The sequence below is a fragment of the Jaculus jaculus genome, chromosome 13, assembly GCF_020740685.1.
Source record: "Jaculus jaculus isolate mJacJac1 chromosome 13, mJacJac1.mat.Y.cur, whole genome shotgun sequence".
In the NCBI taxonomy this organism is placed as follows: Eukaryota; Metazoa; Chordata; class Mammalia; order Rodentia; family Dipodidae; genus Jaculus; species Jaculus jaculus.
The window spans coordinates 23903230-24172933 of record NC_059114.1 but is presented as its reverse complement, the minus strand read 5'-3'; the positions used below and the strand labels follow the sequence as shown (position 1 = coordinate 24172933).

The 269704-nt window shown below is 43.5% G+C and overlaps 4 protein-coding genes, 2 non-coding genes and 3 pseudogenes across 9 annotated transcripts in view; 4 read left to right on the top strand and 5 right to left on the bottom strand.

Moving 5' to 3' along the window:
• The first annotated feature begins 3957 nt into the window (after positions 1 to 3957).
• Positions 3958 to 9943, top strand: Rpl6 (ribosomal protein L6). Its single transcript, XM_004670982.2, has 6 exons — positions 3958 to 4188; positions 4276 to 4374; positions 5753 to 5896; positions 6258 to 6306; positions 7316 to 7500; positions 9751 to 9943. Exons 1-6 carry the CDS (start codon positions 3958 to 3960, stop codon positions 9901 to 9903), a joined length of 861 nt encoding a protein of 286 aa, XP_004671039.1. The 3' UTR covers positions 9904 to 9943.
• Positions 9944 to 27095: 17152 nt separating this feature from the next.
• Hectd4 (HECT domain E3 ubiquitin protein ligase 4) lies at positions 27096 to 254549 on the top strand. 3 transcript variants are annotated; one of them, XM_045132394.1, is made up of 76 exons: positions 27096 to 27278; positions 73710 to 74227; positions 78736 to 78825; positions 83467 to 83597; positions 88064 to 88172; positions 89080 to 89218; positions 90874 to 91044; positions 101403 to 101595; positions 107749 to 107907; positions 114424 to 114537; positions 115254 to 115394; positions 118872 to 119104; positions 120131 to 120276; positions 130230 to 130300; positions 132683 to 132788; positions 133321 to 133441; positions 134223 to 134345; positions 137970 to 138094; positions 140713 to 140866; positions 141267 to 141367; positions 143024 to 143222; positions 145436 to 145555; positions 146954 to 147058; positions 147954 to 148117; positions 148761 to 148994; positions 152155 to 152347; positions 152932 to 153036; positions 153692 to 153780; positions 154164 to 154339; positions 157056 to 157191; positions 157302 to 157443; positions 157555 to 157721; positions 160934 to 161080; positions 162426 to 162610; positions 163874 to 164027; positions 165571 to 165851; positions 166075 to 166264; positions 167333 to 167414; positions 171125 to 171327; positions 172243 to 172378; positions 173681 to 173863; positions 174303 to 174467; positions 174833 to 175002; positions 176073 to 176188; positions 187001 to 187104; positions 190065 to 190226; positions 190330 to 190478; positions 192235 to 192314; positions 192738 to 192901; positions 194541 to 194778; positions 196746 to 196882; positions 197296 to 197422; positions 203511 to 203648; positions 206611 to 206747; positions 210947 to 211107; positions 214500 to 214681; positions 215311 to 215516; positions 215805 to 215935; positions 216320 to 216525; positions 218932 to 219111; positions 226313 to 227619; positions 228467 to 228674; positions 232487 to 232710; positions 232804 to 232955; positions 237645 to 237751; positions 238484 to 238607; positions 241359 to 241549; positions 242885 to 243031; positions 243155 to 243274; positions 243664 to 243819; positions 245650 to 245753; positions 245949 to 246170; positions 249492 to 249655; positions 250308 to 250503; positions 250760 to 250982; positions 252253 to 254549. In XM_045132394.1, exons 1-76 carry the CDS (start codon positions 27096 to 27098, stop codon positions 252387 to 252389), a joined length of 13254 nt encoding a protein of 4417 aa, XP_044988329.1. In that variant the 3' UTR covers positions 252390 to 254549. The 3 variants fall into 3 exon arrangements, with proteins under 3 accessions (XP_044988329.1, XP_044988328.1, XP_044988327.1); XM_045132393.1 differs by having other exon boundaries at positions 134223 to 134351; positions 237648 to 237751; XM_045132392.1 differs by having other exon boundaries at positions 134223 to 134351.
• On the bottom strand, positions 40647 to 40755 carry LOC123454318. Its single transcript, XR_006633300.1, has one exon. It is a non-coding gene; the product is annotated as a U6 spliceosomal RNA (small nuclear RNA).
• On the bottom strand, positions 47631 to 47757 carry LOC123454375. Its single transcript, XR_006633341.1, has one exon. It is a non-coding gene; the product is annotated as a small nucleolar RNA SNORA32 (small nucleolar RNA).
• LOC123454132 lies at positions 127847 to 128160 on the bottom strand (annotated as a pseudogene).
• On the top strand, positions 177548 to 178881 carry LOC105944944 (annotated as a pseudogene).
• Positions 212823 to 213128, bottom strand: LOC105944945 (peptidyl-prolyl cis-trans isomerase A-like). Its single transcript, XM_045132395.1, has one exon. It carries the CDS (start codon positions 213126 to 213128, stop codon positions 212823 to 212825), a length of 306 nt encoding a protein of 101 aa, XP_044988330.1.
• Positions 254550 to 258883: 4334 nt separating the features above from the next.
• The window catches only part of Trafd1 (TRAF-type zinc finger domain containing 1), a 41405-nt gene continuing 30584 nt past the window's right edge, over positions 258884 to 269704 (bottom strand). For both annotated transcript variants that reach the window (XM_045132910.1, XM_045132912.1), the window contains 5 exons: positions 268233 to 268463; positions 261866 to 261986; positions 260508 to 260844; positions 259965 to 260037; positions 258884 to 259762 (listed from right to left, as the gene is read on the bottom strand). In XM_045132910.1, coding sequence (XP_044988845.1) covers positions 259703 to 259762; positions 259965 to 260037; positions 260508 to 260844; positions 261866 to 261986; positions 268233 to 268463 — 822 coding nt within the window. In that variant the 3' untranslated portion in view covers positions 258884 to 259702. The remainder of the gene's footprint in view (positions 259763 to 259964; positions 260038 to 260507; positions 260845 to 261865; positions 261987 to 268232; positions 268464 to 269704) is intronic.
• Positions 262886 to 264114, top strand: LOC123454210 (annotated as a pseudogene).

Below are 269704 nucleotides of genomic sequence, written 5' to 3'. Positions count from 1 at the left end.
AAGGCTCAGGGTCTAATGTGGAAGAGGTGGCGGAAAGAATGTAAGAGCCAAAGGAAGGGTAGGACTCTGTACAACGTGCTCCCTCTAGACATAAAATGGCCTGGATATCCATGACCTCATAGTGCCTGACACTACCTACACAAGACCATCATAAGAGGAGGAAAAGACCATGACATTAAAATAAAAGAGAGACTGATTGAGATGGGGAGGTGATATGATGGAGAATGGAATTTCAAAGGGGAAAGGGGGGGAGGGAGGGAGGGTATTACCATGGGATACTTTTTATAATCATGGAAAATGTTAGTAAAAATTGAGTAAGAAAAAAAACCTCCAGATACATGCACCACTTTGTGCATCTGGCTTTATATGATCCTGGGAAATCATTAGGGACCTGAAATTCACTATGTAGTTTCAAGGTGGGCGTACATGGAGATCCTCCTACCTCTGCCTCCCCAGTGCTGGGATTAAAGGCGTGCACCACCATGCCCAGCCCAGTTACTTTTTGCTTGCTTTTTTCAAAGTAGGGTCTTGCTGTAGCCCAGGCTGACCTGGAATTCATTATGTAGTCTCAAACTGACCTTGAACTCACAGTGATCCTCCTACCTCTGCCTCCCAAGTGCTGGGACTAAGGGTGTGTATAACTGATCAGGGCACTTTTTTGAGGCATAGTCTCACCCTAGTGTAGGCTGATCTGGAACTCACTCTTCAACCCAGACTACTGTTGAAACCACAGTGATCCTCCTGCTTCTGCCTCCTAAGTGCTGGCATTAAAAGCACGTGCCTCCATGCCAAACTAAGTTTTGACTATTATCAACATATTGTTGATATTTTGCCCAACTAATGAATCATATGCACTACCACAACAAAACACAAGAGGGAGCACAAGTTATGCTTTTATTTCAACAGCGGATCATTTAACAAACATTTGTCAGGTGAAAATCCTTGATGCTAGTTTGGCATGGTGGCACATTCTTTTAATGCCAGCACTTGGGAGTCAGAGATAGGAGGATCAGCATGCGTTCAAAACCACCCTTAGACTACATAATGAATTTCAGAACAGCCTAAGCTAGAGCAAGACCCTACCTTGAACTACCCTAAATAAATAAATTCCCTGACATTAGTTTTTTTGTTTTTTTTTTTTTTCCTTTTGTGCTGGGAATGGAACAAAAATCCTGGTGCATGCTGGGCAAGCACTCCATAACTGAGGAACACTCTAAGCCCTGTTGGCATGATTCTGGAGTGGCAGTCTCATTCACTGGGAAACATTCTACAGAAACAGCTCCTAAGAGGTTCCTCAGAGGGCTGAAGAAGTAAGGCTGATGGCATCCCCATTCTTCTTTTTTTTTTCCGAGATAGGGTCTCACTCTAGCCCAGGCTGATCTGGAAATTCACTATGTAGTCTCATTGTGGCCTTGAACTCACAGCGATCCTCCTACCTCTGCCTCCCAAGTGCCTGAGTGCTAGGATTAAAAGTGTGTGCCACCACACCCGGCCCCCACTTTTTAAAATTATTTACTTATTTGTCAGATATACTGGGTTATTTTTCCAAGGATAACATTTTTTAAAATTCTGTATGCATGTGTCTCAGATATGGTCCTTAGGAATGCTATCCACCTTCTTCTAGATAGAGACTCTCCTTGGCCTGGAGCTCATCAACTAGGCCAGACTGGCTGGCAAGCAAGTCCCTAGGATTGTTCTTGTCTCTAGCTCCAAATTGCAGAATTACACATGCATGCCACCATGCCCAGCATTTTATATGAGTACTGAGGATCAAACTCACCTTCTCATATTTGCTGTACACTTTACTGACTAAGCCATCTCTCCTGCCCCATGACTTACTTTTTGCAGGCAAGAACCTTAATTGCAGAGCCATCTCTCAAGCCAGGTGTGGTGGTGCACACCTTTAATCCCATTACTTGGGAGGCAGAGGTAGGAGAATCACTGTGAGTCTGAGGCCACCCTGAGAGTACATAGTGAAATTCAGGTCAGCCTGAGCTAGAGTGAGACCTTACCTTGAAAAACAAAACTATATATATAATTTGTCCTGGAGGGCTTAGCGGTTAAGGTGTTTAAGGTGTTTGCTTGTGAAGCCTATGGACCCAGGTTCGAGTCCCCAGTACCCATATAAACCAGATGCACAAGGAGGTTCAGGCATCTGGAGTTCGTTTGCAGTGGCTGGATGCCCTGGTACGCCCATTGTCTCTCGCTATCTGCCTCTCCTTTTCTCTCAAATGGATAAATAAGGAAAAATTTTAAAAATAATGGTTGATTTAATAGCTGGCTGTGGTGGCACACGCCTTTAATCCCAGCACTCCAGAGGCAGAGACAGGAGGATCGCCATGAGTTCCACGCCACTCTGAGAATACAGAATGAATTCCATGTCAGTTTGGGTTAGAGTGACACCCCACCTTGCAAAACCAAAATAAAAGTAAAATAAATAAATAAATATTATTTCTTTGTAAGCAGAGAAAGATAGAGTCCTTAACTTTATCATTCCCTAGACCCCAGGAAGGGTCTTACTCCTGCCAGGCTGACCTGGAACTCACTGTGTAGCTCAAGGTTAGCCTCGAAGTCAGGGGCAATTCTTCTACTCCAGCATTCCAAATGCTGGGATAAAAGGCATGTGCCAACTTGCCAGACCTCCTAACTACCTTTTAATAGGAAAAACAACTCCTTATTCAGGCCTCCTCTCTCCCCGAGGTGGGGTCTTTCTCTAGCCCAGTCTGACCTGGAATACATGCAGGCTCAGACTGGCCTCAAACTCACTGGGATGCTCCTACCTCTGCTTCGGAGTGCTGAGATGGAAGGTTTGCGCCACCACACCTGCTGCCTATGATTTTGCACGAAGGAGAAAAACTACATTTCCCATGAGCCTTCAGCCTCGGAAGGAAGTGTTGCTAGACACGTTCCCGTCTTTGCTTATAGACCGGAAGCCGGGTGCTTAGTTCTCTTTCCCATCTTACAAGGTAAGAATGGCGGCACTCTGCGGAAGACTCGGTTTCAGGCTTTCAATCCTTCGCCATCCGAAGCTGGAGGACTTTGAGTCGCCCCCCACAGGCGTCACGCCTGCCCAGGGTCAACTGAGAGGCCCTTCAGGCCCCTTCTTTCTTTCGCCTGGGTGGAAATCGGGGAGCAGAGGGTGAGGTGGAGCGCGGCAGAGGCGCGGGCTGCTCGCTCCTGTCTGACGCGGGAAGCCGGGTCCCTGCGGAGAGCCTAGCTGGCTATTGCGACTAGAGGGCTGGTCCCTCGGCGCGTGTCTCTGAGAGCGCGGTCCGGCTTCCAGAGTTCTGCCCGCTCCGCCACGTTGTTCTGGGGAGCTGAAGCCTGAAACTCCTGTCCGGTCTTCGCACGTTCCCAGCCGGAAGTCGCCTCCACGTCGTCGTGGGGCTAGCTCGGCCTCGGCGCCTCATCCTGTCTCACCGAGACAGTGCTCTTAAAGCAAAGGCTGGGAAAGCGCTCCACTGCTTCCTGGTTGTGGAAACGGCTGAAGGTTCCGTCTTGACTTTGTAATTCACAAAGCGAGTAATAAAATGGTGGTGTCGGGACATGACTGTTAAATACTTAGTTAAAACTGTTAATAAATACTTAGTTAAAACAAGTCCTAGCCTTTAATCCGGGCACTCTAGGAGGCAGAAGTAGGAGGATCACCGTGAGTTCAAGGCCACCCTAAGAGGACAGAGTGAATTCCAAGTCATCCTGGGCTAAAGTGAGACGCTACGTAGAAAAAAAGGAAAAAAAAGTCCTTAGAAGTTGATAGTGTCTCATTGAGGGGACATCCACAAAACTGGCCTAGTGAATGTTAGGGTTAGAGGTGCGGACTTAGGAACCTAGGAAGGCCTACATCAAGCAGCAGAGGGTTTGTGGAAAGAGTCCCAACACCTATTTCTATGGAATTTTAGTGTTGCCTTGTGAGGGATAGTTGCTTAAGTGCCTTTTTTTTTTTTTAAACATTGGCAGATGGCGGGTGAAAAGTCCGAGAAAGCAGACACTGAGAAGAAACCTGCAGTCAAGGCTGATGCTGTAGGCAGGGCTAAAAAGGGTGACCCTAAGGTTACAAAGCCAAAGAAGGGGAAGCCCCACTGCAGCCGGAACCCGGTCCTGGTGAGAGGAATTGGCAGGTATTCCCGATCAGCTATGTATTCCAGAAAGGCTCTGTACAAGAGGAAGTACTCAACTGCCAAATCCAAGGTAAGGGACATGTGGCACCAGTGACCGCAGCTTGTTCACCTTGATGGTCTGGATGGCTGTGACTTCTTGATGGCTTTGTCCTTGCAGGTTGAAAAGAAAAAAAGGGAAAAGGTTCTTGCTACGGTCACAAAACCAGTCGGTGGTGACAAGAATGGAGGTACCCGCGTGGTTAAGCTTCGTAAAATGGTAAGATTTGGGGGAGGTTGAACCTGACCACTAGCTTTTAAATTTTTTTTTTTTAACTTTTTATTTGAGAGAGAATGGGTGCACCAGGGTCTCTGGGCCACGGGAAATGAATGAACTCCAGAAAGCATTTGTGAGATTCACATGGTCTTGGATTTGTAATTTTGACTTGAACATTTACTTCTGAACCTTAAATAAGCCACGTTGGTTTTCTGAGCTTTGCTTGTATGGGGCTGTGTGGAAGGGACACTATTACACTGGGAGTGTCACTCTGGGGGAGTGCTTGCCTAGCATGTGAGAGGCATAGGTTTTCCAGCCCCAGCTTCCCCAAAAGTGAGTTGAGTTGTCGTGTTTAGTAGTATTTTCTTGTTTTTACAGTAAATAAAATTTGGTTCTAATGTCTAATTTGGTGTAACTTTTGATTCCCTCCCCCCCCCCCCCCGTACGGTTTTACTCTGGTCCAGGCTGACATGTAATTCACTCTGTAGTCTCAGGGTGGCCTAGACCTCACTGTGATCCTCCTACCTCTACCTCCTGAGTGCTGGGATTAAAGGCATGTGCCACCATGCCTGGTAAAATTTTATTTATTCCCAAGCAGAGAGAGAGAGAAGAGGGACAGAGAAAATGGGACATACAGGGCCTGTAGCCACTGCAAATGAACTCCAGAAGCATATGCCACTTTGTACATCTGCCTTATGTGGGTACTGAGGAATTGAATCTGGGTACTTGTGCTTTGCAGGCAAGCACCTTAACTACTAAACAATCTCCAGCCCCACTTACGAGATACATATTTGGGGGAGGGAGAGGGTTATGGTCTCACTCTAGCCCAGGCTGACCTGGAATTCACTATGTAGTCTCAGGATGGCCTCCAAATCAACAGTGATCCTACAGCCTCTGCCTCCCAAGTACTAGGATTAAAGGCATGCACCACCACACCTAGCTTGTGTGACCTTTCCTGTGCTAGTAAAATAGGAGTAGGCCCTACTTATTTATGTTGAGGGTCTGAAAGTGATCTAGATACGGCATGCTTAAGATGGAAAATACAGTTTTCCTGTTTTTGCTATTTGAGGCACCATACCTGGTACAGTCATGGTATACTGTATATATTTGCAATTCAGCAATTTAGAATAGACTTGGGTGAGTGGCTGTCACATTTGGAAGGTAGCTTTCCATAATGTCTCAGACCTTTATAGCTATGCAGTTGCAAAAGAACTTGGCTGAGGTTCTTTGAACACTTGCTCCTTAGATTCTACACATGAAAGAAGCAGGAGTCTTGTTGGCTTTTCCAAACCTCTTTTTAAAAAAGCATTTTTTTTATGTCACTCAGCCTTCTGATCAGAATGGCTCACTTGACTAAATTGGCTACATGACTTCTCTCCAGCCTAGGTATTATCCTACAGAAGACGTGCCACGGAAGCTGTTGAGCCATGGCAAGAAACCCTTCAGTCAGCATGTGAGAAGGCTGCGTGCCAGCATCACTCCTGGTACTATCCTGATCATCCTCACAGGACGCCACAGAGGCAAGGTGAGCAGAGTGCCCCAGGTTTGCTGCACAGGTGCAGGGGTGCAGACATAACATACTTGCACCCTGTTGTAGGATTTCATTATGGAGGACATGATCCATGATGTAAAGTGCATTTATTTTATTTTGCTGCTTTTCACCTACTGTAATCTTGTTTCAGAACAAGAAAATGCTACTTGTTTATATTATTGCAAGTGTAGCCCAGGCTGACTTTGAATTCTTGATCTTCCTGCCTCTGCCTTCCAAGGACTGGGATCACACCCTGTCTAGCCTTAGAATTTGTCTTTGCCAAATTTAGATTCCTATGTTTTAACTTACTCTGAAGTCTGTTTTAATCACAAATTAATTTTCATTTAATTTGTAGAGAGTGGTTTTCCTGAAGCAGCTGGAAAGTGGCTTACTACTTGTGACTGGTAAGAAAAATTTGTTTTCAGTTTTTGTTTTATTTATTCTTTGAGGGATGTTGTGCTAGGGTTTCACTCTAGTCAGGCTGCTAATCTGGAATTCACAAGCCCAGGATGGGCTCAAACTCTTGGAGACTCCTACCTCAGTCTCCGCAGTGCTGGGATTATGGGCATGAGCCATCACATCAGGCATTGTTTCGTGTGTATGTATTACTTACACTGGCATGCATGAGGAGGTCAGAGGACAACCTCAGGGCTGTTGCTTCTGTCCTACCTTGTTTGGGATAGTATGTATTCTCCCTGCCCCACAGGTAGAGTCTCATTCCAGCCCAGGCTGAACTTGAACTCACAGCTGTCCTTCTACCTCTTCCTCCCAAGTGCTAGGATTAAAGGCATGCACCATCACACCCAACTCACCAAGTATTCCAGGCTGGACACCAACTCCTGCCTTGGCCTCTCAAGTTCTAGAATTACAGGCCTGGACCATTACCACTTGATTTGAAATGTATTTGCTGAATGTGTGTGCACACTTGGCTCTGCAAACTCAGTACTGCATGTACCACTCTATGAATCTTTACTTATATACTTTGGAATTGAATACAGCCCAGTAGGCTTTGCAAGCAAGTTCCTTGAACAGCTGAGCCATCTTCCCTGCCCCTGAAACTTAGATTTTCAAAACGTTAAATGTTAGTAACTTCTTTGCCTCAAGGAAATCATCCTATTTGAATGTACTTGAAATTGGGGCTGAGGCTTAGCATCATGGTGAAGTTAGTGAACGAATGAAAAGTCACCTGTTCATCCTGGGCAGTTACATCCTGCTTCTGGAATCTGGTGTGACTAGGCTGTATAAACTAGCACCTTTCTCCACCTGGGTCATTTAGGAGGCATGAGGAAAGAAAGGCCCTAGACAAACTTTGGAGCACTTGGGCAGTTTGCCAAATCTAGCTTAATGCCAGCTCAGGGTAGATATTGAATGTGTTTACCTGTTTATTTATTTGAGTTAATTTTCTCCCCTTAGGACCTCTTTCTCTCAATCGAGTTCCTCTGCGTAGAACACACCAAAAGTTTGTCATTGCCACCTCCACAAAAATTGATATCAGCAAAGTTAAAATTCCTAAACACCTCACTGATGCTTACTTCAAGAAGAAGAAACTGCGGAAGCCCAGGCATCAGGAAGGCGAGATCTTTGACACAGAGAAGGAGGTACTGTTGCCTCATCTTGTCCCTGTGGTGACATGGGTTCCCAGATAGGAGCACACAAAAAGAGCAAGTGTAATAAAAGTATCAGAAGTAGCAGTAGTCAAGATTCTTGTAGGTTCAGTAGTCTTGTAGAAGGCTTGGAGCTCTCCCTGGTCTTTGGGTAAATTACTGCTGCACTAGGTTGAAAATGTGCTCCTATGAATTCTTGATGTGTGTTATGGCTATAAAGAACATGTACTTCACAGAAATTTTTTTTTTTTTTTTTTCGAGGTAGGCTGACCTGGAATTCACTATGCAGTCTTCACGGTGATCCTCCTACCTAGTGCTGGGATTAAAACAGTATTGTTTCTATAATTCTGAAATTTTCTGAACTGACAGATTTAAGGCTGATCCCACTATAAAAAGGTTACTTAATGAAGCCAGGTGTGGTGGTGCACACCTTTAATCCCAGCACTTGGGAGGTAGGAGGATCACTTTGAGTTTAAGGCCATAACTGAGACTATAGGGTGAATTCCAGGTCAGCCAGAGCTAGAGTGAGACCCTACCTCAAAAAAAACACAGAAAAGGATTACTTAAGGAATAGTCTGTATGGAAATTGTATAAAATGTTACCTTTCAACATTAACAGCTTCAGGAGCACTAAACTACTCATTACAGTTCAGAATTTTAAAAAATGTGCTTGTGAGTCCCCAAGGTGGCCTGAGTACATAACCACACCAGCCTGCATTTAAGGGGGTGTCAATATTACAGTGGCTTTAATCATCATTTAAAGTATGCAGTAGGCAGGAAAAGTGCTTAATTAAATTTACAACCATAGCAGTGATGTTGCAGGGTGGAGTTAATCCTGCTCTCAGAGCAATAAAAACTCCCTTGTAAACAGGGCATGGTGGCACATGCCTTTAATCCCAGCACTCAGGAGGCAGAGGGAGGAGGATCGCCATGAGTTTGAGGACACCCTGAGACTACATAGTGAATTCCAGGTCAGCCTGGGCCAGAATGAGACCATATCTCTTTTAAACAAAAGAACTAGTTTGGCCGGGCGGGGTGGTGCACCCTGAACTAGAGTGAAACCCTACCTCGAAAAACAAAAAAAACTAGTTTGTACTTTAGAAGACAATGAAAGGAAAAGCAAGCCTTTGAAACAAAACTTGAAAATAAAACCAGTGTTCATAGTGGTCTGTATTAACAGTGTAGTTAAGAAAATGTACAGATCTGAGCACTGTAGGGCTCTCTGTGTCCTCAAGAAAACAGTCATAGTTTGTACTAAGTTAAAAAACAGATCCATTGTACATGCCCCCTCAGACAGTCTCTGTGTCCTGCAGTGTGTAGCTTAACAAAAGTAATACGAGATTAAACAAAAACACTCGGGAACAAGCATCTTTTGCTTGCTGATATAAGCAGCAGATGCCATTCATGAAATAACAATGAGGGAGGGCCCCACAAACACAGGTCTGTCTGGGCAAGCTGACCAGTATACATTACAGTTCTTTCTAAATTTTTTTTTTTTTTTGAGGTAGGGTTTCACTCTGGTCCAGGTTAACCTGGAATTAATTATGTAATCTCAGGGTTGCTTTGAACTCATAGCGATTCTCCTACCTCTGCCTCCTGAGTGCTGGGATTAAAGGTGTACGCCACCACGCCCAGCTTTTTCTGAAATATTCATTTGCAAGCAGAGAGAGAGGAGATAGAGGGAGTAGGCGTGCCAAGGCCTCCAGGCACTGCAAAGGAACTCCATATACATGTGCCAGTCTGTGCATCTGGCATTACGTGATTACTGAGGAATCTAACCTGGGTCACTGAACCACTCAACCATCTCTCTAGCCCTACACATTACAGTGTGTGTGTGTGTGTGTGTTTGTTTTTGGTTTTTCGAGGTAGGGTTTCACTCTTGGTCCAGGTTGACCTGGAATTACCTGTGTAGTCTCAGGGTGGCCTCGAACTCATGGTGATCCTCCTACCTCTGCTTCCCGAGTGCTGGGATTAAAGGCGTGCACCACCATGCCCGGCTTCACATTAGTTTTTAAAATGAATGGTCTAGACTCCCACTTGTAGTCCCAGCTACAAGTGTCACATGACATGTTTCTTAGCTTGCTTTGTGATCATACCCATTGGAGGTATGATGGGTCTCATGGCATTTGGCTTTTTCTTTGCAGGTAAGAAGTTCTTATGATACAGAGAGGATTAATTCTTTACTTAGCTCAGTAGCTTGGGGTTGGTGCCTGTTTTTAAATGCTTTAATTTTCTCTCTATTTAGAAATACGAGATTACAGAGCAACGTAAAGTGGATCAGAAAGCTGTGGACTCGCAAATTTTGCCAAAGATCAAAGCTGTTCCTCAGCTCCAGGGCTACCTGCGGTCGGTTTTTGCTCTAACGAATGGAGTTTATCCTCACAAATTGGTGTTCTAAGTTTCTTACTAAGAACCTAATTAAACAACTGATAAATTTGTGTCCTTTTTGTTTGGTTTGATTTTGTTCTTCCCTTTATGGTGGTAGAGGTGGGGTTCCTTCCTCCCTCTGAGGTAGGTGTTCACTCTCACCCAGGCTGACTTGGAACTGGAATTCACTATTGTGGCACCATGCTCAGGCCCCCCCCCCTTGTTTTTTTCTGGAGAGTGTGTCAGAACCTCCAGCCACTGCTGACAAACTCCAGATGCATGCACGTCTGTGCATGTGGCTTACATGGGTATTGTGGAATGGAACTGGGGTCCTTGGGCTTCACAGGCAAGTACTTTAACTACTAAGACATTTCTCCAGTCCTTTTATTTTAATATTTATTTTCCAGGTAAGATTTCACTCTATCCCACGCTGATGTGGAATTTGCTATGTAGTGTCAGTCTCAAGGTGGCTTCAAACTTAGACTGTCCTACCTGTGGCTCCTGAGTGCTGGGATTAAGGGCATGTGCCCCTGTAAAGAGAATGGGAGCATTAGGGCCACTGTGCATCTATCTGTAGCTTTACAGAATTGAACTCTGGTGTTCAGGCTTTTTAAACAGACTTGAACTGCTAAACCATCTCTCCAGCCCTCTGCCTTTCAATTTTGCAGTTTCTTTCCCCTCCCCCAAGGTAGGGACAAACTAGTAGTATCAAACTCTGAACCTACTATTACATCTGCCTCCTGAGTGCTAGGATTACAATTTTACACTGTTATGCCTGGCTTTTTTTTTTTTTAATGTTGAGATATCCCAGGCTGACCTGGAATTCACTATGTAGTCTCAGGGTGGCCTCAAACTCACAGCGATCCTCCCACTCTGCCTCCCAAATGCTGGCATTAAAGGTGTGCACCACCATGCCTGCTTCATTAGGATTTTTTTTTTTTTTAAGTATTTAAAAATGAGCCTGCTAGGCCTCCAGCAACTTCAGATGAACCCCAGACACGTACGCCCCTTTTGTGCATCTGGCTAACGGGTCCTAGGGAATTGAGCCTCAAACTGGGGCCTAAATTTAGGCTTTACAGGCAAGCACCTAACTAAGTCATCTCTCCAGCCCTGGCTGTTTTTGTTTGTTGTTGTGTTAGTATTTTAAGTTTTCTCATAATCTTTTTTAGTTTTTCGAGTTAGGATTTCACTCTAGTCCAGGCTGACCTGGAATTCACTCTGTATTCTTAGGGTGGACTCGAAATCATGGCAATCCTCCTACTTCTGCCTCCTAGTGCTAGGATTAAATGCATGTGCCACCACGCCCAGCTGAAATTTATTTATTTATTTGAGAGGCCGAAGATAAGTGTGCCAGGGCCAGCAGCCAGACACATGTGCCACTTTGTGCATCTGCCTTAAATGGGGCCTGGGGAATTAAACCTATGTCCTTGGGCTTTGGAGGCAAATGCTTTAACTGCTATCACTCCAGTCCCTATAATTGCTTTTTTTTTTTTTTCCAAGTTAGGGGCTCACTCTAGCCCAGGCTGACCTAGAATTTTTTTTTTTTAATTAATTAATTTATTTATTTGAGAGTGACAGACACAGAGAAAGACAGAGGGAGAGAGAGAGAATGGGCGCGCCAGGGCTTCCAGCCTCTGCAAACGAACTCCAGATGCGTGCGCCCCCTTGTGCATCTGGCTAACGTGGGACCTGGGGAACCGAGCCTCGAACCAGGGTCCTTAGGCTTCACAGGCAAGCGCTTAACCACTAAGCCATCTCTCCAGCCCCTGACCTAGAATTTAATCTATAATTGCAAGTAGCCTCTTTCTGTAGTGTTGAGGCTAGTTGCATGTGCCACCTCCCTCCCCTACTGTTCTCATTCCTGTTTTGAATCAGCACTTTAAACTTCAGGTTTATTCCAGCTTTGCTTTTTACACGCTTTCAACAAATACAAAGTAGCATCATTTTAAGTAATTAAATTACTGTGGAGCTATATATGTATAACAGAATTATATAGATCCCTGCCCTTCTGTTATGAAATACCCATTTCTGTCCTGCTCAGTTCAATCTTTCCCTGACCATTGCTACTTATGTTGCATATCAACATACACAGCAAATGTATCATTTCTCACACCCTGTGCTTGGACAGAAAGCATGTATACAGATGATTCCCACCTGAAATCTCAGCATTACGGAGGTGGAAGCAGAAGGATCAAGGTCCTCAGCCACGGAGTAAGCTTGAGATGTGAAAACAAATTTATTTAGTGTGGTTCTAGGCATTCCTTTCTTGTGACTCATGGGCAATAAATAAACTGGATGTCTATATAGACAAGTATCTAGTACAGAGTTCAAGGCCAGTCTTTGCTGGGTTGAAAGATTGATACTCCCCCCCCCCCCCCCGCCCACCCCGAGGTAGGTATCTGTCTAGCTGGATTTTTAACTTGGGAATTCTAGATTGGTGGTTTAAATTTCCCATTAGGGTGACCTAATTTATATAGGATTTTTGTTTGTTTTTTTGAGGTAGGGTCTCTAGCCTGGACTGACCTGGAATTCACTATGTAGTCTCAAAGTAGCCTCGAACTCACAGCAATCATCCTACCTCTGCCTCCCAAGTGCTGGGACTAAAGGAGTGTACCAACATGGCTGCAGTGACCTAATTGTAAAGTCTGAAAACACCCCTCAAGAGATTGTCACCCTAAAGTTCCCTATTGGTTTATAGTCAGCTTCCACTCCTGTAGCATCTGTGACTAGAGGGATCTTGTGGTTTTGCCACAAAACATAGCTTTTTGTGTAATAGCTTGGATTTATTCATGGTGGCACACGCCTTTAATCCCAACACTTGGGAGGCAGAGGTATGAATATCTCCATGAGTTTGAGACCACTCTGAGACTACATAGTGATTTCCAGGTTAGCCTGGGCCACAGTGAGACACTACCTTGAAAAACAAAAAATGGGCACTTCATGGCCTCCAACCTCTGCAAATGAACTCCAGATGCATGTGTCATTCAGTGTATCTGGCTTTTCATGTGAGTTCCAGGAAGTCAAACATGGGTTCTTAGGCTTTGAAGACATGCACCTTAACTAATTGCTAAACCAGTTTTTTTAGTTTTGTCAGTCTCAAATACTTTTTAAAAAAGCCACAAAGACAGGCTTGGTGGCACACGCCTTTTAATCTCAGCACCCATTCCACCACTTCTTCCGCAATGGCAAACCTTGGAAGGTATGATAGAGATATTTTAGTACTGAGCACTCCTCTGTCACTTCTCAGCACCATGATGCCTTCTGAGTCATCCCAAGGTCACCACCATTTGAAAAGAGAAGCTTCTCTGACCAAAAGTGAGAGTAGCATTAATATATGGGTATGAACATTGTGAGAGGTGCTTACCAAGCAGTTTGGTAAGTACGATATGTACATTTAGGCAAACACCAGCAGATGTTACACCCCTAGGGCTCATGACTTCCCCTGTTGTAGGTTTTCAGCATCAGGCACATGTTCCCTCCCATGGAGCAGGCCTTCAGTCCAATTGGAGAGTGGTTGGTTTCCCCCATAACAGATGTGCCACTATTGCACCCGTTGGCTCATTTGGCCTAGCTGGCCAAATTTAAGGCTTGCAGTGTCCACTGTTGTTTATTTGCTCTGGTGATTTCTCTCCCAATGGAGCTACATGCAGCATAGTTTTTTCTAGCTTTCTGTCAACTGGCCTACATGGAGATTTTCAGCTCAGCTCCAGCAGGATTTCTCAGTGACCCTGAAGCTCAAGTATGTGAAGTATTCAGCAATAGGGTCTTACCTTCTATTTCTGGTGGGAAACCAAGGGCCTTGGCAATGGCCTGTAATGTTTTGGGGGGCATCAGGGACCTCCTTGGCCAACAACTCACTGAGAGAGATTCATCCCTGGCATTGAAAATGTTCTAGTAATCTATGGCTTCTGGGTGTTCCATTGACCAAAAAAGTAGGTTTTGATATGACTTATTCATACCCTCCTAGATTTTGATTAGCACTCCCCCACCTTTACTCAATCTCTTCCACTGACTTCACTTAGACTTTCCCCCTCCATTAATCTGTTCTACTTACATATATACATTATCATCCTATTAAGTCCCCCCTCCCTCCCTTTCTATTCCATTTATATCCCCTTTCTAGCTCACTGGTCTCTGCTAGTGAGTTTTATTCCTACTCAAATAGAAGTCTAATCATTTGTAGCTAGGATCCACAGGCTTTTTGGATCCATCCAGATCCATCCATTTTCCTGCAAATTTCATAATTTCCTATTTTACCACTGAGTAGAACTCCATTGTATAAATGTGCCACATCTTCATCATCCACTCATCAGTTGAGGGACATCTAGGCTGGTTCCATTTCCTAGCTATTGTGGTTAGAGCAGGAATAAACATGGTTGAGCAAGTATCTCTAAGGTAGTGAAATGAGTCCTTAGGATATATGCCTAGGAGTGCTATAACTGGGTCATATAGTAAATCTAGTTTTAGCTGTCTCAAGAACCTCCACACTACTTTCCACAATGGCTGGACCAGATTGCATTCCCACTAACAATGTAGAAGGGTTCCTCTTTTTCTGCATCCTTGCCAGCATTTATGGTCATTTGTTTTCATGATGGTTACCATTCTGACAGGAGTGAGATGGGATCTCAAAGTAGTTTTGTGTTTCCCTGGTGGCTAGAACCTTTTTAAAAAAATGTATATTTATTTATTTGAGAGAGAAAGAGAGAATGGGTACACTAGGGCCTCTAGCCACTGGAAATTAACTCCAGATGCATCCACCCCCTTGTGCATCTGACTTACATGGGTCCTGAGCAATAGAAATATGGTCCTTAGGCTTCACAGGCAAATGCCTTAACCGCTAAGCCATTTGCCCAACCCATAGAACGTTTGTTATTTATTTATTTATTTATTTATTTATTTATTTATTTATTTATCTATTTGAGAGCTACAGATAAAGAAAGAGGCAGAGAGAATGGTCGTGCCAGGGCCTCCAGCCACTGCAAAGAACTCCAGATGCATATGTCACCTTGTGCATCTGGCTTACGTGGGTCCTGGGGAATCAAGCCTTAAATCAGGGTCCTTAGGCTTTACAGGCAAGTGCTTATATACTAAGCCATCTCACCAACCCAGAACCTTTGTTTTTTAAAGATTTGTAGCCTCTGCCTTTACATCTACCTCTGCCTCCTGAGGTCTGGGATTATAGGCTTGTCAGGAACTCCATAATTCCTTTCTTTGTTCCTCTCTCCCTTCTCCTTTCCTCTCTGTTCCTTTTCTGTTTCTATATAGGGCTGTTGTTTATGTAGCCCAAGAAGACATTGAACTCGCTTTGTATCCTAGGCTAGCCCCAAACTCTTGACTCTCATATCTCATTTTATTTGACTTCTCCTATTTTTTTTTCTTTTTTCTTTTTGATTTTTCGAGTAGAGTCTCACTCTAGCCCAGGCTGACCTGGAATTCACTATGTAATCTCAGGGTGGCCTCGAACTCACAGTGATCCTCCTGCCTTTGCCTCCAGAGTGCTGGGCTAAAGATGTGCACCACCACGCCCAGCTTTCTTCTTCTTCTTCTTCAATTACTACTGCTGCTGCTGCTTCTCATCCTTCTTTTGTTTGTTTTGTTTTATATTGTTTTGTTTTTCAAGATAGGGTCTCCTCTAGCCCAGGCTGACCTAGAACTCAGTATGTAGTCTCAAGGTGGCCTCGAAGTCACAGTGATCCTCCTACCTCTGCCTTCAAGTTTGGGATTAAAGGCGTGCACCAGACACACCCGGATAGTTTAATTTAGTGTGCTTTATTTTTTTTCAGAAGTGCTCTGTGTTTGCAGTTTCCCAAGTCACAATGCCTCAGTTGACCACAAGGGGCACTGGAATACACAGCATCCTTCATAACTTCATGGTGCTGATTTCTCACAGGGAAGAGAGCTGTGTCTGCTGCATTTAAGACTGCTTCATCTGGTGCGGTTCATCAAGGTAGACGCCTGACCTTCAGTTTTGGTGACTCATTGAGAATTTCTAATATCTATCATCTTCTTTATTTTTTTCTTGTATTTATTTTTTAAGTAGAGTTAAACTCTAGCTCAGGCTGATCTGGAATTCACTATGTAGTCTCAGGGTAGCTTTGAACTCACAGTGATCCATCCCATGCTCAGTTATTTTTATTTATTTATTTTTATTTATTTATTTTGGAGGCAGGCTCTTGCTCTAGCCCAGGCTGATCTGAAATTCACTATCTAGTCTCAGGATGGCCTAGAACTCACAGTGATCCTCCTACCTTTGCCTCTCAAGTGCTGGGGTTAAAGGTGTGAGCTACCACACCCAGCCTGTCATCTTTTTCTTCCTCATTCTGATCAGTACTGAGCCAGTCCAAGAATTTCACCTCTAGCAGCGTAAAATGAATGCTCTTGGCCATCCCTTTTAATTATGGACTCAGTTCTGAAAATCAACAAAATAGAACCTTGGTCCTTTTCCATTATTCCTAGTTGCTGGCCTGTCATCTTATTTCTCTTTCCTACTGCCCTGCTATCTCAGGGACAAAATTATCTTCTTTGAAATGCAAAAGTAAATAATAGGAGCCAGAATACTGGCATGCACCTTTAATCACAGCACTTAGAAGGCAGAGGAAAGAGGATTGTTGTGAGTTCAAAGCCAGCCTGGGACTACAGAGTGAGTTCCAGGTCAACCTGGGCTAGAATGAGACCCTACCTCAAAAAAACAAAACAAAAAACAGGGCTGGAGAGATGATTTAGTGGATAAGGCACATGCCTGCAAAGCCTAAGGACTCAGGTTCAATTCCCCAGGTCCCCCCTGTAAGCCAGATGCACATAGTGACACTTGTGTCTGGAGTTTGTTTGCAGTGACTAGAAGCCCTAGCATGCCCATTTTCACTCTGACTGAGTGTGGTGGTACACACCTTTAATTCCACCACTGGGAAGGCAGAGGTAGGAGGATCACAGTGAGTTCAAGGCCACCCTGAGACTACATAATTCCAGGTTAGTGTGGACTAGAGTGAAACCCTACCTAAAACAAAACAAAACAAAAAAAAAAAAAAAAAAAAAAAAAAAAAAAAAAAAACCAGGGGGCTGGAGAGAGAGCTTAGTGGTGAAGGCCAAAGGACCTAGGTTCAATTCCCCAGGGTCCACATAAGCCAGATGCACAAGGGGGGGTGCATGCATCCAGAGTTTGTTTTGCAGTGTGTCCTCTCTCTCCATACCTATTTTTCTATCTCTTTCTCTTAAATAAATGCATAAATAAAAAATTTTAAAAATAAAAAAAGTGAGAAAGAATGGTGCTGGAGAGCCCAGTAAGTTAAAAAGGAGATATAAAGGGAAGAGAAAGGAAGGGAGGAGGGTACTTAATAGGTTGATATTGTATATATGTAAGTGCAATGATTGAAATGGGGTGATAATATGATGGAGAATGGAATTTCAAAGAGGAAAGTGTCAGGGGAGAGGGAGGGAATTACCATGGGATATATATATTTTTTTATAATCATGGAAAATGTTAATAAAAATTTAAAAATTAAAACAACAACAAAAAAAGAGAAATGGGCAAATGCTCCAAAGATTCTACAAAAAAAAAAAAAAAAAAAAAAAGAATGGTGCTGGAGAGATAGCTTAGCGGTTAAAGCATTTTCCTGCAGAGGCTGGAGGCTCTGGCGTGCCCATTCTCTCTCTCCCTCTCTCTGTCTCTTTCTCTCTCTCTCAAATAAATAAAAATAAAAATAAACTTAAAAAAAACCCACACAAAAGAAATAAACAAACAAATAAATAAATAAATAAACTGGGCATGGTGGTGCACACCTTTAATTCCAGCACTTGGGAGGCAGAGGTAGGAGGACTGCCATGAGTTCGAGTCCACCCTGAGACTACATAGTGAATTCAGTCTGGGCTTGAGTAAGCCCCTACCTTGAAAAACCAAAAATAAAAATAAGGAAAGGGTTGGGCATGGTGGTGCATACTCTTAAGCCTAGCACTGCACTCACTCAGAAGGCAGATTTAGGAGGATCACTGTGAGTTCAAGGCCAGCCTGAGCCTATATAGTGAATTCCAGGTCAGTCTGGGGTAGAGCAGGACCCTACCTCAAAGAAAAAGAAAAAAAAAAAAAAGTGAATAGGGCCTGAAGACATACAGGTTTCTCAGAAGGAGATTTCTAGCATTCTACTGTGACTAGTAGGATGGAAATGATATCCTCCCCAGACTCTACCAGCGTGTGTGTGTGTGTGTGTGTGTGTGTGTGTTATTTTCCTTATGAGAGTCCTGAAAATTTAACATGGCTGCTTCCTCTCGAATTATTTGCAAGCTATATTTCTGTTTATCAAGGATGGCTTATCTCCATGCCACACTCACATATTTGAGGTCCCAGTAAGGATTAAAAACTCATTTCAGTCGGCTGGTACAGAGAAATCAACAGAGAGAGCGTTATCACAGAATCCCAGAGGGGCCCCAGCTTGAGTCAGAGCCAGTGAACATCACGTCAGCAGCTGGGTGTTGAAACAGTCTCTACCAACAAGCTTGCCCTCCTAAGAGGAATCTCTGAAGAGCAGCCAAAGCCCAAGATACTAAAAGCTGCTCTTCCTGCACTCCTCGGTTTTCTCTTAGCTTTCTCTGTCTTGTTTTTTTTTTTTCTTCATTTTTTTAATTTTTAATTTTTTTTATTTTTAATTATTTATTTGAGAGCGGCAGAAAGAGAGAGAGGCAGAGAGAGAGAGAGAATGGGCGTGTCAGGGCCTCCAGCTGCTGCAAACAAACTCCAGACACATGTGCCCCCTTGAGCATCTGGCTAATGTGGGTCCTGGGGAATCAAGCCTCGAACCGGGGTCCTTAGGCTTCACAGGCAAGCGCTTAACCACTAAGCTATCTCTCCAGCCCTCTTCATTTTTTTGAGGTAGGATCTTGCTCTAGCCTAGGCTGACTTGGAATTCACTGTGTAGTCTCAGGGTGACCTCAAACTCACAGCGATCCTCCTGCCTCTGCCTCCCAAAGTGCTGGGATTAAAGGTCTGCACTTTTTTTTTTTTTTTTTTTTTTAGGTAGGATCTTGCTCTATAGCAGGCTGGATTTCAAACTCACAGTATTCCTTCTACCTCTGCCTCTCAAGTGCTGGGACTAAAGGTGTGTACCACCATGCCCGGCTTTTCTCTTTTTGTGGTAGGGTCTTACTCTAGCCCAGGCTAACCTGAAACTCACTCTGTAAACTCAGTCTAATCTTGAAATCATGGTGATCCTACTACCTCAGCCTCATGAGTGCTGGGATTAAAAGTGTGTGCCACCATGCCAGGCTCCTTTTGGTTTATGATTACCAATATAATGTGTTCCCTTGCTCTTTTACCTATCCCATTCACCTTTCTGTAATGCAAGGGTACAAAGGAGAGTTGTAACTTGGTGTAGAGGAAAATACCTTTAACACCCAGCACTCCAAGGTGAAGGTGGAAGGAATAGGAGTACAAAGTTGTTCTTGGATACATAGGAAGTTTGAGCTCAGGCTAGCCTGAACATAAGACCCTATATAAAAAATAGAATTCTCTGGCTGGAGAGATGGCTTAGCAGTTAAAGTGTTTGCCTGTGAAGTCAAAGGACCAAAGTCCAATTCCCCAGGACCCACGTAAGCCAGATGAACAAGGGGCACATGCGTTTAGAGTTCATTTGCAATGGCTATAGGTCCTGGCATGCCCATTCTCTCTGTGTCTGTCTTTCTTCTCTCTCTCTGCTTGCAAATAAATAAATAAAAAATTATAAAAAAATAGAACTCTGTCCTTGCAAATAAATAAATAAAAATATTATAAAAGAATGAATGGTGTTTCTTCATGTGTATGTTTGTGTGTGGGGAGAGAATGTGTCTTTTTTAATTAAATATGGATTCTTGGGGCTGGATAGAGGGATAGCTAAGTGGTTAAAGCACTTGCCTACAAAGCCTAAGGACCCAGGTTTGATTCCCCAGTACTCATGTAAGCCAGATGAACAAGATGGCACATGAGTCTGGAGTTTGTTTGAAGTGGCAACAGGCCCTGGCATGCCCATTCTCTCTTCCTGTCTCTCTTTCTATCTGCCTCATTCTCTCTCAAATAAATAAATTAACTAAATTAAATAAATATGGATTCTTGCTGGGCGTGATGGTACATACCTTTAATCCCAGCACTTCGGAAGCAGAGAGAGGAGGATCATCATGAGTTCAAGGCTACCCTGAGAATATATAGTGAATTCAGATCAGTTTGGCCTAAAGTGAGACCCTATCATGAAAACCAATTAATAAACATAACATAAGATGGCTTAGAAGTTAAGCGCTTGCCTGTGAAGCCAGGGGACCCCGGTTCAAGGCTCGATTCCCCAGGACCCACATTAGCCAGATGCACACTGGGGCGCACGTGTCTGGAGTTCGTATGCAGTGGCTGGAAGCCGTGATGTGTCCATTCTTTCTCTCTCACTCTGTCTCTTTCTCTGTCTGTGTCTGTTGCTCTCAAATAAATAAAAATGAATAAATATACATAATACAAATTGTCCACCTGCAATTGGTAGTTTTTTAAAACATGTTTTTTGTTTGTTTGTTTTTCCAAGGTAGGGTCTACCATGGTCTCCTAGGCTGACCTGGAATTCACTATGTAGTCTCAGGGTGACCTTGAACTCATGGCAGTCCTCCTACCTCTGCTCCTGAGTGCTGGGATTAAAGGCGTGTGCCACCCTGCCCGGCTCCTTCAATGTTTTATTATTTTTTTCTTTCTTTCTTTTCTTTTTTTTTTTTTTCTTGTTTGTTTTGTTTTTTTCAAGGTAGGGTTTCACTCTCTTTCAATGTTTTAAAATCAAGTTTCTGGCAAGTTTTACTTAAGAAAAATTTTACATGTTTTACTTTTCACCAGTCTGCTCTGGCACACTTCTAATGTCAGAATCATCTGGGTCAATGATAGATAGATTGCACACTGTAATATTTACCACACGCTGCGCCCATTCAATATTCTTGCCACTGTAGTGATGGCCACCATAGCATAGTATTCCACCTTAGATTTCCTCAAAGCTGAGTAGTTGTTTGCAAGGATGTCCAGTCTCGCTTTGCCCTATTTGCTTGAACTCAGAATACATTTGTCACTTTTTATAACAAGTTTGAGCCTGGAGTTGATGAACTCCAGAGAGTCTTTCATCTTTTTTTGTGGCCATGATCTTGTTGCCTTAGGTGCAGTTTGGGCCCCAACCAAGAGCAGCTGTCAAGATACCCAGGGAGCGAAGAAGGAAGGCCTTGGTAGACTTCTGCATAAAATTTTCTCTACTAGGAACTATGTCTTGCTGGTTCAATCTAAAAATTCTCACTAAGTGATCTTATTTCCAGAAGGGGTTCTATAAATATTAATTCTTCAGCTGCCTCATCACCTCATCAAGAAAAATTGGCAACCATGTAGTCCAATGACTAATTCAATACAGTTGCTAAAATATTAAGTAACTCTTCATTATACAGTCTAAAGACGTCAGTCCCTAGATGTGTGTTGCTTTCATTAATTAGGATAAAGGACAATTGTTTCTAAGCTTATTGATTTCTGATCATGAGATATAAATGTTAAGGGTAGGAGAAATCTTCTTTGATCTAAATCTTCTATTTAAACTTTAAGCATTTGAAAATAATCATGGGGGCAGGGTGTGGTAGTACACACCTTTGATCCCAGCACTTGGGAGGCAGAGGTAGGAGGATTGCCTTGAGTTCAAAACCAGCTTGAAACTACATAGTGAATTCCAGGTCAGCCTGAGGTAGAGTGAGACCTTACCTGGAAAAAAAAAAAAAAAATCCAAAAAAAAATGATGGGTAAGCTGGGCTAGAGTGAGACTCTACCTCTAAAACAAACAAACAAAAAAAGGGGGGTGGAGAGATGGGTTAGTGGTTAAGCTGCTCAACTACAAAGCCAAAGGACACAGGGTCAATTTCCCAGGACTCACATAAGCCAGATGCAGATGCACAAGGGGGCACATGCTTCTGGAGTTTGTTTGCAGTGACTAGAGGCCCTGGCATTCCCATTTTCTCCCCCCATCCTTTTTTTCTACCTGCCTATTTCTCTCCCTGTCTCTCTCAAATAAATACAATAAAATTTTTAAAAAATGGGCTGGAGGGCTGGAGAGATGGCTTAGCGGTTAAGTGCTTGCCTGTGAAGCCTAAGGAACCTGGTTTGAGGCTCAATTCCCCAGGACCCATGTTAGCCAGATGCAGAAGGGGGCGCACGTATCTGGAGTTCGTTTGCAGTGGCTGGAGGTCCTGGCGCACCCACTCTCTCTCTGCCTCTTTCTCTGTCTGTTGCTCTCAAATAAATAAAAATAAACAACAAAAAAAAATTTTTTTAAAAGGGGCCTGGAGAGATGGTTTAGCAGTTAAGGCACTTGCCTACAAAGCCAAAGGATCCAGGTTCGACTCACCAGGACCCACATAAGCCAGATGCACAACAGGGCTCATGCATCTGGAGTTTGTTTGCAGTAGCTAGAGGCCCTGTCATGCCCATTTTCTCTCTCTCTCCCTGCCTTTTTCTGTGTCTTTCTCTCTCTCTCAAATAAACAAAAAATAAATAAAATATTAAAAAAAAAAGCATACCAGCTGTGGTGCTGCACTCCTTTAATGCCAGCACTTGGGAAGCAGAGGTAGGGGGATTGCCATGAGTTTGAGGCCACCCTGAGAGTATATAGTGAATTCCAGGTCAGCCGGGGCTAGAGTGAGACCCTACCTCAACAAAACAGAACAAAAAATAAAATCAAACAAATAGTAAATAAAAATAATGGGGAGATTGCTCAGTGGTTATAGTTACTTGCTTGCAAAGCCTGACAGAACAGATTAAATTCCCCAGTACCCACATAAAGCCAGAGCACAAGTCATTTGCAGCGGCAAGAGGCTCTGGCATGCCAATACTCTCCTCATCTTTCTCTCCCTCACAAATAATATAAAATAATAAAAAAGGAAGGCTAGGGTTGTGGAATCAAGTAGACCTGGGTCTCAATCTAAGCTTTGATGCTGTCTTTGTAGTACCGAGAAAAGAATTTCACCAAGACTTGTTTCCCAGATGTAAGTGGGAATATGTCTTAGTCAGTTTTCTGTTGCTGTGGCAAAACACCAGAGAGGGGGGAAAAATCACCTTAAGGGAGGATTTATTTTGGCTCATGGTTTGGGAGGTTTTACTGCAAGGTCAACATTAGACTGTGGTGAGGCAGAATGTTATGGTGGCAGGAATTTGTGGCACAGGTGACTGCTTATCTCATGATGGTTGGGAGGAGAAAGTTGAAGGAAAAGACTGGGGGCAAGATATATATGCCCCTACTGTACAGCCAGTCAGCTTTGTGTTGCTGGCAGAAAACAGCCAACCAAGAGCAGCTTATGGGAGGAAAACGTATATTTTGACTTACAAACTGGAGTGGAAGCTCCATGATGGGAGGGGAAAATGTGTCATGAGCAGAGAGTGGAAATCACCTCCTGGCCAACATCAGGTGGACAATAGCAACAGGAGAGTGTGCCAAACACTGGCAAGAGGAAGCTGGCTCTAACACCCATAAGCCCGCCTCCAATAATACACTGCTTCCAGGAGGATCCAATTCCCATATTGTCACCACCTGGGGACCTAGCATTCAGAACACATGAGTTTATGGGGGACTCCTGAACCAAACTACCACATTCTGCTCCTGGTCCCCATAAACTGATAAACATCTATGATGTAAAATGCAATGCATTCAGTCCAATGCTAAAAGCATCCATAGTTGTCAATCCAAAACTGTTCAAACATCCCCATGGTCCAAGGTCTTTTAACTGAGCCATAATACCAAAATAATAATAATAATAATAATAATAATAATAATAATAATAACAACAACAACACAGAATAAACATTCACATTGCAAAAAAATTGGGCATAACAAGGAAAAAATTGAACATACAAGATTTTTAAGAATTAAATATATCAATCTTCTCAGCCCCTATTTATTTTATTTTATTTTCCAAGGTAGGGTCTCACTCTAGCTAAGGCTGACCTGAATTCACTATGTAGTCTCAGGGTGGCCTCGAACTCAAGGTGATCCTCCTACCTCTGCCTCCAAGTGCTGGGATTAAAGGCGTGCGCCACCACGCCCGGTTCAGCCCCTATTTATTTAGTTCTTAAGACATGACCACCTGTAGCCAGGTTGGCCTTAAGCATTCTAGGCAAGCATTTTACCAACTGAGCTATACTTCCAGCCTACATGTATGTGTGTGTGTGTATCTGTCTGTCTGTCTGCCTATCTATCTATATCTATCATTTATCTATCTATATATAAATTTATTTTTTCTTTAAAATTTTTTAAAATTTATTTGAAAGAGAGAAAGAAGTAGAGAGAGAGGAAAAGAGAGAATGGGCGCACCAGGGCTTCCAGCCACTGTAAACGAACTTCAGACACATGCTCCACCTTGTGCATATGGCTTATGTAGGTCCTGGGGACTTGAACCTGGGTCTTTGGCTTTGCAGGCAAGTGCCTTAACCACTAAGCAATCTCCCCAGCCCAAAATATTTTATTATTATATTTTTACTTGAGACAGAAAGAGGGGCACAGAAAGAGAATGGGCATGCCAGGGCCTCTAGCCACTGCAAATGAACTCCAGATGCATGTGCCACCTTGTCCATCTGGCTTATATGGGATCTGGAGAATCTAGCCTGGGTCCTTAGGCTTTGTAGGCAAGCACTTTAACTGCTAAGCCATTTCTCCTGCCTATTATTTTTTTCTTTCTTCTTTCTTTCTCTCTCCCTCTTTCTTCCTTCCTTGCTTCCTCCTTCCTTCCTTCCGTCCTCCCCTCCCTCTCTTTCTTCATTTTTTTCTTTTCTTCTTTTGCTTTTTCAAGGGAGGGTCTCACTCTAGCCTAGGCTGACCTGGAACTTACTCTGTAGTTCCAGGCTGCCCTCAAACTCACAGCAATCCTACCTCTGCCACCCTAGTGCTGGGAGTTAAGGTGTGAGCCACCACACCCATCAATTTAAAAAAAATATTTGGTGTGTGTATGCCAGGGTGTGTATAAATTAATGCATTTGGTGTGCATGTGCCAGGGTGTGTGTGTGTGTGTGTGTGTGTATAGGTCAGAGGACAACTCTTGCCTTTCACCTGGGAGCAGAATCTCTTGTTCGTGCTCCTTCTCAATCTTCCAGGAAAATTTTCACCTTCTACTTCCTTTCTCTCATTGAAATCACAGAAGCCTGCCACTAGATTTTACATGGGATCAGGGGATCTGAACTCAGGTACTCAAAGTTGTGCAGCAAGCGCTTTATTCACTAAGATGTCTCCATAGCCCTCATATTTGTTCTTACCAAAATGGGATGGTGACCATATTTTAAAAAATATTTTATTTTAGTTTTTTGGTTTTTCCAGGGTCTCACTCTAGCTTAGGCTGACCTGGAATTCACTCTGTATTCTCAGGGTGGTCTCGAACTCATGGCTATCCTTCTATCTCTGCTTCCCAAGTTCTGGGACTAAAGGCATGCACCACTATGCCTGTTTTATTTATTTATTTTTTTTTCGAGGTAGGGTTTCCCTCAAGCTCAGGCTGACCTGGAAGGAAATTACTGTGTTGCCTCATGGTGGCCTCAAATTCACCACTATCCTCCTACCTCGCCTGGTTTCCCTTTTTAAATGTTTAAAAATTTTATTTATTTTAGCCAGGCTAACATGAGTGAGTCCTGGGGAATTGAGCCTTGAACTAGGGTCCTTAGGCTTCACAGGTGAGGCTAAGCCATCTCTCCAGCCCCCCCTTTAAAAAAATATTTTATTTGGGCTGGATAGATGGCTCAGTGGTTAAGGTGCTTGCCTGCAAAACCTAATGACCTAAGTTCAATTCCTCAGTACCCATATAAAACCAGATGCACAAAAAAGGGCACATGCATTTGGAATTTGCAGTGGCTAGAGGCCCTGGTATGCCCATTCTCTTTTTCACTCTATCTCTGCTTGAAAATAAATAAAAAATATTTATTTATTTTTTGAGAGAGAGAGAGGCATATATAGAGAATAGGTGTACCAGGGCCTCTAGCCACTGCAAATGAACTCCAGACGCATGTGCCATCTTGTGCATCTGGCTTATATGGGGCCTGGGTAATCGAATCTGGGTCCTTTGGCTTTGTAGGCAAGTACCTTAACTGCTAAGCCATCTCTTCAGTGCACCCTTAAAATTTGTTTAAATGTTTCTTTTTGTTGTTGTTGTTCATTTTTATTTATTTGAGAGTGACAGAGAGGGAGGGAAAGAATGGGCGCATCAGGGCTTCCAGCCACTGCAAACGAAGTCCAGACGCAGGCAACCCCCTTGTGCATCTGGCTAACGTGGGACCTGGGGAACCGAGCCTCGAACCGGGGTCCTTAGGCTTCACAGGCAGGCACTTAACCGCTAAGCCATCTCTCCAGCCCCCCTTTAAATTTTTATTGACAATTTCCATAATTATAGACAATAAACTATAATTACCTCCCCATCCTCACTTGCCCTCTCACGAATCCACCCTCTATCATATCCCCTCTCCCTCTCAATTAGTCTTTTATTTTGATGTCATCCTCTTTTCCTCCAACTATGAGCGTCTTATGTAGGTAGTGCCAGCCACTGCGAGGTCATAGATGTCCATTTTGCGTCTGGAAGAGTGCACTGTAAGCAGCCCTCTGGTCCAGACTTTTGCACAGATGTTATTTAAACTAGAAAGCAGGGCCGACCCTCCAAGCTAGACCTAGGCTTAGACTCTGGCTTGAGCGAGGGGTGGGTCCACACCTGAGCGAAAAAGGGGTTAAGGGTTCTTCTAGTGTGTGGCAACCTCAGGATGACCTGAATGGCTCCTGGGAACGAATGCGCTGGGAGAGTTCACCCTAAGGGTAGAATGCAGTATTAAAAAAAAAAAATGCGGCGGAGGTGGGGGTGGTGCTGCAGCGGAACTATATAGCCCAGAAGGCGGTGGGCGGGGCCAGGTTGGAGGGCGGGGCCCGTATTGTCCTCTCCGCGGGGCATGCCGGGAGCCCCGCCCCCAAGATGGCCTCTCACTGACAGTTGGCTGCTGAGCGGCGGAGGCGGATCTTGCTCTCAGGGCGGCGGCGGCGGCGGCGGCGGCGGCGGTGGTGGCAGTGGCAGGGCCGGGGTCTCTCCGGGGCCGAGGTGTAGGTGGTGGTGGGCAAAAAGAGATGGCGGCTAGGCACGCCTAGTGCGGAGCTGCGCCGCGACCCGGCTGCTGCCATGGGACGGTGAGGCGGCGTCTCCCCGGCCGGCGTCCGCGCTCCTTCCTCAGCGCCATCCCATCCTTCAGCCGGGGCCATGGGCTCGTCGGCGGCCGCGGCGGCTGCGGCTGCGGCGGCGGCGGCCGCGGACTCGGCGCAGTGGCTGTCGGTGAAGGAGGAGACCATCTTCCTGCACGACGGGCTGATCCGGGTCACCGATCTGGCCGAGCTGCCCAGCGAGATCCTCGGCGCACCGGAGGCCGCCGACACCGACCTGGAGGTGAGCGGAGGCTCCGGGGACCCCCTTCCTCCTTTCCACCCCTGCCATCGGGGAAAGGGGCTCGCTCACCGTGGGGTGCTCCGGGGGTTCGTGTGTGCATCGCCCTCGCAGATGTGTGGGCGCCGCCGGCGGGGTTGCTGGTCTGCAGACTGCGCGCTCCCGGGGCCGCGCGCCCGTCCGCCCGCCGGCCGGGGATGGCATCTGTGGGTTCGTTTTGCACGTCCCGACCCCTGGCATCTTATTAGAGCATCAGCCGGCACGGCCTGGATGCTCGGGAGGAGTCGTCGCCGCCTCCCTGCCTCGATCTCCCCTCCCCCTCCCCCACGCACCCCGGACCCACTTCCAGGGCACACCCAGGTTGCTTTGCTTTAGGGATCCCCCCCCATTTTAACGTTGCACACCCTCGCCCTCTGTGCCCTGTTATGTGTGGATGGTGTGTGCGCGCGTGTGTGTGCTCGCAGCTGCCTGGCCTCCCATAGGCAATCCAGCAACCCGTGTGCGTCGTGCCTCGGATTGACACCCAGCCTTTGTCAGTGAAGCAGGCGGTGTGGACAGCGAACCTGGGACGCTGCCGCCGCGCTAGCGAGGGAAGGGTCTCCGGCGCTTTAGGCCGCAGGCACGGGGGCGTCTAGAGCAGCCCAGGCTTGGGAGCCCTGGCAGGTGTAGCAGCCAGTCTCTGCTGTTGTGCCTCTGGCGCCGGGGAGGGCAGAAGGCGACCACATACGCCTGGTGGACGGGAACTTTCCACCGACTTCGCTGGGCTTCTCGTGTGCCTAGAAGTGGGAATATTGTCAGTGTCCCTTCATCCAGGCCGCGGGGTGCTGACACTGCTTCCCGTCGGTCAGCTCTGTGGCATGGCATTTCGGTGTGTAAGGTAGCAGGGGGTGTCATGCCAGTTCTTATTGTCGCAAGGAGGGCCCCCTGGGGTAGGGTGCTGAGAAAGGGGCCTACCTTCCGGCTGCCAACAGAACGCGAGAAATCTTTTGTGTTTTTGGTTTTCCCTGCACTTTGGCTTTCAGCAACGCGAGCATTTATAGAAATGGATTAAAATCCCATACTGTGTGTCTCTGGAAACAGCAGTGATCGTATGGCGTTAGCCGAGACTCTTGGACGTGCTTGAGATTCAGAGAGGGTCAACTGTATTTTTGTGCCTGGTTTTGAGGTTGATTCATCAGTTCCCTTTCGAGCTCTTAATTGACTTATTTTACATTCTAGTCACTAAAATACAGAAGATACACTTTGGTAGGGAATTCCTAAGGTGGAGTAATAATACAGTTGTGTGTATCAATTATGTTCTATAAAAAGCAAGGTGTGTCTATCTTATCTGCCTGCAAATTCAAGGGCTATGATGGTGGACATTTAATTGGCTTTCTTGTGTGTGAAAGGTGGGATCAGGATGCTCTTTGTTCCTTAGAGACTAATCTAAGTTCAAAGAACCAGACATGTTATTTGTATGCAATCTATGTAATTTATTTTTAGGATTGGAAATCATAGAATTATTTAAAATACCTAAGCTATTAAGTTGGCAGCCCTAAAATGTTTACTGTATATGTATTGAGTAAATCTGTCAGCTATTAGAGAATTATAAGAAACACTCTCTGACCAGATAGATTAATTTTTTTGAATTTGTGGTCAAACCTCTCCAGAACTAATATGTATATGAATGATAGACAGTTATGACTGGCCAGTAATGAGAACTCTTTCCTTTCTTCCCACCTGTTATAGAGGCTACACAGTTCAGGAGAATATTTTCTGGCTGCTAGACTTGTTTGTATGGTTGTATTTGCACTTAGTTATTTAAAAATATTCTGGGGCTGGGAGATGGCTCTGTGAGTAAAGTGCTTGCCTTGCAAGTATGAGGACTCGAGTAACATGAAATGCCAGGCATGGTGATCATGGTCCGTGCCTGTAATTCCAGGACTGGAGAGACAGGGAATCTCTGGGATTAACTGACCAGCTGGACTAGCTGTATTGTGAGCTCTAGGTTCAGTGACAGAACCTGTTCAAGAACAAGGTAGTGTTGGGTGTGGTGGCACGCACCTTTAATCTGGGCAGAGGTAGGAGGATTGTGGTGAGTTCCAGATTAACCTGAGACTACAGAGTTACTCCTAGGTCAGCCTGGGCTAAAGTGGGACTCTACCTCAAATCAAACAAACAAGGTAGAGAGTGACTGAAGAAGAATCATGATGTCGACTTTTGGCATACAAACACACATACATGCACACATACCACACACCCATTCATGCCAAAAGAAACCCACAATACTGACTAAAATGTATTTTATGAGTCAGGTGTTATCCTATTAGGTTGTCTAATGACTCTATAAAGTAACCCTTATTATTCATTGTAACAGTTGTTTGTATATATTGTATCATTGTGTGAATGAGGCAAGTAAAGAGCAGAGCCAACTAGGAAGTTTACTCAAAATCACATAGGCCTGAGCTTGGAAATCAACCCAGTTCTGTTCATTTCAAACACATAGGCTCGTGAGCATATAACTTTACTCTCTCCACATATGTGGGAGTTTGTGTGCTTTTTCTTTTTCTTTGGGATTTCTTGTTTTTTCGAGGTAGGGTCTCACTCTAGCCCAGGCTGACCTGGAATTCACTATGTAGTCTCAGGGTGTCCTTGAACTCAGGGCGATCCTCCTACCTCTGCCTCCCAAGTGCTGGGATTAAAGGCATGTGCCACCATGTCCGGCTTATTATTTTTTCTTTCTTTCTTTTAAAAAATATTTTTATTTTTATTTACTTATTTGAGAGAGCACAAGAGAGAAAGAGGCAGTCATGGAGTGAGAGCAAGAATAGGCGTGCCAGGGCCTCCCAGCCACTGAAAACAAAGTTCAGACGCATGCACCACCTTGTGCATTTGGCTTACATGGGTCCTGGGAATCGAACCGAGGTCCCTTGGCCCTACAGGCAAATGCCTTAACTGCTAAGCCATCTCTCCAGCCCATGTTTTTCTTTCTTTTTTTTTTTTCTTTCTTTTTTGGTTTTTCAGGATAGGGTTTTACTCTAGCTCAGGCTGGCCTGGAATTCACTATGGAGTCTCAGGGTGGCCTCGAACTCACAGCAATCCTTATACTTCTACCTCCTAACTGCTGGGATTAAAGGCGTGTGCCACCATGCCCTGCTCCATGTTTTTCTCTTTTAAAAAATTAATTAATTAATTTGCAAGCAAAGAAAGAAGAGAGGGAAGTGAGAAAGTGAACCATATGGCTGTTGGGCAAAGAGCATGCTATACAGAGAGGACAATAGGCGTAAAGGCCTTGAGAGGAAAGCATCCTTGCAGTGGTGGGAGCGCTGAACCCTTATCCAGGAAGCAGAGGAAGAGAAGAGAGAATGGGAGGTGGACCCTGTGGGGGGGTACTGATCAAGTACCAGCATTGTAAGGAAGGTCGTAGGTGCCACCATGTTCTGCTCAGTCTTTTCTTTTTTTATTAAAAAAATTTTTTTTTTTGCTGTCTTTTTAAAAATTTTTATTAGCATTTTCCATGATTATAAAAAAAAATCTCATGGTAATTCCCTCCCAACAGCCCCCATTATTTTAAAATATTTAAAAAATATTTTACTTATCTATGCTGGGCATGGTGGCACACGCCTTTAATCCCAACACTCAGGAGGCAGTGGTAGGAGGATCGCTGTGAGTTCGAGGCCAACCTGAGACTATATAGTGAGTTCCAGGTCAGCCTGGGCTAGAGTGAGACCCTACCTCGAAAGACCCCCCCCAAAAAAAAATTGTATTTATTTATTTGAAAGAGAGCAAAAGAGGCAGATAGATACATAGAGAGAAAGGGCATACTAGGTCTTCTAGCCACTGCAAATGAACTCCAGATACATGCATCATCTTGTGCATCTAGTTTATGTGGGTACTGGGTAATCAAACCTGGGTCCTTAGGTTTCACAAGTACCTTAATGTTAGCCATCTCTCCAGCCCAATTTTTTTTTTTTTTTTTTTTTTTTAGAAGTAGGGTCTCACTTTAGCCCAGGCTGACCTGGAATTCACAATGGAGTCTCAGGGTGGCCTCGAACCCACGGCGATCCTCCTACCTCTGCCTCCTGAGTGCTGGGATTAAAGGCGTGCGCCACCACAGCTGGCTTTCTCCAGCCCAATTTTAAAATATTTATTTATCTGCAAGCAAAGAGATAGAGAGAAGAGAGGGGGAGAGAGAGAAATAAATGGGTGTGTCAGAGCCTCTAGCTTCTGCAAACAAACTTCAATGCATGTGCCAACTTTTGCATCTGGCTTTATGTGGATACTGAGGAATCAAATCTGGGTCTTCAGACTTTGCAGGCAAGCACCTTAACTGCTGAGCCATCTCTCTGGCTTTATCCCCAGCATCACACATGTACACATATGTATGTGCGTGTGAATATACACACAATGACAAATATGTTGGTTTATTTATTTATTTTGTTTTGTCAAGATAGTGTCTTGTTCTAGCCCAGTCTGATCTGGCATTCACTATGTAGTCTTAGGGTGGCCTCGAACTCACATGGTCCTCCTACCTCTGCCTCCCAAGTGCTGGGATTAAAGGTGTATGTCCCAATGCCTGGATAAATATGTTGATTTAAAAGTATATTTATTTGAGAGAAACAGAGTATGTGTGTATGTGTAAGGTATACATCCTCATGCCTGGATAAATATGTTGATTTTAAAAATAATTATATTAGAGAAATTGAGAGTGAGTGAGTAAGTATGTGTGTGTGTGTGTAAGGTGTGCACCCCATGCCTGGTTAAATATGTTGATTTTAAAAAACATATTTATTAGAGAGAGAGAGAGACAGAGACAGAGTGTGTGTGTGTGTGTGTGTGTGTGCCCAGTAGAGATTTGTTTTTTTGGTTTTCGAGGTAGGGTTTCATTCTAGCCCAGGCTAACCTGGTATTTACTATGTAGTCTCAGGGTAGCCTTGAACTCATGGTGATTCCTCTACCTCTGCTTCCTGAGTGCTGGGATTAAAGACCTGTGCCACCATGCCTGGCATCAGTAGGGACTTGCCACTAGAAGCATGCACCACATTGTGCATCTGGCTTTATGTGGGTGGGTACTGGGAAATTGAACTTCAGACTGGCAGGCTTGGCAAGTATGCACCTTTAACCACTAAACCATCTCCCTGGCCCACAACTCAAAACATACTGATTTTTTTTTTTTTTTTTTTTGGTCTTTCAAGATAAGGTGTCACTCTAGCCCAGGCTGACCTGGAATTCACTATGTGGTCCCCAGGGAGGCCTTGAACTCACGATGATCCTCCTACCTCAGCCTCCCAAGTGCCAGGATTAAAGGCGTGTGCTACCATTCCTGGCTCAGTTTTCATTTTTAATTATCTATAAAGACTTTCTCCCCTCCCTCCCTCCCTCCCTCCCTCCCTCCCTCCCTCCCTCCCTCCCTCCCTCCCTCCCTCCCTCCCTCCCTCCCTCCCTCCCTCCCTCTCTCTCTCTCTTTCTTTCTTTCTTTCTTTCTTCTGGTTTAAAAAAGAGACTTCAATAGATTAAGAGGAGGAAAGAGAAGGAAATAGAGAGAGCTCTTGCCATGAGGAAGGCAAGAGGGGGTTAAAGTCCTCTTTCTCTCCTTTCTGAGTTACACACATTCCATACAAAGATTTAAACATGAATGATCCTGTCAGCTTTATTTGTGACTGCCTGGATCTGGAAAGAGTCCAGATGTCCATCACCAGGTGAATGGATAAACAAGTGTGGATTATCCGTGCAATGAACTGGCCAAGCATGGGCCTTCAATCTCAGCATTTGGGAGGCAGAGGTAGGAGGATTACTTTGAGTTCAATGCCAGCCTAGAATTGTAGAGTGAGTTCCAGGTCAGCCTGGGCTAGAGTGAGACCCTATCTCAAAAAAAAACAAAAACAAAAACAAAAAAAACCCAGCCAGGTGTGGTGGCGCATGCCTTTAATCCCAGCATTTGTGAGGCAGAGGTAGGAGGATTGCCATGAGTTCGAGGCCACCTTGAGACTCCATAGGGAATTCTTGGTCAGCCTGGGCTAGAGCAAGACCCTACCTCAGAAAGATAAAAATAAAAAAAATAAAGGGCTGGGCATGGTGGCGCACACCTTTAATCCCAGCACTTGGGAGGCAGAGGTAGGAGGATCACTGTGAGTTGTGAGTTCAAGGCTAGTCTGAGACTACATAGTGAATTCCAGGTCAGCCTGGACTAGAGTGAGACCCTACCTCAGAAAAAAAAACCCAAAAATAAATAAAAAGAAGAAAAGAAGAAGCAATGAACTGTTGATATTCAAAACATGTATTTATAGCAGATACAATACATGTTATAATGTTCCATTTCTGTGAAATTCTAGAAAATACAAACTACCTGTATATAAGGCTGCCTGGCTGTAAAGAGGTGGGCAGGGAAGAATGGGAGGGAAACTGTTAAAAATCTGATGAGACTTTTGGGGTGTAATTTCCTATTTTTGTTTAATTTTTATTTATTGATTTGAGAGAGACAGAGAGAGAGAGAATGGGCATGCCATGGCCTCCAGCCACTGCAAACAAACTCCAGACGCATGTGCCTCCTTTGTGCATCCGGATAACGTGGGTCCTGGGAAATCGAGCCTTGAACCAGGGTCTTTAGGCGTCACAGGCAAGGGCTTAACCACTAAGCCATCTCTCCAGCCCTATTTTTTTTAATGGGAGAGAGAGAGGGAGAATTGGCATGCCAGGACCTTCAGCCACTGCATTCGAACTCCAGATGCCTGTGCCACCTTGTACATATGTGCGAGCTTGTGTACTTGCATCATCTCTTGTGTGTCTGGCATATGTGGGACCTGGAGAGTTGAACATGTGTCCTTAGGCTTCCCAGGCAAGCATCATAACCACTAAGCCATCTCTCCAGCCTTTTATTTTATTTTTACTTATTTATTAGAGTCAGAGTAAGGGGGAGAGAGAAAGAGAAAGAAAGTGAGAATGGGCATGTCAGGGCTTCTAGCCACTGCAAAAGAACTCCAGATGTATGCACTACTATGTGCATCTAGTTTATGGGGGACCTGGAGAATCGAACCTGGGTCCTTAGGCTTTGCAGGCAAGTGCCTTAACTGCTAAGCCATCTCTCCAGCCCCGTTTTTTTTTTTTGTTTTTTGAGGTAGGGTCTTGCTGTAGCCCAGCTGACCAGGAATTCACTATGTAGTCTCAGGCTGGCCTTGAACTCAAGATGATTCTCTTACCTCTGCTTTCCAAGTCCTGGGATTAAAGACATGCACTACCATGCCCAGCCTGTTTATTTTTTTAAAGTATTTTATTTTTTTTTATTTATGAGAGAGAAAGAGAGAGAATGGGTGTGCCAGGGCCTCTAGCCATGGCAAACAAACTCCAGAGGCATATGCTAACATGTGTAGCTGGCTTACATGAGTATTGGGGAATTGAACCTGGGTCCTTAGGCATCACAGGCAAGTGCCTTAACCACCAAACCATCTCACCAGCACAAAATTCTGTACTTTTGAACATGTCGGCTTGTTGTATGGCAATTATACCTTAATAAGCAAACAAAATCTACACATGCCCAGAATGTTTGCGGGGACTGTTTAGGAAACAAGCCGTCTCAGCAGGGGTTTTATATGCTGTTTGTTTTGCTTGTAAGATAAAAGCATTTGGGTTTGAAGCTGCTCATCCCAAACAGCCAAGTCTTTGAGTCCTCACCACACACTCACATGGAACCTGTAAGATGACATTTAAATTTATGTTGAGTGGCTTTAGGAGGGTACCACTAGCCTGCTTAGCCTTTGTTGAAGTCCTTTGGAAAGTTCAGAATTGAACTTATAGAATTCTGGATTCTAGATTTGTTAATAAATAAGTGAATACACTATCATTATTTGCCAGTAGTTTTTCTTTCCTTCTTTTCCCTCCTCTCTTCTTTTCCCCTTTCTTCCCTTCCCCCCTTTCTCTTTCTTTGGAGGCAGGGCTTCATTCCAGGCTGATCTGGAACTAAGTCTGTAGGCCAGGCTCACCTCAAACTCAGGATGTTTCTCCTACCTCATTCTCCTGAGTGCTGGGATTAAAAGCATGCCTAACTCATCCAGTAGTTTTTTTTTTTTGTTGTTGTTGTTGTTTTGAGGTAGTGTCTCACTCTAGCTCAGGCTGACCCGCAATTCACTCGGTAGTCTCAGGATGGCCTTGAACTCATGGCAATCCTCCTACCTCTGCCTCCTGAGTGCTGGGATTAAAGGTGTGTGGCACCACGCCCGGCGTTTTTTTAAATTTATTAGACAGAGGGGGAGGGAGAGAGAATGGGTGCACCAGGGCCTTTAGCCATTGCAAATGAACTCCAGATGCATGTGCCATCTTGTGTATCTGGCTTACGGGGATCTGGGAAATCAATCCTGTGTCCTTAAGCTTCACAGGCAAGCACCTTAACCACTAAACCATCTCTCTAGCCCAGTTTTTGTGTGTTTAAAAAATTTATTTATTTATTTATTTGAGAGAGAGACAGTATGGGCCTGCTAGGGCCTCCTGCCATTGCAAACACACTCTAGCTACATGTTCTACTTTGTGTATCTGTCTAATGTGGGTACTGGGGAATTGAACCCAGGCCGTCAGGCCTTGCAAGTGAGCATGTTTAACTGCTGAGTCATCTCTCTTGCCCTCCTCCATTAGTTTTTCCCAGTATATGGTGGTTGAGCACTGGAATAATCACTGAATTGTGGCTCAGTGTTCCATGATCTTGGATTAAAGTCTTCATAAACTATAGCACTATAAAGTGAGGCAAAGTGGGCGAGGACTATGGGAAGCAGCACTGCCTAGAGTTTAAAGTCACTTTTTCTTTTTCTGGTTCTTGAGACAGGATATCATGTAGTTCACATGGCCTTGAACTGCCTATGTAGGCAAGGATCACTTTGAACTTCTGATCATGCCTCTACCTCCTGAGTACAAGTTACAGATGTGTACCATGGCACCTGGATTGGTACATTTCAGCCACTATCTAACATATTTTTTTTTAACTTTATTTTATTTGACAGAGAGAGATAGTGAGTGAGAGAGATGTGGAGAGAATGGGCATGCCAGGGTCTTCAGCTGCTGCAAACAAATTCCAGACGTGTGCACCACCATGTGCACCTGACTTACATGGGTCCTGGGGAATTGATCCTGGGTCCCATGGTTTACAGGCAAGCAAGCACTGTAACTGCTAAGCCATCTCGCCACCCCCACATAGCATATTTCATGGTGGCTTTGTGCTAAACATCTCATATTCATTATCTCCTTCTCTCTCTCTCTTTTAATCTTTTTTATTTTTTTGGTTTTTTGAGGTAGAGTCTCACTCTGTTCCAAGCTGACTTGGAATTAAATAGGTAGTCTCAGGGTGTCTCAAACTCATGGTGATCCTCATACCTCTGCCTCCTGAGTGCTGGAATTAAAGGCATGTGCCACCATCCCTGGCTCTCTTTCTTTCTCTCTCTCTCTCTCTTTTTTTTTTTTATTGAGGTATGGTCTTACTCTAGCCCAGGCCGACCTGGAATTCACTATGGAGTCTCAGGGTGGCCTCCAACTCACAGTGATCCTCCTACTTCTGCCTCTAAATGCTGGGACTCAAAGGCATGTGCCAAACGCCAGGCTTCCACTGTCTCTTTTAATCCTCACAAAAGCCTTATGAGATTGGCTATTATTATGCTTTCAAAAATTGAGTAATTCACGGGGGGGGCAGGTATTACCATGGAATATTTTTTATAATTATGGAAAATGTTAATAAAAATTGTGAAAATAAAAAATAAATAAATTAATTTTAAAAAATTGAGTAATTCCTTTAATCCCAGCACTCGGGAGGCAGAAGTAGGAGGATCACCGTGAGTTCGAGACACCCTGAGGCTACATAGTTAATTCCAGGTCAGCCTGGACCACAGCGAGACCCTACCTCAAAAAACCAAAAAACAAAAAAATTTTTTTTGATTAATATATGTGTGTGCACAGGGTTTGGGTAGGGTATGCTAGGGTCTTTTTCTGCTGCAAACAAACTCTAGGTGTGTGCACCACTTTGTGCATCTGGCTTTATGTTTATTCTAAGGAATAAACCAAGCCAGCAGGCTTTGATAGCAAGCACCCTTAAATATTGAGGCATTTCTCCAACCTGATCACCCTCCCCCTTCCCCCTCCCCCATGTAGGATTTCACTCTAGTTCAGGCTGACCTGGAATTCAGTATGTAGTCTCAGGGTAGCCTCCAACTCTCAGTAATCCTCCTACCTGAGTGCTGGGATTAAAGGTGTGCACCATCATGCCTGGCTTGATTTTTTTTTTTCAAAGATTTATTTGACACAGAGAGAAAGAGTGAAAATTGGTGCACCAGGACTTCTAGCCACTGCAAATGAACTCCAGACCCATGTGCCACCATGTGCATCTGGCTTACATGGCACCTAGAGAATTGAACCTGGGTCCATAGGCTTTGTAGGCATGCACCTTAACTGCCAAATCATTTCTCCAGCCGAAATATATATGTTTGTATATTTTTTAATTTAAAATTATTATTATTATTATTTTAGTTTTTTGAGGTAGGGTATCACTGTAGCCCAGGCTGACCTGGAATCCTGGAATTCACTATGTAGTCTCAGGGTGGCTACCTCTTCCTCCCAAGTGCTGAGATTAAAGGCATGGACCACCATGCCTAGTGGAAATTATTTTTATTTTTATTTATTTGAGAGAAGAAGAGGCAGAGAGAGGAGGGAGAGAGACAGAGAATGGGTACACTAGGGCATCTAGCCACTGCAAACTCCAGATGCATGCACTACCTTGTGCATCTGGCTTACATGGGTCCTGAGGAATTGAACGTAGGTCCTTTGGCTTTGTAGGCAAGCACCTTAACTGCTAAACCATCTCTCCAGCCCCTATATTTTACTTTTATTATTTGAAAGTGAGAAAGCCAGGTGTGGTGGCGCATGCCTTTAATCCTAGCACTTGGGAGGCAGAGGTAGGTGGATCATTGAGTTTGAGGCCAGTCTGAGACTACATAGTGAATCCCAGGTCTGCCTGTGCTAGAGAGTGAGACCCTACCTCGAAAAATGGAAAAAAAAAAAAAAGGAGGGTTGATGTGGCTTAGTTGGTTAGGCCATTGCATAGCATACATGAGGCCCTGGGTTTGATCCCTAGCACTGCATAAATTGTTCATGTAATCCCAACACTCTGGGAAGTTTAAGGCCATCTCTGGCTACATAATGAATTCAAGGCCAGCTAGGAATCTTGGAAAAACTAACAAATAATAAAAAGGGATAATAGCTGGGCTTCGTGTATGTTATAACTCCATCTTTTATTTTTATTTTTAGTTATTTATTTGAGAGTGAGAGAGAGAGAGAGAGAGAGAGAGAGAAGGAGGGAGGGAGAGAGAGAGAGGGAATGGGCGTGCCAGGGCCTCCAGCCACTGCAAACGCACTCCAGATGCGTGCGCTCCCTTGTGCATCTGGCTAATGTGGGTCCTGGGGAATAGAGCTTTGAACTGGGGTCCTTAGGCTTCACAGGCAAGCGCTTAACCGCTAAACCATCTCTCCAGCCCATAACTCCATCTTTTGGAAGGCTAAGGCAGGAGGATTTCATGAGCCAGCCTAGGCTATAGATTGAGATCCTGTGTCACCATCCTTTCCTCTAACCAAATGTATTGAATCTTTTTTTCCCTTTTTTTATTTTTTCAATTTACATATAAAAATATTTTACATAAGCTATAGTCTTGTATCCCTTCACCTCCAGTCCCCATTTCCCTGAGGACCCTCCTCAGTAGAGTCCTTGGGGTTCACTGTGGTGTAGTTAGGGCCTCTGTTATTTTCGGGGGGGAGCTGTACCTTCGGATATTTCTACCCACTCAGTGACTCTTACAATCTTCTCACCCCCCTGTATTGAATCTTTTAAAATTATTTTTATTTTGTAAAAATAGTTTATTTTTACTTATTAATTTTTAAAAAAATCTATTAGCATTTTCCATGATTATAAAAAAATATCCCATGGTAATTCCCTCCCTCCCCCCCCCCACTTTCCCCTTTGAAATTCCATTCTCCATCATACTACCTCCCCATCTCAATCATTGTACTTACATATATACAATATCAACCTATTAAGTATCCTCCTCCCTTCCTTTCTCTTTCGCTTATGTCTCCTTTTTAACTTACTGGCCTCTGCTACTAAGTATTTTCATTCTCACGCAGAAGACCAATCATCTGTAGCTAGGATCCACATATGAGAGAGAGAGAACATGTGGCGCTTTACTTATTAATTTTTAAAATTATATATATTTATTTATTTGAGAGAGAGAGAATGGGCATGCCATGGCTTCCAGCCACTGCAGATGAACTCCAGATGCATGCGCCCCCTTGTGCATCTGGCTTATGTGGGCCCTAGAGAGTTGAACCAGGATCCTTTGGCTTTGCAGGCAAATGCTTTAACTGCTAAGTCATCTTTCCAGCTCTATTTTTATTTATTTTATTTTATTTTTTATTTTTTTTACTTGAGAAAGAGGAAGGTAGAGAGAGAATGGCATGTCTGAGCCTCCAGCCACTGCAAATAAACTCCAGGTGCATGTTTCACCTTGTGCATCTGGCTTACGTGGGTCCTGAGGAATTGAACCTAGGTCCTTTGGCTTTTTAGGCAAGTGCCTTAACTGCTAAGCCATCTCTCTAGCCATGTATGTATGTATGTGTGTTTGTGTATTTTTGTTGTTGTTGTTTGTTTTTTTTATTTTTCAAGGTAGGGTCTCACTCTAGCCCAGGCTGAACTGGACTTTACTATGTAGTCTCAGGGTGGCTTTGAACTTTAGTGATCCTTTTACCTCTGCTTCCTGAGTGCTGGGATTAAAGGCGTGTGCCACCATGCCTGGCTTTTTAAATGTTTTCTTCTTATTTTATTTATTTATTTGACAGAGAAAGAGGGAGAGAGAGAGAATGGGCTTGCCAGGGCCTCCAGCCACTCCAAACAAACTTCAGATGCATGTGTCCCCTTGTGCATATGGGTAATGTGGGTCCTGGGGAATCAAAACTGTGTCCTTCGGCTTTGCAGGCAAATACCTTAACAACTAAGCCATCCCTCCAGCCCTTGTTTATTATTATAATTATAATAATTATTATTATTATTTTGGTTTTTCAAGGTAGGGTCTCATTCTAGTACAGAATGACCTGGAACTCACTATGTAGTCTCAAGGTGGCCTCGAACTCATGGTGATTCACCCACCTCTGCCTCCCAAGTGCTGGGATTAAAGGCATGTGCCACCACACCCGGCCCTTGTTTTGTTTTTTTGAGGTGGGATCTCACTCTAACACAGGCTGGACTGGAACTTACTATGTAGTGTCAGGGTGGCCTTGAACTCATGGTGATCCTCAACCTCTGTCCACTAAACATTGGGTGGGATAAAAGGCATGAGCCACCACACCTGGCTTCCAGCCCTATGTTTTATTACGGTTTTTCTTATGGAATGCTTCACAAATTTGCATGTCATCCTTGTGCAGAGGCCATACTAATCTTCTGTGTATTGTTACAATTGTTTAGTGTATGTGCTGTCAAAGCGAGCACTGTATTAAGTCTTTTTTTCCCCCGAGGTAGGGTCTCATGTAAGCCTGGGCTGACCTGGAAATCACTGTGTAGTCTCAGGGTGGTCTTGAACTCTCGGCAGTTCTCCTACCTGTGCCTCCTGAGTGCCGGGATTAAAGGTATGTACCACCATGCCCAGCTAAATCTAAAAAAACTATATATATAATATATGTATATATATTGATTTTTCTAGGTAGTGTTTCCTGGAATTCACCATGTAGTCTCAGGGTGACCTCGAACTCACAGTGATCCTTAGGAGGCCACCCTGAGACTACATGGTGAATTCCAGGTCAGCCTGGGCTAGAGTGAGACCCTACCTCAAAAAAACAACAAAAATTAAAAAAAAAAAATTTATCTGCAAGTAGATAGAAACAAAAGAGAGACAGAGAGAATGGACGCACCAGGGCTTCCAGCTGTTGCAAATGAACTCCAGATGAATGCACCACATTGTGCATCTGGCTTTATGTGGGTACTAGGGAATCAAACTCAAGTTGTTAGTTTTCGTAGACAAATGCCTTAATGCTGAGCCATCTCTCTGGTGCTTGTATTGTTTTATAAGGTACTGTTTTGCAATGTTTCTGGAAAGTTATTTTATGCATAGTCACTGTAAATGAAAGCCAACTAGCCCATCTGCAATTTTTTTTTTTTCCTAGCAGCAGAGATAGACTTAATTTGTTTTATTTATTTGAGTGATCTCCCTTGTAATTTTCTTCCTTTCTAACTCATTTGCAATATGGTTAAGTAGAGAAGATAATGGCTAGTGTTCATTTTGATTTTCCTCCAATTGTATGTCTAAAGCCTTACTAAATAAGTCAGATTTGATTATTATCTGTCTTTTGGCTTCCATGTTGACGGTCATAAAACATTACCTGTTGGCTAGGGCTCCTGGGTGGGTTGTCTGTCATGCACCTGTTCCCTCCTGCATCATAAGGTATCTTTGGAGATAACTAGGAAAGAATGGTCGATTCCCCAAAGTGACTTATGCTTTCTCCTCCCTCTCCTGTTTTCTGTCTTCTGCAGTGGTGGTTGTGGGGTGAACACAGGAATATGCAGTCTGCTTCACACGTTTAGTCAGTGGTGCTGATAAGTGTAAACAACAACAGGTGATCAACTGCCCTATAAGTGAATAGCTATTTCAGGAGTGGAGACTGCAGAAATTTTGTAGTGGATACTTTGATCCCACATTTCTTGGGGTGTGAAGGGGTTCTTGAGACAGGGTTTCACTCTGACCCAGGCTCACTAGGAATTTTTTATAGGCCAGGCTGACTTAGAACACACTTTTATCTCTCTACCTTAAGCTCCCCAGTAGTGGGCTTATAATAGGCATGAGCCACCACACCTGGATTTAAAAAAATTTTTTTTTATTGACAATTTCTACACTTACAAACAGTAAACCATAATTTCCTCCCCTCCCCCACTTTCCCCTTCACAACTACACTCTCTGTCATATCCCCTCCCCCTCTCTGTTAGACTCTCTTTTATTTTTATGTCATCATCTTTTTCTCCTATTATGAGGGTCTTGTGAAGGTATTGCTAGGCATTGCAAGGTCATGGATATCGAGGACAATTTCTTTTTTATTTATTTAAATTTTTTTGTTGTTGTTTATTTTTATTCTTTTATTTGAGAGCAACAGAGATAGAAAGAGGCAGAGAGAGAGAGAATGGGCACACCAGGGCTTCCAGCCACTACAAACGAACTCCAGACGCATGTGCCCCCTTGTGCATCTGGCTAACGTGGGTCCTGGGGAATCGAGCCTCGAACCAGGGTCCTTAGGCTTCACAGGCAAGCGCTTAACCACTAGGCCATCTCTCCAGCCCATCCAGCCCTCTTTTTTATTAACAACTTTCATGATCATAAACAATATCCCATGGTCATGCCCTCCCTCCCCCCCACTTTCCCCTTTGAAACTCCATTTTCCATCATATCCCCTCCTCCTCTTAGTTAGTCTCTCTTTTATTTTGATGTCATCATCTTTTCCTCCTATTATGATGGTCTTGTGTAGGTAGTGTCAGGCACTGTGAGGTCATGGATATCCAGGCTATTTTGTATCTGGAGGGGCACGTTATAAGGAGTCCTACCCTTCCTTTGGCTCTTATATTCTTTTTGCCACCTCTTCCACAATGGACCCTGAGCCTTGGAAGGTGTGATAGAGATATTGCAGTGCTGAGCATTCCTGTCACTTCTTCCCAGCACCATCGTGCCTTCTGAGTCATCCCAAGGTCACTGCTCTCTGAAAAGAGAAGCTTTTCTAACCAAAAGTGAGAGTAGCATTAATATATAGGTATGAACATTAAGAGAAGTGCTTACTGGGCAGTTTGATGAGCATAGCATATACATATAGCGAGACAGCAGCAGATGTTACACCCCTAGGGCTCATGACTACCCTTGTTTTAGGTTATCAGTATCAGGGATGTATTCCCTCCCATGGAGCAGGCCTCCAGTCCAATTGGAGGGCAGTTGGTTTCCACCATGACAGACGTGCCACTATTGCACTGTTTGGCTCATTTGGAAGCCAATTTCTTTCTGGACAGTTGCATTGTGAGGAGTGGTACCCTTCCTTTGGCTCTTACATTCTTTCTGTCACCTCTTCTGCAATGGACCCCTGAGTCTTCGAGGGTGTGATAGAGATATTTCAGTGCTGGATACTCTTTCTGTCACTTCTTAGCACTATGTTACCTTTTGGGTCATCCCAGTTGTCATGGCAATCTGAAAAGAGAAGCTTCTCTAACCAAAAGTGAGAGTGGCATTAATATATGAATGTGAACATTAAATGTATCATTTTCAGGGCAGTTTGGTGAGAATAACATATGCATTCTAGATTTTTAAAAAATTATTTATTTATTTGCAATCAGAGAAATACAAGAGACAGAGACATTGGGTACACCAGGGCCTCCAGCCTCTCTGCAAACAGACTCCAGATGCATGCACCACCCTGTTCATCTGGCTTTATATGGGTACTGGGAAATTGAACTTGGGTTGTTAGGCTCTGTGGGCAAGCACCTTAACCACCAGGCCATCTCTCCACTCCCCCCCCCTTTTTTTTTGATAGGATCTTGCTATGTATGTATCTGTGGCTGGCCTGAAACTCACTGAACTCACTATATAAATCAGGCTGGTCTTGACTTGAAGTTATCCTTCTGCATCTGCCTAATTGCTGGGATTATAGACATGTACCACCATACCCTTTTTATTTTTAAATTTTTGCTTATTTAGTTTTTTGAGACAGGATATCACTTACATAGCCCAGGCCATCTTCAGACTTGGGAAATTCCCAGTCTGATCTCCCTGATGCTGGGATTAGTGTGTGCCACTACACTGGCTTTTTAATTTTTCTTTGTTACATAAAAGATGACATAGCTTTCTGTAATGTGCTTTATACAATAATAATATAATGTTTTCATCATTTCTCCCTTTCCATATATAGTAGTCTGGCACATTATTTTTAAGTGCTATACAAATCACAATGACATATTTTACTTAATCATTCTCCTTTTGAGAGCATCATAGTTTCTTATTGCTGTACTAACAAATTAGCACAAATTTCGTGGCTCAAAGCAGCATAGATCTATTCTTATATTTTTGGAGTTCAGAAGTGTGCCATGAGTTTTACTGGCCAAAAGTCAGGAGTTGGCAGAGCTGGGCCCTGCTACTGGCCCAGGAGGTGAATCTGTACCCTTGGCCTTTTCAGTTTCCAGGGGCCTCCTGCCTTGTGCAACTTTTGGCTCCTTCTTCAACCATGAGAAGAGATGTAGTCTCTGCCCTGGCACCACATGCACTTCTCACACTAATTCCTTCCCCTTATGCTACCGAAGGTCACATTCACAGTTTCTGGAGATTAGCACGTGGACATTTGGCAAGGTACCATTTTCCAGCTGAGTGTTTTTGTTATTTTCAGTTTCTCACTATCAAACACAATCCTTAGGGCTAGAGAGATTGCTCAGTGGTTAAGACACTTGCCTGCAAATCCTAATGACTTGAGATTGATTCCACAGGACTCATGTAAAGCCAGATGCACAAAGTGGCACATGCATCTTGAGTCTGTTTGCAGTGGCTGGAGGCCCTGGCATGTCCATTCTCTTTGTCTATCATCTATCTCTCTCTGCTTACAAATAAATACATAAAAATATATAAGAAACCCCCACAGTCCTTGGGACTGGGGAGTCAGCTAAGTGGTTAAAGGAGCTAGCTTGTAAAGGTGCCCTTCTTTCTGGGCTTGATTCTCCAGTGTCAACATAAAGCCAGATGCAAAGTGATGCAAGTGTCTGACATTTGTTTGCAGTGGCAAGAGACCCTAGTGAATCCTTACACTCATACTTTACAAACACATGCAATTAAATAAATAAAACTTTTTTTTTTTTTTTCAAGGTAGGGTTTCACTGTAGTCCAGGCTGACCTGGAATTCACTACATAGTCTCAGGGTGGCCTTGAACTCACGGCAATCCTCCTACCTCTCCCAAGTGCTGGGATTAAAGGCATGCACCACCACACAAATCAATAAAACTATTTTCAAACCAGAAGTATTCAGGACCTATCATTGCATATTTACTTGCTGAAGTATGTCTCTAGGGGTTGATCTGAGATGCCATAGGGTCATTGTCAATTTTAGTAGATACTGCCAAATTGTTTTCCCAACTGCCTGCACTGTATTTATACTCCCAACACCAGTTTGATAGGACCTCTTTTCCTGGTACCCTATAGAGACCATTTAGAAGTCAAGGGTTTGCTTAAATTTTTTATTTGGTTAAGCCAATGACTTTCACTCCACAGACGGGAGGGACTAATACATGGACCTGCAAATGAGTGCCCAGCATGATTGGCTCCAAGAAGTCCGAGCTGTCTGTTGGTACCTTCTGCTCTTATCACTTCATTGCAGAGCACCTCGCTTGTGCCTGATTCCCTTTCCCTCTGGGTCTAAACTCATTTTGATCAGCAATCTAGTTAATACAGACCATGTCCATATATAGGCAGGAGAGAGCACTGAGTCTGTATTCTGTAATGCGCTGCCAGAGACCAGCAGAGGCAAGGATCTCTTCCCTTTTTTTTTTTTTTTCAACATTTTATTTCTTTGAGAGAGAGAGAATGGGCATGCCAGGACTTCTAGCCATTGTAAATGAACTATAGTCACATGTGCTAATCCCTCTCACAAGCCCTTGTTAATTTTGAGGCAGGATCTTACTCTAGCCCTGGCCGACCTAGAACTCACTCTGTAGTCCTGGCTAGCCTCAAATTCATGACCTTCCTATTTCAGTCTCCCATGTGCTAGCATTCTAGCATGAGCCATCATGCCCTGCTTAAAGGTCTTTTTTTTTTTTTTTCCGAGGTAGGGTCTCACTCTAGCCCAGGCTGACCTGGAATTCACCGTGGAATCTCAGGGTGGCCTTGAACTCATGGCAATCCTCCTACTTCTGCCTCCTGAGTGCTGGGATTAAAGGCATGTGCCACCATTCTGGCTTAAGGGTCTTTTTAAAATTTAAGTTTAATTTCTATTTATATATTTGGGAGATAGAAAGAGGCAGAGAGAGAGAGAAAGAAAGAAAGAGAGTAGGCATGACAGCCAGGGCCTAATTTAGCCACTGCAAAAGAACTCCAGATGCACACACTACCTTGTGCATCTGGCTTACATGGACCCTGGGGAATTGAACCTGGGTCCTTTGGCTTTGCAGGCTTTCCAGCCATGGGTGTTTTGAAGTATTTGGTCCTCGGTTCCCTTAAAAGGTTTCCTCTTCCTCTTATGTCCAGGGCATGGTGACACAAAGCTGAGGTAGAAGGATCGCCGTGAGTTTCAAGCCAGCCTGAGGCTATAGAATGAGTTCCAGGTCTTCCTGGGCTAGATTGAAACCCTACTTTGAACCCCCCCCCAAAAAAAAAAAGTCAGGAATGGTAGTCCTTGCCTGTAATCCTAACTGTTGGGATATGGAGGTAGGAGGATCTGGATGAGGTCATCCTTGGCTACCCTACAAACAAAAATTTTCCTATTACATGTATAAGTAATAATTTATATATTTTTTCAAGGTAGGGTCTCTCTCTAGACTTGGAATTAGTCCTAGGCTGGCCTAGAACTCACAGTGATCCTCCTACTTCTGCCTCCCAAATGTTGGGATTAAAGGCATAAACCACCACACTCAGCTTATAGTTTACATTTTTGAATGTTAAATGAGTTGATGTTAAGTGGGCTGTATTTTATGCTATGTAGAACTTTTTTTTTTTTTTAAGTCAGGAATGGGCAAGATGTGGTGGTGCACACCTTTAATCCCAGCCCTTGGGAGGCAGAAGTAGGAGGATTGCTGAGTTCGAGGCCACCCTGAGACTGACTACATAGTGAATTGCAGGTCAGCCTGGGCTAGAGTGAAACCCTACCTTGAAACCCCCCCCCCCCAAAAAAAAGTCAGGAATGGTAGTCCTTGCCTGTAATACTGGCTGTTGGGATATGGAGGTAGGAGGATCTTGGTGAGGTCATTCTTGGCTATGTAGCAAGTTTGAAGCCACCTTGGGCTACATAAAAAATTGTTTCACAGAAAAAACTCTCACCCAAACCAAATGAGTTTTTTTTTGAGGTAGGGTCTTAACCCTAGCCAGGCTGGTTTCACAGCAATATGGGAATGCACCACCATATGAAGTCTCAGCTGGGCGTGGTGGCTCACGCCTTTAATCCTAGCACTTGGGAGGCAGAGGTAGGAGGATCGACATGAGTTCCAGGCTGCCCTGAGACTACATAGTTAATTCAGCCTAGAGCTAGAGTGAGACCCTACCTTGAAAAACCAAAACATAAAAACCATCTCTGACATCAACTAATGGAGATTAGAGTGGATTGGCTAGGGAAAGCACATTTGGAAGCTTGCTCTGTGGTGGTAATTTGAAATGTTCTCAATAGGTTGACTGCTAGCCAAGTAGCATATAGAAAACCTAGTGGGGATTTTTTTTTTTTAAATGTTCATGTCCACAGCAAACGAGAAACTGTATCTTAAAAGCTTTGGTAATGATCATGAAATGAGTCTGATTGACCTTAAAGAGTTAATATGTGAGGGGCTGGAGAGATGGCTCAGTAGTTAAAGGCATTTGCTTGCAAAGCCTGATGGCTGGGGATTCAATTTCTGAGCAACCATGTAAAGCTAGATGCACAAAGTAGCTCATGGGTCTGGAGTTTGTTTGTAGTGGCAGAAGGGCCTGGCATGTCCTCTTTCTCTTTCCCCCTCTTTCTTTCTCTCTCAAATAAATAAAAATTCAAAAAAAGTACATGATCATTATAGAAGAGAAAATATTGAAAAATATAAGAGGAAAAAAAGTAACCCAGGATTGCACCAACCAGAAAATTATTTTTTTTTGTTATTTTCTTCTTCAACTAATATGCTTTTAAAAATATTTTATTTACTTATTTATTTATGAAAGAGACAGACAGAGAGAATGGGCATGCCAGGGCCTCTAGCCACTGCATATGAACTCCAGACACATGTGCTCCCTTAAGCATCTGGCTTAAGTGGCTCCTGGGGAATTGAGCCCGGGTCCTTAGGCTTCACAGGCAAATGCTGTAACTACTAAGCCATTTTTCTAGTCCCCCAACTCATATTTTTATATATAGGAAACTGGGATTATATGCTACATGCAGTTCTGTATTTTATTTATTTTTAGTTTTAGTTTTTCGAGGTAGAGTTTTTGACTCTAGCTTAGGCTGACCTGGAATTTACTATGTAATCTCAAGCTGGCCTTGAACTCACGGTGATCCTCCTGCCCCTGCATCCCGAGTGCTGGGATTAAAGGCATGGACCACCATGCCCAGCTAGTTCTGTATTTTTAAAAAATATTTTATTTGTTTATTTGAAAGAGAGAGAGAGAGAGAGAGAGAAAGGCAGATAAAGAAAGAATGGGTGTACCAGGGCCTCTAGCTACTGCAAGTGAATTCCAGACACATGTGCCACCTTGTGCATCTGGCTCACGTGGGTACTAGGGTATTGAACCTGAGTCCTTAGTCTTTGCAGTCAAGTGCCTTAACCACTGAGCCATTTTTTCGTTCTTTTTTTGTTTGTTTTAAAATATATGTTTTTAATATTTATTTATTTATTTGAGAGAGCGAAAGAGGGAGGGAAAGAGGGAGAGAGCAAGGACACACCAGGACCTTTAACACAGCAAACAAACTCCAGATGCATGTGCCCCCTTGTGCATTTGGCTTATGTGGGTGCTGGAGAATTGAACTGGGATCCTTTGGCTTTGCAGGCAAATACCTTATCTGCTAAGGCCATTCTCTCCAGCTCTTTTTTTGTTTCTCCAGGCCTTCATCTCTTTTCAAAAAAATTTTTTATTAACAACTTCCATGATTATAAAAAAATCCCATGGTAATACCCTCCCTCCTCCCACTTTCCCCTTTGAAACTTCACTGTCCATCATATCCCCTCCCCCTCTCAATCAGTCTCTCTTTTATTTTGACGTCATCATCTTTTCCTCCTATTATGATAGTCTTGTGTAGGTAGTGTCAGGCACTGTGAGGTCATGGATATCCAGACCATTTTGTGTCTGGGAGGAGCACATTGTAAGGAGTCCTACCCTTCCTTTAGCTCTTACATTCTTTCTGCCACCTCTTCCACAATAGACCCTGAGCCTTGGAAGGTGTGATAGAAATATTGCAGTGCTGAGCACTCCTGTCACTTCTTCCTAGCACCATGATGCCTTCTGAGTCATCCCAAGGTCACTGCCATCTGAAAAGAGAAGATTCTCTACCCAAAGTGAGAGTATCATTAATATAAGGTGCTTACTGGGCAATTTGGTGAGTATAGTATATACATTTAGCTAGATAGCAGATGTTATGCCCCTGGGGCTCATGACTACCCCTGTTTTAAGTTTTCAACATCAGTTTTCAATATCAATGTATTCCTTCCCATGGAGTGGGCCTCCAGTCCAATAAGAGGGCAGTTGGTTTCCACCCTGACAGATGTGCCACTATTGCACCCATTGGCTCATTTTGCCTGGCTGGCCTTGCAGTGTCCACTGTTGAATATCTTTGCTGGTGATTTCTGTCTCTCCCATTGAACTGCATGCAGAATGGCTTCTCTCTCTCTCTCTTAAATTTATTTATTTGCGAGAGAGATAGAAGAAACACAGAATTGGATACACCAGGGCCTCCAGCTGCTGCAAACAAACTCTAGATACATGCACCACTTTGTGCATCTGGCTTTACGTGGGTACCGGGGAATTGAACTCTGGCTGTTAGGCTTTATGGGCATGTGTCCTAACTGCTGAGCCATCTCTCCAATGCCCCCAGTTTTTTTTTTTCCCCAGGGCAGGGTCTCACTCTAGTCCAGGCTGACCTGAAATTAACTATGCAGTTTCAGGGTGGCCTTGAACTCATGGCAGTCCTCCTACTTCTGTCTCCTGTGTGCTGGCATTAAAGGCGTGTGCTACCATGCCTGGCTTTTGTTTTGTTTTGTTTTTTGATTTTTTGAGGTAGGGTCTCACTGTAGCTTAGGCTGACCTGGAATTCACTATGTAGCCCCCTCCTTTTTGTGAGACAGGGTCTTGCTGTTGTAGCCCTGCCTGGCCTCAAACTTCTGGATTATCCTCCTGCCTCTGCTTTCTAATTTCAGGGATTCCGGGTATGAACCATCATATGACATTTTGTGTGGAACCTTTAGATTAGAAAATATTATTAGGTGGCTAGGGAGATGGCTTAGCAGTTAAGGCACTTGCCTACAAAGCCCAGTGACCTGGGTTTGATTCCCCAGTACCCACGTAAAGCCAGATGCACAAAGTGGTGCATGTGTTTAGAGTTCGTTTTCAGTGGCTGGGGGCCCTGTTGGACTCATTGTCTACTTGTCTGTTTGTATGTCTCTCTCTCTCTCTGTTTGCAAATAAATAAATAAAATAATTAAAAAAAAAAAAGAAAATGTTGCCAGTTGTGATGGCACATGCCTTTCCAGTACTCGGGAGGCAGAGGTAGGAGGACTGCCATGAGTTTGAGGCTGTCCTAAGACTACCTAGTGAATTCCAGGTCAGCCTGGATTAGAGTAAGACCCTAACTTGAAAAAGAAAAAAAAAAAAAAAAAAAAAAGGAAAATGTCACTGGGGACTAGCTATATAGTAAAATATTTGCCTTTAGAACATGAGGACCTGTGTTCAATCCCCAGACAGGTGGATTCCTGGAGATTGTTGGGTAGCCAGTCTAGTCTAGTGAGAGTGGTCAATGAGAGACCTTGTCTAAAAAAAGAGATGGACAGCATACCTGAGGTGACACCCAGAGTTGTCCTTTGACCTCCACATGCAAATGCACACACTTACACCCACACACAAATGTGTATTTGCCAATATATGAACATACATACATGTATACATAACACACACACACACACAGACACCTAGAAAATGGGGCTGGGGACAGCTGTTAAAGGCAGTTGCTTACAAAACCTGTATATGAGTTTAGTCCTATCCAGGACTCATGTAAAGCCAGATGCAAACTAACACATGCATTGGTTTCTCAACATGTGCTTGTTACAGTGGGAGGTGAGGCCAAGAGAGTCTGAAGCTCATGGGCCAGCTAGTGTGGCATTCATGTACAACGTTGAGACCCTATCCTGTGTCTAGGAAGGTGGAAGAAGAGTACAGCCACCTCATTGTTGACTTCTGACCTCCAAATGTACCTCATGAAACATGCATGTACACACATATACACACACACCCAAAACATATTATAAAGCACATTTGTAGGATAATTACTGCTCCATGAAGGGACACTGATGCTAATGTATACATTTGGGTCCCAATGTTTCACTCAAAATCTGCAGATGGCTAAATTGCTAGATCAGAGTACAGTGCATGGCAATTTTATATTAAAAGTAAGGAGATGGGGCTGGAGAGATGGCTTAGCAGTTAAGCGTTTGCCTGTGAAGCCTAAGGACCCCGGTTCGAGGCTCAACTACCCAGGACCCACGTTAGCCAGATGCACAAGGGGGCACAACGCATCTGGAGTTAGTTTGCAGTGGCTGGAAGCCCTGGCGCGCCCATTCTCTCTCTCTGTCTATTTGCCTCTTTCTCTCTCTGTCTGTTGCTCTCAAATAAATAAATAAACAATAAAAAATTTAAAAAAAAGTAAGGAGATTCATAAGTTGCAAACTATTTTATGCAAATTGTAGGTTTAGAAGTGCTAATGATACATCCTTCACATAGTGCTTTTAAAATATTTTATTTATTTATTTGGAAGAAAGAGAGAGAAAGAGGTGTGTGTGTGGGGGGGGGGCAGGAATGGGCATGTCAGGGCCTCTAGTCCTTGCAAATGAAGTCCAGATGCATGTACATCTGGCTTACTTGGTACTGGGAAATCAAACCTGCATCCCTAGGCCTCACAGACAAGCACCTAACCGCTAAGCCGTCTCTCTAGCCCCATATAGTGGTTTTATACTAACAAAATATTAACATTCAGCTTGTGTTTATAGTATATCTTTTCTGTTTTATTGAATTTAATTTGTGCCTTATGTGTATTTGTAGTTTGTAATATTGATTTCAAATGCATAGGCTTAATGCAATGTATATAGTTACCAGACAGAGTGGAAAATCAGGACTATGTCTCTTTTAAAATTTTTTTTTGTTTTGTTTTGTTTTTGAGGTAGGGCCTCACTCTAGCTCATATTGACCTGGAATTCCCTATGTAGTTTCAGGGTGGCCTCGGACTCAGTGATCCTTCTACCTCTGCCTCCCGAGTGCTGGGATTAAAGGCGTGTGCCACCATGCCTGACTTGACTATGTCTCTTGATATATTTGCTTTTCTTTGTCTTTCTCAGATAGGGTCTCACTGTGTAGACTAGTCTGGCTTATTTGTTTATTTGAGAGAGGCAGGTAGGTAGGTAGGTAGGTAGGTAGGTAGGTAGGTAGATAGATAGATAGATAGACAGACAATAGAATGGCTTTCTTTTTTGCCCATACCATTTTCTCATAACATCAATTATGAATGTCATGAAATAACTTCAGTGTTATTGGCAGAAACTGTGGCTTTGTACCCAGTAGCTGCCATATATTTGTTTTGTTTTGTTTTTTCGAGGTAGGGTCTTGATTGAGCCCAGGCTGACCTTGAATTCACTATTTAAGTCTCAGGCTGGCCTGGCAGTGATCCTCCTATGGCTGTCTCCCTGAGTGCTGGGATTGAAGGCTTGTGCACTGTGCCCAGCTTTTTTACTTTTTATTGTGAGGGAAGGTCTCACTGAGATATCCAGGGTGGCCTTGAACTCATTCTAGTCCAGCAGGCTTTGAACTTTGTGTGCATGTTAGTTTTAGTGAATGTCCCCCAATAGATTAACAAGTTTATTAAAGCTTGTAATTTAGGGGTCTAGCTGCCTGGCTGGAGGAGGTGTCACTGGGTGGATCCTGGGGTCCAGGCCCAAGGTGTGGGAGTGGATCTGGAATTTCTAGCCTAAAACATGCAAAGTGCTTGAGGTCAACCTGGCTGCCTGGAGTGTGCTTGCTTTTGGTGGTGGTGATTGCTTTTCTCTCTCTCTGTGGACCTGTGAAAGGGAGCCAATTTCGTCTACCATTATGGAACTTCTCCTGGATCTGTAAGTTTTAAATAAATTCCCTTCCTCCCATAACTATGTCTGATCTAGTGGTTCACCCCAGCAACATTGGAACTGAATGCGACAGTGTGTGTGTGTGTGTGTGTGTGTGTGTGTCTATATTGTGGGTACTAGGGATTGAACTCAGAGCTTTGCATATGCTAGACAAGTGCTCTACCCCTCACCCTGCTACTAACTTTATCTGCATAATTAAGACAATACTCTGGTCATTGGTAATATATAAATATGCCTGGCATAGTGGTGCATGCCCTTTGTCCCAGCACTCTGCAGGCAGAGGTAGGAGTATCACTGAGAGCTCAAGGCCATCCTTGAGACTGCATAGTGAATTCCAGGTCAGCCTGGGCTAGAGCAAGACCCTACCCCAAAAAACAAAACAAAACAAAAAAAGAAAGAAAAGAAAAAGAAGGAGCTATATAGATAGAATGGACACACCAGGGCCCCTAGCCCTGCAAATGAACTCCATATGCATGTGCCACCTTGTGCATCTGGCATACGTGTGTCCTGGGGAATCTAACCTGGGTCCTTTGGCTTTGCAGGCAAGCATCTCAACAGCTAAGTCATCTCTTCATCTCCCCCCTCACCACCCGTCCAATTTTTTTTTTTTTTTTAATGCTATTAATGGGCAGTTAAGGTGCTTGCCTGCAAAGCTTAAGGATCCATGTTCATTGAGTTTTCCAGATCTCAACATAAGCCAGATGCACACAGGTGAGGCAAATGCAAGGTTGTACGTGCCCACTAGGTGGTGCAAGAGTGTGGCGTTTTATTGTAGTAGCTGAGGCCCCAGCGTGCCAATTCTGTCTCTCTAAAATAAAACAAATATAAAAACATTTTTAAAAAATTTTTTATTAATTAGTTTTGTATTCAGCAAATACAGTCAGTTTGGTACCATTATTAGATAAAAACATATTTTAAAAAATGTTATTTATGCCAGGCATGGTGGTGCATGCCTTTAATCCAGCACTTGGGAGGCTGAGGTAGGAGGATTGCTGTGAGTTTGAGGCCAGCCTGGGAATACAGAGTGAGTTCCAAGTCAGCCTGGGCTAGAATGAGACCCTACCTTGAAAAGAATTTTTTTTTTTTAAAGTGCTATTTTAAAAAATCTGTAGAAATAACATTACCTTTACTTAAAACATTTCAGGTTTGGCAAATTTAAGACAATTATTTGAATGTTAAGACACCTGAAAGAATGGTATTTTTGCTTGACAATACTAAGACCATCCACATCTTTTTATTTTTTATTTTTTTTTCATGTCTTCCTAAGCTTCTTTTTTTTTTTTTTTTTAAATTTGATTTATTAGTTTTCTTTTCATCAAATACAGGCAGTTTGGTACCATTGTTTAGGCTCATCTATGATCTACCCCCTCCCATTATACCCTCCTTGTTGATGTAAATGGGTCGTGCATTGTGGAGTTAGTCCCCAGTTATTGGTATGCTAAATGTCTCTGCAAATCATGACCCAACATGTGACTCTGACATTCTTTCCGCCCCCTCATCCACATCTTTTTAATATCTACATAATGTGACTGGATAATTGTAGTCATATAATGCAATGGAATAACACATGAAAAAAGTCTTTTTAGGCAAATCTTATTTATTTATTTATTGAGGAAAGGTCTTGCTGTAGCTCAGGCTGACCTGGAATTCACTGTATTTTCAGGGTGGCCTCAAACTTATCATGATCCTTCTACCTCTGCCTCCCAAGTGCTAGGATTAAAGGCGTGTGCCACCATGCCCAGCTCATCTTTGATTTGAAAACAGTTTTTGTGGATGTGAGTATGTGTTTGAGGCAGGGTTTTAGTCTAGCCCAAGCTGACCTCTGGAACCCAGGTTGTATTTGAATTTACAATGAATCCTACCTCAACCTCCCTAGTGCTAAGATTAATGATTTGAGCCACCATGTCTGGCTTTTTTTTTCTTTGAGATAGTGTCTCAGTTTGATTACAGGTGTGAACTACCACACCGTACTTTAATTTAGTGTACATAGCATTTGAAATTGAACTAGAATTTGAAATAAGAATAGTTTTGTAGTGATGACCAAAAATAATTTGAGGTGTGCAGTGTTGTCTCTTGTTTTGTTAGGTACATTCAATAATACATCCATGTTTCCCTCTCACTCTTTCTCTTAGGAGCCAATATGAAGATTTTTCAGACAAGTATGTAAAAAAATTACTATTGGAGCTGTGGAAATGGCTCAGCAGTTAAAGGTGCTTGCTAATAAAACCTGCTCACCTTGGTTTAATTCCCCAGTACCCATGTAAAGCCAGAAGCAAAAGTGATGCATGCATCTGGAGTTTATTTTCAATGGCAAGAGGTCCTCGTATGCCCATGTACGTGCATACACACACACACACACAAACCCTAAAATAAATAATCCGTTATTCTTGGAGCTGAGGGGATGCCTCAGCAGTTAAATGTACTTGCATATAAAGTCTACCAGCCCAGGTTCAATTCCCCATCACTTACATAAAGCCAGATTCAAAGTGACACACACATCTGAATTTCATTTGTGGTGGCAAGAGATCCTGCTGTGTCCATACATGCATGTGCATGTGTGCACACATACATGCATATCAAATAAAAGTAAAATATAAGCAAATAGTATTGTCAGTGCCTTGAGCATATATTCCATTTGTCAGCTGCTGGCTGATACTAGAATTATCCTTCACATTTAAAAAAGTTACATTTTTGGGGCTGGAGAGATGGCTCAGCAGTTAATGGTACTTGTTTCAACCCCTGATGGCCTGGGTTCATTTCCCCAGTACCTACATAAAGCCAGATGCACAAAGTGGTGCATGCATCTGGAGTTTGCAGTGGCAAGAGGTCTTAGTACACCCATACTCTCTTTCATTCACTCTGTCTCTCAAATAAATAAAAATATTTTTAAAAATTAGATTTCTGAAATATCATTAGCAAGCAGATGAATCATAGGAAAGGAGATGATTCTTGAAGTCTAACATTTCAAGTTAAAGTTTAGAATTTGAATTGGATTTTTGCTTTGAAAAGATCTGGTTGTAGTTTCTTAAAATAACTCACTTCATCTCTATTCTGCAGTCATTGTTGAAACCCAGGGAAGAACTGCATTATGGAAACTGTGAAAGACAAACTAGAAACTGTCATTCTCTAGTGGTATCATGTGTTCTTCTATGAGAGAAGTGATAAGAATGAAATCTATAAATGGATTAATGATTTTATAGCTTTTTCTCCCAGGAGCATGTTTATAATGTAAGAAAATTGAACAGGTTTGGTGAACTATGCATTTGCATGGAAAGGTACCCAGAAACAGCTCCTCACCCGGATTTAAGTATAATGAAGCCATCCTTGGACCTCAAAGCTATCAGACAACACTGCTAGGTTGTCAGGTCCTGCTTAGCCTGGGAGTGCTGACTGCGGGTTAGGTGGTGTCCAGTCAGATTCTTAGCTTTAGGAAATTCCTTGGTTGGTTTCCATGGGGTTGTCATTCTATGTTGGTCTGTGCTAAGTCAAGGACTTAATAACCTCTCTGGGTTTGCTAACACAAAAACAATGATACTTCAAGACATCTGGCACTGAGTATCTGTAGAACTTGTCTTTTTTTTTTTAAATTATATATTTAATTAGAGAGAGAGAGAATTTGAATGAAAATGGGTACACCAGGACCTACAGCCTCTGCAAATGAACTCCAGACACATGTGCCACCATGTGTATCTGGTTTATGTGGGTACTGGGGAATTGAACCTGGTTCCTTAGGCTTTGTAGGCAAGTGCCTTAACTGCTACACCATCTTTCCAGCATCCCCCCTTTTTTTTGTTTTTTCAAGGTAGGGTCTCACTGTAGCCCAGGCTGACCTTGAATTTACTCTGTATTCTCAGGGTGGTCTCCAATTCATGGTGATCTTTCTACCTCTGCCTACCCAATGCTGGATTAAAGGTGTGTGTCACCATGCCGGGCTTCCAGCCCTTCTTTTGTTTGTTTTGTTAAAAACAAGTCTATCTACGAGCTATGTAACAAATTTCTGCTGTTTTTCAAAAAGATAGAAAAAAAACAAGGCTGGGGTTGGAGAGATGGCTTAGCAGTTAAAGAACTTGCCAGAAAAGCCAAAGGACCCACGTCCTTAGTATCCGTGTATTCATGGCTTTAGCCAGATGCACAAGGTGGCACATGTGTTTGGAGTTCATTTGCAGTACCTAGAGGATGTGACACACCCATTCTCTCTCTCTCTCTCTCTCTTTCTCAAATAAATAAATGAATTTATTTATTTTTAAAAATGGGGCCTGGAAGGATGGCTCAGCTATTAAGGCATTTGCCTGCAAAGCCAAAGGATTCAGGTTTGATTCCTCAGGACCCATGTTAGTCAGATGCATAAGGTGATGCATGTGTCTGGAGTTCGTTTATAGTGGCTGGAGGCCCTGGTGCACCCATTCTCTCTCTCTCTCCTGCCTTTCTCTGTCAAACAAATAAATAAATAAAATATATTTTTTAATCTTTTTAAATTTTTAAAAAAATTTTTATTAACATTTTCCATGCTTATAAAAAAATATCCCATGGTAATTCCCACCCTTCCCCCCCCCCACTTTCCCCTTTGAAATTCCATTCTCCATCATATTACCTCCCCATCTCAATCATTGTAAATTTTTTTTTTAAAGGCAGTCTGTTGGGGACTTGAACCAGAGTCCTTTGGCTTTGCAGGCAAATGCCTTAACTGCTAAGCCATCTCTCTAGTCCCCAGGCTTTGAGTTCTAAGTAGACAGTAGTACAAAAATGCAAATAGTACTGGGCCTAGGGAAATGGTTCATCAGTTAAAGGAGTATTTTTACAAAGACTGCTGACCTGGGGTTTGATTCCCCAGCACCCACGTACAGTCAAATGCACAAAGTGGTATATGCATTTGGACTTTGTTTGCAGTGGGAGAGATCATGATGCTACCATTCTTTCTCCTTCTCTCTCATAAATAATAGTATTGAGAAAAACAACAAAGAAATTTAAAGTACTAAAGTTATACAACCTCCCCAAAAAGCATTTTTTTTTTTTTTTGAAGTGGAGTCTCACTCTAGCCCAGGCTGACCTGGAATTCACTATAATCTCAGGGTAGTCTCAAACTCTAGGTGATCCACCTACCTCTGCCTCCAAGTGCTGGTGTGTGCCACCATGCCCAGCTGTTTTGGCTTCTTATCTTGCTTTTAAAATATGTCGTGGTGGGCTGGAGAGATGGCTTGGCGGTTAAGCGCTTGCCTGTGAAGCTAAGGACCCCGGTTCAAAGCTCGGTTCCCCAGGTCCCACGTTAGCCAGATGCACAAGGGGGTGCACGCATCTGGAGTTCGTTTGCAGAGGCTGGAAGCCCTGGCACACCCATTCTCTCTCTCTCCCTCTGTCTTTCTCTCTGTGTCTGTCGCTCTCAAATAAATAAATAAAAATTAAAAAAAAATATGTCGTGGTACTCCTCCAGACACAAAATGACCTGGCTGTCCATGACCTCACAGTGCCTGACACTATCTACACAAGACCATCATAATAGGAGGAAAAAGATCATGACATCAAAATAAGAGAGATTAAGCCGGGCGTAGTGGCGCACACCTTTAATCCCAGCACTCGGGAGGTAGAGGTAGGAGGATTGCAGTGAGTTCGAGGCCACCTTGAGACTCCATAGTGAATTCCAGGTCAGCCTGGGCTAGAGTGAGACCCTACCTTGAAAAAAAAAAACCCATAAAAGGGGGAAGTGGGAGGCCAGCCATGGTGGCGCGTGCCTTTAATCCCAGCACTTAGGAGGCAGAGGTAGGAAGATTGCTGTGAGTTCGAGGCCAACCTGAGACTATATAGTGAATTCCAGGTCAGCCTGAGTGGCGTGAGACCCTATTTCTGGGTAGGGGGAAGTGTAGGGAGGGCATTACCATGGGATATTGTTTGCAATCATGGAAGTTGTTAATAAAAAATAAATTAATAAAAAAAGAAAAAATTATGTCTTGACAGGCTGGGGAAATGGCTTAGTGGTCAAGGCATTTGCCTGCAAAGCCTAAGGACCTTGGTTTGATACCCCAGGACCCGTGTAAGCCAGATGTACCCTGGGGCATATGCGTCTGGAGTTTGTTTGCAGTGGCTAGAGGCCCTGGCTTGCCCATTCTCTCTTTCTTTCTATCTGCCTCTTTCTCTCTCTGTAATAAATAAAGAAATAAAGAAATAAAACCTAAAAAAATATGTCATGGCCGGGCGTGGTGGCGTACACTTTTAATCCCAGCACTTGGGAGGCAGAGGTGGAGGATCTCTGTGAGTTTGAGGCCACCCTAAGACTACATAGTGAGTTCCAGGTCAGCCTGGGCTAGAGTGAGACTCTACCTCGGGGTAGGGCAGGGAAGGAAGTCATAGTTTCAATATGATCTGGAAGTAGAAAAATAATCAAAAAGCATGAAATACATTTTATTTTTTAAATATATGTTATTTATTTATTAATGAGAGAAAGAGAGAGAATGGGCACACCAGGGCCTCCAGCCACTGCAAACAAACTCCAGATGCATGCATCACCTTGTGCACCTGGCTTACGTAGGTCCTGGAGAGTGAAACCAGGGTCCTTTGGCTTTTCAGGCAAGCGCCTTAACCACTAAGCCATCTCTCCAGCCCTGTTTTTCAAAATAAAATGGATTCTGGGTTGGAGAGATGGCTTAGTGGTTAAGGCGCTTGCCTGAAAAGCCAAAGGATCCTGGTTAGATTCCTCAGGACCCTTGTAAGTCAGATATACAAAGTGGCACATGCATCTGGAGTTTGCAGAGGCTGGAAGACCTGGCATGCCCATCCTATGTCTACCTGCCACTCTCTCAAATAAATAAATAAAAATAATTTAAGTTTTTTGAAAAATAAAGTTATTTAAGGCATTCCAACCTTCTTTGTTGCTTTTCTAGAATTAAGTAGACTTCTTTAGTCATACTCAGCATTCTGTTTTGCCATCAGCCCTTGCCAAAAATAAAAACCTCCTACACCTGTTCACTCATTTCCACTCCATAACATTCCAGGCACTGCTTCTAGGAAAAGGTTAAAATTAAGAATAATGTATTTCCTGCTGACCCCCATATTTGTACTGCCATAACTGCACCCGGGGCCAATTTCTTTTGCCATCTGTTGCCAGCATGAATAAGTTATGATTCATAAATCAACAAGCAAAGCAAAACTGTTTTCATTTGACTCCTTCCTGGGTAGCATGGCTTCTGTTTGTCAATTAGATAAACTCTTCCATGGAGAATAACTTGATGTGCAAGTGTCATACAACAAAAATTTAAATGTCATATACAGTATTTCTAGGCTTCTTTGTGTGCATTTTTTTTTTCTCTTTGGATTTTTAAAAATTTTTTATTTATTTATTTATTTGAGAGCGACAGACACAGAGAGAAAGACAGATAGAGGGGGAGAGAGAGAATGGGCGCGCCAGGGCTTCCAGCCTCTGCAAATGAACTCCAGACGCGTGCACCCCCTTGTGCATCTGGCTAACGTGGGACCTGGGGAACCGAGCCTCGAACCGGGGTCCTTAGGCTTCACAGGCAAGCACTTAACCACTAAGCCATCTCTCCAGCCCTGGATTTTTTTTTTTTTAAGTTTTTGAGGTAGGTTTTCATTCAGGTCCAGACTGACCTGGAATTCACTATGTAGTCTCAAGGTGGCCTTGCATTCATGGTGTTCCTCCTACCTCTGCCTCCCAAGTGCTGGGATTAAGGGTGTGCGCCACCACGCCTGGCTTTTAAGAGTCATCAGGGTCTGATTCTTTTATTTACTTATTTATTAGAGACAGGGAGAGAAAGAGATGGGCGTGCCAGGGCCTCTGGCCACTGCAAACGAACTCCGGACACATTCACCACCATGTACATCTGGCTTATGTGGGACCTAGAGAATTGAACCTGGGTCCTTAGGCTTCACAGGCAAGTGCCTTAACTGCTAAGCCAGGTGCTAATCCAGTCCTGGATTTATTTTTTTATTTATTATTTGTTTCTGTTTCTTTTTTTTTTTTTTTTTTTTTCAGGGTAGGGTCTCACTCTAGGCCAGGCTGACCTGGAATTCACTGTGTAGTCTCAGGGTGGCTTGGAGCTCATGGTGATCCTCCTACCTCTGCCTCCCAAGTTCTGGGACTAAAGGCATGCACCACCATGCTTGACCAGTCCTGGATTGTTTTTTCAGTCCTGGACTTAAAAAAAAATTATTTATTTATTTATTTGCAAGCAGAGACAGATAGAAGAGAGACAGAGAGAATGGGTTCTAGGGCCTCCAGGTGCTGCAGACTCCAGATGCATGGGCCACTTTGCTCATCTTGCTTCATCTGCATCTTGGGGACTTGAACTGAGGTCCTTTGGCTTTGCAGGCAAATGCTTTAACCGCTAAACCATCTCTCAAGCCTTTTATTTGGATTGTTGAAGCAGGGTCTTACTCTAGCCCAGGTTGGCTTTGAACTCACAGCCATTCTACCTCAGCCCTCCCTAGTACTAGGATTAAAAGGCTTGGGTCACCATGCCTGGCTTTTATTTTAGTTTTTTTTCAGGTAGGATCTTATTCTAGCCCAGACTGGGTCTGAACCTCGCTAGGTAAATAAGTAGTAAAATGTTCTTTGTTTCATTGCCAAATTCACTTGATGTATATTTTCAGCACTTTCCTATGATAATGTATTCCTCCCTTCCCCATTCAGAGGAACTTTGTTTTTATTGTATGTGCTGGAAAATGGAGATTAAAAACCCAGAATTCCCTGTTTTGAGACTTTTGAATATACTGCTCTCTCTGCTCCTCTCTTACACATATAAATACCCAATATACATACACATCTTTAGTAAAAGTAGGATTATGCTCTACATGCTTTAGTATTCTGTCTTTGACCTTTAGTTCTGTTGGACATAATTTCCAGGAACATTATAGAACCTATTTCAAGGGTGCACCAGAATTGGCTTGGTGAGGCTTGTTCTTCTCTGTCATGTTGTTGATCTGGCTATAGAGATGATAATACAGATAGAATGATGCTAGGGTCACCCAGTACATACAAGGCCTCCTAATGTAGTCCCTAGTAAATAACTCTTGTGTTAATGTAGTTTATTTGTTAATATCAAGGCAATCACTTTTCTCTGTTCTAAAATGGTTTGTTTAAATATAAGATTTGCCGGGTATGGTGGTGCACGCCTTTAACCCCGGCACTCAGGAGGCAGAGGTAGGAGGATCGCTGTGAGTTCGAGGCCACCCTGAGACTCCGTAGTGAATTCCAGGTCAGCCTGGGCTAGAGTGAGACCCTACCTGGGGGAAAAAAAATTAAGTTAATTAAAAAAAAAAAATTTAAAGGATTTTTTTTTCCCATCCACAGTTAGAATGCAACCCTTTAAAATATTCACCTTATATAAGTTCACTGTGTCCCACCATTTATCTCCTGACCTATAATCTCTCTGGTCTGTCAAACTAAGAAGAGAGCTATTTCTGGAGGGCTCAAGCATAGAATTCTGTGTATTGTCCTATTACATGTCATCCATACAAATGACATGTGTTTATGGTTCATCTGGTAAGCAGTTGGCATGAGAGCAAACACAGCTTGGGCCAATATGCTGTCCTTATGTTCTAAGTCAGCAGTTCTCACCACCTGCCGTGGGCTTCTCTTTCTGTCCTGAGCAAGTGAGCGAGTGAGCAAGCAACCACAGAGTGTGATGCATCCATCCCACTCTTGGACTATAAAGAAGCTTGTAAACCATAGCTCCTTCTTCTTTCCCTGGGTCTAAGGTATATACATATACATATTGATGGTTAGTGTTAGGTCATTGAAATGCAATTACATTCCGTAAGTTTATCTGGCTTGTGTATTAGCTATTACCTTATTTCCAATTTTAGAATCTCATTTTTCTCCCTCCATCTCTCCCCTCCCCTCCTCTCCTCTCCTCTCCTCTCCCCTCCCCTCCTCTCCTCTCCTCTCCCCTCCCCTCCTCTCCTCTCTTTTCCTCTCTCCCCTTTCTTTCTTTCTTTCTTTCTTTCTTTCTTTCTTTCTTTCTTTCTTTCTTTCTTTCTTTCTTTCTTTCTGTCTCTCTCCTTCCTTCCTTCTCTCTCTCTCTCTCTCCCTCTCTCTTTCTTTCTTCATTGCGTCTTACAGAATCTTGCTGTCTACCTCAGGCTGGCCTCAACCTCTTAATCCTGCCTCAGCCTCCTTTGTGCTGGGATTACAGGCATGTGCTACCACATTCAACTTTGGAGTCTCATTTTTCTTTTTTTTTTTTTTAATATTTTTTTGTTCATTTTTAATTTATTTATTTGAGAGCAACAGACACAGAGAGAAAGACAGATAGAGGGAGAGAGAGAGAATGGGCGCTCCAGGGCTTCCAGCCTCTGCAAACGAACTCCAGACACGTGCGCCCCCTTGTGCATCTGGCTAACGTGGGACCTGGGGAACCGAGCCTCGAACCGGGGTCCTTAGGCTTCACAGGCGAGCGCTTAACCACTAAGCCATCTCTCCAGCCCCTCATTTTTCTTTTTTAATTTTAAATTTATTTTTATTTATTTATTCATTAGAGACAGAGAGCCTAGAGAGGTACTCTAGCCACTGCAAATAAATTCCAGATGTGTGTACCATCATGTGCATCTGGTTTATGTAGGACCTGGAGAATCAAACCTGCATCCTTAGGCTTGGCAGGCAAGCACCTTAACTGCTAAGCCATCTCTCCAGCCCTGGAGTTTCATTTTTCTTAATTTTTAAAAGCATTTATATATTTGAAATAGATAAACATATAACCTGTCAGGGCCTCTTGTTGCTGCAAACAAACATCAGACACATGTGCCATATTGTGCATCTGGCTTTATGTGGACACTGGGGAATTAACCCTGGGCCACCTCCCCAGCCTGCCTGCCTGCCTGCCTTCCTTCCTTCCTTTCTTAAAAATTTACTTTATACATTTTGAAGTGTTTGTGTGGTGAATATAGATGCATATACCCTGTGAGTTCCAGAGCTGGATGACCAGGAGTCCTAGCAATCCTCCAGTCTTATCCTCACTCAGGACTGAGGTTATAGGCATGTCTGGCTTTTTATGTGGGTGCTAGGGGTTGAACTCAGGTCCTCATGATTATGTAGCAAGTGCTCTTGACTGCTGAGCAATCTTCCCAGAACCAAGAGTCTCATTTTTCAAAAAGTCTACTTAACAGATACTAATTTATTTATCATTAGGAATTTTAAATTCAGAGTTAGGTGTGGTGGCTCATGCCTTTAATCCCAGCACTTGAGGCCGAGGTAGGAGGATCACTGTGAGTTTGAGGCTACCCTGAGACTACATAAATGAATTCCAGGTCAGCCTAACCCTACCTTGAAAAAAAAAACGAAAGAAAGAAAATTTAAATTCAGCATTGCCCCCTTTCTGTGAAATATATAATTTTTTATTTGTTTATGTTTGTTTTAGTTATTTGATTTTTCCCCCCCTTAAGGTAGAGTCTCACTCTAGCTCAGGCTGATCTGGAACTCACTCTATAGCCCCATATTGGAAAGGTACAGTTAGTTGTAGCTAGTTGGTTAGTTTTTCTGAACATATTGTGCATCTGGTTTACATAGATCCTAGGGTATTAAGCCTGGGTCCTTAGGCTTTGCAGGCAAGCACCCTTAACCACTAAGCCATCTCTCCAGCCACCCCCCTCAAATTAATTTTTAAAAATCTGACAGAAACAACTTTAACTCCATAGATATTTTCCAATATGGAATATTTTTGTATAATTATTCTTGTATCATTTGTAGGCAAATATTTTCTAACTCAGAAGTGATACTGAAAGCAACATTAAGATGGGGCATTTTTCAAATCCCAGCACTCAGGAGGCCGAGGTGGGAGGATCGCCGTGAGTTTGAGGCCACCCTGAGACTACATAGTGAGTTCTTGGTCAGCCTGGGCTTAGAGCAAGACCTTTCCTTGAAAAACTTAAAAACAAACAAACAAACAAACAAACAAGGGCTAGAGAGATGGCTTAGGGTGCTTCCCTGCAAAGCCAAAGGATCCAGGTTCGACTCCCCAGAACCCATATAAGCCAGACACACAGGTAGTGCGTGTGTCTGGAATTTGTTTGCAGAGGCTAGAGCCCCTGGTGTGCCTATTCTCTCAGTCTATCTGCCTTTTTCTCTCAAATAAATAAACACAAATTTTAAAAAAAGATGGGGCATTTTATATATTTTACTTTCTTTTTTTGTTTTTGATTTTGCGTCTTTTGGTTTTCAGAGGTAAAGTCTCGCCTTGATCTCATGGCAATCCTCCTACCTCTGCTTCCCAAGTGCTGGGATTAAAGGCATGTACCACTGTGCCCAGTGTATTTTACTTTTGTTTTTGTTTTTCCAGGTAGGGTCTCAACTGTAGCTCAGGCTGACCTGGAACTCACTATGTAGTCTCAGGGTGGCCTCAAACTCCCGGCGATCCTCCCACCTCGGCCTCCTGAGTGCTGGGATTAAAGGCGTGTGCCACCACACCCCACTGTATTTTACTTTTAACAATTTACTTTTAATTAATAATATGCTAAGTGCCAATATTCAATACTTTTAGAGCTAAAAAGTTATGGCTTCCAGGTAAAACCATAAAATCTGAATATTCTTAGTATCATAGGGTAGAGTCAATAGTTCAGCAGTGAGTTCAGCTAGTGACAAGTGATCCTATAGGTTATGATTCAAAGTAGACTTTCCATTGTGCAAAGGAAAGGAAAATGGATATGTTTATGCCTTTCAGCTGTAGTCCTGTTATTTTGGGTGAGCAGTACCTGATATGTCAATTTCTCCACCAGAAATGTCTGGCTTTGCCCCAGCTCTTCCATGAAGGGAGTTGAACAACACTTTAGGTACATGTATTATGTTCTCCATAGTTGCTTTATACTTCTTGCTCCCAGCAACACATAACTCTCTAGCTAGGCAAGGTACAGTTAGTTGTAGATAGTTGGTTAGTTTTTCTGAACATATTGTCTTTGCAGACTTAGGAGAGGGATGGATTTGAATTCTAAGTGTTGTCTTTTAATTTTGAAGAAATAACTAGTGAAGCGAGAGATGATTGATGAGTTTCCAAGTGCCTTTCACTAGACAGCTGTGAGCCCGAATTTGAGAAAAGGTCAAGAGTCTGTGGCATACAGTAGGCAACATTTCTCATGTCTCTCGGGCGTCCTTAGTGAAGAGTCATGATCATCAGAGATTTTTATTGAGTCATTGTCACCACTGAGTGCCTTCTTTGTATTCTTGCTTAACACAGACCAACCATTATATCCCACAGGTGTGGATATAATATCTCTGATCTGACAACCAAATTGGATGGCATTGATTTTGGGTTCCTTGTTCAGGTCAGCAGCTGACAGCCTGTCTGAGGAAGATGGGATGGAGGCCAGAGGTCTTACAGAGAAGTGCTGGTTAGGGTGTGCATTTGGAAGGGCACCTCATTGTCTGTTGCTCCTTCTGTTGTTTTGCTTTGCTTTGAGAGGAAAGGTGTGCACAGCTGAGTTCTGTTTTATTCCTTCACTTATTCAGTCAATACTTATTGAATATTTTCACTTAGCATATGCCAGGTTCTCTGGTGCTTGGGGATGGAAAAGCTATACTGAATGAATTTGAAATAACTTTGAGTGAATAAAATTCTTCTGAAATAATATTAGCAAATTCTTTTGAGTGATTGCCATGTGCCAGGTCCTGAGCTTTATTTCAGGAGATTCAATTCAAAACATACTGAGTTTCCATGCAGAAGATGCAGAGAAACACATCGGGGCTTATAGACTGTTAGAATCCTTCAGGTACCTAGTAAATTCTCTACACCTTGCATGCAAAGTCAGCATGCTATCAGAATCCCTCCTGTGTATGATTCTGAGGAGTGACAAATTCTACAAACCAGGATGTGTTTATCTCTTGTGAGAGATTGTGTAGTGTTAGTCAATATCAGATGGAAGTAGGTGACCATGCACTTGTTAGTTGGTCACTACAGAACATGGTTTCCAACCTTTGCACTGTTGACATTTGGGTCACACAGTTCTTTGTTGTAGTGGCTGGACTTTGTATTGTAGGAATAAAAATAAAATATATTTAAATATCCGGGTATGATGGTGCATGACTTTAATCCCAGCATTTGGGAGGCAGAGGTAGGAGGATCGCCACGAGTTTGAGGCTACCCTGAGACTACATAGTAAATTCCAGGTCAGCCTGAGCTAAAGTGAAATCCTACCATTGCAGAATAGAAATAGGATTGTTGGCACTGGAATTATGATGTATTTTAAGCTTATATTTGCATTTTTGGTTGTTCTGAAACAGGGTCTCACTTGTAGCTGAGGCTATTGTTGGAGTCACTTTGTAGCTCAGGCAGCAGGCCTTGAACTTGGGGTCCTCTTGTGTCAGCCTCCCAAGTGTTAGTTATGATAGACATGCATCAGTCCACCATGTCTAACTGAATAGGGCTTTCTTTTTCTGTGCTTTTTTGGTTTGGTTTTGCTTTTTTAAAATAATTTTTTGTTTATTTTTATTTATTTATTTGAAAGTGACAGAGAAAGAGGCAGGGAGAAAGAGAGAAAGAGAGAGAGAGAGAGAGAGAGAGAGAGAGGGAGGGAGGGAGGAAGGGAGGGCGGGAGGGAGGGAGAGAGAGAGAGAGAGACTATGAGTGTGCCATGTCCTCCAGCCACAGCTAAAGAACTCCAGATGCATATGCCACCTTGCCCATCTGGCTTATGTGGGTCCTGGGGAATTGAGCCTCTCTAGCCCCTGGTTTGGTTTTTCAAGGTAGGGTCTTGCATGGAATTCACTCTGTAGTCTCAGACTGACCTTGAACTCACAGTGATCCTCCTACCTCTGCCTCCTGAGTGCTGGGATTAAAAGTGTGCACCACCACGCCTGGTTTCTGTTGCTTTTTGAAGACAAGATCTCTCATGTAGCCCAGGAAGGTCTTGAGGATGATCTTTAACTCTTGATCCTTCTGTCTCTACCTCTCATGAGTTGGGGTTGTAGATATGACCAACTGCGCCTTGCTGGGATTCCTTCTTCTGTTTTTTGAGGTAGGGTCTCACTCTGATACAGGCTGACATGGAATTTACTATGTCATCTCAGGATGGCCTCAAACTCACAGCTATCCTCCTGTCTCTGCCTCCTGAGTGTTAGGATTAAAGGTATGTGCCACCATGCCCAGAATGGCTGGAATTTCTTTTTTTCTTCTTTCTTTCTTTATTTATTTGAGAGAGAAAGAAAGAGGCAGAAAGAAGGGGAGAGAATGGGCACGTCAGGGCCTCCAGCCACTGTAAACAAACTCCAGATGCATACACCCCCTCATGCATCTGGCTTATGTGGGTCCTGGAGAATTGAACTGCGATCCTTTGGCTTTGCAGGCAAATGCCTTAACTGCTAAACCATCTCTTCAGTCCCATGGCTGGGATTTCTTAATGTATCTAAATCTTCACAGTTCTAATAGTCCTACTATCAGCAGCAGTTATTCAAAAGAGGCTCTGGGAAAATCCAGTTTCACTTACTAGCTAAACAAACTGAACCAGCTGGGCGTAGTGATGCATGCCTTTAATCCCAGCACTCTGGAGGCTGAGGTAGGAAGATTGTGGTAAATTCAAGGCCAGCCTGAGAGGACATAGTGAATTCCAGGTTCTAGGTTCTGAGTTAGAGCAAGACCTTATTTCAAAAAAAAAAAAAGGTGAAGGAGACAGAAGACAGACCCTGAGGATACTCAATGTTTATCTCAGACACAAGGTCACACTTGTGTACAAAGTGGCACACACATCTGGAGCTTGATTACAGTGGCTGGAGGCCCTGGTGCACCAATTCTTTCTCTCCCTCCCTCCCTTTTGCCCATGTGCACTCTTGCTGTCTCTCATAAGGAAAAGAAAAGGCCTAGCCAGCCGTGGTGGCACATGTCTTTAATCCTAGCACTCAAGAGCAGAGGTAGGAGGAACTCTGAGAGTTCGAGGCCAACCTGAGACTACATAATGAATTCCATTTAGCCAGAGCTAGAGTGAGACCCTACCTTGAAAAGCCAAAAAAAAAAAAAAAAAAAAAAAAAAAGAACCAAGCCAAGCCAGTCTGTTGGGCTTGCCTTAAAAAAAAAAAAATATATATATATATATATAAGCTGGGCGTGGTGGCACACGCCTTTAATCCCAGCACTCGGGAGGCAGAGGTAGGAGGATCGCCGTGAGTTCGAGGCCACCCTGAGACTACATAGTGAATTCCAGGTCAGCCTGAGCCAGAGTGAGACCCTACCTAAAAAAAAAAAAAAAAAAAAAAAAAATATATATATATATATATATAATTTGTTTGAATATGGCATAGTGGTACAAGATTTTGCAAGCAAGTGCCTTCAACTGCTGAGCCATCTCCCCAGCCCACCCTTTCTTTTAACAGAGAAAAAAAGATACCCACACTTTCCTTACTGTGAATACTAATGAAATCAAGTATTAGTCTTTTATTAAAATTATTTTTGTTGTTTTTTTGAGGTAGGGTCTCGCTGTAGTTCAAACTGACCTGGAATTCACTCCTTAGTCTCAGGGTGGCCTCAAACTCATGACAAAAAAGTATTTTTATTGATTATTTATTTGCAAGCAGAGAAAGGGAAGGAGGGAGGGAAGGAAGGAGAGAGAAAGAAAAAGAAGCTATAAATTACTTTGTTAGCTGCTTCTTTAATTGGGGTTACTTCAACATTTATCAGTAAAATACAGTTCGTGACCTTTCTGATTAAGGATGACAGGGATCTTCCCTTTTCTTGAAATAGCTTTCTCACCTTAAGAAAAAAAAGAGAAAACTATTTATTTTCTAATGATATTTTGGTCAGGAGCAGTTACTGAGAGCAGTGGTTTTACGTTGGGAGCTGAGACAAGTCATTCAATATTCATAAGTACCAGAATAGATCTTTCATAGCTGAGTTACTAAAATTCAAAGGTAGGATGTCTTCAGGAAATGTTTTTAAGCAATGACCTTCAACTTCAGTATTCTAAAAGCAGCAGCACAGTGGACAATTGTTAGTTTCATTTGGGGCCATTGAAATGAATAGTGCTGAATAATATAATGGCTTAAAATTTTATTGTAATCAAATTTTTTATTTTATTTATTTATTTGTAAGGAGAGAGAGAAGGCGCGCGGGGCAGTGGGGGGAGGTGGAGAGAAATGGGAATGCCAGGGCATCTAGCCACTGCAACTGAACTCCAGATGCATGCACCCTCTTGTGCATCTGGCTTACATGGGGACTGCTAAGCCATTTCACCAGCCCTTCTAATGGCTTTTGAAGACATCATGTACTTTAGATACTACCAAATCAATAAACACGACTGTCATTCAAGTGTGTATATTGTGTATTGGTTAATTATAACTGAAACCCTTTCATAATACTCATCTTTCAAATCAAGTACTAAAACTACAACTGAAGTACTCATAAAATAGAATTGTCAGAAAAATAGAGATATTATATAGTTTTTACTAGGTAATTGTGATACTTGGAGTTAGCTAGAGATTCTATCATGCATATTATTTTATGTACCTTGAAGCACTTTCAGTTTAAGATGTATATATTTATTTTATTTTTTTAAGAGAGAGAATTGGTGCACTAGGGCCTCAGGCATTGCAATTGAACTACAGATGCTTGTACCAGCTAGTGGACATGTGAGACCTTGCGCTTGCCTCACCTTTGTGTGTCTGGCTTACATGAGATCTGGAAAGAGATTGAACATGGGTCCTTAGGCTTCATAGGCAAGTACCTTAACCACTAAGCCATCTCTCCAGCCTACTGGATATAATACTATTGAGTTGTTTATTTAATTTTTTTTCATCTTATTTCAAGTAGAGACAGACAGAGAGAGAGAGAGAGAGAGACAGAGAGGAGAGAGACAGAGAGAGGGGATGGGCATGCCGGGGCCTCTAGCCACTGCAAACAAACTCCAGAAGTATGTATCACTTTTTGTGTCTGGCTTTATGAGGGTAATGGGGAATGAACTCAGGTCACTAGGATTTGCAGGCAAATTCCTTAACTACTAAGCCATCTCTCCAGTCCCTGGGTTGCTTTTTGATTTTATTTTTTTTTTGAAGCAAAGTTTTACTCTAGCTCAGGCTAACCTAGAGCTCACTATGTAGCCCAGGCTGGCCTTGAACTCATGACAGTCTTTCTACCTCAGCCTCTTGAGTACTAGGATTAAAGACATGAACCACCTCACCTGGTACTTTTTTGATTCTTTTAAAAAATATTTAATTAATTAATTTATTTGAGAGAGAGAGGGGTGGGGGGAGGGAAAGAAAGAAGTAGATAGAGAATGAGTGCACCAGGGCCTCCAACCACTGCAAACAAACTCCAGACACATGTGCCACCTTATGTATCTTGCTCATGTGGGACCTAGAGAATCAAACCTGGGTTCTTAGGCCTTGTAGGCAAGCATCTTAACTGCTAAGCCTCCCAGCCCCTTTTTAAATTATTGAGTATAGTAAAAACCTATATTGCATTTTTTTTTTTCAGTTTTTCAAGGTAGGTTTTCACTCTAGCCCAGGCTGACATGGAATTCACTATGTAGTCTCAGGCTGGCCTCAAGTTCACAGTGATCCTCTTACCTCTGCCTTCTGAGTGCTGGGATTAAACGCGTGCACCACCATGCTTTGACATGCATTTTATTAGTAGTTACTTCAGTGACCCTAAGTAGATGATCAGTATACCATAAGTAAAAGTATATGTGGACTACATACGTATTTTATATGAGAGTTGTATTTGGTGGTAAAAGTCACAAAGTCAATACTGGAAAGCTTTTGATTTTTGAGGCAAGCTCTCACTTTAGCCCAGGCTAGTCAGGGATTTTACTCTGAGATGTGGAACTCATGGTGATCTTTCTACCTTAGCCTCCCAAGTACTGGACTTAAGGGTACGAGACACCAAATCCACCACCATATCCAGCTTGGAAAGCTTTTAAAAAATATGATTTATTTGTTTGTTGGTTTGCATGTGTGTATTTTGTGTGTGTTGCAAGCAAAAAACTCCTGAGCCAACTCCTGAGCCATCTCCTCAGCCTAGGCCCTCCTTCTTTCCCTCCTTTGTTCTTTTCATCTGGTCTTGAAATCTCCCTCTTCCTGCCTCAGCCTTATAAGTGCTGGGATTATTGGCTTCCACAGCCATAACTGGCCTTGGGTTCTTTCAATTAGATCTAATCTCAATTTATATGTGCACGTTATGGTATGGTATGGTATGGTATGTATGTATGTATGCATGTATGTATGTATGCATGCATGCATGTATTTTTGGTGCCAAGAATTGTGCCAGCTGCTTGAAGCATGCAAAGCACATGGCCTTTTTAATCTGGATTTTAGAAATGACATTTATTTGAGAGAGAGTGCAAATGAGTGCATGGGCATGTGAGGGCCTTTTGGCGTTGCAGATGAATGCCAGACACATGCACACTTTGTCTTCTCTGGCTTTATGTGGAGAGGGTATTGGGGAATTGAACCCGAGCTGTCATGCTTTGTAAAGTACCTTTAACTCTCCAGCCCTAATCTGGATTTTTTTTTTTTTTTTTGAGGTAGAGTCTCACTGTAACCTAGGCTGATCTGGAACTCAACTGTAGTCCTAGCTTGGCCTTGAACTCACAGCTGTCCTTTTATCTCTGCCTCCTGAGTGCTGGGATTAAGTGCAGGTGCTACCACACCTGGCTTCTCATCTAGATGTTTTTCTCCCTTGAGGTAGGATCTCACTGTAGCTCAGACTGACCTTGAATTTTCTATGTAGTCTCAGGGTGGCCTTGAACTCACAGTGACTCTCCTACTTCTGCTTCCTGAGTGCTGGGATTAACGGTTTATGCCACCAAACCCGGTCCTAATCCAGATTTTAAATAAGAGTATTAGAGACCGGGGAGATGGTTTCTACTGTGCAAACATGAGGGCCTGAGGCTAGGTGAATTTAATTCTCTCAGCACCCATGGAAAAAGTTGGATGTGGCCACACACATCTGTAACTCTGGTTCTGTGGGAGTAGAGATTGGAAAATCTTTGAGGCTCACAAAAACTGCAGTGCTAGGTTTAGGGAGAGACCCTGTCTCAAGGAAATACATGGATGAGTGATAGAGGTGGATATCTAATGTTCTCCTTTATCCTCTATACACATGTACACAGGGTGCATGCATCTGTGCACACACACACACAAAGTACATAACACATACTACACATGTGTGCACATGTGCATGCACACACACACACACACACACAAAAGAAGCATTAGCATAAAAGCTTGACAGATGGGGATTTCCATCAGCATAGAACTGTTCTCTGGTTACATTGAAAATAATTTTTGGCGTGGACTGTTTATTATTTAAATATTTATTTATTTTTGTTTTGTTTTGTTTGAGACAGGGTCTCAGTCTGTGGCCCAAGTTGGCCTGGAACTTCTGGTATTCCTTCTGCCTCAACCTCCTGACATATTTACTTCCATGGATGACTTTGATAAAAGCAGTAACCCACTTCTGTATTGTATTTTTATTTAGATTTTAACATTTGAGACCAAGAATCCAACAGAGTTAGCAGAACGTTTGCGCTCTGTTTGTGGGAATCAGAGCAATGCCTATGCCCGCCTGCTGGAATACCGCCTGAATGCCTTGCGAGGACTGTGGAATGCCCAGCGCCAGCTGGCCCTAGAAGAGCAGCATGAAAGGGAGAGCTCTGGGGATGAAGAGACTTTGGCCCTGCTCAAGCGCCAGGGCTTGCTGCAGCAACCCGAGCAAGCGCCCTTCACATCGCGCATGGGGCTCCTGCTGGTCTTTCCCCTTATTCAGTCCCAGAGTAGAACAGACCCCTCTCTCTGTAACATAACTGCTGAGGTGCTATTGAACTGCCTGCGTGACTGCCAGCCTTTGAGCTTGACCAAGGAGCCTGCTGACTGTCTCAACGGAATTGAAACTTTGTTGTGCTCTTGGCTAGAGGAGACTTCTAACACGGGCAGACATATCCCACACAAGCAAAAAGAAAATGCTGCTGCTGCCCTGGTGGCTTTGGCATGTGCCAGGTAAGGAAAATGCCATTTAGTAACTTTGTGACTAATGTGCTCACACCTAGAGCATTTCATGGAAGGCACAGCATGCAGAAGTTCTGTATTTTCAATATTGAGTTTCGCAGCCTTAGTAATGAAGATGGTGCTCTCACCAAACTTTGGCACCAATCTCCTGAGCTGGAGCCCCAAGTTCAGGTTGTTGTTTTTTTTGGTCTGTTGTGCCATGATGATAATGATTTAGAATTGAGTATCTAACCTGACTGTGTCTGTATTTCTCCATGAATTTGTAAAGCTTTTACATTTGTTCGTGCCTGTCTATAAGAATCACAGCATGAAAAAAAAAAAAAAAAAGAATCACAGCATGTAAGGGATTATTTCTCACCTGGTCTGTATCACAAGACTAAGTCACAAATTGTATTTCTAAACCCTAGTTTATTTATTTAGTTTATTTTCAAGCAAAAGAGAGAGATGAGGGGGAATCTTTTTTAATATTTTATTTTTACTGAGAAAGAGAGGGAGGGAGAGAGAGAAAAAAAGGCAGCCACTGTAAACGAACTCCAGACACATGCACTGCGGGTGTGCATCTGGCTAACATGTGTCCTGGGGAGTTGAACCTTAGCTGGTAAGCCATCTTTCCAGCCCCAGTGCACTGCTCTTGCTACTGCATACTAACTTCAGATGCATACACTGCTTTGTTTACTTGGATACTGGGGAATTGGAATTGAATCTGGGCTTCGGGCTTTGCAAATAAGTGCCTTTAACCACGACCCAGTCCCTGGACCCCAATTTAATTGAAAGATAAAAATCTCTCTGAATATATCTTTTTGTTTGTTTGTTTGTTTGTTTTTGTTTTGCAAAGTAGGGACTCAATCTAGCCCAGGCTGACCTGGAACTCACTCTTTAGTCATTGACTGGCCTCAAACACTTAGCGATTCTCCTTCAACCTCCCAAGTGCTGGGATTAAAGGCATGTGCCACCATGCCTGACTCTCTGTATATATCAAGATTCAATATTGTGGTGATGTAATTAATCTGTCATCAGTAGGAAATGTACTTGGATTTGCTTTTTTGGGGTAGGGTCTTACTCTATAGCCCATGCTGGTCTCAAACTCAGGATTTTTCTGCCTAGCAACCCATGTGATCATGAGTGCAGATTTGTGACAAGTAAGTCCACTAACTACTCTTGTTTTTCTCTAAGTTAAATGTCTAGAGACCAATTATAACCATGGTCTGACAGATTTGTATTATTTGTCTATCCCTCCTCCTCAGAATTTGTTTTTGTTTTCTAAATTTTATGTATTTACTTATATGAGAGACAGAAAGATTGAGTGCACCAGGGCCTCTAGCCATGGCAAACAAACTCCAGACACATTTGCCACCTTGTACACTGGCTTATGTGGATACTGGGGAATCGAACCTGGGTCCTTTGGCTTTGCAGGCAAGTGTTTTTAACCACTGAGCCATTTCTTCATCCTAGAATATATATATATATATTTTGTTGACAACTTCCACTATGGTAAACAATATCCCATGGTAACTCCCTTCTTCCCCCCACTTTCCCCTTTGAAACTCCACTCTCCCTCATATCCCCTTCCCCTCTCAATCAGTCTCTTTTTTATTTTGATGTCATGATCTTTTCCTCCTATTATGAGGGTCTTGTGTAGGTAGTGTCAGGTACTGCAAGGTCATGGATACCCAGGTCATTTTGTCTCTGGAGGGAACATGTTGTAAGGTGTCCTACCCTTCCTTTGGCTCTTACATTCTTTCTGCCACCTCTTCCACAATAGACCCTGAGCCTTGGCAGGTGTGATAGAGATATTGCAGTACTGAGCACTCCTGTCACTTCTTTCCAGCCCTATGATGCCTTCTGAGTCACCCAAGGTCACTGACATCTTAAAAGAGAAGATTCTCTACCAAAAGTGAGAGTAGCATTAATATGAGTATGAACATTAACAGAGTACTTACTGGGCAGTTTGATAAGCATAGTATATACAGTTAGCCAGACAACAGCAGACGTTACACCCCTAGGGCTCATGACTACCCGTTTTAAGTTTTCAGTATCAGGGATGTATTCCCTCCCATGGAGTGGGCATCCAGTCCAATTAGAGGGCAGTTTGTTTCCACCATGACAGATGTGCCACTATTGTACCCATTGGCTCATTTGGCCTGGCTGGTCAAATATGAGGTGTCCACTGTTGAATGTCTTCACTGGTGATTTCTCTCCCATTGAGCTGCATGTAGCATGGCTTTTTCCAACTTTTTGTCAGCTGATCTACATGGAGGAGGTTATCAGCTCCATTCCAGCAGGATTTCTCAGTGGCCTTGCAGTCCAAGTATGTGGGGTCTTCAGCAAGAGGGTCTTACCATCTATTCCTGGTAGGAAACCAAGGGCCTTGGCAATGGCCTGTAAATAATCTATGGCTTCTGAGCGTTCCATTGTCTAAAAATGTAGGTTTCCATGTGACTTATTTATATCCTCTTAGATTTTGATTAGCCCTTCTTCCATCTTTCCTTTACTCAATCTCTTCCCCTGACCTCACTTAGGCCTTTTCACCCCCATCAATCTGTTCTTCTACTTACATATATACAATACCATCCTATAAAGTCCCCCCACCCCCCTTTTCCATTCCCTTTCTAGCTTACTTGCCTCTGCTACTGAGTTTTCTTCCTATTCACATAGAAGTCCAATCATTTGTAGCTAGGATCCACATATGAGAGAGAACATGTGATGTTTCAGCCCAGAAATTTTATATTTTGGTTTTTCAAGGTACTGACTCATTCTAGCTCAGGCTAGAATGTTTGTTTTAAAAAATATTTTATTTATTTATTTATTTGACAGAAAAAGAGGGGGAGAAAGAGAAAGAATGGCCATGCCAGGGCCTCCAGCCACTACATATGAACTTCAGACGCGTGCACCCCCTTGTGCATTTGGCTAACATGGGTCCTGAGGAATTGAACCTAGATCCTTTAGCTCTGCAGGCAAACGTCCTAACTGCTAAGCCATTTCCCAGCCTGAATCTCAAGTTATTTTTAAGGCCAAATAGCACCATCAAGTATTGTTGGCAAGGTTAGTTGTAGGTTCCTGAAGACTGGTTGGTTGTGGAAATCCTGACACAGTGTTTAATTCTGGAGATACTGGGTGGTACAGAAATAAGTTTCTGTACAAAGGCTTTATGTTAGATTATTTTCTACAGATACAAAAAGCAGTTTTGAGCCTGAAGTAGATTTGCTAACAATATAAAAGTTCCATTGTGAGAGAATTCCCTTTTAAAAGGTACTATTTTTAGGTAGGATATTGGGAAGAAACAACTCTTTATTATTTGTTTGTTTGTTTATTTATTTGTGTGTTTGTGTTTGTTTTGTTTTGAGACAGCTTCTCACTCTATCCTAGGCTGACCTGGAACTCACTCTGTAGCTTCAGGCTAGCCTGCAGCTTGGTGATGTTCCTACCTCAGCTTCCTGAGTGCTGGTGGTTATAGGTGTGAGGCATCATGGCCTCTAATGCTTCACGTTTTTTTTTTCTTCTTCTTTTTGTTGTTTTGCTTTTTTGAGGTAGGGTTTCATTCTAGCCCAGGCTAACCTAGAATTCACTGTTTAGTTTCAGAGTGGCCTCAAAGTCATGGTCATCCTCTTACCTCTGCCTCCCAAGTGCTGGGAATAAAGAGGTGCACCACCACCACACTCAGCAGGGTTTTTTTTTTTTTTTTTTTTCTTTTCTCTATTTTTTTATTTTCCAAGGTAGGGTCTTGCTCTAGCCCAGGTTGACCTGGAATTCACTATGTAGTCTCAAGGTGGCCTCAAATTCATGGGACTCCAACCTCTGCCTCCTAAGTGCTGGGATTAAAGGTGTGCACCTCCACATCTGACTCAACACTTTAGTTTTTTGTTTTGTTGTTTTCTGAGATAGGGTCTCCCTATGCCCCAGGCTAACCTGGAATTCACTAAGTAGTTTCAGGGTGGCCTGGAACTCTGGGCAATTCTAACTCTGCCTCTGAGTGCTGGGATTAAAGGCGTGTGAAACCACGCCCAGCTTTACCTCTTAGTTTTGTATCATTTGTTATTAAACATTGAATCACAGAACTGACTTTTTAGCTAATTACCAAAATTGAATCTGGATAAACTTAAAGATTTGACAGATAAGCCTGGAAATGGTGTTAGACTTTAACCTTACCTATGAAGTCTTTCCTCTAGACTAGGTGGTATGGTGTTGAGAACCACCCAAGCAAGGCGCTGCATGCTTTTGTTTTTAACCACTTAAGGGGAAAATGTTTATCTTTCTCAATGCAAGGAGAAAAATCTTCATAATGAGCATTGTGTCACTCCCATAGTCGCCTGAGCCAATGGTGGTAGGTAAGAATCAAATGTGTTTTGTATACCACATTTTCTGATTGGTAGAAAAAATGCACATATTTTAGAACTTTTGCATGTAGTTAATAAAACTTAGTTAATTATAACTGCCTAATTTATTTGATCTTCACTTTTGGTGATTTTCCTTTTTTTATTTTTTATTTTTTTTATTTTTAGGGGATCATTGAAAACTTTTGTCCACACAGTCCATCTGTTACAGAAGCAGACTGAGCTAGGGTCCCTGCCTGTCGCTGATGTACTGTATAGGTGAGTTGTCACTTTGGATCATTTCCTTCAAGAAATGTTTATGCATAAAGGCTCTTATGACAAGCAGATTGCTAACTCATTAATAATTCACAGCTATGAATAAAATAGAATTATAGCCAACTGCTCAAGAATTTTTATTTTATTTTATTTTATTATTATTATTTTTTGCCTTTGGAGGTAGTGTTTCGCTTTAGCCCAGGCTGACCTGAAATTCACTATGTAGTCTCAGGCTGGCCTCAAATTCATAGCAATGCTTCTATCTCTGCCTCCCAAGTGCTGGGATTAAAGACGTGTGTCACCACGACTGGCAAGAATTTTGTATCTTACATTTTCTTCCTTGTAAGTGCTCTTAGAGCACATTCTTCTTACATTTATGTGTTTTTTTGTTTTTTTTTCTAGGTAGGGTTTCACTCTAGCCCAAGCTGACCTGGAATTCACTATGTAGTCTCAGGGTGGCTTCAAATTTATGACAGTCCTCCTACCTGTGCTTCCCAAGTGCTGGAATCAAAGGCATGCACCAACCATACCTGGCTTCTTCTGTGTTGTTTTTTTTTTTTGTTTTTTTTTTTGTTGTTTTTAAAGATTGGGTCTCACTGTGGCCCAAGCTGATGTAGAATTCACTATGGAGTCTCAGGGTGGCCCTGAACTCATGAAGATCTTCCTACCTCTGCCCTCCTGAGTGCTGGGATTAAAGTCATACACCACCACGCCTGACTTTTTTTTTTTTTAAATTACTTTTTTTATTTGAGAAAGAGGGAGAAAGAGAGAGAGAGAAGAGGCAGATAGAGAATGGACATGTCAGGGCCTCCAACCACTGCAAACAAACTCCAGATATATGTGCCACCTTGTGCATCTGGTTTATCTGGATACCTGGGAATCAAACCTGGGTTCTTACATTTCAAAGGAAAGCACCTTAACTGCCAAGCTATCTCTCTAGCTCCCTGGCTTCTTTTTAATTTTTGTGCCAGGTGTGGTGGTGCACACCTTTAATCTCAGCACTGCAGAGGCAGAGCTAGCAGGATTGATGTGAGCTCCGGGCCAGCCTGAGATGACATAATGAATTCCAGATCAGCCTGGGCTAGAGTGAAATCCTACCTGGAAAAGCAAAAAATAAAAATAAAATAAAATAAAAGTAGGGAAGCCAGGTGTGGTGGCATATGCCTTTAATCCCAGCAATTGGGAGGCAGAGGTAAAGAGGATCACTGTGAGTTCAAGGCCAGCCTGGGACTACAGAGTGAGTTCCAGGTTAGCTTGGGCTAGAGTGAGACCCTACTTCGAGGAAGAAAAAGAAAAAAACAGGGATTGAGGATGTGGTTCAGCAGGTAAGAGCACTTGCTGTATACAAGCATGAGGACCTGGGTTTGATTCCCAACGATCACATAAAAATTCAGACATAGGTCTGTCTGGAAGACTTGTTCTTTTTAGAAGTTTGGGGCATTGTGTCCTGGACTCCGATTCCTGTGCTACCACACTGCAGGGAGAGTTGAGGGAAGGTGCTAAATGTTCAGGAAGCTGGAAATGTCAGAGTCTCACTCTATAGCCAATATTAACCTGCAACACATAGCCCAGGCTTCCCTCAAGTTTGCAGCAGTCCTCTGACCTCTGCCTTCTAAGTACCGAGATTTATACACATGAGCCATGAACCTCTGGCTACCTGACCTTGTTTCTTCTTCATATCCGTCTTGCTGTCCTTTGTGGCTTACCTGTAAGCAATGAAAATCAGTGTGGAGTCCTGGTTTGGGAAGGTACTTTTGCTGGTTGAGATTTCAACCTGATGGATGGTTAACACTGGATGCAGGATACTAAGAGCAGCTATGCTCAGTGACCTTCCTGCCTGCCTTGATGCCTCCTTCCTTCTCTGTATGGATGTCTTCCCTCAATGACTTGTTAAGGTGAAGCAGGCGTGTAGGTGCAGACCTACAATCCCAGTCACTTTGGAGTCTGAGGCAGGAGGTGGGCCACAAGTTACAGACCCGCGTGGTCAATAGATTTCAAGACCACCTTGAGGGAACATAGTGAAACTCTATTGCAAATATACAAAAACACCCGAAAAACAAGTTGTATAAATTTTCAGTGATTTTTTTTTTTTAAAGGCTGGGTGTGGTGGCACACGCCTTTGATCTCAGTACTTGGGAGGCAAAGGTAGGAGGATCACATGAGTTCGAGGCCACCCTGAAACTACATAGTGAATTTCAGGTCAGCCTGGACTAGAGTGAAACCCTACCTGGGGGAAATAAAAAAAGCCAGGCATAAAAAAGCTGTGCATACCTATAACCTCAGTGCTGAAGGGGTAGAGAGGGGGGTATGTGGTCACTTGAGGTTCCTCATCAGTCAATGTAACTAACAAATGGGGAGCTCCAGGTCAGTGACAGCTTCTGTCTCAGGGAAATAAAGCAGAAGTCTGACAGAAGAGATGTTTAATGTCTTCCATGGACCTCTACATATGTGCCTGTGAGGCATGTGCATCTGTATACATGTACATATACCACAGATGCACATGTCAATAAATAAATGTGTAGAATTTTTTAAAATTCACTACTTTGTTGTACATTTTAAGTGCAAACTTGAGATGATGGTGTATTAAGGTATAAAGAAAGGAAAATCATTCAAAATCTTGTTAGTCAAAGACCATTTGTAATGTATGCATGTATATATATGTTTATTTTTCTTCCTTTGGGGGACTTATATTTTTTGTTTGTTTGTTTTTTGTTTTTCAAGGTAGGGTCTCTCTCTGGCTCAGGCTGACCTGGAATTCACTATATAGTTTCAAGGTGGCCTCGAACTCTCGGTGATCCTCCTACCCCTGCCTCTCAAGTGCTGGGATTAAAGGCTTGTACCACCACGCCTGGCTTGGGGGACCTTTTTTTGAGATAGGGTCTCACTCTAGCCCTAGCTGACCTGGAACTCACTCTGTACTCCCAGGCTGGCCTCAAATTGACAACATTCCTATCTCTGCCTTCTGAGTGCTGAGATTAAAGTCATGTGCCACCATGCCCAGCTGTACTTCTTTATCAAAAATCTTTTTTATTTATTGGTAAGCAGAGAGAAATAGAAGTGAAAGAATGGGTACATCAGGGCCTCTAGCCACTGCAAACTCCAGATGTATGTACCTCTTTGTGCATCTAGCTTTATATGGGTACTGGAGAATCTAACCTGGGTTGTTAGGCTTTGTAGGCAAGTGTCTTAACTGCTAATCCACCTCTCTAGCCCTGTGTATGTACTACTACTACTTCTCCTCCTCCTTCTTTCTTCTGTTTTTTTTGAGGTAGGGTCTTGCTCCAGCCCAGGCTGACCTAGAATTCACTGTGTAGTCTCAGAGTGACCTTGAACTCAAGGCAATGCTCCTACCTCTGCCTCCAAAGTGCTGGGATTAAAAGCGTGCACCACCATGGCCAGCATATATACTTCTTTAAAATAATAATAATATATGTTTTTAATTATTATTTTTTTAGAGATAGGCTTCCACTCTCGCTTAGGCTGACATGGAATTCACTATGTAGTCTCAGGGTGTCCTCAAGCTCATTGCAATCCTCCTACCTCTGCCTCCTGAGTGCTGGGATTAAAGGTGTGCACCACCACGCCTGGCTTAAAAAATGTTTTTTATGAGAGAGAAAGAGAGAAAGAATTGGTGTGCCAGGGCCTCCACCCCTGAACTTAGCCACCTTGTGTACATGCACAACTTTATGCATGCATCACATGCGTCTGGCTTTTGTGGGATCTGGAGAGTCAAACATGGAGGCAAATACCTTAACCTCTAAACCATCTCTCTAGCCCTATATGTATTTCTTTTTTTTTTTTTGTAATGTAAAAATTTTTATGAACATTTTCCATGATTATAAAAAAATATCCCATGGTAATTCCCTCCTATATGTATTTCTTAACTTCTCTTTTTTTTTTTTTGGTTTTTCGAGGTAGGGTCTCACTCTGGTCCAGGCTGACCTGGAATTAACTCTGTAGTCTCAGGGTGGCCTTGAATTCACGGCGATCCTCCTACCTCTGCCTCCCGAGTGCTGGGATTAAAGGCGTGCGCTACCACGCCTGGCTTGTATTTCTTAACTTCTTAATCATGCTCCTCTTTGCTTCTTTTTCTGCCTATTTCTCACATATACCTGTCAGTTTAAAATGCATGCCTTTAGCTGGGCATGGGAGCACATGCCTGTAATCATAGCATTTGGGAGGTAGAGGCAGGAGAATCAGGAGTTCAAGACCAGCTTTGGCTATCAGCAAATTCCATACTGGCCTACCGTACATGAGACACTATTTCTAAAATCCAAAACAAAATGAAAGTAAAAATAAAATGAGTACTTTTTTTTTTTTTCTTTTTCAAGGTAGGGTCTAACTCTAGACCAGCTGACCTGGAATTCCCTATGTAGTATCAGGCTGGCCTCCAACTCACAGCGATCTTCCTACCTCTGCCTCTGGAGTGCTGGGATTAAAGGTGTGAGCCATTATGCCCAGCTACAAAAATGAGCACATTTTACACACAGGTACACAAAGCAGTGCTTTGTAAGTTTTTCACTTAAAGTAAACTGACTATCTTTTCAGATGTACAACATAATACTGTCTTAGTATACTTTTTCAGTTTACCAGTGCTGGAATGAATAGTTTCAGGTCCTTATAATTCTCCTTTACCCCTTATAGGCTGCTGCTTTTGGAAGGGGGACCTGGATCCCCCTCCTGTTTGCTTGGGGGCAAACACATAGTATCGTGGGGGTATGAAGACATGTTGCCTGCACCAGATAGCAATACTGGCTCCAGTTCTGAAAATAAAGGTAACATAAAGGGTTTTGCCCTATGCAAAAAATTGGGGTTAGATCATTGTGGCAAGTGCTTTCACTGTAACCTTGTATGTTCCTTTTAATTAAGAACTCAAGATTTCTGTACAGTGTGTTCATTGTTTGCTTTAACAGTGAAAGTGGAAAGGTTGATACTAGGTGAGGTAAGAAAATGGATAGGTTTACTGTCACAGGCAAAGGGATTGTCCCTATACTCCTGCCAAAGAATATAGATCACCCTGCATGTTTGAGTTTAGCCATCAAAGCTGTAGTTTTGGTTAACAAGGGAGAGTATCAGATATTGTTGCATGCTACTATTACTTTTTTGTTGTTGTTGATTTTTGAGGTAGAGTCTCTCTCTAGCCCAGGCTGACCTGGAATTTACTATGTAGTCTCAGGGTGGTCTTGAAATCATGGCAATCCTTCTACCTCTGCTTCTTTAAAAAAAAAATTTTTTTTTGTTCATTTTATTTTTTTGAGAGTGACAGAGAGAGGGAGAGAATGGGCACACCAGGGCCTCCAGCCACTGCAAACGAACTCCAGACGCATGCACCCCCTTGTACGTCTGGCTAACGTGGGTCCTGGGGAATTGAGCCTCAAACCGGGGTCCTTAGGCTTCACAGGCAAGCGCTTAACTGCTAAGCCATTTCTCCAGCCCCTACCTCTTAAGTCTTAAGTGCTGGCATTAAAGACGTGCACCACTATGCTCAGCACATGCTACTATTTCTTATAGTAATTTGTTGTGTCTTAATGAGTCCTTCTGTCCTAAGAACAAAAACATGAGAAGATTTAAGGGAGTATGAGTTGTTAAGTAGGGCCTTTAAACAAAATAGGCTGTGTTGAGATGGTTTTACATGATTACATGCCAGTTTATTATTTGATCTCAGCAAAAGTAGCAGAAACTCTCCAATGCGACCTACTTAAGATTTCCAGGTGAATTCATTCACTCCATTGGTGCCTTACCTTTGTAGACCAGTACCCAGGCTGCACACCCAGGCTTGTCGGTTCTGCTCAACACACTGCACCGCCCTCCCACGCTGGTGGAGCTGTAGCTTGCCAAGAGTCAGCCTTGCTCCTAAACCGCTTTGTTAGGGTAATTGGTTCTTGTTATGATACCATCAGTTACTGTAGTGGCATTACCATAACACTATACCATATTATGTCATTAGCTATCACATAACTGAATGAAAGAGAAACCTCCCCTTGCCACACACAGGCTGTTTCCATAAAACTGTGACCATGTTACAACCAGCTGAGTCTCTGGGGTTGGGTGGGGTTGAGAGCTGGTCAGTTCATCCCTTTTATTTCTTACCCACGACCCTCTTTGGGCAAATATAGGGCAGGAAGTGGAGTCTGAGCAATAGGCTGCTTAGCACCCTGAAGCCTACCATGTTGCCCTTCACAGTCCATTGTTTCTTCCATAGAGTATAAGAGGCAGGATTCTGCATATGATTTGTGATCTTCCTGACTCAACCGGGGTTAGCAGCAGAAGCACAACACCTGCAATACCCAAGGAGTGCTCAGACAAGATGGGCACAACCCCTTCACACAGAGCTGAAGCCTTTTCTTGTCCCTCCCTCCCTCCCTCTCTCTTTTCTTTTCTTTTATTTTGCGGTAGGGTCTCACTCTGGCTTAGGCTGTCCTGGAATTCACGATGTAGTCTCAGCATGGCCTCAAACTCTCAGAGATCCTCTTACCACTGCCTCCCAAGTGCTGGGATTAAAGTCGTGCGCCACCATGCCTGGCTCCTGAAGCCTTTTCTGTATTATCTCTCTTCACCATCTGCCCTTCCTTGGGGTAGCTTCCCAGGGGATGATGGTGTTAGGTCCAGGAGGTTTGCCTTACTACTATCCTCTTGTGCCTTTGGCTTTGTGTCTAGGCTGTTTTAATTTTACTTTTTTTTTTTTTTTTTTTTTTTTTTTTTTTTACAGGCAGGGTCTCGCTCTAGCCTAGTCTGACCTGGAATTCACTATGTAGTCTCAGGGTGTCCTTGAACTCATGGGCGATCCTCCTACCTCTGCCTCCCGAGTGCTGGGGTTAAAGGCGTGCACCACCACACCTAGCTAGGCTATTTTTCTTATAATACTTTTTTTAAAAAAAACTTTGTTTATATTTATTTAATTGAGAGGGAGAGAAAGAGGCAGAATAGCCAGCGTGGTGGCGCACGCCTTTAATCCCAGCACTCGGGAGGCAGAGGTAGGAGGATTGCCGTGAGTGAGGCTACCCTGAGAATGCAGAGTGAATTCCAGGTCAGCCTGAGCTAGAGTGAGACCCTACCTTGAAAAAACAACAACAACAAAACACACACACAAAAAAAAAAAAAAAAAAGAAAGAAAGAAAGAGGCAGAGAGAAGAGAGAGAACGGACAAGCCAGGGCTTCCAGCCACTGCAAACAAATTCCAGATGCATGTACCTCTTTGTGCATCTGGCTTACATGGGTCCTGGAGAATCAAACTGAGGCCCTTTGGCTTTGCAGGCAAATGCCTTCACTGCTAAGCCATCTCTCCAGCTGTCTTATAATACTTTTAGAATATTCTTTTTCTTTTCCCCCTTTTCTCTTTCCTTACCTTTCCTCTTTATTTTTGGAGACAGGTTCACACTGCATTGCCCAGGATGTCCTAGAACTGTAGGGCTCAAGGGATCCTTTTACTCATCCTCCTTCATTAGAATAATTCTATTTAACTTATAGTATTGAAAGATTCAGCATTAACAGAAGTTGAGAGAACACTATACTAACCCTGAGTATTCTCGTCACTCAGCTTCAAGAAATATTAACTTCTGGGCCAGTTTTGTCAGTCACCCTCACTCCTGCCCCTGGACAGACTCACATTCAAATGGTCTTGAGATTATAATGATATTAGAATAAATGTTATTTGTAAGTTAAATATTTAAGGTATGAAATTAATATTTTTAAAATGATTATCCACTTTCACTGATCTTTTTAAAAAAATATTTATTTATTTAAGAGAGAGAAAGAGGCAGATAGAAAGAAAGAGAAGGATGCGCCAGGGTCTCCAGCCACTGCAAATGAACTCCAGATGCATGCGCCACCTTGTGCATATGGTTTACGTGAGTCCTAGGGAATTAAACCTGGGTCCCTTGGCTTTGTAAGCAAGCACCTTAACCACTGAGCCAACTGTCCAGCCCCATCACTGTTCTTTTTTTTTTTCAAGGAACAAATGGGCATAGATCCCAATTGTCTCAGATTAGTAGACTGAATCTTTGAGCTAACAACAAAGTAGCAAGTCAATACAAATTTGAGTGGTGTGACATTGAATTCCTCCCAACTAATATGACATGCTCCCCTGAAATATAGATTATGAAAATAAACACTGAAACTTTGACCCATAAGGCTTATTTTTTTTAAGTTTTAAAAAATTTTATTTTATTTACTTGAGAGAGAAAGGAGAGAATGGGCTCACCAAGGCTTTCAGCCATTGCAAACAAACTCCAGATGCATGTGCCACCTTGTGCATCTGGCCCACCTGGGTCCTGGGGAATTGAACCTGGTTCCTTTAGCTTTGGAGGCAAGTGCCTTAACTGCTAAGCTATCCCTCCAACCTCCATAAGCCTTATTTTAAGGCTGATTCTTGGGATTATAAATTAGTAAAATGCCTTTAATCCCAGCACTTGGGAGGCAGAGGTAGGAGGATCACTGTGAGTTTGAGGCTACCCTGAGACTACGTAGTGAACTCCAGGTCAGCCTGGACTAGAGTGGAACCCCCCCCCCCCAAAGAAGCTAAATTAGTAAAATGTTTAATGTCATATATAGAGAAACTTTTTTAGGTTGGGGAAGATATAGCCAGGGGAAATATTACTGTTATTTCCTTTATTCTTTCTGGAACTAAAATTAGATACCTGAATGGAAAGTCCTACATTAGTATGGCAGCATCATTTTCCATGCCATTTAGGGGTCATTGGCTTGGCACTAGAGAACAGTATAGTTGCATTGCTTGTCTTATCTCACTCAGCTAGCAATCACAGTAACCCCCAAGGTACACATTATCATGCTTGTCTTATGGATATCTTAAGCCGTAGTTCAAAGAGGTCCCAGGTCACCTAATGAAGGCCATGGTATACCTTTCTTACTAGACACTCATGAGTGAAATGTATCTTCTCAGTCATTTCAGGTCAGAGTTAAACTTGACTTAGTCCCTTTGTCTTACACAAAAAAGAAAAGAAAACGAAAGGAGAGAAAAGAAAAGAAAAGGAAAAACAAAACATTTTGTTGGTGGAACCTGCTAATAACCATCTGTCCTGTTTTTCTGCTCTTGGTCCTTGCTTCCACATGCTTCTTGATTTTGAGAGATTTAAGCCATTTACCCTGAAAGTCACATTGAAAAACCTTTTTTAAATTGGGAGGTTGTCCTTTACTCAATTTCCTCATGACTTTTTGTTGGAAAAGCATTCTATAACCTCATAGACAAAGCCTACCTATGAAAACCTGTGAATACTGATTTCAGATGCTGACTTGGGACGCTGTCTCACCACAGACGGGCTTTACCTCTACACTACCAACTCCGTTGGGAGAGGAGTAAGCAAACTGGGCTCTGGATTACATGGTACTCTCAGGTCAGTCATGTAGAACTGGCTGATTGTGGCTGGAGTTTTCCTCTTACAAACATCTGCAGAGAAGACAAGGGTTGTATCCTGACTCCCCATATACTAGTAAGGAAGTAGCAGGTCTGGATTTATGCAAATGAGCCCTGTCCTTTCTTATTGCCACCTTCCTATCTTGCTCTGTGAGACCATTTTAGCTTTGTTTGACTGAGGCATTTGGTAGCCAAGTCATAAATTCCTCTTGGGACCAGGCTGGCCTGGAATACACTGTGTGGCTAAGAATGACCTTGAACTGTTGATCCTGTTGCCTCCACCTCTGGAGTGCTAAGATTACAGGCCTGGGCTACTTCTACTAGTTTAGAGACCAGGATTTTGAAAAATAATGTGACTTCATGTTGATACATGGACATTTTTCTAGATAAATCTGTTTTTGGTGGTTGTTCTTGGATTTGACATTAAATTAGGAGTGACTTTCAGTTGAGATATAAGAACTATGAATTCTTTTTTATCTTTTCAAATTTTTTTTATTAACAACTTCCATGATTATAAACAATATCCCATGGTAATGCCCTCCCTCCCCACACCGTCCCCTTTGAAACTCCATTCTCCATCAAATACCCGCCTCTTTTCAATCAGTCTGTCTTTTATTTTGATGTCATGAAGATCTATGAATTCTGATGGTTTGAGAACCTAATATATATTTATTGAGACCTTCCCCCAACTTTTTTCTCCTCTCTACTTCATTGTGGAAAATTAATATTTGTTATAGTTTGTTAGTTCCAAAGTTACTATAATATAATTCTTCTCCTTAGCTATGTCACTGGTCATCATTTATAAGAGCTGAGCCAGAAATATTGTTGTTCCTCGTAGGGCCACAAACCAGCCCAGGGACACTACTTGTGCCTCTTTCTTCTTTCAGGGGGTTCGTGTACTGCCGCAATGAGGAGTTGGAACCAGGATGGGTAGCTTTTGGCAGTGGCAGTCTCCTCCATCGGCCTGTGTCTTTTGACAGTAAGCCTCACTTCCTTTTCCAAGTCTTAGACCAGAATACCCTTCAGGTAAGTGGAAAGCCTCTGGCATTATCTTTTGTATTTTGTGGACATATCTAACATTATTAGAAGTAATAATAACACAATTGATATGTTTTCTTTCTAGCATGGCCTCCTTCTGGTTGTTACAGGTGGAACATTGTGTGTGTATGTGTGTGTGTATGTTATGTGATATGATGTATGTGCAGATTCACGTGCCTGTGCACATGCATATGGAGGCCAGAGGAAAACATCAGGTGTCCTCTTCTGTATAGAATGTCAACCCTGTATTTTCTTGAGTCAGTCTCTCTTTCTAATGTGGAACTGCTGTCAGCAAGTTTCAGAGGTGCTCCAGTCTCTGATTCCCCAACAGGTCTGAGGTCAGAGATGTGCATGGCCTTGACTAGCTGTAAAAAATATATTCGGGAAGTTGGGCATGGTGGCGCATGCCTTTAATCCCAGCACTTGGGAGGCAGAGGTAGGAGGATTGCCATGAGTTTGAGGCCACCCTGAGACTACAGAATATTTGGGGGCTTTAGAGATGGCTCAGTGGTTAAGTTACTTGCCTGCAAAACCTATGGACCTGAGTTCAATTCCTCAGTATCCACATAATGCCAGATAACAAGGTTGTACATGCGTCTGGAGTTCATTTATAGCAGCTAGAGGCCCTGATGTGCCCATCTTCCTTTTGTCTGCCTCTGACTCTCTCTTAAATAAATAAATATATTTACTTGGGATGGAGAGATGGCTCAGTGGATAAGGCACTTGCTGTTGCAAATAAGTGTGTCCCCCCAGCTTCAGATTCTCCTGACTCTACCTCCCATTGTCATAGGCATGCTGGGATCAGAGATGCTCTTGTCATTTTGTGTCTAGTTGTTTTTTTTTAATTTTATGTTACATTTATTTATTTATTTGACAGAGAGAAATAGGGAGAGTGAGAGAGAGAGAAGGGGCACACCAGGGTCTCCAACCATTGCAAACAAACTCCAGATGCATGTGCCACCTTGTGCATCTGGCTAACGTGGGTCCTGGGGAATCAGACCTGAGTCCTTTGGCTTTTGCAGGCAACCCCCTTAACTGCTAAGCCATCCCTCCATCCCCTGTGTCTAGTTTTATGTGGGTTGCTTGGGAATTAAACCCTGACTGGCAGGCTTTGCGAGCAAGCACCTTTAACCACTGAGCCATCTTCATAGCCTTATGTCCAGCTTTTTTTTTTTTTTTTTTTGAGATGGGGGTCTCACTCTAGCCCAGGCTGACCTGGAAATCACTTTGTAGTCCCAGGCTGGCCTTGAACTCATAGCAGTCCTTCTACCTCTGCTGGGATACCAACTGCTGGATTAAAGACATGCAACACCACACCCAGCCTCCTATGCCCAGGTTTTGTTTTTTTCTTTTCTTTTTTTTTTTAGGTAGGGTCTCACTCTAGCTCAGGCTGACCTGGAATTAATTATGTAGTCTCAGGGTGGCCTCAAACTCACAGCAATCCTCCTACCTCTGCTCCCTCAGTGCCAGGATTAAAGGTATTTGCCATGATGCCTGGCCTATGCCCAGCTTTTTACATGGGAATAGTTTTATTTTGACCAGGAAGGGTTGCAAATTTTTCTTTAGACTTAATAGCTTCAATGGGCTGACACACTGATTCACACTGTGTCCCTCTGATGAAATAACCCCCCCTTCCTGTCCAGGTGTGCCAGACAGTGCCCATGCCAGCCAGTCCCCTCCCAGCTGGTAGCACCATGAGCACTGTGCACCTCTCTTCAGATGGCACATACTTCTACTGGATCTGGTCTCCTGCTAGTCTGAATGAGAAAACTCCAAAGGGACATTCTGTCTTCATGGACACTTTTGAACTTCTGGTAAGTTTAACTCTCATTTTGTGTCTTTGCAGAAAACCATTATGGTATCTACAAAGTGACACTGGTTTTCTTCTTGGGTAAAAGCTTGTTGTTTATTTTTGCACGTATTCACAGTGGGGTGTGAATGTAGAAATGCTCACGGGGTGCTGGAAATGTGGAACTTAATTGCAGAAGCAAGAATGGCTCTCTGTATATTCCCAAGAGACAAAGCAGTAGGATTTATGAGAAGGCCCAAGAGCCACACAGCATTCTACCCAGGTAGTGGGAATACAGTGCAGTCAGAGTGGGAGGTTTTTGTTCAAGTGAAGCTTAGATTCTGGGTCCAGGGTTGAGTAGACTGGGGTAATGGTGGTAGAGAAACAAAAGATGAACTGTAGACAAGTGAGCAAATAAAGGAATAATTTGAGGCAGTGAAGGAACCAATGTAGTAAACTGGAGAAGGAATTTGGGGGAGCCAAGTATGGTTTATGTCTGTAAGCCTAGCACTAGAAGACTGGGAAGGCTGAGACAGGAGGATTGTAAGCTTGAGGCCAGCTTGTTCTACATAGTGAGATCAAGGATAACTTGGGCTGCATAGCAAGAACCTGTTCAATAAAAGGAGCTGGGAGATGGCTTAGTGGTTAAAGGCACTTGCTTGCAAAGTCTGCCAGCCCAGTTTCAGTTCCCCAGTATCTACAGAAAGCAAGATGCACAAAGTGTTACATGTGTCTGGAGTTCATTTGCAGTGGCAAGAGGCTCTAGCACACCCATGCTCACTTATTTATTCATTCACTCTCAAATGAATAGTTTTTTTTTTTTTTTTTAAAGAGAAAGGTGGAAGGAGCAGAGGAGGAGAAAGAAGAAAGAAGAACTATGGGGGAATAGATGAAGGAAGATGATTCTAGGAAGAGAGGACCACAAGTACCAAGGCTGTATGGCAGGGACAAGCATGTGTTAGAAAAAAGAATAAAGGGGTACAGTGTGGTGGTGCACACCTTTAATCCCCATACTCAGGAGGCAGAGGTAGGAGCATCACCATGAGTTTGAGGCCAGCCTTAGACTGCAGAGTGAGTTTCAGATCAGCCTGGGCTAAAATGAGACCCCACCTCAAAACAAACAAACAAATAAAATGAATAAAGGGGGATGCTGGAGAGATGGCTTAGCAGTTAAGGTGCTTGCTTATGATGCCTAAGGACCCTGGTTCAATTCCCTAGTACTCACGTAAGCCAGAGGAACAAAGGCAAAGGAGATATGATAGAGTGTGGATTTGTGAAGGGGAAAGTGGGAGAGAGGAGAGGAGGGGAATTATCATGGCTTATTGTCTGTAAGTATGAAAGCTGTCAATAAAAAAAAAGCCGGGTGTGGTGGCACATGCCTTTAATCCTAGCACTTGGGAGACAGAGGTAGGAGAATTGCCATGAGTTCAAGGCTACCTTAAGATTACATAGTGAATTCCAGGTCAGCCTAAGCTAGATAGAATGAGACCCTATTTTGAAAAACTAATAATAAATAAAATAAAATAAACAAAAAATAAAATCTTTCTGGAGACCGTTTGAATATAAAAATGTTAGGTAATAGCTAGAGATTACCTTTAACTTGTGTTTTTTTTTTTTTTAAATATTTTAAGCCGGGTGTGGTGGTGCACATCTTTAATTGCAGTACTTGAGAGGCAGAGGTAGGAGGATCACTGTGAGTTTGAGGCTACCCTGAGACTACATAGTGAATTCCAGGTCAGCCTGAGCTAGAGTGAGACCCTACCTCAGAAAACCAAAATAAACAGATAAATAAAATAAAATAAATATATATATGTACACACAATTTATTTATTTACTTGAGAGAGAGAAGGAGGGCCTGCCAGGGCCTCCAACCACTGCAAACAAACTCCAGATGCATGTGCCACCTTGTGCGTCTGTCTTACATGGATCTTGGAGAGTCAAACTGGGATCCTTAGGCTTTGCAGGCAAATGCCTTAACTGCTAGGCCATCTCTCCAGCCCCCTTAATTTACTGTAAAAAATATTTATTTATTTATTTGAGAGATAGAAAGAGGCAGAGAGAGAGAGAAAGAGAGAGAGAATGGGTGCCCCAGGACCTCCAGCCACCACAAATGAACTCCAGATGCATAGTCCCCCTTGTGCATCTGGCTTATGTGGGTCCTGGAGAATTGAACCGGATCCTTTGGCTTTGTGGGCAAATGCCTTAACCACTAAGTCATTTCTCCAGCCTCAGTTTACTTTCTACATATGGTAATGACCTTGTGGTCGCATAAGAAAATGTTTATATTTTTACAAGTTTTAGGGAAGTTTTCAGAAATAGAGTAGGGCTGAATACATGGCTCAGCGGATAAGGCACTTGCTTGCAAAGCCTAGCAACCCAAGTTCGATTCCCCAGTACCCATGTATAGTCAGATGCACAAAGTGGCTTATACACCTAGGGTTCATTTAAAAAAATTTTTGTTGTTCATTTTCATTTGTTTGTTTGAGAGTGACAGACACAGAGAGAAAGAGGCAGATAGAAAAAGAGAAAGAATGGGCACGCCAGGGCCTCCAGCCACTGCAAACAAACTCCAGATGCATGCGCCCCCTTGTGCATCTGGCTAATATGGGTCCTGGGGAATGGAGCCTCGAAATGGGGTCATTAGGCTTCACAGGCAAGCGCTTAACCACTAAGCCATCTCTCCAGCCCCTAGGATTCATTTTTAGTGTACGTTCTCTCTGTAGCTGGGCATGGTGGCACATGCTTTTAATCTCAGCACTTGAGAGGCAGAGTTGGGAAGATCACTGTGAATTTGAGGCCACCTTGAGACTACATAGTGAATTCAAGGTCAGTTGGGGGTAGAGGGAAACCCTACCTCGATAAAAAAAAAAATAGAAAAGAAATGGATCTAGGATGTGCTTTAAAATACTTGAGGAGAATAAAAGTGTAGGGCATGTTAAATAGGTCTGGCCACATCTGGAAAGCAGTTGATTTTGGGTGATGGGTATATAAAAGCTCATTATACTGTGCTTTATGTTTTTATAATGCTTGAGATTTTTTTCATCATTTAAGAAATGTTACAATTATCACTAGCCACAAAGTAAGTAGCTTTTCTAAATTCTTGGTTGCTAAACACAGACCCCTGGTTTACAGCTCACAGTACTTAAACAGAATGGAACACTGTGGCCATTATAAGTATGAGGTGGATATGCATGAAGTGAAGTAGGTTCATTTCCAAGTTGTACTTTTAATGCAGAATGCTGGTTTCTGAGTACTATGTATTGCCTGCATGTTGGAGGATTTTTTTCCCTCTCAGTTGTCCTCCAGACTATAGTAAGTTTCTTTTCTCAAAGGACCATTCTGCATAGCATACAAATCCTTAAAGTATATTCCATCTTGGAAAGATAGATATAACTATCTTAGCTCTTTCTCACTTAAGACACACATCTATTTTTATAAAGGGTTCCCTTTATAGCAAACTCACGTCTTTATATCTGTTCTTATCTCCCACTCCTTTTCTTCCACATCTCCTTCTACTCTTTCCTTCCTTTCTTTTCTCTCTCCTTCCTTTTTGGAGATATGTAGCTCAGGCTAGCCCCAAGCTCTTAATCCTCCTGTAGCCTTCTGAGTGCTGGGATTATAGGCTTGTGTCATCATACCTAACTCCCTTGATGGTTGCTTGAATATCCAGTCAGTTCTTTACTTAACCTTGTAGTAGTATATGATGTGGCTGATGACTCTGCCATTCTTGAATATGTATTCTGGTTTGCAGACCTCAAGTGTACTTCTGCTCATTGTTGTCCCTTCTTAGCCATCTTCCCCTCCTCCTAGCAATCACATGAACCAGAACTTATTTTCAGGACTTCCATCCATTCTTGCTCGTCTTCCTCATCTTATATATGGCTTTATACCAAGAGTGCTCAGGTTGGTTTCCCAGCCAAATCCTGCCCTTGGAACTCAAGGTGTAGGACTTAAATGAGCAAGCCATTGGAGAGTAAGATTTAAGTAGCTGGTTTCTCTCTCCAAACAGGATTTTTTGGGAACTCATGATCATTTAGTCAGGAGGATGAGGTATAGGAATAAAATGTAACAAATGTTCTTCCTACCTTATCACCCCACCCCAACAAGTGACTTCCAGCAGCAGTGATGGATATGTTGGCAGGGCTCTGCTGGATGGCTCTCTTGCTGCCCATGGTAAAGGAGCCATCACACCTGCAGCTTCATTCTCTGGAGCCTGGCTGGGCTGTAACACTGGACACTGAAGGCAGATGGCCTCTCACCCTCCATGGCTTCCCTCTCTCCACTTGGACCCCTTTGTGCACTAATCTAGGCTGAAGCTGGGGCCTCATGGAGATTTTTTTTTGGTTTTTTGAGGTAGGGCCTTCCTGAAGCCTAGGCTGACCTGGAATTCACTATGGAGTCTCCAAGTGGCCTCAAATTTATTGCGATCCTCCTACCTCTGCCTCCTGAGTGCTGGGATTAAAGGTGTGTGCCACCATGTCTGGCTAAATAAACAAAACTTTAAAAAAGACTATAAAAATGTATGGTGATACATGCCTATAATTCCAGCACTTAGGATGTGGTGACAAGACTCTCAAGAGTTAAAGGTCACCTACTTTTAAGTTAAAGGCCAGCCTGGATTACATGAGATCCTGCCTCAAAAAACGAAAACAGCTCGGCATGGTGGTGCATGTCTTTAATCCCAGCACTTCGGAGGCAGAGGTAGGAGGATTGCCATGAGCTCAAGGCCACCCTGAGACTCCATAATGAATTCCAGGTCAGCCTGGACTAGAGTGAGACCCTACCTTGAAAAACCAAAACAAACAAACAAACAAAAAATTCAGGTCAACCTGGGATAGAGTGAGACCTTACCTCAAAAAAAAATACCCCCCCCCCCCGAATAACTGAGCCTAGAACCTTCCTGCTTGGAATTCTCTGCCTAGGAATCTCCTGTAACTCTCCTTTACATTTTCAGAGTGCTTTTCTTGTATCCTGCCTCTGCTTTGCACTGAGAGTTTTTCTGCCTTGTAAATGCCTTCTTCTGTAGAATTGTTTTTTTAGGTGGCTAAACTCAGTGATGATTTCACCCTCTTTGTACTCTTGCCTACTGACATGTTCATTGCCGTAGTGGACATACTAGCTGTCTTTCCCCTTTTCCTGCCAATTATAATATGGATAACTCAGTTATCCTTCATCCACTCCATTTTTTTTTTATTATTTATTTTTGAGAGAGAAAGTGGCAGAGAGAAAGATAGAGAATGGGCATGCCAGGGCCTTAGCTGCTGCGAATGAACTCCAGACGTGTGTGCCCCCCCCCCCCCGTGTGCATGCATGACATTATATGCTTGCATTGCTGTGCATCTGGCTATGTGGGACTGGAGGTTCGAACATAATTTCTTTTTTTCATTCTTTTAAACTTTATTTTTATTTATTCTAGGGAGAGAAAGAGGCAGAGAGAGGGAAAGAGAGAATAGGCATGCCAGGGCCTCCAGCCACTGCAAACTCCAGACGCTTGTGCCCCCTTGTGCATCTGGCTTACGAGGATCCTGGGAAATTGAATAGAGGTCCTTTGTCTTTACAGACAAATGCCTTAACTGCTAAGCCATCTAGCCATCTCTCCAGCCCTTTTTTTTTAATTTTAAAAATATTTTTATATTTATTTATTTGACAGAGAAAGAGGGAGAGGGAGTGAGGGAGAGAGAAAGAGAATGGGCACACCAGGGTCTCCAGACACTGCAGACGAACTCCAGATGCATGTGCCCCCTTGTGCATTTAGCATAGGTGGGTCCTGGGGAATCAAACCTGGATCCTCTCTCTGGCTTTGAAGGCAAGTGTCTTAACCACTAAGCCATCTCTCCAGCCTCATCCATTGTCTTTTTTTTTTTTCTTTTAGCATATATGTATACTTTTTTTTAATTGAGCGGAGTGATGCAGAATTCTTTTGGTTTTTCAAGGTGGGGTCTTACTCTAGCCCAGGATGACCTGTAATTCACTATATAGTCTTAGGGTGGACTGGAACTCATTGTGGTCCTTCTACCTCTGCTTTCCAAATTCTGGGATTAAAGGTGTGCACCACCATGTCTGACATCCATTTAGTTTTAACCAGTAAGTCTATTGCTTTGACTAGCATGCAGGGTTAGTAAGCCTCTGTATCCATGGTGCTTATTTGGGAGTTCAGGAGTTTGATGAGAAGAAAGAAAATTAAAAAAAAATTAAGGGCCGGAGAGATTGCTTAGTGGTTAAGGTGCTAGCCTGTGACACCTAAAGACCCAGGTTTGATTTGACAGGACCCACGTAAGCCAGCTGTGTGAGGTGGTACATGCGTCTGGAGTTCATTTGAAGTAGGTAGAGGCCCTGGTGCACCTATTCTCTCTCTCTCTCTTTTTTCTCTTTCTCAAATAAATAAATATTTTTAAAAAATTTAAAGGGGTCAGGAGTGGTGACGTATACCTTTAATCCCAGCACTTGGGAGGCAGAGGTAGGAGGATCACCATGAGTTCAAGACCAGCCTGGAACTACTGAATGTGTCCCACTTCAGTCTGGGCTAGAGTGAGACCCTACCTCAGTAAAGCCTGACATTCCAGGTTCGATTCCTCAGTGCTGTCATAAAGCTACTTATACAAAGTGGCCCAAGTATCTAGAGTTCATCAGCAGGGGCAAGAGGTCCTGGTGTGTCCATACTTAGACACTCTCTTTCACAGACTAAAAAAAAAAAATTCACACACACACACACACACACACACACACACACACACACACACACAAAAGAAACTAGGGGCTGGAGAGATGGCTTAGTGGTTAAGTGCTTGCCTGTGAAGCCTACAGACCCCAGTTTGAGGCTTGATTCCCCAGGACCCACGTAAGCCAGATACACAAGGGGGAACATGCATCTGGAGTTCGTTTGCAGTGGCTGGAGGCCCTGGCGTGCCCATTCTGTCTCTACCTGCCTCTTTCTCTGTATGTCTCTGTCAAATAAATAAATAAAAAGAAGAAACTAGCCATGTGTGGAGGCACATGCCTTTAATCCCAGCACTTGGGAGGCAGAGGTAGGTGGATCACTGTGAATTCAAGGCCACCCTGAGACTACATAGTGAATTCCAGGTCAGCCTGGGCTAGAGCAAGACCCTACCTTGAAAAACAAAAACAAAAACAAAAACAAAAAGAAAGAAAGAAATTAAGCAATAAGGACAAAATAATTCCAGCTAGTGATAAATGCTGGGAATAAAGAAAATATATCAGATTGATAGGAAGCTGGGTTGGTAGGCTCCTGTGATTTCAGCCATAGGTAAGGTCTTTTCAAGGAGAGACATTTAAGCTGAGCATCAGTGATGAGCAGCCATCGATCCTGACAGATGGGGGGACTAACACCCCAGTTTAGGTCTGAAGGATATCTTGGGACATGGCCCTTCCAGTCCTGAAACAAGAATGCTGCTTTTAGTGTAGGCTTTAACTAGGAATGGACCTGGATTTGTTTACATTTTAAAATTATCTTTGGTTGTTGTGTGAAGACTTAGCCAGGTGGGAGTGGGAGGCCACATGGGGCCGGCTCAGCGGCATGGTGTGAGATTATGATGGTTTAGGTCAGGGTAGTTGCCAGGAAGGAAGCCCCTTGTCTTTGCTAACTGTGCTTTTCCCCGTTCTGCCCTCCTTCCTAAATCAATAGCTGATTACTTCTCGAGCTACAGTGCCAAGGCAAGGTTCCTGCAAAGCCCAGTCCCCCTTGCTGCTCTCCTGTGCTTTTTCATCTTTGCAGTTTTGAAGAGCACTCCAACAAAGCAAGATTGTTTTTACATTGTCCATCGATTGTGTCACAGGATAGATAATGCTTTTTGAATGCACAGCCTGAAAAGATTGATTTTTATCTTGGATGCCTGTGCAGGACTATATTTAGACTTGTGTGACAAACAGTGGTGACTGCTAAAGGTTAATGTTGTTGGGGTGGAAGGGTAAGATACCACAGTTGGAAGTGGATGTGTTAAGTTTTAGGGGATCCAGGTCTGTTAAAGTAGAAATGCCAGCAAGAAGGATGAGGACAGTGAAACAAGCGGGACTGGATCTTAGCAAGGAAGGGTCAGTAGATAAAATGTGGGTCTTGTCAGAGATTTGGATGTGAGGGAGCAACTAGGCTTGTGTAGCAATAAGGTAACAAGTGTCTATGGAATGCCTCCCAAGTGCTTGGATGTTGTGGTGAATAAAGCCATGGGCAGGCTCCCTGCCCTTAAGCAGATGATGTTTGGATTGGCCAGTGGACAGTGGAAGGACAAGCCATGAACGAGTTCATTGGCAGTCAGCTCTGAGAGGTAACTGCTGAGCAGAAACACAGCAATTTAGGTACTCTGGGGTAGGGGTGGAAACTGATTTTGTTTTGGTTGGGAATCAAGGGAGGCCCTTTTGAGTAGGTTCTACCTGAGACATGGATGATGGGAAATGATGAGCCAGCCCTGGGAGGGTTTAGGGACAGTGTTCCAGGAGGAGGTCTTGGGCACCAAAGACCTGGACTAGCTGGGCAAGCTCCCACTTTACCTTGTGGAGACGTGGAGCTAGTAAGCAGAAGATGGGCAGAGTCTGTGCTGGCTCCATTCACTAGCACTGTGGTGACCTTGCCACAGGTAAGTGCTCACATGTGAAAGAAATCAACAGGGAAGCATTCTGCTACTGAGAACAAGTAAGCAGGTGCTCATAAAAGCTGGCAACCATGGCCCAGCCTGTAAGGAAGTGAGGAACAGGACATGGTTTTGATTTTAGGTTACTGCGGGCCATCAACAGTGGTGCTCATGAGAGGGTGTAGAGTTCAGAGACCAGACCTCAAAGGGATAAGAAGCAAGAGATTTGGGAAAGGAGCAGCAAGAAGTCTTTCCCCTATCCTTTGTGAACACATATGCAGCTGCCTTGAGGTTCTTTCCTGACTGTTCTCCTGGATTATCTTGCTTTCTGTTAACACTTGTCTGCTACCAGCAGTTCCCTTTATATTCTGGCTTTGCTTTCTGTTGGCTTCTGAAGACTTGCTCCTGGGAACCCTAGTTCCCTCTTGTCTTCATGGCCCCAAACAGCAGGCCAGGCTTGCTGCCTTTCCTGGTAAAACTAGTTTCTAAGACCATCATGTCCAGGAAGAGCCTGGGTTGGGTCTATAGAGGTAGTGGCTGCAGAGGCAACCTGAGATAGTTCTGAGCCATTTAACAGTGAATGGAAGTAAGGAAAGTACTCATGTAAAGCCAGATGCACAAAGTGGTGCATGCATCTGGAGTTCATTTGCAGTGGCTAGAGGTTCTGACACACCCATTCTCTCTTTCTCCTCCTCCTTCCATCTCTCTTTCTCAAATAAGTAAATAAATAAAAATATATTAACAAAAAAACAAACCAGAGAGTCAGTGTAGAGTATGGAAGAAAGGGGCAGAGGGAAGCCCAAGACATTGCACAGAAGTAGAAGGTTACCTTGAAGGACCTGTGGTGAAATGCTTCTTTCTGGGAAGAGATGGGAAAATAGGAGATTCTAGCTAAAGATTCTTTGTTCTAATCTTAGTATATGTGCTGCTGAAGTAAGCACATAGCTAAAGATTCTTAAGTTGGAAGAGAAAGGAGCAGGAGAAGCTTGTAGGAAGTGGTCTGAATCTTTAGAAATAAGGAAAGCTATGGGAAAAGAAAAGGAAAGGAAAGAAAAGAAAGGTGGGTAGAAACTAGGTTCACCTTGTTAAAGGTTTGGTGTCAGCCAGGCGTGGTGCTTGCCTTTGATCCCAGAACTTGGGAGACAGAGGTAGCTGGATTGCTGTGAGTTCGAGGCCACCCTGAGACTTCATAGTGAATTCCAGGTCAGCTTGGGATAGAGTGAGACCCTACCTTGAAAACACCAAAAAAAAAAAAAAAAAAGGTCTGGTGTCCTCCTCTAGCAGCGGTGCTGCGGAAGAGAGGAAGGACTGCCAGACCCAGTGAAGGTGTAGGTGAAGTTGGCATGTGTTTTTAGCCAAGTCTCCCTTGCTCCACAATTGGCCTGCCAGGGCCCAAACAGTTGGAGCCAATGTTAACTACTGTTAGTAGAGAATTTGGGTCCTAGCCACTAATAATATTTCCAGAAGACATTAACCTCATGGTTGTCCTTGGCAGTAAATCAAAGGCTGATTGATTTGCTTTCTTTTCTCGTACTTGTACCTGTCAAAAGGCTCATAATTAGTGAGCAACTGCCTATGCAATTCAGTATACAGAGTTTCAATCAACAACATTTCATGGAGCCTATTAAGCTAGGATGATTTCATTGTGAATATGGGCTATTAAAAAATGTTAGCCTCAAACTTAGCCTAACCTTCCTCTGTCTGAAGTAGTATTTTGGGAAATGTTTTTTTTTTAATTAATAAAAATTGCTAATTAAATGGAAGCATAACATTTTATAACTTCTTTTTCTTTAAATATTAGGTTGAAAATGGGGTATTTATAGCCAATCCTCTTCAGGAACGTACAATTCTAATGAGAAAAGAGGGCGAGTCTGCCAAAAGCATTAATGAGATGCTTCTGAGTAGACTTTCTCGGTACAGAGCTTCCCCCTCAGCGACACTGGCAGCCCTGACTGGCTCCACCATCTCCAATACATTGAAAGAGGACCAAGCAGGTGGGTTGCCCTGTGCCTCCCATAACTGTTCCCTTGTGTGGCTGGGTTTAGCTGCCTTTGAGCACTTACTCTGTATAGCTCTCATTATTTGATCTTCCATTTACTGTCAATTTTTTCCCTAAATTAATACTTGCTGTGGGTCATGAACATGAATTTGTAATATTCAGAGCAATTCCTCCTTTACCTGTTAATTATCTTGTCACCATAACTATTAGTGTACATTGATGTGTTGACACATGTTTAGCATTATCTTTATTAAGTACTTTTTTTTTTCTTTTTAGTTTCTTGAGACAGAGTCTCACTGTGTAGCCCAGGTTGACCTTAACTTGCAGTCTTCCTGCCTCAGCTTCTGGAGTGCTGGAATGACAGGTATGCACCACCATGCCCAGCGTTAAATATAATCTTGACCAAGCAAAAGACAAAGCTTCCACAATAGAGATTTTGTAATTTAGAATTTATCATTTGGTTTTTATACTTTAGTGCTTTCAAAAAAGAAAGGTCTGGGGAGATGGTGTAGTAGGTAAGAGTGACTTGCCGCATAGGCATGAGGACCTGAGTTCAATTCTCAGCACCCACGTAAAAAGCTGAGCATGGCTATGCATTCCTGTAACCCCAGCCTCAGGGAGGCAGTGAAACGAAAATCACTGGGGCTTCTGGTCAGCCAGTCTAACCAAAATATGGGAGCTACAGGCTCAGTGAGAGACTCTCTCAGGAAGAGTCATAGAGGAGGTCTTCTTCCACATATGTAAGCACTGGGTGTGCACATCAACACACATACATGCACAGACTGCACACGCTACACTCAGTACCCACACATTCATCAAAAGAGGATATAAGTTTATTAGATTTTACTTACCTTTGACTTTACTTTATGTAAATACAATTAAAGACAATTTGATATGTTCTTATTTTATACCTGTTTTCTCCTCCTCTTCCTCCTCTTCTTTTTTTATTTTAGGTAGGGTCTCACTCTAGCTCAGGCTGACCTGAAAGTCGCTATGAAGTCTCAGGGTGGCCTTGAACTCATGGTGATCCTCCTACCTCTGCCTCCTGAGTGCTTGTATTAAAGGCATGTGCCACCACACCCAGCCTTTATTTTGTTGTTACTTTTTAAATATTTATTATTTATTTATTTGAAAGGGAAAGGGGGAGAGGGAGGAAATGGGCATGCCAGGGCCTCCAACCACTGCAAATGAACTCCAGACACACATGCTACCTTGTGCATCTGGCTTACATGAGTCCTGGGGAATCAAACCTGGGTCCTTTGCTTTTTTTAAAAAAAATTATTTATTATTAATTAGTTTTGTACTCAGTGAATACAGTCAAGTTGGTACCATTGTTAGGCTCATCCATGTCCAACCCCCTCCCCCTGGCCCCTCCTTGTTGAGGTATATGGGTCACGCATTGTGGAGTTAGCCCACAGTTATGGGTAGGAGAAATGTCTCTGCTATCATGACCCAGTGTGTCTCTGGGTCCTTTGCTTTTTAAGGCAAGAGCCTAAGCCACTTAGCCATTCCCCCAGCCTCTTTATTTTATTTTTGAAACAAGGTCACAATATATTATCTAAGCTGTTTTTGAACTCCTGGGCTCAAGCCACCTCCCACTTCAACCTAATTAGCACACCTAGCTTCACCTTTCAAAAAGAAAAGGTAGCATACTATACATACTGTCTTGTACTTTTAAGTCAGGAATTCTTTTTTTTTTTTACACAAATTAAGTCAGGAATTCTTAAGTGGACTAATCTTTTTATTGTAATTTTTTATATGAGAGAGAGAGAACTGGCACACCAGGGCCTCCAACCATTGCAGACTAACTCCAGACATATGCACTACCTTGTGCACATGTATCCCCTTGTGTGCATGCATCACCTTGTACATCTGGCTTATGTGGGACCTGGAGAGTCAAACGTGGGTCCTTAGGTTTCACAGGCAAGTGCCTTAGCCACTAAGCCATCCCTTCAGCCCTGGAATAATCTTTTAAAGGGTTCAAATAACTCTCTCTAGGGTTTTAAGAAACACTTATAAAATTTTTTACTATAGGGGTTGGGGATTTAGCTCAGTAGATGAGGACTTGTGGCCCTGGGTTTGGTCCTCAGCACCAAAAAAAAATTTTTTTTTCAACTATAACTTTCATTAGCTCTTTAGTCATCTATGACCCCCTCCAAAGGTCATTATAAGCCAGGTTCTTGCTTGTAATCCCATCACTTGGCAGCCAGAGGCAGGAAGATCAGGAGTTCAAGGTCACCCGCTCTTATCTATATAGTGAGTTCTAAGTCACCTTGGTCTACAGAAGACCCTATGTCAAAAAAAACAAACAAAGGGCTGGAGAGATGGCTTAGCAGTTAAGCGCTTGCCTGTGAAGCCTAAGGACCCCGGTTGGAGGCTCGGTTCCCCAGGTCCCACGTTAGCCAGATGCACAAGGGGGCGCACGCATCTGGAGTTAGTTTGCAGAGGCTGGAAGCCCTGGCGCGCCCATTCTCTCTCTCTCCCTCTACCTGTCTTTCTCTCTGTGTCTGTCGCTCTCAAATAAATAAATAAAATTAAAAAACAAACAAACAAACAAAGAAGAGCATGGTGGCACATGCCTTTAGTCTCAGCACAGGGGAGGCAGAGATAGGAGGATTGCAGTGGGTACAAGACCACCATGAAACTATGTAGTGAATTCAAGGTCTGCCTGGACTAGAGCTAGGCCCTACTTCAAAAAACCAAAGTGCACGGGCTGGGGTATGGCTCCATGGTGGAATACTTGAGTAGTGTACACAGTGTCTGGGGCAGAGGTGGGTGGGGCAGGGGCAGAGGAATGGGGGAAAATGACACTGAAAAGAAGAAGGTGCCTTTATAGAACAATGTACCCAGGCATGGTAGTACATGCCTGTAATGCCAGCACTTGGGAAGCTAAGGCAGGAGGATTGTGAGTTGCAAGCTACCCCTCCCTGGCCAGACCTTTTCAAGAAGGAAGGAAAGGAGTGCCTGGACTAATATGAATTTAATGATGCTTTGTGCTTTAATCCTTTTATTGTTTGAAATGCAAGGAAGAACAAATATTTGTGGTTAACTTTGTGGTTATCAAATATGTTATTGGTTTGCATTAAGATACTATCTTGTTTCAACGTGCCTCTATTGTATCGGATATTAGTGAGGAAATTGTTAATAGTTGTTTAAACCTGGGCTAGGTAATTTGAACTACAAGAAATATTTTGAAGAGAACAGGTTGTGTGTTTGTGTGTGTGTGTGTATGCTTGTGCATGTGTGTTGCATGTGGAGACCAGAGGGGTTGATGTCAGTTGTTCTCCCATGTTGATTTTTTTTTTTTTTTTTTTTTTTTCCTGTGGTAGGGTCTCACTCTAGCTCAGGCTGACCTGGAATTCACTACGTAGTCTTGGGTGGCCTTGAACTCCTGGCAATCCCCCTACCTCTGCCTCCCAAATGCTGGGATTAAAGGTGTGTGCCACCATGCCCGGCTTCCTATTTTATTTATTTATTTTTAAATACTTTATTTTTATTTATTTATTTGACAGAGAAAGGAGGAGAGAGAGAGAGAATGGGTACGCCAGGGCTTCCAGCCACTGCAAATGAACTTTAGACATGTGCATCACCTTGTATATCTGGCTAACGTGGATCCTGGGGAATACAACCTGGATCCTTTGGCTTTGCAGGCAAACAACTTAACCGCTAAGTCATCCCTCCAGCCCCTGTTTTATTTATTTTTGAGATAGTTTCGTATAGCCCAGGCTGGTCTCAAACTCCTGATCCTACTGCTTCTACTTTTTTCTTCTTTTAGTATTTTTGTTTATTTTTACTTATTTATTTGAGAGCAACAGAGAGAGAGAGAGAGAGAAAGAAGCAGACAGAGAGAGAGAATGGGCACACCAGGGCCTCCAGTCACTGCAAATGAACTCCAGATGTATGCACACCCTTGTGCATCTGGCTAATGTGGGTCCTGGGGAATCGAGCCTCAAACCGGGGTCCTCAGGCTTCACGGGCAAGTGCTTAACCACTAAGCCATCTCTCCAGCCCTGCTTCTACTTTCTGAGTGCTGGAATAACAGGTCAGAGCCACCATGCCTAGCTGCTAGTAAAATACGCAAGAATATATTTAGAATTCTTGTCAGTGTATGGTGGCTCACACCTGTCATTCTAGCACTTAAGAGGCTGAGGGAAGAGGATTGCTGTGAGTTTGAGGCCAGCTTGTGTTACAGGGAGACCTTATTTCAAAGTTGGGGGCAGGTTGGGGAACAGAGGCTAGGGAGATGGCTCACCTAATAAAGTGCTTGCTGCACAAACATGAAGACCTAAGTTTGGATTTCCAGCACTCACTGAAAGCTATGCATAGTCTTAAATGCCTATAATCCTAGCACTGGGAAGGCAGAGATAGGAGGATACCCTGGGACTTGCTGGCTAGCTAGTCTGGCTAAATTAGCACCTGGTTCAGTGAGAGATGCTGTCCCAAAAAATAAGGGAGAGGGGCTGAAGTGATGGTTAAGGCACTTGCTTGCAAAGCCTAATGCCCAGGTTTAATTCTCCAGTACCCACATAAAGCCAGATGCACAAATGGGTGCATATGTCTGGAATTTGTTTGCAGTGACAAGAGGCCCTGGTACTACTATCCTGTCTCTCTGCTTGCAAATTAATTAATTAATTAAAGTAGTTAAAAAATAAGATTGTATCTGGAGAGATGGCTTAGTGGTTAAGGAGCTTGTCTGTGAAGCCTAAGGGCCCAGTTGGGTTCGACTCACCAGGACCCACATAAGCCAGATGCGTATGGTGGTGCATGCATGTGCAGTTTATTTGCAGTGGTTGGAAGCCCTAGTGTGCCTATCCTCTCCTTTCTATCTGTCTGTTTCTCTCTCTCTAATAAATAAAAATTTTAAAAGTAAATAAAATGGAGAGTAATTGCAAAAGACACTCCATGCCGACCTCTGAGCTACCTCCACAACACCCACATGCATATACAGCACTCTTGACACACAGTCCACACCCCAAAAGCACACACACACACGTGCATGCTCACCACACACACACCATGATCAACAGAAATAATATATTTAGAATTTTGTGGAAATTAGTTATCTCTGTTCAAACACATCATACTTTATGTGTGGCTTTTGTATTCATTTAACAGGATGTTGCTATATTAAAAACTTATTTATAGACTAAATGGACCTTTGAAAATATTCTGTGATAAACTAAACCATATTACCTGTCACTATATGTCTAGATGAAAGACAACACCTTAGTGAAAACTTCAGGCCCACAAAGTTGCTGCAATTTGGGTTTTATGATCACCTATGGAAATTAGACTACTGAATTTATACCCCGAGTGAAAAACACATTTCTCTGGGGCTTACAGTTTCTAAAATGGAGCTCTAGAAGCACATGTATTAAAACAAACACCAGATGAGGTTTCATCTTATATATTTTTATAATCTAAACAACCTGGGAATGATTTTACATATATTGAAGCAATGAATAATAAGTCCTATTTTACCGTCTGACAACTTCCCAAAATAAGTTCTTTGATCTTCTGACTCCATCAGTCCTCACTAAGCTCTTCCACTGATGACTCTTAAATTTACTGCATATTTCAGATGTGTCAGGAAGAGAGGGAGAGTGCATTTTGTATCTCTTGAATAGAAACAATAATGTTCTTATTAATGATAGCCTACATCGTTGACCCTAAAAAGGAAAGTGGTGCATTGTCATGAATCATGCAGGTATAAAGTTATTTGTGATAAGTGGTCTGAAGGTCTTAACAAGGCTGGAAGTTGTGGCTGATTTCATTTCCAGACCAGATTGTAGTGAACATATCACAAGCCTGTCAGGATTAGAGTGTCGGATTCCAAATGGAAACACAAGCAGGAAGTTTCTATTATTTTGAGCCTAAGTCCTCATAAGAATTCATCCTATTGAAAGGAGTTTTAGAATCACGAGGCATATTGAACATTGGGAACACCGTTGGGACATGATCAGACCCATCTTGTGTCCAAGCCTGAGGCTTGGGATCAGGCTCTGCAGTCAGAAGAGAAGTAGTTGCTTTTTGTTCTCTTCCTAATCTTGATGTGTCTTGGTTTGTGCTTGGGACTTCCTCATTATACTCTAATTAAACTGTGTGTCAAATATTTTTACTTAACATTTTCATTCTTTTTCACCCCCAGCAAATACTAGCTGTGGACTGCCTCTGAAAATGCTACGGAAGACCCCCATCTATACCTGTGGCACATACTTGGTGATGCTGGTCCCCCCTCCAGGGGGTTCAGGCAGTTCTGCTACACGGTCTCTTTTTGGTGGAACAAGTGGTTTGTCATCTTTAAAAAGTAAGTAAATCTTACTTGGATCCATTTTCCTGATTTATCTTGAACTTTGAAATGTAAGGATTTCTATTTTTGTTTTTGTTTTTCAAGGTAGGGTTTTACTCTAGCCCAGGCTGACCTGGAATTTCCTATGAAGTCTCAGGGTGGCCTCTTACTCATGGTGATCCTCCTGCCTCTGTCTCTCGAGTGCTGGGATTAAAGGCGTGTACCACCATGCCTGGCCCAAATGTAATCTTTATAGATAGCTTAATAATGTAATTTTTGTAAACTGTCATTGTTTAACAGTTTAGGAAATTTTAGGAAACAATCTCTTTACTGATGATAGATCAAGAGTGCTACCTGCTAGGATAGAATCCCAAGATATTAAAACAAGGTTGTAAAACACCTCCATTTTAGGGTATATGTGCAAAATATTAAGCAAAAATGTAAAGAGAACATAATATACAGGAATGGGGAGTTGGCTCAATGGATAAAGAGCTTGCAGAGCAAGTGTAAGAACCACAGTTTGGATTACCAGCACCCATCAAAATGCTGGTTGAGAGTAGCAGCCCACCTGTAATCTTAGCATCCAGGAAGTAGAGAAAAGGGATTCCTGAGAAAGAGCTGGCTAACTAAATTATCCAAACTGGTGAGCTCTGGGTTCAAGTGAGAGACCGTGTCTCAGGAAACAAGATAGAGAATGATGAAGGAAGACACCCAGTGTCAACTCTGGCCTTCACATGCATTGCATGCACAGTTACCTGCACACATGTGTGCCCATGCACATAACACACACACACACACTTGCCCATACCACACAGATACAAGCACATGCAAACAATAACATACAAATTCATTGATTTCATATTGAGATTGAAATTATGGTCTTGTACATAGTAAGCAAGCACTCTACTGCTGAGCTCCAACCCCAGCCATTTATGGATTTTTTGAGGTAGGGTCTCACTCTAGCCCATGCTGACATGGAACTCACTCTAGTCCCTGGCTGGCCTCAAACTCACAGTGATTCTCCTACATCTGCTTCCCAGGTGCTGGGATTAAAAGTGCACACCAGCATGCCTGGCTACTTCTTAATATTTTTTCAAAAATATATTTATTTATTTGTATTTGTGTGTGTGTAGGGGGGAAATACTAGGGTCTCTTGACACTGCAAATATATACCAGATGCTGTGTCACTTTTTACATCTTGCTTTACATGGGTACTGGACTTGCAGGTTTTGCAGTCAAGCTCCTTTAACCACTGAGAAATCTCCCTGGCACTTCTTTTTAATATATTTTGAGACAGGTTCTCATGAATCCCATGACTCTTTTCATCCCCCACTTCTGCTTCCCAGTGCTGGGTTTGTGGTGTGCACCACTATACCTGGTTTATGTGGTGCTGGGGACTGAACCCAGGTCTTTGTGCATACTAGGCAAGCACCTTGCCTGGCACACGAACTACACATCCTTAGCTTCATCTTTTTACTTTTTTAAACTACTGTTTAAACTTTTTAAAATTTGTTTGAGAGAAAAGGAGGGAGAGAGGGAAGAAGAGAGGCAGATAGAAAATGGGTGTGCCAGGGACTTCAGCTGCTAAAAACTCCAATTACATGTAACTACCTTGTGCATCTGGCTGATGTGGGTCCTGGGGAATTGAACCTGGGTCCTTTGATTTCATAGGCAAGTGCCTTCACTGCTAATCCATCTCTCCAGCCCATTATCTTTTTACTTTTTATTTTGAGACAGACTCTCACAAAGTTTCACACACTAGCCTTCTATTTGTTATTTTCTTGCCTCAGCCTGAGATTGCAGGCTTGTACTCTCAGGTCCAGCTTATGATAAATGTACTTATCTTTTAATAAAAGAGGGAGACATGCTATAATAATTAAAACAATGTAGTTTTGTCTTTAGAGTGGCCAGATAGTTAAATGGAAGAAAATATAAAGTCTAACAATGTTCCTGTTAAACTACCATCTTCAACTTTTCTTATTCTAGAGACACTATTTAACCCATCGGAGCCACAATTTCTCTGTTTTTTTTTTTTTCTCTTTTTCTTTCTTTCTTTTTTTTTTTTTTTTTTTTTTTGTTTTTTTGTGGTAGGGTATCACTCTAGCTCAGGGTGGCCTTGAACTCTTGGTGATCCTCCTACCTCTGCCTCCTGAGTGCTGGGATTAAAGGCATGCACCACCATGCCTGGCTTAATATATATTCTTAGCGAGTAAGTATGGCCACCAGAGCTTCTTGTCATTGTAAATGAATCCCAAATGTATGTATCACTTTGTGAATTTGGCTCTGTATTCATTTTCTCTGTTTCTTTGCTTTATTAACAAATTTCAATGGGGCTAAGGACATATATAGCTCAGTGGTAGAGTGCTTGTCTAGCAAGTACAAAGTTCTGAGTTCCATTTTCAGTACTGAAAAATAATAAATAAAAATTTCCATGAACAAACCTACAAGAGCTTAGACCTAGAAAATCTGGTAGTTTAAATGTTCAACAAGACTATACATAGAAAATTTTATTCTAATTCAATTTATCTAATTAATTAAAGCCTTAATTTCATTAAATAAGTAGTTAAATCTTAAACCAAAGAAATAAAGCCCTCCTTTGTGGAAATTCTGTCATTACCAACTTGGCATGGAGCAGGATATTTTCAAAAGTAAACTTAATTTAGAATTATAGAAAAAAATTTCCGGGCTGGAGAGATGGCTTAGCGGTTAAGCGCTTGCCTGTGAAGCCTAAGGACCCCGGTTCGAGGCTCGGTTCCCCAGATCCCACGTTAGCCAGATGCACAAGGGGGCACACGCATCTCGAGTTCGTTTGCAGAGGCTGGAAGCCCTGGCGCGCCCATTCTCTCTCTCTCCCTCTATCTGTCTTTCTCTCTGTGTCTGTCGCTCTCAAATAAATAAATAAAAAATTAAAAAAAAAAAAAAGAAAAAATTTCCAAGACAGTATCTGTATTCATTTTTGAATTGGATTGTCTTCTGTTTTGTTTTGTTGTTTTTCAAGATAGGGTTTCACTCTAGCCCAAGCTGACCTGGAACTCACTCTGTAGCCCCAGGCTGGCCTCATAGTGATCCACCTATCTCTGCCTCCAGAGTGCTGGGAGTAAAGGTATGCAATACCATGCCTGGCTCTAGATTGTCTTTTTATTACTTATTAGTCCTATTAAACTCTTGTTTAGTCTCCTTAGCATGTCATTTTTCACTTAATTGAAATTGTACCCATTGATTACCCATTGAATACCAATTTTCTATCTGCCTTTCTTCCTCCCTCCCTCCCTCTCTCTCAAACAAATGAAAGTGGTGCCATTTTTCCATAAGGATGCACTTAACACATTGATTACTTTTTAACCCAGCACATCAGTAAATGTTCAATTTCTTCTGTGCTGAACATAAAGAAAAACAATGGTGCTTGCTTGGAGGAGATCCTTGTCTAGTTGGGGGTGAAATGTTGGTGATATATGCAACTAGAAACTGGTCAGGCAGGCTGTCTCACTGCTGGAACATGGGGAGCAGGTGTTCCTGCTGCAGAGTCAGAGAAAGGAAGGATCATGGTGGAGTGGGAAGAAAGAAGAGATTTTATGGAGTCTTAAGTTTAAATCATGAAAAATGATTATTATTTATATACTTGACCAAGTAGAATGGAGACATATATGTGTAGTAAGCATAACAAAGAAGAGATTAGGGAAGGTCATTTTGTTGGTATGCAGGATGGAGCAATAGAAAGAATAAAGAAGGATGAGGGTATGCTTAGTGGTATTGTTTGCCTGGCATGCTCATGGCCCTGGGTTCCAACCCTAGAACCTAAAAAGAAGGAGGAGGAAGACAATGAAGAGGAAGAGGAGGAGGAACAGGAACAAGAGGAGGAGGAAGTAGTATAGATTAGTCTAGAAATAGTATAGTTCCCACTTAAAGGGAGGTGGGCATAGGAAAAACAAATTCAAGATACAGTGCTAAAGTTTTATGTTTGAAAGTAGGGAAGGAAGGTGGAGTCATGACAAACTGTAACCCTATTATTTAGGAGGTAGATGCAGGAGGGTCAGGAAGTCCAAGATCATTCTTGTTTATATAGCCACAAAGAGAGAAAGAGAGTGATTAAAAGAGAAAGAGAGTAAAGAAATTGCAGCCTTAGTGATACATACATATAAACCCAGCACTCAGGAGGCTGAGGCAGGAGGATCATGAGGTTGAGGTCAGCCTTAACTATATGGGGACACTTTGTCTCAAAGAGAACCAATAACAACAACAAAAGCAAAAGAAGTAGTAAAGAAAAGATGTTATCTTTGATAGCAGTGTGAACATGTGTGCTTGACATCTTTAATTCACTTACTCTTCACAGTAACTGTGTATGGTTATTAACTTTATTATCTCCACTTTACACACGAGGAACCTGAGAGATTCAGTAACTTTCCTGGGGTCAGCTAGAAGTAGTAGAGCCAGAATTCAAACCTAGAAACCCAAATCCTATGTTCTTCACTGCAATACTTTCCTGTGTTAAGGGTGAGAGCTTGAAAAGATGGCTACCAAGCTTGTGTCTGTATGCATACCAACTTTATCAGGCACCAGCTAGTGTACTGTTTCTAGGATATGTTGCCATTACTTTTGGGGGGGCACATGTGTATGTAGTATGTTTTTGATATCTATGTGTGTGTATGCATATATATGTGTATGTATGTGTGTATGTATATATATATATATATATATATATATATATATATATGCAAATGTATGCGTCCCATGAGCACACATGCAGAGGCCAGAAGAGAACTTTGGTTGTCCTCCTCTATCACTCTTCTGCTTGGTTTCCTTGGGATGAGGTCTGTCACTGAACCTAGAGCTGCTGGTTTTAATCAGGTTCTCCTGTCTCCCTTCCCTTCTTCACAGGACTGGGAATCTGCCATACATGGCCCTGCCCAGCTTTTGACATGAATCCTAGTGATCAAACTCAGGCCCTCATGCTTGTACAGCAAGTGCTCTGAGCCTCCGCCCCAGCTCCATTACCATTTTGGGATGCTAATGATCCTATCCCTCTTGAAATTTTTCTTTTGATCATAGTGGGGCGGGGGGAAACAACTTCATGCCAAGTTGTCATTTTCTTTTCTTTTCTTTTTTTCTTTTTTTTTTTTTTTTTTGCGGAGGTGGGTGGTTTTGAAGTAGGGTCTCACTCTAGCCCAGGCTGACCTGGAATTCCCTACATAGTCTCAGGGTGGCGTTGAACTAACAGCAATCCTCCTACTTCTGTCTCCTGAGTGCTGGGATTAAAGATGTGTGCCACCATGCCCGGTGTCATTTTCTTTTCTTTTTTTTCACCCTTTAAAAAAAAATCTTATTGGGCTGAAAGGATGGCTTAGCAGTTAAGGCATTTGCCTGCAAAGCCAAAGGACCCAGGTTTGACTTCCCAGGACCCATGTTAGCCAGATGCACAAGGGGGCACACACACCTGGAGTTCTTTTGCAGTGGCTGGAGGCCCTGGCACACCCATTCCCCTCCCCTTTCTCTGTCAAATAAATAAATTAAAATGTTAAAAAATTTTTATTGACAACGTCCATAAATATAGACAGTATACAATGATCATAGTTCCCTCCCATCATCCTCCCTTCTCACCCTCCTGAATCCCCCCTCCACTGAAAATTTGTCATTTTAAAATGACTTTCGAGGTCTGGGGAGATGGCTTAGCAATTAAATGCAGTTGCTTGTAAAATCACTTTCAGGGCTGGAGAGATGGCTCAGCCATTAAACACACCTGCTTATAAAGTCTGACAGCCCAGCCTGATGCACAAAGTGGTGCATGCATCTGGAGTTCTTTTGCAATGGCAGGATGCTCTGGTGCGTCCATACTCATTCTCTTTCTGTATCTAACTCTTACAAACAAACAAACAAACAAATAATTAAAATTACTTTCATGGGATATGGGATGATGGCTCAGTGGTTGAAGGCTTTCTTGGAAAGCCTGCAAGCCTGGGTTCAGTTCACAGCCACCCTTGTAAAGCCCGATGCAAAGAGTGGTGTATGCATTTGTTATTCTACTGCCATGACAAGCGACCCTGCCATGTCCCTCTACACACATGAAATGAACTAATTGATTCATTAAAACAATAGTCTAGAGCTGGAGAGATGGTTTAGCTGTTAAGGTGCTTGCCTCCGAAGCCTAAGGACCTGAGTTCAACTCCCCAGTGCCCATGTGAAGCCAGATGCACAAGGTGACACATGCATCTGGAGTCTGTTTGCAGTGGCTGGAGGCCTTGGCATGCCTATTCTTTCTGTCTGCCTCTCTTCTCTCTCTGCTTGCAAATACACACGCGCGCGCGCTCGCACACACACACGCGCGCGTATTTAATAAAGCAATGGTCTACAATTGCTCATGAAGGTGTTTTGTTGACTGTTGCTTCCAGTGGCTTCAGTTTGTCTAATGTCTCTGTGTTGCCATCAATAGCCAACAGAAATGAGGATATGGTTTTCATAAAATTCTTGTCTGAGAGCCTCAGATTGAAACTTGAAGAGTAGCCTAAAGGCTCATTAGACAGCTGATTGTTTGTTTTTAAGTCCTGGCCTCCAGCTTGGTGTACAGTATTTCGGATGGTCAGTTTACAAGTCGTGCAGATCTCATCGATGCTGCTGGAAGCTCACTGGGGCGTGGTGCTCTTGTACCAGGATTGGGTAAGACATTAATATGTGTTTCTTTGGAAAATTCAGTTTTAGCAATTTCTCTCAAAAAAATCTTGTCAATTCCCTTTGGCACTCTAGTTTCTTTAAAAGAGAAAAAAACTTTAATACTGCTTTGTAATTTAAGGAATCAGTATGAGTAATTGCCATTGTAAAATTCTCACATAAACTATCGTTGAAGACACTGTGCATTAGGTTGTGTGATGGTGCTTGTTACATGTTCCTAAAAGTGCATGCTATACACAGGGTTGTCCCTCTGAAGAATGATCGCTAGAAATTCAACCTGATGTAGCATATTGTATTATCTATTTGCCCTGGCTGCTAAGGAGTTCATATAGAAGTTTTAGACTCTGTTACTAGAGCTTGTATGTGTGTGGGGGTGATGTTAGTGTTAGTTATCTTATTGCTACCTGGATTTTAAGTATAAGCCACTTAAATCCTTTTTGGGAGTAGGACATATGTAAATTAGTTGCTGCAGACCATTTATTTATTTATTTATTTTTATTTTTTAGATCATTTATTTTATAAGACTTATTCCTTCTCACATAGAAGTTAAGCAAAATTGAAAATTAAATCCTGCCTTCTAAGTCCCAACTTAGTGCTTAGCCAAGTAAATCTTTAGGAGAAGGATGTGGTTGCCAGCATTATAGCTGGCAGTGCCGTGAGAGTGTGTGTGCAGGCACGTGATGACACAGCATGACTCTTTGCAGGCGCCTGCTATGATACGGTGAACAACATGCTCTGGACATGCTCAAATGACTATATTGATCAGTGGTGTAATCCAGGGAACCAAGCCTTCCACTATGTGTGCCAGAGACTGGGAGTCAGCCACATCATCACTGAACCCAAAGGTAAGCTGCACTTCTGATCCAGCAGGAAGAGATCGGACACTGGAGTGCCAGCAGTGGGTGGGAACATAGACTAACAATAAAAGGTGTCAGTGAGCTGCCTTTGAACTTAGAAAGTGAAAATCTAGGTAGACTGGTTTATGATTAAGTAAAAAGCATGTAAAGCCGAGTGTGGTGGCTCATGCCTTTAATCCCAGCACTCAGGAGGCAGAGGTAGGAGGAGTTTGAGGTCACTTTGAGACTGCATAGTGAATTCCAGGTCAGCCCGGGCTAGAGCAAGACCCTACCTTAAAAAACAAAAACAAAAACAACCAAACAAAAAAAAAAAGGATGTAAATCAAATCAATAGAGATTTTGAGGTGCTTACAGACTTGAAAAAAAAAGTTTCTTTTATTTATTTGAGAGAGAGTGAAAATTGACACACCAAGACCTCTAGCCACTGAAAATGAGCTCCAGATATGCATGCCACCATCACCTTGTGCATCTATCTGGTTTTACATGGGTCTTGGGGATTTGAACCCCTTGGATTTGCCAGTAAGAACCCTAACTGCTAAGCCATCTCTCCAGCCCACCTCATAAGCTTTTAATAGTAAAATTGTTATATGCCTCCTGAAATAGCCAAAACTTTGGTGTAAGAATTTATTATCAGTGTTAGGAATGGTGGTGTACACCTTTATTTCTAGCATATAGGAGACTGTGGTGGGAAACTCATTATGAGCTCCAGGTCAGCCTGGGTTGCAATGAGATCTGTCTCAAAGCAAAACAAACAAACAACCCCCCCCCCAAAAAAAAATAAAAAAAAAACCCACCACAACAAAAAAAGATTATTGGTAATTGGTTTTGAACTCTATGCTATTATATTATAGATAGAATTTCCAATGAAGGACTTTTGTCTTTCTTGATATTGATATCACTAATATTAATTTAAAACTGTGACTTTAAAGTCAGTTGTATTGGTGTTGGGGAGTAAATAGCTCAGCCAGTTTTTCCCCCATAAAGCATTGTTAAAGTGGCTCAGTAGTTAAAGGTGCTTGCTAGCCAGCCTGATGGCCTAGGTGTGAGTCCCCAGAACCCACATAAAATCAGATGCACAAAGTGGTATATGTGTCTGGAGTTCATTTGCCAACAGTAGAAGGCCCTGGCACACCCAATTTTCTCTCTTCCTCCTCTTCCTCTCTCTTTGAAATAAATAAATATTAAAAAACAGACATTATCAACAACAACAAAACCAACAACATCTGGGCTCTGGAATTGGTCAGACGCATACACCAACCTAAGAATTGGTTATTAATTTTATTTATATATTTGAGAGAGTGTTTGGGCATTCCAGAGCCTCTTGCCACTACAGACATACTCCAGATACATGGGCCACTTTGCACATCTGGTTTTATATGGGTACTGGGGATTCAAACCCAGGCCTTTAGGCTTTGTAAGCAAGTGCCTTTAACCTCTGAGCCATTTCCTCAGCCCATGGTTATTAGTTTTTAAATTTTATTTATTTATTAACCATGGTTATTATTTAAAAAGAAAAACTGCATTGGATTTAGGTTTGAACAGTAGCAGCTAGCTGGTGAGCACAGCTGTTCTCCCAGGGTGGGGCAGATGGTGGAAGTCAGCAGCTTTGCCTCCTGAGGAGAACTAATTTGGGGCAGAGCATGAGGAGCCCCTGTCCCAGCAGCAGTATCAGTAACAGCCCTACCCTTGTGGGTGGCAGAGAAGGCCAGTGGCTAAGCTTGCCTGAATTTGTGGTCCTGGTTAACATAGGCAGCAGAGCAGCAGACTAGCTAGTGCTATAGGGAGCTTGATATGGTCTACACACAACCATGCAAAAAATCCTGGATGTACCCCAGCTATTCATTCATAATTGGCTGAATGGGAACCTGTACACACATGCAAAGGTGATAGAGGGCCAGACAGGAAGCAGAAACCAGGGGCTGGAGGGACGCCTTAGCAATTACAGAGCTTGCATGCAGAGCCTAAGGACCCAGCACCCACATAAGCTAAACTTAAAAGCCCCGGGGCTGGAGAGATGGCTTAGCGGTTAAGGCGTTTGCCTGCAAAGCTAAAGGACCTGGTTTGATTCCCCAGGACCCATGTAAGCCAGATGGGGGCACAAGAATTTGGAGTCATTTGCAGTGGCTGGAGGCCCTAGTGTGTCCATTCTGTCTCTTTCAAATAAATAAAATATATTTAAATAAAGATAAAAATAAAATAAAAGCCCCAGCTGGAGAAATGGTTCATTGATTTAAAGGTGCTTGCTTGCAAAGCTTGACGAACTGGGTTCATTTCCCCCGTACTCCAGTAAAGCCAGATGCATAAAGTGGCACATGGGTCTGGAGTTCATTTGCAGTGGCAGGAGACCCTGTCAACCCCATTCGTTCCCATTCTCTTTCTCTCTCTGTCCCTCCCCCATCCCTCTCTCCTCCCATTTCACTTAGATAAATAGATAGTTAATTTTCAAAAGGTTAAAGGCCTTCAAAGCACAGAAAGAACTGGGTCCCTTTGTTACCCTGGGGTTAATATACAATCAGGAAGTTTCCCTGTGACTAACTGAACCATCTCTTCATTCTCTGAAGCCTGTCTTCATAGGTTCATGCCCATGTCCTTTTGTAGTTTTAAGGACTCCCACCCTTGTCTACTTCTTCCAAGATTATCTACTTTCCCATCCCCTTTTAGGCAGTTCATTTCAACTGAGTTTAAGGAGAAAGCAGTCTTTCCTGTATTTTACCTGTTTAGATTATTCTCTTCTTCCATGCTGTGACTGCCTGAAACCATCCATGAGGTATTTGTCATGTAAGAGGATGCTTGTCGACCCTCACAGGTAGTGACTAAGTGGGTTAAAGTGTTGTGGGCTGTGGGAGGAGACATTTGTGGATGGGGGTTCTGTCATAGGGCAGCCATGGAAGATGGTGATAGTTTTCTAAAGCAGTCACCAGCCTACAGTAAGATGCCCTGAATCCAGATCCTCGCTCTGTCACTTTGGACCTGTGTGACTAGGGGCGACTTAACTTCTCTGACTCTTGGGTTACTGCTTTATAAAACAGGACTAAGCTGGGTGTGGTAGTGCACGCCTTTAATCCCAGCACTCGGGAGGCAGAGGTAGGAGGATCACTGTGAATTTGAGGCCACTACGAGAGTACATAGTTAATTACAGGTCAGCCTGAGTCAGAGTGAGATTCCCCCCCAAAAAAGAACAGGGCTAAAATAGTCTAAATTTGTAACTATGTTATAAGGTAATACAAGTGGAACTTTCACCCATTGGCGAGCATGGAGAACAGGCTCAATAAGTGGTAGCTAGATATTGAACCCCCAAGTGTTTTCATTGCACACTCTGGCACAAAGGGCTCTCCAACAGCAGAGGAAACAGTGGGAACCAGTACAGTCTGTCTGTGTGTGCATATAGTTCTGTACACAGGAAGTCTGCCTCCTCAGGGACACTTGCAGTATCTTTCCTCACCAAGCTTCCTTTTCATCTTCCAGAAGAGGCCATAAGCACCAATGAGGTTATAAACCAGCTGTTGCACCATGTTGGTGCAATGTGCATTCACCAGCTCAATCTCCTGGCCACCAACCCCAACCTTCCCATCACAAGCATCCTGGGCAAGCAGCATCCAATTGAAGCACACCATCTGAGCAGCATTTGTGACATCATGGAGAAGGCCATGGTGAATGGAGACACCTGCATCATACGTTGCATTCTTGTTGTCTTTCAGGTAAATACATGGCGATGAGGTAAGCGAGATGATACAGAAAAAATAAAAAAAATAAAAAACATCAAAACAACCTCCCCATAAACCTTAGCTTTGCCAGCTAATTTAGTTGTTTTTTTAAAAATATTTTTAGCTGGTGTGGTGGTGCGCATCTTTAATCCCAGCACTTGGGAGGCAGAGGTAGGAGGATCACCATGAGTTTGAGGCTACCCTAAGTCTACATAGTGACTTCCAAGTCAGCCTGGGCTAAAGTGAGACCCTACCTAGAAAAAACAAAACAAAAACCAATAAATAAATAAAGAATATTTTAATTTAATTTATTTATTTTTAAAATTTTACTTAGTAGAGAGAGAAAGAGAGGAGAGAGAGAAAGAAAGCGAGGGAGAGAATGGATGCACCAGAGCCTTTCAGCCACTATAGATGAATTCCACATGCTTAGGCTACCTTGTGCATCTGGCTTTATATGGGTGCTAGGGAATGGAACCTGAGTACTTTGGCTTTGTAGGTAAGCACCTTAACTACCAAGCCATCTCTCTAGCCCCCTTTTTTAAATATTTTATTTGTGATGAGAGAAGGAAGGGGAGAGAGAGAGAGAAAGTATGGGAGTACCAGGGCCTTTTGCTGCTGCACATGGCATCTGGCTTTATGTGGCTACTGAGGAAATGAATTCAGGCCAGCAGATTTTGCAAGCAAGAGCTTTAACCAATGAGCCATCTCCTTAGCCCTAGCTAGCTAATTTCAAGCATAAGAAACACACTCAGTAACTTCCTTGTTTGTATCTTACCGCCTTCTAGTCATCTAATTAGGGCTATCATCATCTCCTTCACACTACACTTAATGGAGTGTTGCTATATAGCTCATTGATGCAATATGCATAAAATACTATAAATGCATCTTTGTATAATAGAAGAGGTCATAGTAAAAAATGCAACTGGTTACCTATTCTATCTACCATGTGCTTTCTTCAGAAGGATTATTTTATCCCCCATAGAATTCACATTTTTAGATTCCCCCCTTATTTTTCTGTAGGTGGTGTTTAAATTTTTCTTCAGCCCACAAACTGAAAGGAACCGAGACATCATTAGACGGTCGGGATTGCTTCTTTGGCAATTATTAATGGCACCAAAAGATCAAATCTGCCCTGAAATCCAAAAGGAAGTCTGCCTTGCCATCAGGTAAATAGCCCATGGTCTTCTTTTCTTCTTTTCCTTTTTAATTTCTATATTAACAACTTCTATACTTACAGACAATAAACCATAACTCCCTCCCCTCCCCCTCTTCCCCCTTCACAACTCCACTCTCCATCATATTCCCTCCCTCTCTCTGTTAGCCTCTCTTTCATTTGGATGTCATCGTCTTTTTTTTCTCAATTTTTATTAACATCTTCCATGATTATAAAAAATACCCCATGGTAATACCCTCCCTACCCCCACTTTCCCCTTTGAAACTCCATTCTCCATCATATCCCCTCCCCATCTCAATCAGTCTCTCTTTTATTTTGATGTCATGATCTTTTCCTCCTCTTTTTTTTTAAATTATTTATTTATTTATTTGAGAGCGACAGACACAGAGAGAAAGACAGAGGGAGAGAGAGAGAATGGGCGCGCCAGGGCTTCCAGCCTCTGCAAACGAACTCCAGACACGTGCGCCCCCTTGTGCATCTCGCTAACGTGGGACCTGGGGAGCCGAGCCTTGAACCGGGGTCCTTAGGCTTCATAGGCAAGCGCTTAACCGCTAAGCCATCTCTCCAGCCCCTTTTCCTCCTCTTATGATGGTCTTGTGTAGGTAGTGTCAGGCACTATGAGGTCATGGATATCCAGGCCATTTTGTGTCTGGAGGGAGCACATTGTAAGGAATCCTACCCTTCCTTTGGCTCTTATATTCTTTCCACCACCTCTTCTGCATTAGACCCTGAGCCTTGGAAGGTGTGATTGAAATGTTACTCAGTACTCCAGTCACTTCTTTCCAGCACTATGATACCTTCTGAGTCGTCCCAAGGTCACTGCCATCTGAAAAGAGAAGATTCTCTACCCAAAGTGAGAGTAGCATTAATATAAGGGTATGAATATTAAGAAAAGTGCTTACTGGGCAGTTTGATAAGCATAGTATATACATTTATCCAGACATCAGCAGATGTTACACCCCTAGGATTCATGACTACCTCTGTTTTAAGTTTTCAGTATCAGGGATGTATCCCCTCCCATGGAGTGGGCCTCCAGTCCAATTGGAGGGCAGTTGGTTTCCACCATGATAGATGTGCCACTATTGCACCCATTGGATCATTTGGCCTGGCTGGCCAATTATAAGGCTTGCAGTGTCCACTGTTGAGTATCTTCACTAGTGGTATCTCTTTCTCCCATTGAACTACATGCAGAATTGCTTCTTCCAGCTTTCTGTCAGCTGGTCTACATGGAGGAGGTTATCAGCTCACTTCCAGCAGGATTTCTCAGTGGCCTTGCAGCCCAAGTATATGGAGTCTTTAGCAATAGGGTTTTACCATCTATTCCTGGTGGGAAACCAAGGGGCTCGGCAATGGCCTATAATGTTTTGGGGGCATCAGGGACCTCCCTGGCCAATAACTCACTGTACTAGGTGTAGTAGATAAGGAACTTGTAGATGTTTGTGTTTTCCTTTAGAATAGGTTTTTTTTTTAATTTTTAAAACTTTTATTAGCATTTTCCATGATTATAAAAAAAAAAAAAATCCCATGGTAATTCCCTCCCTCCCCACCCCCCACACTTTCCCCTTTGAAGTTCCATTCTCCATCATATTACCTCCCCATCACAATCATTGTACTTACATATATACAATATCAACCTATTAAGTACCCTCCTCCCTTCCTTTCTCTTCCCTTTATTTCTCCTTTTTAACTTACTGGCCTCTGCTACTAAATATTTTCCTTCTCACGCAGAAGCCCAGTCATCTGTAGCTAGGATCCACATATGAGAGAGAACATGTGGCGCTTGGCTTTCTGGGCCTGGGTTACCTGACTTAGTATAATACTTTCCAGGTCCATCCATTTTTCTGCAAATTTCATAACTTCATTTTTCTTTACCGCTGAGTAGAACTCCATTGTATAAATGTGCCACATCTTCATTATCCACTCATCAGTTGAGGGACATTTAGGCTGGTTCCATTTCCCAGCTATTATAAATTGAGCAGCAATAAGCATGGTTAAGTACGTATTTCTAGGGAAATGAGATGAGTCCTTTGGATATATGCCTAGGAGTGCTATAGCTGGGTCATATGATAGATCAATCTTTAGCTGTTTTAGGAACCTCCACACTGATTTCCATAATGGCTGGATCAGATTGCATTCCCACCAGCAGTGTAGAACGTTTCCTCTTTTTCCACATCCCCGCCAACATTTATGATCATTTGTTTTCATGATGGTGGCCAATCTGACAGGAGTGAGATGGAATCTCAATGTAGTTTTAATCTGCATTTCCCTGATGACTAGTGACAGGGAACATTTTTTTAGATGCTTATATGCCATTCGTATTTCTTTAGAATAGGCTTTTTTAAAGCCATGATTATCTAAGGGAGGATGCCCAGATGATTTTTGGTCCTTAAGGTTTTCTGAACTAAGGAAAGTTTATCAATCAGGAGTAGTTTTCAGAGAAGGCTATTAACCCTTCAGTCTGGATTCTGGAAGGAAAAAAAATACTGGGTAGAACTGGGGATGAGTGGGGACTTAGGGGTGGGCTGTGCAGACAGGTGTGGGGGTTACATCAGATTTTTTGGTTATTTATTTTTTATTTTTTATTTTTTTTAAATTATTTATTTATTTGAGAGTGACAGATACAGAGAGAAAGACAGATAGAGGGAGAGAGAGAGAGAATGGGCGCGCCAGGGCCTCCAGCCTCTGCATCTGGCTAACGTGGGACCTGGGGAACCAAGCCTCGAACCGGGGTCCTTAGGCTTCACAGGCAAGCGCTTAACCGCTAAGCCATCTCTCCAGCCCTGGTTATTTTTTATTTGGGGGACAGTAGATCTTTTGGGGTGTTTCATGCAGTCCCATGGAAGTTGGATGTTTAAGGGCTGATATTTAATGGTCATGAAGAATTCAGTGACTCATTTTGAAGTGAAGGCATGTATTCTGTCTAGAAGGAATTTTAGTGAGGCATCTGAGTATGCAAGGACCAAAAGAGAGGGTGAACATTGTCATATTCAGGGGGATAAAGTACAGGTAAGAGACAGGATAGGTTTAACTTGAAGGGAGTAGAGCTGTGAGATTTCTTTTTTTTAATATTATTTATTTATTTGAGAGAGAGAGAGAGAGAGAGAGAGACGGGGGGGTGGAGAAGGGAGGGGAGAGAGAGAATGAGAGAGAGAGAATAGGCATGCCAGGGCTTCAAGCAACTGCAAACAAATTCCAGAGGCATGTGCCACCTTGTACATCTGGCTACGTGGATCCTGGGGAATTGAACCTGGGTCCTTTGGCTTTGCAGGCAAGTGCCTTAATCATTAAGCTATCTCTCCAGCCCAAGAGATTTCTTAACATACAGTAATAGATATCTTAGTTGGTCATAGAGAAATGTCAAGTCACCTTAAATAATATTATTAACTATTAAAAACGTTAATACAAGCTGAGTATGGTGATGTATGCCTTTAATCCCAGCACTCTGGAGGCAGAGGTAGGAGGATCGCTATGAGTTTGAGGCCACCCTGAGACTACATAGTGAAATCCAGGTCAGCCTGAACTAGAGTGAGACCTTACCTCAAACAAACAAAACAAAAAAAAAAGGGGGGGCTGGAGGGATGGCTTAACAGTTAAGGTGCTTGCCTACAAAGCCAAAGGACCCAGGTTTGATTTCCCAGGACGTACTTAAGCCATATGCACAAGGTGGTACATGTGTCTGAACTTCCTTTGCAGTGGCTGGATGCCCTGGCATGCCCACTTTTTCTCTCTGTCTGCCTCTTTCTCTCTCAAATAAATAAATACTAATAAAATAAATAAAATTTTAGAAAAAGGTTACTACAACCCAAAATATTATTGTCTCTGGATTGGTAACATTTACCTCTCCACAATCATTGTAGTCCATCATTGTCACACAGGTATGGCTTTTGGGAGTTTAAGCTTTTAGTTTTTTAATTGTCAAACTATATCTTGTAGTTTGTATACAGAGTAGGCTGTTATCCCATATTGATCTTATGAACAGGCAAAGAGGCAGCTCATTAGGAGAGTGATTGATAATCAGAGCCATTAGGAAATACCTAGATCACGTCAAATCTATTAGTTATTATAATCTGGTTATTATTCATGTATGACTTTTTTGTATGTGACATGACATTTACAGGTGACATGAACATTTTATTTAAGTTAGAAAAAAATAATAATATAGTTGATAAGTAAGGAAAAAGGAATGGGAAGTTAATTGGAATTTGTGGAAATATAAAGCTCTGGTTTAGGTAGGATAGGAAGTATAAGAGATTAGTGTTGAAGCAATATTCAAAATATCTTGAATTATTTTAAAGTTAAAAATGATAGAGATTAAAAAGTTAACCAATTTCAAAGTTTAGGTTTAAAGGCTTTTTTGTGTAAGTTTTTTTAGTATATAGAAGATTTATAGTCTTTACTTACTTGGTCCAAAGATCAAAAATTTTTATCAGCCAGGCATGGTGATGCACGCCTTTAATCCCACCCCCAGGGGGCAGAGGTAGGAGGATCACCGTGAGTTTGAGGCCACCCTGAGACTCCATAGTGAATTCCAGGTTAGCCTGAGCTAGAGTGAGACCCTACCTCAGAAAAAAAAAAAAGAGAGAAAAGATAAATTTTTATCTTTAGGAGAACTAATGAAAGTATGTTAGGCTGAAAGGCTAAAATTTTGATTACTCTTGATAAAATTTGTTATTATCAGTTGTTTATTTTATAAACATAATGAAATTATATTTTATGTAATTGTATTGGTTATATAATGCAATAAAATATATTTTATATAATTAGGTCCAGTTTTATTAAGTTTGTAGCAAATAAATAAATAAAAGTCTTATCCAATAAGAAAACATGTAAGAGTGGAACACTTAAACCGATTGTTGTAAACAGGTGTCCTATTTAACAAAATGCAGGCTTAGTTTGGGTTTTTATGTCACATTCAGATAGAGTTTAAGTAAATAGACAAAACTAGTTAAAATATCTTAATCTTGTTAACCTTGATATTGATATGGGAAACTAAGGCTTATAGAACTTGCACCAGATATGGAGTGGAGAATCAGTGTATCTTTATATCAGCATGAGTTGTAGGTTTCCAGTTTCAGGGATGTATTTCCTCCCATGTAGCAGGCCTCCCATCCAATTAGAGGGCAATTGGTTTCCACCATGACAGACATGCCACTATTGCACCTGTTGGCTCATTTTGCCTAACTGGCTAGATATAAGGCTTGCAGTGTCCACTGTTAAGTATCTTCACTGGTGATTTCTCTCTTTCCCATTGAACTGCATGCAGAATGGCTTCTTCCAGCTTTCTGTCAGTTGGTCTACATGGAGGAGGTTTTCAGCTCAGTTCTAGCAGGATTTCTCAGTGGCTTTGCAGCCCAAGTATATGGAGTCTTTAGCAATAGGGTCTTACCATCTATTCCTGCTGGGAAACCAAGGGCCTTGGCAGTGGCCTAAAATGTTTTGGGGCATCAGGGACCTCCCTGGCCAACAACTCACTGGAAGGTATCCCATCCCTGGCACTGAAAATTTCTAGTAACAGTCTATGGCTCATGTGTGTTCCATTGTCCAAAAAAGTAGGTTTCCATATGACTTATTTATATTCTCTTAGATTTTGATTAGCCTTCCCTCTACCTTTCCTTACTCAGTCTCTTTCCCTGACCTCACTTTGGGCTTTTTCACCCCCATTAATCTATTCTTCTATACATATATATAATACCATCCTATTAAGTCTCCCCTCCCTTCCTGTCTATTCCCTTTATATCTCCTTTGTAGTTTACTGGTCTCTGCTACTGAATTTTCTTCCTACTTACACAGAAGCCCAGTCATCTGTAGCTAGGATCCACATATGAGAGAGAACATGCAACATTTGGCTTTCTGGGCCTGGGAGGGAGTATCCCCATACTCATAATGCTTGGGATGTGGGAGGCTCCCAGAGTCTTATGATCATTCACTGACTGAAGAGTGAGAAACTCCCAGAGTTTCTAAGGCCTGAGGTGGGATGCCTTCATCACAGACTGAGAACAAATACCTGTCCTGAAGTTGTAATTTGATTAGGGTGTGGATATAGCAGATCACATGATGAGAGGCCTCTAGCCTGAAGTTCAAAAGTCTGGTGGGAGCGGGTGAAAAAAGAAGAAAAGAAAGAAGACCCCAGGTATCAAGCTGGGAAGACTGGTGGTTTCAGGTCACAGGTGGCGGTTTAGTTCAGAGTAGTGAGTACCGTGAGTTTTAGTGCTCCCGAGGGAGTAAAACATTGGCAGGAAGGTAGAGAGGAGAGGAGGGAAAGAGAAATGGAGGGCATGCAGCCTAAAAGCCCCCAGAGGGCTCTGATCTGAGTCACGGCACCACATGTAAGGAAAGTGTAAGAGAAAAGCAAAAGAGAACACTGGATTTGATCTCTACAGACAGATTGGTTATTGAGAGAAACAGTGAGGGACAGCAATGAAGGCTGAACTGAGTCAGGCTGGGGTTTAAACTTACAAGGTGGATCCTAAGAGAATCAGACTGTATCAGAGGTAGTACTTAAGGAACTTATAGTTGTGTTTTTGTTTAGAATAGGCTTTTTTATTTTTTTTAAAGCCAGGATTATCTAAGGGAGGATACCCAGATGATTTTTTTTTGGTGCTTCAAGGTTTTCTCTGCTGAGGGAAGTTTATCAATCAGGAGTAGCCTGCCAAGGCTGCATGCCTCTGAGGCTTCTTTATTGCCTGCTAGTCTTAGAGATATTTATTAACTCTTTAGTTCCCTCTAGTTTTCAGGAAAGGCTACTAACTCTTCAGTGAGAGAAAGCGGGAAGTAGAGAAAGAGAGAGAATGGGTGCACCAGGGCCTGTAGCCACTGCAAACAAACTCCAGATAGGGTTTCCCTGTATGTATGAAATTGAACCTGGGTCCTTAGGCTTTGTAGGCATTCACCTTAACAACTAAGCTATCTCTCCTGCCCTCATTCATTCACTTATTTATTTTTTTCTCTTTGTGCCATTTAATACTATAGTTATACCAGTCTCTTCTACAAAATTGACAGTTCCAGAGCTAAAGATGGTTTTTGTTAAGTACTGTACCACCAGAGCTCCAGTCCCTTATACATGGTGGGTGTTCAAACTCTTCCCAAGAACAACTATTGAACCCATTCAGGTACTCATGAGAGCAGGCAGAGGTGGCCACGTGTGTGAGCTTGGTGGTGAAGACCATGGTTCAATGACAGAACGAAAGGAGAGGCTCAGGCTGGGTGAGGAGGGAAGCCATGGAGGACGGGAGAAAGCGGACGACACTCACTTCATGAGGCTTTCCTTCCCCTCCCCCTACATCCCATTCTGACTTCAAACAAGTCACTAAATAATCGTTCATTCATTCCCCTGAAGAGTTAGGTAAACCTCAGGATACAAAACCAAGCAAGTTATTTCTGCAGAATTAGAATGTGTTCAAGAAACCGGTCCCAATTTAAATGAACTGGATTTCAACATGGGGACGATGGTTACCAAGGAAGGTCACATACTTCTAATAGATGAAAAGCCAATATATACGCCTTCTTCTCTTAGTCGCTGAGCAAGAAATTTTCTTTCTTGACGAGCTGACATTATTTTTTTTGGTGGCTCTTTTCCCTTCTCCTTTTCCTGGTTTCCCCTTTCCATGGAGTTTCTTTAGACACCTTTGCTCATCCTTAAAATCCTGATGCTCATCTCTGTAGAGGCCAAAAAAACGGAGTGGTGCCCATGAGCACATAGTAAGTGTTGTGATTCGGATACCAGTTGTAAGTCTCCTTCTTCTTGGCCACTGAATAGCTGCACCACTTTCATGGACTTCGAATCAGTAGGCCTGGCCACTTCGCCAAAGAGCCGGGCGCTCAGCCAAGACATGCGCAATGAGTATTCTGAAAGTGAACACATGTCTTGGGCGGTAAGCAACAAGACTCCCGTGACCTTATTTCGTGCACGTCGTTTACTTATTCGCAGGCAGGAAAAAGAGTTCTTCTGCCGCAGCATTATTATTACACCTTTAAAAAACAATCACTTAAGCAATCTGCAAATAAATACGCTGACTGCTTGCTATCTACAGGAGTAATCATGGCACAGAAATACACAGAAGTAATTATGCTGTTGTCTTTATTATCAGTCCTTTGAACACCATGCTCCTCAAGGGCACCAGGTGGTTTGTCGAACTGCTAATAAGTTATGAGGTCATCTGTTCTCTAGGTTACTGGATTAAATTCTGCCCAGAGATAGAGAGCCACTGGACCCAACCTTTCTTCATTTATTTTTAAAATTTTTAAATTTATTTATGAGAGAGAGAGAGAATGGACACACCAGGGTCTCTAGCCACTGTAAATGAACTCCAGATGCATGTGCTACCATGTGCATCTGGCTTACATGGGACCTGGAGAATTGAACCTGGGTCCTTAGGCTTCTCAGGCATACACCTTAACTGCTAAGCCATCTCTCCAGTCCATCATTCATTTATATTTAAGGCAGGTTCTCTCTCTAACTCAAACTGGCTTCAGTATTGCTATTTTATAAGTTCAAGCTTTATAGGTGTATAGCCTTAGTACAACCAAATATAGTTTAGTAATAATTTAGTGACCAAGAGACACTTGCATGGTCTGAAAGAATCATATAGCATTTAAGTCACAGCTTAATTGAAAAGAAAAACTAAAAAAGAAAAAAAAAATCTGTTGTTATTTTCCACTCTTTTTAAAGTGTTTCCCCTGCCCACCCCCAGGTAGGGTCTTGCTCTAGCCCAGATTGACCTGTAATTCACTATGTCTCAAGGTAGCCTTGAACTCACTGCAATCCTCCTACATCTGCCTCCTGAGTGCTGGGATTAAAGGTGTGAGCCACCATGCCTGACCTCTTTTTGGCCTTTTTGAGGGACACTATATGTATAGTTAGTTGGCTTAACTGCTTCATCTCTTCATACCTTTCTAGTTCTCTGTAATTGTGCATGGAGTCTTACATAAGTTCTCATATTCATAGACAGGAGGAAGAGAGGGATTTCATGTATCAGGAAAGTGAATGGGCTTAATAAATCATGTCAGTGAACTAGGTTCAAATGTTCTAAAGTTCTTTCTTGGCAATAAAATAAAATGTTAAGCAAACAAAGATAAGCTTGGTGTGGTGATGCATGCCTTTGATCTGTGAGTTTGGGGCCAGCCTAGGACTACAGAGTGAGTGCCAGATCAGCCTGGGCTAGAGTAAGATCCTACTTGAATAAAAGAAAACAAGGACTGGAGAGATGGGTTAGTGGTTGCCTGTAAAGCCTAAGGACCCCAGTTTGAGGCTCATATTCCCCAGGACCCATGTAAGCCAGATGCACAAGGTGGCACATGCATCTGGAGCTTTGTTTTCAGTGGCTGGAGGCCTTGGCATGCCCATTCTCTCTCTCTCTCTCTCTCTCTCTCTCTCTCTCTCTCTCTCTCTCTCTCTGCCGTTCCCAAATAAATAAAACAAAAAATATATTGAAAGAAACAAAATAAAACAAAAAACAAAGATAACTGCAAAACAAAGTACCACAACTTGATGTAATCAAGCTGGCATCATTGGGGGAGGGGTGATCAACAGTCTCCCTGTATTTAGCCCAGGCTGGTCTGTAATTCAAGATCCTTCTGTCTTAGCCTTTCCAGTGTCAGGTACAGATATGTGCCATCATACCTGGCCAGACGGACATCTGTAATAAGAATTTAGGGCTGAAGAGATTACTCAGTTATTAAAGGCACTTACTTGCAAAGACCGACAGCCTGGGTTCGACTCCCCAGATGCACAAAGTGGTGTATATGTCTGGAATTTGTTTTCAATAGCAAGAGGCCCTGGTGTGCCCATTTCCCCCCTTCTCGTCCTTTCTCTCTCCCTCTTTCTCTCTCTCTCAGAGAAAGACTCTGCTTGCAAATAAATAAATATTTAAAATTTCTTAAGTGTTTAGAGTTTGAATATTTTTAGAATGTTTGTATACAAACATTTTGACTTTTCTGTCATTTCAGCTCTGGTTTAAATATCTTGTACCCAGGTGAAACTGAAATTAATAACCTCCTTAAGCTGGTCTTAACAGAAGGTGAGAATTATCCTCCAATGATCTTTGAACAACTATCTTTTCCCCACCCTTTTCTTTTCTTTTCTTTTCTTTTCTTTTCTTTTCTTTTCTTTTCTTTTCTTTTCTTTTCTTTTCTTTTCTTTTCTTTTCTCTTTTCTCTTTTCTCTTTTCTTTTTTCTTTTCTTCCTCCCCTCCCCTCCCCTCCCTTCCCTTCCCCTCCCCTCCCCTCCCCTCCCCTCCCCTCCCCTCCCCTCTCCTTTTTTCTTTTTTCCCTTTTTGGTGCTGAGGATGAACACAGGGCCTCATTGTGTGCTAGGCAAGAACTCCATTACAGAGCCATACCAGGCCCTTTTTTTACTTTTTGTTTTGAGGTAGGGTCACACTAAGTTGCCCCGGCTGATCTTGAACTCACTAAGTAGCACAGATAAGTCTGAATTTTCATTCTGCTGCTCCAACCTCCTGAGTTGCTGGCATTATAGGCCAAAGTAAGGCACCAGACTCAGTAGCCATCTGTTTGTTGTTTTATTTTGTCCCTAAGAAAACAAGTAGATATTAAGACAGTAAATCATGGGCTAGAGAGATGGCTTAGCAGTTATAGCTTTATCTGCAAAGTTTAATGACGAGTTCATTTTCTCAGTACCCACATAAAGCCAGATGCACAAAAGAGGTGAATGCATCTGGAGTCTATTTGCAGTGGCTAGATCCCCTGACATGCCCATTTTGCCTTCTTCCCTACCTTTTTCTCTCTCTCTCCCTTCCTCCCTCCTCTGTCTCCATCTGCTTGCAAATAAAATATTTAAAAAAATTTTCAAGACAATAAATCTATATTTTCTTCCTATTAATCAGCATTTTTTTTTGTTGTTGTTGTTTTTGTTTTTCTAGGTAAGGTCTCACTCTAGCCCAGGCTGACCTGGAATTCACTGTGTAGTCTCAGGGTGGCCTTGAACTCATGGTGATCTTTCTACCACTGCCTTCCAAGTGCTGGGATTAAAGGCGTGCGCCACCACGCCAAGCTAATCAGCATATTTTAAAAATGTACCAGTGTCTGGGGACGTGGCTTATTGAGTAAGAGCACTTGTTGCACAAGCATCAAGACCTAAATTCTGGCCCTAGTTGGACATGCCAGTAACCCCAGTATTAAGGTGGACAGAGAGGAGGATAGCTGAGACTCACTGGTCAGCCTGTATAACCAAAAAATTGGGAACTGCAGTTTCAGTAAGAGACTCTGTCTCGGGAAGTCTCACTGAAGAATAGTGGAGGACATCTGATGTTCTCTTCTGTATGTGTACATGGTGCACACATCTATACTTGCCTGTACATGCACCATGCTCACATACATATAAACACATACTATACATGCAACAATAACAAAAAAATAGGTATGGTAGCACACACCTTTAATCCCAGCATTTGGGAGGCAGAGGTAGGAGGGTTGCCGTGAGTTTGAGGTCAGCTTGAGACTGCAAAGTGAATTCCAGGTTAGCCTGGGCTAGAGCAAAACCTTACCTCAAAAAAAAAAAAAAAAAAAAAAAAAAGGCTTTTAAGCCTGGCTTGGTGACACACAACTGTAATCTCAGTACTTGAATGGCTAAACAGTCTGATCAAGAGTTCAAGGCTGCTCTTGACTACATAGCTAATTTAAAGCCAACCTGGGCTACATGAGACCCCATCACAAAAATGCGAAGCCAAAACAAATAAAAACAACTTGTTGAGCCAGGCTTGGTGGTGCATGCCTTTAATCCTAGCACTTGAGAGGCTGAGGTAGGAGGATCACTGTGAGAGAGAATGGGCAAGTTAGGGCTTCTATAGCCATTGCAAAAGAACTCCAGATGCAAGTGCCACCTTGTGCATCTGGCTTATGTGGGAACTGAGAAATCAAACATGGGTCCTTAGGCTTAGCAAGCAAGTACCTTATCCACTAATCCATCTCTCCACACCTGCTCTGCTCTTTAGAGCCAAATTAATTTATACCCTTGAGTTTCTAGTACTTCCCTCTCATGCTCTACTCTTCATGTAAGACTATATGCCTCATTCCCCATGTACTTTATAATCTACTTCTTTAAACTTTCTTTAACTTCAAGCTGGGCACGGTGGCTCATAGCTTTAATCCTAGCACTCAGGATGCTAAGGAAGGAGAATAGCTGTGAGTTAAATGTTATCCTGGGTTAGAGTCAAATTTTTTTCTTTATATACCATTCGTTTTCTTTCCTTTTTAAGTTGGCAGGGGTAAGGGTTAAGATAGGGTCTCACTATGAATGAAGCTCTGGCTGGCCCCAAACTCATGGCAGTCTTCCAGACTTCGCTTCCTGAATGCTAGGATTACAGGGCTGAGCCACCATACCCAGTTTTCAGTTTTTCAAGTGCTGTTGCTGAAATCATTTACGGAGCTTTGCTATGTGCCAGGAGAGAGGAACAGCGGACTGTCCCAGCTGCGAGATGTGATCCTAACCAGCTTAGCTGAGCAGCTTCAGAACAACCGATTCGGCAGTGATGAGGAGGATCATTACAGGTGACACCCGTTCTGTAGTCACTGCTAGCCTTCTGAGTAATAGAGTGCACTTTATTTTATTTAGTTATTTTGGTTTTTCGAGGTAGGGTCTCACTCTAGCCCAGGCTGACCTGGAATTCATTATGTAGTCTCAGGGTGGCCTTGAACTCTCAGCATTCCTCCTACCTCTGCCTCCCAAGTGCTGGAATTAAAGGTGTGCGCCACCATGCTTGGCTTTTCAGTTTTGTCATGACAGTATTTTGAGCCAGGGAAGAGTACTCAGCAGAAGCAGTGGATGGGACTTCCTTTCGAGCTCTTGGTGGAAGACAAGTCATATCGCTGATCTGTTAGCAGGTCTTTGTTTTTCTACTTTGTTTCTAAAATAATTGGACTAGGTGGTTAGGAACCATTTTGTTGATAACATTTTGATTTGGATGATGCAGATGATTTGTTTGCAGAGTGAATTAATTTTTTATCTTGTTTTTGTTGTACCAGTTATAAAATTTATATCTTTACTATAAGCAATCAATATTGATTTTCCTTCATTTTAAAGACTAAATGATGAACTCCTACACTACATTCTGAAGATTGTTGTACGGGAATCTTGCATCTTAATCACCAAGTGCCAAACTGTCTCTAAAGATGATTTTCAAAAGCTCCTTTCAACTGTGCCTGTAAGTGAAAAATAATAAGTCAGTAGGTGACTTTGTTTATCCCAGAAATGCACAACCAACAAATCGCCTTGAAATTCCTAAGACTGTTTCAACTGCTTGATTCAATAAATTGTTTAAATTTAGGGGGTTTGTTTTACCTAGTGTATGTGTGGTGATGTCCTTCCATGTTAATTTAACACTGTTTTCTTTTCTTAAAATATATTTTATTTATTTATTTGAGAGAGAGAGAAAAAAAAAGCAGAGAGAGACAGAGAGAGAGAGTGGCCTCCAGCCACTGCAAACAAGCTCCAGATGCACGTTCTGCCTTGTGCATGTGGCTTATGTGGGTCCTGGAGAATTGAACCAGGATCCTTTGGCTTTGCAGGCAAACGCCATAACTGCTAAGCCATCTCTCCAGCCTTTAACACTTTTCTAACCTATTAGTGTGTCATAGTGGCTGATAGGAACCAAAAGGTTCGTTAACAGTTTGGGTGGTTTCTACTGTATGGTATGTGCGTGAGAGGGAGGGGGAAGAACTACTAAGGGCCAAAAGCTCAAGTAAGACTTGGGGGTGATTAGGAAGGGCTGTGCAGCTGAGGCAGAAAGTTTAATTCAAAGTATAATAATTGAACTTTGACATGTGCATATATATATTCACGTCATGGGTGAAACTAACTTATTCTGTTTTCTATACTTTCTCTTTTTGTGTCTCTTGTCAAAATCTTTTTTAAAACATAAGGATTACATGATTCCTTCCTTTAGTAGGGTTTCGATAATTTAAATGCCCTTATTTGTGTTAAAGGCTGCATCCTCCTGCCTGCGCTATCTGATGGCAGTTCAGAATCACCTTCTCAGTAACACTATTTTGATTAAACCTGATGAGAATGATGACAGTGACAACTCCTTGCAGGGAGAGACATTGAAGGTACAGGTAAACACCAAGCTTTATTTTAAAGATGCTTTCTACCCTGTGTGTAAAGCTTAACTAGCTAAATTTCTGTGTATTATGATGTCAGTGATCACCATGTGACTTATATTCTTGTCAGGGGTATAAGGCCACTCATTTCATAGATCTTTAAAACATTATCCACTGGTTATTACCATGTCTGTTACACACTCATAATGTATCATCTATATGCTTCTATTAGTCTCCTTGTGTGTTTATTATCGTCTTTCAAAAGCTATAAAATTTGGCCATCACAAGTGATTTCATCATATACAATAGATATATGTATATATACATGTATATGTAAATCTTAGAGTATATCATTATAAACAGTTTTGGCATTTTCATGGTTTATTATATTCTTTTGATTTAGATAGCTTAAAAAATAGCTGGCATGGTGGTGTACATCTTTAATCCCAGCACTTGGGAGACAGAGGTAGGAGGACTGCTGTGAGCTCAAGGCCACCCTGACACTACATAGGTCAGCTTGGGCTAGAGTGAAAGCTTACCTCAAAAAAACAAAAGCAAACAAAATTTCATAAGTAGGCATAGTGGTGCATAATTGTAATCCCAGGTCTTGGGGAATACAACTTCACTGCAAATTCAAGGCCAGCTTGGCTTATATATGGAGTTCTAGGCAAGCCTGAATTAAAGTATGAGACCCTGCCTCAATAAATGACTAAATAAATAAATAAAACCTAAGACCTGGTGCACTGGTGCATGCCTGTAATCCCAACACTCTAGAGATGGGAGGCAGGAGGATCAGGAGTTTAAGGCCATCCCTAGCTACAGACTGAGTTCAAAGTCAGTATGGGCTACCTGAGACCTTATCTCAAAAAACAACTCTCCCTACCCCAAATTGTGGGAAAACTAGAGAAATCAATAAAAACTTTATTTTTCCTTGAAGTGTTGACTTGAGTACACTGAAACCATAAGAACTATTGCACTTTCCTTGTCTTACTCCTCATGACATGTGCCATGCAGACCAGACTTGCTAGGTGCTGGCCAGGAGTTTATCTCTTTATAGGACCACCTTTTATAAACAGTCAGGTATGCCTGAATTGTTTATTTAAACTGCCAATTCTGTCCATTTACCTTCTCTTGCCTCAGCAACCTAATTAGTAAAAAGGAACAGTAACTTCTCTCTGTAGCTTATGGAGGACCAGCAGCAAGCCTACAAATCCTGGCACTGTGCTGCCATGGAGTGTGGCCTGAATCATGTCAGATCATCTGTCAGTTTGTATTTTTGTTTGTTTGTGTGTTTGTTTTAGTGATCTAATTATCATGTACAAAAGACTCCAGAAAATTCTTTTTTAAAAACTTTAAAAAATTTTAAGTTTTATTTGTTTGTTTATTTGAGAGAGAGAGAGAGAAAAAAAAAAAAGGCATGCCAGGGCCTTTAGCCACGGCAAATGAACTCCAGGTGAATGTGTCACCATGTGCATCTGGCTTACATGGGTCCTGGGGGGTTCCAGCTAAGATGGTGGCATAGGCACCATGCCAAAGCAGCCTAGGGGAGAAAAAGCCAAAAAAAAAAAAAAAAAAAAAAACAGCAAAATACACTCTTCTACTAAAAAGTGAGGTGTATAAAAAATTATCAACTGCAGCAGAGAAGTAGGAGAGATCCAGAGTATCTAGAGACCACAGAAGCAGTCTTGGGGAATTGAACCTGGGTCCTTTGGCTTTGTAGGCAATGCCTTAACCACTAAGCCATTTCTCCAGGCCTTTATCTCTTCTTTTTTTTTTTTTTTAAATATTTTATTATTTATTTATTTATTTGAGAGCGACAGACACAGAGAGAAAGACAGATAGAGGGGGAGAGAGAGAATGGGCGCGCCAGGTCTTCCAGCCTCTGCAAACGACCTCCAGACACGTGCGCCCCCTTGTGCATCTGGCTAACGTGGGACCTGGGGAACCGAGCCTTGAACCGGGGTCCTTAGGCTTCACAGGCAAGCGCTTAACCGCTAAGCCATCTCTCCAGCTCTCTTCTTTTTTTTTTTAATTAACAACTTCCATGATTATAAAAAATATCCCATGAGAATGCCCTCCCTCCCCCCACTTTCCCTTTGAAACTCCATTCTCTATCATATCCCCTCCCCCTCTCAATCAGTTTCTCTTTTATTTTGATGTCATGATCTTTTCCTCCTCTTATGAAGGTCTTGTGTAGGTAGTGTCAGGCATTATGAGGTCATGGATATCCAGGCCATTTTGTGTCTGGAGGAGCATGTTGTAAGGAGTCTTACCCTTCCTTTGGCTCTTACATTCTTTTTGCCACCTCTTCCATAATAGACCCTGTGCCTTGGAAGGTCCTTCATCTCTTCTTTTTAACTTTTTATTCAAACTTTTTCATTGACAGCTTCCATAATTATAGACAATAAACCATGGTAATTCCCTCCCCACCCTCACTTTCTCCCTCACAAATCTACCCTCCATCATATTCCCTCCCCCTCTCAATTAGTCTCTCTTTCATTTTGATGTCATCATCTTTTCCTTCTTTTATGAAAATCTTTTGTAGGTACTTTTAGGTACTGTGGGGATTTGTATATCCAGGCCATTTTGTGTCTGGTAGATTGCATTGTAAGCAGTCCTACTCTTCCTTCGGCTGTTACATTCTTTCTGTCATCTCTTCTGCAATGGACCTTGAGCCTTGGAAGGTGTGAAAGAGGTGATGTGGTGCTAAACACTCCACCGCCATTTCTTCTCAGCCCTGGGGTGACTTTTGAGTCATCCCAGTGGTCACCACCATCTGTAAAGAGAAGCTTCTTTAACTAGAAGTGAGAGTAACATTAATATATGGGTAGTAGCATTAAGAGATTTGAGAAAATTCTAACAAAACCCTTTTTAATTTGAAAGGCCAAATTTGATGAATTCCTAAATAAACACAGAGAAATATAGACTTTTTAGAAAAGGCAGGATAGGCTTGGTTATCTAATTATTTTTCCAAGGAAAAAATTTACAACACACACATGTAACCTAAAGAGTTAGTTAGATTATATTTTTAATGGAAAATAATTATAAACTAAACTATTTTAACTAGTGCTTTTTAGACATAGTATTTGTATTCTGTACCATTTATTTTAATGTTTAGTAGCCTATAACTGCCTGCTACTTTAATTGAATTTTTCAACTTGCTGAATTTTAAATATGATGGTTTTAAGACATTAAGGAAGGACAAGGTCACTTGTTTGAGAATGTTGTGTTTTTTTGTCTCATTTTATTCACCACGTATACATGCGCCTCTTATTGTTCTGTTTTTCTCTTTAGCTATCCTCATACCACCCAAGGCAATCTTCCACCTGGACAGTTTCTGGGCTGGCCACCAGGAGCTCTCTTGTGCTGGATGGGATGGGAGCTAGGCCTTACCTCCTAGGCACACAGTGCGCTTCTTGTGAAATACTGCGTATTTCTGGCCGCACTCCAGACCTTGGCCTCCCAAATCAAATTGCTACTGCCATCTGAGAGGAGCTCACTGCTTTGGGCTTGTTCTGGCCAATTCATCATTTCATTTGGAAATACATCATAAAATTTATCATGTCATATTGTCATTGTGAGTGTGTGTTTATCACAAAACCCCAAACTAATATCATGATATTTTCTACCTAGGAGCTAAAGGTCAGTATTTTGGCTCTTGCCACGCAAATCCTGACTGGATGTGATGAAGTGCTAGAAATGCTCCAGCAGGTCACTACTGCCCTCATAAACAGTGACATAGCAGACCGGGAACAAAGGTATGGAAATGCATTGAAAACTGTGACCTGTAGCCCTTCTGGAAGAAATATTTGCTTATGCAAATTGAGACCCTTTTAGAATGTAACTTCTAATGGTCACTTAAATAAGAGAGGAACTTTTGTGAGGATTGGTTGAAATAGCAAGTGATTCAAAGCCAAGTGCAGTTGAACTTTTTAATGTGCTTTTGGGTGGGATTGGGCCAAGAGCCTCGACCTAGGAGTAACAAGGTTATGTTGTACAATATGGTCTCTGACATTTTTGCTGTCATCACTCTCAAACTGGCCTTTCTTTCAAGTGTCTAGCTCAGTGTCTCACCCAGGATGGAAGTGACTCAGTAGTATAAACAATGGCCACACAAAAGTGGCCACCAGATACAAGTGTCAAGACTTTATTGTCACTTCACTTCTCCAACTACAGAGATGACCTATACAGAGGGTGAATTCTCTTTCACAGGAACACAGCTTTTTCTCAGGCTTCACATTAAAAATCCCCACCATGTTTCCTTTTATTGAGCTGAGTACTGTGTTTTTGTTGATTTGGACACTAAGATACACTGACCTAAATGCCATCCTGCAGCAGTGTTCGCTTGCATAACCTTGTCCGTCCCCTTGTCCGTCTTTGATTCTTGCCCACTTTCAGAGGGTAGATGGGAAGTTGGGGCTGAGAACAAAACGTCCTGGACAGGCATTGTGCTGAGGCCTATTAAGACATGCAGTTTTTATTGTGAGCACATGGGAGTAAGTGGAGCCTAATGGGGGAAGCTGGTTCCAACACCACTGTCCTCAGTAACCTTGGAGAATTTACATGGCTCATTACTTTCTTTGGAGACCTGCATACTTTAATTCTCCTAGCAGAGAAATACTATATTAAGAATGAGATTTTTAGCCAGGTATGGTGGCGCACACCTTTTTTTAAAAGTTTTTAAAAATATATTTATATGTATATATATGTGTGTGTGTGTGTATATATATATATATATATATATATATATATATATATATATATTTATTTATTTATTTGAGAGAGACAGATACAGAAATAGGCAGGTAGAGAGAGAGAGAGAATGGGTGCGCCAGGGCCTCCAGCCACTGCAAACAAACTCCAGATGTGTGCACCCCTTGTGCATCTGTCTTACGTGGGTCCTGGGGAGTAGAACCTGGGTCCTTTGGTTTTGCAGGCAAGCACCTTAACCACTAAGCAATCTCTCCAGCCTGGCGCACACCTTTAATCCCAGCACTTGGGAAGCAGAAGTAGGAGGATGGCCATGAGTTCAAGGCCACCCTGAGACTACATAGTGAATTTCAGGTCACCCTGGGCTAGAGTGAAACCCTATGTTGAAACAAAAAAAAAATAATGTGATTTTTGGCCAGGCATGGTAACACACACCTTTAATCCCAGGTCAGCCTGGTCTAGAGTGAGACCCTACCTCAAAAAAAAAAAAAAAATAATAATAATAATAATGATGATGACGATGTGATTTTTGAAGTGAAATTGAAAATTTTCCTATTTAAAGTAATCAATATGATAGACACAGATAGTGGAGTGGTGGCTAGTAGGACTGGGAGAGGGAATTACTGCCCCATAGTTATAGAGCTTTGGTTTGTAAACTGAGCAGTTAGAGAGATGGATGGTGATGATCAGTTGTACATTATTTAATGACCCTGAGCTGTATGCATCAAAGTGAGTAAGGTGATTAATCTTATGCTTGGTGAATTTAACTACAATAAAAAAGATCAGAAGAACAAATTTGCATGCCTGTGTGGCTTCTATGGGGTTCAGTTGCTGTAGGCCAGGAGTAGGTTTCACAGCCATGGGCAGGTGAATCTGCTTCACAGCCATTCACTGCTTCTTCCTCTCAGAGTCAGTACTGAGCCTGCAGCCCTGAGGCCAGGAACCTGGAGAGGTACTAAGAGCAGTCACAGTATTTCAAGACTCCTGTGTAATGTGTCTTGAAGTCTCTGAAATGCACTAAGCAGAATAGCTCTCTGTTCTTTCCTTCTCCCTCAGTAGTAGAAGGTGGAAACTTTGTGAAGTGAATGACTGTAGCTATGAACATTGCACTCAGGTCCGGGGAGATGGCTTGGTGGTTAAAGGAACTTGCTTGCAAAGCCCAATGGCCTGGATTCAGTTCTCCAGTACCCATGTAAAGCCAGATACACAAAGTGGCACATGCGTGTGGAGTTTGCTTACAACAGCAGGAGGCCCTGGAGTGCCCTACTCTCTTCCCCCCTCAAACAAATGAATGTTTTTTTAAAAAAAAATTTTAATTTATTTTTATTTATTTGAGAGCAACAGAGAGAGAGAGAGAGAGAGAGAGAGAGAGAGAGAGAATGGGCGCGCCAGGGCTTCCAGCCACTGCAAATGAACTCCAGACACGTGCGCCCCCTTGTGCATCTGGCTAACGTGGGTTCTGGGGAATCAAGCCTCGAACCGGGATCCTTAGGCTTCACAGGCGAGTGCTTAACCGCTAAGCCATCTCTCCAGCCCAAACAAATGAATGTTTAAACAATAAACAAACACTGCACTGGTTCCAGCTGAAGAGAACTGATCAAACTCAGAAGATAGTTCCTTCTCTGTACTTGAACATTGCTCACACTGTGTTTTCCTGAACTTACAGGTTAAAGGGCTTGGAACAAGTTACCAAGGCCACTATGCTTGGTCACCTCCTCCCTGTGTTGCTGACCTCCTTGATGCACCCCAATCTACAGACCCTGACCATGGCCGATGCCCTGATGCCTCAGCTAGTGCAGCTGGTGCTCTACACTAGCCAGGTGGGACCATTGTACCCTGCAGACCCGCTCCCTGGCCAGCCTGCTTTGCCATAGAGGGCATCATAAACAGATTTGTCCTTTACAGAAACTGAGAAAAACATGTCCTAAAAAGTCAGAGTGTTAAGGGAATATTTTCCATTTGTGTGATTTAACTACCAGTGGTAGTCTTTAAGTGGTCCTTGCTGACCAGCTGTAAAAATGCTAATAGACAATGTTCTGATGGCAACCATTAGACTTAGTGTCCAGAGTCCTTACCAGGGAAGGGTAGTAATTTACTGATGATGCATTCCCTCCATGTTAAGGAAAATGAGGTTGAGTGGCCTCGCTAGCAGAGCATTTCTTAATGAAGGAAAGAAACACTTTAAGCACTTTAAGAAATGTGTATGGTTTTGTGTTTCAGACGGCTTTGTTGCTTAAAACCCAGTGTCCGGTTTTTGCCGAGGTGGGCTGTTCCCCATGTGGCACATCTGACCAGAAGTGCAGGCTATTTGCTGACGAGAGGTAATTTGGGCTACTTTCTTATTTTCTGGAATGCTTTTATGAAGTGATATCCTAGCAAGGATTATCCAATAAAGAGTCGAAAGTTCTTGAAGGGCCAGAGTCTTACAGATAACTACAGAACGCCTTTATAAATTTATAAGAACCAATTAGAATAAATTCATCATAAATCATAGGATTTTTCAAAATTGACCTGAAATTTTCATCTACCAATAGTAGAACTGTGAAACAGGGGCTGGAGAGATGACTAGAGAGACCCTGGTACACCTATTCTCTCTCTCAAATAAATGAAAATAGGGCTGGAGAGCTGGGTGTGGCGGCACATGCCTTTAATCCCAGCACTTGGGAGGCAGAGGTAGGAGGATTGTGGTGAGCTTGAGGCCACCCTGAGACTACATAGTGAATTCCAGGTCAGCCTGGCCTAGAGTGAGACCCTACCTTGAAAAAACAAAAAAACAAAAAAAGGAAAAAAAATTGCAGTGAAAATTAGTTATAAAGCCTCAGAGTTTTCAACAACTGAAAATGAAAGAAAAACAAAAGGAAATTTCACAGGACACTACCACTTTGGGGTTTGAGAAAGGGGCTATTCAAGGTTGTTTCCATTGTCTCTTTTTCCTGAGTGACATTTTTGTTGTTGTTTTGCTTTGATCTTGTTTTTGTTTTTTGAGGTAGGATCTTGCTCTAGCCCAGGCTTACCTGGAATTCACCATGTAGTCTCAAGGTAGCCTGTAACTCACAGTGATCCTCCTATCTTTGCCTCCCTGAGTGCTGTGATTAAAGGCATATGCCACCATGCCTGGCTTCCTGAGTAACTTTTTTTTTTTTTTTTTTTTTTTGGTTTTTCAAGGTAGGGGTCACTCTGGTCCATGCTGACCTGGAATTCACTATGTAGTCTCAGGATGGCCTCGAACTCACTGCGATCCTCCTACCTCTGCCTCCCGAGTGCTGGGATTAAAGGCTGAGTAACTTTTTTTTTTTTTAATTATTTATTTATTTGAGAGCAACAGACACAGAGAGAAAGACAGATAGAGGGAGAGAGAGAGAATGGGCGCGCCAGGGCTTCCAGCCTCTGCAAACGAACTCCAGACGTGTGTGCCCCCTTGTGCATCTGGCTAACATGGGACCTGGGGAACCGAGCCTCGAACCGGGGTCCTTAGGCTTCACAGGCAAGCGCTTAACTGCTAAGCCATCTCTCCAGCCCCTGAGTAACTTTTAAAGAGAGGTAAGCAAGTCTTCTGGATATCATTTGCATTTTTCTCTTGAAAGAAGAGAGGAGGGTCCAAATACAATATTAAGTTTATATATACTCTTAAGTTTTTATGATGTGCCTGCCAATAAAACAGGTGTTTCCATTAGTACAAATTGCTTAAATGGTGGCATTTTGTTACACAACATGCTGCAAAAAATGTAAGAAAAATGTCTTTTTTTTTTTTTTTTTGAGGTAGGGTCTCACTGTAGCCCAGGCTAACCTGGAATGTACTCTGTATTCTCAAAGCGGCCTCAAACTATGGCAATTCTACCTCTGCCTCACAGGTGCTGGGATCAAAGGCATGTGCCACCACACCCTGCTCAAGAAAAATTTCTTAACTTGTGATCTAATGTTTCCATGTTGTTTTCCTTGTTGCTAAACTGCAGCACTCTCTCTTTCTCTGGTTTTAGAATGCTGGAAGAGAAGGAAGAGCCAGGCTTTCTTACTGGTTTAAAGATTCCTGCCCCATGGGCTGCTGGGAAGACTGTGGAAACAGTACACCCCGTCAGAGACAACTATAAGTTTAAAGAGACTGTCCATATCCCAGGAGCTCGCTGCCTGTATCTGAGATTTGACAGCAGGTGCTCATCACAGTACGATTATGACAAAGTAAGCGAGGATGGATTCTTGTCGCCACGACTCTAAGCTGGATCCTTAGATGCTTCTTATTTTTCTTTGCTGCTGTTCACCATTCCTGATTGATTTCTGTCTGCAGATACCTCTAAGGAGAGCTTCCCTCAGATAATGCTATGGAGGATAGTGACTGAGGCAGTCTAAGAACAGTGCTGTCAAGGCATGTTGAAAGTGTCTTTGCCAGCTTCCAGCACCTTAGATCACAGGAGAACTCCTTAGATTCTTCTGCCTTACCTCTTTTTTTTTTTTTTTTTGTAATTATTTATTTATTTGAGAGCAACAGACACAGAGAGAAAGACAGATAGAGGGAGAGAGAGGGCATGGGTGCGCCAGGGCTTCCAGCCTCTGCAAACGAACTCCAGATGCGTGCATCCCCTTGTGCATCTGGCTAACGTGGGACCTGGGGAACCAAGCCTCGAACCGAGGTTCTTAGGCTTCACAGGCAAGCGCTTAACTGCTAAGCCATCTCTCCAGCCCTGCCTTACCTCTTGAGAGAATCCTGTAGATGTGTGATGGTCCTTCATCTAGAAAGGTCTTACTGCCCAGTTCTTGGGGTTTTTATGTGTCATCTGGGAGATGGTAGCCTTTTAGAATGTTTTCTCATTTGTTGGAGTCTGGCTGACGTTTATGTGTATTCTACATTGCCATTGTTTTAGGGCCTATGGTGATTTTGAGGAAGGGTTAGTTTCTAATTTTGGACTCAACAGAAGGGTTTTAGGCACTGGAGGATTTTTTAAATTTTTATTTCTTTTGATAATTGTTTAGTTGTTAACCATTGTACTGAACTTAGGAAGAAAGACTAATGAAATTAGGGAGTGCACCATATGAAAGTTCACATGCAGGTTATCCAGTAGCTTTCTGTGTATAGAAGAGTACCATACATATCTTGTCAGCTACATGTCATCTCTGTTCCTTGTGGACAGTATGAGGGCAAGTGGACTTGAACCCCATGAATGACATCTTATGTGTACTTGCCATGAGATGGTGAGACACATGACTAGAAGTTGTGGGATCCTCTTCCCCATTAGCTTTTAGGAAAGTCAAGAGTCCTAGCTGTCTGGCAGGGTTGAAAACTCACCTTGGCTGATGGCTAAGATGGTCTGCTTCATGTGTCCTGGCACTAGTTCCCTCATTTCCTAGGTTCAACTGAAGTGACTATTTAAGTGGAAACAGAAGAGGTTGCCACTTTAGTTGGTATCATTTGTTTTCCCCTTAAAAACAATAATTGACATCTGATGTGTGCTCAACTTATGCCTGCAGTAGCATTAGAATTAAATGATGAAGCACAAAGAGGCCCACTACATGGACAAAAGTATATATACTTTCCAAGTATCCCTGGCTGATGTCAGCAAAAGGTCCAAAAGGGTAAGAAATCATGAAATGACAAGCATCCTGGGCTGAAGATGCAGCTTTTAGGTGTAAACTTAGATCAGTGTGAGGTGGGCAGGGTGTGTTGGAAGAGACAGGGCTTGGTATTTATAGAAGGCAGAGCTTAGTTTTCCTCATATTTGAATGCCAAGTGAGTTATCACTGTTTCTGCTTGATATTAGAAAGTCAGCTGATTGGATATAAATAAATATATATGGGAGAAAAGTATTGACATACAGCCTCCTTTCTGGCCCATGTTCTTGTCACTTTCTTTTTCTACCATTAAGCAGAATTCTGAGAATATGCAGCTTATTTTCAATTTGTTGCTTTTTAAAATATCTTTATTTATTCATCTAATTTTTGGTGCCTTTCTTTTATTATATCATATATTGTAATCTTTCCATCTGTATTTGATCACTTTGTTAATTTGGGGGAGGAATTAAGGGTTCGGACTGTACCTGTTATTAATGAGTTATATATAGCTAGCATTAGAATAACTGTAGGAGAAATGTACATGCATAATAGCTGAGTATAGTTATTTTAATGTGAGGTCCCAGGCCAATTAAAGTTTGATAATATGAAAAATATTATTTCTATTTTAAATATTGTTATTTATCTGTGGCTGTGCTGTTAGTACCCACAACTGGTTGTCTCCAAACGCCTATCAGTTAGACCTTAAATATCAGGAAATATTAGTTATAATAATACCAGTACTGGGTTATAAATGTTTGTTTTTACAAATATTCTTTGCAGCCTTTTTATTTGTAGATGTTGTTTTTGTTTTTCTTTTACAGTCTAACAGTCTATTTTCTGTTTTGAAGTTGGTGATATATGCGGGGCCTAACACAAACAGTAGAAAAGTTGCTGAATATGGAGGCAATACTCTGGGATATGGCAGCCGTAGTGTCTTAGGAACTGGTTGGCCGAAGGATTTGGTGAAGGTATGGTATCCAGTCAAGATGTTTTTCTAGAAAAGAGAGGTGACCATAGGTCTTCATGGGCTTGAGGAGTAAATAACCCCATGGGGCTTTGGTTTCATTTTGCCAGGCCTTACAGTGGCCTTTCTCTCACTTTCAGGACCTCATTCCCTTGTCCATGCCCATGCTGGAGCTTCAGTCTTTCCGTCTCTCCATGGCACTTGCTTCTTCACAGAATTTGCTTCCTTACAGCACTTGCTTCCCCAGGAGGAGTGCTGCTTATTCTTCCAGCAGTCTTCTAGACTTTCTTAGGGTGTGCACCCTAGTACCATGGGCCCACTGCAGTTTCAGTATTGAGTTGAGCTTTTCTAATGGCTTGGGCCTTGGGACAAAATAGTGCCCCATTTTAAAAACTGGTATAATTAGAATGTGCTTTGTAATCTAGGCCATGGAGCTAATCACTAGTGTCTACGTAGTACAAACATGAGTCAAATGCCCACTAACACCTAGAATGTGTCCAAAGTCTGTTCTGATCCTTTGTATTATATGTGTGATGTACCCTCTTTAATTCAACCAGTGATGGCTGAATTTCTGTCCAGGTTATAGCCTGGATACAGCTAAATCCAGATTGGCACACATACTAATCATCCTCCAATTCACTGCCTTCTGTGCCTTATACATGGAGCTGGTTCTGCAGAAAGAGCCTGACCTTCCAGCACATGGTGTTTTAATACTACTGTCTCTTCCTGCCTTGTTGGCATAAATCCTTCAGGAAGAAACAAGGTGAAGTGGAAAAAGTGGGATTTGGAGGAATCTATTAGAAAGTAAGCTTAAGCTGGGCATGGTGGCACATGCCTTTAATCCCAGCACCTGGGAGGCAGAGGTAGGAGGATTGCCGTGAGTTCAAGGCCACCCTGAGACTACATAGTGAATTCCAGATCAGCCTGAGCTAGAGTGAGACTCTACCTCAAACAAACAAACAAAGAAGAAAGTAAGTAAGCTTAAGATTGATTCATCTTTACTCTGCTCCTGTCGTTGGGCAGTCACAGCATGTTTCCCAGATACCTTGGCCAAAAGCTACCTGTCAGGAGGGATACTTAAAAGGTTAGTGTCTAAAAGAGAGGGAATGGAATTTATATCAAAAAATTAGTGAGAAAGAGAGTGAGATATTGCTATAGTCCTTCTGAAAGTGAATATCTGAGCCAAGTATGATATAAACTTCTGGAATCCCAAAACCCTCAGAGTGAAGCAGGAGAATCATAACTTTTAAGTCAGCCTGGGCTACATTATGAGATTTTTGTCTAGAAACAAAGAGGAGAAAGAAAGAAAAAAGAATCAATCAATCTCTGAAATACATTGCTCTCCTACAAATTGTTTGTCTTTTTGTAAAGTTCATTTTCCCCTCCCCCCTTAAATCTCAAGGTGGAAGGCGATACAGTCACCTTCTCCTTTGAAATGAGAAGTGGCCGTGAACACAACACTCCTGACAAAGCTATGTGGGGCTTTGCTTGCACAGTCCGCGCTCAGGTACTTGAATCTAATCCTGCTATGCGCAGAGTCAACTTTTCTCCTATGTGCTGTGGTGACATACATCATATTTGCCTTGGAAACAGGGTAGAATATGAGCTACTCGTTCATTTGTCTCTTCTGTGTGCCAGTAGGAGCTACAACGTAGTTTTATGTGACAAAATCAGCTGGGACCTAAAACCCGTTCAGCAGCACAGAAATAATCTGTGGCTAGCATTCTTCAAGGCCTGGAGGGGTGACCTGACTCCAGAGGGCAAAGGCAGTCCAAGCACTCAGTAGACCCAAGCAGTTGGATTCTGGTTTTTTTAGTGAAGTAGGAGTTCGACTTGTCCCTCTGGTTGCCAGATTTTAAAAGCATACTCTAGACTTAGATTACTTGAAGTTTACCAAGCATAGACTCCCTGGAGTGGAACTTTTTGCTAGAATGTAAACTCTGAGGGAAGGGATCTTTGTTTTGTCCTCTGTATCCCAAGCAACAGTGGCTGGCACAGAAAAAACACTGAAATTTTCTCAGATAACTCAGTGCATTCATTAATAGCATCATGGTTCGAGCCCAAGAAAGAAATGACAGACTAAATAATAACCTATGACAACTAAGTAATAGAGAGGAAGCAACCTAAAGAAGCTAGGCTTCTTGCTTGAGATTCATGCTATTTCTACTACAGCATCTGCTCAGCTATTCTGTTTTCAGAACAGTGTTGAGACTCAATGGTCATTCCAGTGCTGCCCTCTACTCATGATATTGGGTGCTGTACCGCTGGCCCATAGCAGTGGCACTCTGTGCTGCTCTGTGATGCTTGTGGTGGGGACGGACAGTTCAGTGTGGTGCAGCACAGGTTACAGTGCTCTGTCTGTGTCCACTGACCAATGTGGTTTGCCCCTGTCTGCATTGTAGGAGTCATCGGAGGATGTCTCAGGAGGCTTGCCCTTCCTGGTAGACCTAGCCTTAGGTCTGTCTGTGTTAGCTTGTTCCATGTTACGAATCCTGTACAATGGACCAGAAATTACCAAAGAAGAGGAAGCCTGTCAGGAGCTTTTGCGGTCCAAACTTTTACAAAGGTAACAGTAGGTTCACATTGAGCTAGTTTTGCCCACAAACTAAAAAGACTTTTTTTTTTTTCTTTTCTTTTTTCGAGGTAGAGTCTCACTCTGGTCCAGGCTGACCTGGAATTAACTCTTTCATCTCAGGGTGGCCTTGAACTCATGGCAATCCTCCTACCTCTGCCTCCCGAGTGCTGGGATTAAAGGCATGCGCCACCACGCCCGGCTAAAAAGACTTTTTATGTGGACCACTACTTTTAGTGCATTTCCCAGCCACTACCACAGGTGTCACTGTGTCTGAGGAATATAATGAAAATTATACCACAGTGCTTTCTGACCCTTACTTTGCTAAACTTATATTTTAAAATATTTTATTTATTTATTTGTAAGTAGGGGGAGAAAGAGAGACAGAATAAGAGAGAGAATGAGTACACTATGGCCTCCTGCCACTACAAACAAACTCCAGATACATGTGCCGCTTTGTGCATCTGGCTTTACCTGGGTGCTAGAGAATTGAACCTCGGCCAGCAGGCTTTGCCAGCAAGCACCTTTGACGTATCATCTGATCCTTTCACGTGTCTGATGTATCTGCAAACATCAAGTAGCTTTCTAGTAATTTTGGTCTAAGAGTAAGTGGGGAACCCTTTTTCTTTGTTTTCAGGTGCCAGTGGCAGGTGGAGGCCAATGGTGTCATCTCCCCTGCCCTTACTCCAAGTCCCTCTCCACTGCCTCTGACCATAGAGGAAGACAGAGAATTCACCTACCCATCAGATGTCCTCGTGCCTCCTGTTGGGAACTACTTTGACCTTCCTCGAATTAGGCTGCCTCCAGGAATCATGATAAAGCTCAGGGAAATTTCTGGGCGTGCTAGACCTCAATTTAGACCAAGTATAAAGTATGTTTTACTTTTTTTTCCATGAAAGCAAATGTTTAGACAGTAAAAGGGATGGGATGTATTTCATTTTATGTTCTAGCAAGTGAACCTTAAGTTTTCGGTTGGCTGGGCATGTCATAATTCAGTGCTTTATACCATGTGGAATGCTCCAACTTTGATTCCCAAACAACAAAAAATTAATTAAATTATATTAAAATGCTGTTGGGGCTGGTGAAATGGTTCAGTGGGCAAAGCGATTGCTGTGCAAGCATGAGGACCTGAGTTCATATCCTCAAAATCCACACAAGTTGCCTGTTGTGGTGGTACATGCTTATAATCCTAGTGTTGGGGAAGCAGAGTCAGGTAGATCCCTGGGCTTACTTATGAGCTCCAGGTTCAGTGAGAGACCTATCTCAAAAAATAAGGTGGACAGTGATTGTGAAGGACACCTGCCATCATTCTCTGGCTTCCACATGCACAGTTACATACATGTATGTGCATCCCTATGTACACATGCACCCACATGAATAAACATGCATGCACACCACACACATAGATACCAAAAGAGTTATGTTTACTAATAAACAACAGTCAAGTACCTTGGTGAGCCCGCTAGGTGGTGTTCTATTACGGGTTCTCATAGTGTGGGCCTCAAGCCACAAGCCAAGCAGCACCTGAGAACTCATTAGTTAGTGCTTAGCCCATTTCACATCTGTTGAATCTGAAACTTTGAGGGTGTGACCCACTTAGCTGTCTTAAGTTTCTCATGGGATTCTGATACATGCTAAAGTTTGACAAGATCTTGCTCTAGTACTCAGCTTCTACTTTTGATTTCCATATAGTTTGGAAACATCTTCTTTAAATTTATTTTTCACTGGCCACTTCCATAATTATAGACAATAAACCATGAGAAGTCCCCCCCCCCCCATTTTCCCCTTCGCAACTCCACTCTCCATCATATCCCTTCCCCCTTTAATCAGTCTCTGTTTTATTTTGATGTCATCCTCTTTTCCTCCTATTATGATGGTATTATGTAAGTAGTGTCAAGCACTGTAAAGTCATGGATATCCAGGCCATTTTGTGTCTGGAGGAGTGCATTGTAAGGAGTCCTAGCCTTCCTCTGGCTACCTCTTCTCCAGTGGACCTCCAGTGGCCTTGGAGGATGTGAAAGAAATGTCTCAGTGCTGAACACTCCACTGTCATTTCTTCTCAGCCATCCCAGAGGTCACCACCATCTGTAAAGAGAAGCTTCTCTAACTAAAAGTGAGAGTAGCATTAATATATAGGTATGAACATTAATAGAAGTGCTTATTGAGCGGTTTGATGAGCATAGTATATACATTCAGACAGACACCAGCAAATGTTACACCCTTAGGGCTCATGACTTCCCCGTCATAGGTTTTCAGTATCTGGCATGTATTCCCTCCTGTGGAGTGGGCCTTCAGTCCAGTTAGAAAGTGGTTGGTCTCCTTCATAACAGACTTGACACTATTGCACCCATTGACTTGTTTGGCCTGGCTGACTAAATTTAAGGTTTGCATTGTCTACTGTTCTTTATTTCGACTGGTGATTTTTTTCTTTCCCATGGAACTGCTTTCAGTATATCTTTTTTTTGGCTTTCTGTTAGCTGGTCTACATGGAGGAGGTTTTCAGCTCAGTTCCAACAGGATTTGTCAGTGATCTTGCAGTCCAAGTATGTGGAGTCTTCAGCAATAGGGTCTTACCATCTATTCCTGCTAGGAAACCAAGAGCCTTGGCAATGGCTTATAATGTTTTGGGGGTATTAGGGACCTCCCTGGCCAACAACTCACTAGGAGGTATCACATCCCTGGCACTGAAAATTTTCTAGTAGCAGTCTATGGCTTCTGGGTGTGCCATTGTCCAAAAATGTAGGTTTCCAGCTGCGTGTGGTGGTGCATGCCTTTAATCCCAGCACTCAGGAAGCAGAGGTAGGAGGATCACCTTGAGTTCAAGGCCACCCTGAGACTACATAGAGAATTCCAGGTCAACCTGAGTTAGAGTGAGACCCTGCCTCAAAAAAAAGTAGGTTTCCATATGACTTATTTATATCATCTTAGATTTTGATTAACCCTCCCCCCACGTTTCCTTTACTCAGTCTCTTCCCCTGACCTCTCTTAGGCCTTTCCACCCCCAGTAGTCTGTTCTTCTACATATGTAAAATACCATCCTCGTAAGTCCCCCCTCTCCTCTGCTACTGAGTTTTATTCCAACTCACCTCCTAGTCCAAACATTTATAGCTAGGAGGCACATATGTTCTTTTGTTTTGTTTTTTTGAGGTTGGGTCTCACTCTAGCCCAGGCTGACCTGGAATTCACTATGTAATCTCAGGCTGGCCTCAGACTCACGGCGATCCTTCTACCTATGCATTCCTAGTATTGGGATTAAAGATGTTTGTCACCATGCCTAGCATGTCCTTATTTTTGATTCCTAGGAAAATAGTAAATGGGATGTCTTACAGCTTCAAATGTATTTGTGCTGCTTTTGTTTCAAGCCTGTTTTACAGGCCTCTGCCTTACCTTCTAAGACAAGATTGACCCTTTCAGAAAAAAAAATGTACAGAGTAGACCTAATTTAAAATGAAAAATGCAGAAAACAGCACAAGGCCTCAGCACTAGATGGCAGGAATCTCTAGTAGATACATGGTCCTGAAGAGCTATTTCTCAGCTTTAGGCCTATTGCAGATCTGATAGGGCTGTAGCTCCAAATACACAAATCATGCCAGTCAAGTACATTCTCTTTCATCAGCAATGTCAGTTTTATAAATTAATATGATAAATTAATTACCAACACATACTACTCAACACTACCATCATATTCATGTCTCTTACTCTGTCTTAATAAAGGAGGTACACTAAGCTGGGTATGGTGATGCACACATTTAATCCCAGCACTCGGGAGGTAGAAATAGGATCACCATGAGTTCGAGGCCACCCTGAGACTACATAGTGAATTCCAGATCAGCCTGAGCTAGAGTGAGACCCTACCTCGGAAAAACAAAGACAAACAAACAAATAAAAAACCCACAAAAATAAAGGAGGTGTACTGAATAATTAACACATTTAAATCAAAGCCTACATTCTTAAACCCTATCAAGTACAAGTATAGTGTTGTTACACTGATAACTTAACATACACCTGCCTGATTTCCATTGTTGCTATAGAGAAGTGATCCAGCCAGACGTGATGGAGGAAATGGTGGTGTCATGCGTTATTAAACACTTGAATCTGGTTGATGCGCTACAGTCCCTCATCAATTTCCAATACCAAGAAGAACATGCTGAGGAATATGATTTATTGTGTAAAATTATGGGAGAGACCTTTAAGAAACTCAATGCCATGGAGAGACAGCTGCAGGTAAGTGACAGCTAAGGCATTCACCTTACAACCATCAGCGATGGTTTCTTTCCTTGCAAGTGAAAGAACTTTAAAATGATCTAAGCCAGGTATAGTGGCACACACCTTTAATCCCAGCACTTAGGAGCTGGAGGTAGGAGGATTGCTGTGAGTTGGAGGCCACCCTGAGACTGCATAGTGAATTCAGGTCAGCCTGGGCTAGATGGTGAGATCCTACCTCAAAAAAACAAGAGCCGGGTGTGGTGGTACACGCCTTTAATCCCAGCATTTGGGAGGCAGAGGTAGCCACCTTGAGAACACGTAGTGAATTCCACATCAGCCTGGGCTAGAGGGAGACCCTACCTCAAAAAAACAATCAACCAACCAACCAACCAAACAAACAAACAAAAAATCTAGGGGCTTTACCCCCTCTTGTCTCCCTCATGGTGGGAGCCCTCTCTACTTTCTCTTCTTTTCTCCTCTTAATATAATAAAGTCTCCCCCCAAAAAATGACCTAAAAAGTGTTAGTTTCACAAATTTCCCACTTTGCAGATTGCCTTTGTTTTCATTGCATCCATTGCCCATCACTTCGTTTCTCTTTCAGAGTGTTGCGGAACTAGAACAGAAGTGGCAAAGTGAAGTTGAAGATGCTATGCAGGGGAAGCTGGAGAACAATGTGCCTTTCTTTTATGATTACCATTTCAACGAGGTAAGCAGGAGTGGGATTCACACTTGGGACTGCCATTCCTAGAGCAGTGACACTGTGTTAGTGCACACGTGTGTAGAGATACAGCATCACCTTCTAAAATGTTGCATACTCCAGAACATACCTGTTCTTACAAGGGTTAAATGAAAATTGATTAGATCTAATTAATAGTGTCATTAAAAGTCTAAAGAAATCACTCTTATTATCAAGTTTTACCTCTAAAACTTAAATAAAAACAATCAGAAATTTATAAATCCCAAAGAAATAACCATAAAGTAGACCATGTGATTTTTAATCATTATAATAGAAATGATAGCATGTAATCCCAGCATTCAGGAGGTAGAAGCATGAAGATTGTGAGTTTGAGGCCAGCCTGAGCTACATAGTGAAATCAGATGTCAAAAAAATTAAGGCCAGGAATGAATCTCTGTGGTAAAGCACCTACCTGGCATGTTGAAGGCACTGTGTTCCATCTCCAGTATTGAAAGTAAAGTCAGAATATAACTTATAAAGATGCTTTAAGTATAGAAACATGGACCAAATGTGGCAGTTGCTCCCTAGCATTTTCTTTCTGTTTTTTTTTTTTAAACAAATGTACAGTAAAACTTGGTTTTTGTAGGTTCTGCATACCATCTTTTCTTGATTTTTCCTTCTTTAGAACAAAATGAAAGAACTAGAACTTTTGTGTTCAATGAAGGAAGTCTCCTTTGATGGAAATGATCTTGAAAACATGGTTCTATCACTGAGGTTAGTGATGTTAATACTATTAAGGCTAATGTATCACCTTGATGCTCAAAACAAACAGAAGGTCTAGACTCTGGACAGATTTTTTCTGAAATGTTGTGCATTCACCAGAAAATTTAGCATTAGAACTTTCCTGATAAGTCAGAAACATGGATTTGAAATTTTAGAAGATAGCACAGTCATTTGAAACAAATAAAGAAACTAAAAATGACCATAGTTTATAAGCTGCTTCCCCCTTGGGGGGCAGGTGAGCAGTGTTTATTAAGGTATTTTTACTTAGTTTCCCCTTGGTCCTATTCTGTACTTTGTCATTAAAAAAAAAAAAAAAAAGAATTGTTTTGGGTAAGCTTGAGAACAACTAAATACACATCAGTCTTTCTTTATAGGGAGAAGTTCCTGCAAGAAGTGAATTCTCTAACTCAGAAACCCTCGCATCCACTGGCCAAAACGAAGACACTGGTGAAGAGTCTAATGAACCGAGCAGAGCTGCTGCTTCATGTCACCATTGCAGCCCAGTCAGGCCTCACCAGGAGCATCTCAGGGACCCCAGCCGAGACACCCGGTATTGTTCTAAGGCATAACTGCTTTTCAAGAATACACTGCTGAACCTGGGGAGATGGCCCAGTGGATGAGCAAAGCACCCATGTAAATGATAGTGGGCAGGACAGCTAGGGAGGTGGAGCTGGGATCCCCCAGGGTAAGCTGAGTAGCTAGAGCTGCACTAGCTGAATGAACAAGCTCTGAGCTTAAGAGGCCCTGTCTCAATAAATAAGGTGGAGCGTGATCAGTAAGATACTTGATGTTACTCTGTGCCTTCCATATACATGCACATCTGTACACATGTGCACCCCCACCCATGCATACGTACATAACACAATACTCATCCATGTCACACACAAAAAAGAAAAAAAAGGGAACATAACAGAAAAAGAATTCACTAATAGATACTCTTAGGACCATAAAAAGAAAAAGAGGAGACTATTTTTGGCTTCTTTATTCATGAAATCACCCCATCCCCCTTTTTTTATATTTTTATTTATTTGAGAATGAGAAAGCATATATATATATATATATATATATATATATAGAGAGAGAGAGAGAGAGAGAGAGAGAGAGAGAGAGAGAGAGAGAGAGGGAGAGGCGGGGAGAATGGGCACACCAGGGCTCTAGCCATTGCAAACGAACTCCACATGCATGTGCCACCTAGTACATGTAGCCTTATGTGGTACTGGAGAATCAAACTCAGGTCCTATCAATATTATGAGTCTTTTTTTTTTTTTTTCCCTGTGGTTGGGTCTCGCTCTAGCCCAGGCTGACACCTGAAATTCACTATGTAATCTCAGGGTGGCCTCGAGCTCATGGCGATCCTCCCACCCCTGCCTCCTGAGTGCTGGGATTAAAGGCATGTACCACCATGCCCAGCAACATTGTGAGTCTTTTATGCATCATTCAAACCTCTGAAACTAGATTTCATCTCTACTAGTTATGTAGAGCCTTCTCACAGGACTTTCTATGAAATTATTATTTCTAGATCCTATTTTGTTAGCCTAAAAACATATTTCTTAGGAAAATCAATGAGTCTTCTTTCTTAAGACAGTATATATAATACTAGGAAAAGCCCATAAGTATTCATTTTTTTAAAAAATGGTATTTATTTATTTAAGAAAGAGAGAAGAAGTAAGTCAGAGAGACAGAGAAAGAGAGAGAGGGAGAGAATGGGCACACTAGGGACTCTAGCCACTGCAAACGAACTCCAGATGCATGTGCTACTTTGTGCATCTGGGTTTACATGGATAATGGAGAATGGAACCCTGGATGACTAACCACTTAGCCATCTCTCCAGCCCCCAAGGATTCACTTTTTTTTTAACATGAGAGGGGAAAAAAATGAATAAAGGGCTGGAGAGATGGCTTAGTGGTTAAGGCATTTGCCTGCAAAGCCAAAGTACCTCAGTTTAGTTCCCCAGGACCCATGTAAGCCAGACGCACAAGGTGGTGCATGCATCTGGAGTTTGTTTTCAGTGGCTGGAGGCCCTGGAGCACCCATTCTCTCTCTCTGTCTCTCTCTCGCTCTGCCTCTTTCCTTCTCTGAAATAAATAAATAAACAAAAATTTTTAAATGGGCAAAAATATTCTTACAGGCTGTGGAGATGGCTCAGATGTTAAAGACACTTACAAGGTATACTGCCCTGAGTTTGATTCCCTAGTACCCATGTAAAGCCATATGCACGATGTGATTCATGAATCTAGAGTTTGTTTGCAGAGGCAGGAGGCCCTGGCATACCCATACTCATTCTCTTTGTCTCTTTGTATATGTGGATCTCTCTCTCAAATAAATAAACAATAATTTATTATTATTATATTTATTTTTATATATTATAATATATTAATTTATTATTATTGCTGGGCATGGTGGTACACTCTTTTAGTCCCAGCACTTGGGAGGCAGAGGTATTAGGATTGCTATGAGTTCAAGGCCAGTCTGGGCTACAGAGTGAGTTCCAGGTCAGCCTGGCCTTAATTGCAAGGGCCATGCTCTCTAGCCCCTCTGCCCAATGGATAGGGTGTAGCAGGCCAGTTTGTTTCTATCCCATTTGTCCTACAGCTTGACTCACTTGGGAAGGAAAATCCAAGAAAACTCATCACAGGGCCACCTGTGTAGTACAACCACATGCCAAGATTAGTCCGTTATATGATGTCCCAGGCCAAAGCTGCCTTGGTTTAATTCAAACAGCCTGTTTGTTACGAAAACAGTAGTCACTCCATAAGGCTAATGCCTTCTAGGGGATTCTTGACCCCAGAGATGACAGATCAGTAGCATCTGAGAAACAGCATCTTTAAATTTTAGATGTGTACTTTTAGATTTAAGCTCCTACATGTCAGATACAAAATGACTGTACTACTTTCTTTGTAATTTTTTTTTTATTTCATTCTTGTTTGTTTGTTTTTTGAAGTAGGGTCTCACTTTAGCCTAGGCTGACCTGGAATTAGCTATGTAGTCTCAGGGTGGCCTCAAACTCTTGGCGATCCTCCTACCTCTACCTCCCGAGTGCTGGGATTAAAGGCGTGCGCCACCACGCCTGGCAATAATAAGTTTTTTAAAATAAAAAATTATTGCTCAAACTCTTTGGTATGTCATAATAGCAGGATTGGGAGGCAAATACTGATTAAAGCAAAGATACAGTTCTGCATCAGGCTTAGCTGTCACTGTAGCCTTTGCTGGAACCCCTTGAAAATCAGGTAGTCAGACTGTTGACGTTTTATTGCTGCTTCTTTCAGCTTGCAAGTCAGCCTCTGAAACAAAGGTGATCTCTCATGCTATCCGGCAGCCAGTTTTTCTTCGCAGCATGTCTGCTCCCTCTGACCTGGAAATGATTGGTAATGAAGATTTGGAATTTACTAGAGCAAATCAAAGGTAAGTGGCTAATGGCGAGGGTCAGCTTCCCTTGTGCAGCCGATGTATTTGTCCAAACAGGTCCCCCTTTGCTTGTTGTCCTACCCATGTCTTGCTGTGTTGTTCTGTAGGCGACGTCATGTGACCAGCCACCGCAGCAGTTCCTTCACACTCCTGCAGTCATTGGCCATCGAGGACAGCAGGGACAAGCCCACCTACAGTGTCCTGCTGGGGCAGCTGTTTGCTTTCATTGGCACCAATCCTGACCAAGCAGTAGGTCACACACAGGTCATGTTTTGCAGACCTCAGGTGACTAGCACCTGGCAGCTGGAGCAGTTGTGACAGCCAGCCGAGGGAGTCAGCCTTCCCTCTCCTGCATTGCAGGTGTCCAGCAGCAGCTTCCTCTTGGCTGCCCAGACAAGGTGGCGGCGGGGAAACACTCGCAAACAGGCCCTGGTGCACATGCGGGAGTTGCTGACGGCCGCCGTGCGAGTCGGAGGAGTGACACACCTGGTGGGGCCCGTGACCATGGTTCTTCAGGGAGGACCCAGGTCAGGTGTTTCTTTTAGTCCACACTGTCCCATCTGCTGTGGGCAAGTCATTCTGATTGTTTGTGGGTATAAAACACAGACAGTGGGATTTGCTGATGTGTTTGTTTGTTTTATTTCTTATTTATTTGCAAGGGGAGAGAGAGAAAAAGTGAGAATGGTTGCATTAGGGCCTCTTGTCACTGCAAATAAATTCCAGATGCATGCATCATGGATACTGGGGAATTGAGCCAGGTCCTTAGGCTCTGCAGATAACTGCTGAGCCACCTCTCCAGCCCCCTTGTTGATGTTTTTCTTCAGATAATTTATTTTCACAGGAGTGGTACATGATTTTGAAAGAATCCCAGCATATATAAGTGTCAAAATTCTTTCATGCCTTTAATCCAAGCACTTGAGAGACAGAAACAGGAGGGTCACTATGAGTTCGAGGCCAGCCTAAGACTATATAGTGAATTCCAGTCAGCCTGGGCTAGAGTGAGACCCTACCTTGACAAACCAAAAGAAAAAGTCTCTTCATACATGTTTCCCTCCTAAATTCTACTCTGCTCATTGTTGTCTCACCCATACCTGCACAAACAGCTATTTAGTTCTTTTTGTATATGTAAGTATAGATGTGAATAATTTTTATATACATCAGATTGTATTATACAATCTTCTTGTCCTTTTGATTGTTTGGAAGAGTATTGGATATCTCTTGACTTTTTATTTCAATACATTGAGGTCTATTTTTCATTTTTCAAAGCTTCATGGATGTCCATTGTATGAATGACTGAAAAACTTAACTCATCCCCTGATGATGGACACATTGATTATTTTCATTACTTCTTTGGGTTAGGCTCCCTTCTACTTTCATGTCTGGTTTTAACTAACTAACTAGCCAACTAACTAATTAATTATAAGCAGAGAATGGGGAGGAAGGAGAACAGGTGGGGGAAGGAGAGAGAGAGAATGGGTTCACCAGAGCCTATTGCCACTGTAAATGAACTCCAGATGCATGTGCCACTTTTGTGCATCTGGCTTTACATGGGTACTGGGGTATGGAGCCTGGGCCAGTAGCTTTGCAAGAAAGTACCTTTAACTGCTGAGCCATCTCTCCATCCCTCATGTCTGGTTTTTTAGTGGTATGTGTGTGTCCCAATAGGTTTAATGAGGGTTGCTTGCATGAACAGGGCAAGGTAGTAGCTAAACTGCTATGGAAAATGTCTCCTTCTTCTTCAGCAACCATTAACTGCCATTAGATTCCTAAAGAAAGGGTGGGACCTCATCAAGTGTTTCTTCTTTTTTCTAAATTTATTTTTAAAATTTTTTTGTTTTGTTTTATCTTTACTTATTTGTTTGAGAGTGAGAGTGAGAGAGAGGGGGAGAGAGAGAGAAGGAGAGAATGGGTGCGCCAGGGCTTCTAGCCACTGCAAATGAACTCCAGATACATGCACCCCCTTGTGCATCTGGCTAACATGGGTCCTGGGGAATTGAGCCTCAAACCAGGGTCCTTAGGCTTCACAGGCAAGCGCTTAACCACTAAGCCATCTCTCTAGCCCTGTTTCTTCTTTTAAAAAAATTTTTTTTAAACTTTGTTATTTGTTTACTTATATGCGTATGTGTACATGTACATGAACACCCAGGCCTCTTGCTGCTGCAGATGAATGTTATAAGCATGTGCCATTTTTTTAATTTATTTATTTGAGAGCGACAGACACAGAGAGAAAGACAGATAGAGGGAGAGAGAGAGAATGGGTGTGCCAGGGCTTCCAGCCTCTGCAAATGAACTCCAGACGCGTGCGCCCCCTTGTGCATCTGGCTAACGTGGGACCTGGGGAACCGAGCCTCAAACCGGGGTCCTTAGGCTTCACAGGCAAACGCTTAACCGCTAAGCCATCTCTCCAGCCTGTGTGTGCCATTTTTTGCATTTGATTTTTGTTGTTTGTTTTTCAAGGTAGGGTTTCACTCTAGCTCACGCTGACCTGATATTCACTATGTAGTCTCTCATGATGACCTTGAACTCACAATGATCTTCCTACCTCAGCCTCCTGAGTGCTAGGACTAAAGGCATGTGCCACCATACCCAGCTTACATTTGACTTTTATGTTAAATAAAGAAGGCATTTTTCTTTTTTCTTTCTTTCTTTTTTTTTTTTTTCTTTTTTTTTTTTTGAGGTAGGTTTTCACTCTAGCTCAGGCTGACCTGGAATTCACTATGTAGTCTCAGGGTAGCTTAAAAACTCATAGAGAACCTCCTACCTCTGCCTCTCAAGTGCCGAGATTAAAGGTGTGTACCACCACGCCTGGCAAGAAGGTATTTTTTAAAGTATTTTTTAAATTTATTTGAGAGAGAGAAAGAGGCAGAGAGAGAAAGAGAGAGAGAATGGGTGCACCAGGGCTTCTAGCCACTGCAAACGAACTCCAGATGCATGCACCTCCTTGTGTGTCTGGTTTACATGGGTCCCAGGGAATCAAACCAAGGTCCTTTGTCTTTGTAGGCAAGCGCCTTAACCAGTAAGCAATCTCTTAAGCCCAAGAAGGCATTTTTCAACAAGTCCTAGTTTGAAACTGCTGGCCATGGCTTCTGCCTCCTGGTCAGTATTTGGTGAAGTGTATCCAACAAGCAAAGTGCCAGTGGCTGGAGGAAAATGTGCCAACTAAGTGGCTCTTGGGAAGTTTCTATCCATCAGCAAGGGAAGCCATTCCTTAGAAGCAGCTTTAAGCACAAAATTGTAGGTCTGCTAATGTCCATGGTGGGTGTGTCCTGGCGAGTTGTAGTGACAAAGGACATGCCAGCTCTCATATTGTGCTAATAATTGGAGTATGAACTTGAAAAAGATACTTAGCTAATCTCTGTGGACCTTGTATGTATTTTCATTGGTACAACTGCCTTGATAGGCCCAGTGCTGCCTAAAACACTGTAGGCATGTACCAAGTCAACAGTTTCATTATCAAGTAAGTTTGGAACATGTATCACTGTTGTGCACTTAGAGGTGCTGTGTACTTCAGCTTTAGTAAAGGCTTGCAAGAAAGGACCCTGCTGAAGTTTCCTTAAGCCAGGATTTTCCAGAGTTTTCTTGAGTGTGGACCTCTGACGTTGAAAGACACCAGGAAGTCTTCACAGACTTCTGTGGTACTGTAGTTTTGGGGACTGAGTGTGGTAATCTCATGTAGACACTGTGCTTCTCAGAACTCTTGTATTGACGTGTTCAAGAAGCCTTGGTTTTTGTCTCATAGAATTGAAGAGCTCACCTGTGGTGGGATGGTTGAGCAAGTCCAAGAAGCCTTCGGGGAAACCATGACCTCCGTTGTATCTTTGTGTGCTCGTTACCCTATTGCTTGTGCAAACAGCATTGGACTCTTGTGTACCATACCTTATACCAGGTGAGTACAAAAATGCCCTTGACTCTAGGAAATTATACCCCACTGTGGTCAAGTGAGCATTTTATTTATGAAATGAGATTCTTTTGGCTTTGGTTATGCAATACTTGATATAATCTTTTCTCAGCTAGGCATGGTAGCACACACCTTTAATTCCAGCACTCAGGAGGTAGAAGTAGGAGGATGGCCATGAGTTCAAGGCCACCTGAGACCACATAGTGAGTTCCTGACCAGCCTGTGCTACAGTGAAGCCCTACCTTGAGAAAAATGAAATTAATACATTTATGTAATGAAATACTGTAGAAAGTAAGTGGGGCCTGGGAAGATGGCTCAGTGATAAAGCACTTACTAGTCAAGTGGAGTTTGATTCCTAGACCCCACATAAAAAGCTAGAAGGAAAGAAGCTTTGGAGGATTCTGTAATCTCAGGATGCTAAAGATGAGGTGGGAGGTAGACTCAGGAGAATTTTCAAGATGCTTGCAGGGAGCACAGCGAAGAACAAAAGATAAGCCTCAAAAATGAGAAGGGGGCTGTGGAGATTCTCAGCAGTTAAAAATACTTGCTTTTGAGGGCCAGATGTGGTGGTGCATGACTTTAATCCCAGCAGTTGTGAGATAGGAGGATCGCCATGAGTTCAAGGCCACCCTGAGACTACATAATGAATTCCAGGTCAGCCTGGGCTAGAGCAAGACCCTACCTTGAAAAAAAAAAAAAAAGAAACTTTACTCCTGGCAGGTCCGTCAGGTTCCTATGTCAGTTCCTTACTCTTGAGTTGTGTGGACAAGTGCTGCTGCTGTTAGGGTTACAGTACCTTGTAAAGATAGGGAGGTTCTAAGAAAATTGTATTTACTGAGAGTCTTTTTTTTTTTTTTTTTTTTGGTTTTTCAAGGTAGGGAACTTACTAGGTAGTCTCAGGGTGTCCTCAAACTCATAGCGATCCTCCTACCTCTGCCTCCTGAGTGCTGGGATTAAAGGCGTGCGTTACCATGCCCAGCTGAGAGTCTTTTGTGTTGACACATTTCTTTTCCTTTCTTAGATCTGTTAATAATTTGAAGATATTGAGTGTTCATGGAATTATTCATTGCCCTCATGAGATATATTAGTTTTGTCTATTACTGTTGTTATTTTCCATCAATTTCTACTTGGCTGTCCTATGTGAACAGACCAAAGTTGAAAGTCTTTTATTGTCAAGGGGCTCATCATAGTAGTTCTGTGTTGAGTATTGCAGCACACTTGGCAAAGAACCATGCTTAGGAGTTTCGCACCCTTCTAATACTCTGACCTTCCTGAGAGCTGCGGGAGGGCTGGTCACTTGTGTTTGCTCATCTTTCCCTTGCCCCTTGGTTAGGAGTGAAGAGAAGTGCCTGGTCCGCAGTGGTCTGGTGCAGCTCATGGACCGATTGTGTAGCTTGAGCAGTCAAACTGAGTCCAGCTCCAGCGAGAAGCAGACCAAGAAGCAGAAGGTAGCCACCATGGCCTGGGCCGCCTTCCAGGTGCTGGCTAACCGCTGTGTGGAGTGGGAGAAAGAGGAAGGTGAGCAGTGGGACTTCTTTCTACTCGCCATGGTTCTCTGTGTGATGGTGCACTAGTGGTTATGCTGCAGGGAGTGGGGGTCCTCAGTCAAACTGCATAGCCAAGTGGGCTTCACCAATTGACGAGCTCACAAGAACCTTTGGTATCAGTGTGGTTTTGTAAAAGCTGACAGCTATCCTGGGCTATAAAATGATTCGTGTTCTTTTTTTTTGGTTTTCAAGGTAGGGTCTCACTCTAGCCCAGGCTGATTTGGAATTCATTATGTAATCTCAGGCTGGACTCGAACTCACAGTGATCCTCCTACCTCTGCCTCCTGTGTGTTGGGATTAAAGGTGTGCACCAGCATACCCTGCTGGTGTTGCATTCTTTTTTTTTTTTTAATTTTTTTGTTTATTTATTTATTTATTTGAGAGTGACAGAGAGGAGGAGGAGAGAGAGACTGAGAGAGAAAGAATGGGCATGCCAGGGCTTCCAGACACTGCAAACAAACTCCAGATGTGTGCGCCCCCTTGTGCATCTGGCTAACGTGGGTCCTGGGGAATCGAGCCTCGAACTGGGGTCCTTAGGCTTCACAGGCAAGCGCTTAACTGCTAAGCCATCTCTCCAGCCCTGGTGTTGCATTCTTAATGGGATATTTCAGAATTACATTCTTAGTGACCAATTCAATTTTAAAAGTCAACAAGAAGGATTAATTTCCCCCATAGAACAGTCACATATACTACATCTATCTATCATCTATCATGTAGCCAGTGCCATAATGAAGATGCTTACAAAGTGTTGTGGAGCCCTAGTGGCTTCTATAGACACTTGGGCTTCTCAGAGTAGGTGACATGTGAGTTGTTCCTGATGGGAAAATGACTTCAAAGCAGAACAAGCAACATGTGTAGGCTCAGCATTCCAGAAGCCCACAGCAAGCTCAGAAAATGTATTTGTGGCTTTTACAAAATATATTTAGGCAACTATGTACTATAATGAACATGGAAATTGATGTGTGTTCTTCTGTTATATATGAATTAATTATATTTTGTTCTCATGAGTAAGGTCTTTGATTCACATTGAATGATGTTTGGAGTAACCATGATTTGTTTATATGCAGATATTGTATAATGAGGAACTGATTGGGTGGTTAGTGAAACACTGAGCGGAATAAAGGAAAATGAGTCAGAGAGAAGCTTTAACACAAGGAGACCAAGAAGGAGGCCTCACCACACCCATAGGCTGATATATCACCACACTCTCTGTTTCCTTTCCTTCACTCTGCAGGTGGCTCCACAGAGGCTGTGCACTCAGGGCTGGCCCGTCAGGTGTCCAGCCTCCTCACCAACCATCTTGCCCGAGCCACTGAGTGCTGTGGCAATCAGGCTGCTGGGAATGATGCCCTTCAGGATGTCCTGAGTCTTCTCAATGACCTCTCCAGGTATGGAGTACCCTGTGGAGCTAGGGCACAGCTCGCTTTCCCTTGAGTGATTAGGGTGCCTTTTGGTAATATTGTGCTTTGAAACATCCAAGTTCTTAGGCCTTTTTGACTCATTCCTGTTTCAAGAAAAGCAGTAGTGTGCTGTAGAGCATAAAGTCGTTAAAATGTAGTTTTTAAGCTGGACGTGGTGGTGCACGCCTTTAATCCCAGCACTTGGGAGGCAAAAGTAAGAGGATCACCGTGAGTTCAAGACCACCCTGAAACTACATAGTGAATTCTAGGTCAGCCTGAACTAGAGTGAAACCCTATCTCTAAACCACCTTCCCCCCCCCCGAAAAAAAAAAGTAGTATTTAGGGGGTAGGGAGGTGACTCTGGCTGGAGGCACTTGCTTGCAAATCCTGCTGGCCTGGGTTCAGTTTCCTATTACCCATGCAAAGCCAGATGCACAAAATGGTCTGGAGTTCATTTGTAATGGCAAGAGGCCCTGGCACATCCATTATTTTCTCTATCCTTCCCTTTTCCCCTCCCTCCCTCCCTCCCTCCCTTGCTTACTTACTCACAAATAAAGAAAGAAATAAAACAGTGTTGGGTTGGAGGGATGGCTTAGTGGCTAAGGTGCTTGCCTGCAAAGTCTAAGGACCCATGTTCAACTTTCCAGATCCCATGTAAGCCAGGCATGCAAGGTCATGCAAATGCACAAGGTCACACATGCTATCAGGATGGCATATGTGAATGGAGTTTGATTTCAGTGGTTGGAGGTCCTGGCACACCAATTCTCTTTCTCCTTCTCATTAAAAGAAAAAAAAAAAAACAGTATCTAGGATCACCTAGGGGAATCATGCATTATTTGCTTTACTACCTTTCTGGCAACAGCTACTGACTGCCCTTGTGAGTGTATGCACTCACATTCCATAGCCAAAAATCTAATCTTCTGAGAACATTAAAGTAAGTCAGAACTGGGGATGTAACTCACTGGTAGGGTGTTTGCCTAGCTTGCACAAGGCCCTGGGTTCAAACCTCAGTACTTCAGGAAAAAGACAATAATCAGGGCCTGTAAAGAACTTGTTCTTTGACATGTGTTTAACCTGCATGGGCTTCATACCCACGTGTGTGAGCATGAGGCCTACAAGTTGTTCACATCTGACAGTGTGTCTTCAGCAGCTGCCTGACCCAGTGTGTTTCCATTGTGGAATGCCACAGGTTTGTTGCTCGTGAAGGATGCATGCATGCATTAGGAGGAATGAAGGAGTAACTGAAAGCTTACTTTGGGTTCCTAGCCTTGGTGCTCCATGAAGTACTCTGAATCTTTGCTGTCAATTAGAGATGTCACAGATCAGGAATAGTTGGAACTTTTTCTTTCATAATATTATTATTGGTCAAATATGAATTCTTATCAAATGTTCACCCAGTGCCCTACATTCTCCATTTCCTTCTTCAGAGGTCTGAGCACATAGGTTTGTCTAACCCCACCTAGGGAACACTTGCTTCTGAATCTTTGAGCAACCTTTCCTGCATTGTGACCTTTTCTTTCTCCTCTTGCAGGAGCCACATAGGGAAAGCTATCCTGAGCCAGCCTGCATGTGTGTCCAAGCTCCTCTCCCTGCTGCTTGACCAGCGCCCGTCCCCAAAGCTGGTTTTGATTATTCTTCAGCTGTGCCGAGCTGCACTGCCGCTGATGAGTGTGGAGGACTGTGGGAACGTGGAGCTCCCACCCTGGAGCTACTCTGTCCCTTCGCTGAACAGTGAGCAGGAGGATCCTAGTGACCCAGCCTCCAAGATTGCCTCCTTGCTCTTAGCCAAGCTGGCAGATTATGTGGTCCCAGGTGAGGAGCTCTTAGACAGGATCATGCACCAGATATTCACTTCCTACACACAACAGGGCTCTGATGGGTCTGGGTGTCCTGAGAGAGACAGGGTGGTATGGGTGGGGTGCAAGAGAGATTTCTGAGCCAAGGCTTTCATATACATTGGGGAACTGCAAAGACAATACTGCAGCTGTTCTGAATGGGCCTTGATTTTTTTTTTTTTTTTGATTTGTGTTTTAAGGATGTCAGACAGTTCTTTCTCCAACTGCTTCTGAACCCGACACTACGTTGGCAAAAACCAGTCCTAAGAATTCCTTAAAAGGAGATAAAGACCCTGGAGAAGAGAGTGAAGCAGTGGATGGCAAACTCTCCATATTTATCCATAAGCGGGAAGACCAGTCCTCCCATGAGGTCCTCCAGCCATTACTGAGGTGACTATAACAGTTGCATATCATCAGGTCCCATACTAGTGTGAGCCCTATACATATTGACTGCCCCAGGCCTCTTGACAGCCTGAGCAAGTACATAGTGTCATACACAAAGAAGGATTAACCATAGAGCCATGACTTGGTGCCTCATCTCTGAACAGTCCTGCAGAGAGTGAGTCCCAGTCCGTCCAGTGGGGGTCTTTAGTAACTTGAGCTGTGAGAAGGAGAATACACTTGGTTTTGGCTGTCAGTTTCCAACCTGTGCAGTCAGACTGAGGTGGAGCAGTGAGATACTTTTTAAGTGTGAATGATTTGGTGGCTCTTCGAGAAAGCAAGCATACATAATTATTACCCAAGCGCTACAAACCTACCTACTAGGCAAGAGGAAGGTCTTCCACACACATAGCCCAGGGGAATTTGCACCAGGGATTTCACTCAAGTAGAAGAGTCTGCTTTTCACACAAGTGATCTGACCATGATGTCGTAGTGTGATCCCTTGTTTACCAGGATGGCAGGTGAAAGCAAATGGCCTCTTAGTTACAGAAAGCTATGGCAGGTCATGATAGGTCAGTGCTTAGGTGAAGAAATCCCCAAGAAACATCCATGGCTTTGTAAAACATCCTAGTACAGGTGTGGTGAGAGGCCTGTTCATGGGGCAGCTGAATTATTACAAAAGAAGATTCAGTCCTTCTTTCCAATGCCACATTCCTGCTTCTATTGAAGTGTCCCTGTGTGAGAGTGAGGCAGAAATCTTGAGTGTCACCTGTGTCCTAGCCCTTCCCATAGTTGGCTTCAAAGTGTCCCTTTGTTCTGGTCTTTTGTTTGTGCTTCATTTTAATGTACATTTTTAAATAATGCATCTCCAAGGTCAGCTGTTGCTTTGGGCTCTAAAAGTCTATACTTATGCACAATAAATTATTTCCTTTTTGAAAAATGGAAAAAGCCTTAGTATAGATTTTAAAAGCCAGTTTTAGCCCATAAAGATGACCTAAACATGGCTGGGTTGCCTGGTAGCACATGCCTACTTCTCACAGAGCCGCTAAATTTGTTCACTGTCCCTTCATTTTACAGTAGCTCAGAAGGACGACCCTTCCGACTTGGTACTGGTGCGAATATGGAGAAAGTTGTAAAGATGGATCGAGATATGACCAAGGTAACCGCATGTGAGAAGCTGCCTGACAAAAGCTGTAATTAAAGTGTTGGCCATACTTTTGGCTTCCAAATAATGGATCTTTTTTTTAAATTTTATTTATTTGGTTATTTATTTATTTAAGAGGGAGAGAGAAGAGGGTGGGGAGAGAGAATGGGTACACCAAGGCCTCTGGTCACTGCAAACAAACTCCAGATACATGAGCTTCCTTACACATCTGGCCTGCAAAAGCAAAGGACTCAGGTTTGATTCTCTAGGACCCATGTAAGCCAGATGCACAAAGTGTTGCATGTGTCTGGAGTTCGTTTGCAGCAGCTGGAGGCCGTGGCATGCCCATTCTCATTCTCTTTCTCCCTTTCTTTCAAATAAATAAATAAATAAAAATAGAAAAGTTGATTTAAAAATATATAAAATGGCTGGAGAGATGACTCAGTGGTTGAGGTGCTTGCTTGTGAAGGACCCAGGTTCCATTCCCCAGTAAAGCCAGATGCACAAGGTAGTGCATGCATCTGGAATTCGTTTGCAGTGGCTGGAGGCTCTGGCATGCCCATTCTCTCTCTCTCTCTCTCTCTCTCTCTCTGCTTCTTCCTTTCTCTTGCCCTCCATCTCTGTTTCAAATAAACAAATAAATAAATAAATAAAATATTTTTCAGAAAGATATAAAATACTTGGCTTGAGATGGCTTAGTAGTTAAGGTGCTTGCTTACAAAGCCCAAGGACCTGAGTTTGAGTCCCCAGTACCCACATAAGTCGAGATGCACAAAATAGTTAGAGACCCTGGCATGCCCAGTCCCCCCCTTTTCTCTCTCTCTGTCCATACACACACACACACACACACACACACACACACACAAATACATATACATATGCACACACACATATCTACCTCTTTCTCAAATAAATAAATAGATAAAATATTTAAAAAAAAAAAAAAGAAGAAGAAGACAAACAGGGCTGGAGAGATGGCTTAGCTGTTCAGGTGCTTGCCTATGAATCTCCAGGTCCCACATAGACACACAGTGGTGCAAGCATGCAATGTCACACATGCACACACGGGGGCACACATGTCTGGAGTTCATTCATGGTGGCTGAAAGGCCTTGGTGAGCCCATTCTCTTCTCTCTGTCTCTCAAAATGAGAAAAAGAAAAATTAAAAAAAAGATATAAAATATTGCTTCTGGACATGGTGGCGCATGATTTTTAATTCCAGCATTTTTGAAAGTCAAGGTAGGAGGATTGCTTTTGAGTTCAAGGCCAGCCACCCTGAGACTACATAGTGAATTCATCAGCCTGGGTTAGACCAAGACTCTACCTCTAAAAAAAAAAAAAAAGGAAGAAAGAAAGAGAGAGATAGGGGCTGGAAAGATGACCCAGAGGTTAAAAGTACTTGCTTGCAAAGCCTGCATGTGGTTCCCCAGTACACATGTAAAGCCAGGTACACAAAGTGACACATGCATCTGGAATTCATTTACAGTGGTAGGAGGCCCTGGGGCGCTCATTCTCTCTCTCTCTCTCTCTCTTCTCTCTTTCCTTGCAAATAAACATTAAAAAATAAAAATAAGCCTGGTGTTGTGGTGCACCCCTTTAATCCCAGCACTCAGGAGGCAGAGGTAGGAGGATTGCCGTGAATTTGAGGCCACCCTGAGACTCCACAGTGAATCCCAGTCAGCCTGGGCTAGAGTGAGACTCTACCTTGAAAAACAAAAATAAATAAATAAATAAAAATAAAAACAAAAAAAGACTAGTAGTATCCAGCATCACCAAATGAGAATAAACAGATTTGTCAAGTATCCAGAGATAGACACATAGCATGTTGTTTTTGGGTTCTGCTTGTGATCCTAGTGCCTATAAGTAATGAACTATCTAAAGAAATTAATATATTTAAGAACTGGGCATGGTGATACACACCTTTAATCCCAGCACTTGGGAGGTAGAAGTAGAAGGATGGCCATGAGCTCAAGGCCACCTGAGACCACATAGTTGAGTTCCTGACCAGCCTGGGCTAGAGTAAAGCCCTACCTTGAAAAACCAAAAAAAAAAAAAAAAAAAAAAGCTTGCCAGCTCAGGTTCAATTCTCCAGCTACCCATAAAGCCAGATGGGCATTCATTGGTATCAAGAAGAGAACACCCCCATACACATGTGCAAATAAATTAAATAATTGAGTATCATATTTTTAAAAATGAGGTGGAAGACCAGTACTAATTCCTGAAAGTTCTCTTCTGACTTCCCTTGTACCATGTGCTTCCACATTCACACACAAACACAGACACAAATAAGTATGGGGTAAGTTGATAACTGATAAAGCAAACTGTAAGTGCGTGTATACAAGGGTTCCATAATATTTTTCAGCCATTTTTTCTTAATTTTTATTAACATTTTCCATGATTATAAAAAATATCCCATGGTAATATTCTCCCTCCCCCCACTTTCCCCTTTGAATTTTGATGTCATGATCTTTTCCTCCTCTTATGATGGTCATGTGTAGGTAGTGTCAGGCACTATGAGGTCATGGATATCCAGGCCATTTTATGTCTGGAGGGAACACGTTGTAAGGAGTCCTACCTTTCCTTTGGCTCTTACATTCTTTCTGCCACCTCTTCCACGTTAGACCCTGAGCCTTGGAAGGTGTGATCGAAATGTTACTCAGTACTCCAGTCACTTCTTTCCAGCACCATGATACCTTCTGAGTCATCCCAAGGTCACTGCCATCTGAAAAGAGAAGATTCTCTACCCAAAGTGAGGGTAGCATTAATATAAGGGTATGAACATTCAGAGAGGTGCTTACTGGGCAGTTTGATAAGCATAGCATATACATTTATCCAGACATCAGCAGATGTTATACCCCTAGTGCTCATGACTACCCCTGTTTTAAGTGTTCAGTATCAGGATGTATTCCCTCCCATGGAGCAGGCCTCCAGTCCAATTGGAGGGCAGTTAGTTTCCACCATGACAGACGTGCCACTATTGCACCCATTGGATCATTTGGCCTGGCTGGCCAATTATAAGGCTTGCAGTGTCCACTGTTGAGTATCTTCACTGGTGATTTCTATTTCTCCCATTGAACTACATGTAGAATGGCTTCTTCTACCTTTCTGTCAGCTGGTCTATATGGAGGAGGTTATCAGCTCAGTTCCAGCAGGATTTCTCAATGGCCTTGCAGCCCAAGTATGTGGAGTCTTCAGCAATAGGGTCTTACCATCTATTCCTGGTGGGTCCCATAATTTTTTAAATAACATTTTATTGAGAGAGAGAGAATAGGCATGTCATGGTCTATAGCCAGTGAAAACAAACTGCAGATGCATGCACCATCATGTGCATTTGGAGAACCGAATCTGGGTCCTTAGGCTTCGCAGGCCTGTGCCTTAACCACTAAGCCATCTCTCCAACCCTGTTTTGTTTTATTGAGGTAGGTCTCACTCTAGCCCAGGCTGACCTGGAATCCACTATGTAATTTCAGGCTGGCCTCAAAGTCACAGTGATCCTCCTACCTCTGCCTTTTGAGTGCTGGGATTAAAGTGTACACCATCACACCTGGCTCAGATCCTACAATTTTGCAAGTCTTTGTTTACATGAGCAAAATATCCTGAATTCAAAATTATCTTGGACAGAGTTTACTGAAATTTATTAGATAGATAGATAGACAGACAGACAATCTTGAATTTTTAAAAAATGAGAGGGAAATGAGTCATACAGAGTCTTCAAACCTACCCCAGGGTGGCTGTTGTGAAGTGATCACAGAAGAGGCTGCAGCTGCCCTCCGGAAAGCCACCAAGTGGGCACAGTCAGGTCTTATTGTCAGCGTTGGACCACCAGTGGAATCTGTTAACCCAGAGACTGTGAGTGGGCTATCCACGGGTGATAAAAAGAAAACTGCCCAAACCTCCATCTGCCGAGAGAGGAACTCCGAACTGGCCAGGTAAACCTCCTACAAGGTGCTAACTACCATGAGTCTATACTCTTCCAGATTCCCTGTGTGACAGGTACACTTACAGGATTTTTATTGTTTGATACCTCCTTAACCTGCTGAGAATGTGGAGTAGGGCTAAGAAGTCCCTTCTTCTGTGGGAGTACTTCTGGCCAAGTACACACTGACACCTAGAGGAGTCTCCTGAGAGTTAGTAAACTCCTATTCTACGACTATTGTTTCTTACAAGCAGTACTTCCCACTGTCCTGACTGGATGCACATTTCTTTCTAGGAATGGAAGGTACGGGAGCATTGCTTCAGATAAGTGTGTGCATGGTGTTTTACATCTGTAAGGGAGGAATAGCAACATGGCTTTTCTCTGATTCTCAGGGCTTATGTGCTAAGAAATTTGATGTCCATTGTTTTAGAGTATGTTAGTCAGCTTTTCATTACTATAACAAAATACTTGAAACAACTAATAAGAGAAAAGGCTTATTTAGCTGTTTTGAGGCTCAAGGTCATAATGCAGGTGTAGTTACGCCATGTCATGACCTAGCAGTGGTGAGAACACATGCAGGAGTGCAGCAGCAAGTGGTTAGAAGGGAGAGTGGGCAGAGCCAAATTCAGTCACATCCCCAGTAACCTAAGAATATTCTACTTCCCAAAGGTCTCACTGCTTTCCATTAGCACTGCCCTGGGGCCATAGTTTTAATCACAGTGCACCCTGGGGAGACATAAACATATTCAAACCTCAGCTCAATATGCAGTAAGTGATTTCTTCCCAGTGCTGGCTTTGTTTGTTATTTCTCTGGCAACAAACCACCTTTTCTTATGTTAATAGAAAGTACTGCCCTCTGATGAAATCTGTTTTTTTGCACTTATAAACATTATTGGTCATTGACAGTTTTTCACATTGATACTTGCAGGACAGATCCTGTCAGACCCTTCATCAGTGGGCATGTGGCAAACAGCATGGCTGCAGAAGTGATCGCCTTGCTTCATAGCCTGCTAATGGCTCCTGAATCTAATGCTGCTCAGATATGGACCACAACAGCAGAAAAGGTTAGCATGGGGTTTGTGTTTACTGAGGAAGGAAAGACAAACTGATGCTCTGCACTAGCATTAGCATCAGCTACATTGGGCCAGAGAGATGAGTTAAGAGTTAAGTGTGCTTCCTATATAAGCTTGAGGCCTGAGGGAGCCGGAGACTGCCAGAGTTTGGATCTCTAGACCCCACAGCTGGGCGTTGCCACGTAAGTCTATAACCCAGTCTCATTGGAGCAGCTGTCTTGAGAGTCATCAGAGCTCTGCAAGCTCCAGGATCAGTAAGGAGGCTCCAGGCTCAAACAAGACCAGGAGGAAGAGCAATGAAGCGAGACCCCCAACATTCTGCTCCTGCCATCCAGCATGTGGGGTGCCACACCACACACACACCATATCACACACACATACACATGTGCGAGCGCACACACACAAGCAAAAAGACATAAAGAATCAGGCACAGCAAGGAACATTTTAGTAAAGAGAAATTTTTTCAGCTATTCACATATACTCTGTTGATTATTTTCCCCTGGAATTTGCTTTGAGTAGTTTCCCCCTGCCCTCCTTTGGTGTTTTAGAGGTAGGGTCTCTGTAGCCCAGGCTGACCTGGAATTCACTATATAGTCTCAGAGTGGCCTTGAACACATGACATTCCTCCTACTTCTGCCTCTCGAGTGTTAGGATTAAAGGCGTGCACTACCACGCCTGGCTTGATTGAGTAGTTTCAAGTCTTCCTCCTGTCAGTGCTGGTCTCTGACTTTACAGAAATGAAGTCAGCATTATGAGGAAGAGAATGATAAGCCTTGTTCTTGCTGACTGACATCAGATTAGAACTGAAATTAGAGGTCATGTAGCCCTGGTTTATTGCTGGAGTCCTAGGGAGGCCTCTGATTACATTGCCTGAGTGCGCTGTCATTAAGAAGTTCATCATTGACACAGTAGCCCAACTGCCTGAAACCCAAGCTCTGAAATTGTTCCCCTTTCCCTGTTTCTATAAGCCTGTTATATGTCATTAAAGGTACTTGAACATTGAGATACAGATTGGACGGTTTCCCCTCATGAGTTATTGCTTTATTTTAGTGACTTTGAAATACAATGTAAGATTCTCCCATATTTTGCAGTTTATATATGTCTAGTTGTGTCTAAGTACATAAAGCACATTTGGGCAAATTTCACTGGTCATACCTGGTAGGGTTTGGTCATTCCACATCCCGCATTCCTTCAATACCTTGGGCCAGGCTCTGTTGTAGACACTTACCATCCTTGGTATCAAAACCAACAAAACTTTTAACACCTAGTACCTGTGCTGCACCTTATACATAGGTTCTGTCTCGCGCATTGATGTACATTCCGCAGTTGGGGAAATATGCTGAAAGCATCCTGGAAAATGGCAGCAGCAGTGGCAGAAAACTTGCCAAACTCCAGAGGATCGCACGCCAGGCTGTTGCGGCACTGTGTGCACTTGGAGGCTTTAAAGAGACGATCAAGATCGGGTCTGAGGTTCAGGTAATACATCACCACATTCCCTGAGTCACTGCTTCCCTCATGTAGAGGAACCATTGATTAACCAGTGATTCTAGGACAACTGTCACCCAGATGAACAGCAAACCTTATTCCTTTATGCAGAAGATTGACTCTGAGAAATTCATGCGTTCTACACCTTGCTTTACATTATTCAAATGGTCATGCACACTGTTCAATGTTAACTGCAGGACTTGTAGCCTGTGGTGTTGCTAATATTGGAGATATTTCAAAAGTGAAAGTTTGAGATGATAGCATGTTGTCATAACCTTGTATTATTTTTAATTCATGTCTTGGGCTTAGGATCCACATTAGAATGAACACTCACTGTAGCACACATCATAATGACAGCTGCTTTAGACAGCTTCAGACAGCTGCTTACATGTCACGCTGGCAAGTGTTGATAATCCCTCTCTGTCTCCAGGTTTTAGGTAGAGGAATATCAGGAAGCATTGGAGTTGTGGCTTCTATCAATGAACAGGAAGGTATAGCTACAGTCAGATTCCCACCTATAGACTGTCGAAAGACTTCACAAGCATCGGACACGTTGACTATTCCACTGTGTAGACTTTGTGTTCCAAGATCAGAGGTGAGGTTATGTTTAACTGCAGCCGACTGTAGCATGCAACTGCAGTGAAGCTCAATGAGCACATGCGTAGCAGAGAAGCACGAATCCTTGCTGGTCTTAACTTCCCTTGTGATTCCTATATTGGTTGCAACTATTTAATAGTGACATTTGTGTGAAAGTTGGCATCCAAGTGACAAAATTCATTTGTTGGCTAGGAATACTCCGTACTATATTGACTTTTTTATTGCTTTGATCTGATTTACAACTTTCTGCAATGATTTTTTTATTTTACTGAAAAATTAAGAAGTTGCTCTACATATTGATAACACGTTTTTCCTATAAGCTAACAACTTTAACTTTTGCCCTACCTCATGCCCTGCCATCAGGCACTGCCTCTTCATAAGCTGTCCATTACTGAGAAGGTAGTACAGGCAGTCCAGTCCATGCTGCTCCCTCAGGAGGGAAGTCTCTCTATTCACACCTCACTTCCTGCAACAGGAGATGGGTCAGCACCTGTGATGGCAGTCGTCCGGCTTCTGGCTGAAATAAGAACGAGGTGAGCTCCCTTCCTAGATCGCCTGATGTGCTAGGTAGGGCAGGCAGTAAAGGTAAGGTTGTAGTTTGCAGCCCCCACACACACCTGGGCTTCAGGGGCCCACAACCTAATGAAAACCATGGAGCTGCACTTGCCACAGCTTCTTGTTTTCTCCAGTCTCTGCAACTCATGTACCTCTCAGTTTCTAAGCATCAGAATACACTGGAACTGAGAGGCTAAGCAGTTGAGCTGTGATATGTAGAACACATACTTGAGCTTGCGCTGGTTTTCTTTGCAAGAGCTTTGCTCTGCCACTTTAAAATGACTTGACCATTTTATCTGATCCATCACTTTTCTTTTTTAATTTATTTTTATTTTTATTTATTTATTTGAGAGAGAGAGATAGAAAAAAAAAATGGACACACCAGGGCCTCCAGCTATTACAAACGAACTCCAGACACATGTGCCACCTTTTGTATCTGGCTTACATGGGTCATGGGGAATCCAACCTGGGTCCTTTGGCTTTGCAGGCAAGCACCTTAACTGCTAAGCCATCCCTCCAGCCCTGACCCATCATTTTTGTATCTGATAGCAAGAAAATCAGGGAATACAGTGTTGGTGTCTGAAAGGAGGAAGAACACATCCTGTAAAGTGAAATAATGTCTTCTTGAAAATACATTATTTACCATTGAACATGAGCAACAAAATTCTCTTTTGACAGTAGAACTTTTCAGAAGCTTCAAAAATGTATGTTGAATTAAGTGAGATAAATCAGAATATAGATTCTCCCAGCTTAAGAAGTATAATAGTGCCATATATGGTGGCGCACGCCTTTAATACCAGCACTTGGGGGAGGCAGAGGGAGGAGGATTGCTGTGAGTTCAGGGCCACCCTGAGACTACATAGTTAATTCCAGGTCATCCTGGACAAGAGTGAGACCCTACTGCTAAAAAACAAACAAACAAAAAAAAAGAGAGGTATAATAAGGAGTTTAAGTTGGGGGAGAGAAAATGGATTGAAATATTTTCAGTTGCCTTTTTAGAGAATGAGCATTGATGACTTTGAAATGTTATAAATCTTTTGACATTAAGAGCATGCCTGGTCATGGCCCAGCTTTTAGAAGACAGCCTGTTTTGTGAAGAATTCATACAGCAGTGCCCAGCAGCTGTGGAAGTTCTTAACCTTGTAGCCCAGGAGTGCAGTGCAGGTGAGTGAGTGCGTGTGTGCCTCTTACCTCCTTCCACCTGGTTCACTGTGCTTGGTCAGCGCCTGTGTAGCTTCATACACACTGACTGTGTCCACAAGCTGCTCACAGCTCCCTTTCTTGTTTATTTATTTACTTTTTTTTTCGAGGTAGCTTTCACTCTAGCTCAGGCTGACCTGGAATTCACTATGTAGTCTGAGGGTGTTCTTGAACTCATGGAGATCCTCCTATCTTTGCCTCCCTGAGTGCTGGGATTAAAGGTGTGTGTCACCATGCCCAACTTTGTTTTGCCTACATTTGAATTCAAAGTCAAGAGTTTGCACTGACATCCTTCCTTAAAGGGTGTGTATGATTAAGGGGAAGTACAAAGCAGGCTGGATGGAACTCAGCCAGCATGCACAAAGCCCAGGTTCCATCCCCAGCACCATGTAAGTCAGTCAAGCTGGTACATGCTCCTAGTCCTAGCACTCAGGAGGTAGAGGCAGGAGGATAAGAAGGTCTAAGTTGCCTGGCATGGTGGCACACACCTTTAATCCCAGCACTCAGAAAGCCAAGGTAGGAGGGTCATTGTGAGTTTGAGTCCAGCCTGAGACTACATAGTGAAATCCAGGTCAGCCTGGGCTAGAGTGAGATCCTACATCAAAGGAAAAAAATAAAACCTACAAAGATCCAAAAAAAATTAACACATTTTTACTTGTAACTGTGTCTTATCAGTCTTTTAGAACATAGCTGCTGCTCTCAAAATCAACCTCTCTCCCTCTGTCTGAAACATTTACCTGCTAAACCCAACGATCTGAGTTTGCTTCCCCACTACCCAGTAAATCCAGATACACAAAGGGGCACATGCATCTGGAGTTTGCTTGCAGCAGCTAGAGGCCCTGGCATGCCCATTCTCTCTCTGTCTCTCTTTGCTTGCAAATAAATTTAAAAACAAATTTTAAAGATTTTTTTTTTTTTTTTTTTGGTTTATCAAGGTGGGGTCTCGCTTTAGCCCAGGCTGACCTGGAATTAATCTCAGGCTAACCTCAAACTCATAGCTATCCTATCTCAGCCTCTTAAGTGCTGGGATTAAAGGCATGTGCCATCATGCTCAGCAAAAAACAGATTTTTGGTGCTGGCAAGATGGCTTAGTGACTAAGGCATTTGCCTATGAAGCCAAAGGACCCAGGTTTGATTATCTCTCTAAAATAAATAAATGAAAATGTAAAAATTATTAAAACAGATTAAAAAAACTGCATTTTACCGTGTGGTTTCTGTGTTGTTATTTAGCACTTTTACCTGTATATTTCCTATAAATTGGTAGTTTGTCTGGATGTTTTTTAGTGAAAGTTAATTTTTTGTCCCCAGAGAAGTGGATATTGCATGAAATTGTCCACAATTGAGTAAGCACTGAAGGGTTCTTTCTACAGTGGCATTTTAACAAACTGTAAGGAAGAAATGGATGTTTAGCTATCTCCCTTTAGAATTTACTCTTTCTTCTGGTCATTTTTGTCTCTTACATTACTTCTCTTTTTTAAGCCATTTGACTTTGATGGTGACTCATTCTTTCACACATGATTTCTGTTGGCTTTGGTTTTTTTCTTTTTTTGTCATTTATTTTTAAAAATATTTTATTATTTATTCATTTATTTATTTGAGAGAGAGAGAGAGAGAATGTGTACCAGGGCCTCCAGCCACTGCAAATGAACTCCAGACACATGTGCTACCTTGTGCAGCTGGCTTACATGGGTCCTGGGGAATCAAACTGGGATCCTTTAGCTTGGCTTCTCCAGCCCACTGTCATTTCTTAACTTACCTGATTTCTTAGCTGATTTGTTCCCCAAATCTTTGTCCTCTTTGATAGTGGTGCCTTTGATTTCAGCTGGGAAAGCTGGCAACCACAAGTGAGCCACATCTCAAGACTAGAGAGGGAGAGTCGCCTGCAGCAAGTGGATGGATTCGAAAAGCCCAAGCTGCTTCTATAACAGTATCCGACCAGGCCGCACATTGCAGCATGCATGCTCTATACAGTCCATAACATATGATGATACTGAAAACAAAGTGGTTGCTGATCTAGGATGTGGTTGCGGAGTACTTAGCATCGGAGCTGCAATGTTAGGAGCAGGGTTTTGTATTAGATTTGACATAGATGAAGATGCATTGGAAATATTTAATAGAAATGTGGAAGAGTTTGAGTTAACAAATGTTGATATGGTTCAGTGTGATGTGCACTCATTATCTAACAGAATGTCCAAGTCATTTGATACAGTCATCATGAATCCTACCTTTGGAACCAAAAATAATAAAGGGCTGGGATTAAAGGCAGAGGTAGGAGGATTGCCATGAGTTTGAGGCCACCCTGAGACTACATTGTGAATTCCAGTTCAGCCTGGGCTACAGTGAAACCCTACCTCGAAAAATCAAAAAACACCAAAAAAGAAAATAACTAAAATGGGATGGATATGGTTTTTCTAAAGACAGCTTTGGATATGGCCAGAACAGCAGCATATTCTTTACACAAATACTCAACTAGAGAACATATTCAAAAGAAAGCCACGGAATGGAAAATAAAGATAAAAATTATTGCAGAGCTTCATTATGGCCTGCCAGCATCAAATAACTTTCATAAAAAGAAATCGGTGGACATTGACGTGGACCTAATTTGGTTTTCTTTTCAAAAGCCTCCAAAGACAAAGAGCAGCTTAAAATCTAACTAAGATGAATAAAAAATTTATTTACTTAAAAAAAAAAAAAAAAAGACTAGAGAGAAAGAACAGGAAAAGGAGTTTGCAGGGCAGCTAGACTAAAAGCTATTTGTGACAAAGTTTTTGTTCATAATATAGTTTTGTCATCTATTTTATTATTATTATTATTATTATTATTAATTTCAGGGTAGGATCTTGCTGTAGCCTAGGCAGACCTGGAACTCACTATGTAGTCTCAGGGTGGCCTCGAACTCACAGAAATCCTCCTACCTCTGCCTCCCAAGTGCTGGGATTAAAGGCTTGTGCCACCATGCCTGGCTATTTTATTTTATTATTTATTTATTGAGAGAGAGAGAATAGACACCGGGACCTGTAGCCACTGCAAACAAACTCCAGATTGCATGTGCCACCAGGTGCATCTGGGTTCTGGGAAATCTAACCTGGGTCCTTAGGCTTTGCAGACAAATACCTTAATTGCTAAGTCATCTATCTCTTCAGTTCCAAGTTTTGTCTTTTTTGTTTGCTTGGGTTTTTTGTTTTGTTTTGTTTTTCAAGGTAGGGTCCCATTCTAGCCCAGGCTGACCTGGAAATCACTCTGAATTACCAGGCTAGCCTCAAACTTACAGTGATTCTCCTATCTCAGCCTCCTGAGTGCTGGAATGAAATGTGTATCCATACCCAGCTATAGTATTATATTCTGCTAGGTCCTTAGTTCACTGCCTCTGCTTTTTAATATTCTTATTTTTTTTTACATTTTGAGACATCGAAAGCCGGGCGTGGTGGTGCACGCCTTTAATCCCAGCACTTGGGAGGCAGAGGTAGGAGGATCGCCGAGAGTTTGAGGCCACCCTGAGACTACACACAGTGAATTCCAGGTCAGCCTGAGCCAGAGTGAGACTCTACCTCGAAAAACAAAAAAAAAAAAAAACATTTTCAGACATCGACAGGTTTTAGCAACCATGTAACCAGCTAAATTACTTTCCTACACAACTATTTCTGAGTATCCTCTTTCTCATAGTTTCTAGAATAAATAGGCCTTACTTTATGAAGTTAACATTTGTGCTTTTTGTACAAGCTAAGAATGCAGAAGGTTACAAAAGTGGTCTCAGGTCCCTAGCCTGTGTTTCCATCAGAACCAGAGTTAGAGACCAGAAAAGAGTATAAGCTATGGACACTCATATTCAAAAAGAATTGTCTAAAGACAAGCTGAAGAATCCTTTAACAACTCACCCATTATGTAGCTCTAGGGTTTAAAATAAGTATCAGTTTGCTATTGCTAAATCCAGAGTCACTTGCCCATAAAAATGACAGCAAGCAACCTACTATTGGGGTTGCTTTGTAACCACAGATTGCTTAAGAGAAACACTATTTACCAAGTAAGACTCAACAGGGCTTCAAGAGTGAAAAGGAAAATGTATTTACTTGTTTAGAGATAGAGTCTTGTTTTATGTCCTGACTGGCCTTGAACTCTGGGCTCAAGTGATTCTCTTGCTTCAGCCTCCCAAGTAGCTGGGATTATAAACACAATACAATTATACCCAACATAGGATTTTTATTTATTTTGTTTTTTTCCTCAATTTTTATTAACATTTTCCATGATTATAAAAAGTATCCCATGGTAATATCCTCCCCCCCCCCCACTTTCCCCTTTGAAATTCCATTCTCCATCATATCCCCTCCCCATCTCAATCAGTCTCTCTTTTATTTTGATGTCATGGTCTTTTCCTCCTCTTATGATAGTCTTGTGTAGATAGTGTCAGGCACTATGAGGTCATGGATATCCAGGCCATTTTATGTATGGAGGGAGCACATTGTACGGAGTCCTACCCTTCCTTTGGCTCTTACAGTCTTTCCGCCACCTCTTCCACATTAGACCCTGAGCCTTGAAAGGTGTGATCGAGATGTTACTCAGTACTCCAGTTACTTCTTTCCAGCACTATGATACCTTCTGAGTCGTCCCAAAGTCACTGCCATCTGTAAAGAGAAGATTCTCTACCCAAAGTGAGAGTAGCATTAATATAAGGGTATAAGTAGTAAGAGAAGTGCTTACTGGGCAGTTTGATAAGCATAGTATATACATTTATCCAGACATCAGCAGATGTTACACCCCTAGGGCTTATGACTACCCTGTTTTAAGTTTTCAGTATCAGGGATGTGTTTCCACCCATGGAGTGGGCCTCCAGTCCAATTGGAAGGCAGTTGGTTTCCACTATGACAGATGTGCCACTATTGCACCCATTGGCTCGTTTGGCTTGGCTGGCCAATTATAAGGCTTGCAGTGTATTTTTTTTTTTTTTTGAGGTAGGGTCTCATGGTAGCCCAGGCTGACCTGGAACTCACTCTGTAGTTTCAGGCTGGCTGTGAACTCATAGCAGTCCTCCTACCTCTGGGATTATTGTTTCTTTCTTTGTTTTAAATTTAATTAATTTATTTTTAAAATTTTTTACTTATTTATTTGAGAGTGATAGAGAGAGAAAGTGGCAGATAGAGAGAGAAAGAGAATGGGCACGCCAGGGCATCCAGCCACTGCAAATGAACTCCAGACATGTATGCCCCCTTGTGCATCTGGCTAACATGGGTCCTGGGAAATCGAGCCTCGAACTGGGGTCTTTAGGCTTCACAGGCAAGCGCTTAACTGCTAACCCATCTCTCCAGCCCCCATTAATTATTTTTATTGACAACTTCTGTAATTGTAGACAATATCCCATGGTAATCCCCTCCCTCGCCCCCTCACTTTCCTCTTTGGAACTCCATTCTCTATCATATCCCCTGGCCCTTCAGTCTCTATTTTTTTTTTCTTTATTTATTTGAGAGAGTGAGAAATAGGCAGGGGGAGGGAGGGAGGGAGAGAGAATGAGTGTGTCAGGGTCTCCAGCCACTGCTAATGAACTCCAGATGCGTGTGCCCCCTTGTGCATCTGGCTTACATGGGTACTGGGGAGTCGAACCTGGGTCCTTTGGCTTTTTAGGCAAGCACCTTAACCACTAAACCATTTCTCCAACCCCAAACGGTCTCTATTGTGGTGTCATGATTTCTTCCTCCTATTATGATGGTTTTATGTAGGTAGTAACAGGCACTGTGAGGTCATGGATATCCAGGCCATTTTGTGTCTAGACGAATATACTATAAGGAATCCTACCCTTCCTTTGGGTCTTAGATTCTTTCTGCCACCTCTTCTGCAATGGACCCTGAGCCTTGGCAGGTGTGATAGAGATATTTCAGTGCTGAGCACTCCTTTGTCACTTCTTCTCAGCACCATGGTGCCTTCTGAGTCATCCCAAGGTCACTGCTGTCTGAAAAGGGAAGCTTCATCTGTGAAAGTAGCATTAACATATGGGTATGAACATTAAGAGAAGTACTTACTGGGCAGTTTGGTGAGCATAGTATATACATTTAGCCAGACACCAGTAGATGTTACACCCCTAGGGCTCATGACTACCCCTGTTGAAGGTTTTTTAGTATCAGGAATGTATTCCCTCCCATGGAGTGGGCCTCCAGTCCAATTAGAGAGTGATTGGTTTCCCCTGTAACAGACATGCCACTATCATACCTGTTGGCTCATTTGGCCTGGTTGGCCAGATTTAAGGCTTGCAGTGTCCACTGTTGAGTATCTCCACTGGTGATTTTTCTTTCTCCCACTGAACTGCATGCAATGTAGCTTTTGCCAGCTTTCTTTCAGCTGCTTTACATGGAGGAGGTTTTCAGCTTAGCTCCAGCAAGTTTTCTCAGTGACCTTGCAGCCCAAGTATGTGGAGTCATCAGCAATAGGGTCTTACCATCTGCTCCTGATGGGAAATGGAGAGCCTCAGAAATGGCCTATAATATTTTGGGGTTGATACCCTAGCCAAAACTCACTGGAAGGTATCACATCCCTAGCACTGAAAATTTTCTAGTAACAATCTATAGCTTCTGAGTATTCCATTGTCCAAAAAAGTAGGTTTCCATATGACTTATTTATATCCTCTTAGATTTTGATTAGCTCCCCCTCCACCTTTCCTTTACTCAGTCTCTTCCCCTGACCTCACTTAGGCCTTTTCACCCCCATTAATCTATTCTTCTACTTACATATATATAATACCATCCTACTAAGTACCCTCTCCCTCCATTTCTACTCCCTTTATATCCCCTTTCTAGCTTACTGGCCTCTGCTACTGAGTTTTATTCCTACTCACATAAAAGTCCAATCATTTGTAGCTAGGATTCACATATGAGAGAGAACATGTGACGCTTGGCTTTCTGGGCCTGGGTTACCTCACTTAGTATAATCCTTTCCAGATCCATCCATTTTCCTGCAAATTTCATAATTTTATTTTTCTTTGCCACTGAGTAGAACTCCATTGTGTAAATGTGCCATATCTTCATTGTCCATTCATCAGTTAAGGGGCATCTAGGCTGGTTCCATTTCCTAGCTACTGTGAATAGAGTGGCAGTAAACATGGATGTGCAAGTATCTACAAGGTAGTAAGATGAGTCCTTAGGACATATGCCTAGTAGTGCTATAGCTGGGTCATATGGTAGATCTATTTTTAGCTGACTCAGGAACCTCCACACTGATTTCCACAATGGCTGGACCAGATTACATTCCCACCAACAGTGTAGAAGGGTTCCTCTTTTTCTGCATCCTCGTTAGCATTTATGGTCATTTGTTTTCATGATGGTAGCCAATCTGACAGGAGTGAGATGGAATATCAATGTAGCTTTAATCTGCATTTCTCTGATGACTAGGGATATAGAACAGTGTTTCTAGATGTTTATATGCCATCTGTATTTCTTCTTTTGAGAACTCTATTTAGTTCCATAGCCCCCTTTTTTTTTAAACTGGCCTGTCTGATTTCCTATTACTTAGTTATTTGAGTTCTTTTTATATCCTAGATATTAATCCTCTGACAGATGTATAGCTGGCAAAGATTTTCTTCCATTCTGTAGGTTGCCCCTTTGCTCTATTCACAGTGTCCTTTGCTATACAAAAGCTTTGTAATGTCATGAGGTCCCAGCAGTTGATTTTTGGTTTTATTTCCTGAGCAATTGGAGTTATATTCAGAAAGCCTTTGCCAAGACCAATAAGTTGAAGGGTTTCCCCTACTTTTTATTTATTTATTTTTAATTAATTAAATTTATTTATTTGAGAGAGGAAGAGAAATAGGCAAGTAGAAAGAGAGAAATGGGCATGCCAGGGCCTCTAGCTACTGCAAACAAACTTCATATGCATGTGTCCCCTTGTGCATCTAGCTTATATGGGTCCTGAGAAATCGAACCTTGGCTTTCCAGACAAGCACCTTAACTGCTAAGCCATCTCTGTAGCCCTCTCCTACTTTATGCTCTAGCAGTTTCACAGTTTCAGGTCTGACATTAAGGCCTTTGATCCATTTAGACTTAATTCTTGTGCATCGAGAAAGATATGGATCTATTTTCATCCTTCTACAGATACATATCCAGCTTTCCCAGCACCATTGGTTGAAGAGGCTGTCTTTTCTCCAATGAGTATTTTGGCATTTTTGTTGAAGATCAGGTGGCTATAGTTCACTGGACGTACACCTGGGTGCTCTACTTTGTTCCATTGATCTATATGTCTGTTTTTGTGACTATGGTTCTGTCATATAGGTTAAAATCAGGTATGGTGATACCACCAGACTTATTTTTGTTGCTCAGTATTTTTTTTTAATTTTTTTATTTTTTTTGGTTTTTCAAGGTAGGGTCTCACTCTGGCTCATGCTGACCTGGGATTTGCCATGGAGTCTCAGGGTGGCCTCGAACTCTCGGTGATCCTCCTACCTCTGCCTCCCTAGTGCTGGGATTAAAGGCATGCGCCACCACACCCGGCTCCAGTATTATTTTTAGATATTCAAGGGGCTTTGTGCTTCCAAATGAATTTTTGGATTGTTTTTTCTATTTTCATGAAGAATGCCATTGGGATTTTGATGGGGATTGCATTAAATGTGTAGATTGCTTTTGGTCAGATTGCTATTTTCACAATATTGATTACTCCAATCCAAGAACAAGGGATATCTTTCCATTTCCTAGTGTCTTCTACAGTTTCTCACTTGAGTGTTTTAAAGTTTTCATTGTAGTGATCCTTCACTTCCTTGATTAGGTTTATTCCAAAGTACTTGATTGTTTTGATGTAATCTTGAACGGGAGTGATTCTCTGATTTCATCCTCTGTTTGTTTGTTGTTAGTGTATAAGAAGGCTGCTTATTAGCATGTGTTTATTTTGTATCCTGCTACATGGCTATAGGTGTTTATCAGCTCTAACAGTTTGCTGGTACTCTTTAGGGTCCTTTATGTATAGAATCAGATCATTTGCAAATAATAATGACTTGATCTCTTCCTTTCCAATTTGTATCCCTTTTATGTATGTCTCTTGCCTTGCCTTATTACTATGGCTAAGACTTCTAAGACTATATTAAATAAAAGTGGGGACAGTGAACACCCTTGTCCTGTGCCTGATTTTAGTGGAAAGGCTTCAAATTTTTCTCCATTTAGTATTGTGTTGGTTGTAGGTTTGTCATAAATAGTTTTTATTTTTTTATTGACAACTTCCATGATTGTAAGCAATATCCCATGGTAATTCCCTCCCTTCCTCCCCCTACTTTCCCCTTTGAAACTGTACTCTCCATCATATCCCCTCCCCATCTCAATCAGTCTCTCTTATTTTGATGTCATGATCTTTTCTTCCTGTTATGATGGTCTTGTGTAGATAATGTCAGGCACTGTGAGGTCATGGATATCCAGGCCATTTCGTATCTGAAGGAGCACTTTGTAAGGAGTCCTACCCTTCCTTTGGCTCTTACATTCTTTCTGCCACCTCTTTTGCAATGGACCCTGAGCCTTGGAAGGTGTGGTTGAGATATTTCAATGCTCTTCTATCACTTCTTCTCAGCACCATGGTGCCTTCTGAGTCATCCCAAGGTCATTGCCATCTGAAAAAGAAGACTCTCTAACCAAAATTGAGAGTAGCATTAATATATGGATATGAACATTAAGAGAAATGCTTACTGGGCAGTTTGGTGAGCATAGTGTATACTTTTAGTCAGACAGCAGCAGATGTTATACCCCTAGGGCTCATCATGACTACCCCTGTTGTAGGTTTTCAGTATCAGGAATGTATTCCCTACCATGGAGCAGGCCTCCAATTAAATTTGAGGGCGGTTGGTTTTCCCCATAACAGACATGCCACTGTTGCACCAGTTGGCTCATTTGGCCTGGCTGGCCATAAATTGCTTTTATTATGTTGAGATATGTTCCTTCTGTTCCCAGTCTCTATAGGACTTTTATCATGAAGGAATGTTATATATTAAATTTTTTATTTCATGTACCAAAATGTCAAGGAATTTATAGGTAATATATCAATATTCATTTTCAAAAATATTTCAATGAATTCCTTCTACTCCCTCACTTCATCTGGAATAGATTAGGTAGCAGATTTGTTTATTATAAACTAAGTGAATTCCCTTCCTTTTCTGTTTATTGAAATGTTATCTTTTCTGAAATCTATAAGCCTTTCCACATTCTAAAATAAAGTTATGCCTGGCCTTCTGCCTTATATCAAGTACCACATCCTGAAGCCTTATGTATTTTCGTGTATGTGCTTATCCTGTCCTCCTCTTGTGTCTTTGTATTCTTCAACATCTAGCAGTGTGCCTAGTATCCAGGAAATAGGCAGTAGGTATTAACTTTTAAAATCAATTTAGATGTTAAGTAGCCAGGCATGGTTGTACACACCCCATAAGCCCAACACTTAGGCTGAGGCAGGAGGATCCAAGCAAGTCTGAGCTACAATAAAGAAAAAGTTTAAATCAAGAAGATAGAGGCTGGGATTGTAACTCAGTTGTATAATGCTTACCTAGCCTGCACAAAGCCCTGGGTTCCATCTCTAGCACCACAGAAACCAGGCATGATGGTCACACCCACGAGCCCAGCACTAAGGAATTAGAGGTAGGAGGATCAGAAAGTTCAAGATATATACTGATGGCTATGTATTGATTTGGAGGGCAGTCTAGTATACATAAGACTCTGTGTCCAAAAGTGGTGGTGGGAACTTCATTTATTAGATAATATGAATAGCTCTGTTGCCAGGCTACATCTTTCAGGAATTGTTAGAATCTCACAGGTTGCATGTATCCCTCTACAGGAGAGCGACTAGCAGTGGTGGAGGTGCAGTGTGAGCGGCTGAGGATGCTCTACCGTGACTGTGCTCGGCCCCCGCCACCACCTCTGCAGGCTGATCGGAGACAGGTGAGCCCTCCGTGCCTCACACCTGCCAGGCTGTCACTCAGAATGAGCATGTTCAAAGTCCTTTGGGGAGACATACTGTGCATACTTGTCACTTCTGAATGCCAAAGCATGTTGAACTGACATTCTGAATACTGAAAGTATAGCAGGGAGCAGAATTTATTAACTTTTTCTGTGTGTTATGAATAACAGAAAAGGCAAGCTTTAAAAAAGTCTTAGTTCTAAACCAGGCATGGTGGCACATGCCTTTAATCCCAGCACTTGGGTGGCAGAGGTAGGAGGATTGCCATGAGTTCGAGGCCCCCTTGAGGACAACATAGTAAATTCCAGGTCAGCCTGGGCTAGAGCGAGACCCTACCTTGAAAACCCAAAAAAAAGCTTCGTTCTCCAGTATGATTAATAGGTACATTTAAGAGAAATAGAGGATGGAGAGATGGCCTAGAGCATTGGGCACTTGACTACAAAGCTTAACGACCTGGATTCAGTTTCCCAATTCCCACATAAAGCCAGTACACAAAGTGACACATACATCTAGAGTTAGTTTGCAGTTTCTGAAAGCTTTGGTGTGCCCAGTCTGTCTACCTGGCTCCTCTCTATCTCTCTCTCAAATAAATAAATAAATATATTTTTTTAAAGTGAATGAATGAGAGTAAGTAATAACAAAGTTTAAGATATAGGAGAAAAAAAAAACTTACCTGAATTCTCAACCTTTCCTGTTGCTATTAGCAACATACTGAGGCTTTTTTTTTTTCAAGGTAGGGTCTCACTCTAGCCTAGGCTGACCTGCAATCCACTATGTAGTTTCAGGGTGGCCTCAAACTCACAGTGATCCTCCTACCTCTGCCTCCCAAGTGCTGGGATTGAAAGTGTGTCATCACTCTCGGCTCATAATTTTTGAATGTATTTATTTATTTGCATGTGTGTGTGCATGTGTAAACACATATGCTAGGGTCTTTTTCAACTGTAAACAAGCACTTGTGCCACTTTACATATGACTTTTTACATGGGTGCTGGGGAATTGAAATTGGTCGACAGCCCTCCTTTAGGTGCTGAGCTATCTTCCCAGTCCCAGAGGTATGGTTTTTAAAACAGAAGTTCATTTCTGATGTCTGGACTATCTGCATCCAGCTTTCCTGCTTTCTCTCCTTCTCAGTATACAGTGAATGTGTTTCCGTGCAGTCCATCAGCCGTAGGACTTAGCATGTGCTGTGCCCACATCTCTTTTCTTAGGCTTGTACTGTCAGCCTTATAGTCTGCTGTTTAGTGATCTAATGACATGTTTGCAGCCAAATCTTCACATACACCTTTCAATTCTTTCTGCAGAATACAGTGAGATTGATGGATTGACAGATATACTTTGTGTATAAGACCTGAGATGGCAGTAATGAGATGGTCAAATATTATGAACATGTAAGAGCGATTGTCACATAGTAGGTAGCCTTACTGGGCTCTCAGCTGGATGTTATATCATAAGGATACCCTTCTGGTCGTGGATTGAGCTAAAATAGTCCTGTAATGCATTGGCATCATGTGGCAATGTGAGAATGCTTTTATGTACACACAGATAGGAGCTATGTAAAAGTGCAGACCACAGTCCTCATAATGGAGGTAAAAGATGCTTAATGCAAGAGTAAAAATTGCATTTATAAGCATGGGAAAGAAACATGTAAAGTTAGAATGAACGGAGTTAAGAGTGATTATTTAGGGCTGGTGAGATGACTTAACAGTTAACGCACTTGTCTGCAAAGCCTGAGAACTCATGTGAGAACTCATGTTTGAATTTCCAGGACCCTCGTAGCCAGACGAAGTGAAGCAAGTGTACAATGACTCACATGTGCCATAAGGGGGCACACATATCTGGAGTTTGCTCACAGCAGCTGAAGGCAGTGATGTGCCCATTCTCTCTCCCTCCGCCTCTCTCAAAATAAATAAATAAATAAAAACATTATGAGCAAAAAACAAGATTTTTTAAAAAAGATTATCTTCTTGTTAATTTTAATTTATTTTTTTGAGAGAGAGACAGGAAGAGGCAGAGAGAGAGAGAGGGAAGGAAGGAGGGAGGGAGAGAGGGAGGAAAAGTGGGAACACTAGGGCTTACAGCCACTGCAAATGAACTCCAGAATCATGCGCCACCTTGTGCTTCTGGCTTACATGGGTCCTGGGGCATCAAACCTGGGTCCTTTGGCTTTGCAGGCAAGTTCCTGAACTGCTAAGCCATATTAGCTCAAGATTTAAAAAAAAAAGAGTGATTATTTCAAGAAAATTGGACTGGGAGTAGTACTGCTCTCTTAAAAACAATCAGGAAAAAGATATTTTAAAATTATATATATATATGGGTGAGATATAGCTCAGTGAGTACCCTTGCCTAGCAGATGCAAAGCTCTGGGATCTCCAACACTAAATAAAAGAGAGACTAATAGAGAGGGGAAGGGGATATGATGGAGAGTGAAGTTGTGAAGGGGAAAGTCGGGGGAGGGAGGGAATTATCATGGTTTGTTGCCTATAATTATGGAAGTTGTCAATAAAAAAAATAAAATAATAGAGGCAGGCATGGTGGCACATGCCTTTAATCCTAGTACTCGGGAGGCAGAGGTAGGAGGATCTCTGTGAGTTTGTGGCCACCCTGAGACTCCATAATGAATTCCAGGTCAGCCTGGGCTAAAGTGAAACCCTACCTTGAAACCCCCCCCCAAAAAATAAGGTCCAGCATGATGGCACACACCTTTAATTCCCAGCATTGGGAGGCAGAGGTAGGAGGATCACTGTGAGTTCAAGGCCAACCTGAGACTACATGGGCTAGAGTGAGACCCTACCTTGAAAAAAAATTTTTTTACGTACATATATGTGTGTGTGTGTGTGTGTGTGTTTTAAATATATGTGCCACTATTTTAATCCTATTAGATAAATGGATTTGTACCTACAGTTCTCCTGAATGATGTGTACCACCCTCACCCTCATTCTAGCCCAAAGAGATCACCTGGAGCCCTTCTCGAGTGTTCCCTCCAGTGCGTGCCTGCATGTTCTCATCCCACCTGACCTCCGTCACCTTCCTGGCTGACCCCAGCGCTGGTGGAGGTCTGCCCCGAGGCACTTTCATCTATGCTACCTCCTCTCTACCAGTTCAGGTGAGGAGGCACATGGCACATTGTCTTTTGCCCCATCCTTCCAACTGGAAAGAACAGCAAGTGGCAAAGCCCGTTCTGACTGTCGTGCTCTGTGTCTCTCCAGGCCCCATCATTTTACTGGGAAATTGAAATCGTTTCCTATGGAGATACTGATGATGACACTGGACCAATTGTTTCCTTTGGCTTTGCTACAGAAGCAGAGAAACGTGATGGGGCATGGACCAATCCAGTGGGCACTTGTCTGTTCCACAAGTAAGTAGTTACTGCTGCTTTTACTTAAAAAAAAAAAAAAAAAAAAAAAAGGTCCTTGAGTGGTGGCACACACCTTTAATCCCAGCATTTGGGAGGCAGAGGTAGGAGGATAGATGTGAGCTCAAGGCCAGCCTGGTTCTACAGGTTGAGTTCCAGATCAGCCTGAGCTAGAGCGAAACCCTGCCTTGACTAAAAAAAAAAAAAAAAGGGTGAGAGTTTGGAGGGATGGCTTAGTGGTTAAAGCATTTGCTTGGAAAGCCAAAGGATCCTGGTTCGATTCTCCAGGACTCACATAAGCCAGATGCACAAGTGGGCATATGCATTTGGAGTTTGTTTGAAGTGGCTGGAAGCCCTGGCATGTCCATTCTCTTTCCCCATCTCTGCCGCTTTCTCTCAACTAAATAAATAAAATATATTTTTAAAAAAACAGAAAGAGAAAAGTGGGTCAGTATTCCAGAGCTTCTAAATAGTTGTTTATGGGTATTAAGAAACTGAAAATTAACCATTCACAGTGGTATACGCCTTTAATCCCAGCTCGTGGGAGGCAGAGGTAGGAGGAATGCCACGAGTTCAAGGCCACCCTGAGACTACATAGTGAATTCAAGGTCAGCCTGGGCTAGAGCGAGAACTACCTTAAAAAATAGAATAAATAAATAAAGTAACCAAAAATTAGGCTGGAGAGATATCTTAGAGGTTAAAGGAAGCCTAAGGACCCATGTTTGACTCCCTAGATCCCACATAAGCCAGCCAGATGCACAAGGTGATGCAAATAGGCAAGGCTGCACATGTGCACAAGGTGGTACACATGTCTGGAGTTTGATTACAGTGACTGGAGACTCTGGGCCACCAATTCATTCTCTCTCTCTCTCTCTCTCTCTCATATTAAAAAAAAAGCCAGCCTGTTGGGCTTGCCTCACCAAAAAAGAAGGATGGAAGGAAGGAAGAAATAAAGAGAGAGAGAGAAAGAAAGAAAGAAAAAAGGAAGGAAAGAAAGAAAAAAGGAAAGAGAAAGAATAGAGGGAAACTGAAAATTGAATTCCGTCTTTCAGTAAGTTTGAGGGCAGGAGTGTGTTCTTTTCCTCATTTGGATGTTTACATTCTTGTCAGCATGACTTTCTCAGCTGTCCTGCAGTGACATACCTATTCCTTTGTTTCTTGAGTATGTTTGAGCCCACATACCTTGTTTGTGTATAAAAATAAAACAGATGTGCCACTATTTTAATGCTACTAGAAAAATGGGCTTTGTCTCTAGTTCTCTTGAATGACGTGTCTCCCTTGTTGTACAGTTTAAGAGGCGCTGCCATGGCATTGTAATACTGCAGGAAAAGCCACCCCCAAGCGTGGACTTAGAATAGCAGGGTACCTTCCGCCAAGTGTGCACACTGCCACTTGGTAGTCTAGTTGTGCTTAGTGAAAGGATTATTAAGTGGATTTATTCTTTTTTAAAGTGATATAATTTTAATTTATTTGAGTGGAGAGAGAGACAGAAGAATGAGTATGGGTGTGTAAGGGCCTCTTGCCACTGCAAATGAAGTCCACATGCATGCACCACTTTGTGCATCTAGCTTCACGTGGGTACTGGGGAATCAAACCTAGGTTGGCAGGCGTTGTAAGCAAACGCCTTTAACTACTGAGCCATCTTCCTGGCCCACTCTGAGGATTTCTGATGACGCTTGGGCTGTTGCAGCCCTCTCCATCCATCCCTGCCCTCCTTCACGAGTCTTGTCTTGGCCCTGACTCCCTTGTTCTCTCCCAGCAATGGCCGAGCTGTGCACTACAATGGCTCCAGTCTGCTGCAGTGGAAGAGTGTCCGCTTAGATGTTACTCTCTCTCCTGGTGAGTCCTACTGTGCCACTTTCCCCTGCATGCTTTTTGGGTCCCAGGTTGGGCCTCTGTAGGTTAATGTTAAATAAATCTAGCAAATGGAAGTGGGCCATTTGTCTTTGAGGAAAAAACAAATACTTGCAGGGTATGGTGGCCTCAATCCCAGCACTCAGGAGGCTAAGGAGGGAGGATAGCTATGAGTTTGAGGCCAGCCTGAGACTAATTGTAGGTCAACCAGGGCTAGAGGGAGACCCTGCCTCGAAAAACAAACACTTGTTCTTGCTTCCCCCTGGTGGGCACTGAAGCCCTTACTCTTAGAGTCTCCATCTGGCTTCTCAGGAGACACATCTATCTGCCTTTGTTCTACATTGCAAATTAGAAGTTGACTTCACAATAAAGGGGGATATATGTGGCATTCTTTCTCCTCTGTTGTAGGTGATGTGGCAGGAATTGGCTGGGAGAGGACTGAGGGGACTCCACCTCCTCCTGGACAGCCAGCCAAGGGCCGAGTGTACTTCACATACTGTGGACAGCGCCTCACACCATACCTTGAAGATGTCTCTGGTGGGATGTGGCCTGTGGTTCACATTCAGAAAAAGGCAAGTTACCTTGACAGGAAAGGAGAACATACTGTTTTTAGTAATTTGTTCTTATCCAGAAGGGGAAAATGAAAGGCTACTGTACATACAGTCAGCTCACAATGACACAAGAGTGAGCCAGTGCAGGTGGCTTGCTTTCTTTGACCTCTCAGTCTTGCATTGAGTGATGCTCTACCAAGAATTCACTGCATACCTGTTCTGACTTCCTCTTAGCTATTGTTCCTAAACCAAGGCACATTTTCAGATGTGAGTAAAATGATTCTGTAATTAGACTGTAAAAGTAACCATCCTCTTGGGATTTTGCCAAAGGAGTGATCCACTGGCCAAGTCAAAGTTTGTTACTTTTCACAGTTTGCTCACGCATGTTTCATGGGCTTCGTTGATTTTGAAGAAGCTCCCAGCACCTGATGTTCTATGAGACATCACTGCTGATGATGCTGTTAGCCCCCAACTCCATATCTATCCCATACTATACTCAGATGACCATCCTCATATGTGCAGAATCTTGGGCAGCATATGAAAGCAGATTGTTACTGGCATGTCTAAATTAGCATGTACAGTACTGATCCAAGCTGTACCCTGAGCTTCTGCCTCCCTGGTTTTCCTCCAATAGGAAAGGCAGTTCTCAGCCTGTTCCAAGCTTTTAGTCATTCAACAAATATTCATTGAACATCTACGAGGTGTTAAGCACTGTGTCAGGCTCTGACTATGAAGCACTGAGCAAAACAGATACAGTGTCTGCTTCAAGGGAAATTTGATAGAATGGACTGGAGAGATGGCTTAGCAGTTAAGATACTTTCTAGCAAAGCCAAAGTACTGAGGTTCTATTCACCAGTACCCATGTAAAGCCAGATGTACAAGGTGGTGCATGCATCTGAAGTTCCTTTGCAGTGTTGAAGAGGCCCTGGTGCACCTATTCTTTCACTTGCTCGCTCTCTCTCAAATAAATAAAAAAATTAATTGAATATTAAAAAAAGAAAATTAGACATTAGTCAAATAACTAAATATATGTATGTGTGTGTAAATATATGTATATATATAAATATATGCATATATATAAATATATGTATGTGTGTATGTATACAATCACAAACTAGTAAATGTCATAGGTGAGAATATTAGTCTTTATGGAAGTAGGTACAAGGCATATTCCTCGTTTTTGAGAGAAGTGATGTATGAACTAGTTCTAGGCAAAGTTGGAGAAAAGAATATTCCAGATAGAGAGGAGCACATGCAGGGGCATTGGGAAGAAAAGAACCCTGTTGGCCAAGTGTGGTGGTATATGCCTATAGTCCTAGCACTTAGTGGGAGACTGAGGCAAGAGGATGAGAGTTGGAGACCTTTCTGGACTACATCAAAAGGAAGAGGAAGAGGGAGAGGAACAGTGTTGGAAACAGTGTTGAATAGCAGATAACCTGGCAGCCTGCCAGTGAGGAGGGAAGGAGTGAGGGAGGCCAGAGTGGCCAACCAGTGCTCTAGTCACAGTAAACACACCCGGCCTTCTGTCTGCTTTTCCTGCCAACTCACTCTAGGGCCATTCTTCTAGTTTGACATTTAATGAAATACAACTTAAGTGTTAATAAAATAAGCCCAAGTCTACCTGAATCCTTTTAAATCCTTTCTTTGACCTCCTTTCCAGAACACGAAAACTCGGGCCAACTTTGGCTCCCGCCCCTTTGCTTATGCCGAAGGGCAGGCCCACCGCAATGCTGCTGACCTGTGCACTGATCTGGCAGAGGAGATCAGTGCTAACTTTGAAGCCCTGCCATTTGCCATGGCATCTGACAGTGACAACGATGCTGGTACCAGTATTGCATCAGACCCTGGCACTCATGGGCCACCATGCCGGATTGCTGCTGTGGCAACTGCCCAACAACGTGAGCCACTTCCTCCTTGCCCCCTGCTATCCAAGTGTGAATGTATCCATCCCTTAGCTTGGGTAAAGAGACTGCTGACTCGCTGCACCCCCATGCAGTGCTAGCACTGTCTTCATTTTACACTGCTATTTGAAAGAGAGAGATTGTGTGCATGTGGGGGGGGGGGCGGGTGGAGTACATGTATTCCATAGTGCAAGTATGAAGAACAAAGGACAACCTTGGGATGCTGGTCCTCTCCTTCCACCTTGATTGAAACAGTCTCTCATGTTATTTTGCTGCTGGGAAGGCCAAGCCAGCTGAACCTGTAAGCTTCGAGATTCTGAGTTTTGCTTCCCATTGCTGTAAGCATTTTAGGATTATAGATATATACAAAATGCTTTTTCAAGGTAGGGTCCTGCTGTAGCCCATGCTGACCTGGAATTCACTATGTCGTCTCAGGCTGGCCTTGAACTCACAGTGATCCACCTACCTCTGCCTCCCCAGTGTTGGAATTAAAGGAGAGCACCACCACACCTAGCTTAGCAATAAAAATATTTTTTGAGGCAAGCCCAAGAGACTGACCTTTCTTTTTTTTTTTTTAATGTATGTGTGTGAGAGTGAGAGAGCGGGATGGAGGGAGAGAATTGGCACACCAGGGCCTCCAGCCACTGCAGTCAAACTCCAGATGTGTGTACCCCCTTGTGTGCATGTGCAACATTGTGCACTTGCGTTGCTGTGCATCAGGCTTATGTGGGACCTGGAGAGTCAAACCTGAGTCCTTAGGCTTGTCAGGCTAGTGCCTTAACTGCTAAGCCCTCTCTCCAGCCCAAAAAATATTTTTCAAAAATAACTTGGGGGAGCTGGGGAAATGGCTCAGCGGTTAAAGGCATTTGCTTAAATCTGCTAGCCCCAACAACCAGGTACTGTGGCTCACACCTTTAATCCTAGCATTCGGGAGGCAGTGGTAGGAGGATAGCCATGAGTTTGAGGCCACCCTGAGACTTACAGAGTGAATTCCAGGTCAGCCTGGACTAAAGTGAGACCCTACCTCAAAAAAAACAAATAAAGAAAAACCCTGATAACCTGGGTTCAGTTCTCCTCTACTCACATAAATCCAGATACACAAAGTGGCAAATGCATCTAGAGTTTGTTTCCAGTGGCAAGAGGCCATAGCATACCCATTCTCTCTCATTCATTCATTCCCTCTCACTCTCCCTCCCCCCTTCCTTTAATCTCAAATAAAAATAAAAATAAAATATTTGGGCAATAGTTAGAAAGGTATGCACTAAAATCTTTCCTGATTATCTGAAGAAATTCACAATAAGCCATGTATGGCGGTACAAGGATATAATCCAGGCTACTCAGAGAAGATGGTGAGTTCAAGGCCTGTTTGGGCTATAGAGCATATTTGAGGCTGGCCTGGGAAATTTAGCAAGACTGTGTTTCAACATTTAGAACAAGTTAAAAAAAAAAAATTAAGTTCCAGGGATATAGCTCAGTGGCAGAGAGCCCCTGCCTGTAATGGTCCCATCCCCAGAACAGGATAGGAAAGGAAAGGAAAGGGGGGGGGGAAGGGAAGGGAGGAGAGGAGAGGAGAGGGGAAGGGAAGGGAAGAAGGAAAGAGAAAGAGAGAAGGAAGGAAGGAAAAGAAAGAATTTTCACCAAATTTAAGCTATATACAGGGCACATTTGGCCCATGGATCCTGACTTGCAAACTGTTAGAAGATTCTGATTCTTTCTCATGGTGAAGAGCTTTCCACACCCTTCTCTGAGTGGAATGAATCTTACTGGATAACCAATTTCCAGATTCAGGGTCACCACAGGTGCTTAGTCATATTTTGGCTGCATTTTTTAAATGTCCATTGCATCAGAAGTCTTTCTATCATGCATGTTCAGAGAATGCAGCTCATCCCAGGGTAAGAAGTTAAATCATCTTTTCAGCCTATCCACTCTTGTTGTGAATTCACTGTCATTACGTTTTGTTACAGAATATGATAGTGACACCTCCTGCCATTATAAAGTTGAGCTCAGCTATGAGAATTTCATCACCTCTGGGCCAGATCCCCACCCACCTCCCATCGCAGATGATGAGAGTGATGATGATGATGATGATGACATCCCACAGGTAAGAGCCCCTGCCCCCCAGGTTAGGATTGAGCAGCATTAGCTTAACTCCCTGTGACCAGAACAGGGAAATGATTCTGAAGTGCACATGCAAAGCCCACAGTTAGAGCTGTTTAGCTGTGCCCTTGTGTGTGAGCAGGCACTCTGGAGTATTCATCTCTCTAAGCCACCTATGAGTAGCCGTGTCTCCTAGGCTGGGCTGGGCTGCCCTGAAAACCATAAGGTAGCTCAGACGTCCAGAGTGTGGTGAAAGGACTTCTGTGGCCTTGGTGGGACAAGAAGAGCTCAAGTGGCACATGAGGGATGTGGTTAGACCAGGGTTCAAGCAGGGTAGGACTTCAGCTCAGAACTCCAAGCATGGGAGCACCACCTGCATAAGGCTGTCCCTTGGCTCACAAGTCTCTCCCCCTGCAGGAGGACCACTATGCCTTGCTGGTGAAAGCATGGGAGACCAAAGTTTTCCCTACCATCCGGAGACGCTTCCGCAATGAAGCCGAGCGGAAATCGGGCCTGGACCAGATCAAGGGTGCTTTACAGCTAGGTCTGCTGCCTTTTGTTTTCTCAAGGAGTCTCTGCATGGCTTGAAGAATGGGTGGAGGACTTTAGGAGAGGTGCTCCTCAAATGTTGTGCCTGGCTTGACTGTGTCTTTCCTGCATCAGCGAGCTCGGGGTCCCTTGCTTTGTTGCTAGGCTTTGACTTACTTGTCAGTGTAAGTTGTTATGTTGAGTTGATGGGTTCGTAGGTGCAGCTAGAAGAGTTGTCGTGGGAAGCTGCGGCCCTTGGAGACTGGTCACATCTGAAGTCACAGATGGGATGTCTCTCAGCTGTGGGAGCTTGGCCTTCCTCATCTTTAAATGGAATGAGTGGGGTGCCACCTCTTCCACTTGTGGGAAGTCAGTGAGCTGTGACAGAGCCTGGTGCACAGGAAGCACTCGATTGTAATTCAGAGCTCAATGTCAGAGCAATGTGATGACAATGCAATTTCCCCTTCAAAGTTCTGCCAGAGGTTGAGGTGCCCAGAAGACCTTTTGTGTATGTACCAGTGACCAGCCTCTGCCATCAAGTCCCCCAGGGGAGAGGTTAATGAGGCTACATGTGTGTACTGCAGGGTTTGATGTGGCCTTTTTCTTTTTTTTAAATATAGTTAATTTTTTTTAATTTTTATTTATTTATTAGAGACTGAGAGAGAGCGGGATCGAGAGAGATAGAATAGGCACACCAGGGACTCCAGCCACTGTAAACGAACTTCAGATGCATGCACCACCTTGTGTCTCTGGCTTACATGGGACCTGGAGAATAGAACCTGGGTTCTTAGGCTTTGCAGGCAAGCACCTTAACCACTAAGCCATTTCTCTAGACCCTCTTTTTTGTTGTTGTTGTTTATTTTTATTTATTTGAGCATGACAGAGAGAGACAGAGGCACAGAGAACGAATGGATGTGCCAGGGCCTCTAGCCACTACAAACAAATTCCAGATTCATGTGCCACCTTGTGCATCTGGCTTACGTGGGTCCTGGAGAATCGAGCCTTGAACCAGGGTCGTTAGGCTTCACAGGCAAGTGCTTAACCACTAAGCCATCTCTCCAGCCCCTCTTTTTGTTTTTTTAAATTAAATTAAATTTTATTTATTTGAAAGCAAGAGAGGTAGATAGATAGAAAGAGGGAGAATGGGCATGCCAGGCCTCTTGCCACTGCAAATGAACTCTGGATGCATGCACCACCTTGTGCATTTGGTTTACATGAGTACTAGGGATTCAAACCTGTGTCCTTAGCCTTTGCAGACAAGTGCCTTAACCACTAAGCAATCCCTCCAACCCTAATGTGGTCTTTTTCTGTTGGGTTGGTGTCCACGACCACATTGCTCCAGTCTGTAGTGTCACGGCTATTTGCTCAGCCTGGCTGAGGCTCCTCCCCAGGACATCCTCTGAACGGTAGATGTGTGTGGTTGCAGATATGTCTTGTTTCAAAGAAGCCTGCTGTCAACACACATGCTTTTGTCTGCAACTCCTAAGCACTATGGGATCCACAGCAAGTGGAGACAATGGGCCTACCTCACTGCTCTCCCCATACTTTCTTTTGGTGTTTTTCCCCCAAGTATTTGGACATCTATTCTATTTGTACTTGCTTTATTAATTAATAGTGGTCATTTTGCTATCAAACAATGTTGGGCATGGTGCAGGCCTGTAATCCGAGCACTTAGAAGACTGAGGTAGGAGGGCAGTAAGTTCAAGGCCATCCTGGGATACATGGTGAGACACTAACTTAAAACAAAACAAAAACAGGAAATGTCAGTGGTGATACAGTTAGCACTCTGTCTCTCTCAAATAAGCAGTGTATGTTTATTATAGTGAAATCACAGTACAAAAATCTAAAACCAGGCTGGAGGGATGGTTTAGAGTTTAAGGCACTTACCTACAAAGCCGAAGGACCCAGGTTTGATTCCCCAGGACCCACTTAAGCCAGATGTACAACATGGCACATGTGTCTGGAGTTCATTTGCAGAGGCTGAAGGCCCTGGCATGCCCATTCTCTCTCTCTCTGCCTCTCTCTTTCTCTACCCCTCCCTCTCAAATAAATAAAATAAATTTTAAAAATTCTAAAACGACAGGCTGCATAGATGGCTCAGCAGTTAATAGCAATGGCTTGCAAAGCCTCCTGGCCTAGGTTCAATTCCCCAGCACCCACAGAAGAGCAAACAAAAGGGTGACACAAGATTCTGGCATTTAATCACAGCAGCAAGAGACCCTGGTACATGCAAATACATGTATACACACATATAACTAAAAAATAATTTTTTTGTTTTTATGAGGTAGGGTCTTGCCCTAGCCCAGGCTGACCTAGAACTCACTATGTAATCTCAGGCTGACCTCAAACTCACAGCAATCCTCCTACCTCTGCCTTCAGAATGGTGGGGTTAAAGGCCTGTGCCTTCCATGCCCAGCTAAAAAATATACATTTTTTTTAAATGTAGAAAATCAAGGCTGGGGATGGTGGTGCATGCCTTTAATCCTAGCATTCAGGAGCTAGAATAGGATTGCTGTGAGCTTGAAGCCACTCTAAGACTACATACTGAATTCCAGGTCAGCCTGGGCTAGAGTGCGGCATGACCTTGAAAAAAAACAAATAAAAAGAAATGTACACTTCTCTAGCCATGGGTTTATGGAAACTGTCTGATCATCACCCTTATTAAATGAATACTGTTGACTATCTTTTCATTGAATCCTAAGTATCACTGAAATCAAAAGTGGAAAAAAGAAGCTTGAATTTCAAGACTGAAGCTGCTGATGAGGTTCTGGTTTGCCCTTCAGCGTTCAAGAGCAGAGACTGAGCTCTTCTCAGAGCGGATGCCATGTGACAAGCCAGCATGACTGGATCCAGTTCGCAGCCAGTGGAGACTCAGCGGAACTTTGGCCTGGTGGATCCCAACCCTTGAAAGTGTTGGAACATGCCACCCTGCAAGGCACACGTGCTGGATAAGAAGTCATCTCAGATTTATCTTAACGTGTACTACTACTGATTAGGTCCTGAAGTTTATAATAAAAATACTTTTAACTACCCTGACACAAAGAGCTGATGTTTCAAATATGCTTTTTGAAATTTATTTTTTTAAAAATTTTTTGTTTTGGGGTAGCATCCCACTCTAGCTCAGGCTGACATGGAATTTACTATGTAATCTCAGGGTGGCCTTGAACTTGTGGTGATCCTCCCCCCTCTGTTTACTGAAGTGCTGGGATTAAAGGTGTACACCACCAAAAAAAAAAAAAAAAAAAAAAAGAAATGTAGAAAATCAGAAATGATTCCCTCACCTTCTGTCTTCCCATTTGTCTATTGTTCTTATTTGTTTGTTTATTTATTTGCAAGAAGAGAGAATAGAGACAGAAAGAAAAAGAATGGGCACACTGGTGCTTCCAGCCACTGCAGATGAACTCCAGACACATGTGCCACTTTGTGCATCTGGCTTTACGTAGGTATTGGGGCCTTCAAAATTGAAATCAGCTTTCCAGCAGAATATTCATCCAAGCCACAAAGATCACATTTAAAACAAAGATCTATCACCTGAACATTGAAGGAAAGGGGCAGGTCTGCCTGCAGATAATTGGCCATTGGTTTATGACTGACCAAGTAATCCAGTCCTCATAGTGAATGGCCCCAGCCTGCACCCCCTCTGGGCTGACCTAGCTGAAGAATACTCTAAGGACCATAAAAAAAAAAATCTGTTAGAGCTGATCAAAACCTACAGCCGTGTAGCAGGATACAAAATAAATACACAGAAATCAGTAGCCTTCATATATGCTAACAACAAACACACAGAGGATGAAATCAGAGAATCACTCCCATTCACAATTGCATCAAAAAAAAAATAATAAAGTACCTTGGAATAAACCTAACCAAGGAAGTAAAGAATCTCTATAATGAGAACTTTAAAACACTCAAGTGAGAAATTGCAGAAGACACTAGAAAGTGGAGAAACATCCCGTGTTTCTGGATTGGAAGAATCAATATTGTGAAAATGGAAATCTTACCAAAAGCAATCTACACATTTAATGCAATCCCTATCAAAATTCCAAAAGCATTCTTCATGGAAATAGAAAAAACAATCCAAAAATTCATTTGGAATCACAAAAAACCTTGAATATCTAAAATGATACTGAGCAACAAAAATAAGGCTGGTGGTATCACCATACCTGATTTTAACCTATACTACAAAACCATAGTAACAAAAACGGCGTGGTACTGGCACAAAAACAGATGTGTAGATCAGTGGAACAGAATAGTGGACCCAGATGTAAGTCCAGGTAGCTATAACCACCTGATATTCAATAAAAATGCCCAAAATACTCATTGGAGAAAAGACAGCCTCTTCAGCAAATGGTGTTGGGAAAACTGGATATATATCTACAGAAGGATGAAAATAGATTCTTCTCTCTCACCATACACAAGAATTAAGTCCAAATGGATTAAAGACCTTAACATCAGACCTGAAACTCTGAAACTGCTAGAGGAAAAAGTAGGGGAAACCCTTCAACATATTGGTCTTGGCAAAGACTTTCTGAATACAACCCCAATTGCTCAGGCAATAAAACCACAGATTAACCACTGGGACCTCATGAAATTACAAAGATTTTGCACTGCAAAGGACACAGTGAAAAAAGCAAAGAGGCAACCTACAGAATGGGAAAAAAATCTTCGCCAGCTATATATCTGATAGAGGATTAATATCTAGGATATACAAAGAATTCAAAAAGTTAAATAATAAGGAATCAAACAAGCCAATCAAAAAATCAACTATGGAGCTAAATAGTTTTCGAAGGAAGAAATACGAATGGCATATAAACATCTAAAAAAATGTTCTACATCACTAGTCATCAGGGAAATGCAGATTAAAACTGCATTGAGATTCCATCTCACTCCTGTCAGATTGGCCACCATCATGAAATCAAATCATAAATGTTGGCAGGGATGTGGAAAAAGAGGAACCCTTCTACACTGTTGGTGGGAATGGAATCTGGTCCAGCCATTGTGGAAATCAGTGTGGAGGTTCCTAAAAAGATTGACCTACCATATGACCCAGCTATAGCACTCCTAGGCATATATCCTAAGGACTTATCTCATTTCCTTAGAAGTACGTGCTCAACCATGTTTATTGCTGCTCAATTTATAATAGCTGGGAAATGGAACCAGCCTAGATGTCCCTCAACTGATGAGTGGATAATGAAGATGTGGTACATTTCTACAATGGAGTTCTACTCAGCGGTAAAGAAAAATGAAGTTATGAAATTTGCAGAAAAATGGATGGACCTGGAAAGGATTATACTAAGTGAGGTAACCCAGGCCCAGAAAGCCAAGCGCCACATGTTCTCCCTCATATGTGGATTCTAGCTACAGATGATTGGGTTTCTGCGTGAGAAGGAAAAAACTCAGTAGCAAAGGCCAGTAACCTAAAAAGGAGATATAAAGGGAAGAGAAAGGAAGGGAGGAGGGTACTTAATAGGTTGGTATTGTATATATGTAAGTAGAATGATTGAGATGGGGAGGGGATATGATGGAGAATGGAATTTCAAAGGGGAAAGTGTGGGGGGATAAAGGAGGGTATTACCATGGGATGTTTTTTATAACCATGGAAAATGTTAATAAAAATTGAGAATAAAAGATGGCAATGTCAAAAAATAAATAAATAAAAATTTAAAAGTATATATATATATATATATATATATGGGCTGGAGGGATGGCTTAGTGGTTAAGGCATTTGCCTGCAAAGCCAAAGGACCTAGTTTTGAATCTCCAGGACCCACATTAGCCAGATGCACAAAGGGCACATGTACCTAGAGTTAGTTTGAGGTGGCTGGAGGCCCTGGCATGCTCATTCTCTCTCTCTCTCTACCCCCCTCTTTCTCTGACAAAAAGTTAAAAATTATATGTATATAACACACACATACATACATACATACATACATACATACATACATACATACTTGGTAGAAATGACTTAAGTACATTCCCAAAAGATTTTGTCCTCCATACAGGGTGTGTGAAACATTCCCCATCATTTTATGTCAGACACAAGTCAGTGTTGTGTTGATCTGAGGATTGTGTTCCCTGCACAGTTACTCAGTGTGTTATTTTTTCAGGCATGGTGGACATCGCCCGTCAGACAGTTGAATTTCTCTACGAGGAGAATGGTGGCATCCCAAGAGACCTTTATCTTCCTACGATTGAGGACATTAAAGACGAAGCAAACAAGTTCACAATTGACAAAGTTCGAAAAGGTTTTGCTTTTGCTTCTCTTTCCTTTTCGGTGGAATTCCCTCTGACATGAGTGGGTGCATTCTCCCAAGCATGAGCCAAGCGCTGGTTATTCCCCTAGAGTGACTCCTTGCCTAGTGACTTGATCTCTTCTCAGGCTCTCACATATGAATGTTCAAGCATCCCAGTGGGCCGCTGACCTCAGCTGATCTCCCACATGCTCAGATCTCACTGACATAAGCAGCTGAGACAAAGCCAGGAATACAGGAGGAAATTGGAGCCTGCAATAAGGGCTCCAGGTAGGCCTCCCAGTTCAGTCCTGGCTTCTGAAATAACAAGCCATGTGTCCAGCCAGGGTTGGTGGCCTATACCAGTAATCCCAACACTTGAGAGCTAGAAGCAAGATCAGCCTGGGATACATGAGACCCAGACTCAGAAAAACAAACAAAAGCCATGCAAGGTAGTGTACATCTTTAATCACAGCCTGGGCTAGAGTGAGACACTACCTCAAAAAAATAAATAAATAAATAAAAATAAGGGCTGGAGAGAGGGCTTAGTGGTTAAGGCACATGCCTGCAAAGCCTAAGGACCCAGGTTGGATTCCCCAGTGCCTGCATAAACCAGATGCACAAAGTGGCACATGTGTCTGGAGTTTATTTATAGTGGCTGGAGGCCCTGGCATGCCCATTTCTCTCTCTCTCTCTCTCTCTCTCTCTCTCTCTCTCTCTCTCTCTCTCTCTCTCTGTCTTCCCCTGCCTCTCTTTCTCTCCTCTCAAATAATTTTTTTTAAAAATAAAAAAAAGAAAACAACAACAACAAAGTGCGCAAACACAGAAACCATATGTTATTTTTTTGTTTTGTTTTTTGAGGTAGACTAGGCTGACCTGGATATTGCATGTTTTGAGAGACAACAGAAAAGCACAAAAAAGATAATTTAAAACTGTTCATTTTTAGAACTGCCACATAACCTGACCAAAATGTCAAAACATCATGGGGCACGTGCAAAAATGTGTATTTGTTTCTTCTCTCTTCTGCCCTTTCCACCTAGTATCTCTCCTTTCTTTTTCTCTGCACTTTCTAAAAGTCTCCATTAGCGGGCATGGTGGCACACACTTTTAATCTGAGCACTTAGGAAGTTGAGGAGGAGGATCTTTGTGAATTGAGACCAGCCTAGGGCTACAGAGTAAATTCTAGGTCAGTTGGGCTAGAATAAAACCCTCCCTCAAAAAAGAACAAAAACTGGGCTGGAGAAATGGCTTAGTGGTTAAGTCATTTGCCTGCAAAGCCAAAGGACCTCAGTTTGCTTCCCCAGGACCCACGTAAGCCAGATGCACAAGGGGGCGCATGTGTCTAGAGTTCATTTGCAGTGGCTGGAGGCCCTGGTGTGTCCATTCACACTCTCTCTCTCTCTCTCTCTCTCTCTCTCTCTCTCTCTCTCTCTGCCTGTTTCTCTCTCGCAAATAAATAAGTAAAAAAAAATAACAAAAACATCACCCTTTTAGAGGTTGGGGAACTGTGGCTCAATGGTAGAGTGTTTGCTTAACATGCCACAGGCCTTGAGTTCAATCACTACCTACAACAAAACAGGATATGATGGAGAGTGGAATTGGAAAGGGGAAAGTGGGGTGGGGGGAGGGAGGGAATTACCATAGGTTAATTATGGAAGTTGTCAAAAAATTAATTTAAAAAGTTTTTTTTTTTTTTTTTTTTTTTTTGGTTTTTCAAGTTAGGGTCTCACTCTGGCTCAGGCTGACCTGGAATTCACTATGTAGTCTAAGGGTGGCCTCGAACTCTCAGCGATCCTCCTACCTCTGCCTCCCGAGTGCTGGGATTAAAGGCATGTGCCACCACGCCCGGCTTAAAAAGATTTTTTAATCACCTTTTTAAACTCAAACCATTGCCTCTCTCATTCCTTAACATTTTTCATTCCCCTAAAAAGAAATTCTGTGCTTTCATATCATCCCGTCCTTCCCTCTCCCAAGATTCTGGGAACTACTGCTCTGCTTTCTCTATGAATTTACCCATTGTGGGCATTTCCTACAAATTGAATCATTTGATATTTGTGTTGGGGGTCTGGCTTCTTTTTCTGGGCTCATCTATGTTGTAGCCTGAATCTAAACTTCACTCTTGCCAGGTGTGGTGGAGCATGCTTTTAATTCCAGTAGACTATAGACAGAGGTAGGAAGATCGCTGTGAATGTGAGACCAACCTGAGACTACAGAGTGAATTCCAAGTCAGCCTGGGCTAAAGTGAGACCCTACCTGAAGGTGTGGGCGGGGGGATCCCTTCATTCTTTTATTATGGCCAAAACTTTATTGCATGAATAATATCCCATATTTCCCCATTTTTTTTTTTGGGTCTCTTTTGAATATACTGCTAGGAACAGGTGTGAATATGTTTGTGTGGATGTGTCTCTTTCTTTCTCTTGGAGAAATACATATGGATTAGGCATTGCAATGTGTAAGCATGCTGAATGTGAGTGCGTGGAATTATGGGACTATATGATAACTTTAACTTTTTGAGAAATTGCCAAACTAATTTCCAAAACAACCACATCATTTTACACTCCTCCCTGTAGGATTTATTTCTGAACATCCTCAGCAGCACTTGTTATTTTCTGAGTTTAGCTATCCCTGTGGATGTGAAGAATCTCACTGTGGCTTTGACATGCATTTCCCTGACTAGTAATGACTAATGTTGAACATCTTTTTATTCATATTTGGAGAAATGCTTGCTGAAGCCCTTTGTCCATTTTATTTTATTTTATTTATTTTGGTTTTTCAAGCTAGGGTCTTGCTCTAGCCCAGGCTGACCTGGAACTAATCTCAGGGTAGCCTTGAACGCACAGTGATCCTCCTTCCTCAGCTTCCCAAGTCCTGGGACTAAAGGCATCCGCCACCATGTCTGGCTTACATGACTGTTTTTAAACAGACTCTGAAGATGATACTGTATTTTCTCCTAAAGAGATTTCTCCTTCCTCCTCAGGTCTCACAGTAGTAACCCGTTCTCCAGACAGCAATAATGTAGCCAGCAGTACTGTTGGAACTGCCCTGCCAAAATTTGCCATCAGGGGGATGCTGAAAACCTTTGGCCTTCACGGAGTTGTCCTGGATGTTGACTCAGTAAGTGAACAGCCATTCAGGTTAATATATTCTTGTGTGCACATTGAGGCTCATGATCCCAAGCACCTTGAGAGGGATTAGACTTGCTTAGCATGTACCAGGCCCTTGGTTTCATCCCCAACTCCTAAAGGAAAAAAGAAAAAAAAAGGTTATATGGTTGGATTTCTCTTCAAATTAGAGCCCAGGAAATCAGACTTGCATGCTTCAGTGGGTAAAGTGCTTGCTATGCAAGTATAAGGACCTGAGTTTGGATCCCCAGAGCCCATGTCAATGCCAGGCGCCATTGTGTACACCTATAACCCCAGCACTGGAGGTGTGAGGAATCCCGAGGCTTACTGGCTAGATAGTGTAACAAAATTGTTGAGTTCTAAGTTCAACAAATAAATGAGTGAGTTTGATTCTCCAGTACCCATGTAAAGCCAGATGCACAAAGTGGCATATACATCTGGAATTTGTTTGCAGCAGTAACAAGAGGCCTTGGCATACCCATACTCTCCCTCCATACCTCCCTCATCTCTCTCTAGCCTTTCAAATAAATAAAAAAATTTGAAATGACAGGAGCTAGGCTTGAGAGATGGCTTAGCAGGAGCTTGCCTGCGAAGGCTGAGGACCCAGGTTCAATTCCTCAGTACCCACATAAGCCAGATGCACAAGGTGGCACATTCTCACTCTATCTCTCTCTCTCTCTAAAATAAATAAATATTTTTTTAAAAAAAGACAGGAGTCAAGTTGGGTGTGGTAGTGCACATCTTTAATCCCAGCACTTGGGAGGCAGAGATAGGAGGATCACTGTGGTTCAAGGCCACCCTGAGACTACATAGTGAATTCCAGGTCAGCCTGAGCGAGAGTGAGACCTTACCTTGGGGGAAAAAAGAAAAAGGAGACAGGAGTCACTGGGCGTGATGATAAATGTCTTTAATTCCAGCACTCCAGAAGCCAAGGTAGGAGGATCACTGTGAGTTCGAGGCCAGCTAGAGTGAGACCCTACCTCGAAAAACCGAGGGAAAAAAAAAAAGTCAAAAGTCATGGGCTGGGGAGAGATGGCTCAATAGTTAAAGGCACTTGATTCTGGGTTCAATTCTCCAGTACCTACATAAAGATAGACAAAGTGCATGCATACATCTGGAGTTCAGCAGCAGCAAGAGGCTCTGGTTACCCCTTCCATACACACACATAAATGCAAATAAATACATAAAATTATTTTTAAATAAAAGGGCAGGGCTGTTTGATTCCAGAAGGTTGGAGGAGGAATGAGAAAGGGAGAAAAATTGTCATTTCATTGTCACAGCAATGGATCTCATTGTCTCACTAATTCTTTCTGCCTCTGTTTCCCCATCTGCCAAGTGGGGAAAGCCCTGTCATAGGACTTACAAGGATTTGAAGGAGTAGGAACAAAGGAGGGACAGAAAGAAAAAGTGAAGCTTACTTTTTTAAAAACCACTTTTTATTTATGTATTTGTAAGCAGAGAAAAGAAAGACAGAGAAAGAGAATGGGCATACCAGGGCCTCTAGCCGTGGCAAACGAACTCCATATGCATGTGCCACTTTGTTCATCTAGCTTTATGTGGTTACTGGGGAATCAAACTTGGGTCATTAGGTTTTGCAGGCAGACGCCTTCATTGCCGAGCCATCTCTCCAGCCCTAAAGCCTGCTTTTATATTTGTGTGTGTGTGTGTGTGTACACATATGTATGCACATACATACATATGTGTGTATATAATTTTATTTATTTATTTGCAAGCACAGAGTTGCAGAGAGATACATAGAGAAAGAGAGAGTATGGGTGCACTAGGGCCTCCAGTCACTGTAGACAAACCAGACACATGTGCTGCTCTGTGCATTTGGTTTATGTGGGTCCTGGGGAATTGAACTTAAGTTTTATAGGCAAGCACCTTAACCACTGAGCCATCTCTCCAGCCCTGAAGCTTGCTTTTAAAAATAGACTGTTGGGCTGGAGAGATGGCTCAGTGGTTAAGACTCTTGCTTGCGAGGTCTACAGACCCAGGTTCGATTCTCCAGGTCCCACGTAAGCCAGATGCACATGGTGGCACATGCATCTGGAGTTCGTTTTTAGTGGTTGGAAGCCCTGATGTGCCCATTCTCTCTCACTCTCTCTGTGTGTGTCTCTAATAAATAAATAAAAATCAGAAAAAGAAATTTCAAAAGATTGAACCATTAAAAAAAAAAAAAACAGACTGCTGCTGAGAGCCATGACTGCAAGAAAATCTGATGAAGCCTAAGACTCTGATGAGGAGCTGTTCATCATTGTATAAATACAAGCTTTGACATCTGTCCAGCTTTTAAATAATATTAAGTACCATTAATCTTTTGAAATTGCCTCCCTTTTTTGAGACAGGGTCTTATTTAGCCCAGAATGGCCTTGAACTTTTGATCTTCCTGCCTCTAACTATTGAATGCTGGGATTACTGCATTGTGCCACCGCACCCATTTTTATGCAGTGCTGGGGTTTGACTCAAGGCTTTATGCATGCTAGGCAAATACCATACCCTACCACCTTCTGTTTAGACAGGGTCTTGGCATGTAAAGCAGGTTGGCTTCAAATTCATGACAGTCCTCTTTGCTCAGCCTCCTGGTGTTGGGAATAAAAGTGTGCATCATCACACCCAGTCTCTTCAGTGCCAGAGATTGAACCCAGGGCCCCAGGCATGATAGTCAAAAACTACCAACATAAGCAAAACAACAACAAAAAGCCGGGTATGGTGGCTCACGCCTTTAATCCCAGCACTGGGAAGGCAGAGATAGGAGGATTTCCATGAGTTTGAGGCCACCCTGAGACATGGTAAATTCCAGGTCAGCCTTAGCTAGAGTGAGACCCTACCTCAAAAAACAAACAAACAAACAAACAAAAAACTACCAATATAGCTATGTCCCCAGTAATATGAGCTACTTTTTATTTTCCTAGCAATAAAATAAAGCTATCAGACAGATTTCCTGCTTTAAAAAATTAGTAATGTAGGGGCTACATAGTAAGTTCAAAGCCAACCCAAGATAATGTCTCAAATACATATATATAGGCTGGGTGTGATGGCAAATGCCTTTAGTCCCAGTACTCAGGAGGCAGAGAAAGGAGGATCATTATGAGTTTGAGGCCAGCCTGGAGCTACAGAATGAGTTCCAGGTCAGCTTGGGCTATTATTGTAAGGCCCTACCTTGAAAACACGTATGTATGTATGTTTGTTTGTTTATAGGACTGGGGAGATGGCTCAGCAGTTTAAGTGACCTTTAGCCACTGAGCTAATTCTCCAGGCCTAAACTCATTTTAATTTTTTTGATTTTTTTCAAGTTAGCATCTCACTCTAGCCCAGACTGGCCTGGAACTCACTGTAAGCAAAGAACAAAATAAACATTTTGAATATAATGCCACTTAAGGTGGTATATACCAATGATCCTAGTACTCATGAAAGAGGCTGAGTCAGGAGGACCAAGAGTTCAAATCCACCCTTTCTCAACAAAAACAAATTAAGAAAAATAGAAAAGGAATACTAGAGTTTGGAGTAGCACTCACTAGTACAGCCCATACCTAGCATTTTGGAGGTCCTGGGTTTAATTCTCAGCATGATTCTCCCCACAAACAAAAGTGTGTGCACATACACTGTGAGTTTTCTTTTGGTTTATTAATTTTGTCCATGAAGTAGCAAATACATAGAAATTATAAGCATATGGGCTGGAATGATGACTTAGCAGTTAAGGCACTTACCTGCAAAGTCTAATGACCCAGGTTCAACTCCCCAGAACCCACATAACATGGTGGCTTATGCGTCTGAGGTTTATTTGCAGTGGCTAGAGGTCCTGGTGCACCCAATCTTTGTCTCTCTCAAATAAATAAATAAATATTTATATATTTTTATTTTTATTTATTTGACAGAGAAGGAGGGAGAGAGAGAAAGAATGGCATGCCAGGGCCTCTAGCCACTGCACAAGAACTCCAGATGTGTGCTCTCCCTGGTGTATCTCGCTAATGTGGGTTCTGGGGAATTGAACCTGGGTCTAACCTTCAGCTTTGCAGGCAAATCCTTAACCACTAAGCCATCCCTCCAGCCCAAATAAATATTTTTAGAAAGAAATTTATAAGCATAATTTCTAAAAGCCAGGACTTAATATAGACATATATTTACATAAATTTGGAAAGCATAGTTGATCCTCAGACAAATAAGTAGATGCTTTCTTTTCCATCACAGGTGAATGAACTGGTGCAGGTAGAAACGTACCTCCGGAGTGAAGGAGTGCTGGTGCGATACTGGTACCCCATCGATATGTTGGAAAGGCCCCCTGCAGGCTACCGAAGGACTGCCACTAATGGGCTGGTCACACTGGATAATACCAACCTTCAAATTCACAGGTAAAATTCAGCCCGTCTTTCTTGTGGATCATAGATACCTACATACTGTGGGTTTCCATATGTACTGTTTATGCTTGATAAGAAAGCTTTTCCTTCAGAGCTAAGAATCAGAGGGAGAGGGGATAGGAAAAACACCAGCACAATTGCATGAGTTGGAAAGAAAAGACAGGGGACTAGAAGACCCTAGAATAAGCCTTGTGGCCCTTGTTGTGGACTTGGGCCTGGGGCCAGTTAGTGATTTCAAGTGTTGAAAAGTTACATAAAGGTAAGCAAGTTAAGGCTGGATAAATGGCTTAGCAGTTAAGGCATTTGCCTGCAAAGCCAAAGGACCCAGGACCCTAGTACCCACGTAAGCCAGATACACAAGATGGCACATGCACCTGGAGCTTGATTACAGCAGCTAGAGGCCCTGGCACACCTGTTCTCTCTCTCTCTCTCTGTGTCTGTCTCTGTTTTTCTCTTTCTCTCTCTCTCTTAAATAAAAAAATATTAAAAAGGTAAACAAGTTTGGGAAGAAAGACAAGATAGCCAATCAAGACAACATTTGGGTGAGTGGGAACGACTGGTCTGTTTCTCTCTTAAGCTAGCCAGGTGTCCCTTAGTGCTGGATGTGTTCCTGGCACTGTGCAGAGTTTTGGAAGGAATGAAGGGCTATAGGCATGTATCTGCCTTTTGCAGATTAAAACTAAAGATCAGGTAAAGTTCCTTGCCACATTCTATTAAAATTTCCCTATGACTTGTTCCTTTGTATCATGAACATTCTTACGACGATTCAGAGATAATAGAGCTCTTTAATAAAAGTTTCCTCAAACTGGTATATGTTATCCATCCACTAATCATCATGTTTCCTCATTTGGAGAGCCAGTGTGGTAGTGCATACCTATGAACCCAGCATTTGGGAGGCTGAGGTGGGAGGATCACTTGAGCCCCTGAGTTTGAAGCCAGCCTGGTTGCATTACAAGATCCCACCTCAACACACACACATACACACACACACACACACCAAAAAAAGGGAGGCTGGAGAGATGGCTTAATGGTTAAAAACACTTATTAAGCCTAGGTTAGATTCCCTCGTACCCATGTGAAGCCAGGCACACAAAGTGGTACTACATGTGTCTGGAGTTGGGTTGCAATGGTAGGAGGCCCTGGTGTGCCCATTATCTATCTATCTCTTTTTCTCAAATAAATAAAAATATTAAAGATAACAACTAAAAGATAATTTTTTAAATGTTTTACATATTTATTTATTTATAAGGAATGAGAGAGAGAGGGAATGGGCACACTAAAGCCTCTTGCCATGGCAAACAAACTCTAGATGCCTGAGCAACTTTGTGCATCTAGTTTTACGTGGACACTGGGGAAATTGAACCTGGGCCATTGCCATCAGACCATGCAAGCAAGCACATTGAACCACTGAACTATCTCTCCAGCCCCAGTGTTTTAAAAAAAAATTTCTTAAAAAAAAAAAATATATATATATATATATATACATATATTTCTAACAATTGATATTCAGTTTTATTCATAATCATAAAGTCTCCAAGTCTAGTCTCCTCTAGAATTGGAGGAGAATAAGGAAAATACGGAACCCAAAGAACCGAAAGAACAGTGAGCACAACGATTACAGGATAGTGAGAGCAGCTGGTGTGAAGGGTGCTTTCTCCTGAGCTTCAGAAGGAATGGTCTGGTGGTTAGGATGAAAGAAGTCAAACATGTTAGAGTTGTCCACAGTCATCAGTCGTGACCTTCTTGCCATTCCTGGACCCAGAGTGTTCCATTTCTTTGACAATGTTCATGCCTTCTTTCACCTTCCCAAAGACCACGTGCTTGCCATCCAACCACTCAGTCTTGGCAGTGCATATGAAAAACTGGGAACCATTTCTGTTTGGACCAGGATTTGCCATAGACAACATCCCAGGACCTGTATTCTTCAGGATGAAGTTCTCATCCTCAAATTTCTCTCCATACATGGACTTGCCACCAGTGCACTTAGGGTGTGTGAAGTCACCTCCCTGGCACATGAATCCTGGTATTCTGTGAGGTTCTCAGAACTGAGATAAAAGGTATCCAAAGCAGTTGTCATACAGCTGAGGACATAATTGTGTTAGCCATTGCTCATAAATAATGTAATAGGCACCTAAAATATGGCCTATGAAGCTGAATCTGTATTTCTTCCAAAACTTATCATCTGGTCTAATCATATCTGGAAGGGGCAATGTGAGCCATTTTTCCTTAGCTGTGACCATCAGCCGACCATATCCCACCTTCTTTCCTTAGCTGTGACCCACCAGCCAACCCTACCCCATCTTCTTTCCTTAGCTGTGACCATCAGGCAGCCACAACCCACTTTCTTTCCTTAGCTCTGACCATCAGCCAACTACATCCCATTTGTCCCCACCTTCCATTCCTAGCACCACCACACTAGGCAAGCATCCACTCTAACCTCTCTGAAGCCACCTGCTGATGGTCTGTCAGGAGCAAATGATATCTCATTCGCATGGCTTCCCGCTTCCAGTGGAGTGGATTTCATTCTCTTAGCCTGGCTTATAACCCCCATGAGCTTCTGAGGTATCTTCCCCTCCTCAGACCACACTGGCCTTTCTGTTCTCCACACGTTGGACCCCTTTCTGCTGCCAGGATCTTCAAGGTCATCTCACTCTAGTCATGCAGATTTTTTTGAGTTGGGAAGAAAAATAAAACACACAAAGTGGATGGAGAGATGGCTCAGCAGTTAAGGTGCTTGCCTACAGAGCCTAATGACCAGAATTTGATTCCCCAAAACCCATGTAAAGGCAGATGTACAAAGTGGTGCATGCATCTGGAGTCTGTTTGAAGTTGCTGGAGGCCCTGGCGTGCCCATTTTCTCTGTCTCTCTTCTATCTCTCTGCTTTCAAATAAATAAATAAAACTATATTTTAAAAAAAAAGAAGAAGAATCCAGGTGTGGTGGTGCATGCCTTTAATCCCAGCACTCGGAAGGCAGAGGTAGGAGGATCACCATGAGTTCAAGGCCACCCTGAAATCCAGGTCAGTCTGAGCTAGAGTGAGACCCTACCTCGATAAATAAAAAAAAAGAATAAAGCCCCCAGCACCTGGGAAGCAGAGGTAGGAGAATCACCATGAGTTAAAGGCCAATCTGGGACTACAGAGTAAATTCCAGATCAGCCTGGTCTATAGTGAGACCCTACCTCAGGGTTTAAAAAAAAAGGAAAGAAAAAAAAGCACAAAGATGATTAATGTGGTTTTTATTTTAAGCGCAAATGACTTACTTGAGGCACAGAACATGGACCAAAAGGAAAGCCTGAGGTGTGGTCCTTCCCCTGTTGGACGCTGCTCAGATGTGGGGCTGGAGCATCAGCATTCAGCACCTCTCTCCTGTCTTTTCCCTCACAGAGAACTGCTGCGTTGCGAGGCAGCACTAGCCAGGCTGTACTGTCGCATGGCCCTGCTCAACATCTTTGCTCCTAAGCTGCCTCACCTGTTCACCCGCCTCTTCCACATTCCTGCCATCCGTGACATTACCTTGGAGCACCTGCAGCTCCTGTCCAACCAGCTCCTTGCTCCTCCCCTCCCAGGTAAGGCTTGTCTCTACTTCTGTTGCCCCATGCGGGTGTGTGCCTACTGCTCATTCTTTACAGAGAGAGCTGACAGCTACCACACCAAAAAGCTGTCATTGTCTAGGCTGTGCTTTCTGATCTCAGAAAACTGGAGCACATTGCTCCCTTCAGTCACTTCACACTACTGAGTATACATCAGGCATCCCAAACTAACTGCATCCAGGAGCAGTGAGCGTCGTCACTACACTGCCATCCCAGACATCCTGCTTGGCCCCGGGAAGGTCAGAAAGATGTGCCTTTATCAGACTTTCCACGGCAGGCCTGCTGCTCCACTGGGGCTTCAGCTTATGAGCCTGCTAAGCCCCGAGCCCCTGGGGGCAGGGCCTGTCTGTGCCCCTGTGGCCAATGCTAAGTGAGAAGTGTGTCCTCCGTTCTCCCAGGACCAAGGGGCCTCTCTGTCTTCCTCTAGCCACATTCCTGTAGGAGAAACTTTGTCATGAAGACCAGTTGCCCACTCTTAAGAGCACCACCATTCCCCATTCCCCCCATCTTTTCCGGTGGCCATTTGTTGATGGCATTTTACTCAGGCTTCTCCCTACAGTAGCTGCTTGCATTCCAGTGAGTATAGCTTTCCTTTCCCGTCACAGACGGGACCATCAGCTCCAGCTCCATCCTCCTGGCGCAGTCTCTGCAGCACTGCATCCACTCCCAGAACTGCTCTGCCACAGACCTCTTCTATCAAGGCAACTCCCAGATGGTGCGAGAGTGGCTTGACGTGGCCATCACACGCACCCTTCACCAAGGCGAGGAGAGCCTTCTGGAGCTGACGAAGCAGATCTGCTCCTTCTTGCAGGTAGCAGCTTGCTTAAACGCTGCCCCCAGCTGTGATTCCCATCATTGTCTTTAATTAGACGTTTCTTGTGCTTGCTGAAGTTTCTGCACTTTCCCTGAACATCAGCATCCCCTGTGACAGCCTTTTCCTAGAAACTCCCCAGCTGTTTCATCAGTGGCTCTCTCCCCAAGGACCTTCTGTCCTTTGGAGTGTGTTACAATGCGTGCTGTGGCTGATGTGGCTTGCCTCATGAGATGAGAAGACAGGGTGTGCAGCCCGCAGCTTTCCTTGTTAAATGTCTCCTTGCAGACAGCACCAGAGCAGTTCCCCTCTGAAGAGTTCCCAATCTCAGAGTCCAAAGTCAATATGGATGTCAATTTCCCTGGAGCGGCTTTTGTTGTTGTGTCTTGCAAGGAAAGTCAGTCTGGATTCCGCAAAGAGTAAGTTTCCCTTTCTTCACAGGATGGTGGTGGGGAGAGAAAAGCTAAATGGATTTGTTCTAAGGCACTGCGAGAGGAACATGCCTCCCTCAGCTTGTCTTTATTCTTGAACACATACTATCTTTAAAGGTAATTTGCGTGGTGGTACACGCCTGTAATCTCAGCACTTGGGAGGCAAAGGTAGGAGGATTGCCATGAGTTCAAGGCCAGCCTGAGACTACAGAGTGGATTCTGGGTCAGCCTAGGCCAGAGTAAGACCCTACCACAAAAAACCAAAAAATAAATAAATAAAATAAACAATATTCTAAAAGGTGACAAAGATGACTTTTGCACAGTTCTCGGGGTGTGTGGTTAGAGTCTGTCTTAACCCCCAATCCCTCTCAGCTCCTCCCTGTACAAGGCACCTTGGGCACGAGTGCTTGTGTATGGCCTTGGGCATAAAGTGAAGCGAACCGGCCAGCTGAACCTCATCGAAGCTGCCTGCTACCCACGGGACGCATCCCCCGCCAACACTGGTCTAGCCCCTCCACCCACCGCTGACCAGTACCCTTCTGCAGTTCTCTCCACTGACAGAGTCCACATCAAACTAGGTAAGTCTTCTCAGCTGGCAGTGATGCTAGCAGTGAATAGTCATGCCTTACTGGCCTTCTTTTGGAAGAGCCAAGGATCTTGGCCCTCACTGTGTCTCAGTTGCTTTGAGTAAAGGAGAGGATTTCTTGGGCAGTGTGTATGAGAAGCAGTAGGTTTAAAAGCCTAGCAAAGGTTGCCCAGGTGCAGAAGAGTTCCCTTCATCACAAGCAGGCAGGGAGCCATCTATAAAGACAGTCTCATCCTGCAGCCATTGCAGGCTATAGGAATACCAGTTACTGCTCCTGGAGTTCTTGTTATAACTGTATTCTCTAGGATGTAGGTGGGAGCCCCATTGCTCTTGCCTCCCTGGCATTCTTGGTGAAGCCTCCAGGGTTTGGGATTGAAGTTGTTGCTGCCTATCCTCTTCAAGAACTGAGGTCAGCAAGAAAAAAAGAAATCTTAGGCCCATGTCTCCACTGCTTTTCCTCAGCAGACTAGATAAGACCAACGTGTGTTTCCTAGATACAACTATTAGCTATAATTGAAGTTTTAGACAGAAGGATGCTGGATATACAATAGTTCACACCTTTAATCCCCATACTTGGGAGGCCGAAGTAGGAGGAACACTGAGTTTGAGACTAGACTAGGTCTGCAAAGTGAGCTCCAGGTCAGCCTGGGCTAGAGGGAGACCTTGTTGAGACTAAAGGCATACCTCACCACATCTAGCTCAACAGTTTTAATCTTTTTTTCTTTAATACTTTTTTGGGGGTTTTCATAATATTTTTATTTTTATTGATTTGTAAGCAGAGAGAGATGGGGAGAAGACAGACAGACAGAGATAATGGGTACACCAGGGCTTCCAGCCTCTGCAAACTAACTCCAGGTGCATGTGGCAGTTTGTTCACATGGCTTTATGTGCGTACTGGGGAATTGAACCTGGGTCATTAGGTTTTGCAGACAAGTGCATTAACCACTGAGAAATCTCTCCAGCCCTCACCAGCTATTTTTTAAGCTTTATATTAAAAACAGTGTATGGAAGCCAGGAGTAGTGGTGCACACCTTTAATCCCAGCACCTGGGAGGCAGAGGTAGGAGGATTGCTATGAATTCAAGGCCCCCCAAAACTGCATAGTGAATTCCAGGTCAGCCTGGGCTAGAGTGAAACCCTACTTTGAAAAAAAAAAAAAAAAAAACAGCATCTGAGGCTAGAGACATGGCTTAGCTGTAAAGGTGCTTGCCTGTGAAGTCTAATAACCCAGATTGATTCCCCAGTACCTACATATGCCAGATGCACAAGGTGGTGCATGCCTATATCTAGAGTTCATTTGCAGTGGCTAGAGGCCCTAGTATGTGCATTCTCTCTCCCTCTCCCTCTGTCTCTCTCAAATAAATAAAATATTTTTTTAAATAAAAAAATAAAAACAGGATCTGGCTGAGGGTGTAGCTCAGTGGCAGAACATATGTTTAGTGTGTGCAAGGGTGTGGATTCCACTCCAAGTATAACAAATTAAAAATAGAGGGTCTCCTTTTTAACTGCCATCCACAGCTCTCAGCATGTAGACATCACAGTAAAGTGTAGGCAAGGCACTGTGCTATCCAGTATCCCTTAAGACTGACCAGTGCTCACAATGGAGGTGGGGTGCAGTACAGAATAGAAGGGTGTCAGGTCACAGGACTCTTTCCTTCTCACAGAAGTCACCTTTGATCAGATTTAGGCCATGATAACAAAAAGTAATAAAAGAATCAAGCCATGCTTGGGGGTGATGGTGCACACCTTTCATCCCAGCACTCAGGAATCAGAGGTAGGAGGATCACTGTGAGTTCAAGTCCACTCTGAGACTACGTAGTAAATTCCAGGTCAGCCTGGACTAGAGTGAAACCCTATGTCAAGAAAACAAAAAGAAGCCTGCCATGGTGGCACATGCCTTTAATCCCAGCACTTGGGAGGCAAAGGTAGGAGGATCGCCATGAGTTTGAAGCTACCCTGAGACTACATAATGAATACCAGGTCAGCCTGAGCTAGCGTGAGACCCTACCTTGGGGGGGGGGGGCGGGGAAATCAAGGAGAGGCGAGGAGAAAAAAGAAAAGAAAAGAAAGGCCTAGAGGTACATGTCTGTAATACACCCCTGGATTCTATCCCTAACACGTTAAAAAAAAAAAAAGTAGAGAAACCCTCTCCTTTGATCTCTTCCAAGGTTCTAGAAGGGCCCTGAGTCTTAGGGGCCCACCTGCTGGTGCTGGCCTCCATCTCCCCACACCAGCAGGTGATTCTGCCTGAAATGTACAGACATATACTTCCTTCTGCATGGAACGGACATTGGGCTTTGAGTCCTGACACCCCACAGACACTTGGCAGATGCTTTGCTCAGTTGTATTTGGCTCAAGTGCTTCCGGTCTTTACATGGATTCTTTTTGGATCCTTCTAGGAGTGTCTCCACCTCCCGGAGCTGTGCTGGTGCTACATTCTCTGCCCTTGGAGTTCCCACTGGCTATGGCCTTTGCAGAGCAGCTGCTGTCCTGGAAATCAGAGGACAGTGAAGGGAAGTCAGAGGATGAGCCTGACTCCGTCCCCACATCGGTCCTTCTGCATGTAGTGGAGCTGCTAGGTGAGACCTGCCCCTTGGAGCACATGGCCCAGGCAGTCATAGCCTCTTGTCAGGGCACTCATTGGAATTGGGCTTAAAAATAGATGTTAGGCGGCTGGAGGGATGGTTTAGTGGTTAAGTGCCTGCCTGTAAAGCCTAAGGACCCCAGTTTGAGGCTAGATTCCCCAGGACCCATGTAAGCCAGTTGCACAAGGAGGCACACGCATCTAGAGTTTGTGTACAGTGGCTGGAGGCCCTGGCGTGCCCATTCTCTCTCTCTTCCCTGCTCTCTCTGTCTCTCTGCCTCTTTCTCTTGCTGTCTGTCACTCTCAAAAAAATGAAAATTTAAAATGTAGTTTCTTAAAAAAAAAAAAAAAGACGTTGGGGAGGCTGGAGAGATACCTCAGCAACTAAGGTGCTTTCCTACAGAGCCTGATGACTGGGTTTTGATTCCCCAGTACCCACATAAAGTCGAATGCACAGTGGAACATACATCTGGAGTTTGTTTGCAGCAGCTGGAGGCCCTGGTGCACCCATTCTTTCTCTCTTCTTTTCTCTCTCTCCCTCTCTCTCTTCCTCCTCTCTATTTCTCTGTACATGCAAACAAATAAAAAACATTTTGTTTGTTTTTTTTTTCATTTTATTTTATTTTTTCTCGATTTTTATTAACATTTTCCATGATTATAAAAAAGTATCCCATGGTAATACCCTCCCTTCCCCCCCCCTTCCCCTTTGAAATTCCATTCTCCATCATATCCCCTCCCCATCTCAATCAGTCTCTTTTATTTTGATGTCATGGTCTTTTCCTCCTCTTATGATGGTCTTGTGTAGGTAGTGTCAGGCACTATGAGGTCATGGATATCCAGGCCATTTTGTGTCTGGAGGAGCATGTTGTAAGGAGTCCTACTCTTCCTTTGGCTCTTACATTCTTTCCGCCACCTCTTCCGCATTAGACTCTGAGCCTTGGAAGGTGCAATCAAGATGTTACTCAGTACTCCAGCCACTTCTTTCCAGCACCATGGTGCCTTCTGAGTCACGCCAAGGTCATTGCCATCTGAAAAGAGAAGGTTCTCTACCAAAAGTGACAATAGAATTAATATATGGGTATGAACATTAAGAGAAGTGCTTAGTGGGCAGTTTGATAAGCATAGTATATACATTTTTCCAGACATCAGCAGATGTTATACCCCTAGGGCTCATGACTACCCCTGTTTTAAGTTTTCAGTATCTGGGATGTGTTTCCCCCCATGGAGTGGGCCTCCAGTCCAATTGGAGGGCAGTTGGCTTCTACCATGACAGACGTGCCACTATATAAAAAATATTTTTAAAAAATCAGATGTTAGGGCTGGAGAGATGGCTTAATGGCTAAGATGTCTGCCTGCAAAGCCAAAGGATCCTGGTTCTATTCTCCAGGACCCACATAAACCAGATGCACAAGGGGACACATGCATCTGGAGTTTGTGTACAGTGGCTGGAGGCCCTGGCATGCCCATTCTCTCTCTGTCTGTCTCCCTCCTCTCTCTCTCCTTCCTTGCACAGAAATAAAATAAAATTTAAAAAATCAGATGTTAGTAGACTAGGCATGGTGGTGCATAACTTTAATCCCAGCACTCAAGAGGCAGAGGTAGGAGGATTACTGAGTTCAAGGCCACCCTGAAATTACATAGTGAATTCCAGGTCAGCCTGGGCTAGAGTAAGACCCTACCTCAAATAAAAAGAAAAAAAAAGTTAGATGTTAGTAGCCAGGTGAGTTAGTAGCCAGGAATGGTGGTGCACAGCATTAACTACTAGGGAGGCAATTAGGAGAATTGCTGTGATTCTGAAGCCAGCCTGGGACTACAGAGTGGGTTCCAAGTCAGCCTGGGCTAGAGTGAGACCCTACCACAAAAAAACTGTGTGTGTGTGTGTGTGTGTGTGTGTGTGTGTGTGTGTGTGTATGAATGTATGTATGTATATATAGACAGTGAGCTGGAGAGATGGCTTAGCAGTTAAGGTGCTTGCCTGCAAAGCTTGAGAATTCATGCTCAAATCTCCAGGTCCTATAACCAGATGCAAAGTGACACAAGCATGCAATGTTGCATATGTGCACAAGGGGGCGCACGTGTCTGGAGTTTGTTCACAGTGGCGGAAAAGGCCCAGGCATGCCTTTTCCTTCCTCCTCCCCCCCCCCCCCGCCACCGCCCCCCCTGCCCCCCCCGCCCCCCCCTCTCAAAAATAAAATAAAATAGGGCTGGAAGGATGCTTAGCAGTTAAGGCATTTGCCTGCAAAGCCAAAGGACCCAGGTTCGATTCCCCAGGACCCATGTGAGCCAGATGCACAAGGTGGCACATGTGTCTGGAGTTCATTTGCAGTGGCTGGAGGCCCTGGCACACCTATTCTCTCTCTCTCTCTCTTTCTCCCTCTCTCTCTGTCAAATAAATAAAGATAAGATATTTTAAAAAATAAAGGGCTGGAGAGATGACTTACAGGTTAAGGCATTTACCTACAAAGCTAAAGGACCCCGATTTGATTCCCCAGGGTCCACATAAGCCAGATGCACAGGGGGCACATGCATCTGGAGTTCATTTGCAGGGATTAGAGGCCCTGGTGCACCCATCCTCTCTCTCCCTCCTTCTCTCCCTCTCTTTCTCTCTCTCTCTCTCTGCCTTTCTCTCTCTTAAATAAAGAAATACATAAAAATTTTAAAAGAGGAAAATCTTTTAAAAATTAAAATTAAAAACAAAATTAAATTAATAGACAATATGTAGCCCAGACTCAAGTCTTTAGTTTGCAGGCAGGTTATTTCCACTATACTGAGTAGTGGCAGCCAAAGATGAAAAGATTAATGCTATCATACTTTTTTTTTTTTTCTTTTTGGTGTTTTGAGGTAGGGTTTTTCTGTAGCCAGGATTGAAGGTGTGCACCACTATGACTTTGTTTTTAGGTTCTGTCCTGTCCCATCCCTCCCCTCCCCCAATGCTATGTGAAAGCTGTGACTGGGAAGGGTGGCATGAAAGTGAACAGTGCCACAAAATCAAACATGATGACTGTAGAAAGACTGGAAAGGAGTACAAAAACCACAAATTAACAAAGTTAGGAGATAAATATTTTTCTATCTGCAAATTTAAAGCCTTTTTTTGTTTTGTTTTTCGAGGTAGGGTTTCTCTTTAGCCCAGACTGGCCTGGAATTCACTATGTAGTCTCAGGCTGGCCTCAAACTCAATGCAATCCTCCTACCTCTGCCTCCCAAGTGTTGGCATAAAAGGCGTTACACCACCGTGCCCAGCCAAATTTAAAACATTATATGTAGGAATTGGGAAGACAGCTCAGTGGTTAAAGGTGCTTGCTTACAAAGCCTGCCAGCCCATGCTCAATTCCCTAGTCATCCATGTAAAGGCAGACAGACATTTGTTTGCAGCAAAAAGAGACCTTGATATGTCTATACACACAAACAAAGAAATAAAACTTAAAATTTTTTTTTGACAGCTTCCATAATTATACACAATAACCCATGGTAATTCCCCTCTCTCCCCCCACTTTCCCCTTTGAAGTGTCACTCTCCATCATATCCCCTCACCCTCTCAATTAGTATCTCCTTTATTTTGATGTCATCATCTTTTCCTCCTATTATAATGGTCTTGTGTAGGTAGTGTCAGGTACTGTGAGGTCATAGATATCCAGGCCATTTTGTGACTGGAGGAGCACATTGTAAGGAGTCCTACCCTTCCTTTGGCTCTTACATTCTTTCTGCCACCTCTTCTGCAATGGACCCTGAGCCTTGGAAGGTGTGATAGAGATATTTCAGTGCTGAGCACTCCTCTGGAAATAAAACTTTTTAAAAACATTCTATGTAGGCCAGGCATGGTGGTACATGTCTTTGATCCCAGCACTCAGGAGGCAGAGGTAGGAGGATTGCCGTGAGTTTGAGGCCAATTCCAGGTCAGCCTGGGCTCCAGTGAAACCTTACCTCAAAAAAAAGAAAAATCTATGTAGCTATCTGGGGATGATTTCTACTGATATCTCCAACTTATTTCAAATTAATCAAAGCTAAGATGGGTTTTTGGATGGGTAGAGGAATGGATAGATGTGTGCAAATGTTGTGACTTGCTAACGGTGGTGGGTATAGAGGAATAAAACAATTGGAGGCTGGGTGTGATGGCTCACACTTATAACTCCAGCACTCAAGAGGCTGAGAGTCACCATGAATTTAAAAGCAGTCTGGGGTACAGAGTGAGACCCAGACTTTTAACAGAAATTGTTGGGGCGGGGGAGATAGCTTAGCTGTTACAGGTGCTTGCCTGCAAAGCCAAATGGCCCAGATTTGATTCCTCAGTACCCACACATAAAGCCACATGCACAAAGTGGTACATGTATCTGGAGTTTGTTTCCATTGGCAAGAGACTTTGGTGCACCCACACTCACTCTGTCTGTCTGTCTCTCTTTCCATTCTCTCTGTGTGTATATGTGTCTGCTTGCTCTTGCAAATAAAATATAAAAAGAAACTGTTGGAGAGAAAAATAGGCTACAAACTGAGATGCCTTCACAGGTCACCTAACCTAAATGAGGTAAATTAACAAAGGAGGAAAGAGGAGTATATGTCCCATCGGCAGTGACTGAGCCCCAGTCAAATGAAGTCCTGCCATAATTGTTATTTTTATTTCAAGAAAAGCTAGAAAACCAGCTTTTTTCTTTTCTTCTTCTTTTTTTTAAAAAAAGAAAACTAGGTTTTGATAATTTTTAATTTTTAAATGTCAACTAAGTGAAATTCTTTATGACATTTAAGATGGTTTGGTGGCTCACACCTTTAATCCCAGCACTCAGGAGGCAGAGATAGGTGGATTGCCATGAGTTTGAGACTACATAGTGAATTCCAGATCAGCCTGGGCTAAAGTGAGACCCTACCTCAAAAAACACACACACAAAAAAAAAAGAGAGAGAGAGAGAGACCCAGTATTGTGGTACATGCCTTTAGTCCCAGCACTTGGGAGGCTGAGGTAGGAAAATTGCCATGAGTTTAGTGCCCGCTGGGGGCTCTGGGTGAATTCCAGGTCAGCCTGGGCTAGAATGAAACCTACCTCAGGAAAAAGAAAAGAAAAAGAGAAAAGATGCTCTGGAGTGTGTTTTCAGGAAACCACTGTCTATGGGAACAAGATGTCACTGCAAGTCCCAGTTCATGTGTACCAGTTTGTTGAGGAATTCTCTCTGAGGCTATCTTATATAAATATCCAACAATAAAGGAAAGTCAGTGAAAAGCTGGAGAGATGGCTTAGCAGTTAAGGCACTTGCCTGCAAAGCCAAAGGATCCCAGTTTGATTCTCCAGGACCCACGTAAGCCAGATACACAGGGGCCACATGCCTCTGAAGTTCATTTGCAGTGGCTGAAAGTTCTGGTGTGCACATTCTCCCCCAACCCCATCCCCTCTCTTTCTCTCCCACCCTCTCTCTGTGTCAAATAATAAATAAGAATAAAATATTTTAAAAATAAATAAACAAATAAGAAAAGTCAATGAAGGAGGTGGCATGAGCCCTGGTCTTGGGGTCAAGGGATTCTTGACCTTGGCTTTTGGAAGGCAGGCTCCATGGAAACCCATGAGATCCTTTCCAGTGGGAGTTCTCGAACAGCCTCCTGCCTGAGTTAGCAGCTCTGCCCATTGTTGGAAGGTAATGCACCAGGTAGAGGCTCCAAAAAAACCAACCTCAGGCCCTGCTCTGGAGGCATCCCAGCCAAGACCTCTACAATGGACAGGCCTTATCTGGAAGGAACTGGCTTTGGGCTCCACAGGACATGAGCCTGCAACCTTCACTGTCCCTCATGTCTCCTCATGTGCATGAGTTTTCGCTATTTCCACCCAGTTCCAGGCAACATAAAAGGGATACTGAAGGAAAAAGCCAGATGTACAAGGTGGCACATGTGTTCAGAGTTTGTAATGGCTGGAAGCCCTGGTACACCCATTCTCTATATATATATCTGCCTCTTTCTCTCTATCAAGTAAATAATATAAATATTATATTATATATAATACACATATTAATTTTGGGGGCTGATTCTGTCATTCTTTCTATATCTATCTGCCTCTCTCTCTCTTTCTCTCTCTCTCTCAAATAAATAAAAATAATTTTTAAGAAAAAGGGGCTGGAGAAATGGCTTAGTGGTTAAGGCAATTGCCTGCAAAGTCAAAGGACCACAGTTTGATTCCCCTGGACCCACATAAGCCAGATGCACAAGGCAGCACATGCATTTAGCTTGTTTGTAGTGGCTAAAGGCCTTGGCACCTCATACTCCCTGTATCCGCCTCTCTTTCTCTTTCTTTCTTTCTTTTTAATATTTTATTTATTTGTTTTGTATGTGTGTGTGAGAGAGAGAGAGAATAGGCATACCAGAGCCTCCAGCCACTGCAAATAAACTCCAGACACATGCATCGCCTTGTGCATGTGGTTTACATGGGTACTGGGGAATCAAACCTAGATCCTTAGGCTTTGGAAGCAAGAGCCTTAGCTGCTAAGCTATCTCTCCAGCTCTCTTTCTCTGTATTAAATAAATTAATTAATTAAATATTTTTAAAGAAAAAAGTTGTATATTTTTATTACTGTAAATTAAAATTTAATATCTATTGCCAAAACTAGTACATAAGATAAATACAAAAAAGTAGATAATATAAAATTTTAGCTAAATATTATTTGTCCAAAGCTGAGTTTTTGACCTACTGTAGTAAGAATAAATGTATCAACCAACAGTAGGTCCATCTTGTCTCTAACCCTCCCTCTCTCCTCTCCTTCCTTCTTTTCCTTTCCTTTCTTCCCCTTAGTGGTACATGCTGGGTAAGCTGTACGCACTGAGCTGCATCCCATTCTAAAGTAAGCCTTTCTTGTTGACTAGGTCAGGATGAGAGCAGTTTTAAAAGGAATCATTTTTCAATGTCCGTTAGAGCAGGACTGGTTTGTGCTAGGCATCCTGTGCCTTGGGCAGCAATGTTCTAGTAACTTCTCATCAACACTGCAGACCCTCAGACGCATCAGTGATGTTTGTGTGGGCTCCAGAAGCAGGCAGGCACACTGGCACAGGCCATGAGGGTAAGGACCATGGCCAGCCTGCCACTCTGAGCCTGGTTCATCTGTAAGCTGGAGGGCTTGCCTGCCCACAGAGTTGCTATGAGGCTGCATCTGGTAAGTCTGTCAAATCATGCCTGGCAGGTGATTAGTGCTACTTCAGTGATTGATGTAATTATTTTCTGTCTGCCTCAGGAAACTTCCTATGGACCACGGACATGGCGGCCTGTGTGAAGGAGCTGGTCTTCCATCTCCTGGCTGAACTCCTGCGTACAGTGCATACCCTGGAGCAGCGAAAGCACCCAGCCGGCCTCACCTCCTCCATTGCCCTCCAGCTCAACCCCTGCCTGGCCATGCTGATGGCCTTGCAGTCGGAGCTGCACAAGCTGTATGATGAGGAAACCCAGGGTTGGGTCTCAGGCAGCACCTGCGGGGCCCCTGGGACAGCAGCTGTGGGAGACCAGGGCAGGTTTTCCACCTACTTCCACGCACTTATGGAAGGATGCTTGGCAGTTGCCGAAGTGACCCTGCCTACCAATATGAGTGTCACAGCCAGTGGGGTGACCTCAACAACTGCCCCAAACCTCAGTGACTCATCCTCATCATCCTCATCCTCCCCAGGACAGACACCACAGAGCCCCAGCCTCCTGTCCAAAAGGAAGAAGGTCAAGATGAAGCGGGAAAAGGCGTCCTCCTCCGGTAAACGCCAGTCCTCCCGCGCCGTGGACTCAGACTCCACTGTCCTCAGCATTGGGGGCAGCAAGCCCGAGGACATGCTATGGTTCCATCGCGCCCTTACACTGCTCATCATTCTCCGGCACCTCACCAGGAAGGATCCACAGGGTGTCGGTGTAACCAGTGATGCCATTGCTGATGCCTGTCAGGCCCTGGTGGGTCCCACTGCCCATAGCCGACTGCTAGTGATCTCAGGCATCCCTACCCACCTGGATGAGGCCATTGTCAGAGGTGCTATCCGCAAGGCCTGCAATGCCCATGGTGGGGTCTTCAAAGATGAGATCTATATCCCACTACAGGAGGAAGACCCCAAGAAGCCAAAAGACAAGGCTGAGGGTGGCGATGGCAAGGCCGAGCCAGAGAAGATACCGGGCTTCCCTAGCGTGGATAGCTTGGAGGGGAGCACGTCTAGCAGCCTGGCTCCTGCCATGAGCATCAGCGCCTCAGCTTCCACCAGCCAGGCCTCAGTCTGCAGTTCCCAGGGCGTCTCACAGACTGTCAGCGACCTCTCCGTGGACCCTGTGCCCTCAGGCCTAGAACTGCCTGTCCCTCCTGGACTGCTAGAGCCCCATGTGGTGTCCAGCCAGGAGAGCCTGGACATTTCCTTGTGCAGCACTGGTAGCCTGGGCAGCCTGGGCAGCCTGGGGGAACCCCTGGATAATGCAGAGACAGCTTCTGTGTCAGAAGTGGGCTCCATGTATACAGTCACGTCCCTGGACACGCAGCCCCTCACAGCACGCCCCATCAAAGGCTTTGCAGTGGTGGAGGTAATAGCTCTCAGCCCAGTCAGCATGACTCCCCCAAACCCTATAAATGGCATATTACTTCTGAAGGGTTAGCTAATAGACAAAAGAGGGTTCCCAGGCAGTTCTTGAAAGCAGCATGGTTTCCTTGAAGTCGCATCACCAGGAAAGACAGGAGCAGTTGGTTGCTGAGAGCGGAGCCAGCGCTGAGTGACCACAGGTGCATTCTCCGAGGACCCTGGAATATGTGTTGAGAGATGGTGCATTAGCAGGAGTCTGGGCTGAGCAGTGTGAGAATCGTACACTCTGCCCCAGGCCTGCTAAAAACACTTGATATGCACGTGGCCACACGATCACCACTTAGGTGCCATGTGTTTCTTGGGCCACTTTGTTTAAAAATCCTGAATCTAATCATTGCCCAAGTTTTGCACAGCAGGAGTTCAACTCAAAAGTAAAAACCAGGGCTGGAAGTGGAGCTCAGGGGGAGAGTGTATACACACGGCTCTGGGCTCACTTCCCAATACCACATGTGGTAGGAGTGAACGCCCTCCCCCGCATTAGCTACATAACGCCCCAGGTGAAGAACTTGTGTCACAGTGCTCTCTCAGCCAAGCTGCCATCCTGAGACTCCCCAGCCCATGTGAGCTTAGCAATTTGTACACCAGACTGAAGCCACAGGCTTGGACAGGCTTTCAGCTACGGAGATTCCCAGTTGAATTGTTGGCCTTCAGGATATTCTCAGGAAACTCAGCGGGGCCCACAGCCTTCAAATAAGGAACATGCTCCAGGAAGAGGTGGGAAGGACAAGACTGTGGGTGTTGAGTGACTGCTCACTGCATTCAAATCTTGATTCTTCTCTTTGTTCATATAGATAAGATCCCGAGCCAAAATTGAGAAAATTCGTGCAAGTTTATTCAACAACAATGATTTGATTGGTTTATCAAGTCTGGATGGTGAAGATGAGTTGATGGAAATGTCAACAGAGGAGATTCTGACCGTGTCTGTGGTAAATCAGAGTCTGTTTGACACTCAAGGGAGTCCAGGGCTAGAAGATTACTTTAATGACAAGTCCATTAAAGGTAGGCTGTGAGTTTTGTGTTTGTTTGGGTTATCTTGTTTGTTTGATTCTCCAGTACCCATGTAAAACCAGATGCACAAAGTGGCACTCTGTCTGGAGTTTGTTTATAGTGGCTAGAGGCCCTGATGCTCCCATTCTCTTTTTATCTCTCTCTCTGTCTTTCAAATAAATGAAATAATTTTTTAAAACTCCGTTGTGTAAATGTACCACATCTTCATCAGTAAAGGACATCTAGGCTGGTACCATTTCCTAGATATTGTGAATTATCAAGTATCTCTAAGGGTCCTTAGAGTATATGCCAAGGAGTGGTATAGCTGGGTCATATGGTAAATCTATTTTTAGCTGCCTTGGAATCTCCACAGCAATTTCTGTAGTTGCTGTACCAGTTTACATTCCCACCAGTGATGCAGAAGGGTTCCTCTTTTTCCACATCCTCACTAGCATTTATTGTCATTTCTTTTCTTTTCTTTTCTTTTTTTTTTTTTTTTTTTGTTTTGTTTTCTTGATGAACAGGAGTGAGATGGAATCTAAAAGTAGTTTTAACTTGCATTTCCCTGATGGCTAAGGAGGTAGAATATGTTTTTAGATGCTTTTTGGCCTTTTATATTTCTTCTTTTTTTCTAAGTTTTTTTTTTTTTCGAGGTAGGGTCTCATTCTGGTCCAGGCTGATCTGGAATTCAGTATGTAGTCTCAAGCGTGGCCTCGAACTCATGGCGATCCTCCTACCTCCGCCTCCCAAGTGCTGGGATTAAAGGCGTGTGCCACCATGCCTGGCTTATATTTCTTCTTTTGACAATTCTATTTTCAGTTCTATAACCCATTTTTTAGAAAAATATTTTATTACTTAAAGAGAATAGGCATGCCAGAGCCTCTAGCCACTGCAGACATACTCCAGACATGTCCCACTATGTGTATCTGACTTAAGTAAGTACGGAGTCAAACCTGAGTCCTTATGCTTTGCAGGCAAGCGTCTCAACCTCTAAGCCATCTCTCCAGCACTCTTTTTTTCAAGTAGGGTCTCACTGTAGCTCAGGCTAGCCTGGAATTCACTATATAGTTTTAGACTGGTCTCAAACTCAATGATCCTCCTACCTCTGCCTCCTGGGTGCTGGGATTAAAGGCATGTACCACCATACCCGACTATAGCCCCCCCCTTTTTTCCTTTTTAAGATTTTATTTTAGTTTTACTTATTAATCTGAGAGAGAGAATGAGCATGCCAGGGCCTTAAACCACTGCAAATGAACTCCAGATGCTTGTGCCACCCTGTGCATCTGGCTTACGTGAGTCCTGGGGAATCGAAACTGGGTCCTTTGGCTTTGCAGGCAAATGCCTTAACCATTAAACCATCTCTCTAGCCCTAATTTTTTATTTTTTATTTATTATTAGAGAGAGGGAGTGAGGGGGGAGAGAATGAGTATGCCAGGGCTTCTAGCCAGTGCAAACAAACTTCAGATGCCTGCACCACCATGTGCATCTGGTTACAAGGGTTCTGGGGAGTTGAGCCTGGGTCCTTAGGATTCACAGGCAAGCACCTTAACTGCTAAGCCATCTCTTCAGCCTGTATCCCATTTTTTGATTAGGTTGTTTGATTTCTTATCATTATGTTTTTTGAGTTCTTTGTATATCCTAGATATTAATCTTCTGTCAGATGTATAGCTGGCAAAGATTTTCTCCCATTCTGAAAATTGCCTCTTTGCTCTATTCACAATGTCCTTTCCTATACAAAAGCTTTTTAATTTTTTAATGAGGTCCCAGTGGTTGATTAGTGGTTTTAGTTATTTTATAAATATTTTATTTATTTATTTATTTACTTATTCATTTACTTGAGTGAGGAGGGGGAGAGAGAAAGAGGCAGAGAGAGAAGAAAGACAGAATAGGTGCACCAGAGCCTCCAGCTACTGCAAATGAACTCCAGACGCATGCACCACCTTGTGCATTTGGCTTACGTGAGTTCCAGAGAATCAAACCTGGGTCCTTATGCTTCACAGACAAGTGCCTTAACCACTAAGCCATCTCTCCAGCCTGGAGTTTTACTTCTTGAGCAACTAGGGCTATATTCAAAAAGTTGTTGCCTATGCCAATACGTTCAAATGTTTCCCCTACTTTTTCCTCTAGCAGTCTCAAAGTTTCATGTTGGATGGTAAGGTCCTTGATCCATTTTAGCCAATTCTTATGCACAGAGAGAGATAAGGATCTATTGTCTTCCTTCTAAATGTAGATACCCAGTTTTCCCAACACCATTTGTTAAAGAGGCTGTCATTTTCTTCAATGAATATTTTTGTCAAAAATCAGAGCGGCCAAAGTTTTAATATCCCCACAGAGCTGATTCTAGCCAGCAGGCTCCTGTCAGAGACCAAGCACTCACCCCAGCTTCGCTGAAGCAGCCAGAGTTTTTCTGTCTGTAATTGTGTGATGATTTTGCTTTTCATCAGTCTTTTTCAAAATGTTTAAAGCATGTCTGCTCTCCAGATCTTTAACATTGCTTGAAAGTTCATAATAAGGTTGTTTCATGTTTTCCTGGTACAAAAATACAACATCAAGGGCTGGAGAAATGGCTCAGTGGTTACAGACAAGTGCTTGCAAAGCCTATGGCCTGGGTTCATTCTCCATATGCACATAAAGCCAGGCGCACAAAGTGGCACATGCATTTGCAGTGGCAAGAGATCCATTCATTCTCTCTCTCTTTTTTTCCCCTCTCTCTCTCCTTCTCCCTTTCCCTCTCCCTTTTTCTCTTCTCTCTGCTTGCAAATAAATTAGAAAGGAAATACAGCCGGGTGTGGTGGTGCACGCCCTTAATTCCAGCACTCGGGAGGCAGAGGTAGGAAGATCACCCTGAGTTCGAGGCCATCCTGAGACTACATAGTGAATTCCAGGTCAACCTGGGCTAGAGTGAGACCCTACCTCGAAAAACAAACAAACAAAAAATGGAAATACAACATTAAGTAGAGGTTTGTTAGTTCACATTGTTATCCCCAGTCATAAGAGCTAAGATGGGAGAAGTAAGTAAGGCAGTGGGGCTCTAAAGCAGTCATTAAGATAAATCATATTTTGGAGGCTGGGGTCTGTCTGTTCCTGTGGTCTATCTGTCCGTTCATACTACTTAAAGATAGGTTGAGCTGGGTGTAGTGGCGCACGCCTTTAATCCCCGCACTTAGGAGGCAGAGGTAGAAGGATTGCCATGAGTTCAAGGCCACCCTGAGACTACATAGTTAATTCCAGGGCAGCCTGGACTACAGTGAGACCCTACCTTGAAAAACAAACAAACAAACAAAAAGACTATGAACTAAGATAGGCTGAATTACTGTGACAGGTAGGCCCAAGAGTACAGAGGCCCATCCTCAGGGTAAGTTTACTTCTTGTGCACACTTAAGAGTCCAGAGTAAGAGCTAAGGCCTACCATTTCCAAGCAGTTAGTCGCAAGGACAGGTGTAGAGGACACAGCCTGGCCTAGGAAATGTCATCCCAGGGCTGCAGTACCTGACCACAGAAAGGAAGGCTGAACATACAACTAAAGCCAATGCCAGGAACACAGACCTGGACTGTGGCGTTCAGCAGAAATGGGAGTTGCTGGCCAGGTGTGGGGAAGCATGCATGTAACCCAGCACTCAGAAGGTAGAAGTAGGAGGATCAGGAGTTATAGGTCATTGCTGGCTATGTATCAAGTTCAAGGCCAGCCTAAGCTACATGTGGTCCTATCAAAAAGGGGGGGGGGAGGCACGCTTGCTAGAAAGTAAACAAGATGTGTGCAAGATGTATTCTGGCATGGTATGTTCATGGAAGAACCATTTTGCCTTCCTCTTTCCCTGTAACAGGAGAGAAGCTGGTACCAGGAGCCAGAGAGGTCCTGACAGAAATCTTTAAGAGTTGTGCCCATTCAGAGCAGACACTGAGCCTGACCCCAGCAAAGCCCATCAGGGTCTCTGACATATACCTCAGCAAAGAGCAGATCAACTCCCAGACCCCAGGCAACCTCCTGCACCTCTTCTTCACCAATGTCCGTCCTCCCAAGAAAGTGCTGGAGGACCAGCTCACACAGGTAACTGCACTGCTCCCACCATGCCTGTGTTGGGCCCCAGGTGCCCTTCAGGCTGGCTAGAGAAACCCGCCTCACTGCTTCCGTGCTTCACAGATCCTGAGGAAGTATGGCGTGCCGAAGCCCAAGTTGGACAAGAGCAAGTACAGCAAAGCCGGGAAAGAGCAGCACCCTGTGAAGGTGGTGAGCACCAAGCGGCCCATCTCCAAGCCGCCTGCCAAGGACAAGAGCGTGCTCAACAGCGTCAGGTGCAGGCCCCGAAGGGCTCGGGAACGTGGCTCCCCTGGTGGGTGGATGTGAGGTGGCCTCACAGCACATGTGTGACAGATGGGCACTCCTGGGGCAACCAGGCGACCTGGCTGTCTTCTGCTCGGCTACCAGGGTCCTTTCAGTCCTCTGCTTCACGCACTACAAGTTGATGCTTCACCTTACCTGCACGCGTAGTGAGCGTAAACCTGAGCCATGCAGGCCAGAAAGCAGACCAGTCTGCACTAAGAAAACATCACACATGTGTGTATATATATAAATCACACCATGCCCTCAAGTTATATACAAAGATTAGAAAATGCACATACGTATATAGGAAAAGATTAATTTAACTAGGGATGTAGTTCATTAATAGAGCATACACTTAGCATGTGCAAGGTCTTGGGATCTACCCCCAGCACCCAAAAAAATAAAATAAAATACTGTCTCACACATTAGGATATTTCTGACATATAAGTACATAATATTTTATGTATGTATTTATGCACATGTGTTATTTTCTTAAGTGAAACAGAATTTGAAAGTGTATGAGCCAGGAGTGGTGCACACATCTTTGGTCCCAATACTTGGGATGCTGAGGGAGGAAAATCACAGTGAGTTTAAGGCCAGCCTAGGACTACAGAATGAGTTCCTGGTCAGCCTGAGCTACAGTGAATGTCTCACACTGATTGGGAAAAAATAAAAGTTTTTGGCCAGGCATGGTGGCACACACTTTCAATCCTAGCATTCTGGAGGCTGTGGTAGGAAGACTACTGTTAGTTTGAGGCCAGTCTTGGGCTACAGAAGGAGTTCCAGGTCAACCTGGGCTAGAGTGAGACCCTGCTTCAAAAAAACAAAAACAAGGGCTGGAGAGATGGCTTAGCGGTTAAGCGCTTGCCTATGAAGCCTAAGGACCCCAGTTCGAGGCTCGGTTCCCCAGGTCCCACGTTAGCCAGATGCACAAGGGGGCGCATGCATCTGGAGTTCATTTGCAGTGGCTGGAAGCCCTGGCGCGCCCATTCTCTCTCTCCCCCTCTACCTGTCTTTCTCTCTGTGTCTGTCTCTCTCAAATTAATTAATTAATTAATTAAAAAATATATATATATGCAGTTTATTCAGAGGCTTGAGGAGCTGGAGAGATGGCTTAGTGGTTAAGGTGTCTGCCTGCAAAGCCAAAGAACCCAGGTTTCATTCCCCAAGACCCACGTTAGCCAGATGCACAAGGTGGCACACAAGTGGCTAGAGGCCCTGGTGTGCCCATTCTCTGTTTCTACTTGCCTCTTTCTCTCTCTCTCTCTTTCAAAATAAATAAATAAAGTAAAATATTTAAAAAAAAAAAAAAAAAAGAGGAAGCCGGGCATAGTGGCACACACCTTTAATCCCAGCACTCAGGAGGCAGAAGTAGGAGGATCGTCGTGAGATGGAGGCCAGCCTGAGACTCCATAATGAATTCCCGGTCAGCCTGAGCTAGAGTGAGACCCTACCTCAAAAAAACAAAAAAAAAGGCTTGAGACTCAAAGACTGCTTGAGCTACAGAGTGAATTTAAGACTAGTCTGGGCAACTGTTACAAACTACAAGGTGAAATGAGGACTACAGTGTGATAGAGCACTTACCTACCATTTGTAAGGTCCCAAGTTCCACCCCCAGCACAACAAAAGGAAGAAAAAGCACATGAAGTCCATCTGTACCATGAAGAGCTGCTCTCTGAGACTGCTGAGTTGCCTGGGGCCTTCCAGCACTGTCTGTAGATATACAAGTGAATGTATCTGTAATGTCTACACATGCTACTCCAGTTTGGCAATCTTGGAGATCATACCAGATCAGTACAAAAAGGACCTTCCCCGGGCTGGAGAGGTGGCTTAGTGGTTAAGTGCTTGCCTGTGAAGCCTAAGGACCCCAGTTCGGGGCTCAATTCCCCAGGACCCACATTAGCCAGATGCACAAGGGGGCGCACGTGTCTGGAGTTCGTTCGCAGTGGCTGGAGGCCCTGGCGCACCTATTCTCTCTCCCTCTCTCTCTCTTTCTCTCTCCCCCTCTTCTCTTGTCTGTCACTCTCAAATAAATAAAAATAAGCAAAAACATTTTTTTAAAAAGTACCTTCCCCATCCTTTATTTATTGGTTGCTACATAATCCAAATTTGAATAGAGAAAATTCTCATAGTAGAATATTTTTTTTAAACTTTTTTGTTTGTTTTGGCTTTTTGAGAGAGGGTCTCACTCTAGCACAGGCTGACCTGGAATTCACTATGTAGTCTCATGGTCACCTCGAACTCATGGTGATCTTCCTACCTCTGCCTCTGAAGTGCTGGGGTTAAAGGCATGCATCACCATGCCAGGCTCTTCTTAAACTTTTTATCAACAGCTTCCATAAATGTAGAAGAATATACCATGATCATAATCCCCTCCTACCACCTCTCCCTTTCCCCCACCCAAATCCCCACTCCACTGAATCCCTTCTTCTTTCCAATTAGTCTCTCTTCTGTTTTGATGTCATCATTCCTCCTATTATGCAGTTCTTGTGTAGGTAGTATCAGCCGCTGAGAGGTCATAAATATCATGGCCACTTAGTGTCTGGATGACAGTTCTGTAAGCAGTTCTCTCCTTGCTTTGGCTCTTACATTCTTTCTGTCACCTCTTCTACAATGGTTCCTGAGCCTTGGTGTGTATTATAAAGATGTCTCACTTAGTGCTGACACTCTACTGTCACTTCTCAGCACTATGGGTTGGGTTTGTTTGTTTGTTTGAGATAAGGTCTCACTCTATCTCAGGCTGACCTGGATTTCACTATGTAGTCTCAGGGTGGCCTTGAGCTCATGATGAGGTGATCCCCCTACCTCTGCCACCTGAGTGCTGGGATTAAAATCATGTGCCACCACGCCCAGCCTATGGTGAGTTTTGAGTCATCCCAGTGGTCACTGCCATCTGAAAAAAGAAGCTTCTCTAATAAAAAGTGAGAGTAACATTACTACATGGGCATAAACATAAGTAATTAGAGGGCAGTTTAGTGGGCATAATATATTCATTTAGCCAGACATCAGTAGTAGTTTCCCCTCTAGGGCTTATGCCCTCTTAGGCCATAGGCTTTTGATTAGGTTTTCAGTACCAGGCAGTAATTCCCTCCCATGGAAGGCCTCAAGTCTAATCTGAGAGCAGTTGGTTTCACCCATAACAGACATGCCACCATTGTCCCAGTTGTTCTACCTGTCTAGCTATAAAGTTTTCACGGTCCACTGCTGGTTAAGACCATTGATGACTTTTCTTCCCTGACAGGCTGCATAGTCCCTTCCAGCATCCTGACTGCTTGTCAACGGGCAGAAGGCTTCCAACTTAGTTCCAGCTTGATTTCTCAGTGACCTACAGCCCAGACATATGGAGTCTTTAGCAATAGGTTCTTACCCTTTAGATCTAGTGGGCAACCAAGAGTCTTGGCAATAGCCTGTTATAGTTTTGGGGCACCAAGGACCTCCCTGATCAACAACTAACTGGAAAGTATCCCACCCTGACACAGAATTTTTTCTAGTAATGATCACTGGCTTCTGGGCACAGCATTACCCACCCGCACAGGATACTTTTTGCCCAAACTTTCTCTCTCTCTGTCTCTCTCTCTTTTTAAGCTGGATGTAGTGGCACACACCTTTTAAAAAAAATTTTTTTTTGTTTATTTTTATTTATTTATTTCAAAGTGACAGATAGGGTGCGTGCATCTGGAGTTTGCAGGAACTACAGGCCCTGGCGCACCCATTCTTTCTATATATGTGTGTGTGTCTATCTTTCTCTTTCAAATAAATAAATAAAAATAAAATATTAACATAAAATGAAAAGAACAAGAGAGAGGAGAGAGAGAGGCATAGTAACATGTACCTTTAGTGCCAGCATTCAGGAGGCTAGTGCAGGAGGGTCACTGTGAGGTCAAGGCCAGCTTGGGCCACAGAGTGAGTTTCAGATCAGCCTGGGCTAGAGTGAAACTCTGTGTCCAGTAAAAAACACAAACACCCCCCCAAACAAAAGAGAGAAAGAAGGGAGGGAAGGAGTGAAGGGAAAAGTAGAAAGGAAGGATGGAAAGAAGGATAAAAGAAGACAAGATAAATGGGGTCCTGCTGTGTAGCTCAAGTTGGCCTCAAACTTAAGAGCCTCCTGCCTCAGCCTCAGTAAGTGCAGGCGTGTACCATGATCCCCAGCTCTAGGATTGTGGCTACATGCAGGTTCATGACTCAGGTCCTCACCATCCACATTGTGGTGGGAAAGCCTCACTTTGCGAGAGTCTGTGGAAGACTCGGTACCTTTTACTAGTTCATTGTGTAGAAGTGTACCCAGACCTCTCTTGCCACTGCTATGCTGCAGCTCTGTGGATCACTAGAGATGTGGTGAGTATGGCCAGGACCTGAGTTGGGGATTTTATTTGGTTACTTTAAACCTTACATATCTGGCTAGTGGCTACTCTAACTGGACAGTGCCACGCTAAAGTATGTAGAAAGAATTTTGAAGATTCCAAACACCTTAAACCATTGGTTTGTCCTTATAATTTGCTCTGGAAGTTTTTCTTGCTCAGAGCTAGGTCAGTTCTTGGGCAAACCATGAGCCATACCTGGGGAGGTACGGGCTGTGAACTAATATTGTATGTGAGTGTCTGCATTTCCTTCTGGGAGTGGGGGCACATGTGGGATTCTAACTGCAAGGCTGTGATCCACAGCAGGACTGCCCTAAGTGAGAAGAAGGCAACCGTGAAGCCCAAGTCACCTGAAAAGAGCAAGCCAGACGAAAAAGACCCGGAGAAATCACCCACCAAAAAGCAAGAAGGTAAATGAAGGGCTGGAAAGTTTGCTTAGGGGTTAAAGACGCTTGCTTACAAAGCCTACCCAGGTTCAGTTCCCCAGGGCCCATGTAAAGCTAGATGCACAAAGTGGCACATGCATCTGGAGTTCGTTTGCATTGGCGTGAGGCCCCAGCACACTCATTCTCTCTCTAACATTTTGTTTGTTTGTTTTTCAAGGTAGGGTCTCACTCTAGCCCAGGCTGACCTGGAATTCACTATGTAGTCTCAGGGTGCCCTTGAACTCATGGCCATCCTCCTACCTCTGCTTCCTGAGAGCATTTCTAAAGATGCTGGGAAATTAATACTCCTGCTATCTTCCATAGCCATCATCTTAAGGAGACAGAAATAAGGTTGAGAATGTATAGTAATGACTGAAAAATAAAGATTTAGAGATCTACTTGCACCTTACGCATGGAAGCCAGTGGTCTGCTTAGGGGCTATAGACCGTCAGCCTCCTAAAAGCATAAGCTGAGTCGAAGCTAGCCATGCAGAAAGAAGGGAGACGGGAAACGCTATGGTGTTTGGTGGCCAGCCTGTGGGTGGGAGACTGGGTGGTGATGTCATCCCACTGTGGACAGGTGGGAAAGATGGCGTAATAACTCCTGGAGGGACAGGAGAGAGATTCATGTGGGTGAGGCCCCAAGCATAAGAGGAGGTGGGGAAGCCCCACTGTGTAGGCCTTCCCAAATCCAACTCTGAGCATTCTTTGTTATTAGTCCCTGAGGAAAAGTACTTGACCTTGGAAGGATTTCACAAATTCGTTATCGACCGAGCCAAGCAAGACATCCGTAGCGTGTGGAGGGCAATTTTATCCTGTGGTTATGACCTTCATTTTGAGAGGTAAGAGGACTGTCCTTCGGTTCATTAATACCTTGTATAAAAACTGATTTCCTCAACTGTAGATACATCAGAAGATGGACTGGGTTGGGGACTTGCTCCATCTGGCCTGTTTATAGTCCTTTTAAGCTGTTTCCTGTTTTCAAAATTGTTAAGTGATTTTTTTAACCTATTTTAAAACAAGCCCTGTTCTTTTCCTCCAAATCTTGACTTTCAGCTTAGTCTGCCATAACAGAACACCACGCACAACAGCTTAAACAGCAGACATTTATTTTCCCAGTTATGGAAACTGGAAGTCTCTCTGTCCTTGACTTGAATGAACAATGCCCTAGCACTGTGTCTCATAGTCTGTCTGTGGGCTTGTCACCTAAAACTTACTTTTTGTTCTTATATAAGAACACCAGGTCTGTTGATTTGGGCCCACCCATTTGACTTCATTTAACCTTATTAAGGTTCTTTCTTAATTATCTCTCCTAATACAATCACATTGGGGATGGGGTGGTAAGGCTTCAACCAATGCATCTGGAAGGCCCACCATTTAGCTCATAGCTGGGGTACTTGATTCAAGCAGTCTCTCTCTTCCCTCCCAGGCAGGGTCCAGCAAGACCCTGATCACTAGCTCTCCAGGGCTACTTCCTAGCTACACATGACTCCCAAGGAAGCAGTGTGTTTGCAGAACTGAACAAGTCACCTGTCCTGGCTCTCCACACAAGTCCCAGTCTTGTCTCCAGTGAGACATGCTGGCCAGTGTGGAGCCTGACCCCATGGAGAAGCCATGGGCCTGACCCACCTGCACACTGCTGCTAGGCCACCCTGCCTTGCTCAGGTAGTTAGTAGCTATGTTTGTGGAAAGATGATGTGCAGGCCTACTCCAAAGCTTACAAGGTGTATTAGGACATGAAAAGGGACTTTTGTGTGACTTTGTGCCCAGAGGCAACAGCACATAATACTTGGGAACATTTTTTTTTTCTGAATTTCTTTTTTTATTATTTATTTATTTTTATTAACAACTTCCATGATTGTAAACAATATTCCATGGTAATGCCCTCCCTCCCCCCACTTTTCCCTTTGAAACTACATTCTCCATCATATCCCCTCCCCATCTCAATCAGTCTCTCTTTTATTTTGATGTCATGATCTTTTCCTCCCATTATGATGGTCTTGTGTAGGTAGTGTCAGGCACTGTGAGGTCATGGATATCCAGGCCATTTTGTGTCTGGGGGGAGCATGTTGTAAGGAGTCCTACCCTTCCTTTGGCTCTTACGTTCTTCCCACCACCTCTTCTGCAATAGACCCTGAGCCTTGGAAGGTGTGATAGAGATATTGCAGTGCTGAGCACTCCTGTCACTTCTTTCCAGCACCATGGGACCTTCTGAGTCATCTCAAGGTCACTGCCATCTGAAAAGAGAAGATTCTCTACCAAAAGTGAGAGTAGCCTTAATATAAGGGTATGAACATTAAGAGAAGTACTTACTGGGCAGTTTGATAAGCGTAGTATATACATTTAGCCAGACAGCAGTAGACGTTACACCCCTAGAGTTCATAACTACTCCTGTTTCAAGTTTTCAGTGTCAGGGATGTATTCCCTCCCATGGAGCAGGCCTCTGGAGAAGGCAATTGGTTTCCAACATGACAGACGTGCCACTACTGCACCTGCTGGCTCATTTGGCCTGGCTGCCAAAATTTAAGACTTGCAGTGTCCACTGTTGAGTATCTTCACTGGTGATTTCTTTCTCTCCTTGGGAATATTTTGGGGAGGTAAAATTTTTCAGTCTTACTAAAGAGGGATCCAAAAGGCCCACTCATGTACTTCATTCATTTTTCCACACCACTAGTGTCATGTTGGTGCCCTATGTAGTCATATTCATGAGTGCCAGAGTCCACTGACAGGTGGAGTGTCATTTATATATTAATAATATTAATATATATATATTGAAAAACATATATACATATATATACATATATATTTTTGAGGCATGGTCTTACTCTAGGTCAGGCTGACCTAGAATTCACTGTGTATTCTCAGGGTGGCCTTGAACTCACAGCGATCCTCCTACCTCTGCCTCCCAAGTGCTGGGATTAAAGGTGTGCGCCACCACACCTGGCTTGGAGTACCATTTACTCAGCAATCCCCCAGTGACAGGCACTTGCATTGAACCTGATATGACTATAGTAATAGCCTTGCAATGATTCCCTTGCAAGCATTCATTGATCTGTCTGCCAACATCTCTGTATGGAAATGGTGAAGTGGGGTTTCTGGGCCAAAGGGAACTATACTGGTAGCAGCAGCAGCTGATACCATACTCCTAGTTGAGCTGGACACCATGCAATGCTTTCACAGGCTTCCTGTCCTTAAATTCGTATGACATTGCAGGTATGGGTGTCGTTTTGACCTCATTTTATGGAAAGGTAAACCAAAGCTCAGAAACTAGATCTATTTTTATCCTAGGTAGTTGTGTGTGATCTCAGTGTGGAGTACCTCACAGTTCTCTACCACCCTAATGCAGAGGGAAGCACATATGAATTCATATTATAAGACTTTCTAGAAGTTTCCTTTGTGCTCACATTGCTCAGAACACCACTTCTTTGCTTTGAAAGAGCTTTCCCCCATGAAGCACAATCTGAGTTCCAGACTTGGAAGGGAAGGCCATCCTCCAAACATGTTACAGGGGTTGGGCAGGGCTGAGAGGGAACCCAACTGTCACCCTGGCAGACAGTGCCCAGCTTAGCCCTGCTCCCCTTTCCCTGCCTCAGGTGTGCCTGCATTGATGTCCGACATGCACAGAAGGCTTCAAGGAAGTGGACCCTGGAGATGGACGTGGCGCTTGTGCAGTACATCAACCGACTGTGCCGCCACCTTGCTATCACGCCAGCACGGCTCCACCCCCACGAGGTCTATCTGGACCCTGCAGATGCCACTGACCCCAGAGTGGCCTGTCTCTTAAGTATGTGGCCCCCTTTGGGTACCCCTTTCCTGCTGCCCAATAAGGATGTGTCCCAGTTTAAAGGGGCAAGATGCCATTTCAACATCATTTGCAGAAATCCTTCGGAACCCCCACTGTGCTACAGTGTGTAAGGATATGGGAGTTTATAAAAGAAGAGAGACAGGAAGCTCTCATTGTGACTGCGTTAGTCTTTGGTCTTTCTTTATGTTCATTACAACAAGCCAAAACCAGGTCCAGGCACCTGTCTAGCACTGCCCAGTGAGGCGAGGCTGCTGTGGGTGAGAGGGTCAGACACCCATTGACTTCCAGTAGAGGCATTACCCCTCAGGGAGAGCAGCACACTTTTATTAAAAGCTGGGAAGCCGGGCGTGGTGGCACACACCTTTAATTCCAGCACTCAGGAGGCAGAGGTAGGAGGATTGCCATGAGTTCAAGGCCACCCTGAGAGTGCACAGTGAATTCCAGGTCAGCCTAGGCTGGAGCAAGACCCTACTTCAAAAAAATAAACAAACAAAAGAATCATCTAGTGTGGGTCCCTGGACCCCCAGGGCCTCAGTTCCCTGAAGATATCCAGGCAACCTTGGAGAGCAGGGTCTTGAGCAGACATGAACAACGGGACAGGAATGTACACACCCAGGAGATGACCTCAGAGAGTAGTTCCCTTTATTCAATAGGGAAACGAGTTTATAAGCAGTGAGAGCAGGAAGAGGGTCCTAAGGGGATTGGTGGGTTCAAAGGCTGCTTGCGGATGCCCAGGTGATCTACATAGTGGCGGGAAGAGGGCTGCAGGGGGATGGGCTGTGTGAAGGCTGCTAGCTGACACCCTATGAGGAGTTTCCTAGACAACTGGCCAAAGGTCACAGGGCTATGGGCAAAGCCTAAATCCAGGTGTGTGAGGCTTGGAGAGGGAGTGGCCTCCTGTAGCCCGGGGGCACTTAGCCATGCCTGGCAGTTAAGGCCCATCTCCTGAAGACTCCTGCCTGTGCCTGGCAGTGCCCAATGATCTAGGGCTGGGGCTGTAGTTCACTGGTAGAGTGCTTCTCTAAAATGCTCAGGTCCTGGGTTCTGTCTCTAGAACCACATAAATACTAGTATACAGCCCTGACCCGGCCCAAGAGAGGGCCTTGCCCTTCACATCTGCCTGGCACTGACTTATGTACCTTATGGGCTTCTCACGCAGTGTCTCTTGGCTCTCGTGGATCAAATGCACTGTGGAGATTCCCTGGTCCCACTCTGGTTGGCCCTTCTAGGCACAGTGACTTCCTGAGTTTGCTTGCAGGTGAAAGCTGCAGTCAGGCATGGTAGACGCCAAACTTGACTACCGTCTCCTCACAGATGTGCCTATTGAGAGCCTTCGCCTGCGTTTTGCACTGCTCCAGTCCCTTAACACGACGCTGGAGACTTTCTTTCTGCCCCTGGTGGAGCTGCGCCAGACACCCATGTACACCCACAGCATCGCGGCCCTGCTGAAGGAGGCGAAAGGTCAGTGCCTGTGCCTGACCTGAGGGGTCGGTATGGCCTCCTTCCCTCCCTCCGGGCCCTGGGGTAACTGGGTAGGAGGAAAGCGGTTGCATCCCTGCCTCTCTGTCACATTTCTCTCTCCAGGGCTGATCTTCTATGACACAAAGGTGACTGTGATGAATCGGGTGCTGAATGCCACTGTGCAGAGGACAGCTGACCATGCAGCACCTGAGATCACCTTGGACCCACTAGAGATTGTAGGAGGTAGGGTGGCTGCAGAGACTGAAAGCCCCAGGGTGGCAGTGCGTAGGCAGAGCCACCAAAGGAAGGGAGTGGAAGGCTGCTGGGCAGGTCCAGCCCTTGTTCTCGCAGCTGCTTGTGTCTGTGCTCTGGGGTCTTGGTGTGGGCCCAGCTCCAGGGTAAGCTGGAGCTTACTGTGTAGTTAGTTGGCCTCTAGAAGATGAGGGCCAAGCAGAGAGACCAGAGGCAGTCCTATGCAGAGGGTGCCAATGTGCTCAGGCTGACAGGTCTGAGATGTTCAGAGAGGAAGACAGGGAACTAGCCCAACCCTCCCTCACATGGTGTATTATGGTGGAAGGACAGGCAGGTGACAGCCACCAGAGCTTGTGATCTGCTTCTCTCTCACTTCTCAGGGGAAATCCGAGCTTCTGAAAACTCCTACTTCTGCCAAGCTGCCAGGCAGCTGGCCTCCGTGCCGTCCTCTCAGCTCTGTGTCAAGCTGGCCAGTGGCGGTGACCCCACTTATGCCTTCAATATCCGCTTCACCGGGGAGGAGGTCCACGGCACCAGTAAGTGGTTTTGAGGGCAGGGTACAGAAGCAAACCCCCTGGGTAACAGCTGTCCTAATCTACCCAGGAGTTCCCCTGTTGTTAAGAGGAAATGCTGAAGACAAGGTCTGGTGTCACAAGCTATAATTCCAGCTGTTCAGGCCATGACAGGAGCTATTTAGGGACAGCCTGAGTAACTTAGAGACCCTATCTCAAAAACTAAAAAGAAGACCAAGCGTGGTAGCACACTCAGAGGTTGAGGTTGAAGGATCATTATGAGTTTGAGGCCAGCCTGAGACTACAGAGTGAATTCCAGGTCAGCTTGGGCTACAAGTAAGACCCTACCTCAAAGAAAAAAAAAAAAAAATGAAAGAAAACTGAAGAGTGCTGAGACACAGCTCAGTGGTGGAATGCTTTATAAGGCCCTAGATCAATCTTCCTGTTCCTCCCCCATAGCTCGGCTATAGAAGCCAGGTGTGCCTCAAGTGACTAGGGCTCTAAGCCACTCCCACTGACTTGTTCCTGTCCCTACATGGAAACTGGTGCCCACACTTGTCAGGGATCTTGGCCAACCCCTCTAGGTTTAGGGACCACATTTCTGCTCTTCCTGGTGGCCTTGTAAGAACCAGGGCTTAACAGCTGATTGAGCCAAACACTCAGTGGGGGCTGGAGAGATGGCTCAGCTGTTAGGGTACTTGCCTGCAAAACCTAACTACCCAGGTTCGATTCTCTAGTACCTACATAAAGCCAGATACACAAGGTGGTTCATTTGCCACAGCTAGAGGCCCTGGTACACCCGTTCTCTCGTTTTCTCTCTGCCTCTCTCTCTTTCTGCATGCATATTAATTAATTTAAAAACTCAAGTGGGCTCATGAGATTCAGGCACTGGGGCTCCATCCATTAAAGCAGTGCTGGTGTCACTGCACTCAGCAGATATGAGGAATAGGAAGAACAGCTGAGATGTCCCTTAGCCCTTCCAGTCATGTTTGGATCCAGACATTTAGGAATGTCTCCTGCTGTGAGTAGGAGAAGCTGCTCCATCCCATTCCTGGCCTACAGGGATCCAAGGGCCTCACCGGCAGCTGACCCTGGAGACAGCCCAACTTCTGTGAACAGCCAGGTCTTGAGTGCTCAGAATGTGCCAAGCAGATGCACTACAACTTGTAGTCCTCAGCACCAAGACCAGCACTGTCCCATTGTACAGATAGAGACCCTGTGACACCAAAAAGCTCACTAGCTTCCACAAGGTTAGTCAAGCAGCTGGAATTCAAAGCCTGGGCTGTCACCTTGCTCAAGCCCTCAGGAGCTACCTGCCTCCTGGTAGAAAAGGGAAAACCAGAGCCTGCTGATCTGGGAGAGTCAGAGAAGGCTGGGGATACCCTGCTAACTTTGCAAGCCAACCAGACATGACCAAAGGCAGTTTCTGGGAGTAACAGCTGCTACGGCCCTCTGCCTGTGCTCACACATCAGCCTGTGCTCCTCTGTGGCCACTAAGCCAGCAAGGGTTCCGTGGGATGGCAGGAAGCTACACTGGGTAAAGCAGGACATGGAAGCCTGTAACTGGCACTGACTTCATTAGCCCTCCCCCTGCACACCTCCCACCCAGAGCTGAGCCCACTGCTTGTGGGGCACTGGGGTCATCCAGCTCATGAGCAGCACAGCAAGCTTGACCTTGGGCCAGGTACTCAGACAAGCGAGTTTTCTTCCCACCCATCATAATATTAGTCAAGTTGACAAATGAGTTGACCTTGAAGTCCCAGCAGGTGACATGTGAGTGAGTAATGCTACTTACGTACCACTTGGGGGGTATGGAGCAGACCTGGGTGCTGACAGTCTTCGTCTGCCCTATAGGTGGCTCTTTCCGCCATTTCCTGTGGCAGGTGTGCAAGGAGCTACAGAGCTCCTCGCTGTCGCTGCTCCTGCTGTGCCCCAGCTCTGCTGTCAACAAGAATAAGGTGAGACCTGCCCTCAGCTCAGGCAGGGACGAGGATCCAGCATCCTTTCAGCTGTGCCTGGCCTCACAGACCTTCCTGTCCCGTGAGGCAGGCCCTTGGGAACAAGGCTGTGTCCATGCAGGGGCATCCCTCTGGCTTGTCATGGGTGCACCCTGGGCCATACGTTCAGGGACGAACTGGCATCTTCATTTGTAGGGCAAATACATCTTGACACCAAGTCCTATCACCTACGGGGAAGAACAGTTGCTACACTTCCTGGGCCAGCTGCTAGGGATCGCCATCCGTGCAGATGTACCTCTGCCCCTGGACCTGCTGCCCTCCTTCTGGAAGACACTGGTGGGCGAACCTCTTGACCCCGACCAGGACCTGCAGGAAGCAGACATCCTTACCTACAATTATGTCAAGAAATTTGAAAGCGTAAGTAAAGGCACATTTGTTCTGGGGTAGCCACCTCCATTCATACTTCATGTGGAACTGAGCCCCCAGATCAGGGACAGGCAGATTCCCTACAGACTGCAGTGGTGTCTCGGAAGGCTTCTCTCGAGGGCACAAAGCCCTTGGTGTACCCCACAGTTCACAGAAGCAGAGTAGAGTGATGTGACCGCCTGTAACGTCCATCCCCAAGGACACAGGTGGAGAGTTCCCGGCATCAGTCTGCAGCGGGGACAGAGGAGCTGCACAGCAGGTTTGATTTCATTGCTAAGAGCTCTTTGAGGGCCTTAGAAAGGGAAAATGTGGGGGTCACTTGAGACTGGCAGGAAGGCTCTGGAGAGGCTGTCTTCCTCCCTCTTTTGGTACCTACTTGGGACAGTGCAGAGTTGTGCCAGACAGGCATCATACCATGGCTCTCCTGGAAAAGGAAGTGGCCAGTGCTTCGAGTGTAGACCTCACACCTCTGCAAAATCACTGTGTCTCTGCATGGAGTGGCCCATGCTGAGGGCTTTTTGTCCACTGTGAGCTAACCCAAGGAGGACAACATGACTGGCTCAGACCCTCACCACATACTAGAACAAGATCACCATGGAGAGTAAGGAGGGTGCCTTGAGCCAGCGCCTTCCCCCCAAGGCCACTTGCTTTACTCACTGGGGACTCAGGTGAGGCCTGGCAGAGGCAGTGCTCCACAGCAGCTTCTGCCCAACAGGTTTTAGCTGATTGTGCCACTACCAACCAGAAGGGCCACTGAGGCTCCACAAAGCTAGGACTTGAATTGTCCCTCTTAGGTACCACTAGAGGCAAGGGAACAACAAAGCCAGGAAGTGCCCTGGCTGTGTCTATGGGCTTCTGTAAGGAAATGGGTTATCTTGAAGGACCTAGGGGGTACCATGGGCTGGGACTATGTGGCTGCCAAGCATTACCACCAGAAGTCCTTTCAACATTCCTTCCAGGCGGCAACAAGGGGACAGGGCAGGCTGTCCTGGCAAGGCTGTCAGCATGGGAAGAGCTGGGTGTGCTCTAGGAACACACTCTCGGCTTGTCAGTAGGTGCCTGCGCCTTCCCGGTTGCTGCCGAGGTCCCAGGATAGGCTCCGATCATAGCCCTATGTGTTACTGCCCTGAGCTAGAGGCTTGCTTTCCTTTGGGGGTGATCCCATCATATCCCTTGCAGCCTAGCATGTACACCTCCCACAGGTAGAATTAAGTCAGGCCCCTGTAGTGGCAAGTAGCAGGATTCCCAGCTCCAACCAACTAACGAACATTACAAAAACAAAAATACCCTCTATCTTTGTGTGTGTATGTTTCAGTTTTTTGAAGCAGGACCTCACTCTAGCCCAGGCTGAACTGTAACTCACTCTGTAGCCCAGGCTGGCCTGAAACTCATGGTCCTATCTCAGCCTCCCAAGTACTGGGCTGAAAGGCTTAGTGTGTGACCATGCCAGGCTTTTACACACTGTTCTTTCTTTTACTTTTCTTTCTTTTTTTTTTTTTTTTCTTTTCTTTTTCAAGGTAGGGTCTCACTCTAGCCCAGGCTGACCTGGAATTCACTATGGAGTCTCAGGGTGGCCTTGAACTCACAATTCTCCTACCTCTGCCTCCTAAATGCTCGAATTAAAGGCATGCGCCACCACACCCGACTTCCCTTCACCTGAGAAACAAGATATTTAGTTGTGTGTGTGTGTTTGTGTGCACATATATATGTGTTCATGTGTGTTAGTGTGGGCATACTTGTGCCACAGAATATATACACTCTTGCTGGGTATGGTGGTGTACTTCGGAGGCTGAGGTAGGAGGATCATTATGAGTTTGAGGCCAGCTAGGGCTACATTATGAGTTCCAGCTCAACCTAAGCTAGAGTGAGACCTTGCCTTGAAAAGTACAGGGCTCATTGGTTAAGTGTACTTTCTGCACAAGCATGAGACCTTGAGGGACCTCAGACTTCTGGGATTTTGGATCCCCAGATTCCACAGAAAACATCTGAGTGTGTCCATGAACACCTGTAACCCCAGTCTGTAGGGGAGCAGAGACCTGAGAATCTTTGGAGCCCTACAAGCTCCAGAATTAGGAATTAAAAAAAGAAGAAAAAAGAGAGGGGGGAGGGGAGAGAGAGAAAGAAAGCCAGGCTTGGTGGCACCCACCTTTAATCCCAGCACTCAGGAGGATCAGCATATGTTAAGACCAACCTGGTCTAAAGAATGAATTTCAGGTCAATCTGGGATAGAGTTAGACTCTACCTTAACACACAAACAAACAAAAGTCACACCTGTAATTCTGTAATTTCAGTACTTGAGAGGTAGAGAGGAGAGAAGCAGGAAGATCAGGATTCAAGGTCATCTTCAGCTGCATAGCCAGTTCAAGGCCAGCCTAGGCTACAGGAGACATTGTTTTAAAAAGAAAATACCATTCTCAGACCTGGTATCTAGTGCATGCCTTTAATTCTAATTACCTAGGAGGCTGAAGCAGGATAATGAATTCAAGGGCCTACTGGCTATATGGTAAATTTGAGGTCAGCTTGGACAACTTAGCAAAATCTTGTGTCAAAGTTTATTTTTTTAATTTTTAAAAATTTAGGGCCCATGGGCTGGAGAGATGGCTTAGTAGGTTAAGCTTTTGCCTGTGAAGCCTAAGGACCCTGGTTCAAGGCTCAATTCCCCAGGACCCACGTTAGCCAGATGCACAAGGGGGCACACGCATCTGGAGTTTGTTTGCAGTGGCTGGAGGCCCTGGCGCACCCATTCTCACTCTGTCTGCCTCTTTCTCTCTTTCTCTGTCACTCTCAAATAAATAAAATGGACAAAAAAATTAAAAAAATTTTAGGGCCCAGTGTGGTGACATGTGCCTTTAATCCCAGCATGTGGGAGACAGATTGCAGTGAGTTCAAGGCCACCCTGAGATACTACATAGTGAATTCTGGGTCAGCCTGGGCTAGAGCAAGACCCTACCTCAAGACAATAACAAAAATTATTGAAATTTTATTTGTGTGTGTGTGAGAGAGAGGGTGTGTGGGTGATTGACTGGCATGCCAGGGTCTCTTGTTACTGCAAATAAACGAATGCCATCCAGCTTTACTTGGTTAGCTAGGGATTTGAACCTGGGACAACAGGTTTGCAACCAAACACCTCTTACTACTGAACCATCTCCCTAGCCAACAAGTTTTAAAAGAGGGGGGGAAACAGCCAACAGTCTCAAGAGATCTCTGGAAGTGGTCTGACAGAGGGTCACCCAGCTAGATGACAGAGCTCCACCTCCCAGGGGCCTTGGCAACAAGGTTGAAGTCACCTTTGCCCTGCCTCTTGCCCTGCAGATCAACGATGAGACGGAGCTGGAGGCCCTGTGCGCTGAGATTGCTTCCCAGCACCTGGCCACGGAGAGCCCTGATGGCCCCAAGCCCTCCTGCCGGTTCACCTACCTGACCATGACAGGAGAGGAGGCAGAACTATGCAGCCGTGGCCGGCACATCCCTGTGGCGTGAGTGAGGCAGGGAGGGTACCAACCAAGCTGGCCAGCCAGAGTAGGACAATGGTGACAGGTGGATGGATGTCAAGGGGGTCAGACTGAGTAACAAGAAAAAAATGGCCTTTAGCTGAAGGGCTTTTTTTGTTGTTGTTGTTTATTTTTATTTATTTATTTGAAAGTGACAGAGAGAGAGAGAATGGGCACGCCAGGGCCTCCAGCCACTACAAACTCCAGATGTGTGCACCCCTTGTGCATCTGGCTAACATGGGTCCTGGGGAATTGAGACTTGAACCGGGGTCCTTAGGCTTCACAAGCAAGTGATTAACAGCTAAGCCATCTTAAGGCAGCAGCAGAGGTGAGAGAGGAATGAGCTGAACTCCTAAGGCTGGGGCTCAGATCTGGCTAACGTGGGTCCTGGGGAATTGAGCCTCAAACTGGGGTCCTTAGGCTTCACAGGCAAGCGCTTAACCACTAAGCCATCTCTCCAGCCCTGAAGGTTTTTCTTAAGGCAGCAGCAGAGGTAAGAGAGGAATGAGCTGAACTCCTAAGGCTGGGACCACCTGGGCTTCTAGGCTTGAGGCCACCCTGAGCTCTGAGCAGTGCGGCGTGGCCCCTAGGCCCTAGGCCAATGCCATCAGCCTCTTCAGTTCCCCTTCACTGGCAGGTGGGAGAACAAGGACATCTATGCAGCCGCCATCCGGAACCTGCGGCTGCGTGAGCTGCAGAATGTGGAGTGTGTGACAGCCGTGCGCGCTGGCCTGGGTTCTATCATCCCCCTGCAGCTGCTTACCACGCTCAGCCCACTGGAGATGGAGCTGCGTACCTGTGGCCTCCCATACATCAACCTGGAATTCCTGAAGGTAGGAGGCATAGGCACTGGACCTGCCACTCTTGGCCATCCTTGGCTAAGGCAGGCATCGACAGTGGCTTGTCTCAGTACTCATTCCTCACCAAAGACCATGTCATTGTCATCTTCATAACTGCCCTGTGCAGTGGCCCCCACACAGCCCCTGTTGCACCCTATCTGGAAGTGGCTTGGCTTACAGACCACTGCCCAGAGAGCTGTGGTGAGTGAGCAGCAGGCAGGCCACTCACCCACAGGCCTCTCTTCCCCAGGCTCACACCATGTACCAGGTGGGGCTGATGGAAACAGACCAGCACATCGAGCTCTTCTGGGGGGCTCTGGAGACATTCAGCCAGGAGGAGCTGTGCAAGTTCATCAAGTTTGCCTGCAATCAGGAGCGTATCCCTTTTACCTGCCCCTGCAAAGATGGGGGCCCCGACACAGCCCATGTCCCTCCATACCCCATGAAGATCGCTCCACCAGATGGCACAGCAGGTACCAACCTTCTCAGCTCTGGTTCCAATTAAGGATCCCCGGGCCCTCAGAGATAGCAGTGATCATTAATAACCCCATACACATCAAAATCCAAGTGTGGGGCTGGAGAGATGGCTTTGTGGCTAAGGTACTTGCCTGTGAAGCCTAAGGACAGATTCAACTCCCCAGAACCCACATAAGCCAGACACACAAGGTGACACATGCATACAAGGTGGCACACACATCTAGAGTTCAATTGCAGTGGCAGGAGGCCCTGGCACACCAATTCTCTCTTGCACTTTCTCTCATTTAAAAAAAAAAAGTGTAAATGAGGGAAGCCAGATGTCTCATATTGTCCATTATTTCAAAAGAAACCAAAAAAAAATAAGAACTTTTTTCTTTTGGGGGGGGGTATTTTTCAAGGTAGGGTCTTACTCTAGTCCAGGCTGGCCTGGAATTCACTATGCAATCTCAGGGTGGTCTCAAACTCACTGTCATCCTCCTATTAAAGCACTACTTCCAAGTGCTGAGATTAAAAGTGTGCGCCACCATTAGCTAAAATTTAGAACTTTTAAAATCTCCTGCTTTTTCCGGGAGTGGTGGCCCTGAGACTCCATAGTGAGTACCAGGTCAGCCTGGGCTAGAGTGAGACCCTACCTTGAAAAACTAAAAAAAAAAAAAATCTACTTTTTAGTTCTTTGCAATGCTGGGGTTTAAACCCAGGGACTCCTACATTCTTAGGAAGCACTCTACCACTCAGTCATAACATTTGTCTCTAATGTTTCAATTGCTTACAAGTTAAAAAAAAAAAGCATCACTGGACGAAGAGTTAAGAATGCTTGCTTGCAGAACCTGACAACCTGGGTTTGATTCCCCTCTACCCATGTAGAGCCAGGCACACCAAGTGGCACATGTGTCTGGAATTTGTTTACAGTGTCAAGAGGCCCTGGGCACACCTACACTCTCTCAAATAAAAATGTTTTTAAGGGGGCTACAGAGAACCCCTACCTCAAAAAAAAAAGTTTATAAAAATAATTAAAAAATTAGCCAGCCAGGCGTACTGGCACATGCCTTTAATCCCAGCACTTGGGAGGCTAGAGGTAGGTGGATCACTGGGAGTTTGAGGCCACCCTGAGACTATATAGCTAATTCCAGGTCAGCCTGGGCCAGAGTGAGACCCTACCTCGAAAAAACAAAATAATAATAATAATAATAATAATAAGCATGTGCTGCAGCTGGGCTCCTAGGCCTGTATGCCCTGGCCCTCTAACATGGAGTGCTGTCTTTGTAGGTCCCCCTGACTCTCGCTATATCCGCGTGGAGACCTGCATGTTCATGATCAAGCTTCCCCAGTACTCCTCCCTGGAGGTCATGCTGGACAAACTGCGCTGCGCTATTCACTACCGCGAAGATCCCCTAAGTGGCTGAGGGGAGAGAGCCAGGAATTAGGCTGTCACCAAGGCACCATTCTGCCAGCTTGGGAAGCCTGCCATTGCAGGCACATGCCTCCAGGGCCCTGCGTGAGGAGTTGGCGACATTTTGCTTTTCTGAACTTTTGTCCATGTTCCAGTCCTCCTGGAAGACATAACCTTTTGTATTTGTCCGTTTTGTGATGGGTTGGTTCTTTTGCTGCCTGTTTGTGGTAATACTTGTAGGATAGTTTAGTTCCCAGTCTTTTGTCCAATTTGATTTTCCTGGACACTGCCCCTCGTGGCAACCAGATTCTGATGCCACAAGGCTCCAGTTGATTCCTCATCACAGAACTACCGAGCAGGAAGCTAAGGGACAGATGACCTCAGCTACATAAAGCGCCCTGTTCTTTGTGCTGAGCATCTCCACAAACACATGTGGCCAACCCTGCCCTCCTGCCTTGAGCTGGTGTCTGTCCCAGTGGCAGCTCTGCAGGCCTCCCTCCTTCCATCTTGAAATGGTTCAGTCGGTGCCCAAACATACAAGAGACTTTTGTCTCTACGTGTTAATCTTTCTGCTTTATAATGTGTTCCTTGCCTTGATTTTTCTGAGGAAACGCCTACAGTGATTCCCTTGTGCCCTCCCACCCGGACAGTCCTATCTACCACATGTCTCTTCTGGTCTCTGGGCTGACAATTTCCCCTAAGAACTCCTCAGGAGTGGAGACCCAGGGGTCACTCCAGGCCTTAGTTCTAGAGACAGGCTGGCTTACACCAGGGCTGGAGGGATAGTGCTTAAGAGGGACTTTCCACAGCTGACTGAACAGGAAAGCACATGATTCGAGCCTACCCCACTTCAATGCTCAGAAATGGTCCTTCTTCACCACAGGGTGGGAGGAACAGGTTATAATCCCATTTTCTAAAGACTGAGGTGCTGTGTCCAATCCAGGGTCTGCTTCAGTGACTCAGACCTTCAAGTCCAGGTGGAAATTCTAGGGCCTCCCTCTGTTCTCTGGCTGACCTTCCCAACACTCCTTGTACTCCAAGTAAGTGTGTGTGCCGGGGCTGAGCTGCCTAATGGCTCTCCCACTGCCCTAGTGCATTTGTACCCCAAACAGGTGTTTGTTCATTGGTACTTTGTTCAGGAGCAGCACATGCCACCTTGTTGGACAGTCATTCTGGCTCTTCGAAGTTCTCGAGAATAGCAGCGCTGCAGCTGTTGTATGATATGGTGCACGTGGAAATCCTTCCTGAGTGCTGCTGTCTTAAAGGCTATGGCATGTGATGCTGTTTGAGAAGGTGGTATGTGTGCCTCCTTTCTCTGCAGTGGCCCGGTCTGCTGGAAGATGTGTGAGCTTTAGAATAGTGCTTTCAGCATCCACCTACTCACTATTATGCTTAAGAAATGCATTAAGGACCACTGCAGACAAGATCCCCGGCCTGAGGATGAGATAAAACTCCAGCTCAGTACTGACAGCTGTGTCGGTCACTGAGCAGCAGGACTCACCCAGGAGGTGAGTGCGCCAAGTGTTCCCTGCTCTGAAAGCAGATGGCACCACTCCCTCTGGAGGCCACAGCCCCTGTGGGGGGGTGGGGGCATCACATCAGGAATGTTCTCCTGACCACAAGGATCCTCATTCCATTTCTGCATAATGAAGGAACCTTTGAATTCACTAGACGTGGGTTTTCCTCCCTGTATCTTTAAATTCTTGGTTCCCTCCAACCCTTCTCCCTTGAATGGACTTGGGAGCCTGTCAGCTACCTCCCCAAGAGGGGTTCTGGAAGCTTCTGTTGGCCTATCAGTTGGTTAGATGACAGCTGTGAGATAATCTGCTGCTAACTCTGTTGCTTCTCCTACAGAGCACTGAGTCCAGACAGATCCAAACTCGGCCCTAAACAATGTGTGCTGTAAAGTTACTTGATGTATATTTATTATAATTATTTATGATTGCATTAACAGACTTTTCATTCAATCTGATGCTATTTACACTATGCCGTGTAAAGGAAGCTCACTACAGAAAACAAGTCACACGAATAAATAACCTTCGTCTAATTCTGATTTACCTTAGAGTGTGTGATCATCTACTCTTGCTGAGCAAGCTCAAAGGCTGACACTGCTTGGCAGGCTCTGGTACTTAAGTGCCGCCAAGTGGCTAGGAATTAAAAGTGTTTATAATCATCATGGTCTCTGCACTTGACATGATTCTTACTCCCCTATGCTTATGAACTGCCCATCTCCCCTCATCTGCCCAACCCCTTAGTCTATGCCATCCATATAGAAGAGTGGAGAGCCAAAGACAGAACCAAGCGTCATGCATAAGCTTCTGCTCTGTCCTGGCAAGGTGGTTGTGCTCTGCCACCTGACAAGGGGGGATTCCACTGTCACCCTAGAAGAATCTGGCCATTCCCACACAGTTCTCCTCCTTCAGGGCAGAAGTGGATCTAGACCTGCTGTGTGCAGAAGGGCAAGGCAGCAAGAGGAAAGGACGTGGTGCAGCCAGAGCATCTGTTGTCTGCACTCAGAACCCACCTCAATTCTGACTTGCTTGCACCCTCCTCACCCAGACCACTCATGCCCATTCTCTCAACTCCACCTGCATCAGTGCTGCAGTTTGTGGAAGTCTTCTGGACACATCTTTATCACAGGAAGAACAAGGACTCTCATGGGTGTAGAATCCTGCCTGCTGCTCAGGGTGCTGTGGACAGGGAGCACAAGCTGCCACTCTCAGAAAGATGAAGGCATCTGGTGGGACTTCAGGACCCCTGCCCTCCATAGCAAAAGGGTTACCATCCAGTGGCAGAAAATGTCTTCAGTTATCAGCAGGAAAATACCAATTAAAATTCTGAGAAAAAGATGCCAGGCGTGGTGACACACACCTTTAATCCCAGCACTTGGGAGGCAGAGGTAGGAGGATCACAGAGAGTTCGAGGCCACCCTAAGACTACACAGTGAATTCCAGGTCAGCCTGGACCAGAGTGAGACCCTACCTGGAAAAAACAAACAAAAAAATTCTGAGAAAAAAAATCCCAGTGAGATGTACACACCAAATGGCTTTTCAAGGCGGTCAGTGCTCTGGGAAAATGTGAAACAGCCAGAACTCAACTGTGGTGGTGTAACCTGGAACTGTTTGTGGAACTCTAGTCCCTTACTCCTGTACCCAGAAACTGCTCTGGTTATAAACCTAGCAGAAATGTGTGGACTTACAGGCCACATAGTCAACATGTCCATCAATGGAAAAAAATGATCACGACATACAGTGGAAAGCTGCCATCTCTTTGTAGGTAACAACATGCACTCAGTCATAAGCAGTGGTCAGACAATGAAGCTATGGGGAATGGGGAAGTGTCGTGGTGGCTCAGGAATGTTCTGGTTCTACCCAGATGTATGAGTCAAGAGATGAACACCTCTTTGTAGAAACGGTATATTGTAAAGGTTTCTATAGTATGTATGTTAGAAGCCGGGTATGGTGGCTCACGCCCTTAATCCCAGCACTTTGGAAACAGAGGTAGGAGGATCACTGTGAGTTCGAGGCCACCCTGAGACTCCGTAGTGAATTCCAGGTCAGCCTGGACTAGAGTGAAACCCTACCTTGAAAAAAAAACATAAATAAAGTATGTTAGAACAAGAAAATCAAGTACATATATCTGTCTTATGAAACCAAGAGAAGGGCTGGAGAGATGGCTTAGCAGTTGAGGCACTTGCCTGCTAAGCCAAGGACGTATTTGACTCTTCGGATCCCACATAAATTGGCCACGTGTGCACAAGGTAGCACACGCATCTGGAGTTTGATTACAGTGGCTGGGGACCCTGGTGTGCCAATTCTCTCTCTCTCTTGCTGTCTGTCTCACATTAAAAAATAAAAAGGGCTGGAGAGATGGCCTAGCGGTTAAGCACCTGCCTGTGAAGCCTAAGGACCCCAGTTCGAGGCTCATCAATTCCCCAAGACCCACATTAGCCAGATGCACAAGGGGGCGCACACATCTGGAATTCGTTTGCGTGGTTGGAGGCCCTGGCGTGCCCATTCTCTCCCTCTTCCTCCCCCCACCTCATTGCTTTCAAATAAAAAAAAAAAACAAAAACAGTTTTTTTTAAGCTGGGTGTGGTGGCACATGCCTTTAATCCCAGCATTGGGGAGGCAGAGGTAGGAAGATCATTGAGTTCAAGGCCACCCTGAGTCTACATAATGATTTCTAAAGTAGCCTGAGCTAGAGTGAGACCCTACCTCAAAAAATAAAAATAAAGAAATGTAGAGGGAGATTCTGGAGGCTCCAAATGCCAGAAAATCTACATGAAAAGCAGACTAGGTTTTTGTTTTATTTTGTTTTTCAAGGTTTCACTAGCACAGGCTGACCTGGAATTCACTATGTATTTCCAGGCTGACCTTGAACTCAAGCAATCCTCCTGCCTCCCCATAGCTGGATTTAAGGCTCAGACTAGTATTTTAGTTTTGTTTTGTTTTTTAATCTGACAGAGAAAGAGGGGCAGAGAAGAGAGAGAGAATAGGTGTGCCAAGGCCTCCAGGCACTGCAAATGAACTCCAGACGTGTGCGCCCCCTCGTGCATCTGGCTTACATGGGTCCTGGAGAAATCGAGCCTGAAACTAGGGTCCTTAGGCTTCATAGGCAAGCGCTTAACTGCTAAACCATCTCTCCAGCCTGGCTCAGACTAGTTTTATTATGGAGGAAAAAACCTCACCATCCAAACCTCAGCCCTAAGTTCTTGGAGAAAGGAGGCCCAAACTGGAAAGAGGGTCAGAAGTAAGGTCAGCCTCCTGAAAAGTCCCAACTCCTTTTCAAGCTCCACTATAGACTGACACAAAGAGAAACTGCAGATACTGGCACCTGGAGATCTTCAGGGAAAATGCCAGCTGACTGCCCTACAGTGAAGGCTAAAAACAGCTGTTCTTACTGCTCCACTCCGAAATACTTGGTAAGGAACATCAAAGTATAATGTCTACAGCAAATATGAAAACACTAGCAGGTAAGAGATACTCAACACAGCTGCACAACAAAATTGGTACTAAAACCAAGTTTATGGGGGTTGGGGACAAGACTCAATGGTAAAGTGCTTGCTATACTCTCCCAGCACACACATAAATTGTTGCACAGGGTGGCAATGTGCCTGTAATATAGCACTGCGGAGACAGGGATGGGAAATCCCAGGCTTGCTGGGTCACTAGTCTGGCTGAATCAGTGGAGCAAGATCCTGTCTCAAAGAGTAAGGTGGACAATGGCTGAGGAAGACAACTGACATTGTTCTCTAGACTCCACATGCACACGCACATGTGTGCCTACACACATATGAACACATACCACAAATATATATACCCCAAAACAACATTAAGAAGGAAAGGATAACCAGGAGTGCATGCCTTTATTCTCAGCACTCAGGAGGCAAAGGTAGGAGGATCACTGTGAATTCAAGACCAACCTGGGACTACAGAGTGAGTTCTAGGTCAGCCTGAGCTAGAATGAGACCCTAACTCAAAAACAAAACAAAATAAAATAAAGGATAAGCAGATATGGTGATTCATGCCTTTAATCCCAACACTGAGGAGACTATAGTAAGACTGCCTTAAGTTCAAGGCCAGCCTGAGCCGTAGTGAGACTGCTTCAAAAAATAAAGAAAAACATCTGGGCATGGTGGCACATGCCTTTAATCCCACCATTCAGGAGGCAGAAGCCTGGGACTACAGAGTGAGTTCTAGGACAGCCTGGGCTAGAGTGAGACCCTGTCCCTACCTCAAAGAAAATATGTATATATATCCAAGCTGGGGAGATGGCAAGGTGAATAAAGTGCTTGCTATTCAAGTATAAGGACAGGAGTTCAGGTCTCCAGAACCCAATTAAAGCCAGACACTGAAGTATGACTGGTTTTTTTGTTTGTTTTTTTGAGGTAGGGTATCTAGTACAGGCTGACCTGAAATTCACTGCAGTCTCAGGCTGGCCTTGAACTCACAGCAATCTTCCTACTTCTGCCTCCTGAGTACTGGGATCAAAAGGCATGTGCCACCACACCCAGCTAAAATATTTATTTTAAAGCAGAGAGAGAAGATGGGCACGCCAGGACCTCTAACCACAGCAAATGAACTCCTAGATGCATGCACTACTTTGTGCATCTGGCTTTATGTGGGCACTAGGGAATTGAACCCAGGTCATTAAGCTTGGCAGGGAAGTACCTTAACCACTGAGCCATCCCTCTAGCCTTTATAAGCGTAATGCCAGTGTACCTAGGCAACAAGGGAGGCAGAGAGGGATGAGAAGCTCACAGGCCAGCTAACCTAGAGAATGTAACGGTGAACAAGACTACCCTGCCTCAAGGTGAAAGTCAAGGAGCGACTCCACAAGTTTTCTGACCTCCACACATGCATCATGCATGATACATGTACCTGCACACACACCACAGCAGAAATGAACAGCCCAGCCCACTCACCTCACTCCACCCCCACCCAGGTACATGCTGGCTTCACCACACTGTATACAGAGAACACAGAAAGAACCACAAGATTTAGCTCAGCTCCAAATACAAACTTTATTACTATTACAAGGATGTTGAGAATTATAACAGTAAAATAATAAGGAAAGTAGGCTCTGAAACTTGGTTTTCTGAGCAAGCATGGGGGTGGGCCTCAGTACCGATAGTGGCAAGGCCCAACATGACCCTCAGTGGGTTAGGCAGCCCTTGAGTTTCCACATTAGAGGGCAGTGAAAATAACCAACACTGACCCTCAGGAACAGAAGGCAGTGATGCCCATTGCCAAAGAAGCAGCTTAAAATGGCCTCTAGTCCTTCTATTCCAGCTCAACTTGCTCCTAAAGTACTGTGACCAGCCTGAGTGCTTCATCAGAGTTTCTCCACACTAGGGGTCCAGAGACTGGAGTAGGCAGGGGCAGTGTATAGAGGAGGGCTAGGTACCCAAAAGTCCCAAGTTTGGGCCTTCAGAGAAAAAAGTATCATTTTACTGACAGTGACCATATTTAGGGAATTCTCTCTTCCTTTCACCAAGACCACAAAGCACCAAAGAGCAGTAGTGATGGTATGTCTTAAGGGTGGAACTGTTAGACTGATCGTAACTCCTACTTTACTGCTGCCCAACAGTGGCAGCTGAGTGAAACATTTCTCACCAGCCTCCCTGCTAGCCCTCCCTCAAACCCAAGATCCCACAAGCACAATCTCAAAGACACAAAACGACCATAACCTAGAAAAAATTCAAATCCAGAAAGTCTCTCTCCTGCCTAAAGAACAGCCCAAGATGTGGGTCCTGTACCATGGCAAGTGCTGCTATGCATAGAGGGTAGGAAACCATGAAAGGGACTCTGCAGACATCATTCATTACTCCTCCTCCTCCTCTTCTTCTGCATCCCCAGCTCCCTGTTGCTTTGAAGATTTTCCCTGTTGAATCACACAAACAAAAAGGTGTGATGCAGGCAGTGCAAGAACCCAAGATGCTGACCACACCTGGCTCCCACAGAAGCCTTCTCATCATAGCCAAAGGAACAGTCCCCTCAGCCACAACGATTCTGGCCCCAGCAAGTTGTGACCCATGCCCAAGTCCACCCTGAGTCAATCTAATACAAGCTGGATCCCAGGTTACCTTTGCATTTCTGCTGCGGTAGCTGGCAGCTGCAGAGGTGGCCCGTGAGCTCCTGCCATTTTCACTCCTACCACTAAAAGGAAAGGATTAGAAACCGGTTCCTGAGGCGCCCAAAGACTCAGAGGGAATGAAACACCTGATATCAGAACAAAGCTATGCACCAGCATACAAATATACCAACAAAACTTCATGGACAGCTAAAGAATGCTTTGGAAATCAGGTGACAATACCAGCAAAATCAGCATTTAAACAAGAAAAGAGCCAGGCATGGTGGTGCATACCTTTAATCCCAGCACTTGGGAGGCAGAGGCAGGAGGACTGCTATGCTGCTATGAGTTCGAGGCCACTCTGAGACTACAAAGTGAATTTCAGGTCAGCCTGGGCTAAAGTGAGACCCTACTTCAAAAAAAAAGAAAAGAGAAGACTATGTCCTCCCCCTTCCCGTGGACCTGTCTTACCCAGGCTGGACCCATGTGACCAGATTTTCTGCCCATATTCTCTTCAACTGCTGTCAAGCTCCACTCCCAGGCTACTGATTCTTACCTGGCTCCATATCTCCCTGCAGGCCCATGGGGGAAAGAGGGTGCAAGGTTTTCTGGATAGAGACTTCGAACTGTGTGAAGCACAGGAGCATGCCCACTGGTTGTGGGCCCATTCTGACCACCTCTACTCTGCCTCCGGGTGTCTTGGCTGTAGGAGTTATTGAGCTTCAGTACACGAGGAGGACTGGGCTGAAATCCAGATATGGGGCCTGATGGTGATCTGAATAGTCGGTCACAGGTAGTCACATTACTAATGGATCTGCTGGGAGGCACAGAGTAGGCAGATCCTTTAGCTGTTTCTTGTTTGATGTCATCCATGTAGCCAGAAGGCAGGTCTCCTGGGAAGAAAGAAGTAATGGTTTTAGGGGAAAGCCTACTCTTGCTTAATGCTGGATTAAAGGCACAAATGAAAAGGTTGTACATAGAGGACAAGTGCCCATTCCTAAAGGCTTTTGGAACCCAAAACCCTGAGAACCTGCTCCACACACAGATTACCTAAGTCATAAAATATGGTGCAAACAAACTTTGAAAAATAACTTCTAATTGGCTTTATAGTATAAGTTTCAAAAATTGCTTGCCTAGTCATAAGGCTTGTAACAAAAACAATAAAGTACACAAACAGGAGACTCAAAATTTGCTAAAACAAGACTATAAATGTGTCTCATAACTGTCCCTAGAGCCACTACCCTATTTTTTCTTTTTTTCTTTTTTAAATTTTTTTGGTCTTTCAAGATAGGGTTTCACTCTTGCCCAGGCTGACCTAGAATTCACTATGTAGTCTCAAAATGGCCTCGAACTCTTGGCGACCCTCCTACCTCTACCTTCCAAGTGCTGGGATTAAAGGTGTATGCAACCATGCCAGGCTCAATGTTTTCTGTTTTATTTGAGGTAAGGTCTTACTCTAGCCAAGGCTGAGCTGGAATTCACTCTGCAGTCCCAGGTTGGCCTCAAACTCACAGCAATCCTCCTCTCTCTGTATCCCTGGGATTAAAGGTGTGCATATCACATCTGGCTCCTATCAATCTTTTTTAAAATATATTTATTTATTTATTTATTAGAGAAAGAGAGACAGAGAGAGAATGAGCGTGCCACTGCAAATGAACTCCAGATGCATGTGCCACTTTGTGCATCTGGTTTACGTGGGACTTGGAGAATCTAACCTGGATCCTTAGACTTCATAGGCAAGCACCTTAATCACTAAGCCATCTCTTTAGCCCCTCAATCTTATACTTAGTACAGCTCAGTTTAATGTAGGACCACAATTAGCCTCAGCAGAGTTCCTCAAGAGACCCTAGTGGTGCACAATAACCCCCTTGTAGAGCAGCAGATAAGAAGTGGGAAGCCAGCCCCAGATGATACCCTGGTGTTTGACACGCCTCCTGGGCAGCTCTGGTGACATTTCTTGAGGCTGGGAATCCTGTCTAGGATTTCCCTCCATTCCACGGGTATTTGAAGTGGCTGGGCGTTGGTCACACTGGTCCTAAACAAGGAAAATCAAAATTAGTGCTTAGAACTGAGATTTCTGGGGAGAGGGAGAGGAGAGCAGCAGGCTGGAGAGATAGCAGTTAAAATGCTTGCCTGTAAAGCCTAAGGTCCCAAGTTCAATTTCCCAGTACCCAGATGCACATAATGACACATGCATGTGGAGTTCATTTACAGTAACTAATGGCCCTGGTTGGCCCACTCTCCCCCACCCCCGTCAAATAAATAACTAAAAATTAAGATTAATAAAAGTAAAAAAAGCATGGCTGGAGAGATGGCTTCGTGGTTAAGGTACTTGCTTGCAAAGCCTACTGGTCCAGAGGCAAATCCTTAGCACCTATGTAAAGCCAGACAGAAAAAAGCATCACAGACACCTGGTGTTCATTTGCAGTGGCAAGAGATCCTAGCACACCCATACACACATAAAAATAAAAACTTTAAATACATTTAAAGTTGGGCGTGGTGGTGCACACTTTTAATTCCAACACTCAGGAGGCAGAGGTAGGAGGACTGTGGTAAGTTTGAAACTCCATAGTGAATTTCAGGCCTGAGCTGGGTGAGACCCTATTTAAAAAAAAAAAAAAATCATTAAATATATTTATTTGGAAGTAGAGAAATAACCAGAGATAAAGGGACTCTTGTACCTACAAATGAACTCCAGATGCATGTGCCACTTTGTACATCTGGTTTTACTTGGGTACAAGGGATCTGAACCTGGGCCATCAGGCTTTGCAAGCAAGTACCTTAACCACGAAGCCATTTCTCCAGCCCCCAAAATGCTTAAAAGAAAAAAAAAAGCATAGAGCCCTGGTGTGATTCCGTCCTATGTGTCTTGTTTGAGGTGCAGTAGTTAGCTATTTCCATCTGTCTCCTGACACCCCAAGCATGCCACACCCCATGGAAGATTTGATGGACATGGACATGAGCCTGCTGAGGACTGAGAACTACCTTTTCAGTTGTGAACTAAAGGCTGACAAAGATTATCATTTTAAAGTGGATAATGATGAAAATGAGCACCAGTTATCATTAAGAATTGTCAGCTTAAAGGCCAGGGGTGGTGGTACATGCCTTTAATCCTAGTACTTGGGAGGCAGAAGTAGGAGGATCACCATGAGTTCAAGGCCACCCTGAGACTACATAATGAATTCCAGGTCAGCCTGGGCTAGAGCGAGACCCTACCTCAAAAAACAAAAACAAACAAACAAAAAAGAATGGCCAGTTTATGGGCTGGGACAAAAGAAGCACTGAACTGCACATTATTGAGGCAGAGGCAGCCCAATTAAAGTAACACTGGCAACTCTGAAAATGTAAAACCAACAGTTTCTCTTGGGGACTTTGGAATTATACTACCTGTGGTCTTAAGGTTGAAGCGTGACTCAGGGCCTGTGTGTATTAGTGGACAGCACTTAGTAGTTGTGGAGAAAGATGCAGAGTCAGAAGATGAAGAGGAGGAGGATGTAAAACAAGTATGTCGGAAAGTGATCTGCACCTGGAGGCAGTAACAAAATTCCAGAGAAAAAAAGTAAAACTTGCTGCTGATGAAGATGACGAAGCTGAAGAAAAAGCTCCAGTGAAGAAATCTATATGAGATATTCCAGCCAGGGCTGGAGAGATTTGCTCAGTGGTTAAGCGCTTGCCTGTGAAGCCTAAGGACCCCGGTTCGAGGCTCAATTCCCCAGGACCCACATTAGCCAGATGCACAAGGGAGCGCACGCATCTGGAGTTTGTTTGCAGTGGCTGGAAGCCCTGGTCCGCCCATTCTCTCTTTCGCTCTCTGCCTGCCTGCCTGCCCCTCCCTCCCTCTCCCTCTCTCTCTCTCAAATAAATTAAAAATAAAAATTAAAATAAAAAAGAGATATTCCAGCCAAAAATGCAAAAGATCAAACCAAAATATAAAAGACTCAAAACCTCAACACCAAGATCAAAAACCAAAAAACTTAAAACACCAAAGGACCTAGTTCTGTTGAAGACATTAAGCAAAAATGCAAGCACGTATAAGAAAAGGGTGCTTCTCCTCCCGAAGTAGAAGCCAAGTTCATCAATTCAGTGAAGAATTGCTTCCAGGTAACTGACCAGGAGGCTACTCAAGATCTCCGACAGTGGAGGAAGTCTCCTTACGAAAGTAGTTTAGGGACTGGAGCAATGGCTTAGCAGGTTAAGCACCTGCCTGTGAAGCCTAAGGACCCCGGTTCGAGGCTCCACTCCTAGGACCCACGTTAGCCAGATGCACAAGGGGGCGCACGCATCTGGAGTTCGTTTGCAGTGGCTGGAGGCCCTGGCGTGCCCATTCTCTCTCTCTGCCACTTTCTCTCTCTCTCTCAAATAAATAAATTAATTAAAAAAGTTAAAAAAAGAAGGAAAGTAGTTTAGGGCTGGAGGGATGGCATAGCAGTTAAGGCATTTGCCTGCAAAGCCAAAGGAACCAGGTTTGACTCCCCAGGACCCATGTTAGCCAGATGCACAAGGTGGTGCGTGTGTCTGGAGTTCGTCTGGAATGGCTGGAGGCCCTGGTGTGCCAATTTTCTCTCTCCCCCTCCCTTTCTCTTTTGGAAAAAATAAAATAAAATAAATATATACATATACATATATATATATATGTGTGTGTATGTATACACACACACACACACACACATATACATACATACACATACACACACATATATATAAAGTAGTTTAAACAGTTCCTTGAAATTTTCTGTCTTTGTTTCTGTAACAGTTGATATCTGGTTGTCTTTTTAATATGCAAAGTGAGAACTTTCTCTACCACATTTGATAAATGTTGTCCAAGTGCCATTGCCAAGAATATGTTGTCTAAAATGCGTGTTTAAGCCAGGCGTGGTGGGACGTCTTTAATCCCAGCACTTGGGAGGCAGAGGTAGGAGGATCACCAAAAGTTTGAGGCCACCCTGAGATTACATAGTAAATTCCAGATCAGCATGAGCTAGAGTGAGACCCTACCTCAAAAAAAAATAACAACAACATAAAATGGCTGATTTGTTTTTAAAGCTGGACTCCACCCTTTGCTTGGTTTTAAGTATGTATGTATATATATAAGTATATATACTAGTACTGGTCAGAAATGTAAATAGTGGAGAAACAAAAATACCCATGTGAAATAAACACAGTATTTTAATAAAGTTAGGAGAAAATGAAAAGGGGGGCTGGAGGGATGGCTTAGTGGTTAAGGTGTTTGCCTGCAAAGACAAAGGACCCAGGTTCGATTCCCTAGGACCCACATAAGCCAGATGCACAAGGTGGCACATGTGTCTGGAGTTTGTTTGCAGTGGCTGGAGGCCCTAGCACGCCCATTCTCTCACTGTCTCTCTCTCTCAAATAAATAATTAAAAAAAAAAAAAAAAAAACAAGGTGTTTGGGCCCTTTGCAGCCTGCAGGGTGCTCTGCACTGTGTGCCTGAGGACATTGGCTCTATCCAGGAGCTGTCTTCTTATTGTTTCACTTAGTTTTCTTCACACATTAGCTTTTCCATTTGTTTGATTTCCCCTGTCATTTACGTCATACAAGGCCTGGGTGCTTTTTGAGTGCTTGGTGTTTACATTGTCCTATGGGTCTTGAACTGTGAGCAGAAGCTATCCTAGAATCCCAGAACCTTTGAAATCCAGTGTCCTTTCAAGTCCTGGCAGGTTACCAAAGATTGGGGGGAGGGGGCGGTCCTGTATGGAACTTGGCCAACTGGGAGGATACTTCATTGCTAGTCCTGCAGCTGTTGGGAGGCTCAGCACAAGAAAGTGAGTCCCCAGGCCATAATGAAGGTAAAGACAGGTGGGGCTCAAACCTTGCTGTGTATCAAAGCTCTGTGGCTTCTAGGCAGTGGCTACAGGTCCTTTTCAAGCTTAGGCCTGTAGCATCCCAGTCCTGTTTTGGTCATGGCACCCTCCTGGAAAGATGGTCCAGAGCACTACTTTGTCCAGCAGGCCTGCACAGTCTTTCTTGGGAGTGTCTGCCCTCTCAGGTCTCACAGTGGCAGTGCTAGTTCCTTCCCAAGATGTTTAGTGTGATTTCATGTAATGTGTGAGAAATATCCTATGTAAACTTGTGAGCTTGGATGCAATGTGTCTTGTCATTAAACTCTGGAGAAAACTTAAAAAAAAAAACAAAACAGCATAGAGCTAGGCATGGTGACACATGCCTTTAATCCTAACACTTCCCAGCAGAAGTAGGAGGATCACAATGAGTGTCAGGTCACCCTGAGACTACACAGTGAATTCCAAGTCAGCCTAGACTAGAGCAAGACCCTACCTTGAAGAAAAAAAAATTGGACTGGAGGCCCGCTCCATAGGAAGAAATACATGCCTGGTACTGAAAATTAAAATCCTATGGTGGGGGAGGTCATGAGCTCTAGGAGTATAACACCTGCTGTTGTCTGGCTAAATGCATATATTATGCTTACCAAACTGCCCTCTAAGCACTTATCACATCACTTAGCACATCAGTTCATATATTAATGCTACTCTCACTTTTCATTAAAGAAGCTTCTATCTCTCTCTTCTCTTTTTTTTTTTTTGTTTTTTGTTTTTTGTGTTTTGAGGTAGGGTCATACTCTAGCTCAGGCTGACCTGGAATTCACTATGTAGTCTCAGAGTAGCCTCGAACTTACGGCGGTCCTCCTACCTTTGCTGGGATTAAAGGCATGTGCCAATATGCCCAGCTAGAGAAGCTTCTCTTTTCAGATGATGGTGACCAGTGGAATGACTCAAAAACCACCACAGTGCTGAGAAGAAATGACAGAGGGGTATTCCACACTGAAATATCTTTATCATATTTTTCAAGGCTCAGGATCAATTATGGGAAAGGAGGCAGAAAGAAGGAAGGCTAGGACTGCCTACAATGCAATCATTCAGACAGAAATTGGCTTCAATATCCATAGCTTTGCAGTGCCTAGCACAACCTTCTCAAGAACCTCATAATAGGATGAAAGATGACATTAAAATGAAAGAGAGGGCTGGAGAGGTACAAGCCTGCGAAGCCTAAGGGCCCAGGTTCAATTTTCCAGGTCCCACATAAGCCAGATACACATGGTGGCCCAGGCATGCCCATTCTCTCTTAGTCTCTCTCTCTGTCTCAAATAAATAAGTAAATATAAATCTTTTTTAAGAAAGCATTTAAAATACAAGACTAATGGAGAGAGGGAGGGGATCTGATGGAGTGTGGGTTTGTGAAGGGGAACGTGGGGTGGGGAATTACAGTTTATTGTAATTATGGAAGTTGTCAATAAAAAAAGTTTGGATGGGCTGGAGAGATGGCTTAGCAGTTAAGCGCTTGCCTGTGAAGCCTAAGGACCCCGGTTTGAGGCTCGATTCCCCAGGACCCACATTAGCCAGATGCACAAGGGGTTGTACGTATCTGGAGTTTGTTTGCATGGCTGGAGGCCCTGGCGCACCCATTCTTTCTCTGTATCTGCCTCTTTCTCTCTCTGTTGCTCGCAAATTAATAAAAAAAATAAAAATAAAAATAAAAATAAATTTAGGAAAAAAAAAAAGTTTGGTTAAGTAAATTCCTACCAGCTACATTATTGTCTTATTTTGATTTCTTACTTTTGCCATGTATTTTTAAAAATTATTTTTATTTTTATTTATTTATTTGAGTGCGACATACAGAGCGAGAAAGGCAGATAGAGAGAGAGAGAGAGAAGAGAATGAGCATGCCAAGGCCTCCAGCCACTGCAAACAAACTCCAGATGCATGTGCCCCCTTGTGCATCTAGCTAACATGGATCCTGAGAAATCAAGCCTCAAACTGGGGTCCTTAGGCTTCACAGGCAAGTGCTTAACCGCTAAGCCATCTCTCCAGCCCTTTGCCATGTATTTTTAGAAAGCCTTCATTGATATGCAAAGGACTGAACTTACCACACCTTCTTTAAAGGCTAGGTATAATGGAATGTAATATAATAAAGTTCATACATTTTATTACAAAAAAAAAAAATTTGGAAAGCTAGGCATGGTGGTGCACACCTTTAATCCCAGCACTTGAGAGGCAGAGGTAGGAGGAGCGCCACGATTTCAAGGTTACCCTGAGACTATACAGTGAATTCCAGATCAGTCTGGGATACAGTGAGACCCTACTTCAAAACACCAACTAAGCAACAAAAATCAGCATGGCTAGAAACCACATGTGGTAATCAGGATGGAATGCAATCTAGAGAATGAGAGGCACCCTTACCTCAGGAATCCAAAAGTTCACTAGAGGATCAGCATGGAGACCAGTGGAGGGGTCCTCCAGGGACTCACCTGATGATGAAACAGGACTTCTTCTTCTAGCTGTACCCCACAGAATTCACAAGGGATGATGATGCTAGCTTCCACAGGAGGTGAAGTGCTCAGGCCCATCAAAGAGTCTAACTGGTTACTTGTAGCCTGTTGTAGAATATTCTGGAAAATGACACCAGGATCCTCCATTCCTCTGATGGCAGAACTGCCAGTATTAAGTGAAGGTAAGGCACATGAAGGGTTGCAGCTTGTCTGTCATTCAAAACACAAAAGTTTTTTTTTTTTTTTTTTTTCCTTGTGCATCTGGTTTTACTTGGCTTGGGGAATTGAACTTGGGTCTTTTGGCTTTGCCAGCAAGTGCCTTAACTGCTAATCCATCTCTCTCTCCAGCCCCAAGAATCATTTTAGGTATGGTGTTTGTATATACATTAGTACCTGTGATAGTGAGTTATTTCTATCAATTTGGAAATATATATGATTTAAGGCAAGGTAAGGAAAACACAAAAGTTATTTTAAATATACTGTGTAATTTGTCTTTGGGGGTGGGATACTGAGACAGAGTCTTGCTCTGTAGCCCAGCCTGGTCTGGAAATGAAAACACAAAAGTATTTTTAAAACTCAAATATTGGGCTGGAGCAATGGCTTGGCAGTTAAATACTTGCCTATGAAGCCTAAGGACCCCAGTTCGAGGCTTGATTCCCCAGGACCCGCGTTAGCCAAATGCACAAGGGGACGCATGCATCTGGAGTTCGCAGTGGCTGGAGGCCCTGGCGCACCCATTCTCTCTCCCTCTCTCTATTTGCCTCTTTCTCTCTCTGTCACTCTCAAATAAATAAAAATTTAATTTTTTTTTAAAAACTCAAATATTGGCTGCAGATATTTCTCAGTGGTTAAGGCACTTGCCTGCAAAGCCTGACAACCCAAGTTCAATTCCCCAGTAACCCATGTAAAGCCAGATGCACATGCATCTATCTGGAGTTCATTTGCAGTTGCTGGAGGCCCTGGCGTACCCATTCTCTCCTCTCAAATAAACAAATAAAAATTTTATCTGGGCGTGGTGGCTCACGCCTTTAATCCCAGCACTCAGGAGGCAGAGGTAGGAGGATCGCCATGAGTTCAAGGCCACCCTGAGACTACAGAGTTAATTCCAGGTCAGCCTGGACCAGAGTGAGACCCTACCTCAAAAATTAAAAAATAAAAAATAAAATAAAATAAATTTTTTTTAACTCATATATTAGCCAGGCATGGTGGCATATGCCATTAATCCCAGCACTCAGGAGGCAGAGGTAGGAGAAGCACCATGAGTTCAAGGACACCCGGAGACTACATAGTGAATTCTAGGTCAGCTTTGGTTAGAGTGAGACCCTTGAAAAATGAAAAAAATAAAAATAAATAAAAGCAAAACAAGGAATTTAAAAAAAGAAAAAGAAAAAAACCTCAGATATTAAGGAAAAACTACATTTCAAAACAATTTTTAAATATCTTTTTAAATT

What these genes read in the sequence shown, in the direction of transcription:
- Rpl6 (XM_004670982.2), top strand. Translation starts at nt 3,958, where the DNA reads ATGGCGGGTGAAAAGTCCGAGAAAGCAGACACTGAGAAGAAACCTGCA. An exon ending in TGGTTAAGCTTCGTAAAATG is followed by an intron (nt 4,375 to 5,752) that starts GTAAGATTTGGG and finishes ACTTCTCTCCAG; the next exon opens with CCTAGGTATTATCCTACAGA. An exon ending in TCTTTGACACAGAGAAGGAG is followed by an intron (nt 7,501 to 9,750) that starts GTACTGTTGCCT and finishes CTCTCTATTTAG; the next exon opens with AAATACGAGATTACAGAGCA.
- Hectd4 (XM_045132392.1), top strand. Translation starts at nt 27,096, where the DNA reads ATGGGCTCGTCGGCGGCCGCGGCGGCTGCGGCTGCGGCGGCGGCGGCC. An exon ending in AGGCTATTTGCTGACGAGAG is followed by an intron (nt 141,368 to 143,023) that starts GTAATTTGGGCT and finishes CTCTGGTTTTAG; the next exon opens with AATGCTGGAAGAGAAGGAAG. An exon ending in ACCCACCAAAAAGCAAGAAG is followed by an intron (nt 237,752 to 238,483) that starts GTAAATGAAGGG and finishes CTTTGTTATTAG; the next exon opens with TCCCTGAGGAAAAGTACTTG.
- LOC105944945 (XM_045132395.1), bottom strand. Translation starts at nt 213,128, where the DNA reads ATGTGCCAGGGAGGTGACTTCACACACCCTAAGTGCACTGGTGGCAAG.